The 280,662-nt window shown below is 39.7% G+C and overlaps 29 protein-coding genes across 49 annotated transcripts in view; 15 read left to right on the top strand and 14 right to left on the bottom strand.

The window, feature by feature from the left end:
* LOC132261627 (PRL-1 phosphatase) overlaps positions 1-16,720 on the top strand; it is an 18,446-nt gene extending 1,726 nt beyond the window's left edge. Inside the window, exons 1-6 of one of the 2 annotated variants that reach the window (XM_059760517.1) lie at positions 9,694-9,807; positions 11,564-12,016; positions 12,598-13,383; positions 14,207-14,373; positions 14,438-14,569; positions 14,645-16,720. In XM_059760517.1, coding sequence (XP_059616500.1) covers positions 13,264-13,383; positions 14,207-14,373; positions 14,438-14,569; positions 14,645-14,756 — 531 coding nt within the window. In that variant the 5' untranslated portion in view covers positions 9,694-9,807; positions 11,564-12,016; positions 12,598-13,263 and the 3' untranslated portion in view covers positions 14,757-16,720. Of the gene's footprint in view, positions 1-9,693; positions 9,808-11,563; positions 12,017-12,597; positions 13,384-14,206; positions 14,374-14,437; positions 14,570-14,644 lie in introns of those variants that run through there. The other variant, XM_059760516.1, reaches the window with a different exon arrangement.
* A 544-nt stretch (positions 16,721-17,264) lies between these two features.
* LOC132263485 (serine/threonine-protein kinase grp) lies at positions 17,265-27,158 on the bottom strand. Its single transcript, XM_059763268.1, has 7 exons — positions 27,003-27,158; positions 24,414-24,691; positions 22,442-22,665; positions 22,173-22,350; positions 21,471-21,613; positions 20,145-20,354; positions 17,265-18,078 (listed from the first exon to the last, which is right to left on the bottom strand). The coding sequence occupies exons 2-7, from the start codon at positions 24,518-24,520 to the stop codon at positions 17,522-17,524; spliced, it is 1,419 nt and encodes a 472-aa protein (XP_059619251.1). The 5' UTR covers positions 24,521-24,691; positions 27,003-27,158; the 3' UTR covers positions 17,265-17,521.
* A 309-nt stretch (positions 27,159-27,467) lies between these two features.
* LOC132261428 (probable 26S proteasome non-ATPase regulatory subunit 3) lies at positions 27,468-29,093 on the top strand. Its single transcript, XM_059760241.1, has one exon. It carries the CDS (start codon positions 27,553-27,555, stop codon positions 29,038-29,040), a length of 1,488 nt encoding a protein of 495 aa, XP_059616224.1. The 5' UTR covers positions 27,468-27,552; the 3' UTR covers positions 29,041-29,093.
* A 148-nt stretch (positions 29,094-29,241) lies between these two features.
* On the top strand, positions 29,242-37,111 carry LOC132263488 (uncharacterized). Its single transcript, XM_059763270.1, has 3 exons — positions 29,242-30,040; positions 31,327-31,821; positions 33,113-37,111. The coding sequence occupies exons 1-3, from the start codon at positions 29,408-29,410 to the stop codon at positions 34,109-34,111; spliced, it is 2,127 nt and encodes a 708-aa protein (XP_059619253.1). The 5' UTR covers positions 29,242-29,407; the 3' UTR covers positions 34,112-37,111.
* Positions 37,112-37,225: 114 nt separating this feature from the next.
* Positions 37,226-44,023, bottom strand: LOC132263486 (alpha-tocopherol transfer protein-like). The gene is made up of 5 exons (XM_059763269.1): positions 43,833-44,023; positions 38,698-38,857; positions 38,536-38,630; positions 37,767-38,183; positions 37,226-37,701 (listed from the first exon to the last, which is right to left on the bottom strand). The coding sequence occupies exons 2-5, from the start codon at positions 38,834-38,836 to the stop codon at positions 37,471-37,473; spliced, it is 882 nt and encodes a 293-aa protein (XP_059619252.1). The 5' UTR covers positions 38,837-38,857; positions 43,833-44,023; the 3' UTR covers positions 37,226-37,470.
* A 1,135-nt stretch (positions 44,024-45,158) lies between these two features.
* On the top strand, positions 45,159-46,141 carry LOC132261820 (uncharacterized). The gene is made up of 3 exons (XM_059760816.1): positions 45,159-45,349; positions 45,613-45,786; positions 45,878-46,141. Exons 1-3 carry the CDS (start codon positions 45,271-45,273, stop codon positions 46,090-46,092), a joined length of 468 nt encoding a protein of 155 aa, XP_059616799.1. The 5' UTR covers positions 45,159-45,270; the 3' UTR covers positions 46,093-46,141.
* Positions 46,142-46,960: 819 nt separating this feature from the next.
* Positions 46,961-48,544, bottom strand: LOC132261819 (tetratricopeptide repeat protein 17). The gene is made up of 2 exons (XM_059760815.1): positions 48,360-48,544; positions 46,961-48,298 (listed from the first exon to the last, which is right to left on the bottom strand). The coding sequence occupies exons 1-2, from the start codon at positions 48,468-48,470 to the stop codon at positions 46,997-46,999; spliced, it is 1,413 nt and encodes a 470-aa protein (XP_059616798.1). The 5' UTR covers positions 48,471-48,544; the 3' UTR covers positions 46,961-46,996.
* A 9,284-nt stretch (positions 48,545-57,828) lies between these two features.
* On the top strand, positions 57,829-65,654 carry LOC132261917 (troponin I). Of its 9 annotated transcripts, none has more exons than XM_059760960.1 (10): positions 57,829-57,950; positions 58,638-58,686; positions 59,949-59,966; positions 60,113-60,241; positions 60,303-60,426; positions 61,804-61,904; positions 64,424-64,467; positions 64,545-64,686; positions 64,753-64,794; positions 65,482-65,654. In XM_059760960.1, the coding sequence occupies exons 2-10, from the start codon at positions 58,672-58,674 to the stop codon at positions 65,533-65,535; spliced, it is 669 nt and encodes a 222-aa protein (XP_059616943.1). In that variant the 5' UTR covers positions 57,829-57,950; positions 58,638-58,671; the 3' UTR covers positions 65,536-65,654. The 9 variants fall into 9 exon arrangements, with proteins under 9 accessions (XP_059616943.1, XP_059616942.1, XP_059616941.1 ...); XM_059760959.1 differs by lacking the exon at positions 61,804-61,904 and adding an exon at positions 61,187-61,287; XM_059760958.1 differs by lacking the exon at positions 61,804-61,904 and adding an exon at positions 60,579-60,679 and having other exon boundaries at positions 57,830-57,950.
* A 321-nt stretch (positions 65,655-65,975) lies between these two features.
* On the top strand, positions 65,976-73,418 carry LOC132261909 (synaptotagmin-like protein 1). Of its 2 annotated transcripts, XR_009468440.1 has the most exons (8): positions 65,976-66,201; positions 68,204-68,443; positions 68,509-68,759; positions 68,869-69,807; positions 71,209-71,353; positions 71,424-71,708; positions 72,317-72,803; positions 72,923-73,418. XR_009468440.1 is itself a non-coding variant. In XM_059760940.1 (7 exons), exons 2-7 carry the CDS (start codon positions 68,270-68,272, stop codon positions 72,713-72,715), a joined length of 2,193 nt encoding a protein of 730 aa, XP_059616923.1. In that variant the 5' UTR covers positions 65,976-66,201; positions 68,204-68,269; the 3' UTR covers positions 72,716-73,418. The 2 variants fall into 2 exon arrangements, 1 of the variants encoding a protein (XP_059616923.1); XM_059760940.1 differs by having other exon boundaries at positions 72,317-73,418.
* A 427-nt stretch (positions 73,419-73,845) lies between these two features.
* Positions 73,846-76,859, bottom strand: LOC132262450 (doublesex- and mab-3-related transcription factor 2). The gene is made up of 3 exons (XM_059761722.1): positions 76,608-76,859; positions 75,457-75,616; positions 73,846-74,243 (listed from the first exon to the last, which is right to left on the bottom strand). The coding sequence occupies exons 1-3, from the start codon at positions 76,857-76,859 to the stop codon at positions 73,846-73,848; spliced, it is 810 nt and encodes a 269-aa protein (XP_059617705.1).
* Positions 76,860-78,419: 1,560 nt separating this feature from the next.
* On the bottom strand, positions 78,420-82,222 carry LOC132262011 (DNA ligase 4). The gene is made up of 4 exons (XM_059761117.1): positions 81,882-82,222; positions 81,519-81,816; positions 80,559-81,454; positions 78,420-80,489 (listed from the first exon to the last, which is right to left on the bottom strand). The coding sequence occupies exons 1-4, from the start codon at positions 82,059-82,061 to the stop codon at positions 79,113-79,115; spliced, it is 2,751 nt and encodes a 916-aa protein (XP_059617100.1). The 5' UTR covers positions 82,062-82,222; the 3' UTR covers positions 78,420-79,112.
* A 36-nt stretch (positions 82,223-82,258) lies between these two features.
* LOC132262010 (E3 ubiquitin-protein ligase mind-bomb) lies at positions 82,259-88,120 on the top strand. Its single transcript, XM_059761116.1, has 7 exons — positions 82,259-82,337; positions 82,512-82,649; positions 83,243-84,506; positions 84,565-85,289; positions 85,772-85,921; positions 86,255-86,650; positions 87,311-88,120. The coding sequence occupies exons 2-7, from the start codon at positions 82,512-82,514 to the stop codon at positions 87,830-87,832; spliced, it is 3,195 nt and encodes a 1,064-aa protein (XP_059617099.1). The 5' UTR covers positions 82,259-82,337; the 3' UTR covers positions 87,833-88,120.
* Positions 88,121-124,273: 36,153 nt separating this feature from the next.
* Positions 124,274-140,157, bottom strand: LOC132262449 (cholecystokinin receptor type A-like). Its single transcript, XM_059761721.1, has 5 exons — positions 140,043-140,157; positions 133,961-134,500; positions 129,765-129,962; positions 128,201-128,401; positions 124,274-124,716 (listed from the first exon to the last, which is right to left on the bottom strand). The coding sequence occupies exons 2-5, from the start codon at positions 134,361-134,363 to the stop codon at positions 124,274-124,276; spliced, it is 1,245 nt and encodes a 414-aa protein (XP_059617704.1). The 5' UTR covers positions 134,364-134,500; positions 140,043-140,157.
* Positions 138,845-142,131, top strand: LOC132262448 (DNL-type zinc finger protein-like). The gene is made up of 2 exons (XM_059761720.1): positions 138,845-138,878; positions 141,857-142,131. The coding sequence occupies exons 1-2, from the start codon at positions 138,845-138,847 to the stop codon at positions 142,129-142,131; spliced, it is 309 nt and encodes a 102-aa protein (XP_059617703.1).
* On the bottom strand, positions 142,129-144,267 carry LOC132261911 (uncharacterized). The gene is made up of 3 exons (XM_059760943.1): positions 144,050-144,267; positions 143,385-143,972; positions 142,129-143,323 (listed from the first exon to the last, which is right to left on the bottom strand). The coding sequence occupies exons 1-3, from the start codon at positions 144,122-144,124 to the stop codon at positions 142,373-142,375; spliced, it is 1,614 nt and encodes a 537-aa protein (XP_059616926.1). The 5' UTR covers positions 144,125-144,267; the 3' UTR covers positions 142,129-142,372.
* A 16,074-nt stretch (positions 144,268-160,341) lies between these two features.
* On the bottom strand, positions 160,342-161,453 carry LOC132261926 (DNA-directed RNA polymerase II subunit RPB9). The gene is made up of 3 exons (XM_059760978.1): positions 161,281-161,453; positions 161,089-161,217; positions 160,342-160,985 (listed from the first exon to the last, which is right to left on the bottom strand). The coding sequence occupies exons 1-3, from the start codon at positions 161,343-161,345 to the stop codon at positions 160,796-160,798; spliced, it is 384 nt and encodes a 127-aa protein (XP_059616961.1). The 5' UTR covers positions 161,346-161,453; the 3' UTR covers positions 160,342-160,795.
* A 2,339-nt stretch (positions 161,454-163,792) lies between these two features.
* Positions 163,793-165,094, top strand: LOC132261913 (uncharacterized). The gene is made up of 2 exons (XM_059760945.1): positions 163,793-163,931; positions 163,996-165,094. The coding sequence occupies exons 1-2, from the start codon at positions 163,860-163,862 to the stop codon at positions 165,049-165,051; spliced, it is 1,128 nt and encodes a 375-aa protein (XP_059616928.1). The 5' UTR covers positions 163,793-163,859; the 3' UTR covers positions 165,052-165,094.
* A 159-nt stretch (positions 165,095-165,253) lies between these two features.
* LOC132261912 (DNA-dependent metalloprotease SPRTN) lies at positions 165,254-167,087 on the top strand. The gene is made up of 2 exons (XM_059760944.1): positions 165,254-165,408; positions 165,484-167,087. The coding sequence occupies exons 1-2, from the start codon at positions 165,346-165,348 to the stop codon at positions 166,999-167,001; spliced, it is 1,581 nt and encodes a 526-aa protein (XP_059616927.1). The 5' UTR covers positions 165,254-165,345; the 3' UTR covers positions 167,002-167,087.
* A 609-nt stretch (positions 167,088-167,696) lies between these two features.
* Positions 167,697-186,002, bottom strand: LOC132261910 (frizzled-4). 2 transcript variants are annotated; one of them, XM_059760942.1, is made up of 6 exons: positions 185,142-186,002; positions 184,045-185,070; positions 172,912-173,108; positions 168,404-168,476; positions 168,087-168,340; positions 167,697-168,012 (listed from the first exon to the last, which is right to left on the bottom strand). In XM_059760942.1, exons 2-6 carry the CDS (start codon positions 185,049-185,051, stop codon positions 167,699-167,701), a joined length of 1,845 nt encoding a protein of 614 aa, XP_059616925.1. In that variant the 5' UTR covers positions 185,052-185,070; positions 185,142-186,002; the 3' UTR covers positions 167,697-167,698. The 2 variants fall into 2 exon arrangements, with proteins under 2 accessions (XP_059616925.1, XP_059616924.1); XM_059760941.1 differs by having other exon boundaries at positions 184,045-186,002.
* A 3,754-nt stretch (positions 186,003-189,756) lies between these two features.
* LOC132262327 (protein Spindly-like) lies at positions 189,757-191,526 on the top strand. Its single transcript, XM_059761577.1, has 3 exons — positions 189,757-190,579; positions 190,638-190,903; positions 190,958-191,526. Exons 1-3 carry the CDS (start codon positions 189,800-189,802, stop codon positions 191,517-191,519), a joined length of 1,608 nt encoding a protein of 535 aa, XP_059617560.1. The 5' UTR covers positions 189,757-189,799; the 3' UTR covers positions 191,520-191,526.
* A 44-nt stretch (positions 191,527-191,570) lies between these two features.
* LOC132262329 (ER lumen protein-retaining receptor) lies at positions 191,571-193,559 on the bottom strand. The gene is made up of 2 exons (XM_059761578.1): positions 192,818-193,559; positions 191,571-191,826 (listed from the first exon to the last, which is right to left on the bottom strand). Exons 1-2 carry the CDS (start codon positions 193,419-193,421, stop codon positions 191,792-191,794), a joined length of 639 nt encoding a protein of 212 aa, XP_059617561.1. The 5' UTR covers positions 193,422-193,559; the 3' UTR covers positions 191,571-191,791.
* LOC132262447 (uncharacterized) lies at positions 193,530-195,191 on the top strand. The gene is made up of 2 exons (XM_059761719.1): positions 193,530-193,639; positions 193,779-195,191. The coding sequence occupies exon 2, from the start codon at positions 193,854-193,856 to the stop codon at positions 195,189-195,191; it is 1,338 nt and encodes a 445-aa protein (XP_059617702.1). The 5' UTR covers positions 193,530-193,639; positions 193,779-193,853.
* Positions 195,192-195,276: 85 nt separating this feature from the next.
* LOC132261923 (RNA-binding protein 7) lies at positions 195,277-196,655 on the top strand. Its single transcript, XM_059760971.1, has 3 exons — positions 195,277-195,294; positions 195,351-195,465; positions 195,527-196,655. Exons 2-3 carry the CDS (start codon positions 195,379-195,381, stop codon positions 196,031-196,033), a joined length of 594 nt encoding a protein of 197 aa, XP_059616954.1. The 5' UTR covers positions 195,277-195,294; positions 195,351-195,378; the 3' UTR covers positions 196,034-196,655.
* A 12,140-nt stretch (positions 196,656-208,795) lies between these two features.
* LOC132261914 (inhibitory POU protein) lies at positions 208,796-224,876 on the bottom strand. Of its 8 annotated transcripts, none has more exons than XM_059760946.1 (7): positions 224,751-224,876; positions 216,692-216,748; positions 214,320-214,493; positions 210,745-210,943; positions 210,526-210,666; positions 209,759-209,990; positions 208,796-209,007 (listed from the first exon to the last, which is right to left on the bottom strand). In XM_059760946.1, the coding sequence occupies exons 1-7, from the start codon at positions 224,874-224,876 to the stop codon at positions 208,818-208,820; spliced, it is 1,119 nt and encodes a 372-aa protein (XP_059616929.1). In that variant the 3' UTR covers positions 208,796-208,817. The 8 variants fall into 8 exon arrangements, with proteins under 8 accessions (XP_059616929.1, XP_059616931.1, XP_059616930.1 ...); XM_059760948.1 differs by having other exon boundaries at positions 208,796-209,001; XM_059760947.1 differs by having other exon boundaries at positions 210,745-210,922.
* A 10,342-nt stretch (positions 224,877-235,218) lies between these two features.
* LOC132262148 (nucleolar protein 58) lies at positions 235,219-237,683 on the bottom strand. Its single transcript, XM_059761299.1, has 4 exons — positions 237,524-237,683; positions 237,314-237,390; positions 236,088-237,081; positions 235,219-235,832 (listed from the first exon to the last, which is right to left on the bottom strand). Exons 1-4 carry the CDS (start codon positions 237,566-237,568, stop codon positions 235,377-235,379), a joined length of 1,572 nt encoding a protein of 523 aa, XP_059617282.1. The 5' UTR covers positions 237,569-237,683; the 3' UTR covers positions 235,219-235,376.
* A 91-nt stretch (positions 237,684-237,774) lies between these two features.
* On the bottom strand, positions 237,775-238,909 carry LOC132261916 (uncharacterized). Of its 2 annotated transcripts, none has more exons than XM_059760955.1 (2): positions 238,453-238,909; positions 237,775-238,391 (listed from the first exon to the last, which is right to left on the bottom strand). In XM_059760955.1, the coding sequence occupies exons 1-2, from the start codon at positions 238,802-238,804 to the stop codon at positions 237,811-237,813; spliced, it is 933 nt and encodes a 310-aa protein (XP_059616938.1). In that variant the 5' UTR covers positions 238,805-238,909; the 3' UTR covers positions 237,775-237,810. The 2 variants fall into 2 exon arrangements, with proteins under 2 accessions (XP_059616938.1, XP_059616939.1); XM_059760956.1 differs by having other exon boundaries at positions 238,486-238,909.
* A 563-nt stretch (positions 238,910-239,472) lies between these two features.
* On the top strand, positions 239,473-240,847 carry LOC132261919 (ubiquitin-conjugating enzyme E2 G2). Its single transcript, XM_059760967.1, has 5 exons — positions 239,473-239,636; positions 239,760-239,841; positions 239,908-240,026; positions 240,096-240,236; positions 240,300-240,847. Exons 1-5 carry the CDS (start codon positions 239,594-239,596, stop codon positions 240,416-240,418), a joined length of 504 nt encoding a protein of 167 aa, XP_059616950.1. The 5' UTR covers positions 239,473-239,593; the 3' UTR covers positions 240,419-240,847.
* On the bottom strand, positions 240,600-279,149 carry LOC132261908 (cadherin-87A). 2 transcript variants are annotated; one of them, XM_059760938.1, is made up of 15 exons: positions 278,853-279,149; positions 263,054-263,125; positions 253,107-253,312; positions 252,285-252,425; positions 251,397-251,542; positions 249,530-249,644; positions 249,251-249,443; positions 247,853-249,187; positions 246,904-247,772; positions 245,349-245,520; positions 243,453-244,975; positions 243,220-243,394; positions 242,472-243,138; positions 241,464-241,716; positions 240,600-241,394 (listed from the first exon to the last, which is right to left on the bottom strand). In XM_059760938.1, the coding sequence occupies exons 2-15, from the start codon at positions 263,109-263,111 to the stop codon at positions 241,320-241,322; spliced, it is 5,928 nt and encodes a 1,975-aa protein (XP_059616921.1). In that variant the 5' UTR covers positions 263,112-263,125; positions 278,853-279,149; the 3' UTR covers positions 240,600-241,319. The 2 variants fall into 2 exon arrangements, with proteins under 2 accessions (XP_059616921.1, XP_059616920.1); XM_059760937.1 differs by lacking the exon at positions 278,853-279,149 and adding an exon at positions 275,601-276,035.
* On the top strand, positions 257,068-260,485 carry LOC132261746 (ankyrin-3-like). Its single transcript, XM_059760694.1, has 4 exons — positions 257,068-257,447; positions 258,288-258,567; positions 259,057-259,717; positions 259,775-260,485. The coding sequence occupies exons 2-4, from the start codon at positions 258,305-258,307 to the stop codon at positions 260,240-260,242; spliced, it is 1,392 nt and encodes a 463-aa protein (XP_059616677.1). The 5' UTR covers positions 257,068-257,447; positions 258,288-258,304; the 3' UTR covers positions 260,243-260,485.
* Positions 279,150-280,662: the final 1,513 nt, after the last annotated feature.

Genomic DNA, 280,662 nt, shown 5'->3' with positions numbered 1-280,662 from the left:
CTAAAAATAAATTTAAAACTCAATTATACTAATAGCAGAAATGATAGACGAATTGACTCAAGCTGTGCTTTTGTTGATTCAATCTTAAGCCTATTGAGTAATTTAAAAATTTTAAAGGCATTCCTCACTGTAAAAAGATACCATTTCTGACAGACAAGAAAGCAATGATGAGAAGCCAGGAAATACAAAGTGAGTTAGAGTAAAAATGTAGAGCTTTTTTTGGCCAACACAGAAACTAAATACGTTCAATGACTTGGTGTGTGTCCTTCATAGTTAATGATGTCCATTAATATGAGTAGATGGACAAGCTTTCAACAATTTATTGAGTTACTGCGGCAATTGTGGGATTTTTCATATCTTTTTGCGGAGTTATGTGGTTATCTGGATGTGACGTATTCATCTTTATCTTATCTGATAGAAATATATTACGTTCTTCTCGAGAGCTCTTGTTGGTCATTGCAATTATCACGACGAGTTTTAGGAAAATTTTTGTACTCGTGAAAGGCAATTTGTCACATATTTTCTGGCATTTATTTGTGCTTTTTTTTTGTGTATTGAAAAGATTCTCAATGTCAAATAGTAAAGCAAAGACATTGCTTTTAACATTCCTTCTTCCTCTTGTGCCTTGAATTGTCTGCCGCAGAGAGTGTATTGACGGGAAGATTGAAAATTCTTGGGATTCCGCAAACTGGATTAGAGTTTCTTGGAATGGTCATTTGCGGCAAACATTTTTTTTCATTTCACATTCATAGATAATAGAACGAAGAAAGCATGCAAGAAAATCATTGTCATCGAATTGAGTTGAGAATAGGTGAGAAGCACGAATTGGGTCATTTGTTTGTTGTTCTTGTAAACTATTTGGATTCCTCTGACCTTGTTATTATTATTATTATTGGAAAAAGTAATGAGAAAATTTGAACAATTCAATTAATAAGCACCAGAAAACACGATGGCGTATCTGAACAGAGTGTTATTTAATAAAATTATCGCGAATTGCGGACAGAAGCACAGTGACGGGAGGGACGGAGAAATTCTCCGCTGTGTCCTGATGTGGTGGATGTGTTAATAAATAATTTTATTGCACAAGAAATTGTAATTAGATTGGGCCAAGCCATATACAAAGAGGATGTTGCGTGGTGTCGCTTGGGTGTGGGCATAAAAGCTAATTAATTCACTTTTATACATATATTGATTAATGCCGGAGAGAATCGTTAATCACGAAGTGTCTTTAAATACACTTATTATAGTGGTGAATTTAGACAATTTCAAATGCGTTTCCAGAATCTGTAGAAAAAAGTTCTGTCTTAGTTTGTCGATGAAATACGTTTGCAAAATGGTTTTATAGCATTTTAGGTCATTTCTTTGCTGGCGCCAAAAACTCACGGCACGTCACAGCCTTGAAGTGAACATTTTATCATCGCAAATGAGACTGACGTTGTATTAGAAGAAAAGTGACTTTCAATTTACTTAAATGAAGAGCGATGGTATTCATTGTCACACCGAAATCGATGAATTTCTGAGAAGTGTGGTTATTAATGGAATAATTGAATGATATAAAGAGCCATTTGAGGAATATATATTCCAGCGAGGAAAAACACCTGCTGTGAAAATATAAATTTAATGCTGTACACAAGTTTCATTGATAAAATCAACGCATATGTGGTTGCTTTGGCTATTGATAAAGAGCAGCAGAGCGAGTGGAAAATTATCAACTTGGTGGAAAATGTTTAGTCTATCAATAGGCACACTGCTTCATTCATGCGACATGGGGAAAATGTTCTACTGCATTACTTTGTCTCCGCGAATGAAATGTGCACAGACATTTATATAACACATATTTGAGTGTAATGCAGAAAATTTTTATCGCCACCAAGAAGAGCGACTGCATCATTTTCGAAAAACTCCCCTCAGCAGATGTTTCATGTCCTGTTACATTTTCATTGGCGCACACAAAGTTTGCATTCTTTCCGTCTCTCGTGTTACATAGTTTAAATTGCAATTTTGTCATGAAATGCTTTGGGGTGGTCGATATGATGGATGTGACATGTGAAGATGTAATTGGAATGAGGGAAGAGGGGCATAATGGAATTCAGCTTCGCTTTGATCGTTTAGCTATTAAGTCGCTCTAAAATTGTTTGACAATGTCACTTTACATCCGATGTCGGTTTTGCGAGTATTAAATTTTATTGAACTTCCATCAAAATGTTTTTATTATTATTTAATTGTGGTTTGGTTGAGTGGAGAATAAAAATTGCAATCGATTTGTTTGGTTTGGGTGTGTGTATTTTAAAAGCCATTCATAATGCATGACGCAGTGTATATGAAAAAAGCGTGAAATAGGAACATCAGTTCATTGAGAAAGAATTGCAAAAACATTTCGATAAATAAATTGACTCACAAATGTTCAGTTAATGGTGGGAATTTAGTAAATTTAATGATAAATTAGGTTATAAACAACGAACAATTTTCTGAGAAACTCATGAGAATTCTTTATGGTGGTATAAAATATAATCATCTGACCTTTCTTGGAATCCACATGCATTTCTAGCGTGTAACAGCTGACAAGACAGTCTATTTTAAGTCTACCTAAGACTATCAACGAATAGTTCTTAAAGAAGTTCGCTAACTACAGTATGGTCTTATTTCAATTGTGAGAAATGGAATTGTTGTTATGATAATTTTTGAATTCTGAAAAAGTGTCGTAGAACTTCTTCAATTATGAAATATTTTATATCGTATCTTCTTGGCAGATGTTTTATGTTCATTTTTGGTTGGTATCGTGAATTTTTTGCCTGCCGAAACGTATATTTTTGCAAAAGTGTCCTCGTTATGGTGGAAACGTGGCGTGCAGAAGGAGTTAAGGAAGAAAAAGAGTCATAAACCAACGAAACACCATACAATTGAATTGGTATTTTCATGTAATCTACCTCTCCTTCCTGTGGAGAGAAATTGGCGACTTTCTTCTTTTGTTACACGTTTCAACCATTTATGCAAATGTTGAGTAAAATAAATCAGCAATTCTTGAATCATATTAACCTCGAGGGAAGGTTTCTTTCCTCTGTGACTTCTTCACCTATTAAATCAACATGATACACTCGCCACACACAACTTAGAGATAAAAAAATGAGAACGTGGACTGGATAAAGATAAACAATATTTATTTATCCTCTATGACAATGTGTTGACGGCGACAAAGGCGCGTTGTATGGAATTTAATACGTTTTTGCGGCACGATTTTATAATGATGTACTATATAATGTAAACAAATAATCATGCATTTTCTATTCTGCTTACTCAGTTTGTGAGGATTGCAAATTATGATTAAGGTGTTTTAAAGTGATCCCAACATGACAGTATCAGTTTCAGAGATATCTCTTAGTTTATATTGTGATTTGAGGATGATGTCTTCCGCGACAGACAATATATCAAATTGCAGAGACTTTGTGATTAGGTTGATAAGACAAATTTACGGAGAAATCCTCAATTATTTCATATTATATCATGGTGTAACGAGTATAAGGTGGCCTCATACTGAAATCGCTCTACGCGTGACGTCACAAGCAGAAACCAAACTTGCATTTTGTATGGAAAAATGGACTTTTTCTCTGTTTTTTGGCTTTTTTGGGTATTCTTCGCTATAAAGTACCCATTGGCTCATATCAAAAGATGCGCCAATATTTCATCTATCTAATTATGAAGCTCTAGAGGAATTTTAAGACATATTATTAACCTTTTTTAAGCATTTTCTGAGACGAAACATCCTTACGCTGCTCAATACCATGCCACAGGTCTCACACACATCAGTCGGACACACGCATGGAAAAAAGACACTCCGTTGCAAGAAATTTGCACCACTGGCAGTGGTGTTTTCAAATTTTGAAATATTCCCATTCTGAATAAGAAGTTTTTTCATCGCGCCTTTTGCGACCTGGGTGATCTCAACTCCTTGCCTAGCAAGTTATAGCCTTTGGAGCGCGAGTCGTGCGTTGATAAAAGCGCTTTAGCGCCCAAAGAATCGCCAGGAGAAAGAGATAATCGCCGTCGTCGTGACGCCGCGGATGTAGGAGGGTTCGATTCGGTCCCGTTCTTCTGGCCACTTAGAGGATGAAAAATCTTACATAACAGTATGAAAAACTACATTCAGTATCTATTCCGTCAGTGGGGTATTCCCGCCATCTCGGTGTATTGCCGCCAACAAGGCAGGGCTCCTGCTCTTTTAAGAAGATCTTGAGCGGTTATGGAAATCCCATCCCTTCTTTGGTGTATCGCAAAATTGCCGAAATACATGTGTGATATTTAAACCATTTACATATTTGCATTACACTCAATAAATTTTATGGCCCTAATAACCTCTTGCAAAATTAGTAAGCAGTTTAGTTATGGGCGCTATGTCCAAACAAAATGTACTTCTCTACCTGAGGACCTTTTGAGCACTATATGGCCAAATTTGAATAGCATTTAGTTAAAAGAGAAAGAATATTACATTACAGGCTCTGGCGCTTGCTAAAGAGAAAAGAGACAGAAATGCAAATTTCAGCCATGGAAATATGTAAGTTCAGATTTTTTATGATAGGTACTCCTTTTCAAGCAACAATTTTATGATTCTTAAGGACAAATTCGGTATTTAGGGTTTTTCCTTAAAAGATAGTCCATATTATCAGTCTTTGCAAAAATTTCGATCTGTGAAGATGCCTGTGAAGTGTGTCGTGTTGGGATGTAAAAACTATGGTGTGAAGGGAAAAGATTTAAAGTTTTTTGCTTTTCCTAAAGATCCAGTGATTCAAAAGCAGTGGACGAGTTTTACGAGGAATCAGAAGTGTAATGTGAAAAGATCGCGCATATGCTCAGAACATTTCAAATCAGAGGATTTACTAAATTCAACGAGTTTGAAATATGAAGTTCTTGGACGCAAATGTCGCGGAAAAGTACTTAAAGATGACGCAGTACCGAGCATATTTGAACCACAACTAAAAGATGCAAGACTCCTTCGTGTAGAAAAGCGGAATCAAAAGACTGTTGTGAATAACGTACTTAAAAAACATGTTGCTGCGGAAAATAGGTCAGTGAAATATCGATGCCAATCTATGTCGATTCGATTTTTTTAGAATTAAATCAATTAGAATACTTTTTAATATACCATTGTATATATTTTCTTTTAAAAATAGCACTATTCCATTAAGCAACGTGACAGATCATGAAAATATGAACGTGAATCACTCGCCAAAAATCACATATCTTTCAAGCTCTTCTCAAACAGATGATATTGTGGAATATCGAGAAGTTAATCTTTTGTAAGTGAATAATATACCAAATTTGAATTAAGGCTAATGAATTCTTGGTTAAATTTTAGACTTCAAGAAATGTTGGAAGTGAAACAGAGGTGCTTAATATTGGAAAAGGAGAACGCAAAGCTCAAAAATCAGAATTCTCAAATGTCCATTGAACTGGAGAGGTTAAAGAAAAACTTAACGCCCACTCAAGTGAAAATGATTGTCGATGAGAAATCTAAAACTCACTGGACGTCAAATGATATTTCAATATTCCTAACGCTTTTTTCGCGTGGTGCAAAGGCCTACGAATTCATGAGACAAGAGCTGAAATACCCCTTGCCATCCAAGGCAACTTTGCAAAGATGGGCAGCGAAAATTAAAACTCCACCTGGGTTCCAAGATGTGGTTTTTCCACTGCTGAAGGAAAAATTTGAGGATGATCTGGACAGACTTGTAGTGCTATCTTTTGATGAAATGGCAATTGATGGAAAATTGTGTTTTGATGTCTCAAATGATTGTATTATGGGACCACATTCTAACGCCCAGGTTATTATGGCGCGTGGTTTGGTAAAGGGATGGCATCAACCTATTTTCTACGCATTTGATCAGAAAATGACACTTGATATCGTATTCGAAGCAATACAGCGGCTCAAGTCTATAGGCTTCACTGTGCATGCGGTAGTCCATGATCTTGGGGGAGGAAATAGAGGCTTGTGGCGTGATCCAAGAGTGGCCCTGACTGAAGAAGATTGCAGGTAAAATTTTTTGGGGAAATATTCTTTTTCAAATATTTATGAAGTTTTATCAGTTTTAGATGCCCTGGTTCTGCACAGGAAATCTACATATTTCCAGATGTGCCCCATCTTATAAAACTCATTCGGAATCATTATTTAGATCATGGCATTTTTTGGAATGGGGTTAAAATAACTTCTGACCCCATCTACGAACTTCTCCAGATCATGGACGATTGTGAACTGAACATTGCTCACAAGATTGGACTGAAAAACCTGACAGTACAAGGAGTTGAACGACAAAAAGTAAAGTTGGCGGTTGAATTACTTTCGCACACTGTGGCATGTGCAATCGAGGAATTGGGGAAGAGGGGACTTCTTAAATCGCCAAACTGGAAAGATGTCGCCAAATTCCTTAAAATGTGCAACGACTGGTTTGACGTGATGAACACCAAAGTGCCACATAAAGACTCCCGATGCAGAGTCAAGGCTTTTGGTCTCGCGTCTGAAATCCAGAATGAGATATTAAATGCCATGGAGGACTTTGCCCAAAATGCTCGTGTTCTTAAGATATCGTCAAAAACGAAGTCAGAATATGCTGCAAAAAATAAAGTACATTTCCAAAATGGAATTGTGCGGTCTATCCGATCTATAAGAAAGTTGTATATTGATATGAATGCACAATATAAATTGGAATATATTCTGACCGACCGCTTAAATCAAGACGTATTAGAGAACTTTTTCTCCAGAATACGTAGCATGGGCTATTTAAACGGGAATCCTGATTGTTTGGCGTTTTGTGGCAGATTCAAGAGATATCTATGCTCGTCCAGGAATTCCAAGACATCAAAGCATCAAAACATCATGCCACTAACAATACACGGATCTTGTGCAGTCACAGAAACTGTATTTGAAAATATGCCAGAGTCAGCAACGGTAATTGATCCACTATACGTCGAAGAGGAAAATAGTGAAGATCGACCGTCTGACCAAATTAGGATTCCCCGGAAAGTCCCGAGAGAAGTTATTGAGAGTTGTGGGCTCCAATATGTGGCGGGTTTCGTCGCATATAAAAGGCGACGAGATGAAGATTTGGGAGCCCCAACTTCAAAAAAAACGAAACTCACAGCCATGGCAAGTTGGGTTCGATCCATTTCCGAAGGTGGCCTCTACGAACCCAACGAAAAATTTTTGAAAGAGGCCACGCTGATGGAGAGAGTGTTCCGGGAGTATAATCCAAATGGGAAACTCAACAAAAATGGGAATTACATGGAGAATTTGTTGAGTAAAATGAGGGGACAACTAGTAAGTTGTTCCCAAGAGACCCAAAGATTATACTTCCGGACACGAACCCATATCCGCATACGGCGGTTGTATTTAAAAGGAAAACAACGACGTGCGGAGAAGTCTCGGAAAAAACTAAAGAAAGTAAGTACATAAAATCCTTTCCAGTTTTAAATTTCTGTCTTGAAGTAACTAATTATTTTCATTTTTTGCAGTATACATAAGAGCGGATCGTGTATTTGGTGGGGAAGTTGAAGATCTCAACCACATTCTTCCAATATGAGTTTCGGGCAAAAGAGATGTTCCGTGCAATCAGGTCAGGACAAGGAGCAATCGACGTGAGGAACTAACGAGCTGCGTGATTGAGGAGGGAAGGAATAGGAAGGACGCACTCATGAGGTTCCTCAGAGAACGCGAAATTAACAATGTGATGTGAAATATATTCTATCTGTAACCCAATGATTTCAGTTTCGGCCCATTATATTATACATATAAAATCACATTTAGTGCTGATTACATTTAAGACAAATGGTAATATTATGGCAATAATAAATAAATGGCAATAATCAATAAAATTTTTTAGAAAATAAATTTTTTCATTAATTTTAGAAATTGTAATATTTGAGATTTCAAAATTTTGTACAAGTGGTGCAAATTTCTTGCAAGGGAGTGTCGTCTTTTCCTATGCGTGTTTCCAAATTGTGTTTGTAAGACGTGCGTGAGACCTGTGGCATGGTATTGAGCAGCGTAAGGATGTTTCGTCTCAGAAAATGCTTAAAAAAGGTTAATAATATGTCTTAAAATTCCTCTAGAGCTTCATAATTAGATAGATGAAATATTGGCGCATCTTTTGATATGAGCCAATGGGTACTTTATAGCGAAGAATACCCAAAAAAGCCAAAAAACAGAGAAAAAGTCCCTTTTTCCATACAAAATGCAAGTTTGGTTTCTGCTTGTGACGTCACGCGTGAGACAGACTGATGCATTTTCTGGCCCTTTCGTTTTGAGTATGAGACCACCTTATACTCGTTACACCATGATATTATATAGACAAAAATACGGTCGGAAGAAGAGCAGAGCGAGAGAAAGATGCGAAAAGTGTTTATGAAGTGTGTCATTCAATCTCTACGGCAAGATGCGACATCGCAATCGCAAGAGTTAAACATTTGAGACGTCAATATTAAAAGAAGATGAAACAGAAGAATACACAACAGTAATCATGTGATAATTGTATTTCGTGTGGCGCCAACGACTTTATTTATGTGTTGGTAATTTGCGATTATGTGTTGGTCTGCACAGTGTTGAGAGTGGAGGATGAATCATAGAGATTTGATAGGAGAAAAAAAGATAGAAGAGGCAGGCAAAATTTCCACAAAGTTGAAAACAAGACAATGTAAAGCTAAATTTAATACGAGCAGTGAAAAAGTTGGTTGAAAATAGTTAGAATGGGCATATTTGCCATTTAAGTGACGAATGTTGCAGCCACATGCAAGTCATTGTGAAAACATCATGTGTCACTGTCAAGATTAATTTAACCAGAATAATCCTGAATTAATCTCGAACGATTGTTAATTTGTTAACAAGTCCAAAAATGAATTTTGGCAAATAATGTCAGGGAACATTTGTAATTTGAGATAAACGTGAAGAAATTTCTATCTCAATTAAACACAACTCTGTCGGAGAAGAAAATTTGCTGATATGTGTATGTGATTAAGTGAGAAGATATGTCGCAAAACGCTCAGTCTCATTCATTGAGTAGCTCGACGCAGTCCTAGGAAATAAGGTATTACATGGCTTTTGTGAGATCTGTTGATGCACAGTTTAATTTGTCCTCGCCGAGTGTCATTTAGATATAATCGAGTTGTTAGATACAGATCACTCTGCTGCTTCGCTGTGTTGACTTAAGTGGTAATTGTATAGATCAGTATATATTCATTTGTGTTTAAGCTAATGCATGCACACATGAGTTGAGAGATGTTCTATTAATATGCGGCAAGAGGGGAAGAACGACTGATCACTGAATATTCTGAGGAATGATTCTCATGCGGATGAACATAGTGAAGTGTGTATTTAGCAGAGGAGGAGGAAAGAGACACGGAGAGTGAGAGATCAGGAGATATACACAAGGTCAAGGGTAGATAAAACACTGTCTCAAGCAGAAAATGTGTGACTTTTCCTCACAGATTCAAATCACCTCTGTCGTGGACGCCCGGGTGCCGCAAGTATGTTGATCACAGAGCTGAGTGCATGCTAGATCGCAGATTTCCCCTCATTTCTCCATGGCGCGCAGTGTTTTGACGATATTAATATGAGTCTATGTATGTTTGAGGAAAGAGTGTCTGTCTCTCAATGTTAATTGAGTGACCTAAAGTTGCTTTCGAAGCGTCAGCAGGAGTAGTGAAGAGAGACATAAAGTCACTTGCCAGTATTTTCTCTGAATTGGTCTGAATAGGAAACTCTTGCAGACTTGCTGGTTTTGTCCCATCAGTGGATAATATATCGAGTATCTGGCAATCGTCTAGGTAAACAGAGAGTGAAGAATCACGTGTAATCCTTATCGAATATTATAATTTCTTGTGGTATCTTTTGAAATTGATATACCAAATATTTTGTATTTCACTTCATTTCAACTCTTTCCACAAAAATGTGCTACAATGGGGATAATGACCAAAAAGTGTGTTTTTATTTAAGGTACACAATCTGACAAAAATAATTTGTTTTGAGCCAAATTAATGAAAATAAATAACAGAGTTAAGATAGTGTAATAAAGTGTGCGCAGACAAAATACTCATGGGATTATTTTAAGTCATTTTGGATATTCTTGGCCTGATGTTTGAGTCGCAAAAGCACCATTAGTGATGGACTTTTTTTCTTGCTCAAGTGATGTGCCAAAAATGCCACGAGAGTGTGACCAGAGAGAGGGAAAGAGGCTGTTGCGGGGTGAAAGGAAGGGAGGAAAAATATGTGTAGAGTCGCACTGTGTGACAGACAAAAACAAATTTAACATGAACCATTGGGTGAAGAAAATATTTTGTAAATATGAATAGTTCTTGGATATGAAGATAAAAAAGTGTGTAGTTTTATGGCATATGGAACAACTATTACTATTTTATATCTTTTCAACATTCATATGAATGAGAAACTAAAATTTCAGTATGTTTTACTGGGTAATTTAAAAAAAAATCTCAATCTGTTGCATTATCTTTATATGATTGGCGTATGAAAACTCTTGATTTGTCATGGAAAGAAAGAAAGAAGAAAGAAAGTTATTGATTTATTTGAACACTGCCTTATTATTAATTTTATCGTGGAAACACACAAAGTTGAAATGACAAGGTTGAGACCTTTTTGCCACTGAAAAGAAACTCAAAATTATAGTCCTTTTTGATCATATGTATATTTATTATAACAACCCCACAAAGTGGATGCAATGTAACTGTAAGAAAAAGAGAACGGTTTTCGTGTTTTTTTTTCTTATTTTTAAAGAATCACTTTACTAGCAGAAGAAAATAAAGTAGAAACATAGAAGTAGATCGCAATTTCGAGCCCAATTAATTAAAATTCGAGACGTCATTTATGGTGGAAAAATGTAGTTTATCTGTTGAAACTAAATCTAGGGGTCAGACACAAACAGTTGATGTTAAGATATTACAGTGACGATTCCACAGACACTTTGAACAGTAAATTGATTACAATAGTTTTGAGACTTTATGCATAAATTATGGCGTGGCAGTGGTTTTTAGATAAACTCCCACTTTTGCTGTCATATCTACCGGATATAATTATCGATGTGCTTTTTCTATATAGTTTCCACTATATGCACTAGTTAAGAGAGAGGGGGATGTGCGATGATTTACAAGATTGCAGATAAGAGAGATGTTCTGGTCATGATGATTTCATGAATGAATCAGCTCGGCTAATTTAGTGAAAATCTATCTGGGTTGCGAGAGATCTTTGCTAAGACACTTTTCCGAAATTATTGCATGTTTTGAGAAGCCATCGAGATATTGTGCTGAAGTTTAGAGATATTTCTCAGAAAAATTCTCCTTTTTGAAACGCATGTTTGCTGAAATGACGCAATAAAGTTAATTTGATTATAATCTTGTTTGGATGAGAATTTATGGCAAAATAAAAATGGTTTTCTACTCATTCTGCGTTGAACATCTCTCTCTCTCTCTCTGTCTGGGCGGGAATATGGTTGAGAATTCCACATGAAATGATTCTTAATTACAATGGAGAGTCTAATGAGTAATTTTGTGTATCGTTTTCTAATTGCAGTCAGTTCGAGTAGTCCCAACATCTATGGAGTTTCAATTGGACAGCGGCGAATACTGCCAGGCTCAGCACAAATAAAAAGGACAAGAGGAAGCTAGAAAACTAAGATTACAAAATAATTACAATAAGCAGCGTGTGGCGTAAGAAGGAAAATAGTAAAGACACTGATATAAGAGAAACACGTAAAGTAGTGTGAAGTGGAGTTATCCTAAAATTGTGACACTTGCAACCATTAAGAATTTTCGTTAGGAGCTAAGCAAAAGAAAGTGATAGTGTTGTTTTGTGTATAAGCAAGAGTAGGTTGCCGTTTTGTTCAACATCCATGCCCAGCATGTTGAATGTGTGAAAAGGAGAACAAGACGAAGTAATTTGGTGCATATCAGAGGAGAAAAGAAGTCAGAAATACTTGATCAACAACACCCTTTAAAAAATTAGGACGGAAAAGTCGTGAATTCGGTGAGTATTTTTACTTTTAAGCTTTAATAATTTGACGTAAATATTGTTTCTCAAATTATTATCAGTAAAAATATATGGTCAGTGTATGTTTTTTCTTGCGGGTTGACACTGTCATGGGTGAAAGCAGAGAAATGTAAAAATAATATTTCGCCCACGCCAATAAATTGCCAATTTTATACAATTTTGCATTTGTGGTGAAAAATATATTGAATGCAGATTGAAAGCGCGGCAATTGAGTGTCAAAAAAAGAGTGCCGACAGAAATTTTTTGGTGCTTCGTGAAAATGTAATTCACCATGAAGTGAAATTTAAATTGAGTGTGAAGAAAAATGATTAAATATAGGGGAAAATGTGCAGGATTTTGTTGAATATTTTAGAGAGGCACACATTGAAGCGACATTATGAGAATAGAACTTCTCTTTCTTTAAACTTGAGACAATAAGCTTTTGTATGTTTAGCAATTTGAAGAAGAAAAAAATTAGCAATAATTTTCACTACTTTACTTAGCATCTATTTTGAGAAAGAAGGTCACTAATGTTTGTTTTTATCAATTTGATGTGTTTTCTTCTCTTCTCTTTCAAGGTTTACGGATAAGAACGCAAAATATTTTTGGTAGTGAGTGATTGATAGAGAGAAAAGAGTTCAATTGGAGAAAATAGGAGAAAGGAGAGGCAATTTTTACATAAAATAGAGAGTATAAAAAATTGAGAATCGCTAATACCATTAAAGTTTAAGTATAACTCTGTAGTTTTCTAAAGAATTTTTGTAATTGTGTATTACTTGTGATAGGCTCTTCCTCGTACATATTCATTTTTCATCTTAATTTTCTTGTAAATTCTCTATCGTTTCCTCTCACTTTTCTTTATCCACTGATTAGGACAGAAAAAAAATAACAAACAAGCAGGCGAGAATTTACAATTTTAGATAGACAATTTTTAAATGACGTCCGATTGATTGGAAAGAAGAAAAAAAATTGTAGTAATATTGAGAAGACAAAATATTTTAAAGAGAGAGAGCAAACCAGGGAATTTTACGTTAGAAGGGAGTGCAAATAATTTGTCAGTCAGTTGAATTTTGATAAATTTTCCGTTTTATACTTGCGAAATATTGTGAGAAGGAAGCAAACTTCATAAATAACTTTTTTTTGCTGAGGAGTTGCGACAAGTAGATTTTCTCTTTTGGAGAGAGTGTCTTTTCTCAAGAAGAAGCACAGCAAGTTTTTGGATCTTTTCCTGGGGTTTCGGTGGAATGAGCAGCATCATGCGTCAGAAGGACATTAGACCAGCTCCAGCCCGGATTGAGTTCAAGGGCATGAAGTTCCTCATCACAGATCGGCCGTCGGATCACACAATTCACTCCTATATTCTGGTGAGTTTTTTTTTACAACTGTAGAGTTGAGGAGAAAAAGAAGAGCCTTTCGCACTATTTTATTCATGACATTTCGGTATTTTATCGCCTACGATTTGCACGAGAGAAAATGTGTTTTAGTGCCAAATTGACGATAAATCTCAATTCCACTTTGCTGGTGTACAACATGAACCTCTTTGAGATGTATAATGGTACAATTTTTTTCTGTTGAGATGGGATTAGATGGAAAATAATTAGTTTCTTTCTTTGCTTGAATTCCTTGCTGTGAATTGATAATAATTGCGGCTTATTTATTTTTCTACAATCAAATATTACTGCTCTTCTCGGAAACGGCGAGAGAATTTTCTATTGTATGTGGTGTGTTTGAAAGTGAAATTTTGCTGTGAAAATGTGTTTATATCAAATTCAAAAGTTTAATCCAAAAAATGTTTAAATGCGCACAAAAGAGATAATAAAGTGCAAGTTTTTAAAAATGTAGAATTCGTTTGAAATTTATTTTTAGACACTTTGAGGAAATTTGTTTGAATAGCTTCCTGGAAATTGTGTGAGTCAGACAAAGAAGTTTCCACTTTCCGCACTGATGAAGAGCATTTAATATGACAATGGTTCTGATGTTTGTCGAACTATATAGATTTCTGAGAAATTGAGCCTTAATTGTGATTAAAATTCTCCTGAATATGCAAATGAATGAGCAATGAATCTTGGCTGAATATGTGATCAAGATGCCGATGGAGGTCAAATTCATGTTTTCCCAGATCATTTGAGTTGAGTTTTGCCATGAGAAGAGTTAATGATGTGTCGCACTGTTTTGCTCTGCTTGCAGGAACTGAAGAAGCACGATGTGAGCACCGTGGTGAGAGTGTGCGAGCCGTCTTATAAGATCGACGAGCTCAAGACTCAGGGAATTGTGGTGCGCGATTTGGCCTTTGAGGACGGAACATTCCCGCCACAGAATGTCGTCGACGAGTGGTTCGAAATTCTCCGGCAAAAGTGAGTGGAAGAAAACACCGTTGAAACTAGTCTGAATTTCTGATGATGATTCTTTCCTGAACAGGTATCAAGAGAATCCCGAGGCATGCGTCGCTGTGCATTGCGTGGCTGGACTCGGAAGGGCTCCGGTGCTTGTGGCTCTGGCGCTGATTGAATTAGGTCTCAAATATGAAGCAGCTGTTGAATTGATTCGGGAGTGAGTAGAGGCTTTTGCATGGAGGATGGCGGAAGACGTACTAACCTTTGGGATTGTTTTGCTCTGACTTTGCAGCAAGCGTCGCGGTGCTATCAACTCTAAGCAGCTGTCCTACTTGGAGAAATACAAGCCCAAATCTCGTCTCAAGCACAAGAATGGCCACAAGAATTCATGCAGCGTGCAATAAATATCAGAAAAACCCACCAGGCAAAGTGTTCATTTTTTAAACTGATGATTAACTTACTACTTAAAACATGGAAGATAAAAACACGAAGATGAAAGAATATCTACGATTTAGAAGAGAAAGAGTAAATCCATTTGAGGATCCTTTCGATGAAAGACAATTTTGCCATTTCGTTTCTTTTTCTGGAAAAAAATTTTTCGTCAAATTTCATTTTCTACTTTTACCATATTTCTACTTTCACCTTGTAAATGCGAGAAAAAATTATATGATAATATTAAATTGTTTATAAATTGTAAAGCTTCCTTACAAAATCACTTGTAATGTAGTAATGAAAATGATGAAAAAAATCAGACACGCCAAAAAAGCAGGAATCATTTTTGAGAAGCAATTTGTATTTCTTTATTGAGAGCGCGAGATGGTAATTGAGCGAGAGGAAAATATTTTCAACTTTTGTGCACAATATTTCCGGATTGTGAATCAGAGAAAAGAAGGAAAACCTATGATTTTTTTTTAATAAACATTTGAGAAAATGATTTCACACGAAAATAGCTGAAAAATGAATGCATTTGTCAAATAAAAAAATAGATTATAAGAAGATAAAAATAATAAAGAATATGTGGTCATTACACCGTTTTGAGACATGTCGCGAGTCACTGCAAGGAAGGATTTAGTTTGCGAAGGAAAATATCTGCTAAATTTCTATGATAAATTTAAGGGAAGGAATGAGAAATTCTTTTTCAATGTGTTTCTTAAAACAATTCTTGAGCGTAAGTGTAGTCAAACCTTAAATAGAATAAATGCTATTTTTTATTATTTAATCATTCACATTGACGACTTATAGCGCTATATATATTTCTTTTTACATAGACACAATGAAGTGATGAGAGGAAGGAAGGAGAAATAGGAAATAAAACAATCACCAATTAGTTGAATGTCTACTGCAATACGAAGAAACAAACTTCTGGGAGTTGATATTACACTGAATATGACAAAGAATTTAAGTTTTTTCCCATGAACTAAAGAAGGTCCATGTTTTGTAGACAATTCTCGTGAATTCATAGAGATTTTCATTGAATTCCCCCCATGTAAAGCATACTAAGGAAAGAAGAGTAATGAGAAGTATTATTAATTTTCTCTCGAGGTTTGCAAAGATCTTGTTTCTTTTTTATAAAATAACAACAAAGGAAAAGCTTTTCCTTGCGATCGAGAATAAGAAGAAAGTGTCATCCAATAACTCCAACCATGAAACTAACTAAAGATTAAGAGAAAAAATCGCTGTTCAACGACTTCGCAAGAGCAAGAAAGGTAACTTCTTAACTTAAGTGCAGACAAACACTATTTGCTAATGAAATTGTGGTTATAATTGAACGACTTTTTATAATAACTTTAAGAGATCAAAGGAGGATGAAAGGAAACTCTGAGAAAATCTTTAATGAAAAAAAAAATAATAGTAAAGTGACTGACTGTATTGCTATATTGTAAATTTGTTAGTCCAATTTTATTTATAAAAGGAAGAGAAGAGATGATAATGAGTTTTACGGGAAGTAAGAAGAAAATTGCGAACATCTGATTAGGGGAAAATTGTTACGAAAGACGGGAAAGGGGGAAAATGGGGAAATTCGAAGACAACCATCACAAAACACACTACATAGTAATCTCAGAACTTACTAAAGTGCTTTTTTGTAGTGTATTTTAAGTAACATTTTAAAGAACTAATAGAATGCGTCGATTTATATTGAGGGAAATCTTGATACGCCACTGTTAATTCCATTTCTATTTATTTACACACCGAAAGGACTTGCTCTTTTCATGAAGGAAGAGCGCTTAAATCATCTTCCGCGAAAATTTGCGCGTCCGTCTTTCTTAACAATTAGTTTTTCTCTCATCATTCAAAAGGAAAACAACATGATAGGCAATTTTATGAATTATTGTAATAAAATAAATACTAATAAATATATACCAAACCATGATTTGTCTAATTTATTCGTATTGTTGTTTTTTTCCACACTTCTTCTGATTATGAGGATTGTCCGGAACTCTTTTATGGCGCGACGCAACAGAAAACATACGCGGAACAGTATTTAGGGTAAGATTCTATGAGACAGAACGACAGAACACAATACTATTTCACTTCCTATTGTTGAGTCCTTTTGAATGGATTCTTTGTACTCTGTACTTAAAAGTGAGAATAAAATTTGCATAATTTATTCAGAAATTGTCATAAACAGTGTGAAAATATGATTGTCACTTGAGCGCAATTTTTTTCAGTAAATTACGCTATTTACAAACTTACTAACTTAGAAAAATGACTCTCCGTTGATACATTCTGACTGATCTGTTAAAAACCGCAGAGCAGAAACCACAGAATGTATTGTTTCTCGCGTCAGTCAAATTATGGCGCATTTGTGACGTTGCTGTGATAAACTTTAAAATAAAATGCCTTGAAAATTATGTAAACTTCTCACGCCCTAAATCAATAAAAATATTCCTCACATAGCAAAACATTCGCTCTACAATGCTTAAATCATTTATTTGAGAAAATCGTCAAACGGTGAAATACAATGTAACACTTAACTTAGATGTCAGTTGATCAATAAAAAACTATTAATATTCTTCTGCGCTGATATTTTCGTCAGTGAGTCAGCTTCCCTCCGTCTTGGCTGTTGCCGAATGACGCGCCACTCGCCGCAACGCCAACCACTTGACCTCCGGAGGTCATCGCTCTCGACGTTTCGTGCAAAAGAGCGTCAATGGCACAAGTCATCCTCCTAACTATCCACAATGTCTTTCAGTGTGTTCTTGATTTTGATGAAGCTCCGCTTGAACTCCAGGCCGCACCCTTTCGACAGCCGGAAGTCCACCAACAAGCGGCCATCCATCTCAATGAGGGTAACCTTAAAGATGAGCTGCAGCTTTCTCCTGTCCACTGTGGACACCGTCATCGTTCCGCCCTCGCCGCACTTCCACGTGCAGCCCAGCTTGCTCACAGCAGCGGAAATCCTTTTGATGGTCTCTTCGCACTTTGTGACCACGAAGAATCGTGTCATTCGCTTCACGAGGCGCTGCATCAGACTTTGACTCGACTGCGTGCCTTGTGTCGGATTTATCTGACTGCACAGAATGAGGTCGTCCAGGAGCGTCGGCTGCGAGAAGCAGAAGCCACTAGTTTGCATTTCCAGACCAACAGCGTCTGTGGTGTCCGTTGAGCGCTCATTGGGCTGCGTTAAGTAAATCCTACCGCTGATCTCGCGCTCTCCAGAGATGTCCAAATCTGAACGAAGTCGCTTTCTCTGGTGTTGCAGTGGGTCATCCGCATTAGCGCAATCTGCAAAGGTAAATAGATAAAGAAACTCTCATTAGTTAACTCTCTTTAAGAGGATAAAAGGCACATCAATCAAACATTATTTCTGCTGATGATTCTCTTGAATGCGAACTAATCTCATAGATATGTTGAAAGAGGGAGAAATTATGATCAGAATTAAGGATATTGCAGCCAGAGAAAAGGGAACGAATTTAAGCATAATGGCACAAATAGGTCCCTTCAAGTGTTGAAAATACTAGAAACTGCATACAAATGTTTGCTATTTCTCCTCTTGCACATTTCTGGTCTTTACAGAAGTAAACTAAATTTCTAGGAAAACCTCATGATTTGTCTGTAGAATAATTCTAGCGAGGAAACCATTGCATACGAACTCCTCGTGGGCAAAATACCACTATTATATAGCACAGTATTGCACACTGCTGCCAGACATGAAAGCACCGAGTTTGTTAATTCACAACGAAAATGTTATTCATGCTTAATATTTCGCCCGTCTACAAATTAGTGAAGGAAACTTTTCAAAAAGATATTATTACGCAATTTTCATTGTTTTGACTCCGTGGAAATACCTTTTGCCACTATAGATAGAGAATTAGAGCGTGAATCATCAGCAGACAAGATACAAATAAATGATGCAGAATACAACATAAGTACAAATTTGTTTGGACAAATCATATTCAAAATTCAATCAAAAATCATGTGTGAAATTGAACAAAAACAACCATCCGGTGTTTGGTGATAAAGCCCTATGGAAAGTATATGCACCATACAGCTAAAATCACCAAAGACTGCATAGTTGGTAAAACCAAAGAAAAAGAAGAGTAAGAAAGAACACACACACGAAAAGAAATGAACGGAAAAAAAGGAAAATCGGCTCAAGTGTTATTTGTACCTCCAGCAAAGACGTGAAAATCTTTCCTCAGTTCGACCAGTCAAATTGCTGCGACGAATGTAAACAAATCCTCAATGCTTTGGTAATCTAGCTTTATGAAATAGCAAATCTATCATACAGCTAAAGCGCCAAAGCGGTGATGACTGTTTCACGGGCAGATATTTGCCACTTTCCTGCACTCCAGCCGCCGAGAGACGCTCAGAGATTCACGATTGTATTTCTGTAATTTATTCGGACATTTGACGTCCCGATAAAATGCTCAAAAGCCCTGACAATAAGACACACTATCGTGACTTCCAGAAGGATGGATTACGGCAAAATCGCTTCAAGTGTTGACGTTGGAGAAAAAAGGGATTTCCCTTGGATTCTTGGGTGAAATTCAATTTCATCGCATATTGGATTTTTTGCACCCCTGACATAAAACATCACTTTTCCACATTCCCTTTGCATCAACAAGCTTTAAGAGCCAGAAATGTTCATTGATGTGGGAAAAACTGCTGTCCAGTGTGCGGAAATTAAATCTTTCTCCCTCAACACTTGAGAAACAATTAAAAGTTTTCACGCTGTCCTCGCTCATAAACGTATGAAGAATACTTTGAGATTCTTCTGGCAACACTTGTCACATCAATAGAATGTTTCCATTCTTGCAAACTCTTGAACATTGTTCTCCATCGACCATCCCATTCTTGAAATATTCTCACTCTTCTATGAACATTCAACTCTCTCTCTCTCTCCCTCTTCCTCTAAATTCTTCAAACCTCGTACAATCGAGATAAAAGGAGAGCTCCAAATACTTGAGAAACTTTAAAGTCTTGTAGGAATTTTCTTTTTGATCTCACTTGATGAATCGACTTTAAACTCAAAATGTTGCCTTTTCGAACGGATTTCATCAAATTACTACTTAAAGTCAAATCAGAATGATCGCACACATTAAAACCGCATTGAAGTCACTCCCCTTGTTTCATCCAGGCACCAAGTTCCTCTCAGCGTTTTCAACAGCCACCTGAGAGTCACTCAGTACCTGAACGAACCATGGTATGCAAATCAAGTAGAAGTGCAAATAGGAATCCTGCAAAATTCAGAGTAATATGTACATAATCGAGGGAACAAGTCTTAAAGTCACCTTGTGGGCAAAGCCACAGGAAGATTTCACTCCCATTAGCATTCACCACAGTCTTACCTGTTGAACTGAACCTCAAATTGCACCATTTGTGATCCAAAATTTGCTGCATAGTCAATCTCTCCTTGGGCTCAATGGCAAGAATTTTCTTCAACAGCGACAATTGCAGTGTTGTCAGCTTCTTCCACGGCGTTATCGACGTCCACGTGGTATTTTCCTTCCACATGAGAAAATCCTTACACGATGTCGTCGGTTTGTCCCACGGCAATTCTACACAATGCACCCAGAAAGAGAAAGAAAAGAACAGAAACCATTATGAATTCCTTTTGTACCTTTCGTCAGGCGATGTGTAAAAATCATTAAATGGAGGGAAAAATAAGAAATTAAAGCATGTAATTTTCCTCCTTTCACTTTGTTCTTCACATCCTTTCTTCTTTCTCTCTTTCTCTCTCTCTCTGTCAGTTGAAAAGGAAAAGCACACAAACGGAAAGTCTCGTGAATTACACAACAATTAATCTGGCCACACGTGTCTGTTAATGTTCTCTCATTATCTCTAGACTAAAGTGGAAGTATAGTAGATGAGCAGCAGTGCGGTATTGTGCAGTTTTTGGTGCTCAAGCAAATCATTGCTGGACCTCTGGTATTAAAGCTTTAGACAATTTCAAATTATACAATCTACAGCTAGAATACCAAAGATCGAGCAAGGTTGATACAGCATTTTTTTTCTCTCTCCCACAGTTTTCTTCACTTCAATTTTCAATTTCCCGAATTGTCACACTACGCAAACTGGTTAAAATAAAGTACAAACACTCAAATATATGTGCATCTATACTTCACTACAGAAAGAATCCAATTGTGAAAAGAACATTTAGAACACCATTTCCATTCGCAACAAAGTAAAGGACGTGATAAGCAAACGCCAAGGATAGCTTATGGGTGAGCTGGGCGACGCAACCAACTCGAAATGTGACCAACCCAATGTTATACCAAAACAATTCAAACCTTCATAACTACATAGAACTCCATAATTAACCTCCTTAATGTCATTTTAGTCGATTTTGCGACATTTGATTTTTGGCGCGATTACAGATAGAGCCGGACTTTGCCCAGCTCAATATGTGAAAATTGCCGAAACAAGCTTTTCTTCCCAAACAAAATGTTGTCATATGAAATATTCAATTCCCACAATTGATTACTTTCTGTACAGTAAAATCTGGAACCTTGTAAATAGTATTTAAGGAATAGATCCTCATCCAGACATTGATTCTCTCTTTTATCACTCAGTCGCACTTGAGGAAAATCTGCACCACACCAAAAATGCAAAGTGTGAGAAACTGTACAGAGATTATGCGACATACAAACTCTAAACACACATTATACACTCACCTCCAGCCAACAGAGTAACGAGGATGATGCCACAAGACCAAATATCAGCCGGCGTTGCAGCGTAAGGTCGCACAAGAACTTCGGGCGCCACGTAAGGCAATGTTCCACATCGTTTGTCGAGAAGTCTCTCCTGTCCCTTCATCCTATGTCCCAGTCAGCAACACACAATTTGTTTGTATATTTTGCAACAGCGCAAGTTTGCACACGAAATACCACATTTGCCGTCCCGACGGACATGAGTGGGTGTTGAATTTTGGAAGAATGATGACCCATGGTTGCACATCAGATGAAATGTTGTGGAATATGAAGAGGAAGAAGAGAGGCACAAATTGCACAATTATAATTTATATCAATTTCCCTCGAGGGACACAAAACAACCATCAATTAATTTCCAACCAAATTATCTCTACTGCAATCCAATAAAGCATCAAAGTTGCAAATTCAAAATTCACTTGCATTCCTCGCCACAAATGAAATTGTGTAAAAGTTTTAACAACATTGGAACATTTTATGAATCCTCAACTTTAAATTAATGTTTGTGTACACATTTTTACATTAATAATTCATACATTTTTGATAAATAAAAGAGAATTCAACCGCGAAATTAAATTGTGTTGCTTTTTTTTGATGCATTCTTCAAATTACTCTTATTTTTATTTAGCTGAGTGAAGGTAAGTAAGGGAAAATTAGCACTAATGTTACCTAAACATGGTGGCCATACCAAAGTCTGAAATTTTTATGTTGTCCCTCTCGTCCAGAAGAATATTCTCGGGCTTGAGATCTCGATGGGCCACACCGCGCTCATGGAGATACTTTACGCCGGACATGAGTTGCAAAAAATACCTCTGTGCCTCACTCTGCGCCATTCCAACATCGGGTTCTGTAATGCCATCACGTGAAAAAAAGGAAAAGTGGGCGCAATTTAGTAAAATAAAATTGTCATGTGACTCTCTTCATCACATTAAACTCACCAATCCTATCAAAAAGCTCACCGCCGGCCGCATATTCGAGGAAAATATACTCTATCGATCCCTGAGTCCTTTTCCCGTAAAACTTCAGTATTCGAGGGTTCTGCAGGATCTTCTGGATGCACACCTCCTTCTTCACAGACACTTTGGCATCGGGATGTCGGTCAAAATTGACCATCTTCATCGCCACCGCCTCACCAGTTTGATGATTTATCAGCAATTTCACCCTGAGATGGAGGAGAGAAGAAAAAGAGCAATAATGTAATAAAATGTGGGGAAAACATTCTTGTTTGATCAATGATACAAAGGACAAAAATACATGCTCAATTTTCTATTGATTAACTACCAAAGAAGCAGTAAAAAACTATATACACTCCATGTTCTCGCTTTTTCTCCCCATATCACAACCGAAAAAGCCCTCCTCTCAAATACTCACAGCATTTTCTCTTCTTCTATACACTTTTTTCCTCCCTTATACAACACGCGTTGAATTGATGTGAAGGCAGAGAACCACAAAGTTCTCAGCAATTTTTCACACATACGCACAGAGACTAAAGCACGAGATAAGCACACGCGTGCCCTTATTACATGGAGGAGAAGCTGGGACTTCTGGGGTAAATTTAAAATACAGCAGAATCGAATAACAGTTAAACTAACCTATAAAGAAATCTATTTTGACTGCAAATTTTCATAAGAAACATTAAAATTTAAAAACCCTTCACTGTGGTTCCAGGGCTTTGATCCGAAGTAAATTCGAGAAAACTAAACTCTTATTTAAAAAACGTCGAGATTTTGGAACAAAAACTGTTTATCGATATTTTCATCACTCTTTCTTTCGTTCTTTCAAGCTTTTGTATTCTTACTTTCTCCACTGCTTTACCTCAACTCTAATTGCAATGAAAGATGAGTTGAGATATGGGAATTGATATCACAAGCGTATCACTTTGAAATATTAACAAACAATATTTTTTAACCCTTGTAACAGGAAAACTTCAAAAGCTCTATGTGAATTCTCAGAGGATGTCAACTGAAAGAGAACGTGCCTCCCATTATTGGCCTCCCCCTCAATATTGAAGCACTCTCCAAGCAGAGCGAGCGAGAGAGAAAGAATCCTTCCTTTCACACCAACTCTCCCAATGCTTTCGCCGTGAAAAGTCAACATCTTTTCCTCCACACGCCCTCCAATTGCCAAAGTGTTACATGCAACACACGGAGGACTCAAATTGCCGGCAAGCGAGAGAGATGAGAAAATCAATAAGTTTCTGTTGCTGCCTTTTCGCATTGAGCATATCAAATACACACACAAAATGCAGGGTGACTCACTCATTTCCCTCTTATTCACACATTCTCTGGCCTTTCCCGCTTCATTCACCTTAGTCACACACAGTCTACCTTCCTTCTTAGGACACCCTGTCGCTCTTCATCACAGTTCATTCAAACTCAGTGTCATCCCCAAACTTCCTGCATTCCCTCCACTTTTTTGCTCTTGCAATTGTAAAATTATACAATTACACGTTTCTCATGCGTGCACTATATTTTCGTCCTTATTCTTCTCCAGACATTACCCACAAACATTGCGAAGATTTTGTGCGAAAACGCAAGACTTTTCCACCATACTGAAATCAATTTTAAAACTCCAGCTTTGTAGATGTCTCTCGTGAATATTTTCCTCGCAAAAAATAGGCGAAAAGTTGTGGGGAAAAGACAGAGAAAACACGGCGTGTCTCAAATGTAGTCAAAGGAAGGATCCTCGCTCTTTTATGTGCCATCATGTCCCTCTCCTTATCAGTGCTGCGTTTCAACCGAAATATGTCCACAAATTACACGTCACTATGTTTTTTCGTCTACTCTCTATCTCTTGCCCATTCTTCTCGCTCTCACGAGATTCTACATCTCCCTCATCGAGGCTCACACTGTCTCCCTCCCGCGCATTCACACAATTCGCGGAAAGGCAGTGAGGCAAAAAAGAACTTACTCTCCATATGCTCCTTCGCCGAGAGTCTGTGCCAGGGTCCATCCCTCCACGAATTCTCTGCCGCCACCGCCGTTGATGCTCTTGCTGCCATTTTGTGTAGCAGCCATATCGCTACTCTTCACCAACACGCACTCGACAGATATTTTATCTTCCTCAGTCTTGATTTTTGCCAAAAATTCTCCCGCTTCTCACATCTTTCTTCCTCCACGTGCTTCACTTCGTCAGCCTCTTCTCTGCGCTTTGTCTCATCTGCACACCTTCCTGTGGCTCATCCACACCTGAAAAAGAGCCACAAATCACATGAAAAGTGGTATAAAACGGAGATATACTCGAGATATATTACACAGAGTGTAAGAAAATATTTATCGATCACCCCTTATGTGCGCGCGAAAATATAAATTATACATTTTGGGATGCGAGAGTCTCTTTCTTTCTCATTTTCTCTTGCTTTCACGTCTGTTCTTTGTTCTTTTGCACACACAATCAAATGAAATGAAACTGAGAGAGATAAGGCCCCGAAATGTATTTTCCTCCACAAAATTCTCTCTCTCTCTTTCTCTCACTTGCTCAGTCGGAATAAAAAACCCCAATGTCACTCCCTTTCTCACACACATCGCGAGATTTTCCACCGAAAACCTAATGTCTTTTCTCAGGAAAGTGAAGAGAATCTCCATGAGAAATTAAGCCGGCAGAGAGCAAGAGCAAGAGAATATAATTACCCAATTTTGTCAATATCTCTCCCACAGTGAGGGAATGAACAAAGAGACAGACAGAGAGAGAGAGAACAATAATCACAATGGGAGAGATATAAAGTGCATGCAAAAATTATCATTTGGGAAAATGATCGCCGTTTTGAGAGTGCGAGAGTGAGACACATTAAAAAGTGCATCATATGAGAAAATTGCTCTGCTATCAGCACGGCACCACCAAATCACTCGCCCCGCACTTGGAGCACTTCCAGGAATCCAACGCCAGTTGGTGTGCGATAGTCGTCTTGAGAAAATTATTGCTTATGCTAATTAAAGCGTGGAATGTTTATCAAATGTCTGTTTATGTTGGGGAAAATATTTATCAAAAATACACTTTTTGCATCATTCTCCTCTCCAGTAATTGCCCCGTTGCAATATAAAGAGTAAATTTGCAGGGCATTCACATCTTCACACAGCATGATCTTCAGTTCATTCGGTCTTTCGACGATTTTTGCTAATTGTGCTATCAGAGCTCGAATCAACCAATAATCTCATAAAGTCATTCGAAAAGTGCAGTCATGGAAGTTCCTGTTCAGCAATTTAATAATGACCTTTAGACTTAATTGTAGATATTTCGTTATTGAGAATTGAATTCTCAACTTCAGAGCCATAGAATAAGGAATAATGGAAATAAATCGCAAATTTTTAAGATGTCGAAACTAAGAGCTCACTCTGAATCAGATAATTTGGATTAGAACTTCTAACTATATTCCTTCTTCTGTGGAATTAATGCCGGCAAAATTGTCCTACTTCCCACTTCATTTCTTAGCAAAAATTTTCAAAATTTTTCTTTGTGCAAACTCGTAATATCCAATGGCCGTTGGCTAATTGAACGCCGCTGGAATTTGTGCAATTTGCAATTCGTTCATCTCTTCACTACCCTAATGAAAATTCCATTCAGCTGAGTGGGAAACTCGAGGGCCTCTATAAATATCCAGTTGTGCGGCGAAAGCATCTCACTCATTTGCACCACATTCACTTACGAGGCATAAATACCTCATTGGCGAAGGGTTTTTCGACAATTTCTCATGGGAGACATTTTTCATGCTGTTCCCTCTGTTGGGATTTTACAGGTGGAAAAATATGAGCGTCTCTTCTTCCTATTGCCATCGGAAAATTTGGGTGTGTGTAAATCTTCTCGGCACTTTCTATGAATAATGAATGTGGACATCCCTTATCATGGGCGAAGTGCTGCTGCTCTTCAGGACATAGCGACAGACTCTCAAAGATTTGGTGGCTCTTTTCACGAGCATTGGCGTTTGAGAGGGAAGATGCTGCGTGTAACATTGAAAGGCTATCGGGTGAGAGCGAGAGAGAAAGCACTCAATTAAACCGGGCGCATTAATTTTCCTTTTCACTCGCCTTTTTTCCACCATGGAAGTGAAAATGCTCAAGACTTTGTCTTTCAATTACCCTATAATCTCTGCGTGAGACTCTTGTGCGTCGCAAGGCAACAAGCCAGCACAAATGCCGCAGCAATGGTGGGATAAAAAGAGAAAAATTTCTTGAAAATCACGTTTTCTGACCGGAACTTGAATTTCTTGCTGAATCGGAAAAAAATCATTTTGTCAAATGCAAGATTTTTGGAGCCATTTTTCCATCGTATTTCCACCCATGGCGCCCACTTGGCTCTCAGCGAGTTGCTGGACAGTGGCAAAGTAGCGAAGAATAGGACCGAGATAGCGTGGATTTAGACAATGATGGCTTTTCTCCGCAAAAGCGTCCTCCATAATCCAAACACAATCGCCTTTTTTCCGGGCTCTCTCCAGCGAAGCACATTCTCTGACCCGCTTTGCAACGATGCGAAATCCCAATGAAATACGATTCTTATGCTATTTACCTGTTCGTGGTGGCGTCAATGGGAAGACAGCGAACACTATGAGCAAGATTTTGGAGCACTTTGAAGACCCTTTGCAAGGGAAATGGCACAATTTCAAGGGAAATACTCGAGTGAAAATGGTCCGCGTTCACACTGATATTCACCACAGCCATGAAGAAGGTGGTGGATTTTACCGTTTGCAAGCTGCCAACCTTCACATTGCGCAGAGCGAGAGCGACTTTATGTTTCACGCGATGCTTCACTGCCGTTTTCTAACACCTAAATGCAAATAAATAACTTGAAAGTGAGAGATATGATTACTTGAAATGTTGGAAGAGTTGTAATATCAATAAAATAAGTTCCAGTCAATGCATTTATTCATGCAACGAGTAATGTTTTTGAATGAAATATTGAGTGCTGCCAACATTGCACTTTCACTCGGCGACTTTCGACGAGTTGGGCGAGTTGTGTGAGAAAACTTGACAGTTCATTACTCGGCACTTTTTGATAATTTGTTAGCCTCACTTTTTCGCAAATTTCACTGTTTTCTTGTGAGTAAAGTGCTCGTGAAATGGGTCAACAGACAGCAGAGACTGCAGTGGTGCAGGATGTGGAGATGGAGAGCGCGGAATCGCCGCCAGATCCGGAGAAATTGAAGGTAGAAGCGGATGTTTTGGCCGTGCAGGAGATCAGGGAGCATGCCAAGCAAATTGAGAAGGCCGTCGTGAGCAAGGAGCCCCGATTTATCCTGCGTGTGCTCAGAGCACTGCCCAACACACGTCAGAAGACCAACGCTGTGGTGATGCGGAGTCTGGCCACACAGCTCTATCCGGTGGGACAGGAGAGGAATGCCATTCTGGCGTTCGTCGAGGAGCTTCCTGCGGGGACAACAGAGCTCGATGTGCCCCGCGCAAGAGCGGCCACAAAGTCCCCCTTGCCAGAGGTGGACGCTTACTATCATCTTCTGGTGCTGGTGCGCCTCTTGGACGGGCGAAATCTGGAGAAAGCGTCGCAATTTTCAGATGCTCTGATGAACAAAATCGTCACGCAGAATCGTCGCACGCTGGATCTTCTGGCCGCCAAGGCGTACTTCTATCACTCCCGAGTGGCAGAGTTGACCAACAAACTAGACAGCATCCGAGGCTTTTTGCACGCCCGCCTGCGAACGGCCACTCTGCGAAATGACTTCGAAGGGCAGGCGGTAATCATCAACTGCCTGCTGAGGAATTACCTTCACTACTCCCTGTACGACCAGGCGGACAAGCTAGTGAACAAGTCCGTGTTTCCTGAGACGGCCAGCAACAACGAGTGGGCGAGATTCTTGTATTACTTGGGCAGAATCAAAGGCGCCAAGCTGGAGTACAGCCAGGCGCACAAGAATCTCGTGATGGCTTTGAGAAAGGCGCCCCAGAATGCCGCTATTGGCTTCCGCCAGAACGTGCAGAAGCTCATCATCGTGGTGGAGCTCCTGCTCGGTGATATTCCGGAGCGTCAGATCTTCCGTCAGGCCGCCCTGCGCCCCTCCTTGGCGCCCTACTTCCAGCTCACCCAGGCTGTCCGACTGGGCAACCTGAAGCGCTTCAGCGAGGTGTTGGAACACTTTGGGCCCAAGTTCCAACAAGACTACACTTACACGCTCATCATTCGACTTCGGCACAACGTCATCAAGGCGGCGATCCGCTCTATCGGACTCTCTTACTCGCGCATCTCGCCCCGAGACATTGCCAAGAAGCTCGGCCTGGACGCAGCTGAGGATGCTGAGTTCATTGTGGCCAAAGCCATCCGCGATGGCGTGATTGAGGCCACGTTGGATCCTGAGAAAGGCTTCTTGCGCAGCAAGGACAGCACTGATATTTACAGCACGCGCGAGCCTCAGCTCGCCTTCCATCAGCGCATCTCCTTCTGTCTGGACCTCCACAACCAGAGCGTCAAGGCCATGCGCTACCCGCCCAAATCCTATGGCAAGGATCTCGAGAGCGCCGAGGAGAGACGTGAACGCGAGCAGCAGGACTTGGAGTTGGCCAAGGAGATGGCCGAGGAAGATGATGACGGATTCTAGGCCCAGTTCTTTTTCATTTGTATCTGGAAGATCTAATAAAGATATTTTTGTCGCGAAAAACCTTGCGAATTTCCCAATGCCAGCGAGGAGAATAGTGCGCGAAGGGCGCTAGCGGTATCGGTTGGGGTGGTGAAAAGAGCGGAGCGAAACGGTAAAGCTGAGGTGCGGAAGCGGTTGGTGGTGACCCTGCTATTCACCACATCATGGTGTCACACACAAGTTGAAAGAATTGCAGAAGAAGCTGAAAATTTATACATGAATTTGGGTAAAAATCGGTCTTGAGATCAATTACCGTGTGCGTAGATACTGTGCAAGGTGAATGGGAATATCGATTCATCGTGCAGGCAATCAATGAGTGCTGGAAATAATGATTTGTAAAGATTCGGTCGTCTCGTGGTTCAAGGAGCTAGAAAGTTACAAACGAATTGACACAATGTGCACCCTGCTGAATATGTGCCTTCCATTTGAGCTGCGATTCCTCGGGACGTGCTTGGAGGAGCTGGGCAGGCGGGACTCGCAGGAGCTCCGCGGCATCGAGCTGCGCGTGAACAATCCCACAGAGCTGGCGGCGGACATTGCCTCCTGTCAGTCGGGCGAGCCCACCGACATGAAGATCCGCCGGAAGATGGCCCTCTACCTCGCCCTCATCCGCGTCTGCAGCCGCCCGTGCGTCAACGAGCTCTTCCGCACCCTGGATGGATGGGGCGAGCGCGACCTGGGCAAGTTCAGCGACGGCGACCCGCTGCAGGAGCTGCTGCTCGTCTACACCATGGCCACCAACCATCCCGTCTTCTCGTTCGAGCAGCGCATGAAGTGCGCAGAGATCTTCACGAAGATCAAGGAGAGCCGCCCCGCGTCCCTGCCGGAAGCCGCGGCGCAGCAGCACGCGGCGCCGCAGCAGCCGCTCCTCACCAACTCCACCGCCTCGCCGCCCGGGATGCACGCGCTGCACCACCACCAGCTCATGGGACAGCCGCAGATCCCCATGGGATACACTCAGGTGAGTCGCACGCCGCCTGGACACGGCTTTCCCAGCGGCTTCTCACTCGAGCCATATTGCGCGTCTCACGAGATGCTCTTGAGCCAACGTCTTCCAGACTCTATCAGCAGACAAAGCACTTCTCTCCTTAGCGCATTTCACTGCGAAAGTCCCTGAGAGTAATAGATCTCTGTGTCATTTCAGGTGCGAGTCCTGACCAAGAGTGAAACAATTCACAATTCTAATCTCTCAAGCGATTGAATAGTAAAAGAACGATAGCATCAGCATGCTTTTTTGTGCTTTCGAGTATTGTGCGCAATCTTGAAACTGGAATTCCGCGGAATTTTATGCCCTTTGTTTCTCAAATACTTGAGAAACGTTCGAATATTCTTATTGCACTCCGATCGATTAGACGGAGATTTCAATTTCACGAAGTAATCTTTCCAGCCAATCTAATTGTCTTATCCTGAAGATCTTCCATGACAATGGCATTCTGTCCCTTTTATCAAATTCCTGCTGATAAGCTTGCAGAAGGTCTCAGGGCAATCATATCTGAACGAAATTTATACTAACTGTCGAGTTGTTCACTGAGAGGAAAGTAGGAGTGAAACTAAGACGCTATTGTGATTAAATAGGAAAAAATATGGCTAACATGAAACTCGGTTTAAAAATTCCCAATCATGTTTTAATAACTCTTCTTTTTTTCCGAGTGTAGAATAGAATCAAACTCCATAGGAATGAAACTAATCAATTGCATTGTTCTTAAGGTTTAACTGGAGAAAAAAAAACATTATCTCACCTTCCGTGGTTTTCGTGCTGAAAAGCGAAATTTCCAACTGATATTACCGATATTACAGTCAAAAGAGAGTAGCAAAAAAGTTGCGTGCAATCGTAATATTTCAATGCTTCGGTGCTATTGGCAGAAAGTGAAAGAGTCCACAGAATAGATCAATTATGAACAACCTATTTTTATCATATTGCTTCTTCGGATATTTAATGAAATTCAGAATTTGAGAATACTGTCCAAATTGCGGTTGAGAATATTTAACTTTTTGCGGTCGTAAAGTTTCTCAGTGAACAATTTGATATGAAATGATTTTATTCCTTCTGCTCAATGTGAAAATAAAACAATCGGATTTTTGCGGAAATGTTGAGTTCAAAATGAAAATTCTTCGACTGTCGCGCCCTAAAGGGTTAAATAACAATGTAATACTTTGATGAGTCTCATTAAGCTTCAATTTCTCTGCAGTATTAGTCAGTCCTTCTCTGCGAAAGTCATTAACTGAACTGTCTTTTGCTCTCTGCAGATAATACCAGCGGCGGAGGCTCAGCTGGGCGCCCCCTTAATTGATCCGATGATGCAGTTGCCGCCTGGCATCACGATCCCCACGCACGACTTCACCGTGGGTCCGCCGACCACGGTTCACTGGACAATGCGGCACGGCGGCAATCTGGCGGCTCCGGCTGTACAGAACGCTCCGCTCGACTCCATCTCCCTGCACGCCACGCAAGCCACACAGTCAACGTCGCCGCACCTGAGCCAGCCGTCCTCGCCCAGCGCGAGCCGAAGTGCGAGTCCAACGCGAACTGGCCAGGGCGGGAGTGGCGGACACGGGACCAATTTGGCGCAGCCACAGAGCCACCTGAGGGGGACTCAGCAGCAGGGACAGCAGCAACGAAGGGTGAGCCGGCGTCCGTCGGTGGAGACGACGCCACCGCCGCCGCCCATGCAGGCGCCGTTGAACTACATTCTGGGCAGTGACATCCTGGTGCAGCAGCAGAACCACAAGAATTTCGAAGAAGTAAGTGACTGATTGAGACTTTTCCTCCCCTTTTGACCTACGCCCCCACCACCGGGTAGATATAGATGGATGCATTTTGAGTGAATCACTCACTAATAAGACTTTCTACCCGCTTTGGATGCTGAGTAGAAGAGTGCAGAGTATAAATTGTGCAACGGGGAATTGCAGGATTTCACACATTCAATCATTCAAAAAGGAGTTTCTTTTAAATACTGTCAAGGATTTTGCCAGGAATTTCAATAACTCGATCGATCCTTCATTATTTAAAATACTAAAACACCAAGTTTACTGTTCTATGTATGCCTCAGTTGTGGTATTAAACTAACAACCGAGAAATGAAATCGTCTCAAGGTTAGGAATTATGAATCCTTGATTGAGATTCTGTCCAAACGTCTGCAATTAATTGCTCATCTAAAAGTTAGTGAGATCACTGAATGCACACAAATGACTTCTCCAACTTTTCTAAGGCGTTTCAGGACAAAATACGAAATCTGAAGTTACTGTAAACGAGTCCTTTACATCTTCTAAGACTAATTTATACTTATTTTTGTGTGGGAGAATCTTTGATTCATCAAAATCAACTTAAATTCCGATGAGTACTCTTGGAAATTCCCTTTGTTTCTATTTCGGTTACATAAATATTGTGATATCTTGATGTAAGATTATCAATTTTCCTTCAAATTGATCCTGGATTGGGGACAAAAGGGTTGCTAATCGGGGAAATGTGGGAATTTTTACTCCTGATTACACAATTTATCCTACGTTGCACTCGTAAAATTGGTTAAAAAGGTATAGGAGGAATCGAACGTAGGGCGAACAGACAAGCTTTTTTTTACAATTCATTAACGCGATATTACGCACAGTGTCTAGAAAAAAATTCTCTTTATAGTTAGTATTATACATATTTAACATTAAGAGGTAATGAAGAATAGAAATGAGCGGTTTATTTAGCATATATTTTATGTTACTTCCTTCCTGAAATTGTTGATAAAATACAAGACAAGAGGTCTCTGTCCTGAAATCACATCTGGATTGAAATTGAAGTCAGTCAGTGCCTGAGATAGAAGCGAATGTGTAGGCGCAAGTTTGTGGATTGATCCATGTTATTACGGACAGAGACGAGAATGGAAACTAACACCCTGACAACATCGGCAAAACCACGATCTGGGTAAAATCTTCGATGAATAGTTTTTCTCTGGCTAGTTGTAGGTTTATGTTGGCGAATTTGCAGTGGTTTTCAGTGGGTTTGCTCATGGTATTATCTTGTATCCTCTCACGTTCGCCGTTTCAGATGATGCTGACTGTGGATGGTGCGCTAAGCCAATTGCAAACCATCTGCCGCAATGGCTATACGCGGCCGGCGCACACGATTCAGCGCCAGGCAGCGAAAGGGTCTGGTGGTAGTTATGGGCATCAGCAAGCGCAAAGTACGCACCAGAACCACCATCAGTCAAGTAACTTTGCACCAAATCCAACCGGATTGGCGTACGCGCTCAATAATATGGCATTTGATAATGTTCACCACCAGGTTAAGTCGGGCGGCAGTGATTCGGGCAGTTCGGCTGGCTCGGCGGGCGACTTGTCGCCGCCGGAGACGCCGTCGGCCATTGTCACCGTGGCATCTGCGTCACGCCTCCGTCCGGACAAGTTGCACATTTACACGCCGCCCGCCGCAATTGCCAGTCCGTCGCAGCCGGTGACGTTCGCCAATGTGGAGTTGTGTGTGGCGCCGGCAGGCAGCACCGCCGGCAATATGGTGTTGATGAGTCAGCCGGCGTTTCAAACGACTTACCCCACATTTCGGCAGCCGCCGCCGCTGATGGCGCCGCAGCAGATCACGTCGCCCACGACCGCCACCACGACGAGCAGCTTCCGCCATCCGTACCAGCTGCAGCCCAACGGCGAGTTCCTCTATCCGGCGTACACGCCGACCGCGGCGCCGATCGCCCTGATCAATCCGCCGCCGGCGAGCAACGTGGCTAGTCAGACCGCCATTCGCTCCTCGCCGTCGCTGCAGCCCGCACAGACGCAACACTTCGTCCAGACGTATCCCAGCACAAAAATGGTGCTCTCCTGCTTCAACTGCGGCTCGCAGCTCCACACCGGCACTAACTGTCAGGAGTCCTCAATGGAGGACGCGACGCGCGGGGCAATTTACAAGCTAGACTACAACGCCGCGACCACCTCAGCCGCACAGACGGCGGCGGTGGAGAGCGTGACAAACGCCACAGCGTCCGTTAGCGCACAAGACATCGCCGCCGCGCCATCAGTGGCCGCCATGAACAAATGATTGAACGCATTCTGTCTCTAAGCGCCGCCATCGAGATGCCCTATTCCAGTCCGCTGTTTGTCTCGTGTCCTCACGTTTCTCTCCCACTCCACATGATGCTGTAGTGCGACGAAATCCACGCATTTTCTGTGCCATTGCCTTTTAAACGACGCGTGTCAGGTGAATGGGAGAGTTTTTAGGAGTTTGATAGTGTTTCATTTCCACATGCAATTCACACACTTGAAGAGAAATGTGTCCTGTTTTCACACCTCCAACTCTACTTAACTGTAATCACATCTGCATTATTACAAAATCAACCTTTGTAAAAGAGATTAGTGAGTGTGACACTAGGCAACATGGGGAAGTTTCCTGATGTTTTCTTCGGAGGGGAAAAGTGGAACGTAAATTAAATTTCATGCTGAATGTAGTTAAAAGCTCAAAAGACATAACACGCATATTTTAGATGTAGAAAATTATCTTCGTGACGATTTTTCTTCCCTTCCTTTTTAGGGAGTTTATTTAGGATTGGAATACATATAATGTCTTAAGAGACGCATGAAATAGATTTAAAAGCTAGCTAAGTATACAAATCGTTTGATTTCTTTTCTTCAAAATTATAATTCTTTTCTTTTTACAAATGAGTTCTGAAGCAAAAGCTAAATGTTGGATTTTTGTGCAAAATTCTGGATTGACAATTATCGAAATTATTCTCAAGTTGCGCAATGAAATGATAATTTGCAAGATCGAGTGTTGCCTAGTGTAGTTTTTTTCTAAGTGAACTACTGTTTTCTTTTTGTATTTTAAATAAACACAAACAATAAAAGAAGAACTTATTTTGCTTCTTTCTGCTTGTAAAATTCTCTCAATTGATATGTTATTTTTCGAAGAAACAGAATTGCTTTAGTCAAATGGAAATATTTTAGTGTATATTTGAAGCTCAAGTTGGCAAAAAACAAATGTAAACTACGCAAAATTTAGAGAAAGAAAAGAAAAGTGACAAAAAGATTTATTGAAGAGATGAAGAGCAGATTGAAAGAAGTGAGAAAGAGTGAAGATCTTGCTGAAGCGCCCCGACACGTGGTTTTGCTGATGTTATAGAAGAGTTTCTTGTCCCTGGTCGTTATAAGTTGGATTAATTCGTACGATATTTCAGATTTCCAAGTATTTTAGGCATTGATTGACTCAAATTTGTCATGAAACTCCCTTTGAGTGATACACAATCTCTGGATAACCCTGTACAAATTAAATGTCTTCATGGCAGAAGCGACAGTCTTGGGATATTTTACCCGGTTTAGCGAATGCGGGCCAACAAGCCCAGGATTTTTAGGGGAGGTTCTGTGGGGAAAAGTGAATGCGATGTAAACTCTTTCCACAATGTCAAGATATTTGAGGCATTTCATAGTCCGCGAACTGTGAAGTGATCTTTCCGGGTATAGATCGGTGGCCGTGTCGGGGCCATAAGAATATTTCATTGTAAAAAGCGTAGATTTAGGAGCCTAGAGAGTAATTTATATAACAGAAAATACAATGAGAAGAGGGACTATATTAAAATGATAAGAATTATTTCATAGTGTCCATCGAGATCTAATAAGTTCAAAATGTAAAGAAATACATATACATATTACACAAGAAAATGAAGAGGAAACTGTAGTTTTTAGAGCATTGATGTCACAATTTTTGACGATGAGAGAAAGAGTATCAATGAATAATGAAGATACAAAACCCGATAAAGTTAAAAGAAGATAAAAAAAATGTGAAAATTTTAGGAATATAACAAAACAAGAAAAAAACACTAGTATTAAAGATAAATCAGAAATGAACTTTTCTCCTTTCATCAGACTTTTTAAGATTTTTATGTAATGTGTAATGTAAAATGTCATTGAAGAGAAAATACAACAGTGTGTTCAAATTATAAATTGACAAGCTTCGCGTCAAGAATTAGAGAAAAAACGTTAATAAGCGGAAAAAATATCATTTCTATACCCTTCTCAAAGGCAAATCATGTCATTTTTTCTTCCAGGGAAAACCTGCCAGCAAATCAAGAAGTAAAAAGTAGAACTTTTTTCATCTTGTATTTTTCTTAGAGCACTTGTTTTACTTTACGTAGAAAAAGAAACTGAGCATAAACATTAAGTGTAATGATAAAATGAGAAATTTGTCGTATTTCTTGTGTAGAAAAGATTGCGAACAGGAAAATTTTGAAGAAAAAAATTATTGCTTAACATTAAAAAAAAAATATTTTTCCCACAAACTTTAAAGAAGAATTATCTGGATTTTCTCCTCTGAAAACTCGACAAATTTCTTTATCGCGTGGAGCAAATTGTGCAGTGAAGATTATTACAAAAAAAAAATCAGAAGATGAGTAAATGAAAGTACCCAAAAGACTATGACTTTAGCGTTTCTTTTTTATAAACAAAATATAATTATTATGATAAAGAAGTAATATTAATATTAAAGAGTCAGATGAAATATTGTATAACTTAATCCTAAATAAATGTAATATCGTTAATCAATTACAGAGAGAAAGGAAAAATGAGTAAAAATCTGTGTAAATAAGTATAAATCTAAGAAACTGAAACACGTAAATAATAAGTGGCATGAGTAGAAAAAGTGTGAAAAAGAAAATCGAGAAAAATGTAAAAGAAAAAGATGAAAAAATCAAAAGTCATAGAAAACGGAATAAAAAAAAGTGAGTACGAATAAGATAGAGGTAGAATTTTATGAAATGAAGTGAGAAAGGAATAGAATGTAAAAAAGGAGAGATAATTTAAAGATGAGATCAAATTCTACGAATAATGTATAAAAAGTAATTCAGTAAAAAATGATAAGAAACACACAACACATATTTATGACGGTGATTTGTTCTTATTTCGGGTTTTTAAACACTTATAAATATGATTAAAAAAAATTTAAATTAATAAAAGAATGTAAAAAATCAATTAGAACTATGAATGTTATATATACATTATGAAGATATATAAGATAAAAAGATTAAAAATTACAATAAAAAAGTTCTGTAACACACACATTCAGCAGCTCTTTTGTGTTTTCATTCCATAGCAAGAGACTAATTGCCCCAAAACTACGAGGATTGCAGCTAATCTTTAGATCAGGAATAGCAGAAAAATAAGAATGTTAGAGGAGAAATCATATTTATTGAAGAAATAAACACTCTTGGACCTGAGATTTCCCAATCGCTATTGTTCCCTTGCAAATTCTCATGTTGCCATTAATTGTATTCATGTCACGAAGGTTATGCAGTGGAATTGCTTAAAGCAAATCATTGTGACTAAAGAAAATCTACTGCACAATTAGAGCCCCGAGAACCGAGGCTAGTTTTTGGAATATGTTTCCTATCGCACGTTTAAATTCTGAGGTTGTCACGCCAAATCCTCAGTCGGGATATTGTAGCCGAGCTGCACAAGCTCCTTGAGCACCTTATCGTTGACTTTGAGGCTGTCCAACCAAGTGTTGTAGTTGTACTCAGCCATTTTCCCACCGTAACGCTCAGGCAGGTGAGCTGGCAAGATGTGCTTGTGCAGAGAAGACATGTCGTTCCCGTGAATGAAGATCTTCTCCTTCATGTTCTCGTTCAGGAATGGCTTGAATACCTGCAAATGGGAAATTTGTACTGTTTTAAAAACTCCTCTTAAACCCCACAATGATGATTACTCACTTGGAAAACCGCGTCAAAGGCCCAACTCTGATTCACGATGTGGATGGACGTCGTTCTGACCGGCATACAAGTCACCATGAGGGCGATCATCTTCTGTGCCACGGAGGGACTCATGTGCCAGCAGTGATTGAGCGTGAGGCCCTCCAAGTCGAAGACACCCACGCCGCCCACCACCTGCGTCTGCGGCTCCATGGCGCCAATCTCCAGGATGATGAGCGTGGCGCGAAACAAGTCGTCCAACGGGATTTTGGAGGGCTTCCAGTTGCCGACTTTGTAGAACATCAGGCGCCGGCCGTTCTGATCTCGGTATGGCGTCACGGATACGATGTCGTCCTCACCGATGGGACGCAGCGTCATGGGACGAACAGAGGAGTACAATTCTGTGTGCTGCTCTCGGAAGGCATAGTAGCGGCAGAGCTGGCGAGGAGAGAGAGAAGTTAACATTCTTGCAATGGTAAAAGCATCCATTGCGTCCATGAATGTTTGTATGCCAATACTCGAATTGCATACAAAGGTGTATTGCAAAATTGCTCGTTACTCTTTTCCTCATTTTCTAGTGAACGCTTCTTCGAGGGAATCATAAAAAACGTTACAAATGAAATGCATTTAGAGAATGTGTAACAGCAATAATTAAACATTTTCAATGTCTTTATGAAATTCTTATTACTCATTTGTCGCAAGTTTATTTCAGGCTTCAATTAATTTATTGCTCGATTAATTCTGCATGTCTCTCGCATTTGAAGTTCACGATTGAGTGAAATTTACTCACCAATTTGTACGCATTATCCACACGGAAAAATCGCGCGCGTAGGAATCTCAACAGATATTCGTCATCTGTGCGATGTGGAGTGCAAGTGCCTTTCTCTGCAAATCATTTAAAAACCATGAGTGTTTCAGGGCTTTGGACTGATCCTTAAATATTTTCTCTAACCATAAATTAAGTCTCTGAACTCCTGAAGATAGGTGCACACTTTGTCTGAATCCTCGCCCTGGCGATAGGCCACTTCTTTGATTTTCTCCGGCAACTCTGGATTTAGGTCCAAAATGTGAGCCACTTCAACTGCTGGCATTTTGTACTGATCGGAAGTTCACTGGAAAATGAGAATGGTAAGTTATTATTAATATTAAATTATTCTTCAGTATATTGTCTTCTAAAATATGATTCAAACATCTTTCAGAGCACAAATAACACGCTAACGTATTCTTTGACGTGCGAGTGTCTCAAAATAAGTTTCAAATTACTTGGTATTAAATTCATCGGCAGAAATTACGCAAAACTCGATAATTGAGTGACTAAATAGCGTTCTTGTAGAATGTCTTAATAACAGTGTTTTCAGAGCCAGAGCCAAGAAAGCTATTGAAGAGATTAACCGCGACATAATTCTAGGTCAAGAAATACTCCATTTGAGTAGCAATTGCACATTTTAAAAGCACAGTCAAGGCTCAACACAGTGCAGTGCTTGTGGCCAAGCAAGGTGTAGTTTGAGGAGAAGAAAACCTACATCTCGTGTGTCACAAAAAGTGCAGAAAAGTGACTTGCCTTGAACGCAGAAAATACCGTAAATTTTGTTCTACATTTTCCATGATTTTCCCACTGAAATTGAGAATGTTCTCACTATTGCAGAGCTATTGCACAACGTAAAATTTCGCTCAGAAGCAGCACAAATGCATAATGTATGTATGTATGTAAGTATGACAGAGTTTTGAAAGCTTCTCAATTTGGAGTGCAACTATTGCAACACACTAAAATACATTGGTCGTGATCAAAGGCACTTTTTTCGTCTGTAAGAATTTCAGTATAAATACCAAATAAAACACTCTTACAATGTCAACTTTTATCAAAAAGATGTGACAAACATTATGTTGCACCATATCAAATATATTAGAAAAATAGTCAAAACTTATGCCTATTTCCCAATGGCAAAGTGTCTCATTTATCTTTTGAAAATATATAATTAAACATTTTGTGCACGGCATTGAAATTTTTGCGAAAGACATTTGCGGAAAATTTGTTTAAAATTCGAAGAGATGAATTGATAGGAGACAACGCCTCAAAATGCGAATTAATCGAATAAATAGTATCAAACCTTGTGCAAAATGTTGCAAAATTTGTGTTTTATCTCGATTGTTTTTGGTAATGATTGAGAGTGGAGAGCATTGAGGAATTTCGGAAGACGCCTACTTGCTGGCACGTTTCCGCAATCATTCAGACTATGGAGTGAAATTATCTCAAGGAAATCCTCGCAATTACCATTATAATTGGATATTTCCACAGAGATTTCATGTCTGTTTACTGACCTTTTGCATTGAAGAGTATTTATTGCCAGTGCGTTAAAACACCGGATCATCTTTTCCTATCAATTTTCCCCATTTTGGGCACAATTTCTTGCATAATTTCCCACATTTATCGAAATGTGAAGTAAAAAAAAAATCGTGGGTGGGTTTTGACCTTTTATGGTGAACCTGTAGATTTTTTAGACCTTTTCACGCATGAAAGAAGAAATTTTTGCAGTGACAATGAGCTTTTTTATGTTCATAATTTCAAGATCATGTGCAAAAGTCTCTCTGTTATGACCGAAAAATTGTGTATCGCAAATGAGGCTAAGTCGATTGGTGTAAAAGTCGCCCTTTTTACAGGGATCGTCATCAGTTTATTAGGAAATTTTTGATATTACCACAACACCAAAAGAAGAGAGAAAACGCACAACATTGAAAAATCATGATAATAACAAAAATCTATTAGAGAAAAATGCTAATTCCTCTTCGCGTGTCTCTTTTATATGCTTCTCTTCAATGTTGCCAGAGAGACGCACATTATTTAATCGCATACGATTTTGATTCTTCCAACTCGATTGTTACGCTCAAAAATTATTGTAATGTGAAATTAATATGCATGATCTGATGATATTTTGTCAACGGATTTTCGGAGTGAAAGCGAATATGGACGAACAAGAGACAAATGCAATTGATTTTGCTTGAAATATGCCTTGCATTACTATCAATTATTCAATAATAGAGCGGATGAAAAGAGTGCTTATTCGATAATAAATCTCCTTGACCTGACTTGTGTTAAATGATTTATGATTGTGATTCATACAAGACTTCTTTTTTCCTGCTTCAGTAGCCAATGAACGCTTTTTATCAATTTTATAGCAAAATTAAAGTTCACGTTCGCACTAAATCATCGTGATAATATTGTCAAGTTTTTCAGCACGAAATTTTACGATCCACTTTAACACTCATTTTTGTGCTTTATGGAGAAAGATTATAAATCAACATAATGCCTATTGATTTTTAATTTCACTTCCAATTTTTTGTCGTCACAATCCCACTATTTTTTTGAAAAAAAAGTGCGTATTTTTGAAAGCTCACTTTTGCTTTGTGATAAATTTCCCTTAATGTTTGGTATTTGATTTCTCTCTAAAAGCTGTTGGTATAAATTAAACACGAGGAAAATTCAAAGTCTTTCATAAAAATTGCTAATTGACTCTCTTTCTCAAGATATTCTTGTGAAATGAGTGTCTGGGCTCATTTCTTTTCTATGGGCGGTGGAAATCTGAATGACCAACAACTTGTGGTCATTTAATGGCAAAATTATGGAATATTTCATATGATATTAAATAACCATGCTCATACATTCATTCATGATAATCGTCATGTGCACAAATAACTAAACTTTTGTTACCCATATTTTTTGCTATTTTTCAGCTTCAATTCCTATCATTTCAATCTGTCAGTTATCCGGGAAAGGATTGATTGACTTCCTAAAGTCACCATAAAAATCTCAACATTAGCACAACAATTCGCCTGCCTCGCACGTGTCTATTTAGCTCTTTTTCTGATAATGAACTTGAATAATGACGATGACTTTCAAGTGGTTCAATAAGAAGTGCCCTTTTGTATGCGCGCTCTTGTACATGTGAAGATCTACGCAGCAGCGCAATGTCAAGAAACTACACATTGAGCGCATTGAGCAGACCTCATGCGACAAAAGTTACAACATATACACGTATGATGGGAAAAAACGTGCTATATCGCAAAAATACCACCATTTATCTCATCGCTTTTCTGCTCATTCATAGAGGAAGGCAATTGATCTTTTTTTTGCGCCTTCCCAGAAACCAATTCGCCTTGAAAATGTCTTTTGCTCTGAACCTGCACTGAACAATGCATTAAGCTGCAAAGAATATCTGAGAGCAACGCTTTTAAAAGGGATCACATGAGATTTTTGAGGCTATTCCAAGGTTTATTGTGTCGGTTTCCCTTCTTGTTTATAGTTTTGAGCTTTTTCGTGACTTCAATTAACCAAATTAGGTTAAATGTGTATGATTTTTAGGGTAGTCTGCAACCCTGAAGTGTGGGAATCTTAGGCATATCTCTTCATTGTATATGAATAAGAATAAATCTTAAGACTTTGTTCAATTTCTAAGACATGACTAAAAAATGTTGGTTTTTCTGGGCGTATCTAAACATGTTTCTTCTATTGTGTTAATAATGAAACCATGAAATCAATACTGGCATAATTTGTTAATTTCTAGCGAGAGAATCGTAAATATATATTATGTCCAAGGTAAAATCTTGGGCAAAATGCTGCTAATGCAAATCTTTTTTTGGCACTGCAGTGAAAGGAAGCGTCAACGGTCTTCAATCCATCATTCCTTTGATAGCCTCGGAACATGTGGCGACTTAAAACAAAGATACTTTTGAAAGCTTTGGTGATTGTCAGAGTGTTTAAAAATTACAAACACTAGACAAAAGATTCATTTATCTCTTCTCTCACAGAAAAATTGCACAATCTGTCTGAAAAATTGCATTCACATGAGAATAGCATGATAATTGTGTGGATTCCTTGATATAAAGTGTATTGCAGATATGCTTATAGCAGAAGTGGCAATATAATGGGAAAAAGGTCAGTGCCGCGCATAAATGATTGTTTGTTGAAAAATATTTTACAATCGATAAAAATTCTCAGGATACTTTTATCTTGGCATGCCAAAATTGTTACATGTTGTTCAAATAGTAAGAAAAACTATAGAATTGCATGTTGCATGAGTGAAAACTGATAAAATGACACTAGCGGAAAATGGCAATCACTATTTTTAATCACATAAAGCGTATTGTCTGTGCTGTAACGTAAATCTTTGTCGTCAACGATTTATTGCAGAAGATCTCTTTACTTTTGCCATTTTCGTTCTCCTTGAGATTCTGACGCACTCTCATAAGGAAGGTCATGCCTTCTTTACTTATTATTCTACTAATTCATTTATTTTTCAACCGATAAGGCGACTTATTTACTGATAAGTTTGATCAAACGTTTCTAGCTCAATTTGTTTAGCACATAAATCACTCTTTCTATAATCTCATAAATTGGGTCTCAAGATGAAAGGTCATTTTTTACGTTATTTACTCTTTTGACTATCAATTGATAAGTGCACTCAATTGATAAATATGGTCAAATTTTTCTAAGTTTACACAGAGGAACGGATTGTTTTAATTTTTATGTACATTATGTATAGGCTTATCATTAACATCAAGAAAACCATCAATTTAACACCAATATTCTGCAAAATGCAACTGTAAACAACTTATGTGTTAATGAGAAAAATATACATAAATGCAATTTGTTGGCGATTTGATTTATCATTCGTCATTGATGTTTCATCACTTCCACATTATAAGAGACTTTAATTTCCCCTTCCTTGCAAAATGCACAAAGCGGTGTGAGACAAAAATCCGCAATGAAATGCATATGGCGTTCTTTCTCAATGTTTGGCCACACTTCAGCTCCTCCCGCTTCCTGGCCCTGCCGCAAATGTGTATGAATTCTTTCAAAACTGATCACCGCCTCTCGTGGTGTTACAAAATGTTTGACTGCTGACCATAGAGAGAAGCAATCTGATTCAAACAATGATACTTGTGTGCTCTGGCGCACTTCTTTGGACGAACTCTCACACTCAATATTCAATTAATTGATCAACCACTCAATGACACCCTATTTGCTATTGTATACGTAAGCGCTCACGCATCTGTGTGCGTTGCAAAGGTGCAGTTAGGCTGAAAAATTACCTCAGTTTAGATTAATCGAGAGTTAGGCACACAATATTCTCTAATATTTATGCTTGTCGTTAGGAAGAAGTCAGCGCGCGTCTTCCCTATTCACTGTGATTTTTGGCGCGAAAAGTCCCACACACGAAATGCGAATTTCATTCACTCAGAGCAATTCTCCACGCTCAACCACTCTGTCCAGCTGCTGTACACTAACTGATCCGCGAGCGATGCTCGCTGCCTTTAATTCCCGCCATTGCCTCGGCAGACATTCGCAACAATAATTGCGTAAAGCGGCAGCCACGCTCTGTGCGTCACACGATGAGACCTCATGAATCTTCCCGAGAGTCAGTAGAACAGCGCTTGTGGGATGAGATGAGCGCCACTCCTTTTAGGATGATATCACAGGAGCAGCGTAAAGAAAACACTTCATCTGAGAAGAGAATTATTTGCTAACGAGGCTCACGAGCGTAGATCCTAAATTAGCAATTCTATTCGATTGTCGATAATTTTTTGTCGTTTTACTAAACATTAGAAAATTACTAAACTATGATAATTATGATAATAGCCCAGGAAGTGATGAGATCAGATATTTAACTTTCAGATCGCTGTTTGTTTGATGCAGTTGATGCTCTCTTTTTGCTAATAATTCTTATCATTTATTGAGAGGAATTTTGGTGATTTATACTGTTTGAGAGGTCATGCTTTCTGTAACGTTTACAAAACGCGCAATAATTTATATTAAACATTTTATGGAAATTAGCAAATTTAGTACTGGTCATCGCAGTTTGAAATCCAATCATATTTCGCGCCATCTACTGGTTATGCACGGTAATAACAACAAATTTTAGCATTCAATGTGTTTTGTCTCGTTCATTGCAGAAGTGATTTTCACATTTACAATGATTTATGGGGAAGAATGTCACTAACATTAACTATTCTATCATTCAACTGGTAAAAAGAAGAATGATTACACTTGAAGTTAAAACTTTTAAGTTAAGTGATTGCAAAATCTTACAATTAGAAGAAACTTTTACATTAGATTATCTGGATATGTTCGTGAAACATCATAATTCAGATGCTTCAGTTGCTCCACTAATAAGACAATGATATCCTAGGCATATATACATGGCTATCTAGATAATTATTATATTCATAAAATTAATCTTATCACGCTTATTACTTTAAAATAAATTGTGAGCAAACATCAGAAAGCATAGTGTTCGAATACACATTGAGGGGCTTTGAATGGAAGGCGCGCTGAGAAATACTCCCTCCACATTTCTTACCAAGGTTTTCTTGTACATTTTGCTGAATGCTCGAATTCTTCGATAGCCATGCCAGCCGGGTAGAAGCTCAAGAAAATTTCCAGTGTAGTGAAATCTCTGACAGTCCAAAGCAGCTCTCTGACGATATACTTTCATATTTGTTATATTTTATTATCTTTAAGGACACCACAATGCTAAGGAGCAGATTTATCAGTCTAATCTTTACCACATCTACTGTGATAGTTCTTTTCCAATTACACGTGGCGGAAGGTAAGCCCTTTTGGAGTGTTCTCAGGTTCCCCTTCTAATTGCTTGTTCAAGTCTCTCTACCATGCTCCCATTTTCACGCATTTTCACACAGTTTTCTTTGCCTGTAGCTCCACTTTTAAGGCTTTTTGGCTATATTGAGTGTCTTTTAGAATGTATGAGGAGGAAAATTGCTGTGAAATTGGAGAAAATGTGACTCAGAATGGGTGGTGCAAGGTCATCAAGTTCGTATCTAAATCACATTTCTCTTTCGCTCTGTCGATCAGGAATTCTGCGACGGTGCTATCAATGCAGATCTCGGGGCGATTTGGGCAGCTGTAAAGACCCTTTTCGGTTTAATGCCACACAAATCGAAGACGAGCGAGGCATCACAGCCGTGCCCTGCGCTTCCGGCTGGTGTGGCAAAGTGATTGAGGGCACAGGCAGTTTTCGCGAAGACGGTGAGTCACACTGTTGAGAATTTAATTTGATGTTTGTAGGAATTTCACTCCCTTAAACTCTTATTGATGATCTCATTCTCTTCTCGTGCAGATTACGATGTCGCGACTCAACGCATGTGCGTCCAAAGAGGTCCTTCTGATTCTGAGGATCGCTGCGCCTACACAGTCTTTAATCACAAGAAGGTCTTCATGTGCTTCTGCCAAGGAGATCTGTGCAATTCTGCACCCCAAAGCACTTTCAATCACTTTACGATGCTCCCATTGATGCTTCTTCCCGTGCTGCTGGCGAGTTACCGAAACAGATAGAAATTGCCGCTGAGATTATATGTTGAATGAGACTAAGAAAGGTTTGATAGCTAGAACATTTGTACTTTTATTACATATGGATTACGGCTAAAACATTCTAAACAATCCTCCCACATAAATATCAGTTGTCTTGGGGGCAAATGAATGGGGACTAAAATGAGTTCAATGGACAGAGCTGCAGAGATATTCGCCGTCAGAGAGCTAATTATGTATTTACAGGTGAAGATTTGCAATATTTTCAACCATATCGCCTTTATCGCATAGGAAACAAGTGAAAATGGCTTTTGGCATGACTTAAAGTAACATTTTCAATAACAAATTGCAATTAATTTAGCAATTTGTCGACAGAGTTGAGAATATTGAAGCAATTACTAGATAATGATGCAATTTTCATAGTTTTCAATGGTTTTCAAGATCTCTCACAGCATATTTTCTTCAATATTTTTTTATCACATTTTTCTAATTTTTGGAAGAAGTTGAGATTTTTAGTGACCAATATTAGAATTTCTCATTATACTGTCATAGATAAGATAGATAAACTAAATTAGAAACAATTTAGAAACTACGAACAAAAGACCAAATAATGCATAACATATCACATTTCCTCTATAATCTACGTACGCATCAACTCTGTCGCTAACAATTAAAATAAAACTTCCAACTTGATCTGCTAATGACTTTCACCGTATTAATAATTTTACGCCTGACTGGGAAGAGACTATTGCAAGTCCTCAAGCCCTCATGGCTCTCTGGGGGCGCCAAGAGAACAGCTCTGGGGAATCACGAGACACTTAAATAGAGAATGTGTGTGAATCCATCCGCGAGACATCACAGTTCCTTCACAAATGAGCACATTATGTACAGGCGCCGAGGGGAGACTCTATGGCACATCATCCGGCAGAAGCTACGGAGCGGCTGCCCGGGAATCGCTGGGCGGAAGGAGCTCGGTGCCATTGAACAGACTTTCGATGTCGTCGTCTCCAATGTTGTCCACATTGAGCTGCTCGAAGACGCCAATTGTGCGCATATGCGTGTGAATCAGCTCATTAGCGTGCTCGAGGTACGTGACAATGAGGTCCACGCTGAGATCCCCGGTCTCCAGCTTCATCTGGATGTCCGACACGAAGTCGCAGAATAGCACGGGCTCTGATGAGCCGGCTGGATAGCGCGTTGAGCAGTACTGACCGCGCTGATGCAGTTCACTCGCTTCATCACGGTGCTGATCACCTCGCGATGTCAGTGGCGCTTGCTCTTGCAGCAGCTTCTCTAGAGACTCCTCCAGCATGTGCTTTCGCTCGTCGTAGAGCTTCAGCTTGTCAGACATCTCTTGGAGGATCGCGGCGATTTTCAGCAGCCGCTTCTTGATGTACTTGAAGCACACCATCGAGTTGCGGATGTGTGTCACTTTGTCCGACAGCGAACCGTCTAGACTTCGCGCCGCCTCGTAATGCACCAGGGAGCGATTGAACTCCGAGACAAGGACTAAGGCGTTGGCTAGAGCCATGTGGTTCTCCGCACTTGGCGCATGATCAACAGCCGCGGCGAGAACGATCACAGCATCCGCATGTTTGCGCGAACGCTGCAGAATCGTGCCCATGCTGAGCAGTGCTATGTCTTTCAGGTGTCTGGGCGCCAGATAGACACCTCGTCGAGCGCACTCCATTGCCTCTTGTGCATTTCCCTTGGAGCGCCAGTACAGGGACGCCAATGTGTGGTACCTCCAGGCATACGGATCTCTCCGAAGCTTCGTTACCAACATGTTCCCGAGATGGGGATTTGAGAGCTCCAGTCCCAGCAGAAGCAGCGTCTGCTCCACGCTCATGGACAAGTTCTTCCGATTGTGCATACCATCGAGGTGCTCAAAGCACTGCAGGGAGAACGGCAAGGGCAGAAAGTTTCCACATCTCGGTACTCCGCCCTCAACGAAGGTCAAGGAATCCACGTCAGGCTTATACAAGCGACTCAGATACGTCTTTGTAGTGACGGAATTGAGCAAGTCACTCTCTTGCAGGAAGTACTGGACGATGCACTTGGTCTGGTACATAAAGTCCACAGTGTAAGAGTCCACATGATTGATCTTCATCCGGAGGTCAGTCTTGATGTGCAGCAGTTCAGCGTACAGGGAATCCACCAACTGCTGATACTTGCTCTGGTTGAGGAAGGCAATGAGGTCATCGGGGCGCCTCAGGAAGTACGGTGAGTCCACCTGGAGAAGGGAAATCCTCAGAAAATAGTCCATGGTCAGACCATCTAACCTCAATACTCACCTGTGCCTGGATTTTGCCCTCCTTCGTCAGTAACCAGTGATTCGTGGCGGAGATTACGAGGAAAAAGTTGACAATGAAGAGACACGTCGAAATACTACTCTCCCGTAGCATTTTTCCAGCTGTTTTCCACTGTTTCTTCGCGAAAATGTCTCTATTTTGGTTTTCCCATTCCAACACTCACACGCACTGTCATGCTATCCAGTCAACACTTGCATGCCTGAAATGAAATGGTATGAGTTTGAATCTCAACTGCCACAGGGTAGGGCGATTGTTCTGCGGAGAATTGTTGAGTGTGTTTGTCTGATGAAAATAAGATAATCCCACCATAGCCGCTGTCACACGCACAAGAGTCTCATGTTCTAATCTTGTGCAGTGGCCAGCAGCTGCATTGGGCTCTTAAGCACAGGCAGCGATGAAACTGAAAAATAAGTCGTGAGAAATGTGGGAAAGGCGATTGGAAAAGTGTAATTTTACGAAAAATGAGCGTGAGAGAGCAATAAAACATCTGCACATTTCCTTATTCTCCCCTTTCTTCTTCCTTAGACTTCTTTCTATGAATGTTTTCTTCCGCTTTCTCCAGGAATTTTGTCAACGCCAATTAAAATTCCCACTCACTTGAAATTTCCACCATTCATGCCAAGGACTCAATCCCGTGAAGAAATCAGGAAAACACGTCCTGCTCACGCACTATTTTCTGTGCATCGTCCTCTGTGCCAGTGAGGATGGGCGGGAGTGTATTTAAATTATTAATTGCGGCTGTCCAGTTTTGAATAATACACGCCACACTGTCCACATATGGTGAATCGTTTCATTTCTCACACAGTTCTTGGAGTACAACGGGTGGCGCATTAAAAATTCACACATATGATTGTAAGTTGGGTGGGTATCTGGGAAATATTGGAAGGCGGCCAGTTCTGATCCAATTGTTTGAAACTTTCTCGAGTCCGCGGGTGTCTTTCAAATACGCTCAATTATGCATTAGCCACCGCAACAATTTCGACTTTTTCAACTACAAAATAATCCTCCGGCCACTTTTCTCCGCGCCGTAATTGTCTGGTGGGACACTCAAACTGTGAGAAATCACAATTTTATGCCTCGAAAGTGGCTCCTCGTTCCGCGCGGGGGAGCAAGTCCTTGCAGCTGACGGTGGACGGAAACAATACTGAGGAGATTTAGAGCAGGGCGAGGGCTTTTATAATGGGAATATCGGCGAGTGACACTAAACCACCCGCTCGTGGTGCTCGAGGAACGAGGTGGTGATGAGACAAGTGGCAGCCGAGGAGGCCAAGTCTCTCACCTGAAATATTTATGTTCGTACATGTAGTCCATGTAATGAAGAAGAGATATTCCTTCTTCGTCAATCTCACCTGCTATTTAGTCATTATGTTAAATAATCAAATGCAATCTAATCTATAACATGGTAATTCTGAGTAATGTGACTAAGGTCTCTTAGGCCATTCACATATGTATAAAACTAAAGCTTCAATAGTACAAAATGACAGAAAAATGCAATGTTTGGAAAACCTGCAGTAGATTTTCGACTCTCATCGCTCTTCGAAAGCATATCATATAACCCGTGTTGTAGCAATGTGACGGAGACCATTTGAAGCATTGAAGAGTGCGCGAGGATCGATGGGATTTAAATACTTGTATGGTTGTTCCTCTCCCTTAAGAGATGCGCCCTGCATGTAGGGTATTCCACCCACAGAAGGCAATCCTCAATGAAAAGTTGGCTGAATTAATCATACCCCGTTAGTCCCGATTTAAAGCTAAAAAATATGTTTTTCTACAACATTATTAATTTGAATAACTGGGTAGGTATTGTTTCTTGATATCATCAATAGTACTTTTGGGGGTGGAAAGTCGGTGAAAATGGCGGTTTTCTTGCAATGGAAGCCAGTAAAGAGATGCAAACAAAGTATTGTGGCACTTGAAGGGAATCCTTGGAAAACTCTAGCTTCTTGTTTCATCTATAAAACTGAGGTGAGGATAAAGTGCTTCATATTCACACTGGTAAAGTATTAGACGAATTATTTGTTATATAAAATGGTCAATGATATGCACTTGCGCCATATGACTGATAAGGAAATTTGCAGGAAACATATAATAGATTTTTGTTGAAAATCGAGGAATAATTATTAAGGCATGAGAAAACAGCTCAATTTACACCCACACCTAGAAGAACTCTCGGAATATGGCTTCATGGACGTATCAAATATTAAATCTCGCACCATCCCCGACCAACGTGTTCACAGATTACCTTCCTTCGCCTCATGTCTCAATGTCGCTTAACTAAAGTCACCCTTCATGAGGACAGGGAGAATGCAAAAAATAAGTGGGTAGCAAAACACTGACCTATGACTAGGTATTTTGACATTTAAATATCATAATCAATTAAAGTGAGAGATAAATTGAATTACAGTGTTGTCGAATATTGATCTATGGTATACTTTTAGAAACATGTTCTTAGTCACTTTTCTCTATGAAAAGTTTCATACAAGCATTCTGCCGTATATTGTTCAATTGTGAAGTGGATGAGTAGCAAATGATGAAGCCTTTGAGCGAGTCAGACACCCTAAAAGAACCTTTGGGAAGAATCAATGTTAGTCAACGCGATGCAGAAATACGGTATTCAATTACCGAACGATAATGAATGCCTTATATTGAGTCAATGAACTATCGGAGGGTCGGCGAAGGTGGAACATGTTCCGCTTTTGAATGTGCTTAAGGAAGTGCAAATGATTCGAGGAGAAGTGTAGTGGGGACGCCTGGTATGGTACTCACAAGGCGTCTCCACTGCAATTAACATTTCATCGCATTTTAATTGATGCACCTGCGGGAGTGGGGAGTTTTCGGAATAAGCAGATAAGGAGTCAAAGAGTGCGATGCGTGATGCGAATGAACGGAAAAAGTGGAGTGAAAGTATGAAAAAGTGCGAGGCATCTTCAGGGACTCTCGCAAGTATGAATGACTCTGGGAGTCATTCATAAATGTGGGCGGATCCATATGACCTACTAACACATATTCCTGCAATATCCAAGCGCTTCAGATGATCAATGACACACATATTCACGCAGAATTCTCTCTCAATTCAGGCTCACTCTCCGCTCAATTGAGAAGAAATCTTCTCATCTTTCATTAATAAAGGAACCCCTTCGGAGATGTCTTGGCTCTCCCTGGATTCCCCACTTTTGCAGCATCTCTCCTCAAAATGCGCTCTCATCGCAGAAAAGTGTCGCGAATTGGTGGATTTGTGAATGCGGAAAGAGTCAAAAGATCTATTTTTAGGTATAGAACTTCATGTGAAGCAGCAGAAATAGACTTTTTGGCAACATGGCATGAGAAGAAACAACTTGTGAAAGTTTTCATTTTCAATGAAGAAATAAAAAAAATTAATGTGACTAGAGAATACAAATGTGAGTGCAGAACATTCGAAAGGATTCTTAAAGAAACAGAGCACACTATATGTGGAATTAGTATTTTGTGGCGAAGAATCACAAAGAACTAAAAAGCCAGTGAAAAGTGTTCCCTATTTCATCCCGATGTACGTCACGAGTGACGTCATGTATCTCCCGGAAGGCTCCAGAGCGAGAGGCAAAAGGGAGCGCACGAGAGAGAGAGATGTAGGTATTCGTGATATGATTGAATATATACATATATGTATTTCCAGCTCCACAAACGACGGGATGTTCTATTTTTAGATTTGGGTTGGGGGTGGCAAGGATGGTGAGAGCGATGTCCTCGGAGTGACAACGATAAGCTCGTCCTGCTCAGCGGCTGTGGCGCATAAACAAGCAAAGGGGTGGAAGCGAGACGAATTGAAGCTCGCGAGAGGCTCTGAGATGCCGAGGGAGGTTGTAGGTTAGTGGGGCACTGAGAGAACGTGTAGCATCGAATGTGTGGTTATATTGGAGCAAGTATGACGTCGTTCGGGTTACTGCCCCATTGTGTATATTGCTCCACATTCTCTCTCGCGCTCTCTTCTCACCATGCGCCAAATATCAATTCATACTCAACTCATGCAAAAATCCATAAGGAACATCCTGGACTTACGGGATGAGGGATTCTTGTGAGTTTCCCGAGCTCATCATTTCAATATTAATCATATTCATATTTGAAGTTAGACGGAGAAACAGAATATAAGTCTTCGAGTTGAAACAAAAGTTAATCTAAAACTACAAAACCAATTTTTGTGATATGAAAAGAATTAAGTGATATTTATTTTTCAAATTATGGGATAAATTCATCGAACCATTTCTGTTCTTGACTCAACACAAGAACTGTGATTTCTTCTGGCAATCTAATCCATTGAATTGTGTCTTGTGTCGTCATTCAAACTCAATAAAAAAAAACCATTCTTTGAATAAAAATACTGAATATGAGTAGGAGATGGTAAATGTCAGTCTCATTGTTAAATCCAATTGAAATAAATTTAGAATATTGCCAAATTCTGCTACTAACCTTCTGTTTCCAAATTGGCTAAACAACAGAGGGAGTACAGTCAAAGGTCACAATACCTCTCTTCTTTTAACCCAATCTTTTAATAATTTTCCTGGAAATGATCTTACTGGACTTTCATTTTAACCGTCATGACACACTTTATACACCAGCGATTCACCCCGAAATTGGAGCATGGGGATGATCATAAAACGGGAATGACGTCAGTGCGACCTCGTCGTCTAAGTTAGTGGTTATACTGAAGAGTGGCAGTGAATATATAGGCACAGCACTGGATGTTGAAGGAGATTTATTTACGGAATGGAATATGTGCCTAATTTTTCCACCAAAAACATTCATTTTTTTTTCTAATTGCTGTGACAATTGATGAGAGTGCAGGAAATGCATGAATCGTGTTCGTGCAACATATCTAAATACCTGACGGCCTGTCAATAGGTTCACTCACTTGTCACAGAAAGTGGAGCTTTTCAAGTGGATGGTTTGTGTATAAATTTGGCACTTGAAAATTTACAGAGCCTGATTAATCAAATAAAAAGCAACTAATTTGAGGGAAAACCAATGTAATCACTTAATCACCGAGCATAAGTCTTCTTTCTTAGTCAATTCTGTGATACAGTCAGATGGCAAGCCCGAGATCTCTCCTTGGAGGCCCGTCTTTCCTGGTCCGCACGTGAAACATAACTGATTGTGGAGTTGCCTGCTGAACAGGCGCATCGTGTTTCCCTCCGCGAGAGTCCATCGCAGGCAAGTTTCCACGCGAGAGAGATTTTTCTTCTCTCAGGGACTCTGGCATCTCGGCCAAGAGAGCGGCGGAGGGGCAGGAGATGTGCGTCATTTTCGCTGTTTTTGAATGGATCCGCTCGCTGATTGGCCTCGAAGTCGTGACGTCGTCACATTGATTTGAATTTCGACGTATAAAAGCATAACCGAACATTGCCACAGTTTTCCCATATCCGCGCTTTTCTGCCTCAATTTTGCCCTCGTTCATCTCTACCATTGATGGCGCTTTTTGGGGTAGTGTTTGCCAACGTGATGTTTCACTCTTAAGGCCGATATCCACTGGCGCTAATTTACCTTCAATCGCCAGGCCTTTTTTTCAATAAAACAAATTTACTCTGGCATTTAATTAGTAAGTTCATTTTAGATTTTAGTTTGGAGAAATTTTGATGAAAAAGCCAAACATTATAGTCTTGTACATTTAGCTATATTTGTGGATTAACTTCTTTTGCTGCAAAATGTTGCATTCAGTCGTTGAATGCGAGGAGACAGATACGTTTGAGTTCATTTTACGTCATCAAGTTTTATAATCAAACATTACGTCAGTAGTGATTCTAACACGTTTCTTTGACACACTTTTGCGACATTGCGAGAAAGCCGAATGATAATTCAACATAAAGAGTGATGTATTAATAAGAATTACTTGTGAACGATGAAATTAAAAAGTGGCAAATTATTTTCTATTATTCCATTAGGGAAATCACTTATCTACAACCTGGATTGTGTATTTCTCTATGCATCCTACATTTTATTTCTCTCTCTCTCTGACGTTTTCCAGGAGCGTGTACGTCATTCAGATTCACAGAATTTTCCTATAGATGGATTTTTCGGTAGTCTTCATTTGGCCTTATTTCTGTGAAAAATTTTTTTTTCTATAAACTCATAGTTACTATGGAAAATATTGGTGATATTTTTTTTCGTTGAAGGATGTGAGAAAAGTTGCACCGGAAAAGGAAGCGCTCAGGGTAGTTTATCGACCTCGCAGTTCGATGACCTCTTGACCTGGTGTGTGAGTGTATTCATCATTGCAAGGATGTTGCTCTCGCAGTTTTGCTCACTCAACTCTCTCCCAGTATCTGCGCCTTCTCTCGTCCTCTGGAAATCAAGCGATTCGCTCTCTGGAGAGAGAGAGAGAGAGAATGGTGTATGACGCGAAATATTTTTAGCGCAAAGTCAGAAATATGCGAAAATCGGGCGCTGTGTGAGAATTCTAACCACCCAATGTCACCCCTTTGACACAGTTTCTCTTGTACATGCGGAACCCATCGAACTCAGGTTCTGGTTCTTTCGCGTTGCAACAAGTAATGCTATCATTGCCATTTACTCTCAACGGAAATTTTAACTGAAATTTTACCTGGACTTAGAATAAAAACGATGATGCTTCATAGAATTAACATTAAACTGATTATGTGCATAATTCTTTTTAAACTAATACAACATCCTCTGATGTTCAATCTAAGCACAGGATGTCAAAGTTTTGATATGATCAATCTGTAATATATTCATAAAACCTTTTAATATTTTTGCAATAATTATGTGTCTTTTCCACTCAGTCTAGCGTCCTTCACACTTCGCACAATGTAATTTTTCATGCCCTTTCCCTGTCGCCTTCCCTCCCTTGTTCGCTCTTCCAAAAGTCATCCAGCAGCTACATATACCGTTTATAGAGGCATACATTTATCGTTCTCTTTGACGTCACCAGCGCGAAAATTGGGTCAGTGGGAAAACTGAGTTGGATCCATTAGAGTGTGCGAAGGAGAGAGACCGAGAGAGCTCTGTGTACCTTACAAGTATTATCCTATATACAGCAAATCTATATCCTCGTCCCCTTCCAGACCCCATCAATTTCCCGGTGCGATGGGGATCAGAGAGTGTGGTGTCCCGTTCCACTCGTCCATCCCCCCTTTCTTCCCATCGTCATCCGTGGACGGGGTGAGAGACTGGGTTTGTGTGAATGGGAGCAAGAGGATTGGGGCAGCAGGGTGGCAGTGTTGCACATTTTCATACATTTTCGCCGAATGTAGGCCACTTATGACGTAAGATAGTCTGTGAATTATAATTCTGTATGTGTGTTTGCTAAGTACCTACGCGATACTTCCTCATATTTTTGCAAATAGTTATCCTTGTTGTCTGACATGAATTCTGCCCCAAAAATTACTCTTTATCTCTGCTGCGTCTGCTGCCGTCATTCTGAACTGAAAGTGTGAGACTATAGAGCAATTATATGTAAGAAAACTGTAAACGAGGCTTAGTAACGTTGAGATTTGATAGCTTTCGCGTTAAAATAAAGTTTGTACAGGTAGGTTAGCATAGTCAATCAGACCTGAGGGTGATTATAGATAATAATAACAGAAGGGCACGAAAATGCTGACTAGATTCAAGATTCTATTCTTAGCGTTGTCAACATAGTATCGTCAACATAGTTACTTGGTTGACTACGTTACAGCCAACAACAATGAGGTTCATCAACAGTGTCACTGAGAATTAGTTCATGGCTAATAGGAAGTCTGTGCGTCACTACGAAAATGTACATCGACGTGAATTGCGAGATTGACTGGCAAAGTGTGTATGGCGAGCGATGCAAATGAGAGGCGTCGAACTCCAACATTTGAAAGTAAACTTTTTGGCAAGATGCTCGCAATGTGCACAATTCACAATATCAATGCCAAGTGGCTGTCAGAAGGTGAGGCTGCGGCCACAGTCGATAAGCCCATTCTCACGTTGTTTTTGGCACCCGCACTGTGGGAATTATTAAATTTCGTGTCCTAGAGCCAAACGCGTGTCATTCGTAGCCGAGGACCTCGACAGCGGAGCATGTCCATTCTCTGGGCTGGATGTGTGGCGCCTGAAACTTCAGGGTAGGCGCTTCCTGGCCACCCCGCGGGCGCGCTTCGGCAGCGGGAGTGGATGGGAATCATTCATTGCTGACGGTCCATTGAAAGATCCTTGGTTCTCTGTGTTGGTGACCTACTTTCCCTCAAGAGGGATTCTCTCGATGACGTCATTGCGTCCTATGGGGTGCGATGGGTGAGCCATGAGGCAGTATAGGTGGATTTGATTGAGAATATGCGGAGTGCAAGCGCAGGCCAGAGAGAGATGGCGAGCCAGTTTGGCCTCTTGCTCCCGCATGGCTAGACCGTTTGCTCTGACGTGGTACGGATTCCCACAGGATGACTGGGTGGGTTTTCACAGCTACTCTGTGGCTCTATAGACTCCAGCGCGAGAGGCCAGCAGTTCTGGGTAGCCAGAGAAAAGTTAGAATTAGCAATCTATTTTTAGAAATATGCTCCATACTTTTGTATTTGATGAATCGGAGGAACTGCACACAGTGATAGAGAAACTTACTGTCCATAAGAATGCACGACGAATCATTGCAAAAAAAATCTGTGCATGAATTTTAATGAACAAATAGAAAGTGCGAGTTTGTATTGATTATATGGGAAAAATTCTGGCTAAAACTGCCCCACTTTTCTCTATATCTTGTTTATATTTCGCATTTTTGCACGTAAATATTGAGAAGCTAAAAATACGTGATTTATTACCAATTAGCACAATATATTAAGAACCAGGATTTTTTTGTTGTTGCAGACCGTGAAATGTAATCACATTTTTGATACTTCTCGGCTTTAATATGTACATATGTAGCTATTTATCAATTTTAGTAGAGATATTAAGAGTATTATACACATTTGGGTAGCGATGCAGTTTGATCTTTGCACTGCACAGATTAGCAACTTTCATGCACAACTATTATTCTCCAGATGAGTCAGGAGTCGCAAGTAACCAAAGTTGAACTGCTTACGTTATTTCCTCAGTATGTGTAAATATTGTATAATATTACAAATTGAATGTACTTTCAGTTGAAAAAAATTAAACAGTTCGCGGTTTTTACACTATTTCCTGTGGACATTTGCTTAGAATATATTGTCTGCTTTCATGGAAGGTGTGAAAAGTTCTCTCCCTCGAATACCACAAGATTTTATGTGTGAAATCTGGTGCTTGCAGGAACAGTGCTGACAGACAGATATGATTGTGGGATGACAAATGCTCGAGGGAAATTTTGTTATGCTGGATATCCACCCGCGAAAGTTATCCGCTTACAGCGGGAGAAACGAGTGAAAAATGCTGGTTTATGTGCCACAATAGTCGGTGGCGCGCAGAGAAACTTATTGGTGATCTATTTCTGTTGGCGGTCCATTTTTAGCGCGGTGCCCAGAGCTGCGAGGATCATGCGTGAGGCTGCGATCATTGACGATCTCCTCAACGGTGGAATACAGTCAGCCGCAAACCGTCGGATAGATCAGTCCGTCTAGCTCGTCTGATCGCGGTTTTCCCTTTTAGAAATTTATTCTTGAGGTGAGTGCATCACGGGGCATTTAATCATCACAAATATTTAATATACGGGTGCACGGAGATGATCGAGTGCTGAGATAAGGACAGACCATCCGTCTAACAGTGGAGATTTCAATAGTGATTGCAAGTGATTCAGTCTCTCCCTCTGGATTATGTAAAGGCTATTTATAAACCAAGTGCCGCACCCATATCGTGTGATGGGTGAAAAACGGAAATAATATCTCTCCATTTTCTGCACCATGTAGATTTTGCAACCAATTAAATGCACACGAGTCATCACCATTCAAGGATAATGTTCGATATTCATTTCAGCAGTGCGACTTTTGAGGAATTTTCTGTGATATCCGCAGGATAAAGTGGATCAGTGTTTGAGAAAGGAGGAATATTGTACAATGAGTTGAATTTAAATTAATCAAATGATGATCGTACTTATTTAAGCCAACTTCTCGGAAGTTTTGTAACCAGATATCATTTTTCGCACAACGCTCGGCGTCCAAATTAGGTGTCGGTCGGCGCGTGAAGATATTCTATTTCTGTCTTGTTCAAAATATTTCTTACTCTTTCGACGTGATGAGAAGAAAAAAACGCCGAGGAACATTGTGAACTATTTTTTGACGTTCTGTCCTTCCACCTCATGCAAATTATTTGAGATTTCCATATCCTTGAGTGCCGTTTTCTCTTTTTTTTCAGTACTTCTTGCTTTTAATTCATCACCCCCTTAACCATGGCTGATGATGAGGTGAGGTTAGTATCGCTGTTCCAATCGCAAGTGCAGTAATCAAAGTGCAACGATCTAAATATCTTTTATTTCTCATTTTCGAAATACGACGAAATCACATTGTGTCAATGGATGTATCACCTGCCAGTAATGAGATGGGAAACGTCGATCATACAAGTTGGAACCTCGATGCTCTCTCAAATAGGTAATTATCGTTTCCACAGTGCTTCATTTATTGTGTTCCAAACGCAATTTAGTTAGATATGAAAATTTAATATAGTTTTTTTTCATTAGAAATAGCTAAATAACTATCAGAGAATTTTTTGACCTTAGAAAAATAGTTTGATTTTGAAAGAGTATTTTTTTCTAGCAATATTAGACTTAGCAACTTAGAATAGATTACCTAATCTCTATTAATTTGAAGTGGAAATCATCATAAGAAGCACAAAAGCGAGACGATAAAAGAAATGCTTTGACATTAATGACATTTTTGAAATATAAACATTAAAAAAAAGATCATTTTAGTGAGTATCAAAAGTTCCATTTACAGAAAAATGGTATCGTCTTATCTATTTTTGTGTGGAGCTTCTGCATGTTGCTATTCTGTCTGCTTCTACGTGTGAAAGCTTGTGCATAATTTCAATTTAAGTATGAAATTATGCAGTTTTATACAATAATCTTCTCACAAATACACGCTTTCTGTATACTGTCGCAAAATGTGCTGAGATTTTATTTTAGATTTCATGTGAAGCGTATCAACTCCTTATCTTCTCTCTGAAATGTCTTAAAATTTGACTTTTTTATGTACTGCATAGGTTGTACTGGCTAACTAAAGTATTTTGCGGGAATTTATCGTATTTTTGATGGATAATTTTAGACAAACGTCGAAAGGAATTCAAGTTTTTTCTCACTGTATGTTGAAAAGAAAGCCTGACAGTAGTTAACGTGGGAGTTGGGCTATTTCTTGGCGCGTGTCCAAGTAAAATCTTTAGAAAGATCTGAAAAGCGGTGAAATTTTTGCAGGTTGCCATTATCGTGACGCAATTATGAGTTGTTTTTGAAGTCTACAGAGGAGTTAAATTTTGATTTAAGCAAGCGGTATATCTTATGCAGTGCAAGACCCTGTTGTATTTGATTGGTAAAGTCTTTTCCCTTTATGTAGTAAAATTCCGCTTCATGGCCTCGTCTTGTACTGTCTTGTAGTAGACGTCCTTTGCTATAACTGTAATCTCCGTGTACTACTGCTCTTTCTAACTCAACTTCCTTTTTTCGTCTCTTTTCAGACTCAGAGCATTGAGGAGGTATAACTTAGTACTGAATCAGAGAGGATGTGGGAAGATTATGAATCTATTTTAGGCTAGATGAGCGCCACGAGAGAAGACTCTCTCGTGGCATGTGAATGTTGCAAGACGTAAGGTATTTTAATAATGTTTGTTGTATTCGCCAGGCAAAGAAGGCCAAACAGGCCGAAATCGAGCGCAAGCGCGCGGAAGTGCGCAAGCGCATGGAGGAGGCCTCCAAAGCCAAGAAGGCCAAGAAGGGTTTCATGACTCCGGAGAGGAAGAAGAAGCTCCGCGTGAGTTACCATAGAATTAAACGAAGATGAGTCATGCCATAACGTGTCTGGCGAATTACAGTTGCTGTTGCGTAAGAAAGCCGCTGAGGAGTTGAAGAAGGAGCAAGAGCGCAAAGCCGCCGAGCGCCGACGCATCATTGAGGAGCGATGCGGCCGGCCAAAGGACTTGGACAATGCCAGTGAAGGTACAGAGCACTTTTTCTTCCAATTAATCCCATTCCATATGACTTTCTCCCCCTCCATTTACTCAATATTCAAAATTTTCTCTCTTACAAACACTACATTCCAAATTATTATGTTCTTTTAATTTATATATGAATCATTCATGTACAAATAGACAACCTTAGATCGATTTGTCAGCAATATCACGAAAGAATTAGTGGTTTGGAGGATAAGAAGTACGACTTCGAATTGGTCGTGAAATATAAGGACTTTGAGGTATCATCAACTGAACAATTTCACTGCCTTCTCAACTCTATCTTAAATCTCTCTATCACTGCTATCGGCTACAATATAGACAATTGTATTGTTCTTGAAAGCAAATTTTCTTTTTTTCTTAATTATTTCTTGTGATTTGTTCGTCTAGAGTGCCGTCGCTGTTGAGCAATTCTTCTTTCTTCTATGCTAGAATATATTCAAAATTTTCTTTCTTCTTAATTACTTCTAATTACAAAGAGTACCGTTTTCAGTATTTTTGATGTTGCCAAATGTGTCTCTCGTCTACGCCAATTTTTGCCTTACTTAGATGTTACTATATTTACAATTATATCTTTGAAAATTTTTAATTATATTGACCACTAAACACTAATTGAAATACTTTGAGAGCTACATGACTTATTTTTGAATTTTTTGACATTTAATTCAATGGGAAATTGAGGGAATATTTACTATCTGAAATGCTTATTATATCACAGACTTTTTTCTAATGCTTGTATTACAATGTAGAGGTTCTTACCAAGGAGTGCCGTCTATATCATGAGCGTATTAATCGATTGGAAGAGCAGAAATACGATTATGAATATGAAGTGTCTCGAAAGGACATGGAGGCAAGGATTTTGACTTTTTACCCAATCATTTTTGTATACTCATCGAAAGCAGCAAGTTTAATAATATCAGAAGATCATTTCAAAATTATATGGCCAATTTTTCACATTTTTGACATTTTGTACAGCCTCACAGATGTAACTCAATATTCATACGCTGACTTTTTGGTTGATCGCTTCTTGGCTGTACTTATTTTTGAACATAATATTTTGCAATTTTTGTGGGTGAATAAAGAGGTACTGTAGCAGATTTTCGTGTAGCTAGACTGAGGTATAGGTTTACCAAATGGTATGGCGACTGACCTTGTTACTGCAGCTAGAGATAAAACTTTCGCTCCACTGCTGTTGTTTTCTGACATCACAATTACAAACTTGCAATGGATTGACTGATTATTATATAAATGCGTACAAAAGGGGAGACAACTAGAGATGGAGAATTATATCTATGATGTACAATAAGTGTCTCTATAAGCAATAGAATTTAATGCAATATTATATTTCTTATGCAAAATCATGAAGCCGAACTGCAAACAATCTGTCAGGAATATTGGAATCGGATAAAGAATTTGGAGGGTGACAAATATGATTTAGAAGTTATAGAAGCCAAGAAAAAACTTGAGGTAACCTCAAATTTGCTATCCACAATCAATATAAAAGTGGCTGTGCATCCGATTTTCTTTCTTTTTATTTTCGCATCTAATTTGACGTTTTATCACCACTTCTGTGAGCAAAAAGGATTTTCTTTATGAACTTTGTATTGATAATTGAAGTGTTATAGTATTTGACGATGAAAAAATGAGATATGAAGTGAAATCCTTCGCACATTTTTGGTTTACGTTTTTTTACTTTTTATCTTTTTTTTTTACTTTAATAAGACACTGCAAAAGGGATGATATTAATTAGCCAAAATCTCTTAATACCACTCTAAGATAGTATTACTTTTTGGGATCTATACCCCAAAGTTAAACAGAATTCGATGACGCGTCTTATGATTGGTTAGATGACAATACCCAAAATTTTGTGTTCAAAACAAAATTCTGATAGTAACTTTCTGTTGTTGTACTCCGTAGAGGACCTCAAGGAAATCTGTACAGATTATTTCAACCGAATGTATTTATGTGAAGATCAGAAATGGGATCTGGAATTCGAAGTGCGCAAAAGAGATTGGGAGGTACTGCAAAAGACACACCAAAGAACTTTCTTGAAATTTACTACCCACCCATATTGTTTTCTTTTATGTTTCCATATAAGGAAATATTTTTCTTTTGTTAATTATATATAAATCCACCCATTTTTCTTTACGTTTTTTTTATTTTTTCTTACTTCTATGATTAAAATTTAAAAACCATACTTTTTTGTTCAGTGAATAAAATGAGAATCCTGATTGAATAGAGCGCTCCATTCATTTGAGTAAAGATCAACTAGAAAAGATTAACGAAATATTCTATCTAACTATAAAATTTTGCAAATTCGCACACTTAATAATTTATGTTGCGCCTTTCGTTATCAACAACTCCATCATTTTAATCATTGAGTTTTACCATGAAAATTCGTTTCTTGTCCTTATTTGTAAATAATTCTGTCAACAATGTTTATACGTTCATTGCGTATTTCCAATTTTTATCATCTATTTATTCAACATATTGAACGTGATATTTTCTGTGTTCTGGTATCAAAAAAATAGAAAAAACTGCAAAGCGTTTTTTTCTGATACCTCGTTTTTTTCTTAATTTTGGTAAAATGTAGTTAATTTCTTGCCAACATGTTTTAATTTATTCCACACCTAACCTAATACATAAATTCTATCACTGTGTCTTTTGATGTCAGTTTTCAAATTTTCAATTCAATATTGGGGCTCTCAAATTCGATCGAGAGCTAAAATGGCATGATTTTGGTTTTAAGAATTCCGTAAGTTTTTCCATTTTTAAATATTTTGCAAATATGTAAAGAATGTAAGTAGATTTCTGAAAAGGATTCAAATACAACATTCAGCAGCCACGAATCTGAATAAAAGTGCACTTTTGGTTTTTGAAGAGATTCCAATCCGCGTTCAGCAGTATGGCACATCATATGCTCAGAAAAAGATTGTAAAAAAAAATAATTTTTGCTTCTATTTTTAGTGAATAATAATAATAATTTTAATATTAAGATTAATGTCAAGTTATCACTTCACGCTTTAATAACTATACTTGAATGACTTAATTTACTTTTTGTTCTTTTTCATAATAAGCGATCTGAACAAAAAAGAGGTTTATAGAATTTTTGTGGAAGAGTTTAAAGAAAATACACGCACACAACCGTCTTAAATTCAATGAATGTCTGTCTACAGTTCTAATTAAGAATAAAATTGAGCGCTTTACACAAAAACACTGAACAGGACCTTTTTTCCGAAAAACTCAAATTTGGTTTTTGTTATGAAATTGAATTATTTTTATTTGTGTCTGTACACAAAAACTACACGTGCCATACTGTGCAGTACCTTCGTTATTTTTCTCTATACAATAATTTTGAATAATGGCAAAATTTTTTCCTATTTATGATAGTCTATGTATCTAAAAAAAAATCAAAAAGCGAAGAGATCCCAAGCAGTAAACAGTTTAATAAGTGTTTTACCCTTGTACAATGGAACGAAAACCATATCCTGAGAAAGAATGTTAAATCGTCCAAGAGTAACTATGTGCAATCACCCCGTGGAAAGGGTTTGAGACTCTCTATCTTTCTATCCCTTCTTAATATAATAATGTTTTTAGAAAATGATATGAGAATAATTCTATGAGAAAGTCAGGCTGTCTCTCCTTCAATTTAACCCATTTTTCTTCTAACCTGTGAAATAATAATTGTGAGAGCTTCAGGTGTTTCGTGTGACTCAACACTTGTGTTGATAACTGTAGTGTATATGACGTCAATTTCTGCAAACCGTGTCATTTTGCATGAGTGCCATAAGTTTTCTGTGCTTCACATTTTTGTACACAAGCGAGCTTCTATTATTTTCCCTTTTCGTGCTCTAGGACAATGAAAGCTGCTAATTTAATTATCTGTTGATCTAATTAAATGTTTCCATTCTGTTAATAATTGTATAAAATATTCTTGTGAGACTTCCAAGGAACTTTTCTCTCTAAAATTACTCTAATCTCCACAGATCTCCGAACTCAATGCTCAAGTCAATGACCTCCGCGGTAAATTGTTAGTATTTTTTCGTCAAAAGGACTCTCACGTTTTCACATGGAATTCCAACTTAACACTTCCTTTAATTTTTACAGCGTGAAGCCAACGCTGAAGAAGGTGTCCAAGTACGAGAACAAGTTCGCCAAGTTGCAAAAGAAGGCCGCCGAATTCAACTTCCGCAACCAGCTCAAAGTTGTCAAAAAGAAGGAGTTCACCCTCGAGGAGGAAGAGAAGGAGGTGAGTCCACAGGAGCATGTCTGTTTGAGAGTCAGAACGTGAATTTCGAAAACGCAATCATTTCAGAAAAAACCCGATTGGTCGAAGGGCAAGCCAGGCGACGCTAAGGTAAAGGAGGAAGCCGAAGGTGTTGAAGCATGAATGAATATCACTATAAATACATAATTTTCCACCCACTTCTGAAAATATAACTATCATGCAAAATTCTCTTTTTGTCTCTTGTAACAAAAATTAATTAAAAGTAATAAGGTTACAATATATTATATTTTCATTTTGAATGTCATGAAATATAATAAAACACAAAAAGTATATGATGAAAGTTGATATGGAAGGAAAAGAGATATTCGAAATTTCAAAACAACTGAAATATATGAAAATCGGCGACTAAATCCATTTTCTTTTCTTCCTCACAATTCATTTTGGATGATTTTTCTTCTCTATTTCAATAAAATGTATGACAAAGTATTGAAAAATTGTAGCAAAGTTTTTAGATAGTTCCAAAACAATTACAGGAAAGTAAAAACGCTTAGAATTGCTATTTAGAAAACAATGAGGAAATGCTTTTGAAACTCAGCATCGAAGAAAGACCGGAAAGACCGTAAAATTTCCATAGTGCAGTACTTTTCCTTTTAACCCAATTGGTAGGTTTGCACTTTCCGACCTTTCTACGTACCTGAAATATTCGCTATATACTGTAAAAGTTCAGGAGCTTTGGTTTGTGAATTAACTGCATGCGAAACACAGTTTGTGTGCATTATATTGGAATTGCTCTGAATTACGAATATCCATCCTCAGGAGGGTGAAGAGCCTGCTGCCGAAGCCCCTGCTGCTGAAGCCGCCAAGGCTTGAGATGACACTGGATCCATGCCATGAAACATCCAAATTATCAATTACTTACGTCATTTTACCAATGTAAATTAAATCAAATTAAAAAAAAGAACAACAATAAATTGCCACTTTATACTGACTATGATTTGACTTCCATCTGTCGGAAATTCAGCAGAATCGCCCAAGTATTTCCATCTCTTGGATTGTTTTCAGCGGAAAGGACGCGTGTCGAGGGTGAAACTTTATCCAGCAGAAGCTCTGAGGCTCAGGTAGGAGAATCGCATGCGTGGTCACAACATACATATCCCGTGACTGCAAATGTTGTTTGTATTGGAGGAATTCTTTCCCAGTAGAGCCAAGGGAAAAGCTTCGTTCGGTCGTGATAATCTTTCATTGCTGGTAGTTTCACTTGAGAGGGCGTGAATGAAACACGTGTGAATATTGAATTAGATTTTCTTTCAACATCTATTGTGTTGTTCTCTTTGATTTTCCTTCGGTTGTTCTTGTAAAATCAACATATCAACCGACTTCCAACTATTGGATTAATATTCACCGAGTGAATGACCCTGATTTTAGGTGATTTGTTACTGGGAAAACTAACACAAACACGTTCAACAGGAAATGACATTGAGTGGAAGTTGTGCACAGTTCCAGCTTTCCCCATGGGAGCTTTCAGCACTGATTAAGGTAGGAGAGGGAGTGAAATAGAAAATTACAAGAAAAGCAGACATAAAATAACACTTATAGACAAATTTACATATGCTTAACATCTTCTACAACAGCATTGACCATTTTGGGTTCAATATACTGTTACGACTTTTTACGCACTTTTATTTTCACGGTTCAATCGTAGTCCTTTGTACATAATGTAATGTGAGAGCATATAGTGCCAAGATAGATGGAAAATTGAGAGAGACGATGGGATGTCAGAGCATTTTTCCAGACGGGATCTGAATCAATAATGATAACTTTATACTGTGCTTTCTTGTGTATATATCAACATATGTGAATAGGTAGATAGTCAAGTAGATTTCAGTCTGAAAATATCTCTGCCTACGACGTCTTTACAAACATATCCATTTGTTATTTTCTTTACTTCCTCTGAAGACTTTCCACTGTCCATGAATTAATGATGACCACAAGTTTTGCAGGACTTCACTTGGAAAATAGAGAGTGAATAGGAAATTTTTTACTACAAAAAATTAATATTGCTGTTTGTTTATAGTTTTGAAAAGTTTGTTAGCAAGCAAAATTTTTTATTTTAATTTATTAAAATTATTGATAGACACAATCCATACATTAACTTTAATTTGCAATACAGATTTGTGGTTTTTACTGCTTCCAAATTCTATTTACTTTTAAGTATTTAGTGTATGAGATATTTCGTGAAATCTGAACAAATTGCGCGAAATGCAGTTTAAAATAATAATCCTACGAGGGAAAAATCCGCATTTGATATTAATTAAATCTGGAAAATTATTCTGCAGTGTAATGGATGTAGCCAAAATTCCGCATGCACCACAGCTTTCCTATGTGAAAGAGCAACTTTCAAAATTTACCCCACTTTTTTTAAACTACATAAGTAAGCTTTAAATTAAATGGCATGATAGATAATTTTTAAGAGCTTTTCAGAAATAAAGAATGTAATTGTATTAAAGAAAAAAAGCTTTGTTAAACATATTAAATTTCCTTGAACACGTATTCCACAGGCAAATAATGCAACTTATGATTATAAAAGAGATGAAAGTCATTTTCGTATCATAAAATTTTCTAAACATACCCGTCAAGCCGAGTAAACATGAGTCGAGATTCGCACAACGTCTCGTAGTAAATAAGATATGTGTGCTGGGAAAGCTTTTAGCATTATAATATAAATGCAACACTGAATTCAATGTTTGATTGGCATGCTAAAAGGCGCCTCGTTCGCCTACACATTCCGGAAAAAATGCTGTGGAAAAAGAGTATTTTAATACATGACATGTTTCGAGATACTTTCCATCACAACACAGCTACACAGGGCAAAGGAGAGCTTCGCAGTAAGCTTTCCATTTTAATGCTGCACGATCCACAGAAAAGACCCTGAGGCTTTTTTCATTACAGCCTCTCATTTCTGTGATATCATCTAAATTTCACACACTGAATGTCCCTTTTCTCCCAACAATTCTGCTGTGCGTTAGGGAGGAGTGAATTCATCCGTGCTATTTTCAATCAATTAATGCTTTGTCAGCGGAAAGTCACCCTGTTAGCCTTCATATTGCAAGCAACAGAGAGCAATTATTAGATTTATTGCATGTATCTCAAACTAACATCTCTTTCCTCTTTAAATCACTATTCCTCTGTCAGGATTTTATGTGAAAATACTGAGAAATAATTTAATTGACTCTGTCTGATAGGTTGGGAATTTCGTTTTCGATGTACTCTAGTCTGAGTAGTATATTGAGGAAATACATATAGTGCAAATGGGAGAATCTCAGAGTCGTCGACATGTCTCGTAATCACATAATAAACTGTCCTAATTTCTCACCACGTTGTCGCCAAGAAAGTGCCCACCCTCGCGACGCCACTTGAGGCGTGCTCTCATGCCGGCAGGCCGTTATTGAATTATGAGTGTGTGTGTGCCTAGAATGCAATCTGGAATTAAATTAATTCACTTTTTGCCCTAATAAATTCAATATATCTTCGCATGTAGGAATTTTTCTAAGAACATTGAAGGGGAGAAAGCGAACAGACATCACGTCCGAGAAGAGGTCACAATATGGATGTTCTGCAGGCTATTGTCACCAGTTTGGCTGTAATGGTCATTGTCCTCTTAATGGCACTGTTCGTGTGCCACTATTTTGGCCCACGAGCCACCGCTTGGATCCGTTCCAATCGCGAGGAGAAAATTGGTCTGTCCAAAAACCGACTGTACAACGCCAATGGATATTTGGTGAGAGCCACATCATTACTTTATGACAATTTGCGCAACACTCAGCGCCTCATAATTCTCCGCAGATACAATCAAGCACGGAATTTCTCGTGGGGTCGACCGGGAGCTTTAAGCGATTCGATTCTGTCGATCGGGATTGTAAGGAGATACAGGGTCAACATACTGTGCCACTGTGGAATATACCTATTAATGATATTCCACCGCAGCCTTTGAGGCCAGCACCGACCTCACCATCAGCCATCATCTCTCCCAAAATTCAGACCACACACCATCAGCGACCTCCCAAAAACGATTCGCGACCGGTGAAGCAAAAAAGGTCAGTGTATGCCTAAAACTTTCGCAGAGAACAGTAGCCCTGAAAGGGTTAATTTCATTAGAGCAGACTAATAGATCCCAATGTGTTTATTTCGGATTGTGTATTATAGCTTGGAGCCAAAGACGGTGTCTCCTGCAATGGCCATTCCTCGGCCAGTGACACGACGCCAATTGTCCACTCCAGTTTCTGGCTCGCAATTCTCACCAGTCCTCAATGTACCTGGCAGTATGCACAAGACAGGGTGCGCGAAGAGGTCCATGAGCACCAATCCATTTTTAAATGGTACTCTGGATGATACAGCAGACAATCAGACGGTGAAGGAGGAGCTGGAACCAATCAATCCATTTGAGGAGAGGAAAAACCCAGAGACGGAGATATCTGGAAAGGAGACGCATTTATCTGAGATCTTTACATTTGACACCACGAAAATCAATGAGCTGTTGCTGATGGAGGAGGAGAATACGACGGTGAAAAATGCTCTCCTGGAGGCTGAGGGCAGCATCAAGAAATTGGAGTCTGTCACGCTAGACGACAGGAAACATCGTCAGGATTACGAGGAATTCCTTCGGCGACAGAATGAATTGAACTGGAATAAAGTGAGAGAATCATCGAAGAAAAAGAATCCGACAATGCGGAATCGATCTCTGTCCGAAACGGAAGCTTCTGGAAAGAAGCACGACTCTGACGGGGACTTGAAGCTCCAATCGACCAATCCCTTCATCACAGACTCTTCGACAGTTCTACACAAGACTGCTTCTGAGAACTACTTGCAGCAGTATTCCGGTCAGGTTATTGGAATGCGCCCCGCTAGAGCCATGCAGAATGCTTGGGGTCTCACAAAAGTTGACAAGACTAAGAGGAGTTTATCCGGCTCCCAAAGCTCCATTGCAGAGAGTGAAGTGAGCACTATAGTGTCCACTGATAATCTATACCGTGCTGTTTCTTGTGAGTCCGTTTCGTCGCAGTCTTCTGTGGTGCTGGCCGACTTGGAGGAACCTACGGTGCCACCTGTTACAGGATATCTCTGCATTGGACTTCACTATGACAAGTGAGTAAAGTCCTAATTTACATATAATTTTTACATAACGCTTGTTGGTGTTATGTGTATGTTATATTTCAACAAAATACCAAAGTTTATATCCTATTGCGTATATTCTCGAGTCAATGCAAATCAAATGAACAAATTGTGTTTCTCTCTGTCACAATCTCTTTCCTTCTGAAAACAAGAGTGTGTAGATCAGTCTGAAATGCGGAATGGGAGATGCGAATAAATTGAATTTCTTTGGCTCATGGTTATTCTTTGTTTTCGCTTTAGTTGCTTTTTTCTCCATGTTACAATGTCTGGGCGGATTGGCAAGTGCACGGAGAACGTGGCACTGCCATGAGCACAACTTCGAACCAAAAGTAAAATCAATTACGCCTCATTGAAATCCTGGCTACCACATTCCCACCTTTCATTATCACCCACCCACTCGCCAGAGCCTCTCAGTCACTTTGACGGCACTGTCGTTCATTCGATGAACCCTTCTCACCTCATCCGTCTCTCAGATACACGAGGGGACTCGCTGGTGTGCAAAAAATAAATCAATAATGCCATAATATCGTAAACATGACATATACAGCCCATTATTATCATTCTATGTACTTAACATAATGAAAAAAGCCATAAATAAAAGTTCGAGGAGAACTTTTCGTGTCATGGTCTTCATACATTCGATGACATCGAAAGCTCTCGATTTATAATTTCACCTTTTTCTGTGCGAGAACGAAAGCAATTCCCTAGAGACGAATGTAAATATTTGGGATCTTTCGATTTGAATACTCATTTGATTGTAGATAAATGGCTGTGAATGCTACTGCTCATAGTAGAGGGTATTTCAATTATAAAAGAATACGAATCAACAAGTGATCCTATTGAATTATGAACGTACATATATAATGTATGTTGTCTTTCATTCTCAGCTTAGAGTTCTAAAGGAAATTTATTTGAGAAAGTCGTATTTACAATGGTGTCACGTTTCGGAGAGCAGCGTAACTGAGAAATTGCGCCGTCTGAATATCTTCACAAATTCTCAGATTTATTTAAAAGCATTTCACGTCAAAATAGGGACCTTAATGAACAGTTCAAGATACATATCAATTGCTTTTCCCGAAATCCAATTAAAATTGTGCAATTATAATTGTATATTATTATTATTCAACTATACTCCCATCAGTAACAAATATTATTCAGGAAAATTAAATTCAGAACAAAGGATTAATTTATGTATAAATAATTGCGTGAGAGAGAGAAACAGCATTGAATCGGAATAATGAGATATTTTTTTCCACTGGCCCGACAAATCAATTAACAGTGTTGGGAATTATGTGTGCCATTGATGGATGAAAATTTACATGATTTCCTATTGAGAGGGATTCATTTGCATACTTTTTCCGCATGCTGTCGCAGAAACACCGTTTCCGATGAGGGAGTCGAGCTGATTGTTACTGTGTTGGAGGCCAAGGAATTGGTCGGTCCACCGGACGCCAAATATATGGATACCTTCGTTCGAATTTATTTAGTACCTGACGAGACTGGAGCCTCTCAAACGAAGGTGAAATTTGAAGGGGGCTGAAGTCTTCTCATGTGGAAACATCTCGAACCACCTTTCTTTTCGTCCACAGCTCTTCAAGGACTCCGCCTGTCCCAGTTACAATGAGACGTTCAGCTTCTTCATGAGCAAGAAGCGTACCAGGCGCTCTCTCTGGTTCCACCTGTACCACAGTGGCCTGGCGCACACCCTAATCGGCGAGGCGGAGATGCAATTATCCGATCTGAGCGCCCGTCCCATCACCACTTGGCTGGCCCTCTCGGACTCGCGCCACAGCAAGAACTGCAACTGGGGCGAACTCATGATTTGCCTCAGCTATCTGCCCACGGCGGAACGCCTCACCGTGGTGGTGGTGAAGGTAAGCCACGCTCGAGTGTGTAACTTTAGAAGATATAGTGAAGTGCTTTCGCCAAACACATCCACACCTATTCAATTATCACAAGATTTAGTTCTCGACAGTTTCCCCTGCCCCGAGTAAATTAATCTCCTCGCATTTACTCCACTGTTGAGTCATGAGCTGAAGAAAGTCTTTCATTACCAGTCTCTCACCGAGTGTCTACATAGTTTCATCTATATAATGCATTAATTCTGTGTCAAGATTATCTTAAATGCAAATTATCCCAGACAAATTTTGCTCCTACTACAAGCAAGGTCTTGTGCATTTTGGTATAAGAAGAATGAGATAATTTAAAGCTAGACACCATTTATAAGGCTCATTAAAATTTCATATTTACACTGAGAGAAAAATTAATTAAAATTTATTTCAGCAAGTGATAAGATAATGGGAAAATAAGGTACTTGAAGTTTCTAGCATATTATGCGAAGAAGTTGAGTTTAAAATTGACTGATTTTGGTCGTCATTGGCCAGTAAATTTTCAAAAGACAACACTTGGCGAAATGGACTTTGAAAGATTCATCTAATAATTAAATTCTTACAAAAATAAATCCCTCTGAAACCCCTTTCAGGCCAGGAACCTCCGGATAGACGAGAAGTTGCAAGAGATGGAGAATGTCTTTGTGAAGGTGTACTTGTTGAAGGACGATAAGAAGGTGTCGAAGAAGAAGACGTCGACGAAGCGAAAGGAGAAGAGTCCCATCTACAATGAGTCCATGATCTTCAGCGTGCCTCCCTATATGCTCTCGTCCATCCAAGTGCGCCTCACCGTAGCTCACCAGCTGGAGAGCGACGCGACTTGCGTGGTGTCCTTGGGTCACGTAATTCTGGGCAGCGCGGCCTCGGGAAAAGGCCTCCGGCACTGGAATCAAATGATTTCCTCAGTGCGGAAGCCCGTGGCCATGTGGCACCCTCTGAGACGTCCGGCACTTCCGCGCCAGCAACTCCAGCCCACAAAATCCCACGACTAAACTTCTGCACGGCTCATTAATCACCCATTCTCTCCTGGCTCCACACACTCTCATTATCAATAATGTGCTACACAAGAGACTCTCTGAGGTATGTATCAAGCATATACCCATATGATATCGATTTTACAAATAAGTTGTTATATATCAAACCAAACACAATCACGATTGTAATAAGTTCATAAATTTTATGGTTTCTACGGACCAAAGATGACTTTCTAGGAAAATTTGAAACCAAAAGAGGAGAAATCTGAAAATTTTTGTAACATTTATTTGAATACTTTAATACTGAAACTATTGTAATATTGTAAATGAAAGGATGTAATATTTAGAAAATGAAAATTGCTTCCATGTTAAAATACTGAGACAAAAGTGTGAGATAAAGTGAAGACTTTGTGATAAATGCTTCCGAGGTACATTTTTATGAGTGTCATCAAAAGATTTCTTAGACATTACATCACATTTGACAATAATCCACATTGATATGATATCAAGCAAGTATATTTTATCTAAAAATGATCATTATCAAATTCTGACAAACAAAATATCTCTGAGGCGCTCTAAAGAGGAGCCATTTACTCCATTGTAAGAAGTATTGCGTAAATTTAATGTAATTGTTGAAGAAGTTTACTGCATAAAAAGTATTATAGCCATCTCATGTAATCCTTCCTGTCAATGCGAGGGGAGTTGTTGAAGAATATATTAAATGTTCAGAAATAGTTGTGGAGTTTATTTTCGAATCATTATCAACGTTGCAATCAATGATTTACTCATCGACTTATGGCGTAGAGTGGCGGATATTGTTTTATGAGTGATTTCCAACATAACAACTCATTAATCACGGATCCTTTCAAATTTGTCGTCACCGAAATGAATGTCAAGTTGCATAATTGTGCCATTTTCTATGTAATTCCGCTCTAATTTTCCACATAAATGAGCTAAAATCAATAAGAATTTATTATTACTTTACCCGGAAATTAGATGGAATGTCTCTATGGCAACTTATGAATAATCCTTCCCAGAATAGGAAATTAATATGGAGAACACCGTTTTCATTCTCAAAAACTTTTATTCTTGTATTAATTTCCTCTTATAAATTGCATCATAATGAATATCGATAGCAACCATCGTGCTCAGTTGATGGCCATAATAGCTTCAATTGAGAAGGATAATTTGGTGGCTTTTGTACTCGATTGTGGCTCCACAATAGAATTTAATTCGCTCTGATGGAGTACACGCAGTTTCGTTGGCTCCACGGGAAGTGAGGCGGGGGACGTTTGGAAGCACTGGTCGGTGATCTGAGGTGGAAATTGCGACGGGGGTATTGAGTGGAGGCTGAAGTGGGGGCTGAAGAGGCGCTGCGGCAGATCGCAAGGGCTCTGATAGGGGAAAGCAGGAAAGGGAGGCACTTGAGTTATCAGCGATGAGCCCGCACTGATGGATTGCAAGTCCAGTTCCCGGTCAGCAAACGCCCGTCGCTTCCGGATCCGATCGGCCAATGGTGTGCTGAATGGCGGATATCTCCTGATGCCTGCGAATGAAAGATGAGTGTGAAAACGAGCCAGAGTGTCTAGCACAATGAGCAGGATATTGTAATTTGACTCTTTTGTGTGTCCTCTCTGTGATTATCATTTTGACTTTTCAACTGCAGGACACTTCTCGAGCAGTCTCTCGCCGAGAATTTCGGTAACATGACGCCGAACATGTGTTTAGAAGGGCCTCCGTCGGAGTTACAAGAGTGAAATTGTCGTACAAATTGGTGTTTCTTCCAGTCCATTTCTCAATTTTCAGTCATATTTGGTGCCACAGCGTCTAATCTAACTTGACTTGGGGGTTTCTCACTTCACAGTACTATATGCATTAGTTTCAGAAGAGGCTCACAAATTTCCTTCGCGTAGAAGCCCAAAATTCCTCAATGACAAACCCCTTTATGCTCTCTTGGTCTGCTGCGAATGAATAGTATGTCAAAAGGAAGAGAAACTCTACAAGGATAAATTGAAACAGTTGTAAAACTTCCATTTTTCCACTCATTTCTATTAATGGCCTCTTGGGGTTGAGAAGGAGAGAAACATGAGTCGAAAAAATAACAATTATCATCCTTATTTTCTCACATCTGTGTGTGAAATAACTTAGAGATGGAATATTCTACTTAAAAGTCCATAATATTTATTTATTTATTTTTCAATATTCTCATTCTCCTTGCCCAAAAAAACGTCTGAGAAAATTGAGATGTAATGACATTATGGTTTTTTTTTTGAAAAGGATCAGATTTGGCCAGAAATCCGTGGAATTATGAAACTCGTTGTAAACAGACAAAAATTCAGGAAGCCAATGCAAGAGCTGTAATTAAAATTTGATACATCGACCCCTCGTAAACTGAGATGATTGTAATTGTTTAGTTTTAAAGAGTTTTTCTTCTAAATAACGAAAATCGTATATAATTACCAACAGCAATAAATCGTCAAATAGCGTATTCAACCCATTAAGATGTCCATCAGCAAATGAAATCTTGCAACAATAAATTAAATGGGGAAAAATCGGGGAAAGAGTGAAAAATAGACAAACTGAATTTTTGCCCAACGTCAACATTGAGATGCGGAGGAAAATGTGAGTGATGATGTCCAGCTGGTTCCATTTGTTGTTGCCACAACTCGTCTTTAGTCAAAATATACACTCGCAACGCCCACGGATTTGTTCTCTCAAGAAAGAAAACGCAGAAAAGGGGAAAAGCAAGAGGCGCTCACCTTGGAGAATATCACGCGAAATTGTTGATTGCTGCAGATTGCGAAGATGTTTCAAATAGTTCCGTTTTTGGTTCAGCAAAGCTTCCATCGACTGCATTCGATTCACGAGACCGCCTTGACTGCCCTCCTCCTCGGAGTTTTGTTGCCGTCGAAGTGCCACCTTCAAGAAGGATCCACGAAAATCAATATGGCCTGACAAAATTGCTACATATTTTTCCGAAACTCTTCTCCTTATCAAAGATGCATGCGAATGTATAGAGGAAATAATTGAATTTTAGCCCTTTTTCCCTTATACATAATTCCATACATAATGCATAAGTGAACTCACAAATGTACATTATGTATATATGCATGGGATGCATTCGAAAATATGTATGTCCTCTGCAAATTTATGTACATAGAGCATGTTCCACTCCATGAAAATGCTCGCTTTAAGCTCTTTAAGTGCCATATTGCGCAAATATTTAGATAGACTATAATTGCGATTTCAATTGCTCTGAAGTAGAGCACTTGTTGAGCACTGCACAACTTGTTCCGGGGATGAAACGCTTTATAACGAAGCCTCACTTTTGCATACAGTGATATTCATTTTACTCATACCTTTCCCTGTATTAATCCGACATGCTTGAAATTAAACAAAGAAGTCAAAGTTTAGTAAGAAACCGAAATGCTAGAGAGTTATAGGAATGAATGCATTTGGATGAAAGCAATTATAGGCAAAGCGTATGTTAATAATTGTGAAAATGGAAAATTCAAACATTGCGTTGAAATAAAAACATTCTTGATGGCATCGAATTTTTGGTAACGAATGGGAATCTTTTAGGTCTAATTTATTTGGATTTTAACGTAAACAAGAGTGTATATGTTCTGACAAAATGACATACTCAAAAAAGTGATCTAACAGAATTATGCTCACGTTATTGTAAAATAAAAAAAAAAATGCAATGACAATCATTAAATAAAGCTCTAAAAGCAAATGAAATGACAAGAATTCTCGTGAAATTTTACATAAAATAATGTGAGCGAAATTAAAAAGCGGAGGCTCGAGGGATTACATCCATCAACAGGTTCCCACTGCCGCGAGATATTATCCCTTTAATAGCTAATGAGATAAGTCGCGAGGCAACTCGCGAGACTGACGATAAACTCACCTGAGCTGCCATCACTCTCTGTCGCTCCACCACAAGTTGACAGTTGGGGCAGCAGCATTCTCGCCAGCGACACAGCTTTTTGTGGCCTTTGAGGCAGGAAATTACACCGTGGTTGCGACACCGAGCACACTTTGGTGTCCTCAGGAGCCGCCTCGTCTTCTGTCCATCATCCACTTTCTCCCCATTCGCGGACATCCTTGCGACACTTGCGATTATCACTCGAGTCACTGCGTCTCCACTCGTCACCACCATCTGTCCGGATCTGAAGACTTTCCAGGAGCTCTCGAGCTCATCTGCGATGTCTGCCTCATGCACTGAATGCGATGGTATGTATGTATGCTGAAAAGGCGGTTTTCCGTCTCTCGTAAAATAACAAATCTTGCCGAGATTATGTAAAGCGGATTGGTTCATTTCTGGCTGAGCCGAAAAAATGGGAGGAGTGTTGCCGATGGAAAACTGGCGATGAGTACAGCAAAGGCAGAGACTGAAAAGTGTTGAGGCAAAAGAATATGAATAAGTATATAAAATTAGTAATATTCTGTTGCGAGGAGTTCACAAGTCATCTAGAGCGTGAGTGACAGCAGCAAAAATACAATTCAACACGATCCTTACTGTAGTTTCCACTCTCCCGCCGAATAGATACCAATCACATGAGGTAATAGATAAATAAGTTAATGTAGCCGCATTCTTAATCCCGCCTAAAAATAAAAGTCTTGTCACTGATAACTCAAGGGCCTCAATTCGAGATTTGTTGTTGTTTATAGAAATACAAGGGCTAAATTCAATTACAAATTTGTAGAGCGGCTATGGCTCAGTGGTCAACGCGTCTGACTCTCGACGCTACAGTCCGTGTGTTCGAATCCCACCGCTTGCAAAGGTTCGAACACAGCAGAGTGGTAATGTTTCAGCTGAAAACATACGCTTCGCTGGAATTGTCATGAACTCTGTCTTTGTTGTATATCAGTGTACTTTAGAACCACTTATGTATGGGTTGGTCCGGCAAACTTACAATTTGCCCGCCGTAAAACAAAACTTAATAATAATAATAATAATAATAGCAAGGTTCCCGAAACCACTCTTCTCTCAATATTTGCGTGTACAGACGTTCTTCCATCGCTTTGTCACTTGAACTTGTTTTTTTTCACGTGTCTCTTGTCAATTTGAGCCCGCCTATGCTACTAAGATCTTTACTAAGAGATATCTTGCAGCGGAGAACGGCGTTCTGTCATATTTGTGTGAAGAGAAGAAAACTCTGAACTATGGTTTGGTTGGTGGTGGTCAAAGGTTGGTTTCTGTGGTCACCACCAATCTTTGAAACGAGAACTATATTAGCGCCTCTAATTTAACTCGTTTCATACTATAGAATTTTCGTCACATTCAACTTTACAAACATCCTCACTTGGAACTGCCACATGCTGTGCAACTAGACAAGACTTTTACCACGACGAGAGCAACCATTGAGCCCGAAGTGAATGTGAAAGATGATGAAGATTTCCACGTCGCGATGGAGTTTTTAACTATGAAAATATTTACCGAGTCACCTTAAGAGCTGTCGGCTTTTCAAGAGAAATATAAAACAAATCAGTGAGCAATGGACACAACGCACATGTTCTCACCTTCTTTACAGTTTTCTTACGAGGCTGAAGGGAAAATCACACTCTCAACTGTTGCTAATGTTCCTCGGGGTGATATTGAGATGTGAAACTAATTGCTGCTTCATTTACATTAATTGGAATCTCTCCTGATTTGGGAAAAATCGAGTTTCTTGTAATGAAAAAATAGGGAACCATATTTTTCGAAATAAGACAAGAATTCAAATTACACCGTTTTATTTAGTTCCAATGTTTTGTAATAAATTAACACTTTTTATAATATTTATTATTTCGACTATTTCTTTATTATTATCACTTATGATCTCTTAATAAGCATGAAAAACAAAGTGTTACTGTGCCACCAGTTGATTTTATTTCTATTAGCGCGTAACGTGATTATAATATTGCGTTACACGAGGTACAAATTGCGTCAGTGGCCAATGAAAATGGTTACTAATTACCTAATTAATGTACAATATATATTACAATTATATATCTTATTATAGACTGCGCGATACAAACATGCCAAGTTGATTAATTAGAGAACAAATCAGATTATGTGAAAATCTATAAAAATAATTTATTCTGAAAAATGTCTTATACAAATACGTTTAAAATAAATTTAAAATTACACATTTTCTCCTATTTTCTCATCAGATGATTCGGGACGAAAACCATCGGGTGCGTTTAGTAAGTTTCACAGTTCATTATCTTGTAACAGGGAGAAAATTTTAACATGAAATACGATACAGAAACGAATTGTGCCTTCGACTCCTCAAAGAAGAGAGGCGAAAAACAGTGGAAGGACTGTTTAGTGCCAATTAAATGTGTAACAGAGTGTCGGCAGTTTCACAGAGCATCATCCACTGCAATTTCACACTTGTTTACCAATTTACAATGGTCCACAACACAGTTATTGGAGCAGCGGAATAAGATAGTCAGACATATTGGCAATTTTTCCCCCAGAGTGACTCGCTGCTATCCATGCGATGGAGACGAGTTGAATGTTTCCTTGACTCGAGAATTGCCGTTTGAATTGATCCAATAAATCTTTGAGGGGATTTATGGCTATGAGCGTACAGTCTGAGGAAATGAATTCATCAATCACATTTCCGTGGCGTGACTTGAAGATTATTTCAGCCAATTTCGTCTCGTCGCACTGATTAGCGGCAAAGAAGTGGGCAGAGAAGGGGCGGAAAATGTTCCGCCCTTCGTGGCTATTTGCATAAATCTCCTCTTCAATGCTAATCAGCTCCCTTCGCAGCAATCTCTCACTCCTGTCAATCTCAATGTGGCCCAAGAGTGTTTTCAGCGATGCACAATCAACAGGAATTGTTAAAGAGTCTCCATAGTCATCAAAGGACTTCGTGAAGTAGTCCTCAAGTTCTTCTGTGCACGAAATCATATCTTTAGGGTGGAATCTGGGTAGCTTCTTTGGAATAGTTCCACTTCCCAACGTCTTCATCAGCCACTCAACTTTGGCAATATTGTACAGCTTCTTCTCGGCGTACTTGCGTACATTCAGTGTCATATCACCGGCGATTATGGCGAATGTTGATGCTCCAGGATTCTCCACAATCTCGCCACTATGCTGCCAAATCATCTGTCGGAGCTCATGAACATTTGGCATATTGCGCGAAGTGCTGAGAATACAGAACTTCAAGTTTTCACAAATTGACGATACTGTCAATACGTGATCTCGATAGTGTTTCAAATTCCTGTTCTCTGCGACAATTCTGCGCTTTGCTGTTCCTCTTTTCGCATCATCGCGCGTTATGTGTCGCTTTGCCAACTTCTTCACACCTGTTTCACTCCTTCCACACAATTGCTGAAATTCTTCCAGCGCACAAGCGTCATACCAATGCTTATCCTCACGAACAGCGACAATACGTGGAAACTTGAGGGCGTGAGTGGTGCGAAAAGTGGTGGTTTTCGTCAACTCTGTCGCTTTGATTTCCAACACAATCGAATTATTCGGCTCGATCCACGCATCAGGCACGGCATTTTGCCACTCAAGACACTGCGGCACCACAAATGTGCTCTTTCTGCCCACCTTCTCCTGCTCCACTGGTCGCCAGCGCGCCCTCAAGTCCTCACTTAATTTGCGCCTGTCAGCAAATTTGAGCCCTTGGGCACTGACCTTTGCCACTGAATAAAACACTGGGTCATTTCTCTCGCCGGGCCCATTTGCATAAATTCCCAAGAGGTACGATTCCATGTATCGCTTCTGAGGCTCATAATATCCACCAATTATTAGCAAATCCAAATCGGACACAACTCCATTGATGTACTGAAAAGGCAAGATTAAAAATTATCAGAAATTCAGCTATTAAATATGTGTGAAGCAAGAAATACTTACGTCTGGTTTGCATTTAAACCATCCCGCTTCAATAGATCTCACGCCAGGCCGATAATGTGATCCCATTGCTTTGATAACAATTCCTTCTTCGCATCTATCGATAGATTCATTGAAGCACTCCAAAACGTGGTCAAAGTCCCTAACTTTCTTATACTCCCCAAGAATAAGAGCTCCTGTTTTCTCCTTCAAAAGTGTGGCCAGCAATCGTCTTCTCTCCGCATAAGGCTTCTCAGTGAGACTCTCTCCATTTAGGAAAAGCACATCGTAGACGCACAAGACGGGCTTGAGTTTCGAATCATCTCGAAGGATGTTTTTTACATCGTAATTGTCTCCTTTGACGTAGAAAAGATTGTCTTCTCGATTCCACACCATCATTTCTCCATCAAGAATAATGCTCACGACATGCTTAGCGAAGAGATTGTGAATGAAAGGCGTGAGACTTCCTGAGGTGAAGTCCTTCCCGAATTTTTCACTGTAGTTGTGACCGTTGCGCGAGAAAAATCTGTACTCGTTGCCTGAACGATGTACGTGAAATCGCTCTCCATCCATTTTTGTCTCAATGAAATATTCACCACGATTTACTGCTTCTTCCAACTTATGCATCTCTATTCTTGCGAGCAGCATTGGTTTCACGGGATTGAATATCTTTACAGATTCCACCTCTGGAAGTTGAGGAATTGCACCACTTTCCGATGTCTCTGCTCTGTCCAGAAGTTCGCATACGGCATATAAATTGCTGCTGATATTGTATTGCTGTTCAGCTTTAGGATGGAGGACGTTGAAGATTTTTTTCCTACCCAAACCCAGTGGCAAGTGCTTCAGAATGATTCTGGAGAGCCATTTCTGATCACTTGCTGTCATATTTGAGATCAATTTCATCAAGATATCGTCAATTTCTGTAAGAATTGAAAAAAACAAGTGAGAATCATTTTTTAAATTATATGTACAACCTTTTCTCACTCTTCATTCGTCCATTTTGGTAGTGATCCACGATTGAATCTAATCCCTGGTTCACTTCGAAGACCGTAATCTCAGAGACAGGCTTTGATCTTGTCTTCATCACTCTGTAAACGATTTCTCCGTAGTCTGCAGAGCTGGCGCGTCCTTCCAGGAGAGTCTTTGCGTCTGCACTCTTTCCGTCAATACCCAGCATCCGTATGTATAAGCGTCCCAAAGTGACTTCCTTGATGCCATAAGAACTCCTCTCCATGTCACAAGCCGGAAGCAGAAGCCGAAGAATCGGATGAAAGCTCGTTTTCTGAAGAGAATCAGGACTAATTTATAGAGATTCTGGACAAATTACCTCTGACTGAATGTGATTACCTGATTTTTACTCGTAATTTGAGAATCTTTTTGGAAATCTTGAAAAGTTTTGAGAAACTTTCGGAATAGTTCTTCTTTCTTGTTTAATCCTTTTGATTCTTTAATTTTCTCCAGCAACTCTGTTACACTGGAGAATTTGATGCTTCTTGAAATGCAGGATAAATTTTCCTCACCACTCATGTTTGGCAAAAAGGCTTTTAATTACTGATAATTAGAAGAAAATTAAGGCAAAATCCGCCTTTTGTACAATTGCACAACAAATGTAAATATATTCCAGTGATCAGCTGACTGGAAAGCAAAACAAAAGCGCAGCAGCGCCGCCACAATGGTGTTACGCGAAACAGTGCGCTGTCAGTCAGTGGGATTTCCAGTGACATTCCTTCACTTTCGCGAAAAGTTTTTCTCATACTGTTTGTGCAGAAAATACCACTAAAATTGTGCTTTCGACCCTTTAAAGTGAGTACATTGTCCTCCCCTTCAGATTGACGATCGATTTAGTGGGTTTTTCGCGCGAAGTTCCATCGAATTTCGCAGAGAAAGTTGGCAAAGAGTCGCAGTGAATTTCACCGCATTGTGCAGACATCGGAGGCATTTTGTTTACAGATTGGATCAATGTCTGCTGTTTTTCAGATGGCTTGCACGTCTTCGGGTGCCGCCGGGGAGACAAAGCCGCCCAGCGGAAAGGTTCCGCCGCGGACGGGAAACGTCCGCCTGGAGGGAATCGGCAGCCGCGTGATTCGAGGTCCGGATTGGAAGTGGGCCAAGCAGGTGAGCTCGTCACGGCGTCCGGGAGCGCCTCTCTGGGTCCCGAAGGCCAGAGAGGCGTTAATTAAGGCCAATTAGCGGAATAATTGATCTCTCTGATGGTTTAATTGGCTTCGGTGGTGCGAAAAGAATGGCATTTGGGTCGAACTGGGGTTCGCACTCTTCCAGAACGTCGCTCTGACTGGGGGATGAAAGTGTAAACACGGAAGCCGAGATGAGTCAGAATGACCATGTGATGTTTGTAAACCTAATGATGAGATAAGCACAGCTATCTTGTCTTTGGGCTGTCAGGAAATTGATAACAATCACGTTGAATCTGATTTGTTGATTCATTTCTGCGATGTAATGGGAAATTTTAAGCGTGATTTTGACGGATTTTGCAGATCATCCCAAACTTCAAACCCTTAAAACAAAGCTTGAGACAAAAATGAAATATTTCTTCTGCACAAAATCTTGCAGCTTTTTATCGATAGATTCGTATCTCAAGTAGCCATTATCTGTAGAGCGTGTAGAGCGTTGAGAGAAAGTGAGTGATGAACAGAGTGCGAACTCCAGCGCTGACTCATCTCTGTCTCTCTCGTTTTGTGTCTCTTCAGGATGGCGGTGAAGGTCACTGTGGAACAGTGCGGAACTTCGAGTCGTCTGAAGAAGTGGTGGTCGTGTGGGACAACGGCACGGCGGCGAACTACCGGTGCGCCGGGGCGTACGATCTGCGGGTGCTGGACAGCGCCCCGACGGGCATCAAGCACGAGGGCACGATGTGCGACACGTGCAGACAGCAACCGATCTTCGGGATTCGCTGGAAGTGCGCCGAGTGCGCCAATTACGACCTCTGCTCCATTTGCTATCACGGAGACAAGCACCATCTGCGTCATCGCTTCTACCGCATCTCGACGCCAGGCGGCGACCGGACGCTGCTGGAGCCGCGCCGCAAGTCCAAGAAGATTGCCGTGAGGGGCATTTTTCCAGGGGCGCGGGTAGTGCGCGGCGTGGATTGGCAGTGGGAGGACCAGGATGGCGGCAACGGTCGCCGCGGGAAGGTGAATGAGATTCAGGACTGGTCGGCAGCCTCTCCGCGATCCGCTGCTTACGTCGTGTGGGACAATGGAGCGAAGAATCTGTATCGCGTGGGCTTCGAAGGCATGGCGGATCTGAAGGTGGTCAACGATGCTAAAGGGACTACTGTGTACAGGGATCATTTGCCGTTGTTGGGCGAGAATGGGCCCGGCAAGGGCCCGAATGGCTTCCACATTGGCGATCAGGTGTCCGTGGATCTGGAGCTGGAGATTGTACAATCGCTGCAGCATGGTCACGGTGGCTGGACTGATGGAATGTTTGAGTGTCTCAACAATCCGGGCACAGTCGTTGGCATCGATGAGGATCACGATATTGTGGTGGCTTATCCCAGCGCAAATCGGTGGACTTTTAATCCAGCAGTCTTGACGAAGATCGCCTCTCCGGTGTCCTCATCTGGTGAGGGATCATCGCAGCAATTTGCTGTTGGGGATTTCGTGAAGATCTGCAGCGACTTGGAGCGCATCAAGAATCTTCAGCGCGGTCATGGCGAGTGGGCGGACGCGATGATTCCGACACTCGGCAAAGTTGGCCGTGTCCAGCAAGTTTACCATGACAATGACTTGAAGGTGGAAGTGGGTAGAACTTCGTGGACTTACAATCCATTGGCGCTGACTAAAGTCGCTTCGGCGTCCGATGGGACTGTTCCAGTCACATCAAGCGGTGAGCGTCTGTCGGCGATCCTGAAGAAGCTCTTCGAACCTCATGTGTCCGGCGATGCGACTGAGGAGTTGGTGAAGGCTGCCGCTAATGGGGATCATGTAAAGTGTGAGGAGTTTCTCACAGGTATTTGGTCATTGGTTTTCATGATTTGGTGTATATTAATGGTGGTTTCTTGCTGCAGGATGCGCTCAGGATGGCGCTGGAGCGTCGAATACATCAATGGCAAATGTTAATGGCGTGTTTGCTGGACACACAGCTCTGCAGGCGGCGAGCCAGAATGGACATCTGGAGGTGATTCAGGTGTTGCTGAGACACAGCGCCGATGTGGAGATTGAAGACAAGGATGGTGATCGTGCTGTTCACCATGCCGCCTTCGGAGATGAACCTGGTGTGGTGGAGTTGCTCGCGAAGGCCGGCGCTGATCTCAATGCGCGCAACAAGCGCCGTCAGACGGCCCTCCACATTGCCATCAACAAGGGCCACTTGAATGTCGTGAAGACCCTCCTCGAGCTGAATTGCCACACGAGTCTGCAGGATTCGGAGGGCGACACGCCACTTCACGATGCAATCTCGAAGGAGCAAGACGAAATGCTGTCTCTTCTGCTGGACTTTGGTGCTGATATCACGCTGACCAACAACAATGGCTTCAATGCACTGCATCATGCGGCACTGAAGGGTAATCCCAGTGCGATGAAAATCCTCTTAACCAAGACGAATCGTCCGTGGATTGTGGAGGAGAAGAAGGACGATGGATACACGGCGCTACATTTGGCAGCATTGAACAATCACGGCGAAATAGCAGATTTGCTGGTGCACATGGGAAAGGCGAACATGGATAAGCAGAATGTGAATCTCCAGACAGCACTTCATCTTGCTGTCGAGCGACAACATGTGCAAATTGTCAAAGTGAGTAATTATGTAAATTTTTGCTGAAAGTGTACAAAACAGATTGGCCAACTGAGGACGTCACGGTGTGTCCTGTGAGGGTGTGGTTTGCATGTCGCAGTGCGGTCACAACTAAATCCTCTTTGAATCGATTTATTTATGTATGAACTTGCGATGTTGTCCTAAGCACTCCGTAAGACCTGATGATTAGATGAGATTTGATGCCGGATCTTGAGGAAGGTTAAGATGCGCCATTCATTTAGCCGAAGAGGAAAATAATCTGTGAATATACACATTTACGTATATGTATACGCAATTTGTGAACGAATTGATTTCACGGTTTTGGGAATAATGTGAGAAAAGGGAGAGCGAAAAGCGAATTTCCGCACTGGATTTTTGGTGTGAATATCATGGGAGAAAAATTAGATTATGAGGGAAAGAAGTGTTTAGGAAAAAAAGTGAAATGGTGTGAGGAATAAATTCAATTTTATGGTTTTTTGCAGCTTTTGGTGCGAGAAGGTGCCAATTTGAATATTCCTGATAAGGATGGCGATACTCCACTTCATGAAGCACTCCGTCATCATACACTATCGCAACTTCGTCAATTGCAGGATGTGGAGGGATTTGGAAAGCTCCTCATGGGATTGAGAAATGTGAGTGCTGCACCGCTTTCCTACTCTCTTTCTATGAATTCATGTTCGTTATCACTTGATGTTGTCGGCCATGAGTTTTGGCGTGGAACTTTTTCAATATTGTCCTGGCAGTCAGCGCGCAGTGTTGAGATAAAACATAAGAGATACTCAGAGTCTGCAACTTTTTAATGGAACTTTAAAGTCTAAAGTCACGACCATCCAATTATCATTTTATTCCATTGCTGCTTTGGGCTGCATTCGTAACACAAGAGTGTCTCACTGGAAGCTAATTAAGAAGATATACTCTTAAAAGTTTCTCATCTAATTATGGCTGCTTTTGGTTTATATTTGTAGCACACTGACAAGAAGGCGTCAGCCTCAATTGCGTGCTTCTTGGCCGCAAATGGGGCGGATTTGACGATAAAGAACCGCAAACTGCAAACACCGCTCGATCTCTGTCCGGATCCGAATCTCTGCAAGACGCTGGTCAAGTGCTACAACGAACGCAAGACGGATGATATGGACTTGCCGGGAAATATGGCGGGCAGCAATGTGAGCACTGGGCCGCCCGTTCCTGTGCCGCCGCCGGAGCCCACGACGCGAGGGCCGCTGGACGAGTGTGTTGTGTGTTCCGAGCAGAAGAGGGATACTGTGTTCAAGCCATGTGGACATGTTTGCTGCTGCGACAATTGCTCAGTGCGCGTGAAGAAGTGTCTCATCTGTCGTGAGACGGTTTCATCGCGTGAGAAGGTGAGAAATCGATTTTCTATCCAAGCGCCATAATTTTAAGTAGTTGAAGCGAATTCAGTCGACATGACAGTTTCATTTCTCTGTGATATATTCAAGTTTCGTCTAATCGCTGTCCCGGAAAATGCTTTTTTGATGTTCGCAATTTTCAGAAAATATAGTGAGATAAAAAGCTGTCTGAAGTCATTTAGAATTCCGTGTTCATAATATGCTCCAATTCTTTCATCTGACGAAACACTGCACACAATCAATATTAAAATTGCATTTGAAATATGTTTGGAAAAGTAGGACGAAACTTTAGAGCTATTTTTATTACACTTGAGTACATAAATCAACTTATTTTGTCAATGGTTTTTTTTTTAGATTTCTTGTCAAATTGTTAAGTTATATGTATGGTAGCATCAGGTGAATAATTAGAACTGGGTCAAAACACAGCTGCTTTCCGTGGTCACATAAGAATATCAATGTAGCAATAAGAAGAATAAGAAAGTTCGAATCGTATTTCAAATTTCTATAAAATCAATTTTTCTTGCATTGAATTCAACTCCAAATAGAGTTTGTTACTCTGTGAATCGGCCACAAAGGCTCAACTTCGCATATATTAAGTGTGACTTGAGGAAAATCAATAGTTTAAACATATTTTGGGTTTTCTCTTTTTCCCAGATTGACGAATGCTTGGTATGCTCCGATCGTCGAGCATCGGTGTTCTTCAAGCCGTGTTGCCACATGGTGGCGTGCGAAAATTGCGGTCCCATCATGAAGAAGTGCGTGGAATGTCGCACGCAAATTGAACAGATGGTTCCCCTGGTCGTTTGCTGCGGAGGCCAGGGCACGATTTCCAAGGTGTCTGCGTCGCAGGACGACAAGAAGGAGCCCGTGGCGCCACAAGGTGTCAACAAGGCGGGCCAGGGAGTGTCGATGAATAACGCGGCTGGGGCGACAGTGGCCGCGATCACGACACAAATGGCGAATGCAAACATCAATAACATCCAGCTTGATGACGTGCAGAAACTTCAGCAGCAACTGCAGGACATCAAAGAGCAGACAATGTGTCCGGTGTGCTTTGACAGGATTAAAAACATGGTGTTTCTCTGCGGTCACGGCACCTGCCAAATGTGCGGTGACCAAATTGAAGGGTGTCCAATTTGTCGGAAGACTGTCGAGAAGCGGATTCTGCTATTTTAAGATACGCTATATAGAAAAACATTCGGAATTATATTTAGTGGAAAAAAGTTCACAAGCCCAGATCATTTCTTATTTAAACGTGGGATTTTCGGCACAGATTACTCGCAGGGTGGGGCCATAAAAAGTGAGAGAGAGAGAGAGTATCTCCTTGAATGAGAAAGTGGCGAGAAGAATAAGAGGATGAGGTGATGAAGAGGAAGCAATATAAGCTGATTGAAAGCCAAGTGTTTCTCCGAAATCTCATTCGTGTACCCCAATGTCAATAAAGAGGAACCCCCTCGTTATATATGGTGTTAATTTTCAATTTCATTTCAGATTTAATGGCAGATATTATACTTTTGTCGACATGTATTTTTGTCATGGCAATATTGTAATTCCACTGTGATTTGTGGATCTGTTGAATCGTTTTTCTTTTAAGCCTTTGTTAATTTGCGTCACAGAGTTGCACATGAACAATTTGTAAATTGGTTTTTTTTTTATTCCTCTCTGACATTCCAATTTAATCATGAAGAGATACTATAATTTATGGGGATACTCACGCTAACACACTATAAATTCATTAGTGATTGCGGCGAGAATTTTACGTAGCTTAATCCTAAAAAATCAATTATGTGTTGCAAAATTTTTGCTCGAATGTTACAATGTTTTGCCGTTTTTGCACAATTTACTTTAGGTTGAGTTAATTGATTTAATTGTATTTTACAGAATGACTTCATTAGCTATATTTTTCGACAATGCTTTTTATCAATAGTGCCACAAAACAAGCAGGTACATAATTAAAAAATAATAATTTCTTGATCTAAGGAAAAATACACTTAACCACAATTGTGTGTGATATTGTGAACAATTCTTGCTTCTAAATTTTCTTCAGATTCCATAAAGCGCGCTGGATAAATTGAGAATGATAGCATTGTATTATAACGATGACGCTTGCTGAGCTGAAGATATCAAGATTTAATTTCACGCTGTAGTTTTTTTTTCTCCAAAATATCTTTTTATATCAATATGTGCACAGAGGACTTCTTTCACTTATACATCTTATATATTGAATGGTGCATTGAATCTCACACTACAGTGGATTATGTGCAATAAGCATGGTGAGTGTTGCGTGAAATTTGTGAGTCTGCGAGGAGATACTTCAAAATAATCCACAAGATGCTCATTCAGTGGAGAAAATGCTTTTATTGAGATGATGCAGACCGGTACAAAATGTGCTTATCCTCATTATTTTCTTATCCGTGAAATACATACGATCCTCAGAAATTAAGTAGTGAAATTTATAGCTCCCAACTGGATATACCTATATCGTGTTGTGCTAGAAAATTTCAACTTCAAACAGGGATTATAAATTCTTATACTGACTTTCACCCTTTCAATGTTCAAGCCTTATGTATTTCGCAATTAAGTGGTGCTGAATGAAAAGCATAGTTACTTAACAGCTCTATTTCGTACTTTATCTAAAGAAAGCGTTTGGCATTTAAAAGGTATAATAATACCTCTTTTTAGATAATTAGAAAAGAAAGCTATCAAGTGGACGTGCTCACACACTTGGTCGGATGAATTGTACAAAGTGCATTTTGTAAGGTACATATTTCAGCTGAATAAGAAGGAGAACTTGAGACGAAATGTAATGATATATACTGGCACATTGCTGAGAGACTCAAGAGTCACAAATTCACAAGTTTTTCCTTGTGGCAAAAGCACAAGAATTTGGAAATGGAACTTTGAATATAGTTCAGCATTGTATGTAATGGCAAATACTGGTCGTGACTTAAATTCTCAGTGCTCTGGTGGTGAAATTCAAAGCGACACAGGACGACACATTTCCCAGAGTGGCAGTGAAACTCAAGTGGATTTTGGTGTTTATTTACTTTCATTTGCTGGCGGTGGAAATGTTCTTCAAATAGGCAACATGAGAAAAACACGTGGTGTTTTTTTGCAGTGCAACAAATTGGCCAAATTTGTTGAATGAGGGAGCAAGCAAGGGAGCGTGGTTGAGTGAAAAATGTATAGGGAATTAATGATAGGAGTACAAAAGCTACAAAATGGCAAGACGGACGCAGAGAACTGTGAGAATTTGCCTGAAATTGAGGGCGTAAGTGGCAGCGCAGATTTTCTAATATTAATGATAAGCAATTAAATTAATCGTTTGCAGACGGAACGTGGGCTGGATAAAAGATTCTTGCTTTTCAGTTCACCAACCTCGGGCTATTTAACTGAAGACATTGTGCTGTTAAAGCTTGTGTGAGATCCTTTGTAGTTATATACGCAGTACCTGCAATTTAGTAGTTAATAATAAGAAACTCCTCTGAATGCCACCAAAATTTTTCAACTGCAGCAGAAACAATATAAGCTCGAGGTGAAAGGAAAAACCCAAGGAAAAACCTTTATGAAAAACTATTTACCTGCATAGTTTTAATTATTTTTCCCCTATGAAAAATGGTGCATTAAACAGTCTTTCATATTTTGCTTATTTTGCTTGAAATTGAATTTTAATAGTGTTGAGACTGCACACTTCAGGTTAATCAGTGAACTATATACGCAATTCATTCAAAAATTTACCAATTACACTTTCCCTCGTGTCCTTTATGGCATTGTATGTGCCTTAATGGCGCCCTCTTCAAAGTTATAGACTCGAACCGTCTCGAAATAGACATTTAAATTTTCAGCTCTAAACTGTGAAGATTTTCCTGGAAGTCATCTCGGTTGAAAGACGACGAAATAAAAGCGTTTAACTTGAAAGCACTCTTCACTCCTTGAAGGATACTTAAAAGAATTCAATATTCATGAAGGAACTTTTACAATTGAGCGGAAAAAAACTTGAAAACTATGTATTCTTGATAAAAATTGAATAAGCAATACCTATATATCAAATATATATATATATAACAATAAAATGATACAAAACATTTGCAGAGAAACTTAAAACAGACATTCACTGCAATGATTGCCGAGTGCAATTCAATACATTCCGAAAAATTCAATTTATTTTAACACTTAAAATCCCTAATGAGTGATTGTGAAAACCACTTGTGATGTGTAATTGAATTATTGAATTGTTTTTTTCTCGCATTTGCAATAGTACAAATTTGTTTCACAAACAACTTCATTCATGATAATGCAAAGCTGTATGTTTAAATACTTCAATTATTTTAATTTTTAATTGACTAATGATGTTTGATGTGAATGTCAGTTTGTTCTGTATTGTGGCTTGAAGCAATATAATCGTTCAAATCATGAATTTAATATAGAGTTCATGTGATTATACATGAACATATCGGTAGGACGAGTTTCAGGACTGCAGTAACTCAAAGTTAAAAAGGAACAGCAGAAGCTCCACAAGTTACTAAGTATATAATTTGTGGATGAGAGCAAAAATATTCAGTTCATTTATTCAGCCACAATAACTGTGGTTTTTATGGTTTTCATTAAGGATATTAAACGACAGAACTAATGGAAAATTTCTTGGCATTATATCGAATAATAGCTCTCGCCAACTGGCATTATAATAAATACACGCTTTGAGTTTCCAACAAAAGTTTAATTGCACATTTAATGCTATTGTGTATGCATTTTAATTATATTTATTGTACATTTAATGCTCCACAAAAATACATAGTTTACAAGTTTCTGTCGTTCTCAACACAGTCCGATAAACTGACAATTTCCATGTTGAGCTTTTTCCCTGACGCGGCACTGTTTGCATCTAATTTGAAGCCACTCTATGCTATTCGCTTGCCTACCACAAATAGGAATAGTAAAATCAAAATATTTGTGTTTAACAATAAATAAAAAGCTGTAGGGCAATTTGAGAAATTAAATATTGTAGTTTTTTATACCAACTTTAAACAAATTGATTGTAAAATAACTTCTATGCTTTATATTACAATTGTATTATGATGTTTTGGAGTTTAGAGTTTTTGTAGCAAAATTGTAAATTTGCATAATCCCAGAATTCTATCAATTTTTTCAATTCGAAGAAAATGAGTTTCTATACATCATTTATATCTTTTGTTTATTATTTCATTACTTGAAACTCATATGAAGAATAATCATAATTGAACTTTACAAATGGAATCTAAATTGTCAAAATACATTTCCTGGATCGAGTTGTGCCACATTCTCGTCAGAATTATGGCTTTTGTTGCGAGAGAAGTGCTCAATAATCTCCCAAATTTATGTTATGAAACATCAAAAGCTTAGGCACTTTCTCTTGAATATATTAATCTGAATAAATATACAGCCAAAGTTTAAGTTTCCATGGTGCTCTTATATATGTTTTCAAGAGGAATCATGATTCGTGAACCACAACCAGATTAGGGCGCTTTTGTCGAATTCACACTTCAGGCGTGAAGCACTTTAAGTCATAAAGTGTCATAAAATAGAAGTTTAGTGTGAAACTGAACTCAAGATTTTTCCAAAAAAGCTTCAGAAATTACAGAAATTTACAATTTGCATCATTAATCTTGTTGATAAAACGATTGGGAGAATATTACAAACTCACGCTGAATATTTCATTTGTCAATTTCCCAGCAGACAACACGTTTGGGAAAAATCAACATTAAAAATGTGCAAAGGAGAGAAAAGAGAATCGAATTTGTTTGGGATGTATGACACTCTGCTGAGATGACAATCCAGAATGGAGACTCTGAACAATTTGTAACAATGGAATGTGAGAATTTTTGGGCAAACTGAGTATGTTTGGAATTCAATTGTGTTGACAACGCTTTAAATTGTGGAAGAAAATTATTTTTCACAAAATAAATAACATAAAGTCTCGGTTACGTATACATAATTTCTTGTGTAACATATTGGACAAATAAGAATTGGGATTGCTGGGATCAAATTTGCATACGCAAAACTTTGACTCGCCCAACAAACAACGAAATCATTTTTGTGGCGACAGTTTGATTGCATTTATGGGATATTGTGAGGATTAAAGTTTGCGTTAAATGGCAATGAAAGAATTTAATAATTTACGCTGGAAGAGTCATTGATGTCTTTCATGAAATACAAAATTTTACGATAATAAATTCAATAAAACATTTAACACAGTCAACATCATTGCGAAAATCTCTAATTTATCTGCTGCTATATTCATATAATTTATATACATTGTGGTCTGAGAATACGACTTTAACCTCGCTTTTACCCTTGCCAAACAGCTGCCACTGTCTGGCAATCTCTCAGTTGAGCATTGTCTGAGATCCAGGATGTTTTTGTGTACACAAGTTTGCAAATTTCCGCTTGAACAAACCTCAATTAAAGTTTTGAATTGAAACTTGAAACTTCAGTGGTCAGTCATTGAGATTTCGAATTTCCTCTTGTAATGAACTTGAGTCGGAATCATTCATTATTCGATGAGTTGTTTAATTGATATTTTTGTCTATAAATCTCCAAATTCAGATATAATTTGTGTAATATTTAAAATTGTAATGTCTGATGCTGTGTTTACACATTTTCCCTATTAATTTGCCGCTTGTTAAAATTATAGACAATTTTATTGGGAAATATGTAAATAATAAAATCCTATACAATCATTTTGTTCATTGCCACAATCTAAATTTTGAATCAATTTGCTGAATTTATAGTTCACATTAGTAGCATTTGATTTATTTTCAATTTCCAATCAACCTTCACTTAATTATTTACGAATCGTGATTGGCTAGTGTTAAATATTGCTAATAAAACAGATTTATTATGTATGCATAAACATAATTGCGAAGCATGTTTCTAAAAGGTATTGAAACTAGAGATTTGCGTTTTTGTGTTATTTAAAAAAGGTATTTTCCTTTGAATGGAGTATGAATTTTCCACAATCTCATAATACTCGTGAAATGACAAGCATCAAAAGAAAATTGAGAACATTGTCTGAAGTCATCCAATGGAGCGCTCATTATAAGGTATAACGTGTTATCTCAATCATCGCTACGCAAAGAGTTTTCAAATTAAATGATTTACTGGTATTTCCAGCACAATTAATCGGACAGAATTGAAGCATGAAATGAGGCGCTTTAAGCTCATCTACTTTAAACTTTAGAAATGCACTACCATGAAATGTGTCTGTCTGCAAGACACTAAACAGCACTTTGATGTCTGCCCGACGTATTTCAGAATTGAACAATTGAGCATTCCTCAACTTAATTAATGAATACTATGCTGACAATGAATTAATCGTTGAAAACTTTATTATGGAGAACTTGATGCTATGCGAATGAAGATATTTAAGGTAATTGAAGGCATGAACTTCCAATTGATTGCAAATTTCTCTGTCATAGAATTTCTTTACGGCAAAAGCGCCAAAGGGTCAATGAAAACTTCATAATGTGCTCGAGACAGAGACTCGAGCAGAATTTAATTACAGCGTGTGTAAAATATTCAAATTACTGCTCTTTAATCGATTGCTATAGCGTTCAATTGAAAGTATAATACTATTGAACTTAATATACTCTTGCAGCTTCAAATTCTTGCCTTTTGTCACACATCTATTCTTGTGTAGATTGGGTGAAAAAGCAAAGCTTCACCCTTAATAACGACCCGTGACATCAACAATCAGGCGCAGCTTTCATTAATTGTCTGACACCCTAGAAATATCCACCTACATCGTAACGTTCTATTCCCACGCGACCCTTTAGCTGATGAAGGACGAAAAAGTGTTGAAAGCAAGGGGCAAGAAAGTTCTCAAAGTATGATTCACTGTACTTTTAATCCAGGTCAGCTTATTAGAGGGCAACAATTATTATATATTGTGAATATGTAAATCTCTGAGTTATAATATTCAGGTGGCCATTTTGCCCATTTTATCATATTATATATTCCCCAGCTACTTGCCCTTTACTTGAAAGTGAAAACATGAAATTCAAGATAAGACGATGTGCTGGAGAAATTGACAAGGGAGAAAGGCGAGAAAGGGAACTTTTTCCTCTGTTCAGAATGCTGGTCCTCAGCAGAAGCTCATCTTAATAGAACACTCACACCGCATGTCTTCGCATTTCAATCCACCTTACAATGATCATGGGAAAAGCTTCCCTATGGCTTTCCTCTCTTGACTCTAAATCGCCTCTTTTCCGTCTGGTCGCTCCAAGTCGGGCTCACACTTCAAGCAATACAGCAACACAACCACTGTTCTCATTTCGAAGACTGGCGAATAAAAATTGCAAGAGATCACGGCGGGGGTACAAGGTCAAATTGCTTGCTTGGGGGTGAGAGAGTCAAAGGAAATAGTTGCTTCAATTGTTTACCCGTGAATCAATAGCAAACACAGTGAAATTGTAATAATTGCATCTCTCTTCCCTGGAAAGGATTCCGTTTCAGATATTTTTCAAGAGCTCTGACAAAGGGAATAATTAAAATAATTGGTGGGGGTTCTTTCTGTGTCGAAACTACAAGTTGAACCTTGAATTTCAGGGATTTACCCTATCCCCTCTTTCAAGCGTTATTGCGTGGCGAAGGCTGTATGGTTATGTTAGGTAAAAAGGACAAATAAATGAAAATTGTGATTTCAGACAACGTGACGGCAATTTTTTTCACGCCCACCAAACACATAGAATGCCAAAAGAGCTTTAATCTTCTCGGGAATTTCGGCTTAAGTACTTCAAAGTATTTTCATGGATATTCTCACACTACCTTCCATTATATTATGTATGATGCCATTAAGGTACGTCTCCTGGACAATTTTCAATATACAATGTCGAGAGTGCTCGCTATTTACAAAGAAAGCGTTGTAATGTGAAGCATTAACCATTTTATATGTATTTTTTCAAGTATAATATTTTAGTAGAGTTTAAATGATATAATTTTCCATTTGTGGATTAATAAAATCCCCTGAAAATTTATTTTTATTCAATTAAAAATGCAATATGATAATTTTTGCTAGCAATTCACCCAAATTCTTCATAATTTAATTCATTCAATATTCAATTTAACGTTATAGTAGACAATACAGTGTAATAACATAAATAGATAATTAATGCCATGCGAATAAAGGCAATAATAATAATAATAATAAAGTATAATTTAAAATTTTTTGATATATTTCAAACTCTGTAAGTTTTTCCGCTCTATTTAAAATATTTTCTGTATTTCAGTATTTATTTTTCATAGTCCAATAGAATTCTCAATATCATATTCAATTTACTGAAGACATTTCGATGGGGTCTGTGAGAAAATTAAATTACGATGGTGAGGTTTTCATTTAAGTAGGTATATAGCAAAAATTTGAACACGTAAAGTGAATTAACCCTTTAAAATTTGATTCTATTGGTGAAAAGGATCTCCTTTAGAATCCCCAAATCGTCCCCTTTGAAGAGGAGTCAAGATGGGTTTGTTATAAAAGAGTGGTGTACAAATGATTTTTGCGCAACGTGACACGTACACCAAACTCGATGATGTAATGCACACAAAAATTGAATTAAGTTTTATTGGTTTTTAAACTCTGACCTGTAAATTTTTATCGATTGTACCATTATTTGAATAATATCCCTGACAAATCTGTGCCGAATTTGGTTTTCATCCAAAAGCTCCCGAATGGTGTACATTTTTTATCTGCCCATCAATTCTTTGACCTGTGGATAGCATCTGCCAGTCCCAAAAAATCCAATTAATCTTTGGGTGAAGATTCTATCAAATAGAGACAGCACGCACATAACTCTGATGCCATTGACTTTTCCACTTTTTTTTTACAAAATCCATTCTTTGCCAGCCACGAACAAAAAGATGCCAGTGAGATTATATTAAATCCCCTTCAATTTTTTTTATTTGCCAGCGAAATCTCACCCATTTTGACACTTTTCACGCCGAGAAACCCATTCTCGTAATTTTCACACAAAATATACACGTGATGAAGGGGCGAAGCTGTGAAAATTCAAATTAATTTAAACCAATTTAATTTTTAGAAAAAAAGCTTCAAAAGAAATTATTTCCGTTTTGCAGAAAAAAAAGATAATTTCATCAAATCCGAGTGAAAGCCTCTGTTATTTATGTTGATGTTAGGTAGAATTATACGAATTATGCTTATTAGTGTAGACGCACTCGGGGAAGTCTTGGAAATTGCTCCACTACATGAAGAGCATCTCAGCACAGTTCCTGTGCCGCTGAAATAAGCTCAGCTTGTTAGGAATGAGTAACTAGAGCGTGGATCTCGAGAAGATTTTTTTATCAGCATGGGGAAAGTTCTCTTAATTTAATTTTCGCCGACGTAAAATTCAAATTACAACCCACTAATTGAATTAGTGATTTTCCTACGACCATCGCATCTGCACGGAGCAACGTGATTCCCACCGAACGTCTGAAATCCCACTATATATAATAGTGAATTCTATTAATATTTGGCATACGTAAATAGAATTTGCAAGTCAATTTCCCCCCTGTGTGTATATGTATCTCCTATTTGTTAAGGAAAAACCAAACATTCAATCACTTCTCGCGTTTGTCTCGGATAGCGCATGAAACAAAACAAACAGAGGGAAAGCATAATATTCTGTCTTTGTATCATGAATAGAGCCCCCGTGGCGTCCCAATCAAATCTAATATTGAGTGATTCTGGCACGCAGAAATATTTCCGATGTGGCTTCTGGCTCACTCCCGTTTACGACTTATGGCTAATTTTATTTCTCCCCAGCTCAAGCCTTATTGCCGACCCTTCTCGTGACCCTTTTTTTCTTTCTCGCCATCTTTCTCAAATAAATCAAATCCCTCAAATAGAATGTAATTATTTCACCAGCCCCTAATTCGACTTCCGAATATAAATCGCCATACGCAACCGGAAGGGATTGTGAAATGAGGATTTTCACCTTCGGCGACAAGTTGCAGAGCCACTTTTGATAGAAGTGTGAATGCTCAAAAAAATCATATTGTCACCTGAAAATATTAAAGTACAAGAGACAGAAGAATCCTTGGAAGAATCAGTGACAGTTTCAACCAACCAGATTCAACGCTCGTCTGATATTGTCTGCTGTAGTTTAAGAAAAAGTTGAAATTGACAAGCCGCACAATTCAAGAAAAAAGAGTGAAAATAAATAATAAAAGACGACCGACATTAAAAAAGTTTTGCAATTTGAGAAGAAAAGCTCAGCCATGCTTCAATATTTCTACAGTGTATACGTATATACCTACATTGACTTTAATTCGAGCTTACAATATATCACATCACGTTACGTAAAAAGTGGAAAAGTACAAGAACTATAAAAAAAAAATATTGATAAGCACATGCGTAGCTTAGCTTCTGAGAAGTTGGGATTTCTGTGTCATTCCTGAAATACAGGAAGCTTAGATTAAAAGCTGAAGCAAGAGTCAAACTTCCATGAAAAATTTGACAAAATTCGGCTATAATAACTTCCCAGTTTGGCAAATAGGAAGAACACAAAACGGAGAACTAATTTTCTTGACTCACTATTTAACATAGCATAAAGTCATATACATATATTACACTTGTTTACTCGATTTTCTCACTTTGCGACCAACCACACTGGAGAAACTGTGTGAGATCTCAGTTCCTCAAACTTTCCAAACAAGAAGTGTTCAAGAAGATGTTCTGCGCTAGCTTTTAGCCTTCCTGCTGTATGCAATTAATATACAAATTTGACTCATGAGCAACAAGAAGCAGAAAATACACATGAAACCTTGCAAATTTTCACCCACAAATTATTTATTACTTCCGACCATAAATTAAATCTTTCGAGTGCATTTGCGGAAAACAAAAAAGGGAAACCTTCAAATTTTGAAGAGAGTTGGCATATTGCGAGAATATTCGTGAGCATTCAAACATCCGTTTCTTTTTAAATATAATAAATTCATGAGTTATAAAAGCTCCAATTCCATGAAAAATTACACCACGTGTAAAGTCTTGAGTTATGAAAAATATAAATAATACACAATATAGAATTCCTTTTGTTCTTGCTGCGTATTTGAAAGCCAAGCCTTGGAAATTGCGTGGGTTCGATCAAATCATGCCGGCTAAATGGCCATGGAAGGAGATGTGTAAGCAAGGAATGAACACTTGGAGCAGGTGTACTGTGGCGGAATATAAAATTACCTTTCCTTTTCATATTTGCATTTGCCTTTGTTAATAAATTATTACTGCAGGATGATTTACATTTGGAAGGCGCGTGTAAGCATACAATCAATGCTATTGGACAAGATTAGCGCACAAGAGATTTTGCTTAATAACTTTTTAGACTTATCAATTGCTTGATGGTGTACACTTTCAGTTTCATATCGCTCATGCTTTTCCCCAAAAACATGTGTTTCAAGAGTGTGCGAAAATGTCATTCATTTTTCATTAATGATGAATAGGAAAATTCAACACGACGTGAATACAAAAAGATTGTTAAATAGGTACTTAGGTCGAGTCGAATTTCCATCTCATTTCAATGAATTTTAACAAGACATTATGATATTTTGATATGGCATATTAGCCCCACAGATTTTCTGATATCTCATTCCCTCATTGTCCTTCTTGGTATTTTCTTTACACCACATTTTCTCGCATATCATTTCCAGAAATCATTGAACGTACAGTCTGTGGGTTTCTGCTTTTTTCTTCGCTCCTTGCTCGAAGGGCGAAGAATGAAAAGTCTCGCCCACGGATAATTGATGAGGAGAGTGTGATAAGGAGTGAATGAGAAAGGAAAATCCGTCACTTTTCATGATGATTGTCAGCACAATGCCCACCATGTTCAACAGGAGATTTATTTATACACTCTCTTCCTCTTTATCACCCTAAATAAAATACCAAACTTTATATATGTGCATATTACGGAGTTACTTTATACATGTTACTCTTGGGTAAACTTAACGCTCAAGTACAAGCGCGTGGCATATATATGTATGTTAAATTAGATATCACAATATTTGCTCGGAAACATTGCGGATCCATACACAATTTTTCAGTCTCTCAGAGAAATTAATAAAGATAACTTTACAGATATTCCGCACGGGCGACTAACAAAATTAATTAAGACAACATTAAGCAGTCTTTGAATATTGTTCCAAACGATTTTCTACCCTTGTAACCTGCGAAGAAAACGAAATGTTCGCTGTATTTTTTTACTATTGCTTTTATCATCGTAATTGATTTTGTGTTGTCGTCTGTGCTTCTCTTTGATTACATACTTTTTATGGTATGGTAATTTACCTATTAAGGCGCGACGACCCCTTTTCATTCACTCTCATTTATGGTTAGACTAAAAATTTCACGAAAGGTATTGTATACATATAATTTCACGATGAACAAGCAAACACAAAAGGCAACATTTGAATAAATTAATATGAAACGCAAGCGAAATCGAAAATATTTCTTCGTGCTGATATTAAGGATTCTTCAAATATTTTCTCACAAAAAAAATTTGCTTGTGTTTGTTGACCAAAAAACTCCTCTGAAGTATTCTCAGAAGTTATTTTCTTTCCACCTGTTTCTATTATTTATGGAAGATAGCGAATATTTGAATGAGTTCGTTGCATTTCTGTCTGAAGATGAATTCCAAGTGAGGATGTTTGAAAAGTTGAATGTGACGAAAATTCTATAGTATGAAATTATGTAGATGAAAAAGTATCTGCGAGAAATTGCATCCTCGTTCATTTCTTATCCAGTCACATCTTTGGGAGAATTTTTCACAAACTCCATCTGGTACTTTCTGAAGTTTACTTGTGAGCTGAATGTCGTCTGCGAAAGCAAATAATCGCAATATTTATGCAATTTTGTGATCTTCAAGCAATTCTCGCAATGCTCTGTCCAGACTCTATCCATATCTTTGCAGACTGCAAAATACATAATTGCATTTTAGTATGCTGAATATTTGAAATTAGATTTCTCTAGTCAGACAGATTTATTATTATTCAATATTCGCTTGTTGTGTCATATTATTGAGATTCCCTGAGTCCATTTTATAGTTAATATTGCGAGATTCGATTTTTTGTGCGATGATTTTTAAATCTTTATAATTCAAGGATCTCACTCATTTTACTCAGAGTTAACAATTCATGAACGTGATTTGTGAGATCTTTAATACCCACCCCAACTTCTTTTTTAGTATTTCTACATATATTTTCTATTTACATATTTCTCAGCGGAACGTGTTGATGTCAGCCACCTGCCTTTTTTGACAGGTGGCGACATTGACAAAGTCTCGATGAACTCTTTTAGCAATTGAAATTGTCATGCTCGAGAAAAAAAAACAAATTGAAAATATGATTAACCAATGACCTCAATATGTCACCTCTTATTGAGCGAAATTGAATGAAAAATCAGTTATAATTTTGTATTGCTTCCCATGCAATTTGAGATTCATTTAAGCATATACATAATACTGAATGAAAAGGGCTTATTTAAATTAACGAAAGTTTGCCTTCCATAACTCCCATGATATTTCTTAATATCGCTTTTGCTCAAAAATGAGTTTTGGGTACACATTATCCATAAATTTGTTCACAGCCCACATTCCTCGGCTTTAAAGACGAATGTAGGCAAAGTTGTTAGGAATTTATGATTTTATACGATTTAATTAACCGAACGCAACAACAACCGCCAGAGGGAAGTAAATATTCATATAATAATCATTTGGCTGGTAATATGCTAAATATTAGCACAAGAAAATACTCAACTTCACATCCTCACTCTTCTTCATTCCAAGGAGGAATAATCTTGGGATGATGTGTTTGAGGAACACTTCATGATTTTTCACATTTCACATGCCACTATTTCTGACTAAGATGCGGTTCTTAGTTTCAGCAAAACGATATTTTCTGTTATATATTATGTTTACGATTTGAATTCTACAGATATTTGCCCCATACCTTTGTTGATACTTAGGAAATCTCTAGACATAACTAAGAACTTCCAAAGTCCGTATTAATAAAGAAATGATTATATTTGAAGAATTTAATAATTATTTGAATAGAAGCATAAATTGCGTAACTTTTTCCCAGCTCATCAGCCAGAGAGTGAGGAAAGCGAAATTTATGCGACCACTTCTCACAAATTTGCTTACAAATTCTAGTCGGAGGTTGACGAATATTTCTCAAGTATTGCTTGAATGACTGCGTCTGTTCGTGAAATTTAATAGCAAGTCAATAAATTACAACTTTCTGCGCCACATCTCGGCAGCAAAGCTCTTCGCAAGAAATGTCCGGCCATATATTTTGGAATATCTCAACTGCAAATCATATTTCCGATCATTTTTTCCAACACAATCTCGACGAATAACTGGCAGGGATTCTGTCTCATCCCCTCTCGTTGTGTGTAATAATCATAAACGGAGCTCAAAATATAATTTTAGTTACTTTTTCTTTCGTATACTTCAGGTACAAAATTCTTGTGTTGTCTATTATTAATTAAATAGAGTTAAAGCGATGCAATAATATTTCGGTGAACGCAGTCAGCTTCTATATTTATTTATTCATTTCCTTTGAGAATATTCTCCCAAAAAGCATCTTCAACTGAATTTCCGCTTTTTTTCTCCCAGGAAGCAACTTGACTGACGTAAAATCGTAATATAGGCATCACTGTGAGATTTTAGTACGGAGGAGATATGTATGATTGGGGCAAGCTAGCACGAGCTTTGTCTGTTGCTGTCTGATTCTTTTTATTGCTCCCAGTTCAGCGATGTTCCGTCTTAGAACCGCTGGGAAAGTGTCATGGGACAAGGCGCAACATGGGAAAGATTGCAGGCATGGAGTGTGTCATATAAAGTTACAATCAATCACTCTCTTGAGTATATTTGTGCGAAATCATCAAGGATTCCATTTTAATTTTATACATTTGTGAAGCATGTGAATAAATACACATTTCCCACATATTCAACTACATCTTCCATCTCTGTGGAAAGTCACGCAAAAAATCACAATGATATTTTCACATTTAGAATGCCCAAGGCATCAGTGGAAATGTTTGGATTTCAAATATGAGATACAAAAAAATATAATATCGCCAGAGAATTGTGGCTTATTATACACATGCGTATGTACATATATTATATACGCAAAATAAATTACATTTGCACATATTCACCGACAAAATGTTATTATACTTAAATATTCTGCGGTATCACAGTGAGCGGTATAGTAATCAAACAAATGGTGAACTTTGACGCTTCTGTGTTGGATTTATGTGTGACCTGATAAAGAAATTTTCACGATTCTAGTATAGATAAAACGTTTTATTTCCACTTTGCCTATTTTCAAGTACCATTCACGGGAAATCTATATCATCACGTACATTATAATGGTGTTTCAATAAATTTTCCCATTATGATGGGATATGGTGGTTAGATTATTTACAAACTTCCGTAATAGGGAAACCTTTACGTGAGAATGGTGAATATGAGCATTCCCAAATGCATTGAGGCTGCAGTACATAACGCTTCGTAAAATATTGATAGTTTGATTACTCTAATACATATATTGAAGGGAAGATTGTCTTTACTTTTCCTATTTACATAGACTAACGCTACGTCACAAAACATTACGCAGAAACTAATAAGACGCATATGAAGAACACAAGAGTGGATTGGGGCTAATTCGGAAGTTAATAAAGGGATGATATTGGTAAGGGCAAGAACCAATCCTTGCCTTAATTCAAGGACAATCTTTGCCACACTGAGAGAGATGCATATTCCAGCCAATTTATTTTGGGATTTGGCCAAACGAGAGAATAGATTTAGTAGATATTCGCTGATACTATTGTCCTTTTTCCGTTTTTCTTCCTGGAAAATGTTTGACTGTCTCGGCAACACCTGTTTATAATATTACCATAGAAAGTGTTTGGAAAAATTCACAATACTAAATTGTTAAACAACCGAGACTGAAAATTTCCTGCCAGTCGAATGAGACTATCTCACTTTAATTTATCATCCTGCCTTTGGGTACTTTTTATAGCTTTTCAGTAGTTGATAAACAAAAGGCAAGCTTTAGGGTGCTGGAAAATTATTCGAATATTCTCCTTTCTCCTCTTATTCTACGTATTGTTGTATTAGAAAATACAAGACTCAATATTCAGGGAATTAGTGTATGTGTGTGAAAAACTCGGGCAATTTTTCAATCGCTGGTGTGGCAGGGATTTTCCCCAAGGGTTTTTGTGCATTTGTAGGCATTTCAGCAGAAGCTTCATGTGGGGCCTTTCTATTCAGATCTGGGGAAGTTTTATTTTTACGTCATTTGAACTGAACCACTTTTATCTACAGCTGACTAAGCATTTTTCTTGCTTCACTGCACTTCTACTAACACAAATGAACTATTTTAAAATAGAGTTCTTTGAAGAATTTGAGATTGAAAAGTTTTAGCGTTTACTCTACTTCTCTACATATATGGAATAACTTGAATGTTTTCATACATCAAAAGATGAGAAGTTGAAATGTGCAAACACTTTAGTCTCTTTGTGGTATTTTAACATTCACTCTTAAAAAAAAATCTGGCCAACCTGCATTTTTAATACATTATGTGTATTTGCAGTGGAAAAACTATCCATAATGAACGATAATTTAGGTTTAAGCGGACGTCAATCACTAGTTTGTAAATAATTGATTGCAATGTTACCATTTCTTCCTTGCATGCGAAATTGCTTTGCAAGCTTTTCACTTACAGAACATTCAACTCTGTCGTCGTGTTGACTTGACAATTAATCTTTTTTAAATGTCGTGTTTGAAATTGAGTGTTGGATCTAAAATCGATTTATTTAATCGCATCATTTATATCTGTGCAAATGGTTCTCGTTAAACGATTTAGTCACGCCTACTCTCTCGATGCTAATGGCCTTTTCACCACCATTAATGATAATTTGAGAATGGAACACTGATTTCCTTTTGCTTCCTTCGAACTTCATTCTCGTGAAATTAGCTGTCCAATTAGGGATATTTTATTTTTAATAATCTCTTCTTAATCGCGTTAGAAAAATTGAAATGATGCTTATGTTATTTTCAACTCAATTTTATTCGATTTGTTTGCAACTTTCATTGTATTCTGTGAAGGCATATGAAAAATATTAGAACTACATTATATGCATATATACACTCATTGTTAACAGACATTTTGTGGGACACGAAAAAGTGGAGTGTGACTATAGAATTGTATTTTATTAAATACGGTGAACTGTCTCAAGTATGAACATACATTATGATCTACATGTACATATGTGCGTTCACCGCATAACATTTGGAAGATATGTATATGTAAAATACAAACAAGTCGAGAAGGAACTCTCCAATTTCTCTGAAGAATGTGTTCAAGTTCTTCCAATTCTTTTATGTCTACATATATTGATTCAGAATACAACGAGAATAGTGACACACCTTCACAATATAGTCATGATATGAAAAGTCACAGTAGTGAATTTGTGAGCAGCGAACAAATATTTTGGTGTAAAAATTCTGTGCATAAAAGTGAAAATTTCTGGGAAATCAAATGTGTCTAAATGAATGTGTTCCTGTTACCTTTTTCCATCAAATAGCGTGAATGGCGAAGTTCACATTTCAGCGGGAATATGTAAACTAGAAAATATGTGCAACACACACATACATTATTCTTGAAAGATGAATATAAATTAGCAATATAGTGCTGGAATCTAGAAATATAGATACAGACATTCTTCTACCTTCTTTGACATGACACGACTTTTCTTAGATGTATAAATTTATTGAATATTTTCTGCGAAAGCTGAACATACAAAATATTCCGTGTCGGAAAATTCCTCAAATAAAAGTACATCTTTGAACTCTGAGTACATATTTTCAATTTTCATAAGACTATTGGAAAATTGCTGTCTTTAAAGAATGTGAAATTGTGCACGACGAAATTGTTTTCAGTAGTATATTTTTCTTGACATTATACGAATTCAAAAAACAGTGAATTATTTTATATTTTGATGGAAATAAAAGTATTTGAAATGTACGAAATAGGAGTTTTTGCTAAATCATTATTTGAATCAAAATATTTTCACAGTACGTTAAATCTCGGCTCAGAAGATGGAGTTCGTGATTTTCCTTGGAAAACGTTATCGTTGTCATCTCAATTGCCAAGAAAGTATCATTCGACAGTGGCACTCTGAGAAATTTGCCACTTTTGGTTGACTTGAGAAGGAGGAGTGCTGAGCAGGAAGTTTCCTTGAAAAAAGTGCCTGAAAACAGAATACGAATTTGGATTTTACCATTCCTCTCTGAATCTTCCTTCCGGCTCTAAATGAACGTGTCTTTCTTTAGATACGCCTAAAAAGTCTTGCCTTTGTCCTAATTTTGGCTAAAGCAGATGAGAAGCTGAGCACAGAATGCGAATATTGAATAGAACCATCGACTGGCAACACTATTACTTAACATAAACATATCATATGGATGTCAATTATTCAGTTTATTATTGCATTGTAAATTGATGTTTCAATGGCATGAACAGGAAAATGATTGAAGCATTGAAACAATTATATAATCAAATTCAACAAAACATCAAGTATTGTTTTCTACTTTGTTTGTGCCTTTGAAATTTTTTTCTACATTTTCAACAAAAAGTTTTGTGCGTGCAATGTAATTGAAATTTAGTATAATGATTTGCTATTTTCGCTGAGTCCATTATTATTGCCTTTTCTCTGTTTTCGCTCAGAATGTTTCTCAAAATTGATAAACCCAAGGCATTCAAAGAGTAAAAACATCAATTTAAATTAAGGACAATGGAAAGGCGATGAGATAAAAGGAAATGTTGTTTATGAGATTAATTTAGATTGAGTTTGATTGAGAAAGAAGACAATGTGATTGGCACAATTGCCCACTTGCGACGTTTCCTTCGTCCAAACGACAACAGAATTTATATCTTGCTAATGATTGCGGTGAGCAGAGCTCTGGTTATTAGCAATTTTGTAAGATATGTCCTCAAATTCAATGTAAGCTGCTTTGTGGGCTGAATTTAATTACTTCTCTTTCGCCATCTCATTTAGCAAATGGCATTTCTTTCATTTTTTTTTACGGGATTTCCTCATTTTTAATTAGAAAGCGTGCACGCACATGAATGAAGCACACACTTTTGAACTCATTGTCAATTGTATAGAAAAGAATTAAATAGAAAACCGAAGAATATTAATTATTGTTACATGTTTATAAGCAGAAATCAATACACACAATAACTTAGATGTAATCCTGAAAATTACTTCCACGCGGTGTAACACGGATTACTCGGATTTTATCAAGGATTTTGTATAAATGAAACATGTTTATAAATTACAGCCAATCGCATAATTTTGCTAAAGGGATTACTTTGTTTAAAAATTCACCAGACTTAATATAGGACAGTTTTCACAATACCACACTTTATGTATAGAAGCGTCTTTCAAAATTTCGTTGTTGTTTTATCCTGTAAATACACAATTCATGAAAAATTGTATAATTTTTTACTTTACATAAACGCAATATTATGCACTGAAAAATAATACATCACTTTGCGGAATAAACTCGTTTGGGAAATCATATCATACCGCATTTTTATTATTCCTCAATACAATAACTCTCCCAAATATTGCATTTTCACATGAACTGAAGCTTGCATTAAAATATTGATTCCCGAATCGTGGTATTGAATAAAGTTTGCTTCTATTTTTGTTGGAAGAGTGAATGAATTCTATATCTTTTGTTAAATTGTCTGAGAGTGTTTGTTATGACTCAAACGATACGAACGTACGTTTTTCGATGAAAATATGAGTTAATAAAAGATGAATAGAGGAGAACCCAAAATGTTCTTACTTGCCAGGCTCCGTGTGAAATGCGTGACTGGAAAACTGAATTAATTTCACATTCAATCGTATGTGTTTGATACAGACTTAGACTACGTAAGAGATGGTACATTTCACAATCGGGTTAAAATCATGGCGAAGAAAGGAAAAGAATCGCGTAACGCTCGCTGAAATGATTGCCCTTTACGTGCTTCAGTGAGATCATATCTGACACATTGGAATATTGTGCATACCTCTTTGGCTCCTGTGAATCCTCTTCTCCTTTAATAGTTTAAATGAACGGAAAATAATTATGTACTGTTATCAGAGAATTAACCTTTACTTGGTTCCACAATTAAATGTGCACTTAATTTATTTGACCTTGTTTTATATGGGTATTTATGGTGTAATTTGGCTTGAGAGCATAGATGTTAATGGGTATTAAAAATGTGTTCTTTTAAACAGCCAACAATAAAGTGAAAAGCAGTTAAAGAAGAAAGCAGATGCCATTTCATGATTTGCTTTAAATTAAATGGGGAAGATTCATATCATATGAACCGAGAAACTTGTCAACTTTGGAATTTCAATTGTATGCTACTTCTCCCAGTGCTAATATTACCGTAATGAGAAATCAAATGTGATTTTTCGTCCTTCTCCGCCTTAGTTTCACAGACAGAAAATACTTTTGATGTCAAAGTCATGTTCATTCACTCGTAGATAAGTCATCTAATTGCTTTTTGTCCAATAAGATTTTTCTTCTTAAAGTGGAGAGTTGCAGAAAGTATTATGTACGTACATATATGTTGTGAAGGAGATGGAAAAAATCAACTTTCCTATTCGTATTTAATCATTTCTCAGGCAATTTCTTACTTTATTGGAATGTTTTGGCAAAATTTTCTGGGAAGGAAAGCTGCGTGGTACTGAGAATTGTACCTTAAAGTGTTTATTCTATACTCTGACGATACAGTATGTATTCTCTGAGAACTTAGTATAGCTTTCTTTATTGCTTCTCTTTAGAGATCCATAAACATAACTTTTTATATCGAATATTTGCCTTCTAATGACATCCACTTTCCTCTCTAACAAGTATATACACATATATATTGCAGAGATCAATTTCATGTAAATAAATAATAATTCAAAAGGTTCTTCTTTGCTTGGTATTTGAAACTTTTTCTTCAACTTATGTATTGTAGGAAGTAAAAATTTCGTAGAATGTTACATTAAATAGGACGATGAGATTATACATTTTACGAACCAAAATGGTTTTTCATAATCACCTGCATTTGAATTGCATAGTGGAAAAAGGTTTTAATTTGATGGAAATTGGACATGAGGTGCAATATTTACACTCATGATATATGAATATTATGAGCGTCTCACCGAGTAAAATTAATTCCGTGTCATGTGAGAATGAGATTGAGAGTGTGTAATGAAATTAATTCCCATGAGTATTTCACCATGTAATATCCCTCACCACACGTGTTTCCCATCTTCTCATTTAGGAAAACAAGGGAGTCACTTAAAGCCGATTAATTTATCTTTGTTGAGCTTATTTCCGATTGCACGTTGGAAATTAGGAAGTGTGTATAGTGAAGAAGATCAACAGAATTGACTCGTCATTCTTTCTTTTTCCCTATCTGAGTCTTGGGATTTCTTTCTGGCCACGTTTCAAATCATCAGATTAAAAAAAAAGAGAAACGGTAATTTCGCTGAAAAGTCTGTCAATCTAAGAACCTCTCTATGCCATTTAAAGAGAGTGCAACTAGAGTGAAATAGAATATTCCTTAATGTACTTAGCAATGCAAAACGAAGGCTTTAATTGTGTACGAGAACTGAATGTGACACCTTTTACAAGTCATTGGAAACCAGTGAAAATGTGTATCTGCGAGTGACTTTCTGCCATGTGAGTTCATTAAATACGGGGTTTTATGAACCCCCCTCAAAAGCCTCTGTGGAAAATGCTTCGATATTTTCCCGAGAAACATTTAATATACGTAGTATTGCAGACCACAAACCACGAAAAGATGCCAAGGAGACCGGAAATGTGTCGTATTTAATGTGTTTTATGTCTCACCCATTCTGCAAGACTTCGAATCAGAGACCATGTGCCACAAACAGGGCATAGAGGAACTCAGCGGTGTTCGCAAGCGGCTCTCATAATATTAAATGTATACATATTCACACGAACAAGATACTAGGGATACATGGAGGGAATTTGTAGTAAATACGCTCAACTGGAGCGGGGATGCGTATGTAAACAAGCAACATGAGGATGCCATAGTCTTCTGTAATATCTTAAGAGGGTTCACCAAGAGGTGTGACCACTTTTGAGCGCCTCTCCGAATTTTTGTGCCAGACTAATAAATTGCAGATGAAATGGGGATTATACGCCTGAATGTCGCTCACTAAATTTTAATGAACTTTCAGGATGGAATAAGCCGTACTATATATAACCCGACATTTTATCTTCAGTGAAGGATAATTTTATGTAGAAACCGGGCTGGATCACTGTACGCCTTGATTCTCCTAAAAACCTTGCAATGTTTACCATTAAATGCATTATAATTGTGTGTTGGGGTCCTTATATGCCCACAAATAGGCCCGTGATTATGCGATATTTAAATTTACAATTGTTGGAATGTGCCTTAAGATGTACCGATTGATAAAATAAGCGAACAATTCCAATTTATTCAGTGGATAATATGCGTTCGAAAGAATCCCATGAGCAACGCTCTTTACATCAAGAAGTACCTTTCAAATCGCTTCACAAGACTTCATTATGTTTGCAATTAAATTTGAATTGCTCCTTGTGCGTTCTCAATTTTATAATTATTCAGCCTGAATGTGATGTTGAGAGAAGATGGGCAGCAAAAGGAGGGAAACTTTGGCAGTGTGACTTCTTTTTGTGTGAATTCCAATAAAACCATTTGAAAGTTGTATAGCAATACGTCCCCAGAACAAGTACAATTAAGGAACAATAAGCAAAAGCGAGGCACGTTTAATTTTGGAATTGCTATAGAAAACGCGTGAAAGAGATGTTAACATAATATAGAAGGAGTCATTTCGCTGAACTTGAGTGGCTTTTTAATGAGTGCCAAACTCAAGGGACACGCGAAGGTTCTGTATCTTCTTCCGAATCCAATATTGTCATTTGAAGGAGTTTGCACGAAGAATTTACAAACTTCCCCTTATTCGTGAGAAGAATTAAACTGTTAATTTTCCGTTCCGCTCCAATTTCCTACTTTTCACACCCACTTACTGACATTTTGGAAATAGGCCGCTTCAATCGATAACTATAGAATGAATTGATAGGCTATTGCGTTAAAGCTTAAAATCAATTCACTATTAATTACTCCTAAATGACTCAAAATTTTAGACATTGTAAGACAAGAACAACACTGTAATGATAGTAGAAATTTAGTGTAGTTTAAAGACTAAAAATGCTATTGAAGAGAGGCAATTAATTTGTCTCGCTACTGGGAGAATCCTCAACACTTAGCCTGTTCTGTATATCATTGAATTTCATTTCAGCATATGAGCAGAAATGTATATAATATTTAAGTGAATTGTTTAAGTACATATGTAATAAAACTCTGCTTGTATCTGTGCTAATTCTTGAAGCTTTATGACTTTGATAACTTTGTGAGGAACCTTTTTGTTTAGCTTTAGGCATTTTGCTGCAGTATGCAAGTCTAACAAAAGTTTCCTCTTTGGCTAAGTGGTAAAATTACATTTGAAGAAAACTTTGGTTCTTCCCGCGTTTTGTCAAATGATGCAGAAAGTGTGATTTATTGATAAAGCTTATCTACAGGCAAAATACATTATATATATTTACGTATCTATGCAATTAAGTAGTCTGAAAGTTCAAAACGAACATCGGAAGTAAATATGATTTCCTCTTGGAACTCTTCAAGGATGTACGTAGCAAAACAGCAGATATACAAATGTAAATTTGGTCTATATGTATAGTAGTTATGATAATTTTACGATTTATTATGTACATACTATGTAAATGGAAAGAAAAAATTCCGATTTCCGAATGAAGCTGGTCTGACTCGGTGGTGTGAAAATTTTAATTATATATGTACCTTGAGTTTGCACACCTTATATTATTCAAATTTTGAGGCTTTGTTAAAATAATTTTGCATGAAATAGCGACTTGTGCAGTCGTTTTCAATCGATTTGCACACTCATTCAAAAGCAGTTCCTGATCATAACATACAATGGAAAATTGATTTTTACCGTATATTATGTTGTTTATACAAATTTGTGCTACAATATATGTACATTCAGATCGTTCTGCCGAAAATAAGAGCTGTCGGCAGCAGCTGTAAATGTGCAATTGTGTTACTTCCCTTGTTGTCTAATAAGACATTCAGGATCATTTCTGTAGTAGCAAATAGCTCAGTGGTGAGAATTTCTCCGTGGGAATTGCTCAGCTGTGCGGTTAAGAGAGTATCAGAATGCAATAGAGATTGTCGTAATAGTATTATGTGGTAGAAGTTCCTGATTTTTTGAATGACTCTATTCATGCAACAATGAAATCAATTCCCAAGAAACTTCTTTCAGCTGACGCAGCATATTACACTGAAGCACTGAACACAAAAAGGTTCTTTCATAATACTCTCAGTCTTGGCACTTTATATATGTAATTACAGTGAATCCTACGGTATCCCAAAAATCGTTGTTCTTGCTACCCATTCAATTACTCGAAATATTTCGCATAGTTTCACTCGAAACCCGTATCAATTTTCGCCAGCATTCGACGGGCGAAAGTGTTTATTCAACTCTAAATGGTGCGCCTCCATAATTGTTTCCTTGCTATTGAACACGAAAGCAACCATGGGATTCACGTTCAAACAGTGTAAAATGTTTACTAAATGTTTACCAATAAAGAATAGGACAATTTTCTACACAACGTGTTATTTTATATGTATATATCATATTCAACACTTTTATGTGTGTTGAATGGAACAGTTAATTGAAGCAATTCCTGCAGAAATGCTACGAAATATTTTTCATTTGTACGGAACCCCTTGAAAGTTGTACATCGCTGGAAAGAAGAGGTTTAGAAATGGGAAATGATAAATTACTCATTTAATGTAACATCTTTAAATAAGCTTCACTTTGAGGCGGTTAACATAACACGGGATTACAGAGTCCCTTATGATGAGGATGATAATTTTCACTCTTGTTTTAACGAGAGAGAAAGTCTAAATTAGTGTAATTTGCAATGAAGTGAACATACACAGGCTGAATATGCGGGGAAATGTGGCACGTGTTTAGAATTATATATTTAACGTGGGTTTTGTTTGCTGGGACAAAAAATATTGCATGCACATTTTTGTTTCTACTAGAATGGATTTATATTCTTTATTCAGCAAAATTCTCTTTGATTTATAGACCAAACTTGTACTATTTGCCGAGAGTTCATTACTCGTTTGTATGCTATTTTGTGGACTGACTTATGCACATTTATTTAAAGTCTACAATACTCCGCTCCTCACCTGATTTGTTTATGTGTTATCCTGGTTGTTATTCACCTTCCTGATATCTGTAAACAATATTCAGCTTTTTTTTTATTTGACTCAGCGTTTAAAAAAATGCATGACAGAAAGTTTGGCTTATAAATTGCCAAGGAAAACTCTTTGGGAGTGATGAAAGATACGTGAAAACTTTCATCTTCGTTAAAGTTTTACCTTTTTTTAGTCAGTTCTGCCAATTGGTGGGATGGAAAATTGGATTTTCTCAAACTCCATTTTCATATGGACAGCCACTCAATCGTATCCCGCAAACATTTACGTTTTCATACAAACGCGAACGTGAACGGAATAAATTTGAATATCGATTCATCCACTCTAGTCAAATTGCAGAGTTCTTAAAGATGGAGAAGAAATCAGTGTGTTCTCAAGTGATAAATTGTTAGGGTATGCAAAGAACATAAAAATGTGGATATATCTGAAATACGTAATGTTTCATCAATTCCAGGTGATTGACGATAAAGTATCCAGTATTTCACCGCAGCGCACAAGCAAAGAAAAATCTCCACGCTGTATTCCGCAAGAATAGTTTTAAATCCATTGAATACTGCATACAATACACGCAAATAATTTTCATTTGAATTTTAATCTCCATAATGTATAGAGCTTAAGGAAAAGAAGATTTATCTCCCAACACTTTGTGGATTTAATTAGGTGCATGTGCCAAACATATGAGAATAATTAAAACATTCTGCTGTCGTAAATTCCATTAACAATGACAAGGAGCGCCGGGTACCAATATTGTGGCAATAGAGGCGATACAGTGTATTTTGTTGGTAAAGCACAATCTGGAATACGAATGATATGGGAGAGAAAGTAAAGAGGGTCACTAAGTCAACCGGAAGTTCTTTGTATACCCGTGAAGAGGCCAAAGTATCAAGTCCTCCTCGTCTGGCGGAGAAAAAGAATGTAGACATATTGTTTTTTTGTCTTCTCATGCTAGATTTTGTGGAAAATAATCATTCCCATGGTCAATTTATGTATTAAATTGCTCAGCAAATGCGATGCGATGCGATGGTGAAGAGTTGACTTTTGGGTATCCTTCCAAGGAAAATCCTCTTATGTGTCAGGCGAAAAAGTATTTGATGTGATGTCCTCGCAAAAAATCCCGTCACAATGGACCCAAATAGGGAAAATATATACTAGCAAACATCCCCTTTAAAACGAGTCTATTTAAATTCATTCGTTTAATGTGGAGTAGGTAGAGTTTCGAATAAAAATAAATTGAATGGGTGCCAATGTTGTCTTTTTGTTGTGAGCACATATAAACTAAAAGGCGGTTTTGCTGCCCTCTCCAGTCAAATTCACAGCATGTATATATAAATGAGCACTCGATAACAGTACGCTTCTCCCTATCGATAAAACCCCAATAGACCCAATATAAAATAATATTTCGGCCTATCAAAGTGCTACATTATTAATGCAGTATGTCTTTCAAATCACTTGGGCACGTACGAATCTCATAAATGTCAAGAAATTGTTCCACCGAGTGATTCCATAGTCTTGTTTATTGACGCCCCGGGTTGAACTTGCAATGTAACACTTGAGAATGTCCGTAGAAACCGACGAAGGCGATCCTGCAAAAAAAGCGCCTTAAATATTTGCCAAGTCGTGCGAACATAAAATGAAAGTTTTCTTACACATTTGAGTTGCACATATTTAGATAATAGTTGCAATTTTAGGTACATTCCTAAAATTTGAAATAAAATTATGAAAATATTGTCGAAATAATAACTTTAATTGGCTATATCCATGCATACTTACTGTTGATAACCTGATAAAGGTCTTCTATTTATTGCAATTCCGTGAAACCCATCAGATCATAACTTAAAAATTTATGTGACAACGGAAAAGCTAAAAGGCGAGTGTTTCTGAAAAAGTTCTTCGGTCGCAAAATGTATTCGCGAATTTCCCTAATTCGATACACTCTCAAATTCTGGCTTTCTGTTTGCAATATCGCCGTCAGAGCCATTACAATAAATTAATTCTGAATTCGGAGAAAGTGGGTAAAGTGAAAAGTTGGCACATTTGTATTTGGTGATGTGAAAAATTTCGTATAATGGAAAAAGTCAAGTAATTTTAATATAATTTGTTCATTTCGAAATCTCACTTTTTTTTCTAGCGTCACGTACGTAACCAGAAAATGTCACAGGCTAATATGTTTGGCGTACAGTGAATTAAATTTCACCATGTGTGAGGAAAATTTGTGTAATTTGACACACAATTATGTTTGGATTTTCAAGGAAATGATATTAGAAAATCTAATTTTGAGAAAATCCAGACATGCATACTAACGAATTGAAATATTCCCCTACTTATGGAATAGACTTGTTAGCATTGTTTTCATTTGACTCTCGTAATATAAAGCAATGTGTGTTATTTGGCCACAAGCATTTTTTAAGTAAATGATTTTTAATTGTAGGATATTTGTGCCATGAATATATAGTACGTATACATATTACTGAACCATGGGAAAAAGCGAATTTCTTCTGAGTTTTTCGAAAACTGGGTTGATTGGTTTTTTCTCCAAAACGACAATAAATTTTCCTTTCCTCACACACAATGGAACACCTTTCCATTATTATCTCTTCTGATTGCTCAGCAGAAATACTTACTCGTATGTTCATGTCAAACTCCCTCTTGATTATACAGATACGCTTGGTGAAAAGCGCTTGCCAGATAAGGAAAAAAGTTACTTTTTCGCATAACATACACAATTGAAAATTCACCAACCATTCTTTAGCAAATATGCGCATCTAGGAGAGAAGAAAATAAACATATCAAATACGTCCTTATAAATTTAAGCAAACATGTTATGTATCTAGATTAACTCTTGATGTGAAGAGGGATGATGTGATATCACAATATCAAATCCTCAGTCCTTGTGATAACTCAATGAGAAGCTAAGATAGCTGACGTCGGTGGAAGATTGAAGTGGCCGAGCGACTTCTGAAGGCTTATATATTGCGATGATCTGGGCTTTGAGATAAAGGAAGTAATGCGTTTCATCATTGCAACTGCTTAGAAGTCGTTGTTAATATATGGGGTTTGCAGCCATTGATAAATTTACATTAAGTGATTAGATTAGTATGCATCCATAGAGTATACACAAACTTGAAGAATTTCAAAAGCTCTTGCTTATAAATTGTTAGAGCCTTGTTACTATAAATTGTAATCACACCATATAACAAAATATTCTTAGAATTCGATCTGCAAATAATGGAACTCAAATAGTTTCTTTTTGTCTATTACAAAATCGTCGTTTTTTTCACAAAATTTGGTTCATTATATTTATAAACAATAAGTGCAATATGAAAGGAAATATCATTATAATTTAATACTATACATAACGATTTTTTTCAAGGCGTTGAAATTTTAGAATAAAAATCGATAATATGCACTGACAAGTTTGCTGAAGGAAAATGATTAATTGCCAAATCTGTCATTTGCTGAAAACTTTTTAACATTTTATAGTAGTCAATTTTCATGAAAAATTTCTGTTCTAAACGAGTCTTTGAGTGTTATAAATTAAACAAAGTGTTATCTGCAGATGCTTTGTTAGGGTTATTTGCATTTTTAAAACACGTTAAATTCCATTGGAAGAGGAATAATGTTCTATACAAGATTTTATGTAATACTCACAGTATGCAATTATGAAATATACTTCATTGAAAAAATGCAATACGTTGGCAGTGTCTGAGCAGACGAGCAGATGTCATATGAAAATTGTTCAATTTTTGCATGATTACTTTTACTTCAGCAAATGTATCTTCAACTGTTGACTCAAAAATACTGCAGAGACAAAAATATACATTGTTTTTTATTCTGTCTCACTGGATAATCATACATTGTAGCATTGGCGAATAAAATTTTTCTATTTCTGTTCCACCCTTTATAAAACAAAGTGTATTTTCTGAACTGTTGTTATTCTCATGCTTTGTTTATTATATCTGTACCTTCTGCCAAAAGTCACAAATACTCATGACTTGTATCGTACAACTTTACGAGTCAATCGTGAGCGCAAATGTAATGAACTTAGTGCCAATTGAGTTGACCTCGAGAGAGTTCCCATGCGATTGTAGTAATTAGGGATGTGCGGAGAATTTTCATAAAAGAAACATCGCACGTATATATATATATCCATTGTATACATCTAATATATAAGTGCCCATATATATAATATATAGATCCTCACATTCTGTTGTCTAGATAACTTTTCAAAGGATGCAACGAGACATTGCATTCCTGGCTCATTGCCAAAAATGTAATACTCAGACGTACTTCATGAATCTATTCAACTTCAACCATTCTAATCGTATTATATAACGTACATATGTGATAACGTAGCTTTCAACAACGTATTCTTCAAGTCATCTGTCCAGAACCTGAAAAGTTGCAAACATTTGTCAATTTTACAAGTCCCTGTCGCACAGAGGGGACGGTATGTTATATTGATTTTAGACAGATTCCACCCACATGCTGCTCGAAAGATATGCAATAAAGTTTCCTTTGCTCTCCTTTTCAGTCTACATTCTGCACTACTTCTCCTGGTATTTCCTTATACGTGAGTATAGAGGACGAGAGCTCATTGGCAAACTCTATTCCGACTTCCTCAACCTGTGACATAATTTGCCGCCGAATTTTACATTCCATTTCACATTAATTCTATATATGTACACTTATGTGTTTGTGTTTGGTAATCAAAAACTACATTAGTCAAGTCTCAAAGTTTGTGCTGTCAATACTTATAGTTTCATGGAAAGTTTATTGGCCTGGAGAGTAAATATCAACAAACCATTACTTTGCAAATGTATCACATTTATAGGTCAAGTGGATCCAAGCAAATTGTAATGCACCGTAAATAAAAGTTCTAAACGCATCATGATCTTTGCCATAGTAATTTATCTTATTAGATATTATTATATAATATGCTATACAAGCGCCTGCAATATCATATTACCAGATAAGAGCATGATATTTATACTCGTCTTTATGTGTAATGTGATGATATAATACAACACTTGCATGCTTGGACACGGTTCCTCCTTATTTTCCCGGGCGAATATGGGCGGTATGTTGCTATCTCAACAAGTACATCGTTGCTCACCGAATTAGCTATTTCTGACAGTGAACGGACAGAACACTATAGCAATGATGAGAAAAGTTCAGTGAAATGTACACATACTCATACGGTGTGTGTAATATGGTTTGCGAGCAAATTACTCATGGAAGAATTTTCCTGAAGTACGCTGCCTCCTTATGCTCGTCAAGGGACTCGTTCTGCGTTATATGTCATATTTAACTTTTGATATGCTTTATGAAACGCTGTCTTCCCTTTTCTAAACTGAATTTTGCCTTCAATCTCCCAAAAATCACACACATGTTACACTCAGAACTCATTGCTCATGCTTTAAAATATTGCAAAGAATTAATCATTCTTGTTGATTCACTTTCTCTGTTCCATTGCATACGGTAACTGAATTGGGGTACTTCACAGTGAGATTGTTGTGCCAATTTTGCTAACAAATTGTTCACACATTTTAAAGAATATAAATCATCAATATTTTCATCAAACAAATACTATTTCAACTCAAATTATATTTTCTTTCATGCCATATCAATTATTGGCAATTAATGAGCATATGTTTACCACCAAGAGGTAAACATATGCCACTCTGAGTGGCAAATCTACCCACCCTTTTTCTAAAATCAATTAATTTTCACTTTTGTAGAGAATTTTCAATATAAAAATAGAATACGGATTATTGTACAATTATTTTTCTGTAAAGGATCCATAAAACTGAAAAAAGGCCTTCTTCTTGTCAACATGCAATATTACGCGTCTAATAAATTTATGCAATATCACTGCGGAAGCACAAATTTTGAATGAATATAAATGTGAGTTCAACTGAACATTCAAAAATATGTGCTATTTGTTTAGCATATGACATAAATGAGAGGTTGCGCGGAAAAATGGTATAAAATATGGATTAACTGAGTGGCTGTGCGTTGAGATTAAAGACCTTATCTTCCCGTCACAATATCGAGTTTCCTTGAAATCACGCCATCTGATGACATGTTTAATAAATGTATTCAGTGCTGTGCATGAAAAATTTATTATTTCACGGGAAATTGAGCGTATATTGCTTCGCACTATGACCGAGGAGAAGTTCTTCAACATTAATTTTTCATAGCAAATTGCGCTATAAGTCTCCTGATACACCGCATGTAACGCAATTTTGTGTTATATCGAGCGGAAAAATCCACTGCAGTCGAACCTTTTTTTTCGAGAAACTTGCAATCGACATTGAGTGATCTGAACTTGTCACAATCTTTTGTTAAAGATTCATTGAATTTGCAAAAAATCACTTCAAAGTTACGTAGCTTTTGCACAATAGAATCAAAGTAAATGTTTTCAGTGAATTTTTACAGACTTACGCTGTTATGCAGCTCATGCTCTTATAAAATAAATTGTTACGATTGTTACGTATTGTTAAATGACGGGTTTACATTTTATAGTGAATTAAATTTCACAGCTTTCATTTGATAAAAACTTCAGTACAGAATACATGAACGCCATATGTTTTCACATGAATTCAAATTTTGTAACAAACTGTGAAAGTTTTTATCACTTTGACACTTTTGGATCCGTTTCTACAATCATACCTTGGCGAACTAAGGAAAAAATTATTCTCGCTGGTGTTGGCAGAAAATGGTGTACGAGTCATACAGCCGTCTAACTTTTGGAGTAATCTGTTGTGAGTTCATGCAATGCAACGAATAATAAATGCTGCGCAAGTATTGTGCTGATGTGAGTGCTAAGTAATATGTATGTATATTTATAATCATAAAATAAAAAATATGATAATTTTTCAGCTGATTCTGTATCTCCGTAACTTCAATCTCTCTAATTATTTACGTTCTGCCTTATATGGAGTTGTTCAGAGTAAAAATTTCCTTTTTTCCGCAACCACCAAGTTTATGAATCCTTGTTGACGTAAGTGAACACAATTTACCTGAAAAATTGCAGATTTTTCCTACCCATATGATACTCCAACTGACGTAAATACAGCATCTGGGTAAATGTTGAAACTTCTTTTATGTTGCTTCCATATGCTAACTTTGTGTGGAAAAGTTACTACCAATTCATTTGCGGATCTGACGAAGCCGAAAAGAGTGATAAAAATACATGCTGTATACCAACTATATGGCTTGTTGATGTACAGATGGACGGAAAGACTGCATTGTAAACTGTTTTTATTAAATCCTTACGAGACAGCTGAATGGGACGTAAGGATGAAACCACAAAATTCTCTCCCACAAATTATGTGGTAAAGTGGAAAAAAACATGAACGTTAAGTATCCTAATCATGGAAAATTAATTATTATCCATTTGGGAGTTCAGATGCCAGAATGTGTGGCGAGAAAAGTTTTCAGTAGCATGAAAAGTTCAGTGTAAGTCAATATTTAACATTTCAAACCTCTCATCGGACTCCGTCATGGTGTATAATGATGCACAATAAGTTGCTAAAGATTCTCAGAAGTGCTCCTAATCAAACATTGCGGGAAAACTTTCATGGTATTCTCCTAAATGATGTCGTACACCAATTATTCGTATTTGCGTATCTGCCAGAAAACATGCTTGTTGCCTTGCTCGTTGCAAAGTTTTCGTCGTAATTCCATATGCACGTGTAACAAACATATAAATAATATGAGATAATTCTCCGTGCTCTCTAGCATTCTTCCAAGCAATAATCTAAACTTTCTACGCTTACTCTTGAAAACAATCTCTCTGAATGCTATCCTCAAGTTTTACAATTTTATTAGCATGGTGGATTTAATGTCGAAACGTATTATGCATGTTTGCGAAGTGTTATATGTAATTAAATGTTCAAAAAATACATTTCTGGGACCACAATTACAATTAACTTCTCAACAGTTTCTCACAATACGGATTCTTCTACTAAAATGAAAATTTTTGAGCAGCTTCAATTGATAACAAAATTGAAATTCAGCGAACATGAACAATAAAATACTCTTTTCTCGTATTTTCCAACTATAATTGAAATACCGAGAAACACTTCCTTGAATTATTTTCCACTGACGTATTATAGAGCGATGTCATCATAAAATATCTCACACTTCAACTTTTATTTCCTTGAAGACTGTTTCGTGAAGAACTTTCAACACATTATAGTGAATGGCAATCAGCGAAGTTGAAGGTTTTTGATTAAATAAAATTGTATTACATTACTTACAGAATTATTAATAGAATACAGGGACTATCAAATTCAATAATTAAGTAAACTGACAGATATTAAGTGGAGAATCCTGCTCAAAAATTAGGAAATTGAGATTAAAGAATGCTGGTAATACACATAATTAAGAACATTTTTGTATAAAATCGTTTCATAATGAAGCGTTTTGTTGTATAAAACATATGCTCTCACGTATAAAATCTACTTGCTTATGAAAGTGCATGACGTACATAATTTATTTGTAATATGCGAGGGTGTATTTTCATCATACGGGCTCCATTATGAGCAGAACTTAAGAATATGTAAAGCACTCGTATATGCGTCTAAAATTGCCTCGAGAATTTATAGCATGAGCAAAAATGGTACTCAAGTAAATTTTTGCGTATATGAATGCATCTATAACTATAAATGTGCATAATTTCACAGCAGAGTTCCGACGAATGAAAGTGTCGTTTTTGCGAATAGTGCTTAAAAATAATTAGAAGATAAAGTCGTTGAGAACTTAATGGCTTTTTTCAGTCACAGGATATTCGTTCTATACTATGATATTTCCATGTTTCTACTTCACACTTGAAAATAAATAGTGATTTTCATTTGGTGAAAAGGACAAGATAATACTAAAAACCAATGAGATGAAAAAGAGACAGAAATTACGGGAAACAATGAAACTAAACTCACATTTCTGTACCTAAACTTTCTGAACCCTGCATTAAAGAATATATATTTTATTTTCTGCACAATTACGTTCTAAGCTACGCTCAAAGTTTCCCCTACAGGCATGTTGACTTCAACGTAACACTGTCAATCTTGATTCATGAAGAACGTATATGCATATAAGTATAAGATCTCTGAGAAAATTCGCGGTAAAGAAAACTTACATATCCAGCTAACTTTCACCTAAGTGCTATATAGCACATTGATTCTATCCTGACGCGTCTTTTACCCCCATTTATTGCTAACTACGAGTTTAACTTTCCCTTTCAGTGTGTGTTTTCTCAAAACAAGTTTCATGACGTTATTATATAGCATGACCACTTTTATTATAGTTTTTAAGTTTATATTAATGTTTACTATCAAACCTAAGTTTATCATTGAGAGAAAATTTTTTGCAATCTGCATGGTTCTGGAATTTAATATTCCGCAATGTATATATGTAGGTATGAGAATATTCGTTATGAATTTTTAATTTATTGTAATGTCTACAATGCATTTGCATATGCTTCAATGGCACTTTATAAGATGAAATTCGTTGTATGATAGAGAAAGAATGGAATAAGAGAATAAGCAGTGGCTTGAAAAATAACGAAAAACTTTTATGATAAGAATATCTAACTTATTGTATTTTTTTTTAATAACAGTCATAAAACTGTGCAATAGATACTAAAAAAAATTAAGCAAATCCAATCAGAGTATTAAAATTTTGCTTTAATATTTTAACTAGAACGCATTGCATGCAAAAGAATAGATTAAAATTACATTTAACCTGTTTCAATTACATTATGAATATTACGTTTTTTTACACTGAAATCCTTCTCATATATTATGTACAATAAAGGTGTTTCTTCGCTCGAGATAATCTGGAAGTGTGGAGGGAAAAAGGCAAATCTTAATATTATTTCTTCGCCACTTCTCCGTATTTTCCTTCCAGTTTGATCCCAAACTTCACCATAGAATTTTAAATTATACCTACCGCAAGGCTTTTGGCTCTTTCAACCTCAAAATACATGAAGATTATATTGAAGAGGATAGGAAAATATAACACAAGAAGTTTCCTTTACAATTCAAGCATTTTTCATTAACCATTTATGTTACTGAGTTGCTTGAGAAATGTCTCCTCTGTATGTATTTTTAAATTTCCTATCACGTTCAGAGGTTATTTCACCACTACTGGACTTGGAAACATTCTCTGTATATTATTGCTGATAGAAAAAACGTCGTGTCTGTGACATTTCTGTTTTCATTCACTAACATCATTTGTTTTGGTCCAAAAATGGGATTTTATAAGGTTTGGGTTTGAAGAAATAGTGTAAAATAAATTTTATGATTTCTAAAATATCTGCAAAAGTCAAAGCAAATGCTTAAATACCATCAATCTTCTTCAGATATGCTGAAGGTACTGGGAAAAATTTAAAGTGGAAATTCACAATATGAAAAGTAGCAAAATTGCTGTTTTCTCAATTTATTTGAAAGTGAGCAATCACAATCTTAATATATACATATATGTCACTCGAAATCATTATTACTTTTCATTGAATGCAGATATGTACTTTTCGTCAACGTTGATCCCTTTAAGAGTAAACAAATTACGGAATAAACCGAATCCCATTTTCCATAATAGCAAACACACATGCGGATTTTCAAAGCCTGGAGGAATTTTCGGACATTGCCCTATACCAAATAACACTTGAAATAACATATGTATTTTGACCAAAGCTCGACTACCGCTTAAGTCTTACATATTAAAGATGTGAGCACAGAATTTAATAATGTACAAATTCTGTTACACGAGCATGAAATTATTTCATTAGGATATCAATTGAAGGAGAAAAGCAGGAAAATAATGTTATTCTCCTCCTCATAATAATAATATTTCATTGAAACTCAACGTATCTTCGTGAGAAACAGCCATGAAACTCAAGTATACAATTCTTACCTTGGAAAAAAATACCTATTATCCAAAAATCAGATAAACGTTATCATAAAAACATTTCATTCGTTTGTCTGAGACAAGCTGCTAGTTGAGTAACGAACGAACCAGAGAAAGACACAGGTAAATTCAGTGACTTCAAAAAGCTTTATTAAGTTAACTTGAGAATGAATAAAGACATTTAATGAATGGATACGCATGGTGTAGTCAAAATAACAAATGGTCATATGTTATCATGTAACATACTTAATGTACAATAACTTGGAAGGGTACGCAAGTCACAGAAAAAGAGACAACACACAAAGACTCTATTGGCGCTTAGTAGGAGCTGTCTGTGCAGAGTCGATGGTTAATGTGGAGTTTCGTTGTTTCCGCCTCGCTGCGCTGATCAGCACCACCTAGACCGCCGCCCAAGCCCATTCCTCCGCCGCCCAGGCTGATCCGCCGCGGCTCCCGCAATCGCTTGAAGCAGCGGAAGAGGTTGAGGAAGGCCTTGCGGAAGCCACGATTCATGAAACAATAGGTTATGGGATTGCAACAGCTAGACGTGTAGGCCAGCAGTTGGAAGAAACTAATCCCCGTTGATGAGAGATTGGCGTACACGATACCTGGCTCAAAGAGTACCATCGTGTTGATCACGTAAAGTGGCGTCCAGCAAATAAAAAACTCCAGCACTACCACAAAAAGCATTTGAATCACGCGTTTCTTGTTGAGAAGACTCTTTTCTGCATTTGACCTGCATAAAAATAAGTTTATTAAGTCTTCACTCAACCTATTTGTGGCCTTCAGGGACGAGCACACCATTAATCATAAAATATCATCCTCACAAAGTGTCGCTCAATCAATTCGCCTACTGACCACATAATACTATGCAGTTCATTGGAAGGCAAACCATTTTAATAGCTTCATCTCGAAGGATAATTGATTGTGTATTTAATTTACTGTTAAAATTAATTTTCTCTAGTAGCATAATTGCCTTGAATGGTTTTGATTGTAAAATCAGTAGAATGAAAATTAAATAATTAATTTTTTGCCGTGAATACATAAATATGACACAATTGAATTACATCTGAGCTGTCCCGGCAATATTTTTCAAATAAGTGCTTCATTTTAACTCTTTTATTAACATTTCTAAATATGAAAAATTTAACGTTCTATTGATGAGTTTAAAGTATAATCCATTCTATTTAATGGAGCTCAATATCGTAAAAAAACACCTTTCCTTTTCTTATCTCATAACCTTGATTATAGCCTAAATTATTTCTCCTTATTTTAAAGCCAGTATATATATATATGTATACAGTATGTACTGTGCATTTATGTGTAATTGTAATCAAAAGTTAAATTATAAACCTCAATGCAAATATGTAAATTTTTTAGCTCTTTCGTGTATTAAAAAAAAACATTTGGATTTCGCTATGTTGCTTTGTGTTAGTTATAAAATGCACCAAATATTTAAAAATATTCAGTTGCAATTGTCAGCTGCATAGCCAAAATAACTTTTATAACTTTTCCCATTCATCACAAATTTAAATGAGGAAAATAACCACAAGAGATTCCAAAATATGCATCCTGAGATGCATGATTCCCAAAGGAAGCTAGAATTTGCTTAATTATATTTCACTTCGCCTTATAGCTTCACCCGCTTCACCAATTTACTTTTCAGCTTTATGTCAACGGGGAACTTGAGTGAGAAATGTGGCATGTATGAAACTCACCTCCTTAAACCCGGTGCATATTTTCTCACAGAGCCCACGGCGGCCCGAGAACGGGTGGATTCTTGACTCCAGTGGTTTCGCAACTGTGTCCAGGAGACGCTATCCCTGCTCGATTGGTAGCGACAGCTTGAGGGACACCGACTGGCTGGAGTTCCTTGGGCATCTATGTATACTTCCACTAAGTTATTTGCTGAGGAGAGACAAAGAATATTTGTTTTATCACTCTTTCACTTGTTGCTTCCTCAGTACATAATCCCTCGGGGCAAGTTTTACATGTCCTGAGCTTGAATGTATGTTTAAACTTGAATAACTTTTCAATATCACTTTCGTTTAAGGTTACGAGCATGGAAATTTTTTATCGGATTTCATTACACTACCAGCATCACGAGACGAAGGAGCAAAATAATCTGAATATTATTCACATTCTATAACCCAAGAGAAAATGAATATTTTTTTTCTGTAAAATGAGCAATTTGGAAGCAAAGTAGCATAGTGTGAAAGGCAGGACGAATTGGCAGAGTCGTATGAAAAATCCGCGTCGTACCATGAATAACAATATTAGCAGTATTTTCGTACAAAGTCCTATTTCACATGTTCTCACACTCCAAGACATGCTGCCATTATCAGGCCTTGTTTGCCACTGCACGCTATGTCGGTGGGATGTACTTGTAAAAGCAGAGCAAAACGTGAATGGTATTACTGATATAAATTTCATTCTTATTAGCACCGAACTGTATTTTTTGCCCTTTCAAGCAATGCTCAGAGCAAAGCTCGTGACATAATTTATTAACATAAAAACATTCTGCCACCGTACTATTTGGCATCTCAAGGCAATGGAATCTTCTGGAAATGTACTGGAAAAGCAAGAAGGCAAGCTTTCCGGATGCGCAGATTCTTGTTGGGAAGCCATTAACATTCTCCCACTTGAGAAGGCATTGTGTCCAAATATCACTATAGAAGGACAACTTGGAGAGGATATCAGGGAACTTCCGAGGGGAGGACAATTCAGGAAAATCAATTGAAATCAATTTGCTGAATGGAATGTCAAGTTCTTAAATTGATTCAATTGAGGGGTTTGAGGGTGGAAACAGGGTAGGTAATGCAATGTTTCTAATGTATATTAGCCTGTCGTGTTTCGTTGCATTACAAATTTTAGAAACACTCAAAACAACATATCAAATAAACTTTCAACTCACATAAATTTCTATGTGCAATGACATACAATTTAATTTTGCAGTGTACAAATAGATTATTATTGATTTTATGTTCAGTGGTTGCCTTAAGCCACAAACTACCGGAGAATAATAATTAAACTAAGGGGTGAAGAAATAATGAAAATTAATTGTACTTTTGCTTGACGTTGACTGAGTTGAGGAAATTTAAATGATGTCTGCAAAGTTTCAATATTGTTTTAGAAGATTCAAACTCTTGAAATTCAAATTCTTAAATGAGAAGAGAATACATCATGAGCAATAATTTATAGTTTTCTTTGCAATTTCTTGGAAAACGCCCGCAAAGTCAACTGATAAAACTCTCACTAAAACTTCATTTTCTTTATCCATGCTGCAAAGAAAATGTTCTATTATAAAATAATTCGATACGTTTTCAAAATTTATGCTGATTAATATGTTGAATACGAAATATATTGTATAATAATCAACAACACAGCAACGTCAAACACTGAGTCGTAATTGAATAAAACCATTATGGTAAATAAAATTCTCGGACAGTTGTAACTGCTAATTGCGTTATTGAAATTTTGTTAATTGACGTTGCAACCGATCAAATTTGGAGAAATGCCAAATTTACCACGGTATAAATTGTTCTCAATTACAATGTGGGCAGAATTTCACACTTGTTCTGTGAATTTTTAATGTCCAGCAAATAAGGCAATTAGCTGAATTCAACAAGATTTCATTGCGTTTTCAATCGCCATTAATCATGGAAGGCACTTGCAGAGCTTTCAGATTCACAAAATACACAAATTGATAGCAAATCTAGCAAACCTTATATTTGCTCAACTCTTTCGTGCATCTTTTTGATGTGCCATCGAAATCATGATAAATTGTTCGAAGAATTTAAATGATGAGCTCAACACATATTGAATCGCTATTGAGGAAAATCTTACATCGCATTTGGAAAATTGAGGCTCTTTTTCATTTTATATTTTATACGTTTCATACATAAATCAAGCACATGTATATTTTCTACCATATTTATCTACAACGTGGCGTTTTCTACAACCATATGTGATTCTTTATTTACATTTTCGCGTTTTCCACCCAAAAGCTACAGAAGCTATACAAATATTACATAAAAGAAATTAAGAACAGGTATTAATTAAAACGAATTCTAAGAGAAGACAAGAATCTAAGTTTTTAGGTATTGCAATTGAAATGCAAAGGTCATACTGTCAATTTGTCATACTTATATGGCAATATTTCAAACTCAATCCTATTTAAAGGCTTGCATGTACATATGTAAGCATACCTATGTAAAGAGACACAAATGCGATTTCTATACTCACTGGATTGATTCTCAGAATTTTGATTATTCTTGAGATTCCTCTCAGTTCGCATTCCCTGCCACAATGTCCGAGTTATCAGGGAGTATGTGATGCCGAGCACAAGTAATGGAAGCACGAAGAGAAATACATCTAGGAATAAATTATACATTCGTTCGTACTCTTTCGCATCGTCTGGCCAGTGCTCCCGGCATTTGTGATGACCTGAGTAGAAAGAAGAATATCACAGATCTGTGATGTTATTGATATTTTCAAATTAAATGTCTATACAGTGTGTGTTTTAGTCAAGGATCAATCGTGTGGTGAGAAAGTGTATATATGTCACTCTTTCGGGCCACTGGGGAGCATATTCTTATGCTCCTTGTCTCGCCGAAGATGCGGGGCCACATATTGAATGAAAATAAAATTAAATCATGGATAAAAGATGATGTAAAGTGTAGTAAAAGGGAAGGGAGAAGCCATATCGCAAATATGCTTTATAACCTCGTCAAACATTGTATGCTTAGAGACCGAAAAGAAATTTATGGCTCTTGAATAAAATATTCATTTCTATATAGAACCACCACTTTGCTCATTTTTCACCAAGTTTCAAGGGAAAACGTATAGCAGCGAGGGAAGGTATCGAAGCATAACTGTGTTCTTGCGTTGATACTCATCGAGATTCAGGATCAAGCGAGCAACAATATGCGTAGGATTTTCTTCGTGAGAACAAGGGCATATTCTGCTTAAGTAAGGACATAACTAAGGATTTGCTTCAAAATACTGCCATAGTATATTGCTGTAGAGTGAAAAATTTTATGTATAGCAAGACAAAGGGTGTTTCCTTGGGACAAGACACCCAGGAAAACACCTTTGGTCATACAGATACATATTAAGTGTGGATTTATTTCATTGTAGAATGGCGAGAGCTCATTGTGAAACTGGGCAAAAAATTTCATGATCTTTATAATGTCGTCATGATGACATTTTGCTGACTGCGCTCAAGAGTATTTTATGCATAATTTGTCCTCAATATAGAGACTTCTGTATATAATGTACTTGACTTCGCTTTGACCATTTTTAATAAAAGTGTATGATAAATTAAGAAGTTTATGAAACTTCAAGTTATATTGCTCGCAAAAAAATCGATCGGCAATTAATTATCTCGAAAGAGTTTCACGCAGAAAATACTGTAGAAAATTTATACCATTTCATTCTTTAATTCAATAGGTTCCTTAGAATGTGTGAAATGGAACGTGGCAAAAAATATATTCAAAATATTGAAGGACACTGACAGCGAGCACTTGATATGAACATATAGCATTGTTCTTCAATATAATCTTTGTTAGTGCCCATATTTATATTTGACACATTTCATCACACCTGTCATAAATTTAAAAGATGTCAATCTTGATGGTTTCTCTTGTCGCTGCGAGTGTTTATTGTGTGTCAAGCGAAATAGTGGGCGTATTGAGGGCATAGCACCTAAGGAAGTTGGCGATATTGTGGAAGAAAAGAGAGGGGAAAGGTTAAAATGGGATGTCGGTGCGTCATAGACCTTGCGGGATGTGATGTGAAAAGCTCTTACCTTGACTTATGGGTATCAGGCGACTGAAGAATGCAATAGGTGACATGAACACGAGACTTCCACACCAAATAGCAGCAATCAATTTGTACGAATGACTGAGTGTCTGCCAGCGTCTCGATCGCAGGGGGTGACAAATGGCGTAATATCTCTCAACAGATATTACGACCAGAGTCCAGCCGGATACGGCTACCGTTGCGGCTATTTACCGTCGGGGATGACAAAGCGGTGTCCACAAGTCGCACATCGGAAAACAGAAAATGTCGGTGGAGAAAAGAAAAGCTGTTTAGATGGCAAATATGAAAATATACATGTGGCAGGGAGTCTGGATATCTTCCGAGGAAATTTTATACTGACTGAAGATCAACTCCAAACATCCACCACGTGAGACACGCAATTTCCTCCATCACTCCCAACCTCCATCGCAATATATTGGAATTCGCAACGGTGAAGCCCCAATTTCCGCAATTCCCACGACAGCACCATCCAATTTTATCACTATTGAGAAGCTCACACATTGATTTTCCCTTCCATAAATTCTCCCACATGATACAAATGTGACAAGTTGCGAATAAATCCTGCCGACTGATTACATTTTCCGATGGCCCGAGGGTATTTTTGTTCCTACCAAATGAACATAACACTTTTCTATTTATAAACTAAATTTTCACACTCCCGCTAACAATACATTGATGAATTGCTACTGGAGAGGGACATGAGTGTTGTAATTAATTAGATATATATTAGAGATAATTGACATTATTATCTGCCTGATGGGCTTGATATCTTAATACGGCTATTGTTTTGTGCTGTTCATTCGTTTTTATGTGTCGCGTGATTTTCCGCCACTTCTTGGCCTAACAACGCTTCTGACATCCCCAAGAGGGTATTTTAATTATGTAGTTACACGAATATAATGATAAGAAAACAGCGTATGCCTGAATGAATACCATAAGGCTAACTACCAATTTTCTTCGCTTAAGCATTTCGTCGAAAATAAACGTATAATTTTCTGCGATCAAGCAGTAACAGGGTATATGACAAATAAATAACCTCTTGTAGTTGCCCAAAATCTTAAAATCCAGTCTGCAAAATTAAATAACATATCAATTTATTGTACATGTCATAAAGTGCACAATTTCCTTCTTGGCAAAATATCAAATTCAAGAATGATTAAAGTGATTAAAAAAAAAATTGAAGGTAATATTTTCTGAGGAGAAAACTCTCGTTACCATCTTTGAAAGTGGAGAAAATTCTCAACAATATGTTTGTGATATACGATTCCAGATATCCTTTGTCTACTGTGCGTGAAATGTTGGCGTCATAAGTGAAAACTCTTTTCACCTCATTGAGAAATGTCACACTTATTGCGTTTCCCAATAAAATTTTATTTGAAGCAAGAGAGGTGTGAGGAAAAGTGATGAGTGAGGTTGAACCTTTACGAGGGCTGAATAGGGAGAAAAATGCGAGAGGGTAAATATATGGGGTACATAAGGGATCTGCAATGTGTTTAAAATGATAATGGAATTGGTATATGAAGAGTACATGTCGCTAAACAATCCTGAGGAAACCACATTGTTGAAGTTCCTATTTTTACCCAACTAATACAGATGATTTTCATCGCATCTGCATCATGGAAATAGGTTGTTAAATATGCATTTGAGATTCTGCTCAACTCATAAAATGCACATTGCAAGCACCATCATTTGCATATTCTCCTGAGAATTTTCAATAAACAAATAAGTAAGTAAAAAATAGTTTTAGCAAATTAGGGATGATTAATTATGAAACACTCATTTTCACAAATATTTACATTTAGAAAGTTTGTAAATCATATTTTGGAAAGGTTTTAATAAGAAGATCATACATTTTCATCCTAATATACAGAGATTTTTTATTCATATCTTCATCCGACTTTGGCATAAAATTTCAGAGCACACACATTTATGACTAAATTTACCTTCCACGGTTCATATTCAAACTTTTATTGTAATAATTCTAATTTTTCGTGCTGCCATATATTGCAAAACCATTAAAAACATCTTTACAATCTCTTTCCCTATTCAAATATTGACCATAGAGAAGAAATTAGCCTCAAGCTATCTGTGTACGAAAAAGAGAATGAAGAAAATTGTTGTAATAGCTTCGTTAAAATGATAACAAACATAGATTAAATATTCAAGGAGAATATTCACAATATGAATTAACAGAGAAGATTCATTAAGTCTATAACATTTAATTACGCTTGTGGGCCTCAACATTCGGATGACCTCTTTCTTGTTAAATAAACGCAACATTGGGTGCTTAATTGTGAAAATGGCGAACAAAGGTGGTAATTGTTTATTAATGAGATCTTCCAGGGGAGAATTTCCATAATTTCTTTGAGGAATTCTAATGTGAAATACACGGATGATTTTAGAGAAGATTTCACAAAACTGGCGGAATTAGTCTTTAAATTCTCTTAACCATTTTCACAAAAATTCTGCATCGTACGTTGATTCATGCAATATTAAGAAGAAGGACATTTTATTTGAATTGGCTTTGTCAAAAGATTCTTGTCGGGAAATTTTTCAACATATCACCAGAGGCAATTTTTCCTCAACCTTTTTCTACACAATTTTCATTATTTTTTAGCTTTTTACCCTTCCTTTCTCAATGCTCAACGGCAAACAAGGAAAACGTGGAAAACCCTGATGGCGCTTCCCTTTTTGCAATCATTTTCCCAATTATCTCCAACGACTTAGGTGAGGTATTTGTCTTCAATTGCCCTCCAATTTCCATTAATTGGTGGCATAAAATAAAACAGCGATAAACTGTGAAAGAGCACCAATCGAGCCTATGTAGACAGAGTGATAATGCAAAATTTATAGCCCAAGCGTTATGTCTTTCAGCTACACTGAAAGTTGCTGAAAGTGACGTGAACTCCCAGGAGTAAATCCTTCAGTCCAGTAGACAAAATCGATTCATGATAGAACATGAGCTGATTTCTCAGCTTATCGCGATAGTTGAAGGTATCCTCCTGATTAGACGTGTCCAACTTAGTAATGAATCGAGTGTGATTCCATCCCTTAAGCGTCACACTTGGCCTAGTCGGTTGTGCGATGGATAAGTGATCACACTCACCGAGGAGAATATAGGAATCTAATCTAAGCTAATCTAATATTTATAAATCTCTAATGTCGAGCAATAGTGCACTTAACCATCTGGATTCATTGGGAGTTGAATACAATCACTCATTTGACAAAAATTGCAGTGAAAAGTAAACTTCCGCAAAAATTCATACAAATTGCTGGTAGAGATCATAGTAGGCATAGGCTGGGCTTGGAATACGAGTGCAACAAACTGTTCCCTTCCTTTCACTTGTTTTTTTCAAGTGTTTTTTGTCAATTTGAGCCCGCCTGCGCTACTAAGATCTCTACCGAAAATTTTTAATCGATCGATCGGTCCGTGAGTTTTCCACCCCTTGGAGAATATTCTCAAATTTCAATTCCAACTTACGCTCAGCTAATCTCATTCAATGTAACCGAATATTAATTAAAATTCAATTGGAATAGAAACAAGGAGAATGTCTTAAATATCTATCCTTATAAATTGTGGAGAAAATGCTTTAAAAAATCACGTAACTGAATTAAATGCGTGAAAGAAGCTACGTAACGGCCAGTTACATATTTACTTCCCACAGACATTTTCTTCGGGCCTGAAAGCGGGCCGACGTGAAAATGTTCTGAAATTGGAGTCAGTTAGCAGGGCATGAAAGGAGTGAAATATGTGATTGTGTGATAATTTATATACACACATGCCCGCATTCTTGATACAGAAGCACAATTTACGGGTGTAAGAATTTTTCACAAGTTCACCACTATAAGTAAAAGTCGAAAGGGTTACAAGAATGCGGAAAGTTTTACTTGTTCAATAAATCAGAGAGATTTTGTTCAGATATGTCCGATGTTTAATTTTCAATTTATGGTCTTGATATTTACAAGGAATTTGGAAGAAATTTATTGCAAAATTCCACAGAGAAATACGTGATTAAAATCGTAGAATTTTCCGTGTGGAAAATGAGCGCCAAAATATAAGTGTATATTATCCGTGTGGAGGATAAATCACAGTGCCGAGAGCACTGTTAATTGCGACAGACCCAGTGATTGATATACTGAGCTGGCGAAAATTATTTTCCATATCACCGGAGCATAACTCACCTTGGAGGAATGGCAGGAATTTGCACATGAGCTCGCCGAAGACGAAATCCCGCAGAAGTGTGCCTACCAGCGTGAATGGCATGCAGAGAACGCCGAGCAAGAGGTCGGAAACTGCCAGGTTGAGCAGGAACACATTCGTGATGGTTCTCATGCGCTTGTTCTGCACCAGAGTGAGGATGACTAGCGAGTTGCCTATCACGGCGAGCAGGAAGATCACGGCATACAGAGGAATCTGAACGCGACCTGCCGCAAGCCAAGACGGCGTCGGCAAAGCCACCGCCGATGTGTCATTCGTCGTCGCACTTTCATTGGCAATTGGCGTGTAAAATATCACAGTCACGGTGCTATTCTCCACCGAAGTGGTGTCATTTGCAGAGAAATTTGATTGCATTGCCACACTCATTCACTCACATTTCCCGGTGAGCTTCGCGTTAGGGGATGATTTGGATTCGTTGCACTTGCACTGCGTCATCGATGCGCATTTAGCGAAAATTGTCTCTTCTCTCACGACGCCGCCTGAACGTATTCCTCCCACAAAATCTGCAAATTAACACCAGAGAAAACGCCCATAATTACATCACTTTCCTTATTAATGGCGTATTTCATTTCTCAACCACACAGTAACTTAATCAACCTAGAATATATCTACTTCCGTCTCTTTTTCACTTCAGCCATATAAGCTTTCACTATTAACGAGTTTTGAGAGATTTCCCAAAAAGGATACGAGAATGAGATCAAGTGTAAACACGAAGAATACATTTCTGTTATTTTACAGAGAAACTTTTTCGGTTCTCCCGAAGAGCCAGAGACCTTTTTTCTTCACCCACAAACACATCAACACTCTCTCTAAAAAAAAGTTTCCAACAATTTATTTACGGCAGAAGAAAAGTTAAAGAAATAAAACAGAGAACAAGGGATTCATTCAGTGAATTTAATACTAATTAGATTTTATACTTCACTCATCCAGTATAATCCAGATTTCTGCGGTCAGTCTTTAAAATATTGTTAATCTCGAATCATCCATAAATTTCATTTTCGTGTAAACAAAGCTTATTCATACAGATTTCAGATTACTCTAAGCCGTCTTCTAAAACTCACTTCTTCCAAACGAGAAGATGAATTCAATAAAACATATGCAAAAGCAGGAATTCATGCATATTTAGTTATCAGAACAGGAGAAAAGCATAATCGTGGAAAATTGCTTTCAAATTAAGTTAAAGGATGATATTTGCATTTCCACTACAATTTCTAGAATATTTCACAGATGGTGCAGTTTTCAGAATCATGAAAAATAATATTACTAAATGCACACAAGTGTACAATATTGTTACAACTTTTTGTAGAACAGAAAACATTCTTTTCGAGCTTAGAAATATTTTGAGGGTAATAAATAATGGTCAAGTCAAATTTATATAAACTTTGCTAATCCTTTAAGAGAGTTTTTTCCAGACTGAAGTCCACGTGTATTAACTCTGTCATCAAAGTTAAAAGGTGAAGAAGTGAGGGTACACGTGCCTCAAGAACTTTAACTTTACATCAGGAGTTAAAAAGAAGTTACTGTCAAATTGTAATTCCGAATGGATCGAACGCTATCCATCATTGTTACATGTTGTAGGTAGATTACAAAAGTTTCTAAGGTTCTTCTGTCTTAAATTTAATTTATTATCCACCTGAGTGAATGGAGCTTTAGTGCGAGGAAACACATGCGAATTTTCTTATTCAAAATGTAAAATAAAGGTAAATTTCACAGTTCAAATATTGCCATTGTGAGCAATTGACCAAGTCTGATTATTCTGTATTCTCTTGCATCCTTCAATATGTAATATACTTTACTTTTTCAACACAGCATTCCACCATCGAGGCCAAATGGGGAAAAAACAGGAGAATTGAGACCGGCAAGAAAACCCAAAGTCCCGTGGCGTGTTCCATTTATCTTCTGGGGAGGGATTTTAAAAGGTTACGGCGTTTCGTAAGGAACGGTGACTGGAAGAGAAAGTTGCCTGGAGCGGAAAATTTCCCCACTCCTCATAAATAATAATAACTTCGCGATTACTCTCCCAAATGGCACTTTCGGCATGTTAAGAATACGAAGCGTAGGTAGGATTTTTAGTTGGCTTGTTCAAACATTTTTGATATGTGAAATACACGATGATGTGAAAACATTTTCACTACGGAATGAGAAAGATTTAGTACAGTCCAAACAAGGATTCACAGAGTTCGTCTGCTACAGTTTATTTGAAGAAATAACTTTCTGGTAAAACGTGATAAAGCGGGCAAAGATGGGAAGAATGGAAAGCTCAAAAGACACATAATGTAATGAGTAAAGAATATGTTTAATGTTCATTTCGCCGTGGAAGTATTTCATATAAGCACGTCTGCTGGAAGATTGTATTTTAAGAGATAGCACAGAAGCACTTAACGCCTCGTACCAACTTCTCACACTCATGATAACATTCAGGATAATAAAGTGATAATAATATGCTTATGAATTTCTTTGCCTATTGATTTTCTCATTCAGTATTCAGGAGTAGTTCTGAGAAACCTTCGTTATATCATTACAAAATGGCACAGCGTCCTTTGATAGCGACAAGGGACAGAGAGTAAAGTGAAGGATACTGTCAATTGGCTGCTAATATAGCATATCAAAAATTTAGAAATCCATTGAAAAGTGGTAAAAATTTGGGGTGCTCCGTGAACCATAGCATAACGTATGTAGAAAAATCAATAGTGCTAAAAGCAAGGAAGTTTCACTTTCCTGAAACACTCTGTCTACTCAAATATCCGTGTAAACACCGTCATTATGAAGGGATTTCACTCAAACATTTTCATTCTAAACACAAATTTTAACGCAAAAACTTTGCTTTCCCAGGAAGTATTAATACTTATCAGGAGGGTGAATCAAAACTTTTCGCATTACGTCAATGGATTTTTCTCCTAAAAGTCACATTTTGAGACAGAATCTCGAGCGGATTTTTCCAGACACTTATCTATCACCTTGAAACTATCGCAAAAGTCTCAACTTTGTGGTAAAATTTCCTTTTTTGTTCAGTATGTAACTGAAAAGAAGGTCGTACAATTTATGTATATTCTTGCGATAATTGACAAGAAACTTCTTGTTAATTCTTCAATGTGGAGATTATCACTCCAAATAATGTTTTCTTGAGCATGAACATGTTTGCCCTATTCTTTGAAACAAGACGATTGGTGTACAATAAAGAATCGAAATTGAGTTAATTCAATTGAACAACCAAACTTTTCCTTCTAAAAGTTTTCAAGACAAATTAAGGGGAATCGAAACCACTTCTTTCTTTGTTGGAGCCGAAATTGAATTAGTAGATGCTTTGTGGATGATATATTGCACGAACTACATATGTATTTAAAAAATCCTTCATATACTTTATAATTTCATTTTGAATTTTGGGTCAAAATCAATACGAGTATTAATTAAAGAGAATTTCATATTGAATGCATTAATTTTCTATGTGGAAATTTAGTAAAGCATCAAAGACAAACACGCATAATCTATTAATTTTTCAATATCAATCATTGCAGCTTTTAGCTTGAATTCTAGTGTATATTTAGCGTAGTGAATATTTGGTAAAACATTATTCTAACCATCAGACCTTATCAATGAATTATTATGTAGATTAATGAAAGTATAACACAAACTGCGTGAATCCATTCAACAAATCTAATTAAATATTATCTCTTCATGAACCAAGGGTCAGAACTCTAATGAGAATTGAAAAATGATAATTTGCTATATGTTCATTTAATGAAAATTCACAACGATTTTATAATCTACATAAGCTTAATTCCAAATTTTACCATTTCACAGTTTTACGGCACAACATAACAACTCAATTATCACCACATCATTGAAATGAAAAGGTAATAAGGAAGATTATGCACATTATTTCCCTCTTCAATTTACCAATAAATTACTCGCGTAATGAGACCAAATTTTCATGAGGAATAATGAGTAAAAAATTGAAAAATCTGCATGAATGTTCTTTGTGGAGTTTTAAAAAGTCAAACATGAGCAACAAAGCGTTTTTCTGAATTTCAATTTCATTGAAAACTGACATTCCTCATCGGCGCAAAACAGGGGGTAGATTTATTGAAAATCTCTCTCTCCCTCTGTTTCATGAATGTGAATTTGAGGATGTGTGTGGAAATATTTCTTTTGTGTTTTAGCGCACATCCCAGTTTGTGGGCGGGGGCGCAACACTAAAAGTTTATTGAGATGAAAAGAGTGTGGAGTCGGTTGGAGGTTTTCCGTCTTCACCACCCAAACTTGGTGTGCTTTCAGCTGTGATACTGATAAAGTAAGAAATCCCTGATATTGTGATCTAACAAAACGATGATTATCTTTTTATTCCCTTATTCTACTGACAGAAATTTATGTCATAGGAATTAACTCACTGAATCTGAATGAGAAATTAACACATTTCCGTTTGGTTGATCCCATTGAAATAGTTTTCTGCATTCACTCACTTCAAATCTGTATTCCTTCATCACAAAAGCATGTCCATTGTGAGGTGACTAATGCGAGAATCATGGAATCTTGCAAACCTTGAGAGCTTATCATTTGTATTTTGCTCACCACCAACACTTGGGCTACAGTAAATAAATTCTGGGCATTCTCATGCGAAGTGCGGTTGGAAGTGTTTCATAAAAGTTTGCATCAAATGATAAAGAAGCGTGAAATGATACTATCATTTTAACCCTTTCCTTTGTTGTCTCATTTAGAGACCACTCACGATTATTCGGGATGCTATCTTTCAGGGCTATAAATTTTACACTTCTGCAGATACTTTGCTTCCTCTCTGACACATTTTAAATTCAAGTGTTGGGAAAATCGTCCAATTTACCGCGCTGGTAATGAAGGTCGAACCACTCCTGGTGGTGCAAATGAGTGAGGAAAAATTAGCATTTTGTCGTTTAGGATTCGTCCACAGAAATTCATACTGTATATGACACGTCAAGTATTATAAATTCACAGTCTTCTTTTTGCTACCTTAAACTGTTGACACTGGAATATCTCGACGAGTGTAAATTAAGAGAAGCAGAGTGTGTATATAACATTTGCATTAAAAATATTTGTGCTCTCTGCAATACGACCGTGACTTAATTCACTTGTTTTTCCTCAACAGCAATTAATAAAGCCATCACCGTGAGGACTCTTGAGAACTACCCTGGGAAATATAAAGTCTCGCCCACCAATTCTGTGCAATAGTCCATGCTCAGTATGTATATTTTGCCACCCACTCAAGCCTTGCAACCCATGAAAAACCGCACAGAGCTTTTTGAGTAATCACTTCATCCCACATTGAACTCCTTTCACGGGTTTGCAAATTACACAGAACATTTAAAACATACATTAAGGTACCGAGATAGAAAAACACCCACTCATTTGTGGACAAAAAGTTGACTGTCTCTGCTGAATTTGAATAGAGTTGCTCTCCAATTGCAGAACTTTTTACAATTTGTTAATTAATAGTCAAATATCAATTAACAGTCTTAATCCAAGCCAGCTTGTACTTTGACAGAAGTTAGTTTAGGTAAATTGCGACATATTCAATTTTACTGGCCATTGATTTAAGCAAGAATCCCAATTTTCGGAAATTCTAATGTATGTCCAGAAGAGTTCTAACAATTAAAGATTTACTTTACTTTTTTAAAGTTTCTTTTTCAAAATTCCACATCTTACGCCAGAAAGCACCGCATACTTTCATTTTGGAAAAGAATTCGGAGAATTTAATGAACTCAATTTCTAATTTCGCATTCTTTGGTTGAAGTTTAAGCACAATCTCGCCACTGGCCGGTTGCGACAAACTTGACCTTTGAGGTCGTTTCCGGTATTATTATGTTTTTCACGCAAGCAGTGCAAGCACGAATCCCAGGCACTTCTTCGTGTGAAAGGAAATTAGAGAAAGAGAAAGAAGTTTTCGAGTGAAAACCGTCGGAACCTCATAAATTCTTCAATGATCATTTTTGAAGGACATTTAGTACTTTTTTACTCGTTCACTGCTTATTTAATTATACGGCACTTCTTGAATATTGACGAGAAAGGCGCTACCTTTTCACTTTCAGCCCACGGAATTAAGGGGTGAGTTGCGGCCTGACGCCCGAATCATCACAAAAGTTGAGCTGATAAGCTCATAAGTCTATCATAGGATATTTCCATCAATGTCAGATTTTTGCTGTCGTTGAACTCTGTTGCTTTATTAATCAAATAGGCGCTTTCTGCGTATGCCGATGGTAATTAATTCACCACCAATTGATTCACTTTGTCACATGACACTTTTGTGTATCACTTGAGCACTTCGAGCGGAGAGAGTTCTCTGGGGAGAGTCCTAATAAGTCATCCATCAGGCTCAAATGATTTACTGCTAAGTGGAAGATTAGTAACTATAGAGTCTCAGAACTTTGGCTCACGCTTGTCCGACGCTTGCTGTGGTCCGGCAAGAACTGGAGATAAAAGTTTCTGTGCTTTGCCTATTCCTGACTCCTCGAAAGCTTCGGCGTGCTTGCCGCAAACTCTCTCTTTCTCTCCGCACTTCACGGTGAAAGCATGCGATGAGAGCACTTGGCAGAGAGAGAATCAGTCTCAATCGAGCATCCAAGCAGTGCTTTTGCCGCTCCTTTCCGCACATTCGCGTGCTTCGATTCCTTTTCTCAACACTCAGATTAATTGCTTCCCAATCATTCCATCACACCTACATATTCCACCCTCGACAATTTACAATGGTCAAGAAAAGGTCACCCGTTTGAGTGGAAACAATTATTCCCAGACAGTGCGCAAAGCGGGGAAAATTGCCCAAAACACGAAGGATTTGGCAGGACAAAGAACACGAATGGGAATTGTTAATTTTTTGCTGCCCAGATGGGAAACCATAAAGATAAATTGTGGCAACCAGAGAGAAACTCTTGACACAATTTTGTGTAGGCTTTTCCTCTGTCCTCCTTCGTCACAATGAAAATAAATATTGTCCCCTTCAGGAGCACACAAATTTTTCTTTATCATTTTTCCCCAACTCCACTCTCTCGTTTCCCAATTTGCTTGATACGCTGCAGACAAATTACCGTCATTTTTATGGCAAGATCACGGTGAAAAGTTCAATGTTAACACCAAATGCAGGAAAAGGTCTCGGCAGATTTTCAGAAAAATTTAAAGTGGGGCAGCATTAATATGCCCAATTTGTTCTTCACATTTCCTTGCAACACAGCAAACTAGGCACGTTTTATGTCATATCACAGGATTCTCATATGAACTACTTATTCGTTGGAATAAGAAAATTTTCTTGGTCTTCTTTTTTCTCGCCTTTTGATCGTCTAAACGATGTGAGTTTCTGACTTGCATTTAAACCTCATTATTATTAAATCATTGCCACAATGAAATTGAAAATCAATTATTTAGGCAGCGAACAAGGGCAGCGAATGTTTAAAAGTCTCACGCGAAATGAAAAAGAAAGTTTAAAGTATAATTCGCTTGAATTTTTCAGACCTGAAGCAAATGTATACATTTTTCCAAAGAATCACGATTCCCTCGTCATTATTTCTCTTGTGATTTTAATACTATTTTACTAATCTTTTCCTTATCACAGACATCAGCCGGTATTCAGCAGATTCAAATAAATTTCGCCACGTTCCGGGCGAAATGGCGAAAAAGACCTTCAATGGCGGTGTATTTTTGACAATAAAGAAACACTTTACTGGCACTCAAACAAAAGTGTGTGTCTGAAATGTTTTTACGTAAATTTCCAAGTCTTTATCGACAAATACCTATAAGTTTGTCGCGATGGACATCATCAAGAGTTCCTGCTGTCCAGAGACTCTATTCTCCAGTCGCGACAATACACCAAAGACGGGGATTTTCTGATGAAATCCCAGCTTCAAAAGTGGTAACGAAAATTCCCACGCATCTTCAGTTGCAGTTCACGTGCAAAGTGTGCAGCACGAGGAATTCTAAGAAGATTTCCAAAGTGGCTTACACGAAAGGAGTGGTGATTGTGAAGTGCGAAGGATGCAGCAATAATCATTTGATAGCCGATAATCTGAACTGGTTCACAGACGTCAAGGGGAGGAATATCGAGGAAATTCTTCGGGAAAAAGGCGAAGAGGTCGTTCGAATCAGCCAAGAGGAGTTTGTGGGCAGGGAATCTTAGCGATCTTTCGCAGGATGAATATTTAAAAGATTTTATTAAAATATGTGAGATTATATACAAAAGAGATACATCTAGATTAAGTACAATCCGGCGATACTTAATCCGAAGTCGTCCTCCAATCGAGATTGCTCGTTGTCGTTCCTCTCGTGTTATGGCAACGCGTGAAGACCCTGGCGCGCAGGGAAGGCACTTGTGAGTCCGCGGGGAATGTATGGCGACATGTCTTTGGTGGCGGAGGAAGTCACACCCTCTTGGGCTTGCTCACGATCGCATAGTCCAGGCCGTTGTACTTCTGGTGGCCCAGCTCTGGCGTCTCGAGTCGCGCCTGGTCCGCTGGTTTGCGCAGGACGCCGTACCCCATGTAGCTGTCGTCCGCGAGGCGGCACGCTTGAGTGTCCGGATTCCCCACGATCTCGTAATCGTCGGTGCGCGGCTTGGAAGGCGGCGGCGTGGGCGGAATGATTGGAATCACTGTCTTGTAGGTAGCGGAAATCTTGGTGTTGCTCCGGAAGAACTCCAAACGATCATAATCATCGTGATCGGCGCTCTCGGAGTCTGGATTATTTGGCTCGGGAGAAGCGAGAACCAGGCTGGGCCTCGTCACCTTAGCGCTCGTCCGCACAAACTCAATCAGATCCTCTTCCGGTGTGTGAATCTGCTCGGTGTGCTTAACCTCATCTATGCCCAGCGTCCGCCACGCGTCTGTGATCGTCTCGATGCTCTCATAATCGCGTTCCGGCGCTGAGACAGGCTGCGTGACTGCCTCGGTGGCCTCCAGGGCGGCGGCTTCCCGAATTGGCACAGAGATTGGCTCGTAATTGGGTAGATTTCGAAATTTGTCCTTGCTCAGCTCCTCTGGCGCTCCGGGCAGAGCAATGGTCAATCCTTTCCTTGGCGGTTTGTGCGGAATGTGCTTGAGAAGCGGGATGGAACTGCTCGTGGAGACGTTATTCAGGGAATCGTTGGAAGAGATGAAGCCACGAATGGACGCGAAGCTCTGCTGCAGGGATGAACTGTCTGAGTCCTGGACTAGCGCCTGGTTGGGCGATGGCGGCAGAGGACTCCTGGAACCCGCCTCCATAGAGAGCGCAGCGCTGAGCTGACTCTCGCCGCAATCCAAGCTCGAGACACTCTCTCCGTTGATCAGCTTCTTCATGCTCTTCATTTTGCTGGACATGCACCGGAAAATCTCCTGCGAGTAAAAATGCGACATTAGAGGGAGGCTCTGGAGTGGTTTCAATGGCATTTCTCACCTGTGGATTGGCGTGATCCAGCCGAAAGATGCCCTCGCCGGTCTCGCACTTCCTTCCCGCCTCGAATGTGAAGTTGCCGTCGCGATAGCCGTACTTCCGGATGAAGCGATACGGCCACTTGGCCACAATGAACGCCTCGTCCTCGAACGAGCGCAGCTGGAGCTCCACAGCGGTCAAGGCTAGGCGGTAGGGCTTCATGGGCAGGTTACAGCGAATAGAGGTGTCAGAGGGGATGAGCTTGACCGTGAAAACGCCGTCGCTGTAAGAGGAGCAGTACAGATCGTTGTCCTCCTCGATGACTGAGCCACGAGCCAGGGCGCAGGTGGTTTTCTCCTTGAAGGCCACAGTCTGCAGGGCGGACAACCACTTCTTTAGCTCGTCCTCGGTGTGCGTTCCCAGCGTCACGCTCTCCGTCTTCGTGACGACGTGAATGAGATTGGCTGGCGGTCCCTCCGATGTGATCTTCACGCAATTCTCCATTGTGACGATCCGGGGATTTTTGTCAGTCTCAGAATCCGCGATCTCCAGCCGCTCGATGCCATTGCGGCTGGCTTTGAACAGCAGACAGTACTTCTGATTGGAGGATTTCTGCAAAGAAAAGAGGCCCGGGCCAGGCAATTAGTACGGCAGAGATGCTAATTGGTGCAATTGGCAGGCACTTCAACCTTCTTTGAGATGCGATTCTTGGACTGCGCCAGAATTATCACAGATCCCGCGCACACCGGAGCGTCCACGTCCATTTTTCCGCACAGGGCGCCTCTATCATTCCCCTTTCCACCCACTGTCACGCGAATGATCACAGAGATTGCAAAGGCACGGGAATTAACACGGGAGATTTGCGGAAAATACGTATTGCTCACACACTTTACATTCCTTTCTTCGCTTGCTGCTGTCAAATCTTTTCGACACACTTTTCGATGTCGGCCGCTTCAAAACGACCGTTGATGACTGCGCGGAGAAGATGAATCTGGGAATCAAAATTATACATCCATTTGTGCATTCATAAATCTAGGAAAATGGGAAATTTGAGGGTGAAGAGATTCTGTCAGCCATGAAGATTTTTCTCCAATTGCTTTTTATATTTTTTTTAGACAATTTTCAATCTCATTAAAGTACGCGAAAACCAACATTCAGCTTCCTAAGGAGCAGTAGAACCAAGAACAGAACCATGTTCATCAGGACCAAATCAAATTTAACAAATTATTCCTGTAATTTATGAGTTTGCGTTTTAATTATTTAATAACCAATAATTAGAATATTCAGTAATAAATATTGGAACAAGAATACCCGGGATATAAATAAAATAACATCACAGATGCATCCAAATCAACGTGTTATCTCCATACGATGCTGTGCATTCGTGAGCTTTTCTTTCCCACCGCGTTTGTCATTGTATCCGTGAAACCGCAGAATTTTCCAGCATCACCTTGAGAACTCCCTTCAGCCCCAGCCGGAGAGGAGCGCTTTTCATTGGGAGAAAGTTGAGGATGCAAGTTTGGCGAAGTATTGAGTAAGTGAGCAACTGCGCAAGGTTCGAGTCGCGACTCTTCTCGTTCTCTTTTAAAGCCCACTTTCTCGGTGCATATTGCGCGAATATTGCATTTTCAAGTTTTAGTTCTCTCTCAGCCGTTGCGTTGTGATGGTTTCTGTTCCGCGGTGAAGTGGCTTTACACTGAGGGGCAGCTCTGCCAGTGCAGAAATTTTCTTCACTTGGGAGAAAAGCGCCCGTCCGCCGTCGCTTTTCCTGCGGGGCCGCGCGCGGGCTGTCGCGGACGGAAAAGGGGTGCAGTGAGGGTTGCGAATGGATGGATTTCCGGTCGGGAGAGGAAATGGGAGCTTTTCCTTTGTGACAACTGCACCGGGTCTCGAATGTGGCGAGGAGAATTTTTCCGAGCAGACAGTGGAACATTGGGCTGAAAATGTTGCGAGTTTCCCAGTGATAGAGTGAAATTGAATATATAATTTGTTGAAAAATTTTCGTGAGGATTTCTGTGTTGGTGAATGCGGAGTCAACGACAAAATGCATTGGGATATATAACTATATATATATACATATATATATATATATGTATAACTTTCTGCAATACCCACTCAACACCAATTATGTGCATAAAATACTGGATTATCCATCGTCATCAGGCAGCGACAGTGGTGATATTGCATCGCCTTTTCTGGGCTCTGCGCCTCATCTGCTGACGAGGAAAAATCGGGGGTCGGTGGAAATTTTCGCCCAGGAATGGAGGACGCAGGGAGAAAGGCCATTTTAGTTGGATGCTAGTGTTGGGGCACAAAGTGCACTCACATTGCACAGCAGAGAGTCTTCGCTGTGCGCCAACATGGCATTTCAGCAAAGAAATCTAGGGAAGATTTTATTAATAAATTTCGTGCGGTACACTTGTACATTCCTTGCGCCCATGCAGAAAATATAATCGACGTCAATATTAAAAACGGCAACATTAAAATGAAACGTAGTTCTCGACACACACTCCAACATGCACTTCGCGATACGCTGATGTCGCGGTGTGTGTCAGCAATCTCAAGTGCTTACGCGCTCTCGTGTGTGTTTCCGAGATGCAGATATATAATTATATTTGCGATTTATTAATAAAATTCGCAAGAATGCACCGCCACTGCATTGACATTCAGCCCTGCGTGGCCGCGGGAGCGCATCAGGAAGAGAGACGAGGCGCGAGATGCTCTGATCCAGAGGAGACTCATCGTGCATCACAGTGAGGCGCTAAGTGCAATTTGAGACAAAAACTTGTGCACTCGTCCTTGCAAGTTAATTGTGTCAGGGACGATCCGAATCCAAACACAGAGCGATTCTGGCGAACAGAGGAGCAACGAAAAAGTATATTTGAAGGAGATAAAGCGACACAGAGAGCAAATATAATGCATTTTCACATAACCCCCCAATACAGTTGAGATAATTAATTCATCTAATTTTTATTCATCTGCCATCTGTGTTGGTAGCTCATTGTGCATCATGGCAAATTGCATTTAATATTGACGATGGTGCTCAAATAATTTCCTGTGCAAGCTCTATTGCACCGCTGAAATGGATACTCTCTTGAGAATGTGTGTAGGAGTCATGAATTCGTAAAGTTCTCTGCGGTGTGAGGCACTCTGGAAGCTGCACAGTGAGGACGTTGTATCCGGGAAAATTTGGCGTCTCGAGCCACGAAGGCGGGTGAAAGACACCTGCCCAAGGGAGCGCGCAAGAGGAGGAGCGCCTCAGACATCGGCAGAGATGCTCCTCTGTGCGTTGGCCGCGCGGCGATGGTGTGTAAAAAGTGCGGATCGAGTTTGGCGAACGATAAAAATTCGCCAAATGCGTGTGTGGTTGAGATCCAATTGGGTAAGTGGATATAATTTGCTATTTTTGCAATACTGATTCATATTATTGTGTCTGCGTCTGATAGCTCATCTGGGTCTTTGACCTTTCTCTCCCTCCCGACCGCGAATAACTGACCATTCGCATGAAAGTGTGAAAAAGCACCGCCGAACAGAGACAACTTTCCACGACACGAATCGATTTTCATTGTGGGGAAACCTCCTTGCCAGCTCGTGCCGTCTCTGTCTGCTCGAGATTCATCTCGGGCAAGTCAGCGCGACGTGAGCGCAGGCAAGAGGGTCACTGCAAGGAGTGCATCTGCAGTACCTGAGCTCCGGCCGTGTGGGCGCCTGCGACCGGCGGGAAGGACGTCTGCATGGCGGAGCTCAGTTTGCATCTCGTACGCATCTGCGTGAGATTGCAAGTTGCGATGCCCCAAAAAGTGTCTGCCTCCATGATTCTTTGGCCCGCTCGCGCTCCCCAAAAAATCCATCTCTCTGTCTCTCCTCGATCTCTCCTTCTTGCTCCGGCACGTTTATGCACAGAAAGTGTACATATAGACTGGGGTTATGTGCTGCCATATACACATAAGTACGAATCGATAAGAACTGTCTGTGTTACAGCCAGACAGCCAGATACATAATTCTGCACACTGCGATATAGCGGCTATATGAGAAAAGCGCACATAGGTACAGGGCGTATGAATATAGGCAACGCTATATGCAGCGCTCGCCTGTATATGGCGATGTTGGATGTGGACTTGTGCACGGGGTATGGAATTGTATGCGAAAAAGGAACATTTGTGCTCTGGGATTTCTTTCGTTCCTCCCTTCAACACAAAATATTTGTGCATTGGCAGCCAAGTCTCTGCCATGCACCAATTTCCCGTCGCGGGACAGAGTTGAATAATCTCTTTCCTCTGCACGCAGATTTTCTCACTCTCCTCCACCCCATTCCGGGTGTCTGAGGCCTGAGTGCCGGCTCCGAAGGAGTGCTCGGAAGATGCATAGGGTGATCACTTCTCCATTCAGCATTCATCGCTCCAATTTCCCAACATGTTGTCCCACGCACCATTGTTCGGCATTTCGCGCGCTCTATCTCTCTCTCTCTCTCTTTCTCCCTTTGGGCTGGATTGCACTCCAGTCTAGCCTAGGTTCACTGGTGAGACTCTGACCGAAGGTAAATCATGTCTCTCGTCGATCTACAGTGATCCACTAGAACTAGTGACAGTGAAACTGAAAAAAGACATGAATTAGTGTTGATTAATTCACATTTCTAGCTAAACATGGATCTATTAGGGATTCTAAGTAATAATTTTTAAGTAGATATATACTTTAGAAACCTTTGAAACCACACTGAATTCAGCGCCCTGCTCGTAAAATCTGTTTTAGGGATATTCCGACATTTTCAGTGAATACGCGTTTCAGATGAATGATTGCTTGTGAGCTCGCGATTTCGCGATAAGAGTGTGTTTGACTGCAAATTTCGCGAATGTGACATTCGCAGGACTTTTCACTTCTTCGCTGTATTGGAGAGCAAAATTGTAGACCATCAAGCGAATCAGAAGATCTCTCTTTCAATTTGCTTCACCTCCCGTGGTTCGCGCCATACAAAAGCCCTGTCTGCAGATTTAGCAGTCATTGGACTCGAGCGATCGGCTATTGTGTTCAGCAACAGAAGCCAACACAAATGGTCCGAAAATTGCCTCATCAATGGTTCTCTTTGTGAAATAATTTAGAACGTCTTAAGATTCTACTGGTTTGGGCACTTAGATATTGATGATATTGGCTCATGTGAATGCACTTGAGGAAAAGACGTGCAGCAGATAATTTGATATAAATATTTGCCGTAGAAGTTACAAACCTTACAGCACTGGAGGAGATAAAGAAGTGCAAATATTTTACTTTATTTTCTCCAAGATGCTCAATAGAGACCACTTAAAAGCGCAAAAAGAGACTCAAATTGCGCATGGATGACTTTCTATGAAATGAAAGTAATCACATGGCAGGAGTTCGCGGCCTCAGTGCTAATTTCTGTGCAATTGATACACGCACTTGGGGACTGGTGTAAAAAGTTGCTTGAATATGCGATGGGATTACCGCATGCGAGAGCACCACATCTATTATATAGGCATACAAATGTACATATATATGCTGCCAGTGTCCGTCCAAGACTGACTAAAGTGGAGAGATAATGTGTATGAAAGAGGAAATGTGAGAATGGCGAGCGATGCATCGCAGTGTTCAGCCAAGTTCATCAGCGTATTCGCGGGATTTATCAGGAAACATGTCCGCAAAATGGTGAAACCACTCGAGGAATTTAGAAAGAAATTTATGGCCAAATATTTCACAGCGTAATTGCAATTAATAGCTTCTGATAGAATAAAATTCACGCCGAGTGGAATAGAGATTTCCATGGAAGATTCATAGAAGTAAACATCTCGACAAAGTGAAATATTTTTCATTTGAATCATTAACCATGATTCACTGTTTATTAATTAGATTGAATAAGCAAGATAGCGATGAAGTCTTGCTGTAACATAGCCTCTTTTGAACATTGCTCAGCGGAAGTTCCGTCTCTAGAATTTACCAAATACGGTTATTGAGAAGTTATTGCTTCCCTCACTTTTCTAGATCACTACACTTTGCGACGTGAAAGAAATCACAAAGTGCGCAATCTTTCCATTGGCACAAGGACTCAATGGACAGTTCAATTCTGCAAATGATCGAAATTAGTGGCGCCCAATTATGAACTTTTCTCTATGCACTGCTCAATTTCTTTTTCACCATTATATCATTCATGGTGTCAGTGTTCTTGGTGCCTCAATCTCTTCCCCTGTTCTCGTCGCGCTGTGCCAATTCTTGCATCCTTCTGTCCCATTGCACCCGTCGTCGATTCCGTGCACCGAGGCTCCAGCATGAGCTATGCTTCTGTTGCGGGCCTCGGGAACCGGTTTCCGGTCAATGTGTTTAACCACCTTAGCTGGTGGATGCTGAGCGCGTCTCCGTTGGCCAATCTCTGCCTTCATCATAGTTGAGGCCGAAGAAATGCACCGCGGAGGAGCTGGAAGACGAAGAAGAATTGCCGACGACCATGCCTGCGAAAGCAGAAAGACTGAGGAAATTATGCACAGCAAACCCTTGATGAACCCAAAGTCAGGAATACACACAAAAAGTGTGATTCTCACTACGAACGGCACAAAGGAGAAATCATTTGCCCTTAATTCAGAGCCTTCTAAGTTATTTTACAAATTAATGCAACTTTAGCGACTTAAAAAATATCCTTATGGTGACTAAAGAAAAGTTCTAAAAGCATATAATAAATGCTTCCTGGGGGTAATTCTTGCTGGCTCTTTGCACACATAAATCTCCCCGCTAAGCTTATGATCGGCAAATTCTTTATGCTCGCTATAGAAATCCCAGCGAAAAAGAGCCATGAAACGTCTCACCTTTTGGGTTGATGAGATTGTGTGTATTTGTGTATCGGGAATGCACTAAAAAGAAACCCCTCGAGGTCGGTGAACTTTTAATTGTTGGCAAGCACCAACAACAAACCTATATGTGCAATTTTTGTTCACGCGCATTTAATATAAACAACAATAAACAAAGCGCAAAAAGGAGCAACTTTTTAAAAAATAGCACCCGTCGTCACATGCACACGTAAGTCATCAACTGTTTTAATTTTAACAACTCGCTGGCACAAGGCATAAAATTCATTTCGCCACACTTTCCACTCTCTCCGTTCTTGCTTGAAATTTCGGCCAACTCATCCCAACTAGAGATGATTATATTTTTGCAAAAAGTCATCACATGCATTGTGTTGATTCTTCTGCACACACTTAGGAATCGTGGCATCTTCTAGGATTTCATTCAACTCCCAAGAGCAGCACTGAGAAAATTGCACAACGATTAGAGGCGCAATTCTTAATTAATTGCAGAGAATAGACAAATTTGCAGTGAGCCATCTTTCACATTCTGCGACGGTGAAGTAAATGCGATGCACTTCGAAATCTTGGTAGCGAGAATAATCAATACTATTTATATTCTCAATCATCAACTATCAGTTCATTGAGAGAGGTCGTAAACAAATCGCAAAATAGTTATGATCGATTTGTTGTGTAATTCGGAAAGTAACTTTATGCGTTACTGAAATGCATGTTGCTATAGATATTCAAATAGTTAACTCTTTAAGGACGATTGCGATCTTTATGATTGATGTTAATGAAGATTTTTACACTTTCTGAAGGCTCCTGAAATGTTATAGTATATTATCTTTATAAGTCATTAGCAGGGCGGCGAAAAGTGGGATCGAAGATATGCTGTAACAACTATATTGCGCGCCAAAATTTTTCTGCGTTGGCGGTTTTTTATGGGTTATATTTGTCACATAAATGTTTATGAATACATTGAGGCTATGAAATCGGATTAAGGGACATCACAGTTTAATCCACTACAAGTCACTATTTAAATGACCTTGCATAAACTTTTCTATCAATGTTGTTGAAGCATGAATTCATGAGTTACAAAAGTAATCTAGCGATGTCAGTATTAAACTTGTAAACGATATACAGAAGGGTTGTAAGCATTGACTACGATTTTGATGCCAAAAATACGTCAATCAATTAGTAATTGAGCATGGCAAGAGTTGCAGGAAATTAGGGCGACTTCATTGAACGATGTGTGCACTTTCTTTTCGCATTGCAAGTCTGGTAAGAAAAGCAAGCTAAATGAAGTGAGACAATTGCGCGGTATCCATACCAAAGAGAGATAATAAAATCTATTTCTGGGTAATGAGGTAAATAATGTGATTTTGCATGTACACACTCATTGTGGGCAAATTTATTCATTTGAATTAACTGTGCAAAAATGACACATCATTCCCCTAGTTTTGGTTGTTTTTTTTCTCCTCTTCCTCCCCTTTTCGCGTACGCCACGGCGATCAAAATATCGCCGTGCTCGCTCACCCACCCAGTTATTGTGCGAAAAATTGTTTGGCAACACTGTGTCAATGCACACTATATATATAGAATTGTGCACATATTAAATGCTCGGCTGATATCGGTGTGTGTATGCTGAAGAAGTATTTTTTATACGGCCATGTATTCCTCATTCGTGGCGAAGAGAGTCTCGCGTCCCGGCCACCAGTCGAACTTGCAAAGTTGACTAACCTTTGAAAATCCGAGCCATGCAGAGTAGCTGCAATTTCACACTAACACACTCCCGTCGCGGCTCCAACACACTCGCACTGACGGGCGCTCCGGCGAAATTGCACAGTGTCCCATTGTTGAGAGATAAATTGCGAGATTATTGCAATTTTATCGGAACTTTCCAAGAAAATCCCATCCCAGTCATTCCTGGGGATTCAGAGAAAATTCCCCATCGATCTCGAATGAAATGCCAAAGGTGTTTTTGCTCTTTTTGCCCAATGTGCACAGTAAGCTTTTCCAAATGGCCGGGAAAGCTCTCACTGTGCCACTGCCAATGCACTTGGTCAGTGTTGTAAATAGTTGCACTTGTGATGTTTTTAATAACACTGGCGGTATCATTGTTCCCGGAGAACTTAAACTATGCGCATGTGCTTCTCTTGAGAAATCTTCGGCATGCTTGTATTTTGCACTTCGCAGCGCGAGAGTGTGATTTGCATACACACAGAAGCATCGCAAAATGTGCGAAAATGCCCAAAGATGTGTCACACAGAACTCCAATTATAATCAATGCAAACGTGTGAGTTGGTTATTCAATTGACAACAATACCTTAAATGTGCATTTTCTATAGCACTCCCCCAATCACTGATGCTCTGTATGCGAACAAGAAAGGCATTCGCCGGTCTGGGTAATTACATTGGGAGGGAAGTATTTAGCAGGCAATATTCCCGGGCAGAATTCACTAATTGGTTAGACTCATTTCTATGACAATGCAAATTTACGGGAATTTCGACATCTTGCAATATAAGTTTCTTGAGTGTCTAATTAGTTAGTCCAATCCAATTGCCGTTCAATGAAGTTGTACTGTGTGATTAAGCGATTTACATCAATTCTGACAATTCTAGTCAATTTGACTTAACTAATTACCTCTCCAATTACTGCTCCCAATCTATTAATTATGCATTTCGATGCATTTCGCTCTTCTCTAGAGACAAAGAGCTGCACTAAAATCTTTACTTCAGGAAGCATGATTAAAGACATCGATGCAAATCTAGATGTAATTCCCTCATGTGAAAATATCTTGTACAAAGACCATCCTTCTCTTTGAAGTGGAAGCCTCGTTCCTTTTTGCTGCTAGGCCTGGGTTTGACGTCTCCATGAACAGGATCAGTCGATCATGGGAAGACGAAGACACCGGACGTCTCTCGGCGTCTAAAGTGGAGTCTGATATTAAATTAAATCTAACTTTTGCGAAGTGTTTGAAACTTTGAATATTTCGTGCAATAATGTAGCCTCTTTGCGACAGTGTTTTATTTTTATTGCGATATTTAAATGTTATATAGTTAGATTATGTGATGTATGTAAAGTGTCAATGTGCATTTTCTCGCTTAAATCTCGAACAGTCAAGGAATTTGACCTCAGTAAGCAAATTTTGCTGTTAATTATGAATGAATCTCTTTTTCACGTCACAGCCCGAGATACTATTTGCCTCGGTGGAAATGCTGCACAGAATTATCACTTTGAAATGCTGATAAGCAAATATGGATGGAGGCGCCTGGTGGTGATGTATATTTCGGGGCTTGAAAGTGCTCTTTCTGTCCTGTATTCACGGAAAAATGAATCAATTTGCATCAAATGACATACCACGCTACATTTTCTATGATGGAATTATATCAAAAAATTGTTCACAGGAATGATTTTCATGCTATACGCGGCCTGAACTCTACCAGGCGTCTCCATGGCAGTGCAACTATAAATAATTCATGATAGAATTAAATTTATCGCAGAGTGGTAATAAGACATTTCATGGGAAAAACATAATATGCATATTTTGACACCGAATTTCTCTGTGATGTTCATGATTATGGGAATACGATTATGAATGTGTGGAGTGTGCAATTTGATTGACAACAAAAGAAACAGTAATCAAAGCCTAGGTGCAAGCCTAGTTCTACATTGGTGAAAATTCCAATACTATTTTGATGGAGAATTGCATGTACTGTTGTATTTCAATTTCCAATTGCATAAGTGCGCCATTGAATTGCATAGAAATGAACTTGCACATTGAGTTTGTATGCTCACAGAGTGTATCCTGCAATAACATTGCACAAAATTGTTTTTGCTCAGAGCCAAACATAAAGAACATTAGTTTTGTGAACCCGTTGTGCATTTTTATTATTTAAAACAGACAAGGATATAGCCAGAAAGAGCTGTCGTACTGAAATATATGTTATTGAATATAAGGATGGTAATGATTATTATTATATTATTACATAAGTGAATGAGCATAATGACAGCAGAACACATTTGTCATTACAGAGGAATTAATAAACTGCTGAATTTTTAAATGAAACAACTAAAAGCTGATATCATAAATTTCAAATAATATTTCATCGCTGCATGTCAAGAAAAAGTCACAAAATTGACATATTTATTGGAACAAATTGATTGTGAAATCAAAAATGGCATTGCTATTTATTAAGCTGAACAAATTTGTAGCCTTTCCAATCAAGCATAAATGTGACATTTTACAGAGCTTCCTGAGTCGTCCTTGAACTTGAATGACGGTCATTTAACTACTAGAGTTGAGATCAAAGAAATTACTCTTCCATACTTCAAAGCATTTCTTCGCAGTTCAACAAAACCAATAGAGACGATTCAGCAAAATTGTTCGTGTGATTGAGCAGATTTTCTCTCCATGGTTTCGGGAATACGCCTCCAGAATTGTCTCACACAAAAGTATTAAGTGATTTCTCGTGTGCATCGAAATCCATTCGCGAGAATGCGCGGGAGCTTTTCACACTAGTGTGAGTGTGCAAGAAGAAGAGTGTGCAAAAGAGAACGTGCATTTTGGACCCCGGCATAGTGTTTGTGCATGTGGGTTTGTGTTGAATGAGAGCTTCTCTATGCATTCGCGCAAACGCAACCAAAGAAGACGAGGGCAAAAGAGGAGAAAGCACACCTTCCCGTGATCATGACTGCAGGTCTGGTCGTGAAGCGTCGAGAGCTTTCTTGAGGCCTGGAGCCTTTGCGCTTACCAGGGATCATGGAAAGGTGTTTATTTAGAATATCTCGCCCGGGCTACAAAAACCCCTTTTGTTGCATAATCTTCTCCTAGTCCTTTGTCTTCATAACCTTGTGCTTCCATTTCCCCTTTTTTAACATCACCTCCTACACAATGAACGCAAAGCGCATTCACTCTCATTCGGCTCTCTCCGTCCGACTTACAGACCAGATAAAGTGCCGGAACATTGACGACAGACATGAGGAGTAAGAGAAATTTCATTTTCTGCGCTTTTCTATTCGGCGTCTTACCAGAAATAGGCGAAGAAAGTGGAGAAAGCGTGAAAATGCATACTTTTGCTCAAAAATCCTCTCTCAAAGTCGGGACGCAAACCGCAACCTTGCGGAGTTTGGAAGAGAGTCATATTGCTTTTCGTACGAATTGCAGGTGTTATTTGCCCAGAGCTTTTCCCGCATTCTCACCCAAAAGTCAAGAACACCAAGGATTTATTGATCATGCTGTGCAATGCATCATTCAACCCATTAAACCTGATATTCATTTCCAATTTACCTTAAGAAGGTTCATGCCATGAATCCTAAATAAGTACAACGTACGATCGTGTGGATCGGGATTTGAGAATGTCCTAGAATTGGTGATCTAATTCCTACAAAGCAATGAAAGATATTCTCCGAACCTCAAGTCTTCGTACTTAGTGCAAAATTTGCTGCAAACCCGATTGAATAATACTGTTTTATCACTGATGCTCCTGCCCACGTGGTTCTCGAGTCAGTTCTTTCAACTCCAATAAATTCGGTCACAGAGAGACTTTGCGAAATATCGCAGAGTTTAATGATGACACTCGCGAATTCATTTCGCGAATGGATTGTGAATTCATCACTGTATGATCTCACGGAGTGGCCCAAGTGGTGGGGAGAGAAAGGTCCGCGTGTGTTGAAATTTTATTTATATCACACAACACATAAACTGGGGTATATTTGGTGGGATTTGCAAAAGAGAGGAAAAAAGTATGTGCAAAATACATGGAGGAGATCTCAAACAAGCGCAAATTCGCGTACAAACACACACCTTTCGCCTGTGTCAACGCGGATGATAATGTGAAAGACGATTTTGTTGTAGCTGGCGAAACTGATATAGCGAATAAATGAAGCAAATGAGGGAGCCAAGAAACAATCACTTATAAGCCACTCAATTCAAATGGATTGTGCCAAAAAAAACACCTCTAAATATTCTGTATTTTCTCCTTTTACAGGTCAAATGCAAAGGACTTCATTGACAAAAAATTCCACAATGATCTTGAAGAAAAGGTGTTGGCACTTTTTTCATTTGCAGAAACCCGTAGATCCGAACTTGTGCTCGTGGTTAAATCTGCCCAAGAACGGATATACGGGAATCTGTCGATGTAAATCCTTCCCGGATGCTTCACCCACGTTTGAATCAAGACATCACGCTCAATCGCGCTCCAACATGAGATATTTATATAACATCTGCGATTAGACTTGACAATATAAATCCACATCAATGTTTCAAGGCTACTTTGCGAATTGTCTCCCGGTCAAAGTTCCTGCACATCAAATTATTTATTTATACATTCTCTCCAGACACAAATATTCCACGCTCCTTGAAACTTTTCAACTCTTCCCTTTACGTATCTACGATTAATAAGTGCAAACTACGTGATTCCATAAACTATTTCACATTTACAGATCACAGAAGATTTACCAAATTGTGAGATGCTTTTATTGAGATGCTCTTTTTGAGTGAGATTAATTGCTTGCGCAAATTTTAACCAACAACAATCTGAAAATCAACGATGCTATCAGCAGAGTTTTCAGCATTTCCTTGACACACATTGAAGATTAATGTGTTCTGTCGACGCTAGAGAATATCCGGATAAGTATCAAGATAGTACGACCCTGTTAATTCTGCTGGAATTCGCTTCAAGGAGCTTGCAAAATTGTTTGAATGGTATTATCCGTATTATCATAAAATCACACTAGTTGAATCGTTAGCGTGAGGCTTAACGAAGAGCACTAGTTTGCTAATTTGGTAAGAATTTCCCCAAAATCTACTCATAGATATGTTTCAGTGGATGGTCTACTGATACTTTGACGCCTTCTTTTTGACACAAAGGACCTCTGACTGGCCCTTTCACGTTGAGGTAGTAGGTTGTATAGTATTGTGCAATTGAAGATGGCTATACAATCTGCTAACTTTCCGTGCGATGGCATCAATCAGCTCTCGTGCACCGTGAGAAATTTGAGAACGACGTGAGTCCATTTTCTCTCTCCCTGATAGAATTTCACGTCAGCTGTTTCCAAGTGCTTCCTCTTCTTTTTTTTCTCTTTGCAGTTTTTTTTTTTGCCAATGCCGCGAATAGGAAAGTGGTCAATGATAGTGAGACTTCGTTATCCAGTTGGCAATCAACTGCCTCGAAGAGCTTTCACACTCAGTCAATGGACAGCGACCGCAACAACGTGATTGTGTTTCGTGAGACTTCCTGGTATATATTGAGCAGTGATTTGAGAGTTTCCTTCGAGGATTTGTGAATTGATTCTGTGAAAAAATGGCCACATGGGAAAATACATCAGTACATAATTACGAAACTCGCGGAAAAGATTGCGAATTGACTTGTGTGTGTGTATCTAATTTGTGTAAATGTCAATGGTACGTATCACATAAGATTTTATAATATTTAATTTTAATTCAATCTCGGCGCCGTTTTGCACACCAACAAAATGTTTGCAAAAAATCAGTGAAAAACTGAGACTGTGTTAATTTAGTCACTATTTCCGTGTGTCTCACCACTCTTGAAAGTCTTTCACAAATAGTTTCGTGTTAGTTATTCCTCAAAAATCGACCTTCTGTGATCATTGGCAAATGGATTTTGATACTTTCTCGGCCTCGTGCAAATCAACGCGTTGCTGTTAGTGTTTTTCGTGGATTAATCGTGATTCGAGAGTGCATATAAAATGTCTAGATTTCCTCCCCAAATAAATTGATCCTTTTTGACCTGAGAAATGAATGGAGTGTCTTTCGCTCTGGCAATTTGCTTGAGAGCATCATTTCTCAAATTCATGTAGATTCATTGCAAATAAATTTAAAATAACGGTAGTGTGTACATATAAATACTAAGTGCAGATGTAAAAATGTGGCACTATATACACAAAATATCGACTAGATATGTACCATCAAGTCGAGTATCTCAAGTTGGCGCGAATTTCGTTCAATGAACTCCAACAAAGAGGTGTACACCCGCGAGTGCGACAGACAACACCGGAGAGAGGGTCAGAGAATCACACAAAATACATTTCGCAAGACAGCATAGAACTATTTATTTCGCGAAATCGTCGAGGTATTAGTGTTAGGGGGAATTGGTGGATATTTTTTTCGCAAATTCTCCTCCTCACTCTCTCTCTCTCTCTCGCTCTGCCTTTTTCCCGGCATGATTTTTGTGGTGTGCCTCTCAAAAAAGCTCTTAATCTACTTATGTACTCAGGAATGGTACATAGAGATTGTGGTGGTGTTTATTCGAAAATCTCCCAGCCAGAGACTGGCTGTGAATCGAAAAAGGAGATGATACTGAGCCCGCAGAGACGATCATGTTCACTGATCTTGCTGGAGATTGCTTCAATATTTTGGGATGACGACCAAATGGGAGTATCTTATTTCTCAATCAGCGAACTTCTTTTAATTGCTTGTTGCCAAGAAGGGTCTCAAAAGGAGATTTGAAAGAGCGTAATGGATTCTATATCTGTCTTTACACAATTATGGAAAGAAATTTGTACAATAATATTCAAAATATTGTATAGGGAGTTGAAATTGATAAAAATTTCTGTTTCATCAAACATTTAAATGATTTCAATTTATGTGTTTTTATATTGTTTTCCACGCCGTCCATTGTTCGACCGTAAAACGGAAAAATACGTTTGTTTAATGTATTTATGCAAAGTGCAAAATAAATATTATCCATGATTGCGCTCTCATATGTACATGCTCCTTAATCCTACTCTGCTTTCAGGCTATTCCCACCGCCGTGAACACCGTACAAAAGTTGATATCTGCTATTTTTGGGACTAACGAGCCATCAGTGAAGCCATTGAGATCATTCAACCGCGTGAGTGATCTTGAAATGCTCCGCAAATCATATTTTATAGGTCAGACGCGAATATGTTGTAATTTATTTAATCTGTTGCGGAGGCGCAAAAAGAGCCGAAAATTGCCAAATTCCCGTCGACGCGCCATTTTCCGCGTGTAGTTGTGAATGAAAACCCTCTCAAAAGGGTGGGCGACACTGCTTTGGATCTCTTTCACCCTCAAAACTCGTGCCGAAAATGCAGAGCAGGGTGTTCGGTATCGATTTTTGAACTTTACGCTCAGCGGCGCGGAGACAACCTACCTCAATACACCAACGAGGCGTATTTATTGTACTTTTAGCATTCTGGCGTCGCTCTTTTTGGACATATCATTGATTTTTCCCGACGTTCTCGCTTCTTTTCGGGGTGGAATGTGGAAAAGCTATGCATTTAAGTCAACATTTATTTCCTCAAATGGCAAAATTTATTTGTCTGTCCGTCAGACTGTGGCGAATTCTTGTCTACACTGTGATTTCATCCAGATGCTTGTCTAGCATTTGCTTGATTCCTAAAAAAAATTACCACATCTCAGAAGTCTGCCATGTCAGCGAAAATCGTTTGCAATTGCTAATTCCCTGAGACCCTAACTTGTGACTATTTGTTAGAGTTTCACAAGTTTTGTTCTCCGGTATTGGCGGCAAACTCTCAGCGAGATGCGTGCGAGGATGAGCGCAAGTGCGTGTGAGTGTTGGACATCTTTTTGGCAATCAGTAAGAATGGCAAAATTTGCGTACAAATGGCCAATATCGTGCAATAAATTTCCAATCTTTATTCGCGTCCGCATCGTCGCGAATTTTTTTGCGCGCGAAAGCAGCGAGGGCAAGAACAGTGATGATTACAATAAATTGTACATAAAAGTAACGGCCGATAGGTAAAGGCAAGGAGTCAACAGGGTTCTTGATCTCGACGCCACGCAGACGAACAGGGCAGACGCATCGAGTGATTTTTGCAAATGAGGCCGAACATGCGTGAGAAATGAACACCCAAATGGAGAACACAATTCCATCCTATATTTCAGAGGTTATTTCTCCCGGGCGCGGACAAAAGACGGAGGACGTCTACCCGAAGGCATCGCACCCCTTTCACCTAGGCTTGCATTGAGATTAGACACATCCCTCCATGATGTCAGTTTAGCACTCTGCTTGCCTAAGCAAATGGTACAATGTTCTAGCATTCACCACAGCTTCTCAAAACTTTGATCCTTCATTGATTTGAACAGATGAAATCCTTTTCTTATTGAATTGAATTAAATGTTTCATAAAGCCTGGGAAATCTCAAAGCACATCAATCTTTGAAACTCAGCTACAATTTACCAACTATTCTGTAATTCTGCATATGTTCTGCTTCATTATATTGTAATTTTATTTCAGAGTTTGGCAATGGAAACTATGGAAAACATCAGATGCAGTTTGAGAAGCACTGCCTAGACAACAAAATAGAAAAGATGATAGAACACACTTGGCGCAATTCGATGCAGCGCAACATTGCAATAGACGACTGTCCATTCTTGGACTGCATTTGCGAGGGGGATGCAACAAAAGGGTTGGCGAATAGAGAATTATTTGCATACTAGTTGCATTACTTCTCATTATATTTCTCCGTCGTGTCTCTGTACATTTGCAATGGGCAGCAAAAAATGCCAATTCGCGTTAGAAGATCATCGACTCAACAATAGAATAGACGAAGAATAAATTTTGCAACCTGAATTTCTCGTTTCGCGACACGTTTTCATTCCATCCCGAACAGACTGAGGTGAAATTTAATTGCTGCTCTCTCTACTCTGTCCATCGATGGGTGCAGTTTTGATTGGTGCACACGTAATAGAGCCGCATCTCTTCTTCTGCACGGCGCGTCTGGGCCTGGAAGAACACCGCCTCTTGGTGGCCGCACTTCGGGCAAGCGTGATCCTCCGTCCGTGGCAACGTCGGGTCGGATATCACGTCCGGAACGATGTGTGTGAGTTCGCTGCGAAAAAAGGACAATTAGAATGGTGTTCTTGTACTTCACGATAGTGCGTTTGATGAATAAATTCAATATCGATCTTCTCAGAAAGGCACTTTCTACTCACTCAATTTCGTGCATAATCTTGTTCACGTAGATACAATTGGAGTCTGCCACTTGCTTATAGTCACAATTACGACAAGCGTAGAGGAGAATTTTGTTGTCCTTGTCCTCCTTTGGATACAACATGTTGTTGCTGAAAATATCCGGAAAGTGTTAGGAAAACATCAACAAACATTGCTCACCAAAGAAAGCTCACCACTCTTGGCAGAAACGTATTCCAACAAATCCTGGACCATCGTCGTGTGTGTCGTAGCCAGACATTTTGGGAAATGGATGAAAAATGTAGAGAAAACTCGAGTTTTTAGCGTAAAATGAGAAAACTTGACTTGCTGTTTTTATTCGCCTTTCTTGGTTATGTTTACAACCGGTTCAAGTTGTCAACATCGCGATGTAAGAGACATCTACAGCGAAATCCGCGTACATTCTGTTCGTTATGATTTTATGCCAAAAGTGCCATAAATATTTAGCGCGAAGAAATGCTGGATTTCAAATTATTTTCAGTCCTGATTTTTGTGAGTTCTTCTTAGGAGAAGCTAGAGCATTCTTAGTTAAAGCTAATAACGCTAAGAAACGAAGGAGAAGGAAATTGCGAGACAGTATAATAGAAAAAGACTAAAAAGCTTTCCTTGCGGGTTTTCTTTAATCTTTTCAGGATAAATGGACTTTTTGAAAAGCCGCTTTGTTCTATTCTTTGATTCTTTGTTATTTTATTGTCCTCGTAATAATCCGCATTACATTTTCTAAGTCAACCGAAAGACATATTCTGAATAAAAAATGTATATTTCTGAAAGTTCTTTCATAAGTTCAACATTTTCCTAAATTTTTAATTAGTCAATGCATAGAGAATAGCGCAGTACGACACGGCAGCCTTCATGGCCTGTAAAGGAATTATCGTCAATACACTGAATTGTCATTTATTGAATTGGTTGGCAATCTACCTCGACGAATGTGAAAAAGTTCACATCAATAAGTCCAGCTGCCTTAATTCCGTGCGGTTTTTGGGCGATTCTCATGATGAAGAGGAGATTCATCTGCTCAAGCGTGGTCATTTCGTACCACTTTGTCAGATAGACGGATATTCCTATCTGTTCTGTATTCGCGACGAGTGTCTCTCCGAAGAGACAGAGGACGAATAATTGTGTGACACCTAAGAAAGTGAGTATATAAATTGACCCGTCGAACTCCTCCTGCACGAGAATTGCGTAGAACAGGGAGCAAATGACTGTAAAACTTGTAATGAAATGATTGAAGGACAAATGTCTGTAGATATTGTCCAAAGTCTTGAGCATGTTCAATACTTTCATGTGTTTCTCGTAGATTTCCTTCAGCAATGCTTTCTCACTCTTCACCACGTCGTTGTCTTCGAGGAGAGTTTCGCAGATTTCAGAAATGATTTTCAGTTCGCAACGAAAATGGAGACCAAAGAAAATAATGAACAAATCTCCGAATGAAATGATGGAGAGGAAGGAGAAGTAAATGAAGAACTGCCAAATCATGTTGAAAATGTAGGAATAAGTTGGAGATTCAAGAAATATGGGGATATTGTAGAGCAGCGGAAACTCCACTGTTGGCAGAGTGAAAAGCCAACCCAAAGTCACAAATTCCGCCAACCAGAAGATTGCACCGTAAGCTCTGCAAGAACCACCAAGTTACAACTACATTCCAGACAAATCCTTGGACAAATTCTTGCTCACACTAAACCCACGATGGTGAGCTTGAAGTTCTCTCTCAAATCCCTCTGCTGAATCTCTAGAATGGGCTTGCTGTACTCTTTGGAGTAAAGCTCTCCGATTTCCTGAAGTAGTCCGAGGAATTCTTTCTTGTTGTACATCAACGTGAATCCCTTCGCAATGGCCATGAAGTGCACAAGAAACCACGCCATGTTGAGAGTCCACATAATCCGGTTCACTTTATTGTACTCGAGCACTTTCTGGATGTTGAAATAGTAACTACACAATATAGTCGTGGTGAAGAACATGTTGCGAACTCGAAAATCTCCAGAATGATTGAAGTAGTCAAAATTGAAGAACTTCAGGGTTCTTCGAAAGAAGCTCTGCAGCTTTTGATACTTCTCAATTGCTTTTTCTTGGTCCATTTTTGGCTGAATTGACTAAACTATTCTCCTGAAGAAACGAGCACTGTCTTATATGCCTCAAAAACTTATGATATCTCATATTTAATTGCTGAGACTATTGAGGAGTGGGAATAACGACATGTGAATAATTCAGAAGATGTGTGTATAAAATAAGAAAATTTTGAAAGTCTTTTACCTAAGACTTGTACAGCAGTCGTCAATGAAATAGAACATAAAGTCAATTAATTTGTTTAGGCTTTAGGTGAAATTTTCATTTCCATACCTTGCTTGAGAAAGCCAAACAAAAACACTTAAAATGATTCTCTGGCTTATTTCAATTGCAACAACTGTAGTTGTCGCTGGATGAAACTTTTAATTCCTTTAATTACGTCAATTAATTGCGAAAGTGTGATTGAATCTGTGTGAGAATTACGAAACTTTCTTACTACGCTGACTTTTTTCGGAAGCAAATGAATTTACAGCTGCAAAGGAGTTTCTATTGATTTTAAATGTGAGTAAAAAAAATAGCAATGCTAAGTTTGTTACTAATAACGGTGAAATTCTCCTTTTGAAATTTGATTTGTTGTTTTTACCGCTTGACGGATTTGACGCGCGCGCCATAAAATTCGCCATAACCTCTTGAAAAGCACCGACATGTGCTTTGTTTTGATATTTTTGATTGCTGTAAAAGCTGACTTGCAATGAATTCATCGCACTCAAGGCGTCGGTCGAATCACTCAGAAGGCAGGCCAGGAGGATCACGTTTCCAGAAGGTATTTTCCTTGCGAAGCCACGCATAAATTGATAGTAAATACTATTTGTTTTGTGTTTTGATAGTTCAAAGAAGCAAACAGACACCGGAATCCAGGGGACGCAAACAGAGGACTCAGTACACCCAATGCACAGAGCAATTCACTCAATAGGACCTGGGAATACGATCCTAGAAGGCCAGAATCCAATGGTAGCGTTCATGAGAGCAGATCTCCCTGGCACATGCCGCACGGTCATCCTGTGATTCCCAAAGAGCGCGCCAAGAGTGTTGGCCGGATGGACAGAATAGAGTCAGATCGGAGATCAACGAGCCAAGCTAGGAGCATCCAGGATCCTGATGTGAGAGTAGCGAATGATATTAACCATAGAAAGCGAAGTCATGCTGTATCAGAAGGGGAAAACTGGCAATCGACTGTTCAAAATTCCATGGAACCTCACGCTACACCATTGTTCCGGGAGTTGAAGCCAATTCCGGAGTTCCACATGGACGGTGCAGTGCCAGAAAGAGTTCCTGACAAATCTCATCATCAGTTCTTTCCCAATGTGCAGGACACGGAGAGAGAGAGTCCAGTTGAGTTCACTGTAATGGTCATCATTGACCAGAACGGCTTGAATCAGCAGATGGATCGGGAGCAGGCGACAATGGTGGAGAGCAAGCTGACGAAGAAGCTCATGAAGGCAGTGAAATCAGGCACTTCTGTGCAATTTGAGACGCAAGAGTACGACGGGAAGTTCCTGAGATTCACCTGCGCCAACCAAGAGACGTGCGACTGGCTGTCAACGGCGGTGGAGAACATCGGAAAGCTCTGGGAAGGCGCTTCTCTGTCCGTTGTGCGCGAGGAGGATCTCCCAAAGTTCTGCAGAGTCACCGCTTTTATTCCCGGCAAAGACATCTCCCAAGTGACGTGTCAGAATACGCTGGCAGTGCAGAATCCCAAGCTGGACATCCACAAGTGGATCTTGTGGCAGTGCACGAAGAACTCAGACGCTGGAGGGTATGATCTGGTGTTTGGCGTACCTGAGTCCCTCCTCCCAAAAGTCATGTCAGTCAAGGGAAAAGCTTATTACATGTTTTCCAAGATCATCCTAAAGATTGTCAAGGATGCGGAAAACACGTCGTGAATATGATTTACACTTTAAATGCAAATGTATATCGTTTATTGAATGTACTTTTGCATAAATTTCATGAAGAATATACTTTCATTGTAGAATTGTAAAATTTCATTTATTTTATTGGCTTATAATAAGCGTTGTTGATGGAATGCATTTGAAAATGCAAACAAAATCAACTGAGCAACTTTCTGAGCTATTGAGCAATATGCAAAACTAACCTCCAAATCATACGAGTTCCCGCTATAGTTTATTCTGCAAAAAACAGGATTTCTCTTGTTCAGTGGTCACTGGAATCTCAACAAAATGTATCACAGTTCGGATGAGGAGCTCGCGAAACAACTTCATCAGCAATTAAACCGGAAGAGGGTAAAAAAACCACATTTTTCCAACTTTCTATTCGACTTGACCAACTTGACATCTTCACTGTTATTTGGGGAACAGAGTTCCAGTGTCTCTGGGATTTCAGGATATTTGGCAGCTAATAGCGTACGCAATGTGGATCTCAATGCCACCCAATATCTCGTGGACGACGTGTGGGAGCTCAAGGATCCGACGCCGGACGTGAAGGCACTGTTCAAGCGCTTCGACCAGCGCTTCTTCAAGAACAAACTCCAGTGCGTGCAGCTGGAATGGAGCAAGCGGATGTACAATTGCGCTGGGATCTGCTATCTGCGCTCCAACAAGTTTGGGAAGGCGTGCACGATTCGCCTCAGTGAGCCACTCCTCAAGTTGCGCTCGCGGAAGGACTTGGTGGAGACTCTGCTCCACGAGATGATACACGCCTACTGCTTCGTGCAGGGCATCCGGGAGGGAAACGGTGGCCACGGGCCCACTTTCCGGAGTATCATGCACAGCATCAACCGAGTGGCGGGCACTAACATCTCGGTGTATCACAGCTTCCATGACGAGGTAAACGTCTACAGAACGCACGTGTGGCGCTGCAACGGGACTTGTCAGCACCGCGAGCCGTTCTACGGCTACGTGAGGCGCACGATGAACCGCAATCCGGGCCCCTCTGATTATTGGTGGAAGGCGCACGAGCAATCCTGCGGTGGACACTTCGTAAAGATCAGAGAACCGGAGAAGACGAAGCCCAAAAACGCCGCCAAGACAAGTACCAATGCCAATACCACAGATATCCGTAAGTTCCTCACGCCACCACGGAAGAGCACGCAACAGCCGGAAGCGGAGACAAGCGAAGTGAGGGCCAATGTGAAGGATGCGTGGAGTAAGAAATTCGAGTCGCCCAATCGCTCTAAGCCGGGAAGCAGCAAGTCAACAAAGTGGGAGAAAATAGATGATGATGATGATGTGTTTATTGAAGATCCCGATATTACTGTCATCAGTCTGCTGGATGATTCAGTGGTTCAGCCTGTAGTGAAGCCCACGCGTCAGGAGCGACAGAGCCAATTAAGGAAGGAAATCCTGGAATCGTTCGACGACAAGACTGATGCCATTGAGTTGATCGATGATGAGTACGACGATGATGATACGGCTGACAATTCACACGTCCTGAATCAGTCCGTGATTGACGATCTCTTCGGCAAGGACACTCTGATGGAGGAGTTCAACAAGAACAATTCCTCAGACAGCCAGAAGCCTCATGGCACTGACGATGAGTTCATAACTTGTCCAGTGTGCGAGCAGTTCCTTTCGCGAAGTGATTTGCCCAGTCACATGGAGGGATGCTTGGGAATAATCGAGAACGTGAAATTCCGTTTCCCGGGCTCAGCCAAGCCGCCACCAGTCAAAAAGCCGAGGAAGCATGAAAGTCGCTCCAGTTCAACTTCAAGCATCCGAGCTGCAAATTCATCTCCGAAGACTCCGAATGTCGTGAACATCAATTCAAATGCTGCTCTTGTGTCTTGCCCAGTTTGCAATGTTTTCATTTGCGAGGAGGAAGCCAACGATCATCTTGATCTTTGTCTATGGCGACACAGTGGCTCTGCTATTGACTGAAATTACCATATTTCCAGATGCTGAACTCATTGTGATGATTGTGATACAACAAAAATTCCCCAAAACAAAATTATAAATCTCGAAATAAAAATAGATATGTTTACTGAGACATTTTTTTGGATCTTATATGGTGGTTAAATTGTTAAAAAAGTTATCTCCGCTGAGCAAGATTTGAAGTAAGTATTCGCATGCGACTTCTAGATAATTACGCTTGGATTTCCAAAATGCATCTTCTGGCCTTTGCTGAGTAAATGAAAATTGAAGAATTAGCGAATAATTCTCTTTTATTGTCAGATATTAATATAATATCACAAGGAAATATATTAAGTACGTAATTTACAAATGGCACTATAAAATTGAAGTCACTTAGAGGGGAAAATACAAGAAAACTGTACTTTTTACACATATTCTATTGTTTAGTTAACAAATAAATATACTCGGAGGGCCACAAATTGCCTCCAAAAATGTCTACACTGCATAAAACTACATCTTGCAGTCATATCCTATTCACTGAGCAGATTTGGAGGCACTTTTGTGCAGCAAAATCTACTTCTAAGCTCAAGTACTTGTCCAATAAATATTATTTTCTTGACTCAACCATCGACTCAGTGTGTTTAAAGCATCTCCCAGTGGCTGCAATTCGAGAAGAGCTCCACGACGATATCACAGGGGCGCTGTGCTGATCAGCATCGCGCGGTCAGAAGACTGTCTCGTTGCCGGTCAGGCTGCGTGACTGCGACACGGAAGTCTTGTACATTCTCTGCTGCTTCCGCACCGCGTGCGATGGGTACTTCCTCGCGTGACGCGGCAGGCTTCCTGTGGCCGAGGAGATCACTGAGTTCTGAGGACAGACGATTTGGTAGGATGCAGCAGGGTAGATCGGCTGCGCGGCCTGGAACTTCTGTGGCGTTTGCTTGCACTTCGGGCCGAAGTGATTCTTCCACATCGTCACGGCTCGCGGTCCGAGTGCCCAGGCCGATGCTAGGACTCCCAGGAGAAGCTCCATGAAAGCTAGTGACAGAAAATATAGAGAAAGGAGGTTGAATTCCAGCGCTTTTTCGAATTAGAAAGGGGGAAAGCCCTACCTTTCATCATGAAGGGCCACATGGGCGCTTTGATAGCCGCTGTTGGCTCCATCGAGGGTTGCACATTGAGCCAGAGATCCCTGTTGGCGAACTCGTAGAACACCGCGATCATGAGCAGTCCGCTGGGGATGCAGTAGACGAAGAGGAATCGCCCCATTCCGTCCATGTGCTCAGGCATGGGGCGCAGAGGCGGGATGTCTGGCTTGCGACGCCTCATCAAGTAGCCCACGAAGAGGTTCACGGAGCCGGAACACCTGCGGGCGAAGGTGGGAATGATTAGAATGGGCTCACATCCCAGAAAACGGGGTGGAACGCACCAGCAGCAGAACAATGGCATCGCCACGAGGAGACGCAGCGCGCGATCCGACTGATTGCCAACGTAACAAGCACCTGCAAGGAGAAGAGAGAATCGTTAGAGCGATCTGGCCCTGGATCACAAAGAAGCCGTCCAGGCCAAAACATGCTTGTTAATCACAGTCACAGTGATCAATTATTTCGATTTAGAAGAAACATTTTTCGGAGTCATCGAAGGAAAAGGTTCGCCACGCAGCAAATCAAGCATCGATCTCGAGAGGCACCGCGAGAGAATCGAATCATTGAATCAACAAACAAATCATGTGAAACCTCTTTGGGCACATTTTCTCCTGCAATTTGAAGTCCCATCCATCTTCAGGTGCGTCACACTAGCGTCTCAGACACCGAATGTTGCAGGGAATTGTGTGTTATGTGTATTTTATGTTATGTACATAAATAACTGGTGAATAAATAAAAAAAACTTTTTTAATACGTCTCTAGAAGTTGGTGATTTTGTGTGTTTATCCACATATTTTTACCCTCGTTCAAATTCTCATTACATGTTCGGGAATATCTTTTGAAAATTTTGAATAAATTCGCTCTCAAGAGGCAAATCCTCAACGCGGCCTCGTTATGAATTCATACAAAAATTGCTCCTTGAAGGGAGAAAAACTTTTTTCATCATCTCGACTTCATCTCACGTGGTGATCTTTTATTCTCCGTCTCGCCTTTGATCGTGAATGAGTGACGTCCACGAGTTGGCGGCAGAGTTCTCTCGCCGCGAGGATCACTCGACATTTCACCCAAAAAGAAGGGAAAAGGTGTGAGTGCAAAAAGGGGAGCAAGAAGCTTTCTCATGAGGTTAAGCTCTCGAGTGATTTCCAGATGAGAATTCCTCACCATGAGACACTTGTGTGTAATATGTGTCGCTGGAATGTCAACAGTTGGGTGAGATTGCACGCGAAAAATTATACAAAATTAGAGGAAGTGCATTTTTCACGCATTCCACGCCTTCATTCTCTACTCCCTTCTTTTTATTCTTTTGTTGTCTGGCCCAGAGGAGAATTTCTACCTTAATCACTCGTGACAAGTGAAATTTCACCGTCTCGCGAGGGGATTTCATGTGGGATTTTGAGGTGAGGAATTCCATTTGGAATTCCTCAGGCACGAGTCACTTTTGTGATGAATCTTCTCAGGCCAGAATCTCCATTGTTAATAGATAAAGCAAAAGAAGTCTGATAGAGAGACGTGATCGTTTGAAGAATGTTCACTTTAATCTCTCAACTTAACTGGGGAAAAAAATATTCTCAGCGCCAGTTTCTTCAACTCTGAGTGTGACGAAAAAGCATGCAGCGCAATTTTAAATGAACTTTTTATTGCTCACGGTTAAGTATCTGAAAGACGAGGCTTAATTTCATTACGAGATCATTGTATGAATATTCATATTTAATTGTATATCAACAGAACAGCAAGAAAAAATAATCCCAAGCCAATAAAAACGATAGAGTAACACAAGAAGCAGAGTAAGAATGGAATTGAATGCAAGATAAATTAATTGTTAATTTGCTTTTAATATTTCTCATTACTTTTTTCTATGTACTTCTCTCGCTAATCACACTGTTTGAGAATCCGTGAGGTTGTTTGCGGTTGCATTTCATTGCTGGAATAAGATCTCATTGAGATTCTTCTCACACAATTTTCACCCTTTTCGCCACTTAATTGCTTAATCTCGCCAAATTATGCACGCCGATAGTGTTTGCATACGAAAGTGAGGACGGAATGCAGAGAGGAAGCAGTCTTGGAGATAAATTTGCGATTCGTGGAACAGTTTGAGGTGGAAAGAGGGCAACACACGATTAAATATTTAATATTTTAGGTGTTATTCATGTGGGCTACTCTTTCCTGTTGCTACCACAAGATCAAATTATTTATTGACTTCTTATCACGCTTTTGCGCGCGCGACAAAGCATGACAGAGGCAGAGAAAGAGGTAATAATTGAGTGAAAAAGATACTTTATCAAACTCATGTTTGATGTAGTAACACGTCAACGAGTGTGGAAAAGTTTAATTTACGGACAAAAATCATCGCGCAAGCGAGAGAAATCCAAACTATTCAATCAATGACACTCCCTCGAAACTTCCCCTCGACATTTCACGACGAAGATATCAATTTCATTTAACAAATCAAAGAAAACATGAATACAGCCTTTGTGCTTAACATCCTGACCTATTTTATATGAATGTCTTTCACTTCCCATTACCGTAAATTTTCCTCCTTTTGTCAGAAAACCTCTCAAGAGTGTCAAATTGCATAGCTTCGTGTGTGGAGAAGTGAGGCAGGAAGAAGAGTGGCAGAGGAGGTGTAACTTGAGACTTTTCTATCATTTTATATCAAATCATAAATAACGCTAATAAATTCAATTTAGTGGCTGAGATCCCGACGAGGTGCCACTTTGATGTCGCCGCCTCGCCGAAATGACCACTCAAATTTGTCCACGAGCCCATCAAAACAAATCATTTGAGTGATTAAAATTTAAATAAATACACGTAAATTTGTGCGCCAATAAATTATAAAGCAAATATCATGATTTTTCCACTCTTTGAAGCTTTTTTTTCTCCCCAGAAGTCACACTTTTTTTCCCCTCCTCAGTCAATACTGGGCTTTAATCGCTTCTTTGCCGATATAACGCCATATCTCGTCAATCACTCAAGTAGGTGACAATGCCATTGATAGGCATCATTGGGAAATGAAAAGAGCGCAAAATTGGGTAAAGAATTGCCCGATAAAGTCTCATGGGTAGATCAATTGGCAGAATTATTGATAGAAAATGTCAAGAATGAGATTAGATTCTTAGCAAATATTCAAAAGGTGTTCTCTAAGTATGCGCAGAGGAGTGAAAAACAGCTCTTTGAGGAAGCTTCGGGTGAAATATGTTGGCAATTATTGCTGCTGATAGTCTTATCAGTTGATTGCCGAAGAGACTTCCACTCGAACAGTACAAAAAGAAAACAAATAAGACCTCAATCTCTTCATCAGGCCATGAAATGAAGAAGTTTACAGGGTGGCATCAACTGCTCAAAGCGAATAGTTAAAAATACGCTGTCATACAGAAAGAAAGAAAGCCCCAGCTGAAATTTATGTGATAATTAAGATTTTCATGCGCCTGAGATTACTTGCAAATGATCCATGCGAGACTGCAAATTGCAAAATTCTTCAAGATCATACATTTATATGCGCAATTCGTCGAAGGAGAGAAACAAGAGCAGAAAATTGCCAGAAATGCAATGTGCAATGGAAATTGTCGTAAAAATACAGCTACACAAACACTCCCTAATGGATAACATGTGCAATTCTGCTCGCAGAGTGCAGAAAACATTTTCGAGTTCCATTTAATTGGAAATACCCATTAAAAAGCATTGGAGTTTCATGCTATAAACGCCTCGAACAGACTGAATGGTGGAATTTTCATCTTGAAATTCACTTTACAATCGCAATTTTTGCCCATTTGCACTCGAAAACATGGTGGAATCTCGCCGAGAATTTGCATAAAAGCCACTCTTGCTCAGCATCTTGACATTTTTTCAACCGCTTTACGAGTTGTACTGAAATTTTTCACCGATTGTTCTCAACTGCTTCGGCATGATTGAGGTAAAAGAATGCCTCCTTCCGCAGTGGCAAAAAGGAGGTATAAATATAAAGTATTGTGATGTGAGAATGAAAATATAGTGCAATAATCTCACCTTCTTTTCACCCCAGAATCATACAACGAGTAGCCGAAAAGAGGAGCACTAAAGAGGTGAGAAAACTTTACAAACGACAAAGAGAATTATGGGCAAACTGAAAAGGAGAATTTACTTTCAAACAGAAATCCAAAGTAGCCGCGAGGTATGAGACTCAACCTCATCTTTTTGTGCGTAAACACAGAGGGAGAATAGAGTCTGATAGGAATTTAGAGACGACGGAGGAGTTGAGAGAATAAATACAAGTGAATTTGTGATAATCTCTAATTCATTTTCTCCTACCGCGCTCACCAAATGTTTAATCATTTGTCCTCACTCCCGAAAAGGTGTACTTAACAGTGTGTTTTTTGCCTCTCTTTTCCTCCTCACCATCCAAACCTCTGTCGCCGCATCTCCCGGCCTAATCAAAATATAAACACTCCTCACACTTTCTTTTCTTGTTGCCAACAATTGTCGGGAAACATTAAAAGGAAGGTTGAAAGACGAGATAAATCATAAATAATCTCATGTCTCGGAAGTGAGCAAAATGTAACGAGAATCTTTATCAAGACACATGGAAGTATTTCCAAAGCTGCGGTGTGGCTAAAGAAACGAAAGGAACTCTTGCGTCAGAGTTGAATGGAGCAAGCATCAGAAATTACAGATGAGAGATAAACATTCAAATTCTGAATGCTCTTAGTGCTCATTGAAACTATCGCAAATGGTCAGCGCAACACATTCACCTTCGGTTCTCAATTCTGTCTATGTTCCAAAGCAACTACAATAATACCAACTCTACATGAGTTCTTACCCAGCAATTCATCAGCATCCACGAATCTCGATACGAGAACTGCCACGGTTTGAAGAGCGGGAACACCCCAGGCCGTGAGCTGAGTCAGCGAAGAGTAGGAATCAGTGCGGAATTTCGGCTGGCCAGGACGTTCGGTGAGGTTCTCCATTCGTGTCCTTCGCACGGCCAAGTGCCAGTAGAAGCAGAGGATGGCCCACCTGAAAGAGAGGCATTTCATGAAACATTTCTCAGCTGCAGAGAAATAAACACTGTGTGTGAACTATTTAAATTCTGCCCGATGGTAATAAATTAACAGTGAGGAAAAATTCGTTTGATGTCTCTTAATAGGTTTGTGTGGAGAAAAATCATTCAACTCACGCGTGGCTTGAGAATGTGAAATAAACATTTCAGATAAATTGGAGGTGAAAACGATTAGGATTTACTTGCAATTCTCCAGGGGTGGTCCACACAGCACCTAATCCCCTTTCAACTCAATCTCCAATCACGCGATGGGTGAGTAATGAGAGGCACTGGACTTAAATCTATTTTCATACCAAGACAATCCAAATTTCCACATTCATCTCATTCGAGTGTTCTGTTTATTTTGAAAATTGTGTGTAGACGCAATTTTACACATTGCTTTCTGATGCCGCACACCAAAAGCCACAAAAATCACAAATGCGCGCCGCGATAAAGAAGAAAAAGGAGGAAAATAGAGAAGATTCCAAATGATATTTAATTTGTTTCCCCACTAGTTTTATTACTCTTCACGCCCAACATCCCTCCTGCTCACCATATCAAATAAATAAATCCCACACTTCCTCTTCAGCGTATCATCCTCAAATCACATTTTTCACCCGATTAAAAAATAATATAAATAAATTTAGATGCGAGAGAGCACCTTCTGCTGTCGTCTCTTCATTTTCCCCAACGTTGGAAAATTATGTTGGTGAAAAGTTTGTTTTGAAATTGAGAGGAAAGAAAACTGCTACTGTTTACAATATACTGACTTGCTCCACAGTTTGCTCTAGTATGGCTAATATTCTGTCAAGAAGGTCAAGAGGAGGGGAAAATTTTTGGGAATGGAATATTTCTTGAAACTTTCACAATGGGCCAAAATTGTGATCTCTTATCTAGACTTGGGGAAGTTTTGACAACTCTGATCAACTGGAAAAGGGATATTTCCTTGCGAAAATTGCTAAATGTACAAAATATCACACGAAAATTTGACTTTGGTGAATTCTAAACCTGAAAATTCTATCAATACATATTTATTTATTTGCCCTGAGTCTCTACGCCCCATTCTTGTGCATTTCAGGAGGCGCGCATGGAAGATCAGGCGACTCATGTTGAGAGAAATTTACTTAACACCCAGCAATACACACAACAAGGAGGAAAATGGAGGAGCGTGGATGTAGAAAAAACACCACAGACGAAAAACTAACAGTGAGACCACAAGCAAATAAACAGTCAATTTGAGTGAAAAATTTATGAATTTTATTTTTAACTGGGAGCCCATCAAGAAGCCAACAGCAGAGCAGCTCTGGAAGACACACAGAGTCGGGAAGGAGGCGCGAGGGACGGACAGGTGTGAATGTGTGTATTTAGTGTGGTAAAAATAAATATTGAGAAATGTAAATTGGAAATAATGTCACATTATTTGAACATATTCGATGTACACAGAGAACGCGCGGGAATTGTTGGCGCTCTTTGGGGCCAACAAGAGGGCGATAAATGGAGGAGAAGAAAAGACGATACAATAAAAGTCAAGAAACAAATTAAAGAGGTAATATCTGGCAACTGCAACACAATAAAGTACACCACTTTATGATTATCACTCTGCAGAGGAATATCTGTGATCACGACGGATAAAATGTATTTTAATAATCAACTTTTTCACCCAGAGCTCAGACGAGAGTTTCAAATTTAAATTGAGATATGATTGATGGCGCAGAACTTACACAATCTCACAGCCCGTTAACGCAACAATTCTCAAAACACCCATTAATTTGAACTTTTTCCATCGTGTCTTTGGCATCTTTTTCACATATCAAAACTCAATTTGTCGTGAAACTTTCATGAAATTCGTTAATTCTCACTATAATAAGGCTTTTGGTGGATTTGTGAAATTTTCTTGAAATTTGTGAAGCTCAAAAATCAGCGGTCATTACAAGCAATTTATTGGTGATCTCGTGGAGTTGTAAAAAATGAAGAAAAATTTCCGAGACACGATTTTGAGTGTGACTAATAAATTTTGTAATTTATAAATATTACTGAGGGTCAAGAATGGACACAAAGAAGTCCACAGACAGGGAATCGATTAGGAAAATACATTATGAGGCTGATTTTATGTAACTCGCGCGATCATTAAAGTGTTGGGATGGAAAAAAACGGAACAAGTCAGATGGATGGAAAAATCAATAACCTCTTGATTCCTAATGAATCCACTCATCAAGAGTGCTGGAAAGAGGAGAGATCTCGAGTAGTTGGTGGCGAGTTGGAGCAACAGAGAGGGATAATCCCAAGTAATGACTTATGATCAGCGACTATTCATCAAGAGAGCATGTGTTTGTTTCACATTCTTAGAGTGACTCTCATCTGGAATGAAAAATACCTCGAAAATCTGCCCCTCGTGGCTAAACGAGCCGCGCGCAAGAGGAGATAAATCAGTGAAATTGTCTGCCAACGAGAAAATATATTATTGCAAATTGTTGACAACACAGGTCGAGCAGTGTGAGATTTCTTCTTCGCCAGCAATTACTCTCCATGACAAATTTACAAGCTTCCCAGTCGCACTTCGTCAATCTCTGTGCAGTGAAGATGATCCCCAGGCGCAAGTGATCATTTGATCAACTCACTAGTTCTCGCTGCCTTTTTGCCGCATGTCAAATTCGCTCTTAAGGTCAACTCAAGGAATGATTTACGAACATTATTTCGAGCAGCTCCGAGAATCTCTGACACATGATTTCTCTGCTCAGAGAAATCACTCTTGAAACTTAATCTTTTTACCCATCACTGATCTTCACTTGATCTCATGCTCATTCCCATCTTATTTGGCATTTTATGACAACCAACCATCTTTCTGCCATTTATTGCAGCCCCCTCGAAATTACTGAGAATTCCGTCTGCGTGATCTTGTGAGAAGATCATCGTTATTTTGTCTTCCATGCGAACATAGTAAAATGTGGTCAGTTTATGGTACAATATCATCGACCTCAAAAAATATCAAATATACCCAGAAGCCGCAGAGCCAGAATAGGCACAGGTACTATTTTAGGTAGTGCAAATACTTTTTTAGTGTTCATGGGCGTAGCAGGGATTCCAAAACTATTCCTCAGTCCGAAAGGATTAGTCAAAACGCTCGAAATCGTCGAAATCGTCTCATAATCACGGTGGTTTTACAGAATACCTTTGTGTAGTTAGAATGGATTACTTCTTCATCTTTCCTACGCCCCTGACAATGCCCTTTTTGCGCCTCAATCGCAAGCTTGTTATATGAAAATCTTTCATGTGGCCATAGAGAATGATCGCACAGCTTCTTGCAGGCCCTCGATTCTTATTCATACCACCTCATGTACGGCAACGAGCGAGAAGTCTTGTTAAATATAGGCTGTCGGCCGCATGGGCAGGGAAGGAGGAGTACAAGAAAATAAATGACTGTTGTTCGCATGAGAAATGCTGAATATAAATTTTTATCATTATAAATCTTGTATTTTTCATTCGATCAATTTCCAGCTTCACCCTTCTACGTATGCAGCATCTCGCCAGCACATGACCACTCGTCTCCCAGAGGAGCGTGCATTGTGGCAATATTTTATATATAGCTACGAGCATCAACAAGTTACGCCCATTTCGAATAATCGACTTTTGTTGTGCATTTTCTCTTCCACTTTACATTTTATTTATTTTTCTCGCTTGTCGTTGCTTTTTTCCACTCCTTCTCCCTCTCCGCCTCCCCACATATGCAGTTCTTATATGCTGATGATGGTGCATCGCCATCATCATCTTGTTTCCAACATTAAGAGGATGTCAAGATTTTTTTCAACAGCCACACACTCCTCGAGAACCTTCACCAACTCCTCCAAGAAAGTATTTGCTTTAATGGCTCTCCGCTTCTCACCTCAAAACACCTCTGCCCTCTGCGCATAAGTCGCATTCTATGTATATTGACTCAAAGAGTTAGCACTATGCTCTTTTTTGGCATTCCCTATCGCGTTCTCTACTGCCAAACCGCTCTAAATGGATAATTAATAAGCACCAGTGTCAGTAGAGTGGCCACGAAACAGACCAAGATAACAAGGTTTGCCGATGATCATCACCATCACTCGAATGCCTCGAAATTCTGCGTGAAGATTGATTTTTATAATAATTTCTGGTTCCAGAAACCCAAAATGATATTTATATTACAGAAGTTGTGCAGCTTAAGCAATGTTGATTGTGGAATCAAATGTGTTCGTCTCTGTTAACCCTTGACAAATTGACCAATAAATTCTCAAGGAGCTCAAAAGTATGATTATGAGAATGTGAAATATTTACTCAATCACCCCTCGTTGGATTAGAGTCAATTTTTCAATTTCCAACCTCTCGATTCGGAGGAGAGTGAAAAAAGTCTCTCAGCTATGAAATAAATTTAACAAGTCACGAAATGATTTGCCTGTTGAGCTCTATCGAGTTCTCTTCCTCACCTTTGCTTTAAGACGTCTTGTGAACTTATAAAAGATAGAATTTTACCTTTCGCTTCTTCTTATTGTAACGCTATGGCTTCTTTTGAAAGCCTCTTGAAGCCCTTGTTTAGCACTCAAACACACACACACACGCGGAGTCGTTCAAACAACATCCCATGCCAGGAGAATAATGATCTTTTTCGAGAAGAAAAAGACTGGTTGGGAGAATAATGTTACACCCAAATGGAGAGAAGACGGGGATGGAGGAGCGAAAATGAACAAGCAAGGAGAAAACAACGACATGTATTTTATAACAAGATTCCATTTGGTTCGATGTTATATGTAAAATGCAACAAGGGAATTAAATAAGCCTCGAAGAATTATTTTTCTTTTCAAAACCACACGTCTTTCTACCATCGAGCTCTTTTTCACTTCACCCGAAGACCTTTTTTCCTCCTCAACATCAGCCTTCTTGCATCTTGCATAGCCGCCAGGCAGTGAAGTTTAAAAATGCTAAGGAGGCAGGAGAAAAAAACACGATGAATTAAAATATACGAGAGATGATTTTGCCACCTTTCTGTATTTGAATTTCTCCCTCTTTTTTTTGGGTGTATGGAGAACTTCGAATATGACTGTTAAACTTCTTTCATCCAGCAGATAAATCCACTGAGGAATGATGAGTGTTTTTCTCGCTCAGCTCTTTATTGCAGATGATATAAAAATGCCACACCCGGACAGGTGAGTCGTCGAACAGTTAGGAAAACGTGAAAAAATCCTTTGAGAGGCAATAGAGGAAAAACACGCTTCTAATCACATCTTTCACATCTCCTTCCATCTCTTCTTTCTCTATTTGATTTCTCATGGTGGGTCCATTCTGAAGAAGTCAACGTAAATAATCGTCAAAAGGTGATTTATCCAAGAAATTTGTACATTGGGCCTATTTGCCAGACACTTGAGTGGAAAAATTCCCTGCCGAGAGGAAGTGGCATGACATGACGAATGGTCGAGTGTGCGTGAGTTTCTCCTTAAAAGTAGGTGCACTTTGGGTATTTATTCAATTATCTTCTTAACACACGTCTTGTGGGCCATACACACAATTTGCTGTGCCTTCAGAGGAGCCCAACATCTCATGTATTCCACACCGTGAACTTGCTCAGTATAGGTTGTAAAAGACAATCAATGGTTTAAAGTATTTTTTTCCTCACCATCACGAATCATGGCGATTTCACTCTACAATCTTATCTCTTATTCTTCTCCATCTCTTTATATCCCCACATGACCGTTTACAGGCCAACAATGGAGCCGGAGAAGATTGGAAAATGTGGAGAGAAGAAAGAATGAAGAATATCAATGTATATATCTCATATCGATTGGAAGGTGATCATCATCCAAACAATGGCCCACAGGCGAGGGAAGAGAGAATCCCAAAGAGAATAAAATAGACAGACTCATAAATTTCCATACTATTTATTCTCCGCGATCAACTCGCCCGCCAAGACTCTCAAACGCTCTGGTCAAGGCATTGTTTACTCAGGATCGCACAGATATCACAAGATCCGTGATTTCTCTGCCAACCTCCTCAATTTTCTCCATCTCAGGCCAGATTCAGACCACATTTATGTATCATTCGAAATTCAAATTGTTCTCAGCCTCGCTTTCGCATTTTCTGCCGCATTCAAGCATAGATTTATTGATTTCCAATTTCTTTCATCATTTTCTCAATTCTTTTTGCACCTAAATCACAAATATCAGTTCTCATGCGTTCCCTCTACGCCGGATACATGTTGTGATGAGTTACAGCGGAATCCAATTGAGGATTCTGTGATTAATCCCATGGGAAGTATTTAAGGGATCGATGGGGATGTTTTGTGATCTTCGAGGGAACGTCGTGTACTTCTATCATGTTTACACCTGGGACGAGAGCGCTGAAGACTCTTGAAACGACTCTCTTCATTCTCAGACAGCCAGTGAAAGAAGCCACAAAAATATTTCTAAAGAAAATTCACAATATAATAAAAGTAATTTCTCAAACGAGTGTACCTCAGCTGCAGATTACCGTCTCAGGGAACCAGAAAAAATGTAATTGTGTAAATAAAATAATGGTGTTTTGTGGCCATTGACAATAACACACCCCATTAGGGAGGATCTTTTGGTGCCGACGAGAGGGACTTGTTGAGAAAAGATGTGGTGATCCCTTCTTAGGAAGCGCATCTCTTTGCTCGTCTCGGAAATTATATCAGAGCCAATTGATCTTGTTGGCCGGTCGTGCAGAGCACAACATATGTTGCAATTCCCTCATGTATGGCATTGTTTTATCCACACACCATTTTTACGCATACAAAAGGGACGACATGGCATAAAAGAAGAAGGTATGCAACAAGTTGGAGAAATATTTGCCAGCCACAGTCGATTGGGTGAACAATCGGCTGCGGTTGTGACGCCAAGTAAACGAGAAAATAAAATTAATCCACACGGGCAACGCTGTGAAAATAATAATGCACTTTAAGTACATGAAGATGGAGAATCGCCAAAATAGGGAGGGAGCGATCCAGGTAAGGGAAGGAGAAGCGATTGAAAATGAGAGCAAGAAGAAATTGCCGAGAGATCAAGAAGACCCTCACACTCTGGGCAATATAACAAAAGGAACATGAGAGTGAAATAATTCAAAAATCTCAAATGTGCGCCTCAGACACAACATAACCATCGCAAGATCTCGCCAGACTCTCTTATCCCATGCCAACCGCATGATTGTACACTGTAACCGCGTTTCCTTCCCGAGAAATCGGCAAACCAGAGCTGCAATCGCCAAATGCTGACTCGCTCACCGCGAAACACCTTCGGGGGGCTTTTCATTTCATCGCATTTTTCACATCACTCCCCGATCTCCCACTGAAGCCTTCATTACAGCATCACATAAAAAACCGTCTTACTTTCAGCCACAGCTTGTTCATACGCGGAAATTGATGCTTTCGCGATATTCAGTAGCAAAATAATTCCATCGACAAAGTGTGATCGTTATTCCTCTGTCTCTTTAGCCATACAATGGCATGCCCCTTGCCATCATCCACTCTCCTTGTGATGTCACGATTCTCCTCGCGAATGTGGAGTCAAAATTTATAAGGGAGATGATCAAAAATAAAAGTCACTAAAAATTGCAGATAATATAAATCAAGGTGTCATTATTGTCTTTTGCATTTCGGTCTCCTTTTTCCAGCTCCTCTATTTACATATAAAGTCAGCCGAAAGAGACCAACAAAGTATTGGAAAAAAATGGGAATAGTCCCAAAACTCTAACAAGACTGAATTCCTGTAGGAACATCATTCTTTTTTTCTGAATCCACACATTTTATACTGGCCTCTCAATTCGCTTTCGTGCGCTCTTGTTCTCATCGTGGCGTCCAAAGTCAATGAGGACGGAAGAAATACACAGAAATTGGGAGGGAAATTGTATTTAAATTTTGTAGATCATTATTGAAGGAGGGCTTCTTTACGCATTCACAGGCTGTACTGGGGAGATTGTTAAGTAAAAACAAGAGAAGGAGAATGATGGGAAGAAGGAAAAATACGAAGACAATTTAACTACCTAACAAGATCATTATCTTTGGAGGCAAAAACCCATCAAGACCATAATAGGAATCTCCCCAGATCAGCCACAAATACACACACGCAATTTCCATTCACCTCTTCTCTCTCTCTGCCCAACATCTCATCATTAATATCCCATCCTCATTCCGAACTCTCCATACAAGTCACTAATTTGAATACATGGCGACTCTTGGCGACTCTCTTGTTGTGTGATAAAAAACATACACCTTCTTTCCGCCTCTCCTCAACCTTCCAAGCCTCCTGAAATGCCGGGGAGTCACATAAAAATTTCTCTCCAATACACTTTTCATCCGCATTCGGTGCGGCTTTTGGTATAAAACGATAGAAAATACAGCCCAATAATGGGTGGAAAGGTTATCTTTGATATTCACCGTCTTGTCTTGTTACACGCAGAATTAATTAATCATAAATTTTGCTAATTGCGCATGTTTTTCAGACGTTTGCGCACCGAAGAAGTCACCAAAAAAAAATAGCCATCAATTTGCCGCCTCCATCAACACAAACCCATAATTGACGAGGAATTTTCAGTTTTAAGAAATCATATTTAACGTCAGTAGCTTTGACTTTCTTCACCAAATATTTTCGTCAACTTTATGATTTTGTGGGGCCGATTTAAATAATTCTATCGCTCTCCTACGTATTTCGCGGAAAGTCTCTCTTCAGCTCATTTTAAATTCTTCTCCAAACCATATAATACATTAAGTATTCCAACTTACAGACACCCCCTAAATCACTCATTTAAATGGGACCAAAGACTCCTCAAGCGAGAGCGAGAGAAAAATTCCGGATCTATTTTAAACGGCATTCGCTCATCACCACTCAAGTATCACAACAATATAATTTATATAATATTAAAATGCTAAATGAAAAGATATGTGGATAGAGGCAGTATAAAGAGGCCGGAGAAGAAGAGCGTTACAATAAAAGACACTCCGATATGACGACGTATACGATTTAATGTACAAGGTGTTTCTTGATAAAAAGGCACACACTTCAGAAAAACCATGAGATATCATGAGGTGTGTAGTGTCGTTAGTTGCTTAATTTTCAAATTATTCCCCCTTCTTCTCATTCCGCTATCACACTTCCCGAGGGGACAACCTTTTATGCTAATGCAGGACATGCAAGTTTGCACCAGGGCTGGTTTTAGAGCTAATTCCCTCGTTAAGGCAGTTGCAACGCCAGACTAAATGTTTATAATATTCCACACAGGTTTTCCTAAATTTTGTATGGAAAAACCCCCTGGGAAACAGAACTTTTTATTCGACAATATTTGCATTCATCACAATAAAAGTCTCACCTGTGATATGCCAATTGGGAGTTTATAAACTGCGACTTAACCTATCAGAAAACGCGTAAAACAAGAGCTACACATCTTTTAACTTTTGTCTGTGCTCTAAAAACACGGAAGACCGATAGAAGTATTGCGGCAAGTTGATAATTCTGAGTTAATGGGTTAATGAGTGAATAAGAAGAAAGAACATAATGTGATTCCTCGAACAGCGAAGAAGAGATGTGCTTCTTTGCCATATCTGGTTGGCTGTTTATTGAAATAATTCAATAAAATGTGCCAAAATAAATGTTAAACCTTATCATATTGGTTCTTGCGTGCGAGGCTGATCAAACAGGCGCCGAGTTATCGCATTTCACCCAGACATTTCTCAGCGATGTCTCCTTAATTAATTCATCAATTCGCGATTGTGGATTAAGCCAGTGCACACCTTGCATGCGATTAGCACGCAAAAAAGCTGAGATAAACAGTGGCACGAAAGCCCGTATACAAAAAGAGACCATCTTTTGTGAGTTGTTTCACATTTTTTCGCCTGGCCTTTATTCAATTAAGAATTGACGCGATCAACACTCTTCCTGCGGTCTTTATCTAAAGCACATGAAATAGAGATTATTGGGTGAGAATGAGATGAACGCGGTGGACGGAAAAAAACTGTGTGAGAAGGCAATAATCTCCAAAATATTGCGAAACAGGTGAAAATTTTTCGCCAGATTCGGGAATGCAAGCGCCCTTTTATCATTTTATTATTGTATTGAATTTTCTTTCACTCCCTATTAAGATAGAATTGAAGAAAAGTGCGCTTCAATAGTGAACAGTGTCTCTCAGCCAATGTTGTTGCTCAAAGACCAGAAGAAAACAATTCCGTGGCAGTGTTGAAAGACCTTATTCTACCTTTGGAGACTTTAGAAGCACCTCTTATTTTCCCCACTGCTATTATCATATCCTCAATGGTTCGCACAGTCTTTTGCTCGCTCCTCAGCCCTCCTGAGAGCGTCTTCGCGAGTCGCGCCAATCTCTCTCTCGTGTGCAGAAACGACAGAAACACAGCTCAAGACGTTGAGCTGTGCAAGAGCTGGATGGAATGGACTTTTGAAGTAGTAATTATCGTTTGCTTATAGCATATGGTTGCAATAAAACACTCACTACATCTACAAACGAGATCCCCATGATGTACGCGAGTCTTGTTTGCTTATTTGATGTGCGTGGACTTGGCACATGTTCGCACTCAATGATCAGAAATTTGCACACACTGCGAGGTGAATATTGCTGTTCGAAGAGAGGTGGATTAAAAAAATAGCCAGAGACTAAAATAAATAGAAATTTAATGTGAGAAATCTCTTGCTTTCTCACACACTCTTCAGGAGTGTTATTTTTGCGGAAAATAAATAAGCCTATAGACGAGAGGACTCTTGAGGCTGGAAAAAAATTTTCCATACGCCAAAAACTAACACTTTATGCAATTATGTACAAATCTCATTTGCACTACTACAGGAATGTATCAGAAATGTCTATTGAGAGTTGCGAAATTCATGTTGCTCCCAAATATTTGTGCTTCCATTTAAATGGTGTAAATTAGCAGCGATTGAAACTCACCAAACTCCAGCCGCCATTCCGAAGTAGTAGCGCAGTAGGAAGGTTCCGGCGCACGGAGCGTTGGACAGGCCATCGGTGAGGAGCAGCGACACTCCTGGCAGTTGGGGATCGTATCCGCAGGCCGTGGGATTCCTCTTGGCCAGCCAACGCACGCTCCATCCCACCGCCACCAGCAAGTGGCACGTGACGAGCGGCATGAAGATCTTGTCCCACTTGGTGTCCGTGAAGATGAGACAGAGTGTGGCCACGATTGCCGTAAGCAGGGCAGCTACGCTCCAGGCTGTCACCCACACCTCGGCCAAGTGCTTCTCCTGGGCGTCGAACAGAATGTCCGCTTCGCAGAGTGGAGCGCAGCGTCCGCTCCTATTGAGTCTGGCGTACAAGTGGGATTTGACGAGATCCTGGCAGTTCGAGACGTGGCTCTTGATCTTAGATGTGGGCGGTGGCAGACCGTCGCTGGGCTCTCCTGGCCCCTCCATGCACATGTGCTCGTGGTTATTCTCTTCGGGGAAGCGGCTGCACTCCAGGGCACTGGGCCAGGGAAATCCGAAGCCCTGCAGCACCGGCAAGCAGCGGGCTCTGGTGGTCTCGCACAGGCCGCGGCAGGGCCCGATGGGCACGGGCACTTTGGGCGTGCACATGGGCACGTAGGCGGCACAGAGGAAGAAGTGCAGCTGAGCACTGCAACCGTACTGGATCAGCGGCGAGAAGGTCTGCAGCGTGAAGTCAGCGTCCGTCTGGATCTCGTGGCCCACGAGATTGGGCATCGAGGTCTCATTATAGCCTATTCCGCGGCACAGCTCTATCCGGATGGGCTCGCAGGTGCGCATCGAGATGTCCGGATTGGCGTGTGTGGCATGTGGCCAAGAAATTAGCAGCAGAAGAACGCAAGTACATCTCATTAGCATCCCTGTGTTATATGTCGCCATTGCGGTCTTCTTGTCTGAAGAATCACACCGAGAAATATTCCTTGCACTCAAATATTCCACTGTGATGCCGCTGCTCATGGGATCATGCCTGACCAGGCTGAATGTTTATCAAAATTGCACTAGAGTTATTAATAGCGGAGATTGAAAATGTATGTCCATTCGACTCACAGTATTATTCAGAGTTCAAAGATGCCAGGAATATGAGATTGATGGCTAAATATACACCTTGAATCTCTTCTAATTTCTCCACTAAACAAACTCAGTTTTTTTTCCAACAGTTGAAAAAAGAAAGAATCTCTCAATGTTGAGACGAACTTTAGTGCCTCTAATTGTTATTTATAAATAATGTCGAACGTGTATTATGTATTTAACTGCTCATTATATTTAGCATTCATTGAGGAATTTTTACACATGGTTCATCGTTTTTTCTCTTCTTCCTCTGCACACCAACAAAATATCTCCCCTTCGCACCAAACTATGAGTATTTGTTGTGTGTCTTTAACATTTTTCCTCCTTACTTCGCTCTATGATCTCTCTCGCACTCACCCAAAGTCATTAGACTTCCAGAAGGGAGAAAACACTAATCCTCAACTTCTTACATATGTTTTCATGTCATAAATAACAAAATGAATAAATATTTGGTGTGGAAGTCTTCTGGGTATCAAGTTAGAGACGAAAGATGGATAGATTTTTCCCCGAAACTTTCAATAAACTCTCGCACGGCACACGGAAAACTCCACTGAGTCTATTATCACACTTTCCCGTGTCTTCAATTCATTGGAGAGTGAAGAAATGTATTTGAAAACATTAGATCAATTCTCTGGACGTTCATTCGCCGATAATCTAATCGCAATCACTTTAAAACACAATTAATACTTCTTCGAGTGATTTGGAATACTTGTGGCGGCTCTTAGTCCATGGAAAACACGCGAAAAGCCACTGAAATCACCTCAGAACTGGCTCAAGAGGTGAAAATTGTGTGGAGAGCAACGAACGAGAAACGTCCACAACCGCTGAAAGTTCTGAACACACTGTGTGCGATAATAATAAATAAAATGTGAATAAGCTTCTCCGATCGTGGCCCGAATGGTTAAAAAAGAGGAATGGAATCTCAACAAGTAATAACACCAATACACAAAATGCTCAAACCGTGTGCTCCAAGTCGAACGTGCACGAGTGAGAAACACTCTTGCAATCCGTTTCAGGTTTTCCTCTCCGTCTGCTTCCATGGCTTTCAGCCTCATCATTCTTACATCTGCCATGGGGTAGAGCAGAGCCACCAATACTGCGGAAAGCCGAGAGCCGAGTTAACATCATCAACGAGACTCTTTAGCAGAATCGCCTTCATGAACGAGGAGGAAGCAAAAAGAAGAATTCGAGGCACTGCCAAAGAGACGACCGGAGAGCAGTTAGAGAGTCTTTCTGGAGAAAACCATCTCAGCGATTTACAACACCCAGAAGGTTAGAGTCCGAGATCTGCCCAATAAGGCATAAACCTCATGGCAGATTGCTCTTGCGCGAATCTCAATAACTGTGGGTGGAATTTTATTATGTTTGTCCATCGAAAACAGTTAACAGTTGATGGTATCGATGAGCAGAATTCATCTACAAACAATAAAATTATTAAACTTCCACCATAATGCCGGAAATATGTAAATACCATGCTACTTCGCCGAAGAATGACAATAACTACATTTTCTTAAGCCTCGAATTCTTGCATGACCATGTCTCCTTTCTAGTCCTCCCTTGGATAGCAATCACTCCAGAGAAAAGCCAAAACCAGAGAGAAAACAAGACGGGAGAAAAAAAGGTCCATTTGCCTGGAGGAAGAGACTTGTTTGTGTCAAAGATCAAGGATAAACAGGTAGAAAAAATGTCCCTTTGTTCACCAACGTGAAATCAATTTTCCAGGAATTATGAACAATACTCTTTCCCAGAGGCAACAGGTTGTGCATGCCTTGCTCTACTTATGCGCGCCTTTTTCGCACTTTCACCGCATATCCTCAAAGGAAGAGCCCGAGTTAATCGTAGAGTGCAAGGAAAGCTCGAATCTCTGCAATAATTTGTGTGATAGAAAAGTGAAGGAATGAGAGAAACGCCAGACTTCAGGAATGACTCTCAGTGAAGCAGATTATTTCACACATAAAATCGTGAACGGTTTTTTTCTTTCACTCCATCTTCTTTGGGCATCGAGAAGGAAAAGATTATTATGGTTTCTGTGAGTGAATAATGACGAAGATTTTCTCGAGATGGAAGGAATATGCGAAGAAGAGATGCAAGGAGAGGAATTTAAACGAGCCGCGAAGAAGATTCAAATCTCATTCTCCCTTTTTCTCCGCATAGCCAAATGGCAATCTCGGTGCGCCACACACAGAGAAGGCCATGAAGAAATCCGAGAAATTTACACACGTCGTGAATTTTCAACCAGGAATTTTCTCGCCACTCTCCTTATCAGCTGTCCCAGACACTATCACGAGTGGAAAATGCTATCGTGTTTCTTCCATCTCTCACCTCCTTATCTTATCACCCCAATTCCAACACACTGCTTTTCTGCGCTCTTCTTGCCCGCCACAACACTGTGGCCAGCCTTCTGGCCATGAGGGCAATCGCAAGTGGATTCAACAGTGCCATCGCACTCAGGCCAAATGACCATGCTAATGAGGGAAGGAAAAGTAAAGAATTCCAGGGAAGAGAGAAATGAGGAGGTCTTCCGTTCTGCTGAGCCTCTGAACTTTACTCATCAGTTCGTTCTCTTTCTGTATCGACACTCTCAATTAACAAGAAGCCAACGGTTCTCAAACTTTTACCATTTATGCAGTTTCTTTTCCAATCAAATTCATGAGGAAAATAAACTAAATTGTAAGAAAATACCTCAGCCAACAATGCCAATCTATGTCTTTTTCATTAGGAGCGATTGCTCCAGATTCTGGCATTCACTTAGAAGCTGTGGAGTGGACAAGTGAATCTCCAAAGAGAGAAAACAGAATCGAAAAATGTGGTGGAGAAAAATGGTTGAAACTCAACGAGCTTTCCGATGTGTTTTCACCATATCAACACTGCCCAAAATGAAAGAAGATGAACATATTTTCAATCTCATTTGAATACATCACCCAAGAGGCAGATTCTTTTGCTCCTCTTTAACACTCTGGGGGACATGCACGGCGATGGGGAACCTGTCGGTCGCTTTCCCACTCCACCTCATATAATATGTACATATTTTTCTGGACTCTTTCTCATTGAACATCATCATCGTAAAGTTACAGTTCGCATCGCACGTCGAGCGCCCAAGAGGAGGAGAAAAGGAGTGTCGTTTTGGAGAAAAGAAAAGCAAAAAAAAACACGTCACACATAATTAACAATGAGGCAGAGATTGGAAGAGAATAATGGGGCAGATGCCATGAGCTCACGTGAATCTCCCACAAGGAGTCTGTTATTTATTTCAATGAGCCTTTTCGCTCCACACGAAACCTGTGGCCGCGATTGTCAGTGAATTTTCCCAACTTGCGTTCTCTCCTTTTGCCACCTCGTTCGCCGACAGACATTCTCTCGTTTCCTTCACATAAACAACCTGAAAAAACGGACAACAGATTAAATTTATTGTAATTAGATACGCAAATAAGATTGCCATGTTGTTGATATACAAATAAAGTATATACAAACAGAACAAAATAATAACAAGCCATAATATTCTTAATTGAATCTCTTCGAGTGGTCGCCAATCATGAGAAAAATCTCTCAACTTTTCCAGAATTCACAGAATCCACTCTCTTCCGAGAGACGTGTTTGCTTGGCTGATCAATTCGTTTTGCCAAATTAGATCAACATGTGATAAATGGCATGTGATTTCTTCAGAGACGCACAAAAAAGACCAACCACACGTGATAATTTATTAAAAGATAAACGCTGTCGATTAGATGGAAATTTGAATGGGGAAGCAAACACCAGTGCGAAGGAGCGCCAGAAGTTTGGTGTGTTTTGGAAAAACTCACGCCAAATTGGGCATAAAATCAACCGAGAGATAAAAACTGTGCACGGCTTTCGGTCAGCTTAAATCTGGTCTCATCTGTGATTTGAGATTACCAAGTGGATTTCTTTATCTTTCAGAATATCTACCTGTTTCTCCTCCGCGCTTCAGTGTGTAAAATAGAGAGGAGTTTCCAGAATCAGATTTATTTGATAGAAAAAGTAGATAATCGATAAAATATTTAAATTGCCTTTGTGTTGTTTCTCAAAACACGAAGACATAAATTTGAGAGAGACTCACCTATTTCAGCTCATGTCTCTCTTCGGACATTAACATAAAGCCATTTACTGGACGCACTGCTTTCCAATATCCTGCACCAAAATCAAACTGCTAAATACACAGAAAGTTCTTGAGTAGGGCGAATGGGGCAATCGGAATCGAGAATAATCATAAACTGAGTAAAATAATTTAGTAATTTAATGAGATCTAAATATTATTAAACATTTGCTGTGAACGCGGCGATGCGCCGGTTATTTTATTTCGGTCCAGACTTCTAGTTTGGTGAGAACTTAAGAAATGGTACAGAAATCTCAATTTACACATAAACTTAAAAATCAATAAAAATAGTTGTTTCAGATTTGCCTTATCAGAATATATGGGGGATAAGATAAAAGAATGGTTTTTATTGTGGATAAGATAAAAGATTGTTGAAATTCGGAAAATTCAAATACAGGCGGGAAACTTGTTATACAGTGTGAACTTGGCATAATATACCTTCGTTCAATTTTCGTTATAATTCAACGCCATTTTGAACTGGCAAGTTGGTTTTGAGAAATTTTGCTTGTGTTGATTTTCTGGGAAAATGAGCTGCTCGCCTTATCCAGCAGACAAGGTGGCTTGTCTGAGCCATGACGATCTCTTGGAGGAATACAGGCAGATGGAGAGAACGTTTCGAAGCCTTCAGAAACAGATGGAAAGTGGAAAACAGCAAATCTACGAGCTTAACCGGAATCTTCAGTCAGGAAAAGCGACACAGGACTACTTGTCTTCAGAGCTGGAGTCTCTTCAGTGCTCGCGGGAAGCTGAGCTGAGGAGTGTGGGGCAGAAGTACAGTGTAGAGATTGAGAAACTAAAGGCTGAGATTGGGAATCTACAGAGTGACCGGGCGTGCCTCGAGAAGCAGCTGGAAGAGATGAGAGAAAGCCTTGACAGTCAGGAGAAGAATTTCCAGAGACAATTGGCCGAGAAGGAGGCAGAGAAGTCGCTGAATGTGTCCAGAAACGAGCCCTCTTTCGACGCCAATGCCTATCAGCTGGTCGAGAAGGTGAATGAGTTGGAGGAGCAAGTCTTCACGTTGACCAATACGCGCCAGGAACTCACACAGGAGCGCGAGAAGTTGCTGGACAAAGTCGGGGCGTTGCAAGAAACGGCGCAGATTCGTTTGGAAGAGCTGGAGGAGAAAAGCCAGGTGATTGAAGAGCTTCAGGCCAAACTGTTCGAGGTTAACAGCGAACTGATAGGTCTCAAGAATGAGGAGCCTGATGCAATGAACCGCAAAGGAAACTCACTCTTCGGCGAGGTTGACGATCAGCGCCAAAAGATGAAGTCCATTCTGGCGGCTCAATCGAAGAAGTACAATGAGGTGCGAATAAGAATTTCCTAAGTGGCTTCCAGAAGTAACCTGTGAATTATCTTTTCAGATGAAGACTGCTCACCGGGAAAGTCAGCGGGAGATCAAGCGTCTGAAGCAGGAGAACGCAGGGATCATGGATGAATTGAGCTGTATAAAGAGGATGTTTGAGCGCGCGGACATGACGTACAAGAACGAGCTCTTGGCATACACTGGCGATCTGAAGAGGACGATTGAAGCGCTGAACGAGAAGATCGTCTGGACAGAGGAGAAGCTCATCCGGACAACGAAGGAGCAGGGCGTCAACTGGCTGGACGAAATGCTGAAATACAGCGAGTATGTTTGCAAAGGCATCATTGAATTGTTTGTAATAATTTTCCTTGATTTCAGCAATCAAGTGAGCAAAGTGAAGACGAACTTCGAGCGAGTGTGTCTCCAGAAGATCCAACTGGAGGACAGCCATCACAAGATGCAGCAAGATCTGGCGAAGTGGCGCTACAAGTGCCTGAAGTACAAGTGTGCCCTCATCAACAGGGACCTTCTACTCGAGGAGCGCGGCGTGAAAGTCCCTGATGTGCAAGATGTGCCGGTGAATTCCGACGTTCAGGTGGACATTGACAATCTGGAGGACACTTTCGAGCGCCAGATCACACTTAAACCGCTCTTGGAAGTCTCCGTGGCTGAAGAGGAGCCGTGCGAGAAGGAGAATTCGTCAGAAGCTGCCAATAAGATCCAGTATCGCGACATGAATTGGCCCGTGGGAGCCCTAAAAGCGCCCATGGATGCGCGCAGGAATGAAAGGCGAGCGAGTAGTCCTGTAGCTGTGTATTTAGATTCTAAGTCAGACACATCATCCAAAGGCGATCCTCCCGGCACTGAGATTCTGGCGCCAGAGGCAAGGAAATGCAAGGCGCCCTCTTTCACCGTCAGGAAGATCGTGTTCAGAAAATGAGTCAAGTCTCAAAGATTCAACCCAATATTTTTACTCTTCCCGTCTTTGCCATTTTATTAGCTCTTCTCACGTGGCGTCCACTATTTTATTAGTTCATATTTCTTATCATTCCTCGCTTTGCACCTTCTTAAATACGATCTTCTCATTCATGTGACAAAAAAATTTAATGCTGGCAAATAGAAGTTGTAATACGATTAATCATTTGCGCTGCTTCTCGAGGAATTCTATAACTTCGTCAGAATGACCCTTCGGTGGTGATGAATGTCACAAATCTATGCAGGAAGTTGAAGTTTCTTGCCTTTTAGGACTGTGGAAGACAATGAGAGAGAGAGAGCATGAATTAGACTTGAGGCAGAAAATGGCACTGCGCAGACTTGCAAACTTTATAGATTGCGGATTGGAGAAAACTCTTGAAGGTGTAAAAAGTGTAGATAAAACAATATTCTAAGAGATTTCGTCAGTAAAAAAAAACAAATTTCTATAGATTTGAAGATTTGCAAACTCTTTCAATTTGCATTGCAACCATACTTTAAAAAAAAATAGAAACACAGAAGTTTTACAATTAATTGAAATGCCAATCTTAATATAAGGAATAAAATGTTTAACGTTATGAAGAGGTGTGAAAAGAATGATTACTTTCAATAGTCCGAACACTAGTTTTTCAGTTCATCATTAGCAAATTTATGTGAGAGCAATGTTCTTTTTCGTAAGTATAAATAATGAATAGGAAATAGCAAAAAGTTCTATTCATTCGCGATTAAACATGCGAGGTTTTATGAGATCTTTATAATTTCTCCACTCAGAACCTTGAAGCCTCGCTTGTAGCAAAATTTAAAAGGCTAAACAAATAAAAAGTAAGAGTAGGCAAAACACCTGTAATGCTGAGTTTTTTTTTATGCAAAGGCGACACTTGTGCAAATTACACTAATTTGCTTTGTACGAACCAATCATCTCGAAGGCATATTTTCGCATTTCAGTTTCCTTAAAGGCCATTGACCCTTTGACATCTGGTCAGTTTTCTCTTCGAGTTCGATCAAAGATCAATGCGAATAGACAGAAATCACAAGAGTCTAAGAATTCTACGCTCACAAAGAGGCTCTTTCTGTGGAACAACCGAGACAACAATTAAAGCCAAATTATGATAAGCTCGGAAGAGAAGCCGGCTTATCAGTGGAGTCTCTACGGGCGGGTCATCGCTGTGAAAATGTGAAAATCTCGCCGGATAGCGGGAAATCCATCTCAATCTGTTTAGTGGTTCTGGCGGCGCAACTCGGCGCCGAAAAATGGCTTCTGCTCACCTTTGGTAATGTACAAGTAGAAGAAATCGCAGTAGAGGATGGTCTGCACGGCGCCGGCAATGATGGCGATCCAGTCGTAGTGGCCCTCGGTGGCGTAGCGGTAGACCCAGTTGATGAGATAGAGCGCCCGATAGGAGCCCAGCGCGAAGAGGTAGTGGCTCGTGATGGTCTCGGCCTCGCCCGTCTTGCTCACGAGGAAGAGCTGTGGCAGGATGGCCACGGACTCCAGGTAGATGGAGAAGGTCCAGAGCACCTCCAGCACGGTGAAGCTGTGGTTGATGAGCAGCGAGAGGATGGCGGCCGGGATGAGCAGGAACTCAATCCGGAACGAGTCGTGGTTGTGGTCGTACGTGGCGCGGAACTTCACATACATTAAGTACACTGTGGCGCCCGAGGCCACGAGGAAGAAGACCTTCATCACAGTGTTGTACAGGCTGATGTAGGTGGTGAAGAGATCCAAGTATCTGGCCACGTAGACCACAGTGAACAGGATCTGAGACTTTCCGGAAATGCCAGCGCACGAGCGTGTCTTCCATATCTTCAGCAGCAGCACTATTATGGCCAGCAAGTGTGACAAGTCACCAGCTAATCTGAATATATTCATCTTTCACTGTCTCCCGGTGCTACACAAACGAATACCTAGCGGCTCTCTGCCCAGAATCAGCCCAGAAATCACGGGGAAAAAGGACACACTGGCCGTCTCCCAGAAAATTGTACACTGTGAAACGTCAATATGAGTGACGTGTTCTGTCGGGAGCAATTCTACTTGCCGGCGCCTCGTCTTTTCGTTAAGCGCTTTTCATCATCTTTATCGCCACTCAGGTCAGCATTTATTAGTTAATTCTCCACTTCGCATCATGTCCCTCGTGATTGATTGCAGAACTGCCTGGATTGTTGATAAATTGCCAGAGAATTTCCAATTTATCTCTCACTAACCTAACTTTTCAATTTTCCCCAACAGTTTTGTCTTCCGGAAGTCAGACAATCACCCATTGGGATTCCTCAGACTGCCTCAGACTCAGTAGAAGTGCCCAAAATGACTCAGCGAAACAAGAAGGGTCGAAATCAGTTGTTTAATGAGGAGATGAAGACTATTTATCTGGATTCTGACGATGAATCTGATGAGGAAACATTTAGGATTGGTCAGGTTATTCGCCAGCCGCCAATGATCGAAATCCCAGCCGACTCCAGTATTGTGATTGAAGTGGACAGTCAAGATGATATCCAAAACATCACAAAGCCGCCAGATCCAAGTATTGATTTGGTAAAACGATCGAATCTCTCCGAATTCGCCAGGAAGTTCGTGGAAAAATATTTCCCAGACAAGCAAGCGAGAGATGAATTCCGGGAGTACTTCATCACACTATTTTGCAATATTTACTTAAGAAGTCCCACCTCCAGACGATGCCCAGAACTCAGGTTCGACACTCTCAGAGTCAATCCGCCGCTACTGGCTCCCAGAGAAGAGAAACTGTTCAAGAGGCTCAAGGGTTTCATCACGCCTTGCAAAGTTGATCTTTCGCAAGCGAATGTGCTTTACTCGGTTGAGAAGAGGATTTACAAGAGATATCGCAGAAGATGTCCTCTATCCAGAGAGTCCATGCAATTCATCCTGCCGGAAACTCTTGCAAAAATGACTCTCGATTATGTGCGCCACATTGTGCCGAATGTTGATCTCATCTTGAAGCAAGCGAAACAACACTCAGGAATTAAAGCTCGCGAACAGAGCATTAAGAAGGTGGTGGACAATCTCTTTGAGCTCCTCGATGAGTTGACGCCTGAGAAGCAGACCCAAACACCTGATCAGGAAGAGGAAGAGCAAGTGCAAGGCGTTCCAGTAATTGATGTAGAATGTGAGCTTGATGCGTTAACTCATGGACCAAACACCATCGAAATGAACAGAAATGTAAACCCACCAGAGGAGACACCAAAGATATATCGGCCACCACCGCAGCGTCTTGAGATCCTAAGCGATCGCTTCAAGAGTACACTGCATCGGCTCTCCGAGGAACGAATCATAAAAATGCTCCTCACTGAAGACAGACTGGAGTTCTTAGTTGAGATCGAAACTCCTCTCGGCTGGCGAGAGATCATGATCCACGGAGAGGATATTCAAAGATTCCTGAACATACCGACTGATATTTGGAAGAGAGTCAGCGACATTCTTGGCGAAATTTACAAATTAAAGAGTGATGGAAAGCTGACTGCGAACACAGAACTCTTGAAGGCGTTCGCCAGATCATTTTCCACGAAATTATTAATGTATAAGATGCCAAAGATAAATGCACCGAAGCGTTTCTACACTATCCTCGAGTGCGATGTAAATGGTGATAATCAAATTGAAATAGAATCTTTGCCATCTTCCTCCACTTAATCGGAAAAATTTTTCTTTTGTGATTTTCATTTTACGTTAGATTTGAATCTTAACGAGAAGATTCTAACTCCAGTCGCCTAGAGTCGCTGTATTCGCATCAAAGGTATTTGGGTATTTCTGTTTTGGATTTCCTTGGAATCTCTCTCATTTTCCTTGCAGAATTCGCATTTTCCACGCTTACTTCAGAATGAGTGATGATAAATCTCGCACTCTCTTCTGTGGCAATTTATCAGATAAGGTTACCGAAGAACTGCTGTACGAACTTTTTCTCCAGGTAAGAATGACATTTGTGCCGTAACCTCAATTGGGGGTGTTATATTTTGATGTCTTTCCAGGCGGGCCCCATTGATGGGGTGAGGATTCCCAAGGCTCGAAATTTCGGCTTCATCACGTACCGCCACGAGTCCACGATACCCTATGCACTAAGACTCTACTCGGGGACGCGATTGTATGGTAGAGAGATAACAATTGCACAGCAAAACTCCCCCGGAAATGAGCAATCAGGGAATCCCGCAAGTCATGCTCAGCGGGGCATGATGCCACAGATGAGGCCACCTCCCGCGATTCCACCCGTCGCGATGTTCGGCGGTATGCTCGACATGGAGCAGTTGCTGAGACTCGGCCAGCAATTGAATGCCAATCTGCCGGACAACTTTGGTTCTTCATCCCGCGGAGATTACTTTGGTAACAACCGGACGCACGATCTCGTGAATCGTGAGAAGCACTATCGCAACCGCGACAGTAGAAAACCGTACGGAAACAATCGGCGACAAAGAGATGACGATACAAGAGGCAAGAATCACAAGAGGAACAATTTCCGGGATCGACATCACCACTGGTAATGTACTCTCCACTTGCGGAATTTCATGTACAAATCCCCCTTTCCAGTCTGTAATCTCCATCCAAATGATTTGTATGATATCAATAGACATTTGCTCGGTCATAACGTCCTTCCGGAACGTGATTATAATTCCTCACAAGCGCCGCAACATCAATTCTCCGCCATTCTCGTGGGTGGCGGCAAATAAAAAAGGCTCGCCTGTGCCGGAGATAAACAGGAAATTCAGCTTATGGCCATTACGGTGCTCGAGAACTAGCCTCTCGTGGGCTAGTGTGTGTTTTAATTCGTTCCACTGGACGTTGCTTTTATTTCCGAGTGAAACGTGATGTGACTTAATGGGCCAACAGCTCGGCGATCGCCTCGTATGCCTGCTCATTTCCCTCCAGCCTCCGCAACTGCTCCCGGGACTCGCCCATCTGCCCTCGGAGGGCTATTCATGCCTCCCTGGAGTAGAAAGTGCACGGAAATGAAGAGAGATTTGAGGCCCAGTTGATTAGTAACTTCTATAAAAACGCGAAATTATCTACAGAATTTTCTGCACACGAAATCATCAAGAGAAAATATTTCTCAGCACTTTATAATAAAGATTATGCTGAAAAACAAAAATTGTGGATAAAAGCGAATTTTCGTCTGCTTTTTTTTTAAATAATAACAATATTAAAGCCGAAAGTAATGGAAGAACTGAATGAGGACGGAAAACTGGGTCCAAGACTTGAGCATACTGTGCAACCCTTTGATTTTCTCTTCGACGTCAAGGGAAAACGCCTCGCTGAGCAACTCCCACACTCGATGTTCGCCCAGAGAATTTTCCGCCACTCATGGAGAGTTGTGCTTAAACTTTGCAATTAAAAATTCCGGCAAATCCCTTGTTTTTGAGATTTCGATTCACCATGAATAATTAACGTGGCCATCATTGTTTTGTGTGTTAAGTCAGCGATACATAGTTGGGCGGGCGAGAGCGCCCCATGGCAGAATGCTCGGTGGAGAGGCGATGAGATGAGTGGAGGAATTCCACTCATTTTCTCGAAAAACAACGCACCTCCGCCCAGTTTTCCCACTTTTCTGGTGTGTGTGTGTGTGTGTGTATTTTGAAATGTGAAAAGGGTTTCATGAGACTTTTCCCTTTTCGCATGATTTGAAGCCTCTTCTCCGCGAACCGCCCCTCAGGAGCGAATTTAACCACTTTTTAGTAGCAATGAAGAAAGTTTCTGTCTTTCGCTCCTGTTTTCACACAAGGGCTAAATTTCATGCGACTCCTTTTGTGGGGCGGACGAGGGAAAAGGGTGGAATTTACTTAGAGTTGTTTGACTGAAAATTTCGGGACTGTCGAAAGTGGAATTTTGAAAGAAATACCAAACTTTGAGGATTTTTCTAATATAAGACGTTTGGAATTAATATTATGCCATGAATTGAGAAAAAATAAGTAATATTCTTAATCTCGCAAGAGTTTTAATTTCATTACATACCTTTAGTTGTTTTCATAGTTTACAAATTTAAGCAAAGGATTGCAACAGCAGTTTTTATTATATTGCTGGTTACGTTTGCTTCGGAACGATCAGATAAATTGAAATATTCTGTGCAATATGTGATTCAATTTTTCACGCCTTTCGGAGATTTTCAAAACCCTATGAATTTCCACCCATTCAAGGAGAAATCTCTCGAGAGGTGCGAATAAAGTGTAGGTGACAGAAAGTGTCTCTCGAAGACGAAGACTCTGCCGATCATCAGTGTTGGGAAACTCTTCTTTTTGCCCCTGAAAAATCCCTCTCCCATCTGAGTTCGCCCTGAGCTCGACGGGGCGCTGCGAGGATGAGTCTGAGCCTTTTGGGTGCACAAGAGAGTACCTTAATTAGCTATCAAATATTCATGCACGCAATCATAATAAAGACGAAATTCACGAATTTCTCATTTATTATTATTAAATTAACATTACAATCGCTGCCAAACTTTAGCAATGTTGCCCAGGTAAGAGTCGTGGAAGATGGGAAATGAAGGAGTTTTCGATCAACTCGACTGTACTTTTCCATCGGCAGGAGTTGTTGTGTGAAAAGTGAGTTTATTATTTGTGAGAGTTTGTCAAATGAGATATAAAATTTGACCGAAATTTCAGTGTTTAATGTATGTTTTGCATGGTGAGCGCATAAATTGAGCAACACAGGTAGTTAAATATTAAATAAAATTAGTCATGGGTTGATATTTGACCCCAAAATCATCTGGGGTGAAGGTTGATGAGAATTTGAAATCTAAACGATCCTCAAACATCATTTTCACCCTGACAAATTTATCCTCTGCACACTATATGTAGTATTAAACCATCCAATCCGCAAATATGTACATGTGAGGGAAAATCTGACGATATGATGATGACGATACCACAAGGACAAATTCGCATTAATCTCCTTTAATTAGGAACGAGAATTTGTGCGTGAATATAAATGATGGCATTAAATACCTAACTGCTCCTGGTGTGTTCTCAGTCCAAATTATACCAAATATTGTACAGCACAAAGCCGCCACCCGCACGAAATCACACACACACACAAAATCTCCTTCCTGGAATCATCAGGCCTCAAAATTGGACTCTCTCGCTGGAAATCCTGTGTGTGACACATCATTTCGAAATGAGGCTCTCGTAGTTTTCCCACCCACAGGCCGAAATTTCCATTGGTGCGCATGAGAAATTTTCCCATAAATGACAAATTGCCTGGGCCAAACATTACAATTTCCGGACACTGAATTTGAATATAAACACACTCTTCATCCTTTCCATATCAGACGCATTTCCTCCCCCCGGTAATGCTTTTCTCTCTGCGCCTCCTCATTACAGATGCATTTTTAATTGCAACTTACCAAATGGAAGGAAGCATTATTACGGCAAGGGACGCATGGTGTAGTCGGAAGTGGTGTCCAGATAGCTGGAAAACAAACAGAATTAGATGAAAAATTGCATGTGAGTCGCAATTTATGGCATTGGAAATACTCACGAGGTCTAGGAAGATCAGCACATTAACCGATTTCGCCATACTATCTCTTGTTTTTCTTGCGAAACATTTAATTTTATTTCCCAAAGACATTTCAAAGACATTTTGTTGCGAGTTTTGTCTCTATAAAAGGATTGTCGTGGGAGCGCATGTGAATATTTCTTTCACTGAAATCACTTTAGGGCTCTGCAAAGAATAAATTCAATTGAGAAGTCCCAAAGGCTAAAGATTTTCTATCACGTGCCCAAACTTGTCCTTTGTCCTTTCCGATTCGCCCACATTGTAAGTCAATCACGTGCGCCATTCTCCATCCAATTGGATTATTTAATTCCACATGAGCTTTTCTTGTCATCTTATTTGATGTCACCTGATTTGTGATGCCAATCGGACGTGGTGTAAAATGAGAGTGTGGGATTTTTTGGGAGACATCATTGATTCCATTTTAGATATATTTGTTGTCACATTTGCTAATCTGTCCATTTTCACTTTGTGACCACATTAGAAAACATTTTCCGTGGAAAGTGCATGTCACTCTGCCAATGTGGCGTATCTATTATTCCCGCGCGAGTCCATCAAACGTGTGAGGGACAATTTGGGAGGAATGAGTTGACCAGAGAAAAGAGCGGAGAGCTTTTGGCGACCTGTCGATGAATCCTAACAAATCACCAAGAATTATGGAGCTGTGGTCTTCCCCTCTTGGTTTTTGTGCACTCAGGAAAATCCCGCGAACTCAAACCGCAAAAATATTATCTTAACAATGAGTGATGGATTCTGATATTTAACATGATGCTCTAGTGATAAGATAATAGTGATATGATATGTTGCAGAGAATTGCTATTTTGAAGTGATCTCAGTTTTCTCCAAGTGCAACTGTAGATCTATTTGTAGTGTCCTCCACCTCTGTAGTCATTCAGGGACTTTTCTAGTTGATTTTGTGAACAGACAAAGCCAAAAACCTCTCAACATTTGAGATGGAAAGTGCTGGAGGGAGTGGAAAAAGCCCAAAATCAACGTCAATTTCCGCCAATTGTCAACACTTCACGAGATCATGCCACACAGAATCTTTCCCTCTCCGGGAAACCACCTTTTCGTATCATTGTCCTGGGGATAAATCAAATTGACAGGTGGAAAACACATCAAGTGAATGCGACGAGAGAAGTTTTGCTCTCAGGATTGAGGCGAGGCTGGGCGAGGAGGAGCTCAATTGAATGAAGAAGGACGCAAAGATGGGCAAAAAGACGAAAACTTCCCAATTAAGACAATCTCCTTGAATTTCTCTTTGTCTTCACAATTTCACCCCAAACCCAAACCTGTCGACATTCTCCATGCCTTGACTTTCCATCAGAGGCGTAGCTAAATTTCCTCAAGAACAAGACATGGAGCGGCGTAAGCTGAAATTTCCAGAAGAGAAGGTATTTTACTTAACAAAATTTCCCAAATATAGATTGGGGTGAAGGACATAATATTTAAGAAGACGATCACTTATTAATTGGCAGATAAACTGGTAAATTTCTATATTTTAAACCATGACTCTTGTCAGGTATCAATGATCCTGAGGGGAACTTTAAGAAGAATATAAATCGGCGATTCAGAAAGGTTTACTAATAAGCTCAGAATCATCTTTAGGCGATTAAATTGATGAAGAAATTAAAAACATTTTTTTTTTATTAATGAATCAGTGTTTCAGTAAACTTTCTGAAACAACAATATTTTAGTCTGGAGGGGTAATTGCCCCCCTTCGGCCCCTTCTTGTCTACGCCCCTGCTTCCGTCCCCGCCTTCTCCGGCCGTCAACATCGTCACAGCCTCCAGTTTCCATGGCATGAAATGTGAAATGAAATTTTCTCAGTTCTTGAGAGAAAACTAAACAAGAGGCGAAGTGATTTTATTTATACACTGGTCCAGAGATCTCTCGTTCCTCCGCCCGTGAAGCCGCCCTCCCGCACAGCCCAATATGCCAACCCCTTTGCCACTCACACTCTATGTTCATTATTATGATTAACAAGAAGAACCGGCAGTTGTAATTACTAATTAAATATTCATTGGAGAGAATTTTCCAAAAAGTTTTCACCGCTCCGCCGCCGCCGCGGGGCCATCATATCGAGAGAAATGGCTCAGAAAGAGGTATTAAAGCGAATCATTCGTGTAATAATGTCACGTCAAATTAAAATCATCTACGAGTTTGCGTCCATTTTACCACCATGGCGGGAATTATTCGTCCCCCGACTTTGCCTCTCTGCAGCAAAGCATGAAAAGCACTCCAATGGCTGATGATTCTCCGCAGCAGAGAAAGTCCTCGCCCATGATGGAGTTCACTGTTCATAATCGTTATGCTGCAAATGGGTTTAGCGATCCCACCTTCATATAGCATAGTGCGAGCGCGCTTTATTTGCCTCCAGCTCGGCAAACTATGTACGAAATCCTTTTATGGAAATCATGAATGTTAAGAATTTTTCACTGCAATATTGATTTCAAACATCCACGCGGCACAATTTAGTCTATTTTTGTGACATTTTTATGCAACATATGAAATGTGCGACAGGATAATTTGACCCTTCTCTGTGTTTGCAAATTCACCCCTTCAACATTTGAGTGATGCGGGGATGATGCGTTCAACCTTTCCATATATCGAGAGAAAGTCACAGAGAATGAGTTTGAGTTAATTTAGAACCCTTTTCTGTTCTAATTTCGATTAAACGCCATGAAAAATTCATCACATTCGAGGGTAGCATCCTAAACAAGGTTCCCACCCTCGCTGTTTTTCACAATATTCACGCTCAAATTTGTAACGTTTCAAAAGTCTCTTTAAAGGTGGATCTTGAAGGGATATTTTGAATTTTTCGCTTTTTAGCACACAAGAGAAGAGAGAAATCTCCATATTTTAACAAGCACTCATCTCCATTTTGCAATGATTTGCTGACAAACCTCTGAGGGAATCATATGTGGAAAATCCTTTTTTCAACATATCCTCTCAACTCTGCAAATACTCCTTCGAGTACTTTTAATGTTTGTGCGTATTAAATGGAAAAGTGAAACAATGTGATTTCCCTGCCCGGTCTTTGCAACGCTTTCCTCTCACAAAATGTTATTCCTCGCATGTTTGAATGCTATAGCGATACAAAATAAAATGGTCAACTTTTTACTCTCGCATGTGGGTGTGCTTTATTGAAAAAATTGAATGTGCGTACAGAGGAAAAAACAGCAGTGAAACAATGCATGTAAATAAAATGGGAAACATTTTGGAGATGTGGAAAAATATGCAAAAAATAATTAAATGTAAACATTTCAATGTGGCGTGGTTGAAGGAAGGACCAAAAGCCTGGCTGAAGAATGCTGAAAGATCCCAAAACTCTGAAAATTTACCAACTGCTTTGCCAGTTCATGCCATTTCGTGATTCCCATCTAAATTCTAATTTTTATTCACCGCCCGTGAATTTATCTTTTTACTGCCGATGGTGCAATTCTTGTCTAAACTCCACCGCTCGAAATTGGACATGCGGGAAGAAAATGCCAGACGCTTTTCCAATGGGGTGCTTCTCCTATTTACGGAAATCCAAACCGCCCACCTTTTCACCAACTCACTCCTCGACAATCGCCCTCGCCAGACCCATTCGGAACGCTTTTATATGTTATGTGGCGAACCGAGTTGGACATTTTCTGGCCATCGCAACGTGAATTTTTAAAATCGTTTGACTGGCTAGTGCCGATAGCCATTTGAGCGTCATGGCACATAAAGAGCGTCAGGTGGGCTTGGGTGGCAAATAAAATTACACCAAGGAGGATCTCCCCTCGCCATCCCGAAAGGTGAGACGACACTTGGCGCTTTTGGGCGGAGGAATTGTGTCTGCGCTTTTGCTAGGATTGCAGTTAGAGCTATTCCGAATGAAGGAAACAATTTCTTTAGTATTTCAATCGAGTATCTGCAATCGCATCATTTTTCTGAATAATAACCGTACCCAAAACTATACACATATTCTTTGTTCTTAGAAAAGTCGTCCACTAAAGATGCGCAAACAAATAATACTCAACACAACTTACTGTCTCAGTGAATAATTTCTCACACAACGGAAAAAGCCAGTAGATATCCTGCTTAGCTTATTGTAGAAATCCTTGAAGCAAAAAGAACTTACAATATGTATAAATAATTTAGAAGGGGAAATTGCGCTGTGTTATAACTATTTTGCAATAGGAAATCTGACCAAAGCCCTGATTACGCTAATGGTAGGTGCTTCTGTAATAATGTCATCGTGCTAATCCGCTTCTCAAACAAGCGGCTGGTTTGCATAATATCCAAATCCACTCACACTCCCACTCTTTGACACTCAATCTCTCAACTATCACACGGTAAACATCCCCTAAAACCAATGCATTTGCATCTGATTGCTTCTGAGTGGTGCAAACAGTGATCACCAATAGACATTTGTCCAATTAAACAATATTATTTTTGCTTGAATACCAAAGCATTTGGTAATGACTTGCAGATGCTGCGAAATTGGACGGAGAATTTGTGGGAGACAGTCGGAAAAACGTAAATTTCTTCCTGGGTGAATTTTCTCATTGAAATATTTATGAGAGAAAGCGGTTTAGTTGTCAACTGATTTAAAAATTCACCAGAGAGAGGTGAATTCCCACCCCCTGGACTTCACATCATTCCGCTCTGTTCCAGCTTTTTACGTGATTGTGAAGAAAAGAAGCGAGACAGTTAAATGGATGGAGCAGAATTAGGGATATTTCCAGATATGGAGTTCAATTTGCAACCTTCTCAACTCTTGTCATTTAATTTACTCCAAAGACTCTGCGGAATTGCTGCACTTCTCCTTGCAATATTGCATGTCTTCATTGTCCGGGGAGAAATTAAAAATTCCACACCCACGTGGATTTCCTCCCCTTCGTGGAAATAAACTTTTTTTTTCCTTCTGTTGCTCCGTGTCTCGCAGGCACTTTTCACTGGAAAAATTCTCTATTCCTTTTTTTGTCTTGCGTCATTATAGGGACAGAGGGAGGGTTTTTTTTCTCCTCGACAGTGTCTTGCTTTTGTCAATTTGAAATCCTAATTGGTGAGTGAAGACAAGTGAAATTAATCCGGGAATTTCGCTTCCACAGAATTTACTCTCTATCCCTCCGTCCAAACACACTTTTATTATCTCATTAAGTGCTTTTTTTCACTGAATCTTTATGTTTCAATTTTGAAGGGAATTTTTGTTCTTTCGAAGGGTCTTTTGTTGGCTGAAATGCACATAAATAGCGCCCAAGATGAGAGAAATATTCAGAGTTTATAGAAGAATTCTTCGCAATTGTTGAGTTTTTCACAATGTATTTAATGTGTGGCGAATATGGAGTAATTCTTTGACAAGCCTCAAAGGGTAGATTAGATAAAAGTCATAATCCTTTTGGTTTCAGAATAGAAGTCAGTGCTTTGAAGAGACGTCAGACGGAAAAGCAGAGGAAACTTCCGTGATTAAATATTTTCCTGCTTTTGCCCTCTTTCCCTCGCACATTTTGCAGCTCTGCTGCATAAATGTAATGGGATACGGAAGCGATGTGTGCACATAAGTCTCTATATGTTTGTTCTGTGGTGCATAGATGAAAATGTGGCGGTGGTGGCTCAAGCTCACAAAACCGAGCTTTCAATATTGTTTTGGCGCAGGGATGGTCCCCAAGGAAGTGTGGGACAGAGAGTTCAATTGTTTGAATTGCATATGTGGGAAGTGATTGCAAAACAGGGGTGGATTTCGGTGGGTGGCGGCGGGTGTGTGGCATGAAAGAGGCCACACAATGGATATATTGTGTTATCAATGAATGCGACATGGGCATTTGCTATATTATATGCAATGAAATTTTCCTATTGTGCACATGGGGGCGGAGAGGGGGAGTACAGGACTCCTTTCACCCTCCAGGGAAATCCCATTGACACAGAGTGGGAACAATGTAAATTTATTAATTCACCACCAACCAATAGAAAATTATTCGCGGCTTTTCTACTCCCAATAGACTGGGAGACATGTTTCCAAAATTACTTCCTCTGGGTCTTTTTCCTGGCATTGTTTCAACTATTTTTTAGGGGGGTTGAATGGGCTGAATGTTCCAGTAAATTATTCCTGCTTTGAACGCCCAGTTTAGGCATCCCAACAAGAGGGAATTCTATTCAAAAACTACCTTCTTTTCTCTCGATAAATTATCGTGTAAGTCAGAAAATTTACACACCTCTTAAGTGTCCCCGTGTGATTCGTTGAGAAGGATAAAGTGGAGAAATTTGGAGTATTTTTCATGTCAATTTCATCCCTCTGAATTGTCCCCACGACGACCATTAAAGTGTCGCAATATTGCAATTAATCGTGTCTCCCAAGGATTCAATTAGATTTTCTCTCCTTCGCCTGAAAGCTAAAAACCTCTTTTGCAGCCCTAAAATTCCTTGTGGATGTTGTATACTGTAAAAGTACCCTCTCCCTGTGTTAGGGGCAGTTCTAGGGAGGTGGAAAAAAATCTGCGGTATTTTCGGTTTGCATAAATAACATTCTTGGCCTGGCACAGCACTGATATATGGCGTGATTCTCCTCAGGTTGATAGCCAAGAGTCAAAATGAAGACAAAATGGGCAGAAAGGTGTAGGGCAAAATGTGTGCTACATCTTTCGTAAATGCGAAATTCATTATTCATAGTTAAATTTCTAATGTGTATGCAAAACCGCATCACATATATCAAACTGACCATTTCTATCCCTTCAACTGCCACACTTTTTCCTCATCACTTCATCCCTTTGAACCTCCTTCTGGAATGCTGAATAAGAGACTCCAATAAATTAACCATTTTCTTAGAATTTGTACAAGTCAGAAGGAAAATACTTACTCAAATCTGTTTGGGGTCTCTGGATAAACTGTGTGACAACAGAAATTAACAGGCCGCCAAATAGACTAACACTTGAACTAACTTCAGAGAAAATAAGTCACACAGAAAATATGTGAATTAGGGCTGGAGAGAGAATAAAAATTGTACAGAAGGTGAAAAAAGGGGAAAATTATAAAGAGGGACAGTGAGATGAGACCGACATTCGGGGTGTGAGGATGAAAATGATCCTGTGTAGCGCATTTTCATGGGATGGTAGACAAACACACGAGAGAGGGTCCTGTTAGCCCCTCATCTTCGCTTCCATTCTCAAGCTCTCACCCTCACGGCTGCCCACCATTCGCCAGTAATGAATAAATAAATACAATTTACAGTACATGATGCCACATGGGAGATGACGGGGTGGAAAAAAGGGAGGAGAATCAAATAAACAGACTTACAACGGTGAAAAGGATATAAGTAAACCTATTTCCTTAAGAGTGGATATTATCTCTGTCCGTGAACAATTTTTGCTTTATTTTCCTTCATTCCTCGGCTCTATCATCCCTCATCGACCCCTCGTGAGTCCGTAAAAGTGAGTGGTGAAGATGAGACAGTCCTCGAGAAGAAGAAAAATACATATGATTCATATTTGGCTGATTCTATATTTTGTCCTCCGTTATCTTCTCACCATTCATTCTATCTTTCTTTCTTAAAGTTTAATGAATAAAATTTAAATCCCTAATTACATAATATTCCCCTTTTCGATTGAAAACACAAAATAACTTTTTATCGAAATTGTGTCAATGAAAAAACTATGACATATAGAATTTTTACAGTGTGTCCAGAGACATTTCTCTTAGACAAGCATCCCTCATGTTTTCTTTACATAAAAAACAGAAATTCCTTTCTATCCTTTTATCCTTCATTCGTCTTCAATATCAACGTAAAGCGAAAAAGCTCTTTAAGACTATGATATGTTACTGTGAGTTAAGCTGATAAAGGAAAAATTGTCCACTTTTCGTGGTCAAGTTGAGGAAGAAAGAAAATTTTGGTCTATTATTCTTTGATCTCTATTTCTCATGAGCGCGAACTTTCCATGTGAATTAATTATGCGTAAACAATTAGATAATTAATTAATCTATTGGCTTAATTGATGACTTCTTTTTACCTATATTTATGGTTGATACAGCAATTACACTGTCATTCATTTAATTTTATTATTTGTTTATGTAATTCTGCAGTTTTCCTTCCGTCCCTTGTTCATTTATTCCTTTACCTGTGTACATTTTATCGTGAATCTAAAAACTGCTGGTCGCTGTTTTGACACTATTTTTTCCACCTGTCTTATGGGAATGTGAAAGTGAGGTATACAAAATGTGTATTTCAACATGACAGAGAGAGAACTCTTTTACCCTGTTTTGTGTATTTGAAAAATCTGTACATTGATTGAAATTGGCAAATTTGCCGACTTTTTTCCTATATTTGTCTATAGAGTGGCCATTTTGGGAGGGATAAATCAGGAGGAGAGGATAGTGAAATTAATTAGTAAATTAAACGATTTTGTAATTAAAGCTAATTGATTCTCTCTCTGCTTCACTGTATTGATACATATATAAATAATTTAATTAATGTAGCAATTGATTTAAATATTCAGTGTGTCATAATTTCAATTAAAAGCATTTTTTTATCCTCTCGCGAGCCAAGAGAGCGAGAAAGGTTTTTTTTATTCATCTGGCATGGAAAATTGATTTTTGGAAACTAAAATCAAATTGAAGCGTAATTTATTCTGTTGTAATGAAGAATGTGTCTCCACTTTGGTCACCTCTTCCGCTTTATTATATTGCTTTTTACACATTTTTCTTCGATCAGTAAGACTTTCTCTATTTCTTAAGTAATCACCTTAAAATGATATCTATTTTTTTCTTACATAGTCTTCGCTTCGACTCATACAGTTAATTTTATATACAGGATTAATTTCTCTTTGAAATAAAGTTCAATGAAATTTGGTTTCTCTTTACTTATTTCCGCCCACCGCACTTGATTGGGTGGTTTAAAATTATGTCTTTCATTCTAATAATATCATTGATAAGCAGGGAGAATGGCTAATATTGAACTGTTACAATCTTTCATCTAAGGAATGAATTCAATAATTAAATCTTAATATCGTTACAGTTAATTTTTTATCATATTACCCACAGCCATATATTAAATTATTGGTCTGAGGTTGAATGAAATAAAATTTCTCCTTATTTACCCAGATTTGTCTATTTACAAATATAACAGCAATTCATCCTTTCTTATCCTTATCCAATATTTACAAGATATTTCAGCATTTTTCTCTATATTTCTACTGTCTTTTACTACTTGAGTTACAATAATTTTATATGAAAAATGTTTTTTTTTTCTTTCTTTATTCTACGTTTTCTCCTTCAATTGAATGTCTCACAATTTCACCTCAAATATTGCACATTTTTTTCTCTTAAATTAATACTTTTGTAGAAAATCTTAACTTTCTGCAAAACTTAGGAAATTCAAAATACGAACTTTGGTAATAAGAAAAACCAATAAAATCGAATTTCTCAGTTCACGTCAATTGCACAAAATATTTTTCACATTCCTTGCATACTTTCATCAAGACTAGTAACTTGTGAATGGTGGTGGCTTGTCAATTGTTTTCTCAGAGTTTTTAAGAAGAAAAAATTAACATTTTGTGTGGAGATTTGAATTGAAAACGTAAGGCTCATGTATAAAACAGAAAAATTGCGGGAAAATGCAAGAAGCAGAGCGCGAAAGCTCTCTGGATGGAAACTCAAGTCGAAAAGTGTCTTTCTACAGAGGGAGTTTCCTCTCTAGAAACCAAATCCCGTGACGGAACCACTTCCAGGCACACCACCACCCACAACCCCACCCGCTGCTGCTGCTGCCATTGAGGCAGTCACACTTGTTACAATCCCCAGTTGTGTTGCAGCATTATTTGGTTGTCAGTGCTGAGCTGCAAATTTCATACGTTTTTGTTTTTGTCGCTGATTGCAAAACCACACACGTACCACATTCTTCTTCAAGTCCAATTTTTCAGCAATTGCAGCAATCTTCTCGCCAGACGGTCGTGGTTGGACGGCAAAATATGCTTCCAGGGAGCGTTTCTCTGGTGCTGCGATGGAAGTCCTTTTTCTTGAAAAAAGACTCGATATAGATCCCAAATTATTTTTTCACTCCACGTTTCAACTCATTTTTTTTCTCTGTCCAAGGGAAAACGGGGGGAATTGGCGGGGAGAATGGGACTGATTTTCCACCGTCTGCCGTTCTCTTTCACATCATCCCATTGACCATTTCATTTTGGGTTGAACCATCTCTTTTTTTGGCGCGAATTATTGCCAGTGCATTGTGACTTTTTTGTTGCATTAATTTTCCATCTGGGCGCACTTTTGGGACGATGGAGGGTGGCGCTTTTTTTTTCGCCGAGAGAGCATTTGATTGTGAAGCATTTTTTTTTTGCCCCGAGAGCAGAGGACAATAAGTGGGGAAAATGCAATTGGGGAAAAATTGCACCAAGGGAGAAAATCATGCGGGGTGGGAATTATAGTTGGGAGAGTGGGTGGAAAAAAAGAGAAATTATTCCAATTTTCACTTGAAATATTAATAAAATAGAGAAAAAGCCCATGGGAATGAGAGTGCAAAAAAGCCGTCAGAGAAGGGAAAACAAATAAAATCCCAATTACATTTTTAATGAAAATTTCATGTTAGTTTTTTTTGTAGTCACTGAGGATTTTTCCCTGGTCGCTGAATTAATATTTTCCTCTCTGTCCGCCCACCGACAGATAGTAAGCGAAAGGACGTCACATTGCCAGATGTCAGGGACATTCGAGGGACAGTATGGGGAATGGAGATTTTCCTATGATTTCGACGTGGACACTTTGCCTACCTCTTCTTCTCTCCAGCTGGTAAGACACTGGGTGCATCGGGATCTCGTCTCTTGTTCTTCGCCTGCGCCTCCGCTTCCTCGAGCCACGCTTGCAGGATGGGCTTGAGTGCAATCATGTTGTTGTGTGACAACGTTAGGCTCTCGAATCTGCATATGGTGCTCTGCGACAGTGCTCCGACGCCGGGTAGTTTCAGATTAGCGAGAGCTTTCCCCACATCCGCTTGCGTTACACCTTCAGTAGAGAGAAAAGGGGAAAATCGATCGAAGGTAATTATAACAATTTTCAGTAGCACCCCCAAACGGCTTTCCGGGGGAGAAAAATCAACTGCGTCTCTGCATTGTAATGAGGGGAGGAAATGGAGATGAATAGGAAATGAGGAAAAATGCACTTGGAAGGAAGGGAATTCCCGAGAAGGATGTATTTCCGGAAATTACATTGCAAAGTCCATTAAATATTCTTAGTCAGAGTTGAGAGGTGGCTTTAAATAGATTGAGATGTTCAAATGAAAACGCAATTCATGGTGATTCTAAGTCAGATTCTTTGAAATAAATCTATTTCTTCTGTTTTTCGGACTAACTGTACACAGGGAACTACATAGTATTATTCATTACTAGGGACGAGTGAGTCAGTAATTTCATACCGCTATCAATAGTTACTGATCAAATTAAATTTAATAATTTCTTGTTGGTCAACTGTGTCCAACTGTGACGAAAGTGACTGTGAGAGGGAGAGAAGAAGAAGTGTCAAACCAGAGTTGTAGACTTACCTAATTTTATCCGCCTCTGTTTGAAGCGTTCCGCGAACGCCTCCAATTCCCGAGGATCCGTGTCGGTGTCGGGATGGAGGCCGGCTGCCGCCACGGCGGCGGCCATGGCGGGATGATGGGCCCCGGGGTGTCCGTGGTGTCCTGGAAGAGAATCCCAGAATTTTCTCTCTTGCCACAGAGGGACGCCCTGGGGACTTTTGCCGCGGCTTTCTGACTCACCGGTCGTGTGCCCGCTCAGCGGGCCCCCGTGATGGTGGCCCATCATGTGGTTCATGCCATGGTACGAGCCATGGAGCTGATGGTGCGACGAGGTGATTGGCGTGTCGGACATGGGCGTGAGGGTTGTCATGGAGCTGGCGGGATCAAGCATATCGAGGCCATCCATTGTGTGGTGCATCTGGAAACGAGCAAGATTCTTCTCTCAGGCTCACCTCAAAGTCCACTCAGGGGGTGGAAAATGTACTTCGAAACGATAAGATATGGAATCGCGCTGCAGTTCAATCGCGGGAAAAACCACAAATAGCCGCGAGATGCAATTTATTTAACATTCAACCAACTTCTCTCGGGATTGCTATTTTTCTGCCGGCACTCGCATACACGGTACCAGCCTATCTAAACTCGCTCTCTCTCCTCAGCTAGACGGTTCGTCGTGGATAAACACGGGGAAAAAAGTGCCTCGAGATAAGATTTCGTTTGATATTTGAACAGTGTAATTAGATTTTGTGATTGTTTAATTTTAAAATCATCCCCGATGTTCCTTAGAATTTTACCATAAACCGTATGTAGTTAAATTCGATGAAACTTTTAATTTTGCAGTGTTTCAACTCTGTTCCCAAGCTCCTGTGACTTTCATCAATGGCCATTCTCTGGAAATGTTGCAAATGCGAACTGTGACCAAATATTTAGACATCCATCAGGACCTTTTGTGCTGCTTATAGAACTCGACTGGAATTCACCCATAATTTGGTAAATATCAACAAATGATTGACTCCATGTAAATTAATTTTCTCCCAATTGTTGGCAAGTTCTTTGTCTTCGCAGTTTACCATTTTGTCTCACCCTCTCGTGGTCGGATGGAGTTTAAACAATTCAGAGTGAATTGATGGCAATGAAATCAATGAATTAGAGATAATGATATTTGCACGAAATTATTGTCTTCTGTTTGGATTGTTGGGACAATATTCGCTCGTTTCTTTGAAGACTATTCCTGGTTGAGACTCTCAAAGCAAGAGCAGTTGGAATCTCGTTTTCAGTGCAAATTTGTGACATATCTTCCGTATTTGCCGTGAAAAGGAGGAGAAAAATCCATTATAGATGAATTATCTGTGCAGTGTCGTAAAGGGCGAAACACAGGGGTTAATCCGTCGATGAACATTCACTTTCAACCATCTGTTAATGCATTAAATAGTATTACACCCGAAAACATACAAGAGAGGGTGAGACGTGGAACATTCATCGAACAAATTGCGTTAAATATTATTTGCAAAGAGATGCTGTGCATCAGCAATAAAAAATTATGGGAACAAAACCCTTTTCTGTACACTTTGCTCGCGCCCATGGAGGGGAAAAGAGTGTTCTTGTTATGATTTTGCTGTTTTGTAATTTGAAGGGCGTTCCGAGCGGCAAATCATTTCATCCCTTTTGCTGCAGTGGCCAAAAAGAGGGCTCACAACCCTCTGAGAAGCATGGACAGAAGTGTGTAGTTGCATGATTTATTGATATGATTGTCGTGTTTGTCGCAAATATGTGCTACTTTTGCGACATCGAGATGATTGCCCATCTAACCAGGAAGGGGAGAAAGTATAATTTCTGTTATGCTAACATATTTTCTCGATTTTCCTTGTTCTCACCCACACCACGGGCTGTATTCGCGCATCCCCCTCCAGAATCGTGCGAGAGAGAGCAATATTTGGCTTTTTAAGTGATATTCTATAACACTGACAGGTGCAGGTGGAATTATTCTCCCCTGATTTTATCTCTTCGGCTATAAAAATTTATTTCTCCACTCTGAATTCCTGGGGCGGAGTCGACCGACCCTATGCGGTCGTATATCTTCCATAAAATTGACTTCAGTCCATTTAATGCAGAATTATGGGATAAAAGATGAAGCGTTTTCCCTCCCGAAAGGTTCTTTTACTCACAGACTGAGACACAATTCACGAAGCGTTTGTCAAACAATCCACCAGAATTGTTTGTTATTAATTATGGCATTTTTCCGGGAAAATGCTTAAAGGCGGATTTTCTGGGTGATTAAGCTTTGATCTGTTTTATTTCAAGAACACCGCAGATATAGAACTAATTAATGCGTAATTTATACACTCCTTCATTCGGGTTGAGACAGAGAAAAGAATTTTTTGTGATATGCGAATGATTGATTGAGAAAGCCACAGAATGGAGGGAGAAGGAGCAAATTATATCCCAATTTGGCCACCCTCCCAAGGAATCATCCCTCCTTGTGTGCGACATAATGTGAAATTTATCTGAAAATATGATTGCCCAGGGAATTGTTTTGCAACCCTCGAGTTACATAAAAGTTCCACTGCAGTCAATACGGAGCGGCGTTTTGGCATTTTTCGGGGAAATTGAAACGCAAAGTGCAGCTGTGAGGGCGGTCTTGGGATTTTGCTGGTCAAGAAGAAGCCAAAACCCCAGAGGAAATGTACGAGTTTTTCACCTTTCCGCCTGACTCTTTTACTATTTTTCCACCCGGGGTAGATTTATTTCTATCCGACGGAATCAATATTTATTGGATTACAGAAATTCCCCTCCAGTCGTGGCTCCACTTCATGGCTTTCTCCACTATTTTCTCTGTCCCACATCACACTAGATGTGTACTTCTTATGCAATTGATATTGATGATTGTCGACAAAGTGGAATTGAGAGTGGGAGGACTTTTGTGAAATCAATATAACATTTTATGTGACGATTTTTTCATGTGCTCCACTACATGGGAAAAAGGGATGAAAATTTTATTAGCCATTGATACATGGGTGTTATTTGATATAGCACAAAATACACCATCAATCAGGTTAAAAAGAGATTTGCATAATCTCCCATTAATGTTGCTCAATATGGGCATATCGTCAAATATCATTCGGTGGGTGGGCGTCGCACTACAAACATCACTGGAGTTGTAAAATGGAGAGTGAGAGTGTGAGTTAATATAAACAGCATTGAGCAATTGTTAATTCACTTGTTACCAATCAAATTATCCGTCACGTGTCGTTGCCAGTGATGGTTGCATTATGATTGCGAGACGCCTCACGAGAGGGTGGGTGACACTCTTTTCCCCCTGAAGATCGTCTGCATTGCTCCTCTGGACAGGAAAAACACAGAGCAAGAGGTTGGAAAATTACCATTTTGTATGTCTATCAGTGTCAAATTGCCCACTGTTCCTGGCCTTCGAATGCACTCTAGGAAATTGCATGGTAGAACTCGGAAAAGCCCTTGCTCCTAGTGTCGCCATTTAGGACAGTGCGGTACAGCCAGTGGAGGAATGATTACTCCCACCGAATTCTCATGTCATGCTGTTATCCCAATTCACGCGATACGCTTGGCCGTGGGTTTATTTTTCCTATATGACCGAAATTGTGATTGCGCGATGAGTCTCGAGGGTGTTGACACGTGCCAAAGCGGTCACGTGTCTTGCGAGGCGGCTCGACGTAAGTCGTAATGAGAATTGAAATTACAATCCCATCTCGAGTGGTTGTTCATTTAGTTAAGCGATTTTCTCATTGTCAATTGATTTATCATGCACGGGCAAATTGGCGGCTTGGGGGAATTTGTGTACTCACTTGCAGAGGCCTCTGCGGTGGTCCACCCATGCCGTGATGGTACATGACGTCGTGCTTGAGCTGCGAGGTCATTTGGGTGTGAGCATGACTGCTCTGGTGCTTCTGGATGTCAACTGCGGCCAGAGCCTCGGCTCGACTCAGGATGCCATCGTTCAGTCCCGAAAAGATATCACCCTGCAATTGAGACACCACGGAAAAATCGTTAATCAACCGCCACACATGTTTCTCTATTTTGATTTTCACACCCCAACACGGAAGTTACCCCGCTTCGCCTTCAAGTGCGCTTCACCATTGGGTCATGATAAGGTGTTTCTCCCTCGGGAAATAAGCCATCAATTTTTCCCTCCACTTATTGCTTGATGACGACTTGAATATTTTCCCAAAGGCTTGGGAGGAAGGTTAGAATTTAAGAGAAAATAATACGGAAGTTATTTTTTCATTCTAAAATTGAAATTTGGCAAATGTCTTAAATCAGCCCAAACTAACTTTGACGGACTCCCTTTTTCCACGTGTCGCGTATGAATTTCTGTTTCTCAATGGGTTCTTTTGTCCTAAAAATGGGAAAACACCACTTGAGTCTCGACTTGAGCCTTCACATATCAGGTGAAAATGTTGGGAAAACGAGGCACAACAAATCACCCTCTTCAACCACCCCAGGGCACTTCCATTGTGTGTGTTTTCGATGTGAGTTTGTGATATGCGACACATCGTGTATTACAATGTTTACATAAAATTCCCAGGGATGTGTCTCTCATATGTGAATATTAGTTGGTTGACATTGTTCTTGTTTTCCTTTTTCCACCCTCACACCACCCCTGGGGATGTCTTCTCCGCCAGGGGCCCCATTTTTCGGGCGGCCCACTCGCCTCCCCGCTGGGTGGTGTTTGCTAAAAAAGCCTGCGAGAGTGTGGCATGTGTCTTTTCCCTCCCAGGGCCCCACACTTGCGCCACGGCAGAATATTCATTGAGGGATGGATGTTGGAAAAGGAGCGATGTGTGCATGTGAGAGGGGGTGAACGAAAGAGAAGTTCTTCGGCGCGGGGTGTTAAAAATTGACATCGTTCGTCATCCATCATTCAAACGGTTGAGGGGTGCTCCTGTAGCGGACGCCCCGTGAAATATTTATGAGACGTCTGGCCAATTTTTAATAAGGCCGACTCGCTCCCAACCCCTCACCAATCTAACATCTCTCTCTCTTTGGTGCCTGTGTGTGTGTGTGTGCTTTCACGTGAAATCTTATGAGCTTTCATGTATGACCGCCCCGAAAAGATGCCAGTGGCACGTCTGGGGGAAGCTCCCGGCGCAGCAGGATGGAAAATCCCCCAAGATCGAAGCCATGAGGTGAATGCATTTCAGGATCCGCCGTGAGATTTCGGGTCGGAATTATTGATTAATGCTGCGATGCTGGGGGAAGATGTGATGAAGGATTGAGTCTCATAATCGCATGGAAGTGCGTAGCTTTGAGAAAGCTCCTCGGATGCTTCAATATTGCGCCATGGGGATGAGGTAAGACGATTTCATTTTACCATTTCCTCCCCCCATCCCAGTGGCAATTTCGTGATTTTCCGCCCACTGAAGAGCTCATGCGACAAACACACACGTACGGAAGGCAATTTCCTCGTTAGATTGATGAAGTGTCTGGAGCAAGTCTGCCTCAATATCTCTCAATTATTCATTTTCTATTAATTATAACACTTTCGGCAATATTTCACTCATTTTCCATCTGTTCCGCACTACATCATCTTTCATTGTATAGTTGCTTGTGACACACTTTTGCTCAAATCAAGATAGTAGCAAACATTAATATGTTGTTTTTTGCAAAATCTCTTGCAACAAAATAAGAAATGTTGCAGAAAAAGTAGTAGGAGATTTTATCGCCCTTTTCCATGTCATTATTTTTCAAATCCAAGCGAAAACATAGACAATGAACTCTTCAAATATGCCATATTTCCCCTGCTTGAAGTCTCCCTCGCTGTTCTTTTGCGGTTCAACCTGTCGCGATGTCTTTCATTAATTCGTCCCGGTCATTTGCACGTGACCGGAAGTTATTTGTGGTTTTTTCACCATTGCCACCCTCTTCGGCGATAAATTAGACATTTCCTCCAGAAATTGGTGGGATTTACGCTGAAGTTTCGTGAATGGATTCACCCTCTTGAGCGGACAAGTGGTTGAGGGGTGGAAAAAGGAAACATATGCGAACATCGCAGGTAATCACGTGGGCAATTCCCACAATTTCTCCTGCCTTGTGGCGATGTCTACTAATTGAATTAAAAATCTTTGTTTGATATTTTCAAATGCACGCAAATGTCAGAATATAATCCCCAAAACACAGATAGCAATGCTTAGGTTATGATAATGTTAAAGACACTCACATTATGCCTGGGAGACCACGAATTACACATTATCGAAGCGTCTTCTAATAATCGACTCTGGAAGTAGAAGAAAATAGAAAAGGGGAGTGAAAGTGAGGAGTGATTAATGCATTATTCAAAATTCAAGAGGCTTTAAGACACAGAGGATTAAAGAGGGAATAAATATCCTCAAAGATGACTTCGCGAGGTATGACGCTAATGTTGGGGCGCGCGAGAGAAGAATTTCATTAGGCCTTCCGTGGAAAAGTTTCTCTTTTCCCAGTATGAGTGTGTCAATAGAGGAAAAAAAGTAAACATCATCATTGCTTTCAACCCCTTCGCCACACTATTATTGCCTAATCAATTAAACGTGTCGTTAGCATTACATTAATAAATAAGTGATGAATTGTTTATTTACAAAATGTCTGTTGATCTTGCAACTCTTTCTCCGCAGAGGATCATTAAGGCATGCCCAGTGTTGGGTCCCAAACAGCGACATTTATCGTGATCATTAAAAATTCACCACATTTGTCGCTCGGCGCACTTTTCACGTGGGTATGGGCGCATGTTATTTTGTGTTAGAGGTCTTGGTTTAGGATTCATAATTGGATTTGAGTAGTGTGCAGCTGGAACAATTCATTGAATTTTCATTCACAAATATTTAACGATTTTACAGTAGCGGGCAGAGTTCAAAATGTGATTTAAATGACTCCCTCTCAACACATTTTAATTGAATTTGTGTAATTTCCATGCCCACCGGCGTGGAGAAAATTGGAAAAAGTACCGCGTGTGATTGAACAATTTTCTACGAAAAATGCTTTTCAAAATTGATGATCACTTAGAGAGAAGGAAAGACGTGTAATTTGAGACGAGGTTCTTTACTCGAAAATTTACCGATCATTAAAAACTTGTGTGTCAGTTGGAAAATAAGCGTTTCGGTGTCATGTGAAATTGCATGCTTTTCCGTGGATTGGTGCGGAAGAGCGGGAGAGGATGGGCAGAGAGGCACCCCTGGAGAAAGAAAACTTCCATCAAAGTGACTATTAAAGTCTTAGGAAAGTCTCCGTGGTGGAAAACACGAGGCTCGAGGAATATCGAGAGGATTAAATTGGTGGTGTGTCTCTTCGGTTTTTCCTTGAACGACGAACAACTTTCTTTTCATGCACACAATTTTCCAAACTAATGTGGTTTGAGCCGCTATGCCACCCAAAAATCAACCCACCCAATGCCTATATATACATAATACCTGTGTTGGTAATTGTTAGTTAAACCAGTTTTCGTTTTGCATCACGCGATGTCGAAGATGAATTATAAATCAGATTATATTACAGAGTGTATTTATGGGTTTTAACAAGAGAGAACACTTCATGAAGCAGAGTAAAACCAGTAAAAGTAAATTGAAAATATGCCACATTTATTCCACCAAGTGAGTGAGAGGTTTTTACAGCATCATCTTGTGTTTTTGAAAAGTAAAAAAAAACGTCGATTTTCCTAGAAAACCGCAAAGAAGAAAGAGCTTTAGATTTAATCATATCGATAATATTTTATGTATTTTTATGTGTTTAACCGACTTCCTAAGTCTATTTAGTAAAAATATTATTCTCTTCTCTATAGAGCAAAAATACGCAAGGAAAATGCAAGCACAAGAAATTGTGAGTGGGAAATTCAAGTGAAGCAGAAAGTGGGAGAACGTGAACAAATACAGTGACACTGAGGAAAATGCTTACATTTTCTCTTTCACTCTCTCGTTTTCCCTACACACTTTTCCATGCGGAGAAAATCGCCCTATCTCCGCCCCACAACCAATCATACACGACGGCATGACTATCGATCGCCCAGTTGTCGCCATTTCCATTCCGACTTTCCCCGAAAATTTTCCCTCCACACTCCGTGCGCATTTTCCTAATTCTTTTCACCTTCCCTTAAACACCCAGCACTGTATTTATTCATCACTTTTGGGACAACTCTATTAACAGCAAACCGTGGAAAATGTTTTTTTTTCCTCCACACTTCTGATATGCCCTGGCATTTGTATAGTCAGACTGGGTAGTAAAAATTTACTGGTCACAACAAGCGCCCAGTGCTGAACATCGTCCTTGCTGCAATATTGATAAAAATCGTCACACAATTCCAAACTCAATAGTGTGCTTGCGGGAGGGACGCTGAAATGAGATTATGAGTTACAATGGCGCAATAGGACTTGGAAATTGCATTTAATTTGGGTCCAAATGCCAAAATTCAATTGATCCCCTTCGAAGCGGCCCCAGAGGGAAAATCAGATCAATGAATTGGGCATACGACAATATATTCCTCCCAACATGCTATGCACCGAAACTTCCTGAAGCTTTAACCACTGAACATTCAGCCAGGAATTGGTCTGCCTATCCTGATGGTTTTCCCCGGTCTAGACGAGGAGTTGGCGAGGGGAATTCAGAGTAATTTGGACTGTCGTGAAATTTATTTGTAATAATACTGCAATGGTGAATGGCAAGTAAAACAATTAGAAGAGGAAAGGAAAACAAAGCATTTACCACAACCCCAAAACCACTCCAATCGAATATATTTCAAGTGTTATTGGCCAATTTACCATCAAAACTCCCTATACAATTGTAAGTCCAAACGAAATGCTCTGTGGCGATATAGATTTTCCAAAAACTCAGGGAAAGGGAGAGCAAAGCCTGAAAGGGATCATTAGTTATGAATTTGCTATACAATATACGTAATTATAATATTTAGAAAAATAAAAGTAGAAGATCGGTTTAAATATTTTATTTTAGTAATGTCATAACCATAATCCGAATTTTCCTAACTTAGTTTTTCAATTTTCTAACCCTGTTTTTTATACTTCTACAAATAAATAATGCTTTGGTTCAGTTTAAAATTTTAAATAATTGTTAATGTACTTTTCATACAATAATGTCTATGTAGAAGACTTGGTGGTGTTTACAAAGCTACATTATTAGCCCTTCAGATGGACGTAACATTAGAGCACACGATATGGAAAGCCACAATCGACTTTATTACATTAAATGTGACCACTGGATGGTTTTAACCTTAGTGGAAATAGGAGAAATTGAAAATTATTTCTACTTTCTATTAATTGACCGATATTTTTCATTTGCTTTCATGATGATACAACATTCAAAATGGGAGTTAATCTTCCAGTGAATGGTAGGAGGAAATAGTGCTTTGATAATTCCCAGTGAAAGCTTTCGAAAGCCCTTCCTGTGCTAGCCAAAGAATAAAATGAATTTTAATGGTGATGAGCCTTGGTGTGCGATAATAGTGAGTATTTGTGCGGAAGGTGGAAAAAGAGGGGTTTGGGATTTTAATAATAATCGATTTCCGCCTCCCCTCGCACCCGAAAATCCTAATAATACAAGTCTAGTGCGAGAGGGTCCTCCATAATGCCAGTAATGTTACTAAAAGCTTTTTGTATAATGCTAATATTAATGAGAGAGAGCATCAGATAGAGACAAAGTATCTCACACTCTGGCAGCATTTACCAGTTGGAAAGCTAAGTGTGGGGAGGATGAAAAAGTACGTTTTCCCTTCCGAATTGACTTTCCTTCATTATCCTTCGCTCGTCATTATCAGAAATTATCATCGTAAAATTCCTCAGAGAGCCACTGAAGCAATTAAGCCTGGCGCATTAAAGCGAATTAATTTATCAAATGGAAAATATTAATTTTTTTCACGACTTCACGTGCTACTTTTTTTACCAGAGCATAACCTGAAAACGGTGCATTTTCTTTTCTACAGTTAGACCCAGAAGAGGGTATAATTTATAATGTTTGAGATTTCGATGTTTTCTTGTTCAAACAAATCAAGTGCTATGAATTTTCTTCCAATATCTCGACTCGAAAATTTCCCCTTCGCTGTTGGGTGAGCAATTTAAAACCAAATTTCTACCCATATACGACCCTATAACAATGTCGTAAAAATGGGGAAATAAAAAAGGTTAGCAAATGTGCGAATAAAAATCAAATTACGTTTCCTCCCAGAGTGTATGTTGGCTTCTCTTTCCTCCAAAGAAATCCACTGCTCCGCAATCCCATCGACAATTCTTCGAACCAACCAAATACATTGGACGGAAAATGCCTCAGAGAATAGCGAATGCAAGGAAGAAATTCACATTCTCCCAATGAACTTCTCATACTCCCGGACCTTCGCCCTTGTTTTCCGTCATTGGCGGAAGATTGTGAAAACTAAGAGCACGAGAGAGGGAAAACGAAGAAATTGCTACAATAAGAGCGCCGAGGAGAAAAAAAAGAAGCGAGGAAAGCAATTCATCGTACTCTAAAAATCCACTCTCAACTGCCTTGCACAATTCAATTCATAAATATTTGATTCTGCCCGTTTTCATTTCGTATCTATTTATCGACTTTTCACAATTTTTCCATCTCTGGATCTCTGCCTCAATCAATTCCACATCTTTGCTGGGTTTTCTGGAAAATATTATACATGAGGTGGTGAAATTACTTCTCCTGCGTAAGTTTTCTTATTGTGTACTTGATGAAAATTAAACTAGAAGACAGCATGAAATGTAACAAAATCTGCAAAAACACACACACACTTTTCTCCCTACATATTAACCCTTTTCTATCTGGAGACACATAACGTCCACATAAATATCTAATACATCATGAATCTTTGAGTTCAATTATCAACTTTTATATCGTTAATTGATCTACAGGTAATTTATTGTCCGCGATTGGAAGATCAAGGCGGAAAAATTTATAATTCAGTCGCTCACTGGAAAGGCACGGGAGGGAAATTATCAAATGAATTGCATCAGAGTTTCTGCCTTTTTCCACGGTGCGCCTTTCCGTGGAGAAAATAATGCGGCATTATGTACACTTAATTGAGGGAAATTTCAATTGGACTTCAGTACAATAATTACATCGTAATTGTTCTCTCACACCACTTCTGCTGGCTCTTCAGAGCACGAGAGACGATAAAAGCCATATACGAGCTATAAAATGAGAGGTTTAGTGAAGTTTTTACATAGGCTATTTTATAAATAATCATATCCACGCAGAAGAGGTTGTACATTCTCCCCAATACAACATCACAGACAGTCATCAGTGATGCCCACGCAAGTAGGATGACTCCAAAATGGACAACGGTGGAAATGTTGGATTTTTCAATTGCTAATATTGAAGCGTTTTCACTTTACAGACACACGGTGAAGACACTTTTCCATCATTAATACTTGATTGGTGTGGGAATGGCAGCAAGTGTATGCGGTCATATTCGACCCCGATACTTCTTGCCTTGTCCCTCTATTGCTTTTTCTGAAAAATGCCCCTTCAAGCGCCACCCTGACATCGTGACTTCAGAGACGAAAGGAAGCGCTTGGGTATATTATTCCACCCTCACTTCAAATACTATTAATCACTTCTGAAGAAATTCCACCTCGCTGAATGCTAAAAAATGTTCTTTGAATATGTTTTTTCCGCGCGCGCCAGGATTATTCAATTGGTGGCGGAAAAATGAGAATTATTCATGTAATTCTTACCATGATTCTTGTTTTCAATCTGTCATCAATTTATCTTTTATGCATGGCGTTCGGCGAACGCGCCCCGGCGCCCAGGGATAATTTTCATCAGTCACCGCGAAGTATATTTAAGCACTTTATCGACACACGTAGAAGATCATCCACAGCGTTTAAATCACACACGGAAAAATTCAATCATGATATCAGCAATAACTTATCACTTACAGCTTGTGCATTATTTCGTAAAAGGCTTTTAAAGCACACATTAAAAATGTCTCTATTCATTTTAAATTATTTGTAATTAAATTTCACGGCAATTTGAATTCAATAGCTCTTTTGATTATGGATTTTTGTGCAATTTCAATCATTTATTTATGCAATCACACATAATTTATTCAACGGGATGTATCCACTGCATATTGAAAGAATTGCCTCCTTAATCATGCAATAATCAGGTGTTAACGTAAACACATTTTCAATAACATTTTGTGGTTTTTAAAAGTGATTTAAAAGCCATGATTTGTGAGCCCACAGAAAGAAAAATTTTCGTATAGTAAAATTGTTTCTCAGTGATGCTTTTGGTGGTATAATTTGATTATTTTATTTATCAAAATTAACAAAACATTGCCACAATTCATTCAATAGATTTTTTCTTTCTGTGCATTTGTGCCATGAAATATTTCTCTGTGTGCAGAAATTTTGAGGTGGAACTTGAAACAACAGCAAAGGATGTGACTTTAGATACTTTCATCCCCTCGAAATATAAAATTGTGGTCTCATACAATCTCGGAAGCACTTTCCTTAGAACATTATGGAAAAATAGGTGGTGGCGCACGAGAAGTGCGGCGTTATTGATGTTTGATCCCTATTTTTGGGATAAACTTCCTCCCCACGAATGGCATGAGGACGAAATAAAGCATATGTACTTCTTCCATCGCTCTCTCTAGATCATCCCAAATGCGCCACCAGATGTGACGCTCAGGGAGGGCCGGGATATCGAGGGAAAATCGTATGCAAGGGGAGCACAAAGGGGATGGATATCGTCTTGGAATTGAGAAGAGAGATGAGCTTCGAAGCGCTGGGAGTTTCAAATGGCACAGGCGATGTATGAGTGGTTGTGTGATGCGATTAAATCCATACACGGAATCCCTTTGAGATTTGCCCGCCACCACTTGGGAATTTTATTTCATCCACTAAATGTGAGAGAACAAATGGAGCCTCCAACAACTTTTATTTCCTCCCTCGTTTGTACGAGAAAATTCAAAAGAAAACAGAAACGGGAGGAAGTAGATGTGAAATTTCACTTCAAAATTGAGGTGAAATTAATTTTTGCCACGCCTTAAATTGCTGTTGGCTATAATTTTGCACTTTGCCGCCCGCACAGAGCGAAGAATCTCCTTCATTGTGTGCCTAAATGAGTGGTTAAATGAAAAGGGGGAAACTTACAAATTACAACCATCAGCAAGCCACAAATTTAAAAGATATTATTTATCATCTGACAGTAAATTAAAACACATTCTGACAGTATCATAAAGATTGCAATTAGAATCATTTGTTATACGCAGCATTTTCCAAAACTCCCATTCGTTTGCAACCCTTGAAAACTTTTCCTCAGCGAGGGGATCAGATTTTAATTAAACGAATTACAAGGATGAGATGAAAGCTACAAATTGTCCTAATCACACGGGAGAGAGGCACCTTGGAAAATTCACGATCTCATGAAGGGATATCTCAAGGTGAATTAATGGAATGGATTTTTGGGAAAAGTTAAGAGATCCCAATTAGAGTGACTCGAAGCGATTTAGGACTTCTCCTTCGTCTCTCGAGACTTCCTTCAGCCAAATAAATCCCATTGAACTAATTGGTGTATATCGCTTTGAGTGAATAGATGGAATAGATTGATTTTTTACAGCTCAACCCAAAATCTCTCCACCTTCTTTGTCCCTTTCGTGATGAAATTTGCCATCACTCGGAGGTGGAAGTGCTTCTCTTTTATCTTCCATGAGACAATCAAGCGACATAAAAAGGAAATTCCTAGTGACAAATGTCACATAGAGGCGAGGGCAGCTGAAAAACAAGAGTGCAAAGATGAGAGGCGAAAAACGACAGGAGCAGTGAAAGATTTGCATCAACTTGTGATTAATAATTCATCGAAATAAGTGCTTGAAAACTTGGCAGAGGAAATCTTTGCATGAGCAAGAAAATTTACATATCAAAGGTCTTTTCCGATATCTTCTGTGCTGTTATCATCGCTTCAAGTCTATTTGACGTCATCCACATATTTTGCACTTAAGCCAAGCATTTAGATTTAATTTGTCAACATTGAAGGCGTTTTACATAACTTTTCGCGACGGATCCTTTTGGGAAATGTGACACTTAACATTGAAAATGACCGTCAGGAGAAGAGACACGAGATGTTATCTGTTGTGAATATTCATGAATTCTTAATGAAAAATCGGAAAAATCAGACAAGACTTCAATATGTAGAATAATACTTGCAGAGATGCTATTAAACTAAACTAAATACAATTAAAAGCTGTGTGGAAAATTGTTAAAATGTATTTGAGTATTTCAACTCACCGATGGATTCGTCATGCATCTCCTCATCTGGTCAGGACCCCGATAAGAGGGACTGTAGCGCCCAGGGAAGCAGCCTGGCGTTCCCATCTTCATCTTATCGGGCGACGGATACATGGACATTGTCATACAGCCGCCCGTGAAGTCTTCTTCGAGTTTCAACGCCTTGGCGGCGTCAAATGGCGTCGGCGAGTAAATTTTGAGTCAGTTTTTTCAACGCTGGCACACACAGGAAACAACTTAGCTGGTTTTTGTCCTTTACTTCTCTCTACTTTCCACCCACCGTCAGGCGGGAAGAAAAGTCTCTGTGTTGCCTTATCTTAGCAACTGTGACCACTGTGTCTCTTCGCAAACTAATCACCACTTTTCAGGGTGATTTTCCACCACCGCAAATGTTCAAAGGCGTTCAGTGTCTTTCGCTGCGATTCTCAAGAGTCAATTCTTAACTTGTTTGTGGTCTTCATGCTCAATGGGATGCATTTGAGTTTTGAGCGAAGAAAGCTTTCACTAGAATTCAATTTAGAGAAAAAAAGACCCATTAAATGTCTCGCTCTGCACAACTTCTCAAGTGCCACATGTCCAAAGTGAGTGGGAGCTTTGACGAAGTCGTAGAAAAAGTGAAAAAAGTTGTGCAAGTTTGAAATTGAAGCACACGTAAAAGGGGAGTCGAATTTATCTCCATCAGAGAATTTGTCTCAAAGACGATGGCAAGCGAGCGAGAAAAACTCAAAAGTAATTTACAACCTCGAGTGAGTGTTGCAGCAAGATTTCAAGCCCCGAAAAGCTCTCGCTCTCTTTCTTCTGAGGGTGTGCGGATGGAACGGTGTAATGAGAGTTAAAAGGAACTTTGAAAAGTTTCTCTACCGTCGGTAAAAAACAGTTTAAACTATTTTTGTCCTGTTAATAATTTATCTGCGCGCAAGACCCGGCGCTTTTTTGCATCGTCAGCTCCACAACTTCTCTTGCATCTGTTACTTTCACCCGGGAAGTTTCTCCACGCCCAAGACGCTGTGTGTGATGTGGTGACTTATCCGAGGGATCGCGTATGCAAAACACCTCATAAATTACATCTCTGAGAAAATGAAAGCTCAAAGAGAGCGCGTGGCTTCATCTTTCCAGTCAACGTCGTTTCGCGCCACTTTGCATAACCGCACAAAATTGAAAGACTTTTGATTGGTGTCTTGCATGCTCCATTGAGCCCCATCTGGACAGTGGGAGGGGTTGGAAAAATTCATTTAGAGAACACGCGAAAAATCACGACAGATTGTAGAAAATGCGACAGCAAATTAAAAAATATCGCTCGTCGTCACTCGGCAAATGAATCAATCATGGCTGAGGGGTGGCTTTTCACACCTCGGCCCCACTCTCGCGAGAGCTTCCCGTGTGGCGGAGGCAAAAGGGCTGGTAATTAATCTACATGGAGAAAATGGTGATCGTGACCACTTGTTTGCACAAGTCGAATTTCCAATTCATCCCCATTCGTGCGGGTGTGAAGAAATTATTTGGACATTTAGTGGTGTTGAAAATTTAACAAAATCCACCCCGCCCGATTGACTCCCTCGCGCCAAGATCTCGTGAGAAATTCATAATCTTTTGATATGAATAAAAAATCTTCCCCTGGAAGGAGTGCGTGGGTGTATGTGGAAAAATGTCCTCACACTCCGTGTCGCGGGCCTGAAATATTCATAGGACAATTAATTATTTTCAATTTTCACCACCATCGTCAAATTGCATTTTAACATGCCCAAAAAGCCTATTTTTATCATTTTATTTATTCAAAAACATTTTGTCGCGACTCACTGACACAAATTATTGCCCGGGTACGTTTTTATTCAATTAAAAATCACTTAATCCTTCGCGTACTGGTCAGCTGTTCTCAGGGGTTTGTTCATAGAGAAGAGGGTTGTTGTGAGCGAGAGAGACATTTAATGGGCAGTTTTTCTACAGGAGAACAGAAATATGATGGATGAAAGGGTGTTTTGTGGAGAATATCCACGTCGATATGAGCACAAATCGCGCGGAAAAGTGAGAATGGGAATTCTGCACACACCATGAGAAGAGACGGTTTGTCCAGTCTCTTGAGTACTTCAGCACGGTTTTTCAACTCTTGAGCTGTTGACAATGTCTCACTCGAAAGACACCACAATTGCAACTGAGTCTCGAGACATTGCGAGGGTGAACGTGGCCAGGACGGACGCGGGAGGTTGGTCCTGTTTCTTGTTCGCTGTGGGGTGAATTCTACCCCTGACAAGTGAGGGAAAATCCTCACGAAGCCATCACCATCGTCACGAGGGCGGACCTCTCGGCGGCGGGCATGCCATAGCGCCTGTGCCGTGTTCATTTATTTAAGGATTGGTGGAAAACACCATCCAACATTGATGTTAGGATCTTCTATCCTGTCGCGCGTGTGGAACAGAGAGCAACCGACCAGTGCGGGAAAATCCACACTCCAGCCATCTCTCTTTGGCGTGCGCGCGAGCAGGACGACGGGAGTGCCGGAAGTGGTGGAAAATGTCCAATGGACTTTCATGGGGGCACCACTGGTGGACTCACTCCGGCGAAGGGGTCGACAGAGATCGTTAAGGGTGGTGTTTATCAGCGAAAGCTCCCTGCGAGGGGACGCAAAAAGCTCCACACACATCCTCTTGCCAAAGGTGAAGCTCACTTGCACCGAAAATTCCATCGTTCTCCCTTCACCTGAGAAGGCAAAAAATGAAACTCACGTGAAAATCCCTGGAACCCGATGCGAGGTGGAGGAAAAGCTCCGGCGAGCGAGATGGAAAATGGGAAAGAGTGTCTGGGAAAAAGCTGCGAAACAATACCGGGGAATATCTCGCAGAAATTGTTAAATCACCACACAATCAGATTAAAGACCTACTCTTCGCGATTAATTATTCATCCTTTTGCTGATTTTTGTTTTACTTTGCACCGCTCTTCTCATGCTCCGCGAGATTTTCCGACAGAAAGAGAGAGATTGAATTCCAGTACCGCTTTTTTCTGCACAAATTCCAGTGGCATGAAATTCCCCATTAGTTAGTCCATTTTCTGCTGGAACATAAATTAATTATGGCAATAATTAGGTACGTGGTGGTTTCAGCAGGCGGAAAATAATCCTGGCCATTGATTATAATATTGCTCTTCGCTATTGTCAAGCGCTATTATCTACCAATACTTTTCCCTGTGCATTTTGCTCGCAATTTGCATCTCAATTATGTTGAAAATAGACTCTGTGTGTGGATTTCAGCAGGTGTTCTCACTTCTTGCAAAACCTATCTTCCTTGCTAATTGTGCTTAATTCCTCGCATGCGTGAATAATAAATAGGAAAGGGTAGAATTTGCCATACAACTGCATAATGCAACAGCTCCAAATAAGACCAGGAAAATTGCAAATAAAATCAATATACTGGAACTAGTGTGTAGCATCTCACAGATTTTCCCATCGTGCAGAAAAGGAATGCGCTTTTTTTGCTCAACACCATTCATATTTTATACATCGGCACATGATGGAATTCTAAATTTCTCACCGCGAGTAATCTGAAAGTCATTCTTCACCCATGGACGGATTTTCGGCACACATTTAAAATTTTCACTCACCCCTAAAAACCAGGTTCAATCACGTGCCGGGATGTAATGTAGAATTTTGCGGTGAAATTCACTTTAAAATTTCAGGGACATTTTTAGGGGTTGGGCACAGAGTTAAATATTTAGTTTGAACATTGGTGAAGGTCGTCAAAACATAATAAATATTCTATGCACTTGCATTTTCACTTTTCCCCTCATTATGCATCAACCGCTAAGTGGAAATTTTTCCAGAGACAAAATCTAATTTTTGCTGCTCTTCCTCACTGAATAAATCATAGTTTTTACTCATATTTCAAATGAGAAAAGATTCTATGATAGGCTGACTGGAGTGCTGAAGAAAGTCTAATTCTGCATCTTGATGCGACAAACATCTCGGAAATGTTTTTGATACATTTAACATCAGAGCAACTCTAATACGATTATAATCATACTTTCTGTGCTGTAAACTTATGTGGTATTTTACACAAAGAGAACAACAATCGAACAAAAATTTCCACGTATACAAATTACTATCAGTGCTATATGGGAAAATTCCCTGTATATAGTGAAAATACGGATATCCTGGCGAGAATGCAAGGATAGAAAAAATTGAGGGAGACAAGGCTTCAAAAGTGTTCAAAAGTGATGTGATGCAAATTTAATGGCCATGCAATTGAGAATGTGGTGAATTAAATTCGCGGAACGTGCTGAATAATCAAACGGCTGGATAATGTGTCCATTATCGAAGGTTTGTTGTGACACTGTGTACACAGAGCGAGGGGTGGAAAGGTAAATTCTTCGTCACGGCCCCAGAAGAGCCCGTAGTGCATGCGGGGGGTTTCTAGTGTGGCACTCACATCCAAAGAACTCAATACACAATTTGCTGGTGTGGTAATTTGAAAATAATACCATCTGAGCGTTCTGCAGCGGCAAAAGGAGGAAAATGTCCACGTCGTGCAGTGTAATTACTGTTCACGTAATTATACTTTAGGTATTACTTACATAATAATATCCGTGCGACACATCGTCACATATGGGAGCGGATGAATGGCAATTGTGGTCAGTGTGTGTCCTTCGGCGGCAAAGGAGAGCCGTGCAGCAAAAGACGGCACACGCGAGGACACAATGGCGGAGGGATAAAATCATAACATATGGGAAATATTGCTGTTCAGTCAGTGAATCAAGAGTGAAAAATTACCAAACAGTTCATACAACAGATAAATGATAATCGCACGGGAGGGAGAAATCACAAGGGCAACGCGATACCATCAACAATATCAAATAATTTGCTATTTAGAAATAAGTCGCTGTCATCATTTGTTGCTCTTCGAGTCCGAGGGAGGAAAATCCCCTGAAGACGAGGTCATTTGGGAAGTCTGACGAAATCATGTCTGAGATTCTCTTTTCCTCTCTTTCAACTTGAATCTCTAATCCCAAAAGCCACTGAAAGCTGAAGATTCTGTGTCTTTTCATCGGATTTTTCCCTTTGCACTTGTCATATTCGTTTTAGCTGTGAGTTTTCCACTTTGGAAAATTATAGAGATATAATCCCGGATGTGACATTTTCGGCACTCCTTCGTCTCACCACCACTTTGATGCCACTCTGTGTATCATGGGAGAGATTTGTCATAAAATTACTTAACTTTTCCCTCAGCGTTCCCGGGAATTGTGGCGGGCCCGAAGGAGGAATAATGGAAAAAGACTGACCACCCTTCCATGATTAGATCAGCACCCGCTCAAGAATTCAGACATTCAGCGAAAATATCCTCGAGAAACGAAATATAATTAACGTGGAAAGATAAAAGAACATCCTTGCAGCGGGATCCTTTCTGAAAAATTACTGTTTTCTCCCATGACTCGCCCTTCTCTCCATCTTCTTCTCCGCAATTGAATATTCATGAAGCTCATTTACTTAAAACTTCAATCGGGCAGAGATTGAACGGAGGGAAAAATCAAATGGGAAGGAAGAGTTTACTGTGCAATCCCTCCTTGTGAGACACCGAGATCATTGGACGGATAAAGGACACTAATCAAAGTTTGACCATTTCTCCTCGGGATTCCCTTTGGTGTCATTCCAAGAGGCCACTCAACTTCCAAACTTGACATGAAATCACTCTCACTCTCCCCAACCACCATGTCCACCGCCCACTCGAAATCACTCGCTCTCGCCCTTCATCACCCAGAGAAAGGATTCATCTTGAGATCAGTGAGTGCCTTAAAATTACATGTACCTCAGAGTCCAAGTTATGTACAAGTTATGTCCTCGTAATTTACGGCTTCCCTACAACCTTTTCTAGTTTCTCTCTTCCCACGGAGCCTTTAATTGATTTTGTCTGTAAAATATCCATCCAAAATTTCCCATAGTGATTGAAAGGGACTTTGAATGGCAGAAAAAATGATGGACATTTTATGACATGAAAATTCGATAGAAAATTCTGCCGACACTTTAAAAATGTGGCAGAATTCAAATTGACAACCTTCCCTTCAGTATTGGCGTGATTTCCTTCCAATTCGCCTATTTTTACACGCGACAGATAGACTGTGCGCAGTCCAACAACCTGTCTATCAGTTTTGGACAGTGGAAGTGAGGAAGAACGCTAAAAGATGCAAAGGGTTGATTTCCTCACCCTTTTTCGCGCTCTTGAGCCTCAAGTAGGATTTTCGCGTGATTTGTATAATCCACCTCACAGGAATTAGTGTGAAATTCTCTGTGAGCCACTTCAAATTCCCCACTCAATGGCTCGGAATAACAGCGTCCGCGAAGGGTGACGAGCTTGTCAAAAAACGAGGGGTGAAAACAGTGATAGAAATTAGCACTGGAAATGCAGCAAAAGAGCAACCCTCGGTGTAATTTCTTCGGTGATCCTCTTGCCAGTTGATGTATTCAAAGCCCACCGTTAATAGATTTTTAAACCATATCGCATTTGCATCAATGAGGATGAATTCCACCCCTCTCAGATTCATCCCACATTTCGCCCTCATGCACAATCACTTCGCAATGGATAAATCCTGTTCTTGTCTGTTAATGGATATACAATAGGAAATGGGTGGAAAAAGGGCCATTCAGGGCGGAAAATTTACCCTCTCCGCACGACAGAGGGATCAGTGAAAATTATCACATTGTTGTGAGACCTGTCAAGCAGATGGGCGGGAATTCTTCTGGTTTCCGGCGCAGCACCAGTAAAGGTCACAGAGATATTATCCAAGGGGATTTGCATATGCGTTAGTGTCAGAAGCTTATCAGTTTCCTATCAATCCACGCTTAAAGATTTGTGTTCATTTAGAAATTTGTTTGACAAATAAATTTCTGCTAATTTGCATAAGAAAAAATTCGGAATTTCCTTGCGCATGAAATTTCTTTTAAATTAGTTTTTCTCTAACTCATCCCCTTTTCGGAAATTCTCACAAATTTGAATCTGAAATTCGTGGTTAAACCTGTCTCAATCTCTGCCTAATAAAAAAATTTCCCACCATCAATTATTTTCAGACAATTTACGAAAACTCCGTTGATCTTGGATGTCACTTCTCATTAGAAATGAGTCCATAAATAGCCCTAAGACCCTAATTTCAGTGAAAGAAAATCAACGAGGGTGGTTCGTGGCTGGGAAAAGGCGCTCAACCTTCTTGAAAACTCCACTAATTGCTGTCACATTTTATAATTAGGACAATCAATCAAAAAGCTGGCATAGAATTAATTTACAGCCTAAAGGAAAATTTCTCTCTTTTAACTGGACAAAAAGGGGAGAAAAGAGATGTTCCCCGGTAAGAGAAAAAAAAGTAAGATTGATTCATCTCGAGAGCTGTAGTGGAAATGGCAAAACACATAAATAACACTTTATGGAAAGAGACATTGAAGTGAGGAGAAGAAAAAAGGACACAGAAGAAAAATGGAGCCGAAGAATTTCACCTCGATAATTCAATAAATTTACCTTTGGCACACACACGAAAATTCATTTATAGCTTTCCTATCTTGCAGGACTTTTGAGGATGCTTTCTGCAGGATAATGTATTAAAGAGTGAGTCTATTTCTCGACAATTGAACTCTCCTGGGAAAATGAAAGTTCGGAAAGTGGCTAAAATAGCCAATTTGGAGGCACTTTAACGACGAATGGGGAATGAAAATCTCGGATTTCACGTAAATTCTTCATACGAACAGTGCATGGACAGTTGTTTTGGCGAATTGGAGGATCCTTCAATGATGGGTAGCCACAAATTAGTTGAGAGTTTGTGGCTTATGCAGAACCACAGAATGGAAAACAAATGTCAGGGATTTACGTGAGAGATGCAGAGAAGAGACGATAAATTTTGCGGAGGTGTGAGAAAGTGCATCGAGAGGATTGACGATGCGAATTAATAATCAAGCCACTGAAATAGAAGGGATTCGGAGTGACATCAAACATTTGTCAATCCCCAATTTGGCATCCAGAAATAATTCTCTAAATGTACCTTTGTGTTGCAAACGACGGCAAATAGTGTCTGCATGGAAATATTTTTATTGAAGCTCCCTCAGCCACTCCACACGCCCTCATAAGATGGAAAAGCACACGATAAGCTACGCGTATGCTTTAGCTTACGGCAAGATGTGAAAATGCGACCTAATCGGAATGTGGCAAAAGCGATTTGAAACTAAACTCAAGTATTAGACAATTTAGCATAACTGAAGTTTTCGCCATAACAATAAATTCAAACATTATAACTCGATTTTGTTTCAGACGTTTCAGAGAAATCCTTTGAAATTATATTGCTTAGGAAAGTTATAACAATTTTGTCAAATTTCAAGATCACGAAAAAGAGCAGAAAGAATTAGGAAAAAAAACCTCAAGATTTTCGTTACCAACTACATAAACACTCTGGCTTTTCCGAACGCTTACAGAATGAAGCTCTGGAGTTTGATCTCGGGTTCTATTCCGCCCATTCTAAGAGAGGCATTGCACATCCCAAGGAGTGAGAATTATTATGTGAATAAGTTTTCCGAGCGCCGACAATGAGTGTAGATGGAAAGGGCGGAGGGACAAGTGGCGCGAGAAAGGAAACTAACTAATAAAATTCTACGTGCGGCACAAAGATAATAATAAAAATAAAACAAAAACAAAACAATTTGTAAAAAGCATTTTGCCATTTTGTGAATAAAACATACAAAATGGCAAAAATGCGAGGAAACATCTCTACAATGTACTTTTCATCTTATTCCTTTTCTTCCACTCCGAAAAAAAGGAAAGACATTTACACTCTGCCGCCCCAACTCTCGGGCATATTCCACCAAATGTGGGGATTTTCGCGCTAAAGCCTCCCTCTCCGCACCGAGGGCGGATAACAAACTCAGTATTTTGCATATAACACCATTTGAGTTCACAATGAAATTTTCCACACTACACACACACACACTCGCATCCCGAGGATTTCAAGGCAGGGAGGACAAAGGATGAATTTTCGAGATGGAGAACAAAAGAATTTATTCTTCTCTTGCAGGATTTTCTCATTTCAGTCAGCTTTTGATCACAAGAGTCTTAGCATTTCTCACCAAGAAAGCTGGTGAAATTCATTTCAATTTCAGTAGATAAAACTATATTTTTGACGCTCCGAAGAGAAAATGGCTCTAATGGTTTTCCAACATTTCAATAATTGATAAGGAAGATTAGAAAAAATTGGGAAATCAATATCGGTCAGTGAAAAACCGACAGGTGTTCAAAAGTCACTTCACATTGACCCAAAAACACTCCATATCCCATTTCCTCTTTGGAATCCCACATTAGATTAAGAATGTCAATTTTCCAGAATGTTTCGATGGCGAAAATAAACTTTTATACTAAGTACACTGACTTTGCATTATATTTTATATAATACTTGATCAAAATAACATCATTTTATCTTAGAATTATATCTAGATACTAATCGATGTCTTTTAATTCTCCGTGAGTTGTTATTAATTAAATGATAAAATGTCATTTCTGCACGATTACAATTAGAACTGTTCAATATTCTGGGTGATGTAAGAAAAAGCGAGAAGAGTTGAGAATAACTTTTGCACATTAGAGTGCTTCTAGTGCTTGTGCTGTGAAAAATAACTTCATCACTTTTCCTCCAAGATGCTAAACTGAGGGTGAGTTGAGCTGCTGCTGATGAGATAGGATGAAGAGTTTCATTTCAACCACCCTGTAAATTACTCGTGTTCGTAACAGTGACTGACAGTGAAATGAGATACAATTTGTCCATGTAATTACACAATTATCACTCTATTGCCCTCCAGTCTCTCCGTCCCTTCGGCCCTTCCTTGTATACAGCGTGAAAAACTACTCTAATTCATTACTTGGCGATTTTTATAAATTACATCCTTTGCAGGAGGGAAAAAAGCAGAGAGTGGATGAAATATCCCTGCGGATGGTGAAAAGTGAGGGTGGAAGGCCGAAGAGGAGATGTGAAGAATGCGAGCAGAGTGCAAAGGAGCTCGTAATAAGATTTTTATTGTCTTCTGCCGCCCCCAGGGCCGTTTTCCAGCCCCAAATTCACCCTGCGGGCGCGGGCGGACTCGGCAATATATTGCAAATGATTGAAAAGTGCAATAAAAAATAACGCTGCAATAATTTAGAGGGGAAGCCTGCAATAAAATTGAATTTAAGATTTGCACACAAAACGCAATATACAATTGGTTTTTCCTTCTCCACTGCCAGCTTTTTTTTTATTACATATTCTTCTGCCGCCGCCAAGACGGCGGTCACGAAGAGCTGGCGCGGGGCGCAGGAAGAGAGAACAATTCACATCAAATATTAATCCTCAACGGTTATTTCCATTGCTTATTCTCACACTCTCTCGCTCGGCAATCGCGCTCGAGGACTCCAAAATCCCGCCCGGGAAGCCCATCTCTCGCCCGCCGCTCTCATCCAGAACACATGGGCTGAAGGAGAATTTCCACTTCGGACCATTTTCATTTTCTTTATTGTTCCTCCTTGATTCATTTTCCGGCTGAATTTATATTTCCTCGCTACTTCACAATCTCTCAGGCGCTCGCCATTTAAAATATGACGGTCATTTTGCATAATTTCGACTTTTAGAGAATTAGAAGAGCCAAATTTATTCGTCCTCCGTCTTGGATTTCTTCTTTTTCTTCTTCTTCTTCTCCACCACCTCCTCGGCTGGCTCCTCCTGCGCCTCCACCTTCACCTTCTTGGGCGCCGGCACTTCGACTTCCTCCTCCTCGGCGGCCTTCTTCTTTTTCTTCTTCTTCTTGGGCGACTCCTGCGATCCTTCGGCCTCCTCTTGGATCTCCTCAATCAACTTCTTGGGCGTCTCTTCCGCGTTCTCCGAATGTTTTCGCTTCTTGCTGCTCGTCGGCAGAGTGCTGTCATACGCAGACTCGTACGTCTTGATCTCACTCTTTCCCTGGTACTTCTCGAATTTGGCCTGCGCCTTGCCCGTGCCGGACAATCGCCGAAGACTGCCCTGTTCGAGGAATTTCAAGCGAGACTCCAGCTTCGCCTTGTGCTCAGCACCCAATTCGAACTTCACATCCTCCCCAAAAGCGTCAACCTGTGAGAGAAGACGTTCAGAATTGAATCTCTTACCACATCGTGCACAAAATATAGGCAGTGTCTAAAGATAGAATCAGACAGCCAAGTGAACAGTGAGATAATCATGCTCTCAGAGTCATTCTCAAAAGCGAAACCATGGATCGATATCATCATTTATATAAAAACATAATGAAATATGTTAGGGAGGTATTTACGTTTCGTTACGGTAATTAACGAATCGTAAATATCCTTTGCACAATAAAAGAAAACTCACCCTTGTTGCAAGCGCTGCTTTTGCCGCCAGCGATCTGGAAATCTTTCCCTTATTCTTGGCGCTGGCTTGACCCACAAGTTGGGCGTGATAAATCAATCCGTACTTGGGAGTGTCTTTTTTCGCCTTCAGTGCCCTGAAAAGCGCTTTCTCAGCGCCTAGGATTTGCACTGTCGACGCTGGATGCTTTGCCAGATTCACGAGAGATCCAGCATGGGAAATAAGACGCGCTCCAACTGACTCTCCCACTAAAACTGTGAGATTTGGCGCTATGGCGAACATGCGAGTCTTGAGATAGTCGAACAAGTGTGTTCTGTACTCATTGATGGAGATTATCTCATCGCACAGTTGCTGAATGTTGAGAATGTCCTCCTCTGATATCTCCGTGCCCATCGATATCTCAGCGGCTTCTTTCACCTTCTCCTCCACGTCTTCCGGCAGAATATCCGACAGATCCGTCTGTCCCATATTCTCTCGCATTCCCACCAGCTTCACTGTCTTCACGAATGCGATGTTGTCCGTTACGATTTTCCCCAGCTCTGGGAAATGCCATCCGTACCACTCTCTCGCTCTCATCATGTAATTGTTGAGCTCCTTGTCCAGATCCTCTAGCAAACACTGCGCCTGAACGATCATTGTGTCGATCTTGTCAGGGGAAAACTTCAGTTTGTATCTCGAGAGCGAGTGTGCCAATCCGAGAGCCATCGCTGTCATTTCCTTCTTCGGCAGTCCTGAGAGCAAGGATTCCGACTGCGTTCTGATGCATCTCAGAAGCTCCTGGACAGCTGAATTGGAGACGCATTGCAGAGCCATTTTGTCTTTGATGGCATTGCCCAGCTTTGCGTCCGCCACGAGAAGTTTGTTCTGGACATCTTCACTGACCAGCTTCTTGAGCGTCTTCTTCAGTGGCTTCGACACTTTTCCCTCGACTGTAGCAGTGGCAGCCGCTAGAGCTTCTGTAGTGTCTGAGAACTTCTGGAAGTGCTTCAATTTTATCCTGAAAGAAAGGAAAGCGTGCATCAAACTCAAACTGTATCAGAGAATCTCATGCAAAGAACTGTTTGTACAGAGTAAAACCGACACGATTAAATGCGCTTTCAAGAAGCGATACTCGCGTCAGGTGAAGACTTTACAATTTACTCTTCGGCAATACTAAAAATCCGTGAAAGATCTCAGGCGGAATCACGAATGGAACGATTGCCGGAAGCACAGAAAGAAACTCTACTTACAAGCTGTTTGCTTTCTCAGGTGTTTCGAACTCCAAGTAGAGATTGTCAACTTCCTTCAGCTTCTTCTCGTCCAGGAGCTGCCAGAAAAAGCACAGAACATCAGGATAAACAGGAATAATGCCAAAAAATGTAAACTTCTACACGTGTTCTAAGGCATCATAACCTCAATTCGGCACCAAAGGTTTTAGTAATAATTTCCGCAAGTTTTACCTTGAAAATCGCATATCCTGCGGGTGTCTCGTAGAGAATAAACATCTTTGCACTTTTCTCATAGGATGAAAACTCCTAAAATATGGAATTTCCACGATAAATCGCAGAGAAACGCCACAAACAACCGAACACGATGCAAACACTCTGACGTCTAACCCACTAGATTATGTGGCGTAAATTTTACCGGCACTTCCACACTTGTCCGCGGACAAGTCCCCGAATGTCAAATGTTATCTTTTCAAATTACAACGTAAATCCATATAGATTTTTATTCATCCTTGAGTTATCTAAAAATCCTCATCAACCTCTGAAATCACTCTGTTGAACATCTTAATGGCTTTGTTTTGTTTCTCAGTACACCAGTTTGAGAGCTTTTTGGTCAAATACTCTCCATACAACTCTGCCGCGCTCTTGCTACGTGTTAGAACTTTCAGGGTGTTCAGAAGTTCCCGTCTTTCGTTTTCCATCCTCCGGATTTTTCGCGATTTTTGACTCATCTTGAATTCAATGGATCCGTTCTGATTCTCAATTGTGTTGATTGGGAAGAGCGTGGAAGAAGCAACTGATGAAACCGGTGAGACTGGCCTCTCGGAGTCCGTAGCGTCTGATTGCTCAGATATGAACTCGTGATTTGTCGAGAGGAAGATGGGACTTATTGAACCCATTCTTTCGACATTTGCTGGGTATGTAGGAATTTTAATGTGTTCAGGAAGCATTGGTGACTCCGTTGGTTTCTCTTGCAAATCTGCTAAGTTTGCTAACTTGAGTTTGCCCACTCCAACAATTTCGCCGGGGACCACAGGCAACGCTTTTGGGGCGATTCGACGAACAGTCACATTGTTTCCGTTTGGGGCAGGAAGAATTTCCACTAAAAGATAATAGAAGCGCATTGAAATTTTATCACGAGCAAACTACGTAAACAACCTTACCAATAGAACCGACTTGGAAGTTCTGAGGCTTACTTGGGGGCTTAGAAGGGGCTGTACCATAGACACTATCCAGGAATGAGAGCTTATCCATCAGTTCCCACCTTTCCTTTCGGTACTTCCTCGACACTTCAGACGAATCATTGAACTTCTCGCGCTTGTACTTCTCTCGCATCGCACTCCAGCACTTCTCTACGTCTGCAGGTGATTTTTTGAAGCGCATTGCAATGTTATCCATTATGTTCGCCCTCTCAGGTGCCCCACGATATGTTCTGATATGTTTACTCCACAATATTGGCTCATTCTTAACAATTTCAATTAACTCTGCCATTTCGTGCATACTGAACTTGTTCATTTTGCAGGCGTTTGCGAAATATCTGGACGACACAATATGAAAATCTGAAAATCACCAGTCATAGAAAAATATACACAAAATGTTTGTGACACATCGCTGAAATATTCTTGGAAAAATTTTATGGATCGAATTCGCGTGTGTCAAACTTTATAGCATGTATTTGAAAAATTTGAGACAGAATTTTATTTGTATCTCTCTGAAATTTCGCTAAATACGAAAAAATATTGCATCGCACTTTGTTCCTTCTATCTCCTTCCCTTTTTTCTTATTCCTACCTCTTGCCTTTTCTGAATTTGTATTCTTTTACGCTTTTGTAAAAAAGCGGGATAGATGAACCGGTAATTTCCATAAATTTTCCGATTAAATGGTAAATGTCTTCGCTGAAATTTCACTTCCAAACTTGTATTGTGATTTCTGTACGTACTCCTATGGACATTCTTATAGTTTCCATGGACATTTCTTATTATATTCTTTATTCTGTGTTCATCTCGACTTTCATAGAATATTTAACATTACTTTTTCCCAAAAGTGCAAATAACTTTATACTCACATTTCCAATTTTCATTAGATTCTTGTCATTTAATGTAAATATTCAGTTGTGTTCATTGCATTGCTAAGATTTGTCGTCAATGTGTGCAGAAGTTTCGTCGGAAAGACAGAATACTTCAAGTAAATTTATAAGGCGCTTTGGCATTGTCAAAAATCTACGTCCAACTCTCATGGATTACTTCAAATTGCGGAGAAATTTTTAGTTTTACGCAATAAAAACACCCACATTCCTCCAGCAGGATGGCTGGATCAGCCCTGAGGCGCCTCATGGCAGAATACAAACGTAAGTATAGGCTGAAAATGCTTAGAATTCCGACTAAAGATATACTTTCGTTGCATCTTCCAACTCATCCCTCATGAAAATTTCTCTCCGTGGCTGTTTTGCTGCCATCCTGGACATCCCCAGAATTAACCCTCAATCCGCCGGAAGGAATCGTCGCAGGCCCCATCAGTGAGGATAACTTCTTTGAGTGGGAAGCTTTGATAACGTGAGGCTGCATTTGGTAGGGATCTTAGGACATTTTCACTCAACTTCCGGACTGTTTCTGTTTCAGGGGACCGGAAGGAACCTGCTTCGAGGGCGGAGTTTTCCCTGCCAAGCTCATCTTCCCGCCGGACTATCCGCTGAGTCCGCCCAAGATGAAGTTCACCTGTGAAATGTTCCATCCCAACAGTAAGTTGCGTACTTGAGGCTCAGTCCGAAAAGTTTTTTTTTGTTTTGGTAATGTCCGTGTTCTTACAGTCTTCGCGGACGGTAGGGTGTGTATCTCGATCCTGCATGCTCCAGGAGATGATCCCATGGGCTATGAGCTGTCAGCCGAGCGATGGAGTCCGGTGCAGAGCGTGGAGAAGATACTCTTGAGCGTAGTCTCAATGTTAGCAGGTGAGTTTGTCTGTTTCCCATTCAATTGGGCGACTAATTCTCGAATTTCATGTCCTGTGGCAGAGCCAAACGATGAGTCCGGCGCCAATGTGGACGCAGCAATCATGTGGCGGGAGAATCGCGAGGAGTTCAACAATATTGCCACAAAAATTGTGCGGAAAACTCTTGGATTGCCTTCATAAATTATCCTTCATTCCCAGATTTTGACCGTTGATCCTCATTTCTTGTCCATTCGTTGGAAATCCTTAGTTGTCTCATTGTCTTTTACACCCAAATCCTCCACACTGCTTTCCTCCTAGTTTTCCCGAGAGATTAACTCGTAAAAGATGCGCTAAAAATGATTAAAATAGCGCAAAGAGTAAATTAATATCGAGAGTAATATTTATTTGTTGCACAATCAACTTCCAACACTTTTATAGTTTAAATTCTTAACTGATAGAGAGAAGAAAAGTGCGAAAACACATGTAATGTTAGAGAAATGATAAAGTCACAATAATGCGTCGGAAAAATTGTCTGAAAATACAAAAGATAACTTTAGGAAATGGAAGTGAAAGAAAGTGGAGAAGACATGAATTAAGGTAAATAAAAAGATTTATTAAATATACCGAGAATTACACGGAGAGTATTTTTCTTTATGCACTTTTGCGGCCTCTTCCACGCTTCTCTCGAGTCCAGTAACACTATTTAACATATCTTCTCTCTTCTGCAACATGAGAATAAATTTTTCTTCATTCACAATACAATGTTAGTCAAAAATGTGACGCAATTAATTACTACAATTTTACCACGTTAAAAGACTTTTCATCATTATTAATGCGATACTGAGCGCACTTATCATTTCTTCTGTTTGTGTTATATAAAAATAATTTACCTACTATCAGTCATATAAAGGACTTTTTACGCACAATTCATTCATGCTCATTCTCGCAAGTATATTTTATCTTTTCTTAACATTCAATAAATAAATGAATTCTCTTAATTTATTGTCGCTGATATAAAAATTCCAGTTTCGGACAACTTAATGGATAAGTTTACTACAATTACACTTCTGCCCAGTGACTCTGCAGCGTTGATTTAGTAGTGTCAAATCAGTTCTGTGACGAAATCCGAACGATCTCGCTGAGGAACTTGGAATGTTGACCCCGTAAATTCGTAGATCTGCAAGAGAAAGTGTTTAGAACACAATCAGAAGCTGCCAGTGAAGGCTTTGAGCGCATTATCACTCACAGAAGGAACTCCGCTCGGGTTCCGGAGAGTGGCGTAGTCCGCCAGGCCATCGCCGACCTGCGAGCTGATGTTCCTGGGCTGGATTGTGGCATACGTGTTGTCTCCGCCGCCCTGCGAAGTCTCGTACGAGTCGCGCCGGTTGAGTGTCAGCGGCAATCCATCCTGCTGACTCGACGAATTGTTCATGCTCATCATTTCAGGCTCGGAGAAGACTTGCATTGTTAACTCCTGCTCTTCGTACAACTTCAGCTTTCTGCAATAGAGATGTAAAAGTCGCGAAATTGAGTAAATAAGTAATGACAATACAGTGATAATATTTCAGTCGAAAATTGTCTGAAATATGATCTGAAAGTTCAACAAACTAGCGATTATTTCGACTGCAAATTGATGCTAACATTAAGTTGGCCTGAAAACCTCAGCGCCACATGAGCACAGCAGGGCGAGTGCTTTCACTCCTTTCACTCCATTTTTCACACGATGCGAGTGTTAAATGGTTGGAAATTCTTCAATGTCATGACTATGTTTAGGTGGCAAGAGAAGGAAGGGACATTTAATTATAGGGATGCTTTGCCACTGGAAAAAGACGCAATGTTGGAATATTATATTAATATAGCGCGCTATCCTGCATCCTAATTGGGACGTCACGAGGCAAATTGAGTCTTCTCGGGACGGTAAATGGCTGCAGCACGACAGAATTTAGTTTCCAGTCTGATGAAAACTGGCGCAATTAGAGCGATAATGTCTCGAAGATGTTACCTCACTTGAGCTGCTGTGTGGTAATTGAAAGAATAACCATTCTGTGGCTGTTCTCAGACCAACTTCCCCGACGATGTTCGCTTTACACGAAAGGGGAATTAATTTTTATTTTAATGCCCACCGCCAGTGAATTCTTTTAATTGCCACTCCAACTGTCCCAATTAAATGTTTCTCCCTCGTGGTGAAAGTTTACGCTCGAGGAGTTTTTGTCATGTTCTCGAGTCACGTTTGTGAATGCTAAATGGGTCTTACTGTTCAATCCAGAGGGGATTCTCCGTGGTGTTGAGATCCTCGATGATCTGTTTCTTGATGAGGGCGTCTTTGCGGCGCGTCTCGCTGGGAATTGAGATGACCCAGTGCTTGAGGCAGCAGCACAGCACGATGAAGCTCACGGCGCCCACGAAGAGGATGATCAGGAGGGCGATGAGGGCCGCCAGGGCCAGGTCGAATTCCTCCTGGACGTACGTCGCGTGGGCAGGCACGACGTTCTCAATGGCGAAACCCGCGTAGTAGTCTTTGAGGAAGTCGTAGTGCGCGTCCACGACCTTCAGCACCTCTTCGACGGGAACGATCGCCTTGTTCTCGGGATCCACGGCGTGGAAGTACAGGTCGCACCAATCCATGCGAATCCTACCCATGCCGTCCACATGGTATCGGATGTCGTCCACAATTATTCTCTTCTGTGTGGCGTTAGACAGCTCCTGGATGATCTCATTCTGCTCCTGATTCACCTCCGACGGCGGACGCGACAGAATCACTCTTATGAGTTGCTCTGGGTTGAAGATCCACACGTGAACTGTGGCTTTGGCCGTCCGCTCCGGCGGCTCCTGTTCCTTTGCGATAATCTCCAATATGAATCTGTCCTGATTGTATTCCGCCATGAAAGTGGCTGTCGTGAGACGTCCATCCTTGGAAATAGCTGGAAGAACAACATCATGATAAGCTTCTGTTGTGCTCAGCTTCTATTTGGAACTAGCTAAATTCATCGTTTTGCACTCACCGAATGGACTGGGCACAATAGAGCCAGTGGACTTGCTGGAACCGAACTTATACAGATTTGATGAGGCAATTATCAATTCCATTGTCGCATTTTCCTCCTTGTCGTTGTCTGTGATGTTGAGCAGTGTGACCAATTCGTTGATTGAGGCTTTTGAGCTGATGCCCGCGTAGTAAATCTGTGAAAGAGAGAGTGTCACACAATTTTTGGGAGAGTTGCATTGCAAAAGCACTTACTTCTGGTGCAAATACGGGCGGATTATCGTTGATGTCCAGCACTTTGATCTCCACTTTGGCCACTGTGCTGTCCCTCTCCAATGCCTTCACAGAATATGCCGCTCGGTCGTCGTCCGTGATTACCATGTCAGGCTTCTTGCTGGCCAAAATGAACAGCATGTACTTGTCTGTGGTCTCTCGGTCGAGGGATTTATTCGTGAAGACATCTCCGCTGGTCTTGTCGATGTAGAATGCGCCCTCTTCGTTGCCCAGCATAATGTAATAGTAAATCGTGGGCGGATCATCGTGACTGCGATCCTGGAGCATTGCCTGAATCTTCCCGATTCGCACGTCTCTTTCGCGGTTCTCGGAGATTTGGAATTTATACGGATTGGAGGCGTCTGGGAATTCTGGGCGATTCTCATTGATGTCCACTAGGAGAATGGTGAGGAATCTGAGTGTCTCGAAGCGCTTCGGTCGGCCACGGTCTCTGGCTACGAGAATCAATTCGTATTTGGACTGTTTCTTCCGCTCCAATTGCTTTCTGGTTCTCAATTCCCCAGACAGTTCGTCAATGGCGAACTCATCAGTCTCCTGAATATTGTCGTTGTTCACCTGAAGATGATATGTCACCTTCCCATCCAGACCGCTGTCCTCGTCCGTCGCTTTCACTGTCATCACGAGATACTCAGGCTCCACGACATTGAATGGAATCTCTATGAGGGCTTTGTTCAGAGCTGGCATGATGAACACCGGGCGATGCTGATTGACACTGCTCACTTCAATGGCGATTTCCGCGGTGTCTGAATACGGCCCAGTTCCCTTGCCGTCTCGAGCCTCAACCAGAAGCTGATAGTGACCTTTCTTATGGCTCAACTCAATGGCTGGGTAGAGAATACCTGTGCTGGCGTCCAGTCTGAACATACCAGCGTCGTTCCCGGACAAGATAAAATACTTGACTGTGCCGGAATCCGCCTCGTCAGGATCCGTGGCTGTGACTTGGAGGATGGCAGCCGGCGGATTCAGGGCGGCATTCTCAGCCACCGTGGCTTGATACTTGTTTTGCGTGAAAACTGGCGCATTGTCGTTCACATCCTTCACTCGAATGTGCACTGGAATGGCTGTCGAACGCCTGGTTGGCGAGGGCGCCTTGTCCATCGCCACAGCGGTAATTGAGATCTCAGGCTCGCGCTCGCGATCCAATCCCGAAGAGTCCTGCACCACAATCACTCCTGTGTCCGGATCAATACTGAACAGAGAGCTCTGCTCTCCAACCAAGCTGTAGACAACCTCTCCGAAGGCTCCATCGTCAGCATCTGAAGCTTCCAAGCGCCCAATAATTGTGCCCCGTGGAGAATTCTCAGGCACTTCGAAGCGATACTCCGTCTCATTGAACTCCGGATCATTGTCATTCTCATTTATCACGTCTACTGTGATCATGGCGGTGGAGGTGAGTTGAGGAATTCCTGTATCTGTTACTGTAGCGTTGAAGTGGATACTTTTGATACTCTCGTAATCAATACGAGCCTTTGTGCGTATTATTCCTGTTCGGGGTAGAAAATGGAAAATGTTCAATATATAAATTGGCATTTACTGGAAATATGTGACTGAACATGCATATTAATTCCTATTTCAGGGGGGAATTTGTAAAAGTCAAGCGGAATTGCAACATTGAATTCAGCCGAAAGGGATGAGCTTTATGTGCAATTTGCATTTCTGGGCATTACCATTGATTACTTTCCCTGAGAGATCAAAGGGGAGTGACTGTAATTAAGGGAATTTTAAATCAAATCTCTCAACTCCGCCAGCAAAAATTACAGGCTTAGCGAGCAATCAGCCACAGACGGCACGGTTGTTCAAACAAAGAGAAAGGTGGTTGGAGTGAATTGGGTGGATGTAAAATGTAAATGAACTCACCAGTGATTTCGTCTATGTCAAAGAAATCATTTCCATGCTCCAATTGGTATTTGCCAACTGTTGAGTCCGCGTCTGTGGCCTGAAGGGTGGTCAGAATGGCACCCACGGGCTGTTCCTCCCTCATTTGGAACGTGTACTTCGGCTCTGTCGGTGACCAAGGGGCGGCAAAGACCTGAGAGACAAAGATATCTTGAGCAAAAGCTTTTTGCGCTGCACGAAATCTGGGTGAAAAATTAATTAGACGGCCTTTGTCGGGTGAAGACAAGGGAAATATGAAAATTATCCCACTGAGAAAATCCTCCTTCGGCGCGAGGGGGAAGGAAGTGAGTGAAAAGTGGTGAATTAAGGGCCGCTCTAAAGCCACAGGGAGTAAAATTTTAATTAATATTTTATTGCCAGTGGAGAAAAATCTGAGCAACATGAAAATTTGGACGGTGGTTTTGTTTCACCCAGTGAAATCTTTGGGCAAATGGAGGGTCAATTTTTGAGAATTTTGGCCTCAAGAGGCAATTTGGTGATGATTCTTCTGAACATTGGCTGGATAAGTATCTTCTTTCTTAATTGGTGTCCTCTCTACAATCTCCAGAAAGACTTTGAGGTGTGATTAAGTCTACTTTAGACCGTGGCAATTTTCTCAATCGCTTCATTTTCCATTCTTTCGCAGGAGTTGACTGTGAATTTACCCAGCAGCTTAAAAGTATCTAACTTCGAGAGTTTTCACAAAATTTTGCACAGCATTTTGGTTGTGCTGTATTTTTCTTCTGGCTTTCTAACACTCTTTATCCTGCTTTTAACACTGTAAATATTACACTTTTCCTACTACAAATCTATTTATTATTAAACAACGGCATCTTTTCACAATTTCAGGCCAAGCATCGCTTGTGAAAAGAACCCAAAGATTCTGAAATCGCTCATTTGCACTGCTAAGATGAGGGATATATTCCTGAAGATGGGAATCTGTGCATCCTATATTGCGATGATTCATCCTCCGTATGTTGAGCTGTTAAAAATAATCTCAACTGTCGCTATGGAGGTCTTTATTTCCCATCTCACAATCAAAGCGTGCACCATTTTCCACGGCTATCTCAAAGAACTGCGAAACAGTGTCAAAGAATTGGGCACAACACTCTCAAGAGAGCGCTATAACGAAGTGAAGAACGAAGTACTATCTAAAATCTGCGAGAAGAGGGTCGAAGTTACCACTGAAATCATGCCCAGAAAGTCAATATGGGCGGCAATCAAAAGGATTTTGAACTACTTTTGGACACTTCTGATGGAATTACCCAAACTGCCAGTCAGAATAATTCGAAATGCCCTGGAAACCTTCTTGCCAATGTGCCAGAATCGACCATCGATTGAAGAAAGATTCAAAATCATTGCGAAGAAGAGTGAAAATTCTAGTGGAAACTACGTCATTGTGGAGTCTGAGGGAAAAGTTCGTCTCATTCCTGGTCAATTCACTGAAATTGGGCGTGTGAAAATTGTCTCCGAATGCTCAGAATAGAATAGAAAATCTCCGTCCTGTGTAATTGACTGAATTATTTATGTCACTCACCGGCGGCATTTCGTTGACATCGATAATGGTGATGACGAGGAGTCCTCGGCCCTGCTGAATTGATGGGGCAGTGGTATCCGTCACCAGGACGGTGATGCGAATCACCGCGAATAGATCCCTGTCCAGCAGCTTATTCACCCGCACATTCCCATGCTTGTCCACGCTGAAGACGTCCTTAAACTCGTCACTGCCCGTCACCACCTCCTTGCCGTCCTTGTCCACAGCCGTGATGGGCTCTGTGGCAGCGTAATCCAGCGCCTCTCGGCTCACAATGTCGGGATCGATTGCCACGAGAGTGTGCACGATAGTCCCAACAGCCGCGTCCTCAGCGATTTCTGCCCTCTGTGTGGCTGGCGTGAAGTAGGGCGCCTTGTCGTTGCTGTTCAGAATACTCACAGTCACTGTGCAGGAGCCTGAGAGACTGGGAGTACCCAAATCCGCAGCAACAACTTCCATTTGATATGTGTTTCGACGGTCAAAGTCCAGCTTGCGCGCTATAGAAATCACTCCCGTTCGGTTATCAATGGCGAAGTCATCAAAACTGCCCGATTGTAGCCGATAGCGGATTTCTGCGTTGATCCCTGTATCCAAATCCTCAGCCATCACTCGCTCAACAATTGACCCAATTGGCGAGTTTTCAGCAATTGTCACCACATAATTGTCTCTCGTGAATTGAGGAGCGTGATTGTTAACATCTCTGATTGTAATGTTAACATCGCAAAGGGTCGTGAACAGACCATCGCTCGCCTCAACCGGGAATCGAACATTCTCAGAATGGATGTGGTTCACATCCAACGTCACGTTCTTTGCAATGCTTAGCTGACCCGAGCGCTTATCGATCAGGAAAAGTGATTGTATGGCTTCAGAACCTGAAAGTTTAAGACAAAGAGCACAAATGAGTTCATATTCAATTTAATTGGACTTGAAGTGTAATTTAGTTTTCAATTACCTATGATTCTGTAAGCGATGTCAGACATTGCGTCAGGATCCCGAGCCTTGACGAATAGCGGAGGGTCAAAGAAAGTTGCACCCTCGTCGAGAGATGCTCTATAAATTGGACTCTCACAAACTGGTGGTGAGTCATTAGCGTCTATCAGAGAGATTCTAAGCGAAACCACAGAAGTCTGACCTCGTCCCAAGTCGTCAATCGCCTTATAAGAGAGATAGTAAACAGGATGAGTCTCATAATCCAAGCAAGGGGCTTTTCCTGGCCCCGAGCTCGTGTCTTTAGGCATTTCCGGTGGCATTTGCGTTGTAAACTCGGTTGTGAAGTCCGTCGTCGTGGTTTCAAATGACTCTCTGGAGTCCAGAATGTTGTTGTGATGCTCACCACTGGCGGAATTGAGCAAGTCATAGTCGTTTTCGCTCACTTGGTAAGGAACATAGTCCTTGGAAGACTCTGTGCGAGACATCTCCACTGGCAGCACGCCCGTTTGGCCCACATAAGTGATGTTGACATTCTTGGCGTCGTTCAGCAGATCCGCCTCCTCAGAGGCGCTCATTGGCATGTCTCGCTTGCGTCTGGCTGTCGCGCGGCACTCAGCCACAGTGATGGCTCCAGTGATGGGGTCCACGTGGAAGAGCTCGGCGCCCGTGCCGGACAGAGAGTACCTGATACCCCTGTCGCCGAAGTCGCCCGAGTCCAGATCCTTCGCAGTTATCGTGGTAATCAGCTGACCAGCGTGGGCGGTCTCTGACACACTGGCGGAATACGAGTCGTGCTCGAAAGTGGGTCGATTGTCGTTGGCGTCCGTCACGGAGACGGTGAGGGTGGCCGTGGAGGAGAGCTTGTGCTCGGTGTCTGTCTCCTCGGCGATTATCAGCACAATGAATTTCCTCTGGTTGGGGTTCTCATAGTCGAGAGTGCCGTTGGCCACTCGCACGCTCACTTGAGATGAGCCCACCACTCTCTTTGGCTCCACATCAAACACTCCCGACACATCATTCAATCTCAGGGAGAATATCGAGTTCTGCCCCACGTCTGGATCAGAGACGCTCATCTCCAGTGGCAAGGGAGTTCCTGGCGCTGTGTTTTCATTCAACGAAACGAAATACTCCTTCTGATTGAAGGTGGGCGGAGAATCATTCACATCCCGAATCGTGACGGACGCCTGAGTTGTGGCCATAGTGAGAGCGTCATTGCCTGGCATCCCGTCGACCAACTCCCGGGCCCTCACAGTCAACGAAACGAGACCCGTAGCATCCGGGAGGGCTTCTTTGTCCAGCGGCTTGGCAGTCCTCAGTTCGCCAGTCTTGGAGTCAAGCAGGAAGTAATCCATTGGATCTGTTGGAGATCAAAGGCACGCGTAATTAAATTGGGTCGCAAGGGAGAGAATGTTTGTCATACTCGAGACTAATTCGTAGAGTATCTTCCTGGGTTGTCCTCGGTCGCCATCTCTCGCTTGAATGGTCATCACAAGGGTCCCGATGGGACTGTCCTCATTGATTACCGACGCCAATGAGCCTTGAAATACGGGCGGAGCGTTCTGCACATCTTTCACTCTGATCTCTAAACTGGCTGTTGAAACGTGAACATCATCCTGCAATTAATTAACACGCATCACCACACAATCTTCGCCTAGAGTGTGTGTCTTCCATCTCTCCCGCTCGATGGGTGAATTCTTACCGTAGCTTTGAGCTCAATCTGATAAATCATCCGTTCATTATAGTCTAGTTTGCCCGCAAGCACCACAGCTGCCCTAAGAATATCTTGCTCGCTCTGGAGAACTTTCAAAGTGAAACTGCAAAATTGGAACAAAATGGACACACTGGTGATGAGAGCTTTATTCACTTATGGGGAGTTTTCTCAACAGAGTTGCAAACTTTATAGAGATACTTAAAAGCTACAAGGTTTTAGTGTTAAAAGTGTAATAAGAAACAAAACTCTATAAGGAATACTAAAGAAGGCTAAAGTACAAATCTCTGTCGTACTTAATTCAGATGTTTTAGTCTGCAATATTTCGAAAACAATGACAGATATTTATAAAGTATTCCTAAAAAAAACTTTACAAGAAGGGTGTTTATCAATGTCCTTTTCAACTCTGAAGCACCGAGAAAGTCCTATTTGGCTTCAAGGGATGGAAATGCAAGATGAACAAGAGAAAAGACAAATTGTGGCGACAGCAATCAGTCGTCCTCTTTCACAATTCTTGCATCCCCTTCCTCGATTTAGTGGTTGTTTAAAGGGGAAATCGCTCCAAAAACAGAGAATTTCCTCAAGGATTTGCGATGACATGAACGGGAAAAAGTGTCCTTTATCCATGAGAAGAAATTGCGGGAATAAATGTAAATTAGTAAGCAAATGGTGGCGTCAAGTTAGGAAAAAGAAAGCAACACAGACAGGGAACAAGCAGGAAATAATTGGAGTGTATTTTGGAAAGAACATGCATGAAGCGGAGGAGCATGAGGGTGAGAGACAGAGAATGATGTCAATTTATTCAGCAATTTGTTCGTGTTTGAGGCCCTTGTCTTCATCCTGTGTACACACCAGAATGGCACTGTGAAAGCTTCATTTCGCGCGCCGTGAGTCTCGTACTCCTCATGAACTTGTGTTGCACCCAGGAGGAATAAATTCCTTGACTTTTTAATTAAAAGAAAATAAAAACAAATTCAAGATCCCTCTTCTTGGCACACCCTTGTGAGTCAATTACTCTTTCGCGCGCTCCCGGAGTCTCGGCTCTCATAGAAAATTAATGGGTTCAACTCTATTTTGCTTAATTAGACAAACTCCGTCACATCCACCTCGGCAATCGCTTAACGAGTTCGCCGAGTGTGAGGGAAAACTTAAATGGAAAAAAATTACATAAAGGAGTTTTGGTGTTAGTGCGAAAATTGAGTTTTCAAGCTCTTTTTCTTCGCTTTTTCTTGCTGCAAAATGTTTAATTATCTATGTTAAAGGCGAGAGAAAAATGTCTTGAAGGCAGTGTTGCGAATTTCATTTATTTGCACTTCAATTAAATAAAAAATTTGAGCTTTGCAACTTGACATTTGATTATGCTTTTAATAAATATGGCTTTATTATATTCAATCAAATTTGAAGAAAACATCTCAATTGAACACTGAATTCCTACCATAACTCTTCACAGAGTACATTTCACAGTGGGAAAGTTTCAAGGGAATTGAGAGAGTAATTTTTCATCTTGTGTAAGAAATTCTCTCGAGAAGATCCATTCTGCTCGGCGAACTTAATCCCTTGGAATAGTTGGAGAATATTTCAAATGATCCCTATTCATTCGTCCATCTGAAACCCTCACAGCTCGAATGGTTCAGGGGCAAGGATGGGAGAAAAGAATGAAATAATTCAAGTAATTCTCTGTCCCACTTGTTGCGCTTCACCCCCAAACAATATCCAGACGCACACAGGACGAGAGATGGTGAGGAAAAGGTCTCAAAGTGTTAATTAATGAGTGTCATCTCCAGTCCTCAGAGTTATTGTCCATGTCGAAATCAAGGGAATCCCCAGTAGAGTGATCAAAACAGATTGCAACACTTACACAGAACACGCGTCGGGATTCTGGCTGTTGGGCACGCACGTAATGTCCAGATTCTCACCCACAATGTCCCGATCCGTAACGTGGATCTTGTCGAAAACCGTTGTGCCAATTTCCGCATCCTCCAGCACTTCCGTTTCATATGGCACCTGAAGTGAGAGATCAATATTGTCTCAGCAGCGTTGTATTATAATTTTGAGTAAATATGAAGACAGCATATCAAATCGAATGGTTCAATAAGTTTGATCTGAAATTTCCTATATTGCGGAATATAAACCGCAGCACACTTTTCACAGAACTCGATACACATTTGTATTCATATCTTTCTCAATATTCTTCCAATGTGCTTGAAGTTAGATTCGAATAAAAACTATTAAAATGTTTTTCAAATTAATTTAAGAAAAAACTAAAGCTCTTTAATTACTTATTTGTTGATAAAAAAAAATATCTATTGGTCTACTTTGCATCGTAAAAATGGGGTTTCTTTTTTAAAGAAATAGCTTAAATTACATACACGAAAAACCCCTTCGTAAAAGCTTTTAAGCAAATCGGGAAAGAATCAAGAATTCATGGAATTTCAGAGTAATGCAAAAAACATATTGATTAGGATACAGAAAAATTCATCAGATTGTCAAAAAAATCCATCGTGATTTTCCCATTCATTTCTCTCGTGGCTGAATTTTCAGAGCAACGAATAAGGGTGAAAAGATAGAGTGGCAAAAAACACATTGGTATGAATTGGTAAAAATTGCATTCCGTGTGATGGAATTTCTAGTAGCTGTAAAAGGGTGGAGGAGAAAGTGTTGTAAGCTTGCTCTTGTGCCTTTGCAAAGGCACTCGGGATGGTGAAAATGATTAAACGTAGATAATAATGAATATTGTGCGACTTACATTCTGAAATTCCGGCGCATTGTCATTCTCATCGAGAACAATAACACTGATTGGCACCTCGACACGATTATCATTCTGAGATTCCCATGTACTGTTCACTTTATCCTTGATGGTGACGAGGAAGTGGAGTGTGTCCTGATCCTGATTCGAATACAAATTACCAACAATGAATTATACCATCATTTCATGTGTGCACCACAGCGTCCGAGGGGAAATTAAATGAATAATATAGAGAGACAGGGAAGGATCTGTCGAGGAAGGCAACAATGGGGATAATTCCGATGGCACCTCATGACACAACCTGAATTTCTTCTTAGTAGAGTTGCAGTGTCTTCAGATACGAAATATAGGAGAGTATTATTGATTTATCGCAATAAACTATGAAGGTGAATATATAGAAACTCTAAATAGCTTTAAAACACTTCGTGATTTTCAACTTTGGCACTGTGCATAAATTAATTGTTGAACGAGGCAGTACTTTAATCATGATCTAGATAAAGTGTTGACTATCACTCAGCGAGTCCACTTGCAATTAGGCCTGATAGAGCATGAAGGGGAGTGAGAGAGTCACTCGTGACACGATAAGGATTCAATAAATTATATCAGTGGGGAAATTGTGTTTAGGAATTGCAGATTGCTTTCTCAAAACCACACGAAATGTTCGTGAAATTGCATGTGTATTTAGCATAAATTAATTTACAACACACACATTCACGCGAGCTTGGGGATGGCATTGGAAATTAAAGGGAATAAGTGAAGTGCGCTGCCGGGATGGGAAATGGTTTCAGGGCTGAGCGAGGATGGTGTACATATGGAGTTTACCTCACGGTCCAGTGCTTTAACGATTTCCACTTCTCCTGTTGTCGGATTCACCATGAAATTATCTGATCCGACTATGCCAAAGGATATCTCTTCGCCCTCCGGATCGTAGCCCTCCAATCGGTACACACTCGCTCCCACAGGAGTGGATTCTGACAGGGCGAGATTATTCATATCCTGGGTGAAAACAGGTGGAAGATTGCATTCACCTGGAATTGGAGAAACAAAAGAAAATTACTTCTCTTCTGCACAAACATCAAATTGTCTGCTGTAGCATTTCTCCGTCGTGTGACTGAGCTTCCACTCGCAAATCCACTCAATTTTTCACCTGCAGAATTCAATTTTATGTATCCCTTCACCGAGATACCCTCCCTGTCTGTTTTCTCTTCATCAACAAGGGCTTTTGGGCGAAGCAAAATGATCTACTTGACATGCAAAGCTTTTCCCTCAGGTATGTCTTGTTTGATGAGTTATACTTTGAAGCACCGCTCCTGTGGCATTTCTCTCTTCTTCTAATAAGGCGAAATTAAAGGGTGGCTTTCTGATGAGTGCTACAGCATGTCTTTAATATTGTTGTGAAACATGCGTCCAGTGATATTAAAGACACTTCGATGCCAGAGAAAATCTATGGAATATTATTATTAACATCTTGGAAATCACCATAAATTCTTGCACTTCTCTCGCCATTCTGAAGTTCCCTCTACACACATTCTACGCCAAAGTGAAAAGCTCTTTCCTTCTCTCGCAGCACTTCCATCAATTCCCCAAACCACATATTTCATCCCCAGGATGTTGCAAAGTATGTGTGTGCATCTTTTTGACTTGTGCCACTGAAATTGATACTCGAGAGGGCCAAAGCTTGACGTTCACTTTTAGAGCAAATGCAAATCCGACACACTTCCCTCGTGCCACTCGACAAACTTTCCTCATACATTTGCGTACGAGGGGAAAGGCTTCAAAGGCCCATTCGGTTGTATCCCACCTGAAAATGTAATAAATGCTTCCGACGTTTCCGCTTGTTTACGGCTCGTTGGGAAATGCAAATGAAATATGTCCCATTTATGCCGCAAGTGCTTTTTATTACACTACACACAAGCAGCCACCGAATGTGGGGATGAAATTGAGAATCACAGAAAAGCTCTCGGGCGGCACTGGTCAAGAAATGTGCCACACGCAAAGCCACATGCCCATCAGCATCCTATTTGAAGCGCTTTATTATTTCCCGAAGCTCATTCACCCCGCGCGCCCAAGAGCTAAATTAGAATCAAGAGAAATTAATTGCATCAATTCTACAAAATTCAACCCCGTGATAAATGCCCGGAGCCGAACCATCGCTCTAGCTATTTAGCATCCCGAAAAGCACGATGGATGAGGACAATTATGTGCAGTAATTGTGGATATAAAAGACACATAAATCACGTTCTGTATACACTACCTGAATAGTTCAATTGATAGAATAATCCTAATTAAATTAGGTGGGACATTAATTAATTTTTTGCACCCATCTCAACATACATTTGCACAAAGAGGGAATATTTCATCAACAGCACAACTCTGCCACAAATGAAATATTATTAATTCAAATGCCATGCAAATTGTGAACTAAATATCATGCAAAATTATTCGAAAAAGATATTAATTTACATAATATTTCATGTTGATTTATCTGTGAGCATTTATTAATGCATAATTTAAAGTATAATATCAACAAATATGCGTCAACACTCAATGTAAAGAGAATACAAAAATTTTGTTTGTCAGTCTCTGACAGAATTTCAGCCCTTTGACTATTGCAAACAGCATAAATGCTTTATATCAGTTTTCCAAATTCTGCCATTTACTCCTAAAAACATCACTAAATAGCAATTCAGTTGAATAGATATGCTGTAAAATGAGTAGAATCGAATCATATCTATTGCAGCATGTTTAGCGGCCATTTCACTGGGGAATGCGCATAATTTTAAAGTTCGTAAAATGCAATGCATATTAGCTTTCCATGTTAATAGTATACTGCAATGTGCCAGGAAAACCTAGAGAGTCTGAATTCACTCCCTGGAAAAGCGCTCAAGCTGAGTGAATATGTGATTTATCCAGAACAAATAAGTATAAATTGACCTCTTGGTCAGTGAACGTTTTAATCCCCAATTGAATGCATAAACTGTGAATGCTATGAAAGCATTGAGCTAATTTGTGCCTTTTGCAGCGTCTGCAAGACAAACTTCTTGAACCCTTGTAATTGTCTCTGAGTTTAAAGTGTCTGTCAAGAGACTTTGGCCGAGAACAGCAGAGGAAGGAAACTTGAGAATATTTAGCAACTCGTAAAATATCAAACTTATCCCGGATGGTCAATCTTTCTGACTCTCCTCTCTGCTGAATGTGCACTCAATATGCCACATACTGTGCGAGAACAATGCAAGAAAGAAAAATTTTGAATTTTCCTCTGTTGGCTTTGTCCATTAGCGTTTTTGTGTGTGTTTTTTTTCTGGTGCAAAACATTCGAGGAAGCAAAAGAACTTATTTAATATTTATTTTCAGCATCTCTTCTCGCACTAACCGAGTTCAAGTTGTGACGGGAAATAGGACAAAGACGCGACTTTCTAAGCCTAACCATAAATCTTCCCATCGCTAGCCTCAATTACCGAACAGAGCAGTATAGAAGCACAGAGAAACAGATCAATAGTGTGTCTTTCTGGTGAAATTGCGCTTATTTCACCAGCTATTTGTTTATTGCGCAAATTCACCCCAACTTCTGTGGAAATGAAATTGTTGACCTATCCCATTTTTATTGAACAACAATGCCGCTGAATAAGAATGAACGCACGCGACTGTGGAAACAAGGAGCGCATATTCTTCTCATGTGGGAATCAGACGCAAATGATCACAAACACCTTCAGAAGACAGCAATAATTTGGGTGCGAGAGTGTTGACACACAGAGAAGCAGCAGTTTTTAGTGATCAATTGAAGCACACAACAAAGAAAAGTCTCTCCTACTTCGTCTTTGGCGAGAGATCAATTTGGCCGTTCGCCAATTTCAATCAGATGTTCAGCGAAAATTCACACACAGACTCTTTTTGCCATTAATTGAAATAAACTGACACAAATGAGACGAAACGATTGAGGTGAGAGGGAGACGAGAATACTACATTGTTTAATTGACAATTTTAATGAAAAATCTAATTTAATTGATCGTTAACGATCACCTGTTTATCTGCTTTTATCCGTATTCAGTGTTGGAAAGTGTTAAACAGGCTTTGTAAGCAACATTTCTGTCGGGAAACTCAAGCGATTGGTTAATGGGAAATTGCAATTTTCACGTCTGGACTCTTTCGGGGCACATAGGCAGCTTTTCCCAGAGAGGCGAATGAACACACAGGAAGATGAACAAAGAAGATCACTGTCTCGTGATCTTTTCTCGGGTTCGCTCTCTTTCTTCCTTTCCGCCCAGGAGATCAACAAAGATCGCACAAAAAACAGAGGAAGCGTTGGATAATTTCTATTTTCTACATTACACTAAACGTGTATTTACAATAAATGCTGCAATGGGCTTTCTGGGAATATTTGAAATTTGTTAAAATTCTCTAGACTTCTATCGTTGCTTGAGATAAGCAATAGCTACAGACGCTACAATGCTAAATGTCATCATAGCTGCGTTGACATGTAACCAATCGACATTAGATAAATAATGCTGATCCACAAATGGTTCATTTGACTACCCACAAAGCAGATTGCATACTTTTAAACTATCCTTAATCGCATTCAATAGTGATTTTTTTGCTAGTGTCATAATTGTGTACACAACCAAACTCATAAATGTAGACAATTTTCCCATCTCTCAGATAAACAGCAGGAGACAGACAAGAAAAGATCACACATAGGAAAATGTTTGGCGCAAATAAGGGGGAAAATTTTCACTGTGCGATGAAGTGAGATGGATAGACGCCTCACTGTTTTTCCACATTATTGCTGTACTTTAGACTGCGCCAGACATTTGGAGCTCTCAGTCAATTGACGATCTAGCTGGTGAAAACATCTCCTGAAGAGCCATTGGGAGCAGATAAAGTGCTTCATATGTCTTAAGTTATATGAAGTGGAGTTATCCTCTTTGTCTTTAACTGTGGAAGATCCACGTGGAAGGAAATCGACGAGCAGAGTTTGAGACTTTCCATATGAAGACTTTTAGTGAATTGTTCCTGTGAATTTTCATCAAAGACTGTGAAGAGATTTTGAAACTGATTTTTTTCTACAAAGTGATCGAACATTTGAATAGGATTTCAACTCGAAAGACAATCCTTTGAAGTGATCAGAAGACAACTCAATTAAAATATCTTTTGATTGATTGCACCGTAAGTATTATTTTGGCATGTTTTACAACCTTTTATTTTTAGAATCATTTTCATCAGGAATATCATCATAAGTGAAAATACATTTTGAAGCAATTGTGTGATTTTTCCGACAGAATGTTGTCATTTCCTTCGCCTCACGCACAATCCGTGTGTGTCGGTCTTTTCGCGACAATTTTCCCTATGATCTCACACAGAGAAGAGCATCACGAAGCTATTTTTGAGGCCTTTCAGTACGAAAAGAATCGTTGTCTGAGACGCAAGTTGCTTTTTGCGTGTGAAAAGAGCGCACACCTCAGAAATCTCCCAATTTTACGCCTAACCAGAGTGGATAGAATAGTTGAATTTCCGCGGAGAAAATAACGTCGCAAAAGTCTTTGTTTTCGCAAAGAAAAAGTCCGGCGTTTTGGTGGGAAAACACACGAGTTCAAAGCTCAAGTGCGCAATTTTTCGCCAGCCGCCGTGAAACGGGAGCGCGCGGAAATCTCAAGTTGTGAATTTTCTCAAAATAAATTCATAGCCGCCACGCGGAAAACACATCGCTTTTGGACAAGTCAGCATGAATCGAGGTCAATGGATATTATTTGTGGCAGTTAATTTCAGACATGATTGGAAATTAATTTTCACATGCCAATTTTCTTTTTACGCGAGAATCGTTACTTCAGGCTTGGGTAGTGTGCAAAATTTCACGTGGGAATTTCATTCGCCATTACTGCGAGAGTGTGAAATTTTCATTGATTTCACAGAAAGGGAAAAAAGCCTCAAGACACAGAGTTATATCATCACTTTCTGCATTCTTTACAAGGTGCCCTCATTGATGGCAATGTTCTCGTGCACTTGCAGATCGCTTTTCTTTGGACATGCCAACCGAGTGTATGGCGAATCCTCATCAGAGGGCCCTCGCGGACGCCATCGTCCGGATGCTGCCTCTCGACGAGATCCGCATCCTTTTGGCATGCGGATCGAAGGTGAACGAGCCCGTGACGCAGGGATTGCGTCCGCTGCACTACGCCGTGTGGCAGAAGAACGTCCCGGCGGTGAATCTGCTTCTGGTGCGCGGAGCGGACATCAACGCCACTGACGATTGCGGCTACAGCGCCCTGCATTTGGCCTCTGAACATGGGTAAGCACCAGAGGCGTACTACAATCTTGTGATGCCCTTATTTATCGAGAAGATTTAGAACTGACTGATTTTCGTATCACATATTTTTTGAGTGAAAGTATTGCACACGCAAGATATGTTTGCTCAGTAGAGTTGGAAAGCATTTCTATACTTAAACTCAGCTGCTTTTCTCACTTGATTTTGGCGCCCTTGATTTGTTTGCGCCCAGGGCAATTGCCCCCTTCGCCTCTTCTTTTCCTACCACTGGCGAGCGCAGTCATAAAGCCCAGCCCGGCTGAATGAGACATTCAGGAATTTTATAGGGCATGAAAAATATAGCCACAGTGGAAATCACATCTTTTATTGATGCCAGAAATACGTGATTATTTTTGATTGTTTATGAAAATATGCTTTATGGGCGAGGCACCGAAATACTACCCCATATCTCTGCTGATAGCAATCGAACAATCTCGAAGGGTTGTACATTAAAACAGACCTTCTGTATTTCAGCTACTACGAGCTCACCCAAATGCTGCTAGAAGCGGGAGCCAAAGTGGACTATCGCGAGCCCACTGACGAGCCCTTCCCACGCACGACACTCTGCGATGAGCCTCTGCGCTTGTCCCTGCGGAATAAGCACTTCGACGTGGCCCAGCTGCTGCTGGAACACGGCGCCGATCCCAACAAACGCTACTTCTTCGGCGCTGAGATCAATCTTGTGTCCGACACGGAAGCTCTGGACTTACTGCTGACCTACGGAGCGAACACTGAGACGCGAGACAGATCTGGCATGACGCCCCTGATGCGCGCCGCTCGCCACACGAACGGTCTGGAACAGGTGCTTCTGCTCCTGCACTATGGCGCGGATGTGAATGCCATGTCTGATGCCAGAAATGATTACCGCACAGTTCTTCACTATGCCGTGTTGTCCGGAAACAATGGCCTTGTGAATCTCCTCATCAAACAGGGGGCGAAGATTGATTCTCCTGCTCCTTTTCCAGAGCCTGACAGACCCAGTCCACTGGATCTCGCAATCTTGCGTGGAGATCCAGCACTTGTACGCTTGCTGCTCGAGAAAGGCGCCAGCGTGAAGAGAAGCAGTCCAGTCATTGGCTCGCCATTGCATGTTGCCTGTGCCGATAATGTTCCTCACAGAGTTGAAATTCTCAAAGTAAGACTCCCGAAGTATGACCAGAAATTCCTATAGTATAAGCGTCTCTTTTTTCAGATGCTCTTATCTTACGGTGCAGATCCTAACATCAAAGTGGAGAGCGAACCGGACAGCAATCAAACACTGAGGCCGCCCTTGGCCGAGCTTTTGGCCAGCAATGAAACCACAACCGCCGAGGAGCTGCATTTGCTGCTCCGATATGGCGCCAAGGTGTGCCTGAAGACACAGTACCGCGACCCAGACGGGCTCCTCAATTGCCTGGCCCACGTTCCCGCCAATTCCGTTGTGTTCACCGATCTCCTGGCCGCCGCCGAAGAGTTCGATCCCTGCATGATACGACGCAGCAATTATCTCACAGATGAGCAGAAGCAACGCCTTCTCGATACCGCCACAAATCCCGTCCCGTTGAAGGCGCAGTGCAGGACATTCTTCAGGCGCCTCTTGGGCAGAACGCTGCCCGAGAACGTTCCGTCGCTCTTCGTGCCGGGCGTCCTGAAGAAATACCTTTTGTACGAGCATAGCTAGAGTATTGTCGCCCACGGGATATCTTACCACTGCACTGCCCATTGTCATTTTCTTCCCGGCCACACGCTGATGATGATCGGGAATGTAGAGATTTCAGAGGTAGTGTGATATGTGATAAATCTGATTGACTTGTATTCTCATTGTACAATGCAAGAAACGATATTTTTGATATGGGTAAATTCACCCTTAAATTTTTGTATGACGATTAAAGATTATGGAAATAATTTGTAATGTAAGAATTGACGAAATAAATCATACTTTGTATTGATGTAATAACAATTTTGATGGTTCTGCTCAAAGTTAAATGTGTTTTCCAAGTTTTTCATTTCACAAGTCACAAAATTTCAACAATATTTTCAATTTTCCCGCTGTAAAAATGTCAGCCACATATTTACTCCTCTTTGTGGTAAAGAGGGAAAATTAATTTTAAAATCTATAAACCAGAATGAAAACGGGCGGAAAGGGGGAGGATTGTGCAATCACATTAAATTCCATCTCGGCAAACATATTCACTGGAGAAAATAATTAAATTTTCCTCATTGGATGCACATCAATGGAAATGATTCCATTTTCAATTAATTGATTCCCGATGTAATGTCGAGCCTCGCCAGGGACCAACGTATTGTTCCTCCACATCCTGAAGCCCAGGACATTTGAGGCGTATTTTTCACTCCCTCGCTTCGGTCATCTTGTCACTTTTATTGCACCATTCATTTTAGTTATGTCATTTTAAATCACGACAAACTGCGAGAGCATTTCATGTAACTATTTGCTATGTGAAAAAGCATCAAGCCGCCCATTTCTGGGGACATCAATTGTCCTCTCGAGGACATTTGGCGTACGGCACAATCCTCACGAATTCGGTGTGGGTAAAATATTTTCCCTACAAGATGCTTCATGTCAATTCATCTCCTTTAACACGCTCCTTCTCGCATTTCGACTCAACTTTCATCATCCATAATTGATTGCTTTGTGGCGAAGGCACAAAAACCCCACGCGGAAACCAACCACAAGGATTGCGAGGAACAAAAGGGTAAACTATCCCAGAAAGGCGAGCAAATTCACTCTATTAATCATGACATTTTTGATACTGTTTGGAAGAGAATTTTTCGGGTTTTCACACTTTTTTCCCCGTGGTAAAAAAAAACTCTGTAATTGAATCAGTCTTTGCAATGCAGATCCTCATCCAATTGTTCGCCCCTCGTTTGTTGGCCCTTTTGCCACAAGTGGAGGAGTGAATTTTGTGGGAGAGTGAATACAATCGAGCGTGGAGTTTCAATTTCTCACCACTTACACAAACACTTTCTTCAGGGGTTGTTTTCAATTCAAAATACCGAGGCCCAGAGCATCCAGCAGAGTCATTTATAACGAAACAAGAGCAAAGGGTGGCGGCAGATCGACGTTTGGGGTTATTTATCGTTCGACAGTCCCCACACTCGAAAATAGTCTCCGGCTGGCGCACAATTTACAGCCCAGCGGAGAGTGAATCGATAAAAGCCAATAAATGTTCCCTTGGAAAGATGTGAGGCCTCTGCGACCTCCCATAAACCCTTCCGTGCACAATCCCAAGCGTGCTCCCGAGGGCATCGGCGTGGAAATGAGTGGAGATCGACAGCAGATGACATGGTGGACAAATCCGGCGCTGGCCACTAGAAAAATCACGCATTGGAATGAGGAATATAATGTCATCCTGACGAGAGTGTTTAGATTTGAAACACAGACAATTTGTCGCCCAAAGAGAGACACAATCTGCCGAGAAAGCCATCGAGTATAGGAGAAGTGTGGAAAAATATGCTCCCTCGCAGTTCATGGAAATGTTCATGAATTTCTTAACATTTCGTGTAACAGTTTATTACATCAAAAGTTAATAAGGAGTAAATCTTGGGGCACTCGAGGAAAGTTTAATTAGAATTTGAGGTGAATTGGGCGGGGAAAGGACCATTGATTTGGTTCATTATTTTCCGCCGCGTTCCTTGGAAAATCCCTCGAAAAAATTAGGGTGAAGAAAAGCTACGAATGATGAAACAAGACGGTTGATGTTTTAATTAGTCACATTGGAAGATTTCGTTGAAAGTCAAACAGCAATTAATTCTCTTCCCTCCAAGCAAGGAACTTTTCACACATAAAGAAAAGGATTGAGAAGGTTTTCGAGTGAGGGGGAAAATTAACGTAAAAAACCACGAGGAAAAAATTCTAAGGCAGTCGCACTCATTGAACTTAAGAGTGTTTAAAATAAAGTTAATGGGAATGTAATGTAGAATTTGACATCATTTTTTTTTATTTGTCCTCTAGTCTTGTTCTTTGAAGACTTATAATATAAAACTAGGAATTTATGAGAGCTCATCCTATCCTCTCGTCCAATCAGTCATATCTCAAGGAAGTAAATAGTGTGAATTTTGGGCAGTGAGCCAATTCCTGTAAAACTTTCAAACAAACCGCAATACTCCGAGGAGAAGAATCTCAAGTGGGACCAAACTTGTGGAAAGTTTGGTGATACAATAAATTAAGAATCAGTCACAGTTGCGTGAAGGGAAAAATCACACCCACTAAACGACAAAAAGTCGTCTGAAATTTCCATATTAAACTACTCATATCTGCCACTCAAATGCACTCTTTACCCAGAACTCCGCAAGTTTTATCAATATCTTTCCCGGCTCGTCAACTGCAGAAAAACTTCCTTTTTGCTTATTTCGTAGCTTTTCAGTGGATTCCTTGTCAGCTTTGCCACAGAAACAGTGAGAAAGAGAGAAATGCACAACCCCTTTCCTTGACACAATATTTACAGAGTGTGTATTGTTCTTTTCTACTCACCTCCGTGGAGAGTTAAAGTCCACACGAAGATCCAGAGAGAAATCCACCTTGGCAGCATCGTGGATGTGATGGCTGAAAGGAGAGAAAAGGGTGCTTTAGGTCTCTGTAAATATTTTAACTTGAGAAACTGTTTGAATTGACATTATTGGTGGTGAGGGTTTTAAGACATTTCACCGGAAATTGAGAAAAATGCCACAAGATTCTCTATATCATTTGTAGTGCTAAAAAGAGTAACGCTTCCACCACCTGCGATGGAATATAATCTCCTGGCGCAATCGATTGCACTGTTGATATTGTGAGGGGCGAATCGGGGGCGGATCATTTCGAGAGCTTTTGCACCACTGCGAGTGTGATGATGAGGATCGACAAGAGCTCAACAATAAGCCCTGAGAGTGAAAGCATCTGTGAGACATTTTTCCATTTTGCGAAGTTTATAAGGCACCCTAGGAAGTATCCAATCATTTTCTTTGATGTCATCTGCCTTTGATGTTCCCTCCCGAGTGTTCTTTCGGGCACAATTCTGCGCTAGATGCAAGGAGATTGCGGAGAAATCAGAAGCAATAAATAATTTATCAGACTATAAATTGGCAACGGAGTTAGGAAAAAGCTAAGAGACAATTACACTGAATGGCTCTGTTGTCATGAAACGGAGTCATTCACACAAATGAGCGTGAAGTCAAACGGAAGAAGAACTCTACTTTGAGACTTGTCACAGACGAACAGAGGGCAAGTTTGCTGTGCACCTCCTTGTGCCACGAAGAAAATCATCCTGGAGTTGAATGTTCTGCTCTGCAAAGTCAACAGGACCTCTACTGGTGAGAGAAATGGAATTTCCGACTGGCAAATCAACACATAAGACATAAAGAACATTTAACATCCAGCCCAGATGCTTCACATGCAAGCACCACATTATTCAGTCCGTTGAATTCCCACCCCTTCGAGATGTCTTTGCTCCTGTTTCGCCCCAGAAATTCTTCTGTGCCACTAACACTGTCTCTCCGTTGCCCTTCGGACCGAGCTGCAATGCAAGGATAGGAGACTTGAATGCAAAAATATTCAAGTGAAACCATCCCAGTCGCATTATTCAAATTCCAAGTACAGAATGAGAACCGGAAAGTATTTGCTCTCGCCGCATAACTGATAGCTGAAGAATGATATTCTCTACTACTCAAGACAAACCATTTGTGGATTGTCAGAAGCTTTCTGCAAAGGGGAATTTTGAGGTGAAAGCTTACTTGTAGATCCAACTTTGATTGGAAGAAATCTTCTTTTCTAAGTGATTCTGCTTAAATTTCCCCAACTGTACACACCATTCCTGAACTTTGTCAAGTAGGTATACATCTGTTTGAGGAAGTTCACCCTTTGGAAAGCACACAATCCATGTTAATTACACTCATGCAAAGATGCGTGTTGAATGGAGTGTGAAATGATTGAGAGGTTGCGTTTGTTGAGGACTTTGAGGGCTTTTCTTTCATCTGCCACTATTCTAGTCACCCCGTTTCAGATAATTCCACTGCAGAGAAGCAAATTGACAACATTCTGATGAGTGAATCTGTGAACATTGGGATTTGAGCCTCCCCCTGCACCGCTAACATGCTCCACGTGATGGGTACACCCAAATATCTCCGTGGTGAATGTGTAATACCATAAGCATTGCGCTAGAGATATCATGTATGTATGTAATGGGGAAATCAAACACAATTTGTAGCCGAATGAGCTTCGAAGTTTCCAAGACACGTTTGACGGCAAATTGTCTGAATTTTCACTCTATCAGGGATGAAAGGCACCTCATCTGCGCCTTTCACGTGACAACATACAGAGTATCTCTAATTAAATCACTCACGAAGTCAGAAAGCCTTCTCGGCATCTGGCGAATCACTTTCAATGCAAATGATGGGTGTCACATCCAATTAATTCCGCATGCAGTAATCTGGGCGCATCATGAGTTGCCTCCGGGCTCGTTGACACTCTCCGTGAATTCCCGCTGAGCATGCAGAATCGCACGGGGTTTATTCCGGGCCAATTTCGTCGCACAAGGAGAGTTATTCAACTTGTGCTAACACTGCAAATCTTTATCGAATGAATTACACGAAAGATACTTGAACTCAGAGCTTTCCACGGCAAAAGCTTTTCTACTCCCCAATCGAAGACTCCTTTCAATCCGACAGAAGACGATGAATTAACCGAATCGGAAGAATATTTCAATGGAACCCTTTGACAATGAGTTCAGAAAATTCCTCATCTATCTTCCCGATCAACTCCGAACTCTCTTCTCTCAGTTATTTTAACTCTTTGCCCATCGAGACTTCCCGGAAAAGTTTCTTTAACGAACAGAGGGAAAAAATGCCACAAGCAAGACAATTTATCACCAATTTCATCTCTCCAACTTCTCGATCTTTAACCCCCTCGTGCACTTATTTGATTTCCTCCTCACAAACTATCAAAAACCCTTGGCAATAAACTTCCCCATGTGAAATGTTTGCTCCCAGAATAACTCACAATCTCATTCAACGTGACAATAAAAGTCCCCGCACGAGGGAATTGATTTCACATCGTGCTCCAAAGGGAGCCTGCAACATTTCCAGCTCGCTTCTGCACTTTGGCCGCGCTTGTGAGTGAGTTCGGTAGCTTTGCCTTTATCGTCAAACCATAAATTTAGACTCTCAGCCCCACACCACCCTCGCGAGGAGGCGCGGTTTTGTACAATTTGCTATCTAGACTCCCCATCAGCCGCAGAAAAACCCACTCGAGCACTAATCGAGTGAATGGGCGGGCGAACAAAGCCCCGTTGAGGAACTTTTCAATATTTTCTACACAATCAACAAACCATTCATTCGGCATTTACCACATACTCTGATCACGTGATAAGAGGTATTCGCCAAATGCTGGCATTTGCTGAACTTTTTTTTTATCGCTGTGGCAGTAAAAGCCCCAGAAAGAGTCCTTGGAAATAATTCAGTCTCGTAAAAATTCCCTCAGTGACCAATTTCTTTGCAAACTCGCATTCCTCCTTGCTTGGCCACTTGACTATTCACATCCAGCGTCACGAGGAGGAATGCTTCGAGCGCGTATTCAAACGTCTATGGCATTCTATTGGGTTCGCATTCAAATTCAAAGTACTGTTTTGCCGTGCAGCACATTTTTTGCCACAGGAAACTTTAGCCAGCTATCAAAAGATGCTCGACATACCCATAAAATATAATTAAATTCCAACAAAACTGCACACAATCCCGAAGGAACATCTCAAAAAGTACCCTTGAGTAGCGCCGAAAAGCTGCTCCCCTCGCAAATATGCGAAAAATCCTGAATTGGAGTGTGAGAGGCACTTTTGAAATTGATGGGATGTGTTTGTTGTGCCATCTCATTTCGCATTTTATTGCCCGCGCGGAGGGAGGCAAGTAATCGTGAGGCAAATGTGACCCCCAATTAAATTGTGGCTTCTTCAGCGCTCCCCACAGAAAATCGTCATCAATGTGTCCGGAAATTGAGCTCATTTTCTGCGCAATTGTCGGGGACGGTGGATGATTTTATGGCCGGGAGGACTGGGAACAGTCTTCCTGGGAAATTCACCAGAGGCACAAAGGCTGAGTTCCGCAAACTGCGTCACGCTTTAAGTAGAACAGCCACCCCTTTTCCGTCAACGCACAAACATCGACGGAGTTTCACCGGAAAGTTTGTCCCGTCACAGATGAGTATTTCAATCAAAGGAGGAAATAATATGACTAAAAACATTTCAACAATTCTTATCACATTTCTTAAACCAATCAAACAATTTCCAAATACATTCCCAAACATATGTTTGTCTAATCCCAATCTGAGTCTAAGAATGTTAAGAAGATAACAACTTGGAAGTTAGCGGTAAAATAAATCATCGATTTAATCTAACAGTTCTTTATACAACTGATGGTTGTTCATCAATTTCAAGTAAAATATGACCCCTTGTTTTAATCTAAAGTTCAGTGTTACAATTACATAATATTAATACAAAAATGTAAAAATATGCAAGACACTTCCAGAATGTCAAATGCTTTATAACTAAGAAACACGGGCATAACTCAGAATAACCCCAAATTGGTAATGACGCTCAAAATAACCCCATCCCGCCCACAATTCTTGTTTTCCAGCTCTCTCAGCGAGATGCTGGAGGTGAGTGCCTTATGGAAAATCGATTGCTTCACCCACTTTCTTGACTTTCCCGCCCAACCCCCCAGGTGATTCTTGTTTCCGGCGCCTGATTGAGAGAGAGGGACTGAAAAAATAAGCGATTTTTGCCGAGTTGGAGCAAAATCCCACTAATTCTCATTGTAGATAAGACTGACGATAAAAGTTTCTGATCTCCTGTACGCGATGTAGACAATCAATTTTTTCGCAAGCAAAGCTTAAGGGCTTCGGGAGATTTTCTTGTTTTTCTAGGATACGTACAAAGCTGAGTTTTTGCGTAAATACTCTTGAAATTCACCCAGATATGAATGCATCATCTTTGAACGCTTTATCTGGAGATATTGGCAAGTCTGGATGTCACCATTTTCATATTAGGGACTTTGGGAGTTCTCATACCGTCTCGCCAGTTGCCTGATGAAAAAAACCACCCGTGTGTCTCAGCCGCAGAGACAAGAAGCGGTGGTGGAGGTGGAAAAGCAATTTCCTCCTACGATAAGGTCCACCGCCCATTCTCACCTTTATCTCCCCTCCTTCGCCATGCTTTTTCCCAGCGCTCGTGGAAAGTCCTGAAGCAGCAATTTTTGCCACTCATCCACCCTCCCGTGAACGTGTGTGTGGAGGGAACGAATGCAGCCATTCGATTTTATGTCGCCCCACGCACCCAAGTCGAGCCTTGTAATCTTCGACGGGGGCTCGTAAAAAATATGCGGTGGGTGGGCGAACCGGAGGTGCTCTAAAACACCCATGAAATGGAGCTGGAGGCTCCACCTTGTCAATTTTACTGGCATTTATTTCAATTCTCATATTTATCGGGCACGATCTTATGGAATTACATGTTCATGTTTCGTGAAATTTCCTCTCTTTCGCTCTCACCAGCCCCATCAATTTTCCTTGGCAGCCTTAGCAAAAAAAGGCTGAAGAAATGGCGCAAACACGAGCAGGAAAATGGATGCATTTGTAGGTACTCTATTTCACTTTTTGTATGCGAATTTTTTCTTCGCTTCTCCCGAAAAGCATGAGACAAGGAAAGTGAATTAAGTGATGTCGTGATTACAAGTAGTTCCCATCAAGAAGCTCTCACATGTGAGTAAATCGGGTAAATATTGATGAAACCTGCAGAGATTTCATGGGAAGGTGGATGGAAATTGTGAGAAAAGACTGTCCATTGAATACAAAGACTTTGTCAACGTTTCGCGTGATCTTTCGTCATTTGGGACTTTAAAAGAAACCATCTGAATAAAGTCTTTTAGGAAGTGGCATTGCATGAAACGCGTTGACGACTATCACCATTATTCAACAACTTGATGAAAACCAAGAGTGTTCTCACAAAAAACATTCTGTGAAAGTGGACAACAATAAAAAAAATTACATGGTGGCAATTTTTAACATAAAATATCCGATTCTTGCCAAATCATCATGTTGAGTGGAAATCAATGTTTCCACCCCACATTTTCCACAGCTCTGCAGCAAATATTTAAGTACACTTGACAAGAGAATCACTCCCACCGGCGATAATCATGAATGAAGGTCCATTTATCAAAATGTGTCAAATTCAAAGATCCATTTCCTCTCCATAAGCATGAAAATCAATTTAAATCCAAGTCCTGCCACGCCGATGGATCAAAACACGAAAGGGGCTTTTGTGTTTCGCCCCTCTACGCGCGAAAGTCAAATGGAGTGAAAGGAAGTTGCCAGAGAAAGCTTTCTAAATCGACCAGAAACACAAATTATTCCTAAATCGAACTGATCTGTGGGATGGTTTAGCTCCACACTTGCTGGGGAAATGATGCTAGACTCCATTAATTTTGCCCTTTTTCACACTCACTTCCACAGCCTTAGCGTCGTTTTTCCTTCTCTCATCTTCATACTCACAAAAATGTAATAATGAACTCGTGCATTTTCCATCCCTTAATTCATTTTACCCGCCAGCTAGAAAAATTCACCACTCCAGCGTGATAATTGTGGCAATGACGCTGTTTTTTCGCGCATTTCCTCGCGCGCCCACCACCCACTCAATTAATTCCACGGAGTCACATTCTATTACCCCTTGCCTTTTGTATTCCGCCTGAAATATTCCTCTTTCACCTTCTTTTCTCTGTCACTGGCAATTTTCATTAAAATATCATTTCAAGTGTCTAAGGGATTTTTTCGCTAGTCGCATGGCGCATTTCATCTTTTATCATCTCCTCATTATGAATGTTTTATATAATTCTCACACCAGACCTCTTAATAAATGATATGACATGCCTTTTGACTGTGAATGAATGCAACTTCATATCAAATGTCTTGCACAATTTTGCTTCTTTGAAGTTATTCTATTGAAACATCTCATATCAACTGCTTTTAGAACCTATGCTTTATCTATTCTAAAATCAAAGGACTTCCATCGGGAATCTTGATGCATGCATGTTAGCAATTGTATGCAGCACCCCAACAGAGCCAAGTTGAAATTTAATTAGACGCGAGATGGAAGATTACGCAATGAAGACACGTGCGTTTAACAGCAATTCGCAGTGAAACTTTCCTCCCGCAAGAAGGGTAATATTCCGCAATTTATCGCTCGCTATTACTCGAGAATTTATCATAATTTCCCCAGCATGTCGGCGTGATCTCTATCATGGTGTCATTTAGATAAATCTTGAATTATCTACCCCAGCAACTCTGGGAAGGAAATACATTAAACTCCCCTGTGAAAGCTCACGAGCAGTCGTGTGCTTTTTTCCCGCATAAACTTTTCAGCCATGGTGTGAAAGGAGTGCTCTTGAGGTTGTGGAAGAGATATAATTAAACCGGGTGGAAATTCGCATTTTCCTCTGTTCATTTCACATGCACACCATTGAATCTCATTCACATCATCGCAGAATTCAGCTCATTCATTTGCCCATCGCCTGCAGAAGTGATAAAAAGCAAGAAGAGACATACCATGCTCACAGGCGTGGAAACTCCGGCATTAATAAATGAATTTCCTTCACTCAATAAACACCGGCACCTCCTAATAGTTTAATTACATCGCCACAGGCGGAGGGTGTAAATTTCGGGAAACTGTTTGGAGCATGAAAACGCCATTGAGCATTCCGGAGCGTAAATCCCTCTAATCGCCACTATCCCAGAAATTGTTCGCAACATCCACTGTTCCACCTCTACAATGCAAGTTCCTCGCTAAAACACCTTTCCACTGAGCGCGCGACAACAATGGCAAAGCTCTTGGCTTTCCCACACCCCCAATCTTGGGGAAACTTACGGCACACTCCCCGGTAACGGCCCCATTCATCTGCTCAGCGTCTTCTTTTGTCCTCCCATGAAACACACCGCACACGAGATAACTTCTTGTACACTGTAGACGTGTATTTATGTGTATTGTACACTTTCCTCCGCTGAAAATCACTCCGGCATCCCTTCGGGCACTTGCTAAGAGTCGGCTTTCACTATAGTATATCCGCTTTTTCGAAGGACTGCACTTTGCAGCGAAAATTTGCCGTTATTCAACGTCCATCCCCTCTTTTGTGATGTGCAAACATTTATCACAATCAACGTGAGAAATGAGGAATTATATGGGATTATTCTTTTGTTATGCCATGGATATGCACTGCAGTGAATTCATTAATTGCGATACGCGTAATACTAAAGCTTTGTAGTTGCGCAGCAAATGATCAAATACATATTTGGTATTTTTGTGCTTAGTTCAGCTGAGTTCCAACTGACTTAATCCTTATGAAGCATTTTTCAAGATAAATAATTTAATTATGAGTGGTGCTAAAACAAATACCCTTATTTGTTGTTATATTCTTTACCAAAAAATTCACAATTTTGTTCAAATTTTATCTATATCAAATTGCGTAATAGCAGAATATCGGCACAAAACTATCGTTATTTCCCAGAAGCCGGACTTTCAATTTGCCTCACTGTACACGTTCATCCTTTCATACTCAGGATGTGTCCTCCACATGCTTATAAAAGTTTGCAGAATTTCCCTCCCTCCGCCGCTTCCCGACGGAGAGAAATCCGAAATAACAATATATATGAGCAGGGGACTGTATAATGCCATTTTTGGTATTTCCCTCCCCGTGCGCTAAATAATTGCAAGGAGTACAATGCCATTCTTCGCTGGGTGAAAGGAAGTTGCTGCTGAATGCCAGAGACAATCTGGATGATGATATAACAATAGGCGATAAGATATGGAGAGCGAGATGATTCCATGCTGGAGAATTATTATGATTTCTTTTGTTACCATTGCTGCAATACCCAGAAAACTCTGGTGATCTACCGAGCTGACTGTCGTGAAAATATCAAATGAAAATTAAAGTGTCGTCATGAATTAAGTGCTGAACATCTTTCAAAAGGCACTGCGAAGAAGATTGCCAGTGAGTGGGTGGGAAAAATTAAATGATACATTCGTAATTCCAGAACAAAAATGTGCTCTTATAATTAAAACCGTTCCATGGCAACGCATTGAGCGAGAACGTCCAATTAATGAATAAATATGTATATAATAAATATTGGTAACAGTTATTACGCAGTATTTCATTAAAGGATTATCAATTTACAACGATATCCGATATAAAAGTGATTTTCTTTTATCACTTCATTCGCAGAAAAAGCATAATTGTGTCCATTTATTGGAAATGTTTTTTCGTGTTAAACTACTATTTCATCAATTGTATATTTTTTTTGTAAATGTTTCAAAATCACTAGACCGTGCATTTATGAAAAAAAAATTATCACAAAAAGGAAAAATTGGGAAAATTTGTTAAATGTGGCAGCAGAGTAACGACTCCTCTCCCTAAGCGATGTTTAAAATATATAAATAATTCAAGTGTTTCGAATAATGCATTCTCAAATTTCTATAAGTGATTCTCAATATTGACCTGAATATTAAATGTGGCCATTTAGATGAATAAACTATCAAGTCCATGAGTGAATTGAAGAGTTAATTATTAAAAATTCATGCCATTTATTGATGGAACTAACAAAATTCTGACCATTGCAATCCACTCTTCGCTTCATGTTTCATGAAGTCCTTTATTCATTAGGCACATAAAATTTCATGTACAACTTTTTCCATTGAAAAATTCACCCTCTCTGAACATTTATTTGTAAAAAAAAATTACTCATACGACGATGTTTCATTTGAATTCGTGCCAGCGTGTTATACTTTTAAAAGCCCTCGGGTTGTCAAATGCATTATTGAAGTGTGCATCATTTCAGCGAGCGAATTCGCCGGTTGAAAGTGGCGTCATTGATATAACTAATTTACATACTTCAACAGCCAAATGATGATGAGCGAGACTAGATGTGCCTTAAGAAAACTGATGAACTTGAACTGATCTCAATTAACATCATTTGAACTTTCTCGACAATTATATTATCTTCACAATAATTAGAGTTAATTGTATTTTGCCATAGAGTATTTTCCACCGTCGTCACACACCGAGACTTTTCCCGAAAGCCCGGAAAGCTGGTGAGACTTGAGGTGAGGAAGGCAAACAAGTAAACATGTTGGATGACTGACACATTCCTCGTCACTCTCGTAGATACTCAAATTGAGTTTATGGAAGTAGGTAAATGTCAATGGAATCTCTTCTTCAGCAGTCACTTTTGAATATCTAATACCGGAGATGAAGTCAATCTTCGTGATTGTGGCGCGATTAAAGCATTTTTTTTCGTCTTTTCCACTCGCGATTGAGGTGAGAGAAAGACGCGTGGAGGAGAGGAAATCCATACGGTTTTTCGAGCGCTGCAAAAGTGTGACGTAATTCGCCTCTGACCACCTGAATTTACACAGAATTTCTTACTAACATTTTCGAGAAGCCATGATGAGCAGAGTTGATCACTTCATAGATGGAGAGATAGATAAACATCAAGACTTCGTAATGCGAGTGGTTATCTTTCATCTGTCTTAATAGCCGTCTATTTGTCCTCAACTCTACTGATCTGCACATTTCGATACAACTCTAAACACACACACTTTATTTTTGCCAAAGACTTTCTTTCGGTTCTTTTTGGTAGGTGTGCAAAACTAGTTTAAATTGGCAATTTGACTGATTTTATATTCACTTACTCAACAGCACGTGAACATAAGAAAATGCCCTCTGAAACAACTGTAATTATTCATGCTTGAAATTTAAAATATAGCATCCAGAAGTGGTAGAGAAAATGTCTCTCTTTTCGCTTTAATAACCAACACTCAAGATGTTTATCTCCGGATAAATGCGTTTCCATTCTTTGCATTTAAATTGAACAATAAAATTGCCATTGTAGCGTGCTCAAGTGGCCAAATACCATTGACATTTACCCTATTTTCTTTCTCGCTTCACAATCTTCACATGCCCTGAACTATATTTCCCTTCCCATCGCAAAATTCAACCCATAATACCATTTCCATATTAATGGTGAAGTGTGCGCCCCCAAAGAACGCAAATCCACACCACTTCTCCACCGATGACGAGAGAGAGAGAATTTGTGCTGTGCCGGGAAAAGGATGAAAATGACTTCACCGCGAGCCGGAAATATATAGGTCAGCGGCATGGAAGGAAGATATACGCTTTGCGAACGGCAATTCAGCGTGTTTAGCAAAAACACGCAAATTTCAGTGATACTCCCGTTATGAAATCACATGAAAGAATTCCTCACCAACCACAGAGTAAGTCAAGCTAAAGAAAATGTGTGAATTCAATTCCTCTTCTCGAACACATCACTAGAGCGTCTCCGCATACAAAATTGTACTAAATGTATCAATGTGGGAGGACTTTTGCCATATTATTCATTCACAGTGCTCTCTTTTTTAGCCCTCACGCAGGGCTTCATAATGAGGAAAGACACAAAAAATGTTAATGATGATTGTACAAGAAAAGTTTTATGTTTCCCACTCATTAAAGTTTATTTTTATGATTCTATATGAAGCAAAAATTAACAAATCCGCCCATGGAAAGAAAACAAGAATGAGACAGTTTTAATCATTTTACGCTAAATTTAACATTTTTAACCCCTCTGTGGATGTTTTTTTTTCCTTCTTCTGCTAGACGCTCCGAAAGCAGCGTAGAGGAAAATTAACTTAATTCCTTCTTACAGCCTTGCCGAGTGGAAGATTTGCAATAATTTCGCGAAAAGCAGATGTTTAGAGCAATTAGGGGAAAGAGAGTTTTGTAAATTAGTTTGGAAAATCAAATTATGAGAATGTGATAACATGTTTAGCTAGTATTGTGTGCAAAGAAGTCTTGAGCTAGAGAAAATTGGGTTCTAATCTTTCATGGAACACAAAGAAAGTCTGGCGAATTACACAATAAAGTTATTTCAACCTTTAAAGTCTATAAATATATAATTACAGTTCACATTATCAAAGCTTCATAGAAGTGTTTATCAATTCGTTTTTTACTATTTAAAAACAATCTGTTTCAATGTGATAATTTTAACATTGGATTAAGTAATTATGATTTAATATTAATGGACAAACTCTCTGTATAAATTGGGGAAATTATTATTTGTTGATTCAACATTTCATCGCATTGTAATTGGGGGAAAGCTTTTCAAGCTCTATGGTTTCCAAAAATGAAGAAAAATAAGAGAAATGAGATATGTCAATTAGGACTGTTTTTGGCATTCATAAATAGCCAAAAATCACGAAATATGATGATATCTCGACTGTTGAACTAAAGGCGAACTCAAATTAATTCCACCCACTCTTCAGTATTAATATTTTGATGGAAATTCTCTGCAATTTCCCACAAACCACTCAAAATTTCTCTCATTGAATCATGTAAAGTGACATTTTCAATGCATCTTTTAATTATCTTCATCAAAAATAGTGGGCAAAACTATGCGGAAGTCGCTTGCGAGTGTGTGCAGAGCTCTTCCCATCTGAAGATGTAATATCAGACTGACGAGGAGAAATTGAGTATTAGATGGCGAAGAGGTAATCGCCAGGTAAACATTGACATTTGGAGTTGAAAACCGGTTTTAGATTGGCTCAAGAACTGCGTCGAGACTTTCTTGAATCATCGTCTATTCTGCAAGTGCAAATCCTTGGGGATTTCAGCCAAAAACTGCCAGAAACATCAACTGCGAGTCTCGCGGAATTCATCCTCCGGACAGACATTGCATAAGGCATGAGAAATCCAGGTTGAGGAGTGGAGAGAAGAATGCTGAATGGAAATGAGAACCGCGCTGAAGAGATGGAGGGAACAATGAGGAATTTCTCACATTATACTTTCATGGGAGATTGAGCTGTGTGTGTGTGTGAAAATGTTGCAGCATTCGCCCAATTCTCCATCATCATGGTCACACAGTAAATTGAGAGGTGAACAGGGAGTAACAATTGGAGTGGACTTTTGCAATCACCTCCACCGCCCAAGGAGAGATTCCCGAGAACAAACAGCCACAGAATACTCACAAGTGATACCGAATTATCCAGCTGCTCTTCCCGGACACTCTCTGTGCAGGACAGCGCAAAAAAGAGGGCAATCACAGAGTATTTCACAGTGGGATTTAATGTGGAGTAATTAGTTTAGGGGATTATTCAATACACTCAATTGCACTGTAAATCCGCACAAGTTGAGAGCTGTGGCGTTAAGTGGTGCAGTTGAAGCACACATTCCCAGGTGAATGAGAGAACAATTTACGTGGACAGAAGACGTGAAGCGCCAAAAAACCGTCACTTATCAGCAGAAATGCATTATTTCGCGCCGAATTGCACTGCTAATCCACACGGAAGTGACACATAATGACTCAATGACACTCTTTTCGGTGCACTCTGTGCAGTTTGTGTACAATTCTGCGTTCTGCGAGCACTTCACGCACGCGCTCTCAATCCCACAAGATCACCCAGGCAACTGACGGTGCAGACGTCATAAACAGTTGGAGAGTGCGACGATCGCGGGTTGCCACATGGCGGGAAAGTCTCCAAGATCGCCATTTGAAATAGAGACCGTTAAAGGTGTGTCTTTCACATAAAGCATTTTAGTTACTATCTCAATGAATTTATAACACCTATGTATGAAGCAAAAGGTTACCCGTTAAAATCAATCCCAAAATATTTCCGCGAGAACAATTTGACCTATTTTGTATTTAGATTTATATTTGGAGAGGAGCTATGTGCTCCATAAAAGTGAACTAATAACTTTTGGATTTGACGCTTTGATCATCGGTGCTAAAAGAGAAAATATCAAGGAAAATAAGCATCAAAGAACGGTTGCAAATATGAGATTTCACCTCACCAAAATTCAGAAATTAGACGTCAAAAGGACCCCCTTCTGAGTACACAAATAGAAAAGCAACGATTGAGGTGCAGAGAAAGGATGGGATGGAAGAGAAAGGATTGTTTCAACCTGTAAGCCTGAGCAAAACTCCAATTCTGTATACACAAGCTGAGCAGGAAAATTGTTGATGATTCTGTTGTTAAACAAAGTAATTTCACAAGAGAAAAGGAACAAAAGGTTTCGCCAGAAATTTCCTCAACATATTAATTTGAGATTAAAATTCATCGCTGCTGACAGTCCTTGGCGGCTGAAATTAAAGTTCTACTAGCAAATCTGTATTGTTGTGGTGGTTTCAGCTGAAGAGTGTTCATCTCAGGACAAAAGGATGAGAAGAGATGCAATTAATTCCCTCGGTAGGGTGAAAATGAGTAAAAATGGAGGAGTTAATAATTTCTCGGGTGAACGTCATGATGTACAACAAGTGAATTTATGGCCAAGTGTGAAATGTACACTCGAAATTAATGTTCACACCTTCTTGGAGAACTGCTGGAGATTTCCACCGCAGGGAATGTCGTGACACATTTTTGATGGTGTCTCTTTTTTCGATTCACCACCACGAATCGTGTTCATACATCCTTCCATCCGTGTAAAGTGATCTCTTGAGGAATGTCTTGAGTCGCTTCCTTTTCACGCCCCCAGAGAATTCTGGCTCATACACACGTCTGCCGGCCGGATTCCACCCTCGCCACAAATGCAAATAGCACAAATTGTTTTGACTCTATAATTCAATCACTGAACAATGAATTGAACCAAATTTCGAGTGGGATCCAACGAGAAATCCCTCGCATTTACATAAAATTACAGCATTTCGCGAAATTAAATGGCATTCAGAATGCCTTGTGGCGACGCATATTTTGTCAACCTTGGTTTATTTATAGGGTTTACCCAGAGAATTTAATAAGAGCTGCTGTCGCCGAAAAGACTTCACCTCTGCGGCATTTCGATCCTTTGACCCTCGAGCCTTGTGGTTGTATAAATTCCATGCCTCTCTCAGTGAGCCGAAGTTATATGACAATATGAATTGTGATGTGTGTAAAGCAAATAGTACAAGATCAGCAGGTCCTAAAATATCCGTTCAAAGCACTACAAACTGATAATTGACATTACATTTGAATAGTGCATTAAATTTTTAACCAGAACCGCAAATTAATTCATGGTAAAATGAAAAATGCGCAAAACCCAACATTTCTCTTCACATCCTTTTCCTAATTGTCTATCTTCTCTGTGACATTGTCCTGGAGAATATCAACTGAGCGAATAAATAATTTCGTTTGTTCACAGGAAAGTCCTGTTAATTGTTTCGCCACAGGATTTCACGTCTCGTCATGCAGGAAGTTTGCATTGTGACGAGCTTTTTCGTGGCTGTCTTTGTAGTTTTGGATTAATTTTTTTTAATTATTCTCTCTCTATCTCCCCATGAAAATTGTCCATCCATAGTTATGAATATCTCGAGTGTGGGAAATCCCAGGGGTTTGGGGAGCATTGAAATGAATGCCGGACGAGTCGGTTTCCCGTCGTCTGTGCCTTGATTGGAGCGGAAATTCCAATTAAAATCTCGAGTGAAACGTGTGAAATCAATTCCTGGGCGCACAGAGAGGACAATCAAGGTATGAGATCGGGGTGAATGAAATAAAATCAGCTTTGGCAGAGTGACCACGAAGGGTAGAACAGTGGAAATAATTGTAGACGCAATGCAATCGATTCACTTGATTCACCATATAGAATGACAATCCTATGATAGCATTGCAAACCTCCAATTTCACCTGCTCATCGCCCATTTCGCACCATTGGAAATCTCATCAGTTACCGCGAAAACCGTATCATGCTCGTGTTTATGGCACTTTGAAAATGGTCACGCGTGATATTTGCCACTATATGAAACATGGTGAATCATTAAGTTATATTAACTTCGGTAAAATGAAAAATGCCCAATTTTGGCTTTCAAGTGTATTTTCTATATTCTCAGTTTATATGCAAAATCATTTCACATAATATTGAAAAAATAAATTCACAGGATTTTTCAACTTGTGGTGAATTCATTTGGAAAATTCATAAAATATAATTTCAATGGATTAACCAACAGACAGTGTGGAAATCCAGGAAGAAGAATTGTTCAGTGGTATTGAAATTCTGTGTGAAGATCAAAGCATCTATTCATTATATCGTATCTCAAAGGATTCACACCCGTTCTAGTGGGAAAATTGTGTTGAACAAGTCAAAGAGTCACTCTTGCCAAGAACCACAGAATTTTCTTGTGTTTTGGCACACACTGATATTGTCTATTGGAGAACTCATGGGTTTACTTATTCAAAAGCAATGCAAACATCTTGTTGATTCACGAAAATTACACCTAAAACCACAAATATACTAAAAAATAAACCACTAACCTCTCAAGCTTGAACCTCAGCACAAAGAAACCTCTTTCAAACACTCTATTTATCCCGGATCACAATATATCAATATCCTCACAAAATACCCTCTTGCACGACACTGTACATGAAAATTTTCAGAAGTGGCGCATTTTAGGAATGCTCATACAATGTCTATTATACTGCGAAAATTCACATGAAGCGCTTTTTTCTATCTCGCCGATAGAATACAATAAATATGGCCTATATATCGCGAAAATTCACACAGGAAAAGGTGACGATAATAAATTCCAATCACATTGCATCCAGGAGCAAATTCTGCACATTTTCTCGTTACCGAACGAGCGAAAAGCTAACTAATGCCAGCAGTCGCCACGAAACAGTTCACCCAACTGACTGTGCTGTGCAAGGAAGTGTTGTTCATGGGGAAAGTCCTAGCACAGTGCCGACTCTCTTGCTCTCGCGCAGGAGAAAACACGAGGGGAATCAACCCCTGAAGCATATTTCTCCGCTCTGGATAAACGCGGAGGGGTGATTCTGAGGCAAACAAATCGCACGGAGGCGTATTTGGAAGTCAAATAAAACATTTCCTCAATGTGTCATGAATTCTTTTCCTTCTTCCCCAGTCACAGGAAATGCTGAAGGATTTCTCAACTTTATTCTAAGGGTAAACTTCTCTCTCCATAAGTGGCCCATTTGCACAGTTATCATCCGTCTTGGGGGGAATTTTCCATGGACAAGGGATGCACTGGAATTTATGTGATTTTGCTGAGCAACATTTCAAACACTTTATTAATCAATAAATCAATATTATTTGGTTTGACATTTTTGTTGCCAAACTGAGAAATAAAGGGTGGGTTAGGACTTTGTAAAGTTTGTTTAATCGTTCGCTAACGTAGCTATATGTAGATTTTTATATCCCAGCGCGATATTTGCTTGCTTGGTATTTTCAAAAAATTGAGTTATTTTTACTATAGGGAAAGGGAACTTTTGCACCATTCACGATTGTTATCTGCAAACTAAGGCAGAAGCAACTCCTTCATGCCTGGTTAGTGGAACAAGTCATTTGTGTGTTTGTCGCCTGTCCTTGTCGGAGGTGCAATTAATATCAAATTAGGTGGAGTACAAGACATTCTTGGGGTTATCTCCCATGAATTACACAGATAGTGGAATTCTAATGCAAATTTCTGGCCAGACACACGACATAACTTGTGAAATATCTCCACGAAATGAGAATATTATGGATATTTATCCAATAATAATTTCTCATTTGAAATACTGTTGGAGGACGCAACATTTTTGGTCGCCCACAGAGAAAGTTGCTGGGCCATAAAGTCAAGTGGTGGAATTCTTTGGTGAGTCTCGATACTTGTCAGAGATTAAACTTTCCACCAGAGATATAGCAATTAACATTTTCCATTATGAAAATTAGATGAGCGCCAAGATACGGCATCCCTGTATTTCTTATCTCGCGATTTTCCTCCCGTTAATTCGCAAAATATCCCTCAAATATTCATGGTCGCAAAGTGGTGGAGGAATTAAGATTTTATCGATTTCTCTCCACTAATTGGAAACACTTTCCGCCACACTCTTGGTTTTGCAAAACTCCCCTTTGTGTGGCCCAAGTGGCCATCACTTATCGCTACCGAGGTACTTGAGGATTCACCGCATGCAGAGCCACAAGAGGAACTTCATAAAATGCAACTAAGTTGCTTATAAAAATGCTGAGGAATGGAGTCGAGAAAATACCGCACAACTTTTCCCTTTTCCGTCCTTGCATGTTTCCTTGGTGTAAAAAAAATGGGTAAAAAAAAGAATCATTGGCAAT

This window comes from Phlebotomus argentipes, unplaced genomic scaffold (genome assembly GCF_947086385.1).
Source record: "Phlebotomus argentipes unplaced genomic scaffold, Phlebotomus argentipes genome assembly contig_15, whole genome shotgun sequence".
NCBI classification, from domain to species: Eukaryota; Metazoa; Arthropoda; class Insecta; order Diptera; family Psychodidae; genus Phlebotomus; species Phlebotomus argentipes.
The sequence above is the reverse complement of the archived record's forward strand: the minus strand, read 5'-3'. Positions and strand labels throughout refer to the sequence as shown.

What these genes read in the sequence shown, in the direction of transcription:
- LOC132262011 (XM_059761117.1), bottom strand. Translation starts at nt 82,061, where the DNA reads ATGAGTGGTGAGGAAAATTTATCCTGCATTTCAAGAAGCATCAAATTC. An exon ending in CCAAAATGGACGAATGAAGA is followed by an intron (nt 81,455 to 81,518) that starts GTGAGAAAAGGT and finishes CAATTCTTACAG; the next exon opens with AAATTGACGATATCTTGATG. An exon ending in GGTTTAAATGCAAACCAGAC is followed by an intron (nt 80,490 to 80,558) that starts GTAAGTATTTCT and finishes TTGCCTTTTCAG; the next exon opens with TACATCAATGGAGTTGTGTC.
- LOC132263485 (XM_059763268.1), bottom strand. Translation starts at nt 24,520, where the DNA reads ATGGCTGCTACACAAAATGGCAGCAAGAGCATCAACGGCGGTGGCGGC. An exon ending in GGTATGGCCACCATGTTTAG is followed by an intron (nt 21,614 to 22,172) that starts GTAACATTAGTG and finishes ACTGGGACATAG; the next exon opens with GATGAAGGGACAGGAGAGAC. An exon ending in CGTTACTCTGTTGGCTGGAG is followed by an intron (nt 20,355 to 21,470) that starts GTGAGTGTATAA and finishes TGCATTGTGTAG; the next exon opens with AATTGCCGTGGGACAAACCG.
- LOC132261820 (XM_059760816.1), top strand. Translation starts at nt 45,271, where the DNA reads ATGCTAAGGAGCAGATTTATCAGTCTAATCTTTACCACATCTACTGTG. An exon ending in CCAATTACACGTGGCGGAAG is followed by an intron (nt 45,350 to 45,612) that starts GTAAGCCCTTTT and finishes TCTGTCGATCAG; the next exon opens with GAATTCTGCGACGGTGCTAT. An exon ending in AGGCAGTTTTCGCGAAGACG is followed by an intron (nt 45,787 to 45,877) that starts GTGAGTCACACT and finishes CTTCTCGTGCAG; the next exon opens with ATTACGATGTCGCGACTCAA.
- LOC132262148 (XM_059761299.1), bottom strand. Translation starts at nt 237,568, where the DNA reads ATGTTTATTCTCTACGAGACACCCGCAGGATATGCGATTTTCAAG. An exon ending in CAGGATATGCGATTTTCAAG is followed by an intron (nt 237,391 to 237,523) that starts GTAAAACTTGCG and finishes TTTTTCTGGCAG; the next exon opens with CTCCTGGACGAGAAGAAGCT. An exon ending in AAGCAGCGCTTGCAACAAGG is followed by an intron (nt 235,833 to 236,087) that starts GTGAGTTTTCTT and finishes CTTCTCTCACAG; the next exon opens with GTTGACGCTTTTGGGGAGGA.
- LOC132261910 (XM_059760941.1), bottom strand. Translation starts at nt 185,051, where the DNA reads ATGAGCAGCGGCATCACAGTGGAATATTTGAGTGCAAGGAATATTTCT. An exon ending in GGAATGGCGGCTGGAGTTTG is followed by an intron (nt 173,109 to 184,044) that starts GTGAGTTTCAAT and finishes CCTCTCTTTCAG; the next exon opens with GTGGGCCATCCTCTGCTTCT. An exon ending in GGATGCTGATGAATTGCTGG is followed by an intron (nt 168,477 to 172,911) that starts GTAAGAACTCAT and finishes TTCTCCTTGCAG; the next exon opens with GTGCTTGTTACGTTGGCAAT.
- LOC132262448 (XM_059761720.1), top strand. Translation starts at nt 138,845, where the DNA reads ATGAAGGTCGAACCACTCCTGGTGGTGCAAATGA. An exon ending in ACTCCTGGTGGTGCAAATGA is followed by an intron (nt 138,879 to 141,856) that starts GTGAGGAAAAAT and finishes ATGAAATCCCAG; the next exon opens with CTTCAAAAGTGGTAACGAAA.
- LOC132261926 (XM_059760978.1), bottom strand. Translation starts at nt 161,345, where the DNA reads ATGTCTGGCTACGACACACACGACGATGGTCCAGGATTTGTTGGAATA. An exon ending in ATACGTTTCTGCCAAGAGTG is followed by an intron (nt 161,218 to 161,280) that starts GTGAGCTTTCTT and finishes GGATATTTTCAG; the next exon opens with CAACAACATGTTGTATCCAA. An exon ending in AAGATTATGCACGAAATTGA is followed by an intron (nt 160,986 to 161,088) that starts GTGAGTAGAAAG and finishes CTTTTTTCGCAG; the next exon opens with CGAACTCACACACATCGTTC.
- LOC132261428 (XM_059760241.1), top strand. Translation starts at nt 27,553, where the DNA reads ATGGGTCAACAGACAGCAGAGACTGCAGTGGTGCAGGATGTGGAGATG.
- LOC132261912 (XM_059760944.1), top strand. Translation starts at nt 165,346, where the DNA reads ATGTATCACAGTTCGGATGAGGAGCTCGCGAAACAACTTCATCAGCAA. An exon ending in AGCAATTAAACCGGAAGAGG is followed by an intron (nt 165,409 to 165,483) that starts GTAAAAAAACCA and finishes TTTGGGGAACAG; the next exon opens with AGTTCCAGTGTCTCTGGGAT.
- LOC132263488 (XM_059763270.1), top strand. Translation starts at nt 29,408, where the DNA reads ATGATTTGTAAAGATTCGGTCGTCTCGTGGTTCAAGGAGCTAGAAAGT. An exon ending in TCCCCATGGGATACACTCAG is followed by an intron (nt 30,041 to 31,326) that starts GTGAGTCGCACG and finishes TGCTCTCTGCAG; the next exon opens with ATAATACCAGCGGCGGAGGC. An exon ending in ACCACAAGAATTTCGAAGAA is followed by an intron (nt 31,822 to 33,112) that starts GTAAGTGACTGA and finishes TCGCCGTTTCAG; the next exon opens with ATGATGCTGACTGTGGATGG.
- LOC132263486 (XM_059763269.1), bottom strand. Translation starts at nt 38,836, where the DNA reads ATGCCAGCAGTTGAAGTGGCTCACATTTTGGACCTAAATCCAGAGTTG. An exon ending in TGGATAATGCGTACAAATTG is followed by an intron (nt 38,184 to 38,535) that starts GTGAGTAAATTT and finishes TCTCCTCGCCAG; the next exon opens with CTCTGCCGCTACTATGCCTT. An exon ending in CCTTTGACGCGGTTTTCCAA is followed by an intron (nt 37,702 to 37,766) that starts GTGAGTAATCAT and finishes TCCCATTTGCAG; the next exon opens with GTATTCAAGCCATTCCTGAA.
- LOC132261916 (XM_059760955.1), bottom strand. Translation starts at nt 238,804, where the DNA reads ATGAACAAGTTCAGTATGCACGAAATGGCAGAGTTAATTGAAATTGTT. An exon ending in CTTCCAAGTCGGTTCTATTG is followed by an intron (nt 238,392 to 238,452) that starts GTAAGGTTGTTT and finishes ATTATCTTTTAG; the next exon opens with TGGAAATTCTTCCTGCCCCA.
- LOC132261911 (XM_059760943.1), bottom strand. Translation starts at nt 144,124, where the DNA reads ATGGACGTGGACGCTCCGGTGTGCGCGGGATCTGTGATAATTCTGGCG. An exon ending in AGAATCGCATCTCAAAGAAG is followed by an intron (nt 143,973 to 144,049) that starts GTTGAAGTGCCT and finishes TTTTCTTTGCAG; the next exon opens with AAATCCTCCAATCAGAAGTA. An exon ending in TGGATCACGCCAATCCACAG is followed by an intron (nt 143,324 to 143,384) that starts GTGAGAAATGCC and finishes TTTTACTCGCAG; the next exon opens with GAGATTTTCCGGTGCATGTC.
- LOC132262327 (XM_059761577.1), top strand. Translation starts at nt 189,800, where the DNA reads ATGAGCTGCTCGCCTTATCCAGCAGACAAGGTGGCTTGTCTGAGCCAT. An exon ending in AATCGAAGAAGTACAATGAG is followed by an intron (nt 190,580 to 190,637) that starts GTGCGAATAAGA and finishes TTATCTTTTCAG; the next exon opens with ATGAAGACTGCTCACCGGGA. An exon ending in GAAATGCTGAAATACAGCGA is followed by an intron (nt 190,904 to 190,957) that starts GTATGTTTGCAA and finishes CCTTGATTTCAG; the next exon opens with CAATCAAGTGAGCAAAGTGA.
- LOC132261746 (XM_059760694.1), top strand. Translation starts at nt 258,305, where the DNA reads ATGCCAACCGAGTGTATGGCGAATCCTCATCAGAGGGCCCTCGCGGAC. An exon ending in CATTTGGCCTCTGAACATGG is followed by an intron (nt 258,568 to 259,056) that starts GTAAGCACCAGA and finishes TCTGTATTTCAG; the next exon opens with CTACTACGAGCTCACCCAAA. An exon ending in ACAGAGTTGAAATTCTCAAA is followed by an intron (nt 259,718 to 259,774) that starts GTAAGACTCCCG and finishes CTCTTTTTTCAG; the next exon opens with ATGCTCTTATCTTACGGTGC.
- LOC132261819 (XM_059760815.1), bottom strand. Translation starts at nt 48,470, where the DNA reads ATGCTACGGGAGAGTAGTATTTCGACGTGTCTCTTCATTGTCAACTTT. An exon ending in AGGGCAAAATCCAGGCACAG is followed by an intron (nt 48,299 to 48,359) that starts GTGAGTATTGAG and finishes TCCCTTCTCCAG; the next exon opens with GTGGACTCACCGTACTTCCT.
- LOC132262449 (XM_059761721.1), bottom strand. Translation starts at nt 134,363, where the DNA reads ATGAGTGTGGCAATGCAATCAAATTTCTCTGCAAATGACACCACTTCG. An exon ending in ATTCCTGCCATTCCTCCAAG is followed by an intron (nt 129,963 to 133,960) that starts GTGAGTTATGCT and finishes GACGGTAAATAG; the next exon opens with CCGCAACGGTAGCCGTATCC. An exon ending in AAATTCTGAGAATCAATCCA is followed by an intron (nt 124,717 to 128,200) that starts GTGAGTATAGAA and finishes GGTTGAGTGAAG; the next exon opens with ACTTAATAAACTTATTTTTA.
- LOC132262329 (XM_059761578.1), bottom strand. Translation starts at nt 193,421, where the DNA reads ATGAATATATTCAGATTAGCTGGTGACTTGTCACACTTGCTGGCCATA. An exon ending in CTACTTGTACATTACCAAAG is followed by an intron (nt 191,827 to 192,817) that starts GTGAGCAGAAGC and finishes TGTCTTCCACAG; the next exon opens with TCCTAAAAGGCAAGAAACTT.
- LOC132261908 (XM_059760938.1), bottom strand. Translation starts at nt 263,111, where the DNA reads ATGCTGCCAAGGTGGATTTCTCTCTGGATCTTCGTGTGGACTTTAACT. An exon ending in ACTCTACGAATTAGTCTCGA is followed by an intron (nt 249,188 to 249,250) that starts GTATGACAAACA and finishes GATCTCCAACAG; the next exon opens with ATCCAATGGATTACTTCCTG. An exon ending in ACCCGAGCGGAGTTCCTTCT is followed by an intron (nt 241,395 to 241,463) that starts GTGAGTGATAAT and finishes TTTCTCTTGCAG; the next exon opens with ATCTACGAATTTACGGGGTC.
- LOC132262010 (XM_059761116.1), top strand. Translation starts at nt 82,512, where the DNA reads ATGGCTTGCACGTCTTCGGGTGCCGCCGGGGAGACAAAGCCGCCCAGC. An exon ending in ATTGGAAGTGGGCCAAGCAG is followed by an intron (nt 82,650 to 83,242) that starts GTGAGCTCGTCA and finishes GTGTCTCTTCAG; the next exon opens with GATGGCGGTGAAGGTCACTG. An exon ending in GTGTGAGGAGTTTCTCACAG is followed by an intron (nt 84,507 to 84,564) that starts GTATTTGGTCAT and finishes TTCTTGCTGCAG; the next exon opens with GATGCGCTCAGGATGGCGCT.
- LOC132261923 (XM_059760971.1), top strand. Translation starts at nt 195,379, where the DNA reads ATGAGTGATGATAAATCTCGCACTCTCTTCTGTGGCAATTTATCAGAT. An exon ending in TGTACGAACTTTTTCTCCAG is followed by an intron (nt 195,466 to 195,526) that starts GTAAGAATGACA and finishes ATGTCTTTCCAG; the next exon opens with GCGGGCCCCATTGATGGGGT.
- LOC132261914 (XM_059760946.1), bottom strand. Translation starts at nt 224,876, where the DNA reads ATGACAATGTCCATGTATCCGTCGCCCGATAAGATGAAGATGGGAACG. An exon ending in CACCGCAGAGGCCTCTGCAA is followed by an intron (nt 210,944 to 214,319) that starts GTGAGTACACAA and finishes TGAGCCTGAGAG; the next exon opens with AAGAATCTTGCTCGTTTCCA. An exon ending in CCAGCTGGAGAGAAGAAGAG is followed by an intron (nt 209,008 to 209,758) that starts GTAGGCAAAGTG and finishes TCTTTTTTCAAG; the next exon opens with AAAAAGGACTTCCATCGCAG.
- LOC132261913 (XM_059760945.1), top strand. Translation starts at nt 163,860, where the DNA reads ATGAATTCATCGCACTCAAGGCGTCGGTCGAATCACTCAGAAGGCAGG. An exon ending in GAGGATCACGTTTCCAGAAG is followed by an intron (nt 163,932 to 163,995) that starts GTATTTTCCTTG and finishes GTGTTTTGATAG; the next exon opens with TTCAAAGAAGCAAACAGACA.
- LOC132262447 (XM_059761719.1), top strand. Translation starts at nt 193,854, where the DNA reads ATGACTCAGCGAAACAAGAAGGGTCGAAATCAGTTGTTTAATGAGGAG.
- LOC132261917 (XM_059760960.1), top strand. An exon ending in CTTGGACAATGCCAGTGAAG is followed by an intron (nt 60,427 to 61,803) that starts GTACAGAGCACT and finishes AAAATCATGAAG; the next exon opens with CCGAACTGCAAACAATCTGT. An exon ending in AATGACCTCCGCGGTAAATT is followed by an intron (nt 64,468 to 64,544) that starts GTTAGTATTTTT and finishes TAATTTTTACAG; the next exon opens with CGTGAAGCCAACGCTGAAGA.
- LOC132262450 (XM_059761722.1), bottom strand. Translation starts at nt 76,859, where the DNA reads ATGGTGGTGACGAGTGGAGACGCAGTGACTCGAGTGATAATCGCAAGT. An exon ending in AGAGAGTGATGGCAGCTCAG is followed by an intron (nt 75,617 to 76,607) that starts GTGAGTTTATCG and finishes TCCTTCTTGAAG; the next exon opens with GTGGCACTTCGACGGCAACA. An exon ending in TTCGCGTGATATTCTCCAAG is followed by an intron (nt 74,244 to 75,456) that starts GTGAGCGCCTCT and finishes TTTCATTCGCAG; the next exon opens with GCATCAGGAGATATCCGCCA.
- LOC132261909 (XM_059760940.1), top strand. Translation starts at nt 68,270, where the DNA reads ATGGATGTTCTGCAGGCTATTGTCACCAGTTTGGCTGTAATGGTCATT. An exon ending in CTGGAGCCTCTCAAACGAAG is followed by an intron (nt 71,354 to 71,423) that starts GTGAAATTTGAA and finishes TTTCGTCCACAG; the next exon opens with CTCTTCAAGGACTCCGCCTG. An exon ending in TCACCGTGGTGGTGGTGAAG is followed by an intron (nt 71,709 to 72,316) that starts GTAAGCCACGCT and finishes AACCCCTTTCAG; the next exon opens with GCCAGGAACCTCCGGATAGA.
- LOC132261919 (XM_059760967.1), top strand. Translation starts at nt 239,594, where the DNA reads ATGGCTGGATCAGCCCTGAGGCGCCTCATGGCAGAATACAAAC. An exon ending in CCTCATGGCAGAATACAAAC is followed by an intron (nt 239,637 to 239,759) that starts GTAAGTATAGGC and finishes GGACATCCCCAG; the next exon opens with AATTAACCCTCAATCCGCCG. An exon ending in TGAAATGTTCCATCCCAACA is followed by an intron (nt 240,027 to 240,095) that starts GTAAGTTGCGTA and finishes GTGTTCTTACAG; the next exon opens with TCTTCGCGGACGGTAGGGTG.